A 288,358-nucleotide genomic window follows, 5' to 3' on the forward strand; every position below is an offset into this window, starting at 1 on the left:
AGGCTAAACTAAACTTTACAGTAATCACAAAGGTCCTTGCTATATAAAAATAATTTGTCAAAGTCATATCAATCTCATGATTACTAATACAAAGTTTAAAAATAGCAATGATGTGGTATCTCTAATTTCCATTTGTTAGTTGTTTATTATCTTGCATTTGACTTCTGCTTTAAGTGCTCAGTATGTTCTTGATTCTGCAACAACAACAGCAAAATAAACAGAGAGACTTTCTCATTTTTTGCTGGTTCCCTCCCATCTCTGCACTCCACTGGAGATGGAAGATGTCAATTTGGATAAGGTGTTTTCCTCCAGACAATATAAATTTCATCATGGCCTTCACTGGAGAAGGCTATAAAACAACAAAAACCATTGAAACATGTCATTCCCCAGATCCTCACTAATGCCATGTTACTTGAACAACTCAGGCAGAATCTGAGTGGTGCTGCAAGTCGTGTGCTGAGCAGAGGCTTCTTAAACCCCCTTGGCTTCAGTGACACTCCACCATCTGCACAAGGCTGGGAGGGAGCAGGATTTAATTAGGAGTGCAGCAGACACAGCTGGCATTAGAAAAGTATTCAGGCCCCAGGCTTCCTTCGATCACCTTTTCGCCTCCAAATCTAAGCCTTATGCCTTGAACTTCCCGAAAATACTGACATTGCATTTTCCATATCCAACAGCCTATTGTGATCTCTTCACACAATTGCTTACCTGAAGTTCATAGAGGAGAGCTGCCAACAGGATGTTATGTGAATGAAAGAGAATTCCATGATCATGTAACGAAGGAATTATTACAGACAGGCATAGGAGGGTGAGTGTGTTTTAGATCATTACCCCAGAACAGTAACTTGTGCTTCCTCCCATGTTTCATGCTACAGTTGAGAAAGAAAATCTTAATAACACCAACAGACTACATGTAAACAAGTAAGATTTGGAAAATAAAGTAGACTCTCCTTTACAGAATAACAGCCTGCTTCTGATCCCAATAGTGAAGGAAAAATATTTCATCTTGTACTCCAAATCAGAATTTCTTTGGGATTAGGTCTGAACCTTCAGTTTTAACCACAGCCTAGCCTGCTGCATCCATTTGCATTCAAAATGGATAGTACTTGGTGCTCTTAAACATTTTCTTAAATTTCTCCAGTTTCCATTGATGAATGATTTTTTGCATCACTACTGGCTGGGATTTCACATCCGTCTGATATTTTGAGCAGTGAAACATTAACTACCTTCTGATCAAACCAGAGCCATCATAGCGTCCCCAGTACTAAATTACTCTAGGAAGTCACTCTAAAGTATCACCATCAGACCCCCTTTTGCAGTCTACCATATCCATAAATTCTCATTTCTCCCTGGATCTCTTGGATTTTCTCCTACACTGTGACCATCACCTCCCACCACTCTCAGTGTGGCCCTGTGCCTGTAGCGTGGAGCAATTGGCTCTCAGCTCTGGAAAGAAATCATCTCATGCTCTGAGATAATCCTCACCTTGAGCTAAGCCTGACTTACTGTGGCCTGACTTCCTTGTGTCTGCCTTCACTTTCCTGGGTAAAATACATTCTTCAGCTCATACTCTTTATAAATATCAAGAAACAGAATGGTTTGGGATTGAAGGGACCTTCAAGATCATCTCATTCCACCCCCCTGCCATGGGCAGGGACACCTTCTTCTTGGCCAGGTTCCTCAGGGCCCCATCCAGCCTGGCCTTGGATACTTCCAGGGATGGGGCATCCACAGCTTCTCTGGGCATTCTTTCAAATGTGAACTTTGAAGGACTGGCTTTAAAAACCCTTCCCCAGCAGGCACAGGAGGAAGGTAGGCAGACAGCACCATGCCAGGCAGGGCCCAGCACAGCTTTCTGCTCCCTTGCTCTGATCAGCAGGCGTGTTACAGACATCTACTCAAAGGCTCCTGCCTGAAAAGAGAGGCACAAACTGGGTTTTTCTCTCTCTCAAAGTCAGCTGTTCTTACTGAATCCAGACTTCATGGGCTTATGCTCTTTGTGAGTTTTCTGACTGATGTGATGAGGCACTGTGGTGCCTTCTCTGTTCACCTCTCAGAGCTTAACGTCTGAATAAGCAAATTGAAGAAGTCTTCATTCTTCCCAGACATCAGACAAAATATCATGTCCAGCCCATGTATAAACAGATTTTTTAAATCTTTTCAGAAATTAATCAGCGTCAGTAAACACTTAATTTCCTTCCTCTAGGAAAGCCCTCTATCTCAGACTATGCTATTTGCAATAGGAAAGGCAGCCAAACATTTTGTTGGGTTTAGTTTTTGTACTATTTTGTCTATCCAAAGGGTATCCGGATGGTTTGCTCTCTCCCAGCTCAGGAATTGCAGCTCTGGCAAGGACCACATCCCCCACCAGCAGATTAGACACAGCCAGTGCTCCTGCTGCAGCAGCACATTGCTGCCTCTGTGGCCTGATTCCTCAGACAGCCTTCAAGGTGATGGCTTTGAGACAAGTGTCTGATGTGCTTGTAAATTCAAGTGCAGGGCCTCATCAGCACCTTTGTTTGATTTGATAAAGACACACCAACCTTGGTAGCTAAGATTAAAAACAAGCTTAGATTAAGTCAGGCACCATGAAAGACTACATTCATGCTCCCCTTCAAATATCCCCTTGTCCAAGTTACAGGGGTAAAAATCCTTTTTTTTTTAAAAAACTTGTTATTAAAAAAAAAAAACCCAAAAGGAATTCTAGAAGAAAGAAATGAGGAGGAAAAGTGCTGGAGTTTTCAAGAAAATTCCTAAAGTGGAGATAAGCAAGAGAAACATATATGTAAAGAAATAATAATAATAATAATAATAATAATAATAATAATAATAATAATAATAACTCAAAAACGATAATAAAATAGTAATAATAAAACCTCATTCTTTATAAAAGCTTAAGCATGAGCCTCACCCTTCTGAGCTCCTCCTGGCTTGGAGCTTCAGAATTTCCATGGAGGTGCAGCTTTTTGACACTTCTCAGAGGAGCCACTGTCCTTCATCACCCCTTCCCTCCCATGCTGATGGGCTGCAGGTGGCTCTTCTCCTTGCTACAGGCAGTTGTTGCAAGGGGAATTTGCCTGGGAATAACTAATTTTTTAACCCTGCCCCTGCCATATCCTTCTGTAAAGGAATTTGGCCCACCACTTCCTTAGAAGCCATGTACAGCACTGAAAGGGGAAGCAGAAACTGCAGTTAAGTACCTTTCAGTGTTTGTGCTGCTCTCCTCAGTAGTAAGGCCACAAAATGACAAAAAATTACCAAAAAACAAACCCCTTTTAACTGAAAGGGGATGGGTTTAGATTAGATATTAGGAAGAAATTCTTTATTGTGAGGTTCCAGAACAGTTTGTCCAGAGAAACTGGGGATGCCCCATCCCTGGAAACGTTCAAGGCCAAGGTTGGACAGGGCTTGGAACAACATGGTCTGCTCCCTTGGGACACTCAGGGACAGCAGGGTCCAGCTGGCTGGAAGTGTCAGCAGGATTTATCTCTGTCCTTCCCTGACTTCATGGACTGGTTTTAAATTTGGCCATGCCACGTACCATCACTTGGGCACATCTGACCAGGACTCAGAGCCCTTTATTCATTAAGGTGCAAAGCTGTTTCCATCCAGTTACAATTCCCAGGTTTGGGCTGGCTCCTACAGGGGTGAAGAAAGCCAAGGTATTTTTAATTTAGAGAAATAAGGCAGCTGTGCCCACTTTCCCTTTCCTCAATTAACTGAGGAGCTCCCATCCAGCTTATGAAACACCTAGACAAATTTACTCTTCTCCTTTCCTGACTCTGGAAACCGCCTTTTTGATAACATCCAGCACTTCAAATCTGGTTCCTCACAGTCAGCAGGTGGTGTAATTGATGAAAAATCATCAGGAGTCAGCTGAACACGTACATCACCAGGCATCTCAATTCGTGCATCCCAATATTCTTCCCATAGTCCCATAAACTCAGCAGCAAAAGCTTATCTGACAGCAGTGCTTTCACACTGAGCCACCAGAAACCAGAACAGGACAAGGCCTTTCCACTTTACATGAAATTAATTATACCACCAGAGGATGGAGTGCAGCACCATGAGGCAGGTGTCATGCCTGGAGGGTAGATCAAGGCAATTCAATCCCTTAATCCAGTAATTATTTTTATAGTATTCAAAATTCATATGGAGAGCTATGCTGAAACAGCAGTTCCTGACAGGACATAAGAGAAAAATTAGTGTGTATTATTAGGACAGGAGTGACTGGTCATGCTTGTGAGCATCATTTCAAATATATTGGGAATTTAGGCCTGGAGTCCTTGTTAAATACAAACCAATGCAATTTACAGCCCCTGAAAATCAAGTGAAATGTTCAAAACCCTACTCAAGGTGGGTTATAAGTCCACAGTGATTTTTTTTTTTTTTTTTTTTTTTTTTTTTTTTTTTTTTTTAAATAAAAGCGTTTGCCTTTACAGAACTGGGCTCTTGGCAATGGTATTTCTCTGCAGGTTTGGCATGTGTTTGGTCTGGAGTAATTTGAGGGATCATGCAGCCCACAGCAAAGTCCTTGCCACTTGTTTGCACCTTTGCTGTGCTGTACAAGTGCTCCAGGGCAAGTGGAGAAGGGGGCTCATTCATGAAAATCAGTCTTGCCTTGAGGGGTCTGTTCAGGCTGTGGCACTTGTTCCTAATACAAATTCCAACACCTTTGAAATTGCAGGGAATGGGACCAAACTCTGGGAAGTTTGACTAGAGTTGATTCCTCATGTAGGCTCCTCCCATTCTCATGCAAATCAGCAAAGTGGAGAATGGGAGAAACATCTGAAATATAAGCATAGAAATTTCCATACTAATTCAGAGTGGTGATCCACACTATCCTTTCTCTCAGAAGATAGACCTCAAAAGGAGAATGAAAGTGGAAAAAAAGGTCCCCATGGAAAACACTGTGAATAGTTGGTTTAATCACACAAAGCATGAAGATCTCTTATTCTTTTTCTCTTTTCATTCCCACAGTACTGCTTAATCCTGCACATTACAGATGGGAATGTAAATAAATTTCTCAATTCCTGTTAGATCCTTTATATCGGGTAATGACTTCTGAGAATGACATTCACACATTTCTTACAACCTGCCAATACACATAAGAGTGTGTTTGTGTGTGCATATTTTCTAAGTTTTTAAAGTGCTGTCATTGTGTTCTGTAGAGTCCGTTAAATAAGCCAAGAGAAACAGAATTAGCAGCAACCAGCTATTTAAGGACAGAATAGGAAAAAACACCATTGATATATAAATCTGGAAAACAAGAGGAAAGGATTTATAGTTCTATGCTGCTATTTACAGAGCCATACACCTTGGAGGGAATATACGTATTAACACCATCCTTTCAGCAGTAAAGTAACTCTCCCTTTACCATTCCTCTGATGGTGACTGATCAACCATCTCTTCTCCCTGCACTGTTTTAAAACTTGGGTACAGTGGACATAGCCAGAGCTACAGAAAATTACCTGCATTTACTTTTCAACTCTCAGATTCTGAAGAAAAGTAGGAATTTAGGTGGACTCTTTCTCAACACCCCTAAGGGAGCACAACACCCAGATCTCCGTTTCTGAATAGATAGCCCTGGCTGGAGAGAATTCCTGACTGCTATTCCTGAGCAGTGGCTGAAGCCTGGCACATCAGCATATTATCAGTTTAAAAGTATTTCAAGGACTACTTTCTCTAAGGCTTTGGGGGGATTGTTACTGAGAAATCCTTTGCCAGGTTAAATATTTGTGTTTGGCTTTGTGAGGCCAGAGACCCAATTTGCTAATGTTTCATACTGATCCAACTCCCATAACCAAACAGAGATTAGATTGGGACACTCTCACAGAAATATCACTAAAAATTTTCTGGTGTTCTGTTTTCTTCTGTTATCTTTGAGGAACACTTTTCTCATACAAATTAAAGCTACCAAAAAAAAACTCCACCAAAAAAAAAAACAAAATCAAAAACAAACAAACAAACACAAAATCATCCACCCCAAAACACCAAAAAAACCCACTTGAATTTGCTGTGCTTGAATAATTCCTATAGAATGAGCATCCATCAGAGAGCTCCGATGGGACTGGAAACAGTCATTGCTCTCCGCCCACTGGGAAGTTAATGCCAGATGAAAACTTCTCTTTATCCAAAACTCAGATGTTCAGTTAAATCATTACATATGTACTTTATATTACCTATTACACACAACACAAAATATTCGCCTGATTTTAATTAGACCTGTGTTATTTGACCATCAGGGGGAAACCAGAATGAGATCAGAGGACAAAAAAAGAACAGGTAGCATTTAAGCAACATCAGAGTGTGGCTGTGCTGTGGCTGAAGTGTCTGTCACAGTGGCAGTGTAAAGGTCCACCCTTAATATCTTCCAGCAATTTTTACATTAAATTTACTTGCTGTAAAGAAGCAACAGTTAAAAAAACAAAACCTACCAAACCACTTTTAAAATGGAGCTGTGTTGCAGCAGCCCTCTTGTTAGAGAGTAGAAATGAGCCGAGACACAGACTTCCTGTTTATCACAGTATGATAAACTCCTTGCAATTCAGTTATCCTGACTCCAACCATTCACTGACTCTGGCTGCAGCAAGCGCCTACTGGAGGTTTCCCGTGCAGACTCTGACTGCAGCTTTTACCTGGCTAGACTGTGACTGCAGGTTCCAACAACAGGCTCTGACTGCAGCCCCAGACTGACCTCACAGCAGGGATTCTCTCTCCTCAGGATCCTGCTTCTTTATGATTCCCCAGTTTGTGATCCCCCTCACCAGCAAACCCACTCCCTTTTATCACACTTACCTTTATTGGATATAGATGTGATCCATCGGGACAGGGCTGTATTGGGTAATGAACACAGCTGTTACCTATCGTGGGTAAGGCCACCTGTATTCCCTTTTCCTACAGAGCTGGACGTGCTCAGGAAAGATATCGATAATCCAACCTCATGACAGTCCATCCCACAGCTTGAGGAGGTCCCGTAGCCTGGCCTTGCCAAAATCAATGGGCTTGCTAAATTGAAGCAAGAAAAAAAATTTACTTTTTCTAACTGCCAGATGTTCAAACCATCCAGCAGCAACTCCATTTCTGGAATTAGGCATGAATTATTGAAATTTTATTAATACATTTTTCTGTTGTGAAATAATTACTTTTTCAGTATCTTCCATGAGGGAATCACCTCTCTTCTTGTTTGTATTGCCCCAGTGCCTTGTCTTCCAAATCAGCAGGACACAGCTAGGATGAATATACTTAACAGTAAGTAATTTTCAGTGGAATTTCAGCCCATTCTGAAGCTGACATACACAGAGACTTTCATCCAATGATTACCAAATTTATCTCATCCAACAACTGCAAAATTCTGATTTTCAACTACCAGAAAAATATGTTCCCAGATCTTCCTGTGTACTTCAGTGATTTCTCCTAGATTGGCTGTAGGATGTGCTTTCCTTTTCCCCTACAGGTTACAGTCATTTTTATTCTGTTTAGAATTTAAGTGATGACCTGCAATTTAGTGCTAAACAACAAAGGATTATTTTTGTTAGGCTCGAGATTCACAGATACTTGTTTTCCACTGATCTGTGGAAAGCCTTAATGGAAGATGAGGTGACTGGGAGGGAAGTGCATTAGCATGAGGAGCATTAGGACTGTTGACAGCTTTTGTCTCTTCTCTCCTACTCTCTCAATCTTTTTCCACTTGCTTTAAAGCTCCTTCTGCAGAAGATCAAAGCACCAGCAGCTGAACTGATGTTAATGGGTTGGGCCACAATTTAAAAAAAAAAACAAAAAAACAAACAAAACTGAAAACTTTTGTTTGTTTGTTTGTTTGTTTCCTCTCAGAAGAGTGCCCAGCTGAAAATGTATTTGACACTATTAGCAGAAATTCCTTCTGCTTTCCTAGCAAACCCACTCTAGTATTTGTGAAATGGCCACAAAACACCTCATTACACAATATCCTTGATCCTATTGCAAAGCAGGTAGTCCAAAGCAGGGACTTTCCACAGGATTAAAGTAACATTGGAGACATAAGGTGATGCCTTAAGTTTTAGCTTTCATGTTTTTCAGATTCTGTGCCACCTAGGGGTGTAGCTCTGAGCCTCACATTAAGTGTCAGTAAGCTCTTTTCACAGAGTAGGTAGACAAAACAAATCCTTTTCTAGATGGAGACTAAGGACAACTGTTAGAAGTTTTCAGGCCCAAAAGCATAAACAACAGTGGACTGAAGAGACAAAACAAGAAGGATGGGACCTCAGAGCCCAAAGCTGTTATTGGACAATCACAGACTATGCAATATATGCAAATAGACCAAAAATTATAAAAGTATGAAACCTCGTGACCAGTCGTCCATTTTGTGACCATTTTGGATTCATCTTGGGTGTAGCCCTGGCCAGGCTCTTGTCCTGCCCAAGGTGTATCCTTTTAGGCCTTTTAATAAATACCAACTTTATTCTCGTAGCTCTGTCTAGTCTCTGTTCCAGGTCAGCCTTCCCAAACCATCAAAGGGGCTCTTGTCCAAATCCATCTGTGACCCTCCATCCCCAGAGCCCCTCCAGCAGGAACAGCCAGACCAAACCCAAGCTCTGATTTCCTGCTTTCTTTTTCTTCATTCCTTTTAAAGCTATGAGTCATCAGGTGATGTTTCTCATGTCAAAGTTTGATGGGCACAGCCAAGCCTGGGAAGAGAAGCAGGGCTGAGCAGAGCAGGGAAAGCACTTGGGGTCAGGAACAGCTGGATCACACACGCGGGGCAGGCTAAGAGTGAGCTCATGCAGCTGAGCCTGGGGGAAGGCAGCTCTGACGCTGCCCAAAATGCCACTGCAAACAAACCCTCTCCAGTCCCAGCTGAATCACAGCTGGGTGCGTGGAGACTGTGGTGGAAATGCACCAAAAAGAGTGACTTTGGTCATGAAATCACTGCAGCATCTCTGAATCCCCCCCTCCCAGGGCAGAACACCTCGGCACTGCATCCAGATCTATTGCACACGCAGTGGGTAAGCCTTCAAGTGATTTGTCAAAGGTCTAGGCTTTACATTTGTTTATAGAAATGGGTAAATGCTGGAAAGTTGGGAAATTCTTTCCAGTCTTATCTGAAACATCATAAACTTCCTTAAAAGGTAAGTTTGCGACTACACTTTCATGATGGATTCCTGGGACTTTGAAGATCTTATTCTGCTTGGAAAGGTCCAACAGCTTCAGGCCTTAATGAAACACGGCTTTTCTCACTGTATTTTCAAGTATTTTCAATAAGTTCAAGTAATTTCAAGTAATGCTGTCATGCCAGAACCTTAAACACTGCAAATGGTCAAGAGGCAAACCCATGCTTGTTCAGAGTATATACACATATAGGTAAATGTACAGTTACTTGGTTTTAGAACATGTCTGCCTATTAAGCAAGAGCAGATTTTAAAAATAAAATAATAACTTCTGGTATTCTGGTCTTAAAATATTTATCACTTCTTTTTTCCTTCAAGTTACCTGTTTTCTTCTGACAGCATTGAATGAGCACAAATTGAATGAGCAAAACAGCACAAATTTTACCTCTAGCATAATTAAAAGTTTCTGAATTACATTCATAGCTCCACTACTGTAACTCTATTTTTATTTCACTCTTAATTTTAAAATCAGATTCTGCTCCTGGTTACCCCTGAGCATGTCTGAGATAGCACAGTCTGAGACAGAACTACAGAGGGACAGATTTAAACCCAGAAAAGCCCACACTGTGAAAATTTGGCTGCCAGCTGAGACATTTTGGAGCTGCCACAGAGCTGCCTGGCTTGATGTGACACACTGACTCTATCAGGTTTCAGCTCTTCTGCTTCCTCAGATTCTGCTGGTTTTCTCTCTGATTAAAATGCAATCAGGGTATTTGAGGCATCAGAAAAAAAAAAAAAAGGAACCTAAAAAAACCCACAAAAACCCTCCCCAAACCCCCAAAAAACCACAAACAAACAAACAAAACAAAACAACAAAACAAACAAACAAAAAACCCCCAAACCAAAACAAAAAACCAAAACAACAACAACAACAACAAAAAACAAAACAAGAAGAAGAAAAAAAAAGGTATGTCAAAACCGTAGTATTGTTTGGTCATGTTTAACTGGTACTGACTGAGAGGAATCAATGAATCTGCAGAGTAAACACTGTTGTGAAAAAAATGTTGTAGGGGAAAACTGAGACTCTGTCACTTTAAATGTTGTTAATCATGAGCATAAGCTTGGCTTCTGAGTGAAGATGCCATTTGGAGAAACAGAGCTTGCAGGAGCAGCAGTGCAGCTTGTGCATAGCAGATAAACCAAAAAAAGTACAAATAACCGTGGCAATGCTGGCCTTCAGCACCTTCATCACAAACTATCCATCAGCAAACTGCACTTAGCTGAACCAGCAGTTTTTCCTGTGGGTAGAAGACCTCTCAAAGCACAGATTAATTCTGGTGATGGACCTTCCTCACCTCTGTGAAAAAGGAATTATATGCTTGATGGTGATGCCCAGCAAACCAGGGGAGTTTGGGGTGATGCAAAATGTGTGAGTTCTTCGCTTCTCTTTTGTGGGCAGGGTACCGTGGTGGGGTTGGATCGTGCTGCCAGGCAGCCCAGCAAAGCACAGCATTTTCCAGGCTATTTTCACAGGATGTCACAAAACTGTAGACAAAAAAAAAAAAGACAAAAAAAAAAAAAAAAAAAAAAAAAAAAAAAAAGTTTCAGTACATCTTGCATCTGATTCTGAGCTCAGTTATCCGAGCGTCAATCATAAATAACTCCCGTGAAGCCAATGGAGTCCAACTAATTTAAAACTAATGAGAATGGGGCCTTGAGCTGAGTTCTCCCTCTGCCTTATTTTCTGCCAATTACTGCCTTCCACTGGGGCATATTTTTCCTTATGAGGCTACAAGCCTGAGGTGGATTTCATACACCAGCAGCACTGGGTTTTGTCTCTGTCACTGAGAGCACCAGTGTGGCTCTGCAGCCATGGCGCCATCACTCCTGCCCCTGCACCAAGGTGCTCCCAGCCAGGGGACACCTGGAAATGGATGCTCTCAGCCAGGGGACACCTGGAAATGGATGCTATCAGCTGGGAAGCATATAGAAATCAATACCACCTCACGCCATCCAGATAACCCAGCCTAAGAAGAAAACCTGCAAACACATTTTCCAAAGCACTGAGGTCTGGGTAGGTAGTAGATTGTTCTTTTCATTCAGTGCCGATATCAGTTTGTCTCTCTGAAAAGGATTTTTCCACTTTTGTTTGCATTTCAAGACTATAGAAATGCAAGGAACTTTGAGATTATTTTAGCTTGATTATCTTCCTCCCTCCTGAAAAATGCAACCAAATGTTCTGTGGCCTGACACGATGCCAACAGATGCAACATGGGTTAAAGAAAAAAAAAGAAAAGGACACAGGAGAGGAGAAAGTCACAAAAAGCAAGGGAAAATGGGAAACAAAGGGACCATCTGAACAAACTCACTGCAGTTTGCTAGTTCCTCGAGAGAAAAAAAACAGCTTCAGCAAATACTATTTTGGAAGGTTCAGTGTTATTTTCTCTCACCAGCATTTTGTGGAACGACTCTAGCAGAGTTTTACTGGTCAGATTGTCAATATATACAATGCTAATACAATAATAAACACCCAGAGTCATGACTCCAGAGCCAGGCTGTTGATAGAGGAAAGCTTTGGAAACACAATGGTTTACTGAGGGTAGTCCCCCTTCCCCCCCAATCCCAGCAAGCTTATTTATTTTTTCAGGGTCTTCTTATCATGGAATATTAAAAACAACCCTTCCCCTCCAAATAAAAGAACCACCCAGCAACACAAAGAGGAGTGTTCTTGTAAAGACAATGTGCAGATAGCAAGAATAATTTTGCTATTTTTTCTGCTTTAAGGTCGAGTGTTTGCTCCCACTTAATCCATAATAAGTCTATCTTTATTTCAATGAACTCATTCACCGTATAAATGCCAGCAGACTCTTCCAACAGTATTTATGGAAGTAAGCCACTTTGACAATGCTCTGCTACGCTTCCTGCTATTATGAAAGCAAACTAAAGCAATTAGGTCTTGATAACTCCACACTCCGGAATCACAGGATGCTGAATTAGGATTTTTATTTTATAGAAAGAAGTTTAGCCACGAACAATATAACTGCTAAAACATGGAAGGACCCTGCTTTATGCACAAAGCTGTGGGTGCCCCATCCCTGGAAGTGTCCAAGGCCAGGCTGGATGAGGCTCTTGAGCAACCTGGTCTAGTGGAAGGTGTTGGAACAAGATGATCTTTAAGGTGCCTTCCAACCCAAACCATTCTGTGATTTTCTGCAGGGTCCATGTGGGCAGAGCATAGAGTTCATGTGGGGCTGCACTGAGAGGGTTACATTTTAGTTTGGCTGTCCCTCCATCACCACTTTGGTAAGTGCTACGTGTTCTCTGAAGTTTTTCCCAGATGTACAGCTCCTGGCTGTAATTGATCATTATAGCCAGAAGAGCTATAAACTGCTGAAAGAAGTGTGATATTAATGCAGGGGAAAAGTCATCCCAGGCCAGGAAAGACTGAACAATAACACGTAGAGAAATTACCCCAGTTCTATGCAGAGTGTAGAACTAGGAGATGGGCTTAAATGTTACCCACATATCACTGCTTATATCCATGATTTGGAGGACAATTCTTTAATTTGAGGAGAAACCAGAAGGATATCTCAAAAAGGCCCCGTAGCCTGAGTTCTTCCAAACGAAACTTTCACTGGCAAAGGCTGCTACGTCCTCCTGATGCATTACTAAGATGAGATCCAAGTTAAGAAGTTTGGTAGTTTTTTAAGTGTCAAGAACCACTGATTCCCTTTGCTTTGGGGATGGAGTTTTCAGCAAGAATGTAGAGGGGAGGCAAGGTGAGGCGAGGCGAGGCGAGGCGAGGCGAGGCGAGGCGAGGCGAGGCGAGGCGAGGCGAGGCGAGGCGAGGCGAGGCGAGGCGAGGCGAGGCGAGGCGAGGCGAGGCGAGGCGAGGCGAGGCGAGGAGAGGAGAGGCGAGGCGAGGCGAGGCGAGGCGAGGAGAGGAGAGGAGAGGAGAGGAGAGGAGAGGAGAGGAGAGGAGAGGAGAGGAGAGGAGAGGAGAGGAGAGGAGAGGAGAGGAGAGGAGAGGAGAGGAGAGGAGAGGAGAGGAGAGGAGAGGAGAGGAGAGGAGAGGAGAGGAGAGGAGAGGAGAGGAGAGGAGAGGAGAGGAGAGGAGAGGAGAGGAGAGGAGAGGAGAGGAGAGGAGAGGAGAGGAGAGGAGAGGAGAGGAGAGGAGAGGAGAGGAGAGGAGAGGAGAGGAGAGACCACAGCTGCTGTCCTCAGAGGAAAAAAAGAGAGTGGCAAGTCTGCAGTGGGGAACTTCTTAAAAGGGTCTTTCATGTGGTTCTGCACCAGACAAACCCATTTACTGAGCTATTTCAGCATTTTTGGTTAGTGGGTGACCAGGTCATTATGGTGTAAAACATAGCTTATATATATTTTTCTCTTGGTTGTTTATTCTTGACCCTAAATCCCCATGGGCCCTGAGGGAAAGCTATTTAGATGTATTAATGAATGTTACTGCAGTATTTTTGTGCAGAACTTGAAGAGGGGAAACTTTCAGTGCTATAAGCTGCACCCTACTGCTTAACCCACTGTCACTTCTCGTGTGCTTCCACTTCAGCTTATGAACTTCTGTAGGTTCTCTTATCCCAGGGAGGATGTCTCAGCACCTATATTCACCTACAAACACCATCATGGGAATGCATCTCTGTTTTCTGTGCCCAGGAGCCTGGATTTGTGATGGGGGTTAGAGCTGCTGCCCACTGCAAAGACCCCCCAGCCACCTCAGCACACCCCAGAGAAGCAGACCTTGGTAGAGCAGGCATTGGTTTGTGAAATAATCAGAGGCAGACCTGGATAAAGCAGAGGCTGGTTAGTGGAATAATCAGAATTTCCATTATGGTAAAAGGCAATGGCATCTGGATTTCTTTTAAAAACCAAAATACAAGTTCTCCTCTGCCTGTTTTGCACATGCATGTTGTCTTCATGCACACAAACCTGGAACACAGCATTTGATCAAGCTCTTTCTATTGCAGCTGCTTATGGAGGAATAGCCCCAAATGAAAAGCAGCACTCAGAGACACCCATTAGCCTGTTCTGCAACACTGAGAGTCCAAAAGAGATATTTGCTAAGTGTGGTGTGTCTTTCAGCACAGGCCCGGTGGAAACATTATAACTGGGATCAGCAACTGCCATAAACACGTGCTCCCTAAAGCATCCCAAGACAGGCAGTGTGTTTGCTGCCACTCCCAATGCTGGAAGCCCTTCCACAGACACCATTTTTGGCGACAGCAGACAACTCATAACTTCAGGAACACTGTGTGGTATCTTGGGCTGAACGAGATCCCTGTGGAGTCTGAGTGCGTGTGCACCTCTGTGCTCATTAGGTAGTTTCAGTGGTTTATCATGCAGCAGCCTCGCCTCTGCTTTATTTCACTCCTTGTTCTGCTCAGCAGGTTCCATTCTCCCACTAGCACAGCCTGCCTCTTGCCACCAACCTGGCACCTCTTACACTGCTCTGTAATGGTTCTGAGCAATCCGGGTCTGGGAATGAGGAGCTCTGCTGGTTCTAGTCTGTGAGCTCCACTAAACACCTAGGGTTGTACAAGAAGCCAGGTTTGATCGTCTTCTGCTTGAGTTGCTCCTGGTAAGCCAGCTGGGAAGTGGGGATGTGGTCATGTAAATCAGCTCCAAGTGGGCTGTAAACACAAGTCCTGCACTGGCTCCAAAGCATCAAAGAGGCTCTAGACAGCCTGACTCAAAATGTCAGGGATAACCTAAAACACCTGACTGCCTCGTGGAACTGCTAAACATTTGGGATCAACATAGTTTGGAGATGACCAGATTTCATAAGAATGACAGAACATCTTCAAAACATAGCAGGGCCTTACCAGACCCTCAGAAGCAGGACACTTCACAACTTGGCTTGCGCTTATTGTGCTATTACTATTACCTTTATTATTACTCCTATTAACTGTATTACTATTACCTTTATTATCATTCCCTTTAATTCTGTGGTGAGCAAGTAGATTTGGAGTGCTGGTTTAACATGGCCAGCTGAAGAGCTGCAAGGTGATCCCTGAGCCCCAGGAGCACCCAGTCACACTCTGAACGGCCATTTCCTTGCTCTAAAGGCCAGAAATCAGGAATACAGAGGAAGGAATTTGTGCCACCGCAGCCGCTCCCAGGGCAGCAATCCTCAGTGATGTATGGAGTGAAAAATATGTCAGAGCAGTTTAGCAGGAAGGAAAAAAAAAAACAAACCAACAACAACAAAAAAAAAAAAAAAAAATGTGATGAAGAGAAGGGAGGCTGAGTGACAAAAGAGTCATGAAGCAAACATCCAACCACAAATAATTTGTTGGTTTTATTTGTCCACATTATCCTGCTGACACGGCATGTTCTCCCCTGCTGACTGCGCTTGCCGTATCGGCACTGAGGCCTGGCAAACTCGGAGGCTGCTTGCTCCAGAACAAAAATGATCATAATCCATGGGCAACTCCTTTTGTGTCACTTGTGTCTGCACCTGAGATCACCATGACCAAGGAACAGGGACCCCAGGATGAAGTAAAAAGATGAAACAGAAGAGATCTGTGTGACGGCTGACTATTTTAGCAGCAAATTTGGCCCAGAAGGAAGGAAAGCAAAAGGAAAGGCTCACACTGGAAGCTGGGCCCTGGTGCTTTCTCCAAGGCGGACAAGGATTTCTCTCCTCCATGTGAGTTATGTCAGTACAGAAGGTCATCTGCAAGTCATGTGTGATCCTCCCAATCATTTCCTAATCCTCAATAAGCAGAGAATAGAGCCCACTAGAACCAAAAGAAAGTAAAGCACAATACAGCAGTTAAGACCATAAAGGGCCACTTAGAAGGAATCTCAGAAGTTTTGTTCCACAGAACCCTTAAGAGTTTAGGAAACTGTAAAGGACCCCTCAAAAACATTAGGTTTCCTGCTGCTTTTTGTTTAGGAATCTCCATCCAGCCGTCCCAGGAAAGATACACAGGCTCTTGGACATTTCCCTAACAGTTCTCATTTTAGGTAATGTAAATAACATTTTTTACATTAACATCTTATTTATGTAGGATCTTCTGTCTCAGCAGATGTCCTACAGCTGTAGGTGTATAAAATTCAAAGCAGGGCTGGGGGAGGCAGGGGAGGATTAATCTCTTCCTTGTAGTCAGGCAGCTGAGAAGGCAATCCAGTGGTGCCGTGGAAGTGTCAGCTAATAGCACACAAGCTGGATATCAGGCCACAGCTGACTTAAACACAGTTTGTCTTGTCCCTTGATGTCCCACATAATATCTTTTTAAGCCAAAGATGTAGAAGAGGTGTAATTATTTTTAGAGAATCAATTTCTATTTTTAGGTAGAAGAGAGTAGGTAGAATAGAATCATAGAACCACAGAACAGTTTGGGTTGGAAGGGGCCTTGAAGACCATCCCATTCCAACCTCCCTGCCCTGGGCAGGGATACCTTCTCCTATCCCAGTCTTCTCATCGAACCTGGCCTTGAACATTTCCAGCCACAGCTTCTTTGGGCACCCTGTGCCTGGGGCTCACCACCCCCACAGGGAAGTTTTGTCTACTGATGCAGATTTCCCCTACTGCAACCACTCACAGATGTCTGCAGATCTGTGCTGCTGCTCTTAACTAGCAACAGAGAACCAGGCTCCTCAGCTGCTATAAACCAGCCAAGTGCCCCTGTTTTCTGCAAAAAGAGGCCAGTTTTGCACCAGGACTAAAAACTCTCAGAGCAAAAACCACCATAAGGTAGTTAGACCTATGAATCTGCACTATTTAATCCTATTAAAACCATTTATCTAAGGCAGATTTTAGCTTCACAACCTGTTTCTTGCTGTTCAGGAGCCCCACAGTTCTGCCCATTGCCTTTGTTTTCCAGGCACAATAAAGTCTGCAGATTTGTTTTCCACCAAGGGAATGTCTCCTGCCAAAGGGCAGGGAAGTGCTAATCAGACAAACTGGAAAAGGTTCTCTTAGTTGTCATACCACAGCTTTTCTCTTGTCACTGACATTTGCCAGATAAAAAACTCTTAGTGCTCTACAAGACTCATTTTTAAGTGTTTAAAAAAATTAAAATATACAAAAATAGCTACAGACAAACCCTATTAAAAATCCAGGACATGGTGTACTGCAAGAGCAGAACAGTTAGATACGTACTTGCCTGGCTATTTCATGGATGGAAAAAGAAAAATTGACCCATTTACAGACTTGTCATACTCCACTTCTCTCTTCTGAGTATTGAATGTCACTTAAACCAAAGCAAACAGCCAAGCTCATTTCCCGTGACAAACATCCAGGGACATCTTAAAGTCAAAACAGAAGCAACCAAAATGAGAAGGCAGAGGAAACTTTGACAAAGCTTCAGGACCTCGTCAGATGCAATCATTCAGTGAGTGCACTCAAATCAATGAAAAAGTAGGGCCCCCTTTGCCACAGAAAGCATTGAAAAGTTTCAGGGGGATGCTGTTTGCAGCATTAGCTTCATAAAAACCTGCCCTCAGTTTTAATGCTAAGAACAGGTGAATAAAACCAACACTGAAAAACTAAATTGGATACAGAACAACAAACAACAGAATTTCTGGTAACAGCAGGAAAAGGGTCAAAGCGAACCGAATATAATATCCCTCATAACAAACTCCCACCTCACTGTAATTAAAAACTTCAATCAAAAATCAGTTCTTTTGAAGTAACAACAGTATTTCTTACCTCTTTCACATGACTCGATCTGCAAACTACTTTGGGGAAAAAAAATGGATCAAATCCCTAAACATAACAGGATTAGAAAAGTTCCAAGTGACACCCATACCTAGTGCATGATTTGCCCCAGCTGGAACAGAATTTCCTAATAAAACTAAGGCTACAAGATTCAAGCATAGCTGGCACGTACCAGGAATGACCTCCCTCAGTAGCAGTGGAGAGCAATTGTCATCCTCAGGGACCTATTTGTTCCATCAGGATCTCTTTTCTACTTGTGCTTTGAGTGATTGGATGGTGCTGTAAATGCAGGCAGGGCACTGGAGACTCTGTGGGTAATTTTAATAGAAGTGTATTTGACATGGATAAAATAATATGGTTATTTGGATTTTCTGCGGCATTTCTGGGAAGCCAGCGTTTAATGCAATTCCATAAAACAGTTGTTGAAATGTTGGGGTGCTCCAGTAGATTAAATACACCCATTTTTGGCTTTCAAAGGATTGCATTCTTACACGCTGTTACAATTGAGTGCTTTCAGCTTTGATTAAATCTCAAAAAAGCCCCCTTAGTTTCCAGTCTATGTTGCCTATATAGACTCTAATTCAAGACCAGAACAGGAGTCAGATGAAACCAAACAGGGGTGATGTTGTGGATGTCCCTGGAAGCTGGTTGGATTGGGATAGGAGCAACCTGGTCTACTGGAAAATGTCCCTGCCCACAGCAGGGGTGTTGGAACTGGGTGATTTTTTAAGGCCCCTCCTAAACTAAAGCTTTTGCCTGTCCTTTTTCCCGGTGACAGTAACGGGCTCAGACTGAAATACCAATCCATTTCCCCTCACAAAAGCATTTTCTCCCTTGTAAAAGAGCATTTAGGCAGAAATTCACAGGCAGTTAGGAATGTTGTCCTGGCAATATCAAAAGCCATGGCTGCCTTGGGACACCAGCCTGGCCCAAGCATTCCGAGGCTGAGGGTGGGTTTTCTTTATCAAAACTCACTGCTCTTTCTCAAAACTAGCAGGCTGCCTCTGGCAGGAGTTCAGAATAACATGTCATGTTGATTACAGCCCCTCCTGCAAAGCAGGGAGGTGCCACCATCACAGAAAAGGCATTCCCTGCCACATGGGGTTACGCAGTTCTACGAAGTCCAGCCTGTTCTGATGATTGTGATAAATTCTACAGGTGTAAAAAAATTATAAAACATTATTCATTTTCCTTTTTAATATGCTTAACATCAGTTATTTTAAGAGACAAACCATTCCAGCTCTCATTTAGCTTTCTACGAACTACAAGGAATTCTTGTAAAACGATGCTGTCACATAGTTTCTTTGCCAAGGTTTAACAAATTGTTTTAATAAAGACTTGCATTATTGAACAAGAGTTGTATTTTAAAGGAAATTACAATGCTTATTTGTAAGGATTCTAGATCATTGCACTGCAATATGCTTTTTGAATGATTCATCAATATCCATTTCTCATCCCCTATGTTCTTCTATATTAATGTTTGTTTTCTATATTAATGTTTATTTCTTATTCCTTAATTTGCTGTTCTAGCTAACTGCACAAGAGATGCAAGGAGAAACACTAATTACTAAATCAGACTCTGGCTTTTAGAAGGCTCAGGGGAAATAAACCATCAAATGGGAAGACAGGGACCTGTTTATTTTCCCTGCTCCTTGTCTGAGGGGCTGCACAAAGAGTCCCAGGGAACACATGGAGTCGCACGGAACAGCAGCTTGGGCTTTTATGACTGGGGGGAGGTAGGTTGCTAATCTGTTTTCCAAACCTGGAGTCTTGACAGGGAATTTGCAGGGTATTAATTGCCATGTGGAATGAATGTACGGGGTGTGTGTTGCCACGCATGTGTGTCACAGAATCACTTAGCCTGGAAAAGACTTCCAAGATCATCGAGTCCAACCATTAACCCAGCACAGCCAAGTCCACCACTAAACCACCTCCCCAAGTGACACATCCTTTTTTGAACATTTCCAGGGATGATGATTCCACCACTTCCCTTGAAAGCCTGTTCCAATGTCTGCTGCACTTTGTTCTCCTGACTGGTGACACACGATGCGAGTTATCTGAGATACCACACGTCATCCTTGGGGCTCACTCTAGAATGACGGAAATGTTTTTAACCCCTTTGCTGTCGGTTTGCTCCGACTGACACAAATTTTCTCATGTGGGCTTTCGTCCTTATTTTCTTCCAGCTGACACTGTTTGGTGACTCCCTGAAAATGCTCCTTCTGAGAGGATGTAAATTAAAGTTAAATGAATGTAGTTTAGCATTCCTGTTTTCCAGAGGTTAGGAGGAGCCATTTCTACTCATTCCCTATCTCTTGCCAGGTGTGCTTGCCAGCTTTAAGAGAGGAAGGAAAGCAACACCTTGCTGGAGCCTCATTTTGTCCCAAACTGGAAGCAGAGGAGTGGGAAGACTGTGTAAGATAGGGATGAAGTCAAGCTCCAAGAAGGCACAGTGTGATCCCTACCCATGCCAGTGGAATGCTGCCATTTGACTGCCTCAAGGCATCATGCAGGCTCCTCCCTTTGAGGGCTCTCATCAGAAAAGGGGCTTGGTGGAAGCCACTTCTGCAAATTGCAAAAACTGCTTAACATTTATAAATAATAATAATAACTATTATTCCTTGGAAAAGAAGATAATTCCTTGGAATGATAGATGGAGAGTAGTCTTCTTCCCCACCAGTAAATGACAACTTAGAATAGATATTTGTCATCCATGTGGGGAATTAGTTTGTTTTTTTGTACCTGCTCATAAATTAAATACATGTGGCCCTAAAATTGAAGAGCAAGACTATTGAGAATCTACATTTTGAAGTCCAGAGATAAAGGTGCTTTTAAACTCAAAATGCAACTTAGACTCTATTCACTGTTGACCATCCCGGTCAGGATGATGAAACCCGAAAGCCATTGGAAAAAGGCTGTAAAAATTACTAAGAATCCAACCATATTTATTGCTGGAAAAAGCTCTTGTAAGATGGCTGAATGCAAAGTGAGGTTCATGCAAAATGAAGGAAAGGCCAGCTGAGCGCAAATATCTAAATTTAAAAAAAAAGACAGGTTGTGGTGCTGACAACGAAAACACAAGCTGTCAGTCATCCTCACTTAGTGCTCTTTATAGGAAACCAACGTGAGTACATTGGGATGAACAAAACATTAATTTCACAGAGCAGAAGAAGGCATGATGGAATTAATACATAGATGGCCAGAGTAAGAGATAAAATGGTGAACAGTAAAATGCTAGGATGATAAAGGAGAGATATCAACATTTTCACTTTCTTCCCTCAATCCTACTTCATAAAATAGCAACTTTTTCTCTTAATCATCTTCTTCTCCTAACTGTCCTTCCCAATTCCAAAGGATCCATAATTCCAAGCCTCTTCTAGAATTCAGTTAAGAAAACACCACTTACACATCCTAACACTATGGAAGAATAGTACTATAACATGAATTTTTGTGCTTCAAAAACAGTCTACAAGAAAAACACAGAGTACTCTCAAAGAGCTTCCACCACATCTAATTTACCTCATGAACACTGGCAGGTCGAGTCCTTTGGCTGGCTCCATCTCCTGCTTTTGAAGACATCAGGGAGATCCCGCACTCCCTTCCAGCCCCAAGCCTTCTCATTCCCAGACTGGAGTAATGTGGCTCCAGCTGGATATTGCACTGCTAACTGATACTCCCTGACACAGGTTGTGGTCTGCAGCACAGACTCACAGTCTGATCCTTGATGGGGGATGTTTTCACCAAAATGTGGGACTTCACGTTACTTTTCAATGTAGCGCGTTTTACTCTTATTTCGTGGTTTTAAAGTTACAAAACTTTAATGAAAAATACTGAAAAGTCTTGAATCAGATAAATCTGGATTTCACTCCTTTTATTCATTTATTCATCTACTGCAAATCACAATATTCTTATATTTTGCTTTTCACATTTTCTTTTTTGTTCTCTAAGCAAGAGAATGCCAAGTAAATCTGCCATTTCTGTCCACTTTCATCTAATCAGTAACATCATCAGGAGAAAACATCTCCACCTGAGCTGGCAAAGGACGTTCAGTGCTCTACCAGCAGAAAGACAGGTCAGAGACAAATTGCTGACAAGAGATGTGTTTGGAGGCTCCTGTGCACCGCAGCGAGCGGTGCAGACTGCTTTTTTTTCCACATATTTATGACTTATAATACGTCCCAGATCTTGAAACGGGACCGTGCAGTTCTGGTGATGAACCAGGGGAGTTATGCAGCTCACTCCCTCACAACTGGTAACTTTGGATGATTGCTCCGCATGATTCACTTGGAACCCCTTGCTGATCCTCATCATGAAAGAATTATAAAAAACAGGGCAGGAATGGATCATATGTTTAAGTGTCAAAAACATCTCTACGCCTTTCAGAAACGGGGAAACAAGGAAACCAGTAAAATATACATTTGTCTACCATAAAGTGTCAAAATTTAGAGGAACGCACTACCACTCGATAAATTGTAAACTGTGCTAAAGCTATGACATGTATTTTGTGTAAGTCCACACTGCATATTATTCCCCTTTAGCAAAATTTTTTGATAATTTCAGAATGCTTAACTGCCATAACACAGCCCTCAATATGTTTGGCGTTACATTTAAAAGCTTGCATTTGGTAAAGTTTTCATGTGTTATTAAAATCACTGCTTGGATGTGGTACAGTTTGTATTAAAGGAGAATATTCAAACTAAACATACAGCTTTTTAACAGATGTTTAATTACAGCAGCTCCTCAAACTCTGAAATCACTTGTGGAACTCATGTTATTTCAGATGAAACTACTTACATACCAATATGGGCTACTTTGGCCCATTATCTTTTCACTTTTGTGGGGCATGAAGAAGTTGGGAGCCCTTTTAGCCAAAAAAGAGCTGGTTCCTAATTGCCAGTTTTGAGACAAAAAAAACCCTCTAAACCAAAAAAGTAACACGTAGCCCCCCCTCCCTCAAATTGTCCTCCTTATTCCAAGTTCTTTACAATTACCACTAATTCAAAGTGTAACCTCAGAACTCACCTCTTGCCTGCACAGCCTTAACTTTTTCACTCTCTGCATTCTCCAAGAAGTTGTCCAAGTGTGATTTATCCCTTTGTAAGTATAAAAGAATGCAGTTATTTATTGTTCAGCTGCTGCTTTATGACAGAAAGATCTTGCTCTCACACTCCTCACCGTCTGTGTACTGGAAAGCTCTAGCTTGCAGCAGAGGTGGAAATCGTGGTTGACAAATGTGAAACCAGTTGCTGCTAATAAAACCCTATGGACTAAAATACAGTTTTTATTGTTTTATTAGAAATATGAAAGTAGGTTTGGCACTTTTGGACATTATCTTAGGCTCAACAACCTCATGATACTCTTCTCCATCTTCCTGGGATACATACTTGCTTCTTAAAGCCTGTTTTCTGATTAAAAAGTTTATATAGCTTAAATACCTTATAACTTAAACCCCAAAAGTGAAGATCAAGGAGTGGAAATTAAAGAGAAAAGACAAAAGGTTTCCAATAACACCACTAAAGATTTTAAATAAATATTTTAATTCTATTATTGGCATTTACAGGTAGAAAGCATACAGTATGTTACAATTTTATCAAAATGTGAAAAATATGGATGTTACATAAGTAACAAATGTAAAAAAAGTATTTTTCTTACCTTCCCTGAAAGTAAGAAAACTATTCAGCATAGGAAAATATTGATATAAAAACACAGCTTAGGTAAAAAAAAAAAAAAAAAATTGAAGTTTTTTACACAGTACAATAGGTTCATCAGATCTGCATGAACATGTAAGGACTTTGTGAGATTCTATTTCACCTACAACTTTAGGGAATTGGGGACAACTGGTAAGCTACGTTAATGAATCTACAAGTAGTTTCCCTCATATCCGCTCCAAAATGCTAGAGTGCAGTATTTTTTCTATACAATAAATAATTCTTCAAAGTTTCCATCATAGAAAATAATAGAATGCAGAAAATGCCACTCCAAGGTCACAGAGGCTAGGCAGTGCTTTAATAATTATTATGATAGTACTTATTATAGTGCTTTATAATGTCGAAGCACTTCAGACGAGTTAACTAATTAGCCCTCACAACACCCCTGTGAGGCAGGGAAACAAGTGTTTTCCCAACCTTTCCACGGTACAGATGGGAAAATGGAATCAGGGGAGAAGCACAGGCTTCAGCAGCAGCACAGCCAAACTGAGAGGCCAGGAGATGTGGGAATGGACAAGTTAGTCCCTTGCTGCTGTGAGCCAGGGGGCTGGGCTGCCAAATGACCATCAGGAATCACTGAGGGGGGGCAGGAAGGGACCAGGATTAAGAAAGCATCCCCAAAAACATTTCCTAGAGATTCAGAAGCTCTCACACGACTTTGTCAAAAAAAAAAAAAAACAAAAAAACAAAACAAAACAAAAGAAAACAAAACAAAAGAGATAGAGAAACCTGAAATGAACAAATAAACAAACGGAAAAGAAAAAGAAAAAACAAAACTCCTAAAGTGCTGACTGGCTTGAGCTGCTTCTAGCACCTCTTGTATGGAATAAGACTTACAGCAAGCACTGTCGCCAGCAATTATTCAAGCTGATTTCATCCATAAAGTCACATGTGAGCAACTGCAGGATATGGTAACTACATTGTCTGAGACACCTCACTACTGTAATTCCTTCATTCACCATCTCACTTCCATGCACTTCTTAAAGGAAAATGGAATCCTCAGTACTCTTGCATCGTAAAACATGTTAGTAGCTGGAGACAATATGCACATCCTTCACAATTGAAACAAAAAATTAGTTCATTTTCAGAACAAAGCATTATTAATTTAAGAATCACGAACCAAACAATGGTAAATAGGAAAACCCTTTCCAAAGGCTGCATGCCGAATATCTGGTTTGCAAATACAATGCATGCAGGAGAAATAAATTCATCCAAGCATAATTAAATTAAAAATGTCTTAAGTCTCTTTCAGCAGCATAATGGTTATTATTTTTAAAGTCTCCTCCAACCAGACTGGCCTGGGGATCAGATGCTGACCTTGGCTTTTCTATAACCATATAATGGTTTGAGCAGCCCCCTTGGCTTTGCGCTGTGGCAATACCAGGAGACAAAGCCTATACATACTGTTCTGCTTCCCTCTCCTTGGAAACAGGCTTCGCTGTACCACCTTTGCCGTCTTCACTCACTGCTGCTGCTGCTGCTGCTGCTGCTGCTGTTTTTTCAGGAAGTGATGCCAAATCTTTGAAAACATCCACATAATGCCCAAAGCCTGGGCCCCAGTTCAACAGGTTGTCCCAGTTGAAGCTTCCTGCCTGTTGCCCTAGCTTCCCAGGCAGGGAGCTCTCCCCGGCAGCGGTGCCGGCTGCCTGTGCCCCCACGGGCCCGCCCTCGCCGCGGCGCCCTGGGTACCGTCGGGGCTTCAGCCTGGAGCCGTAGTTGTCCTCGTCATCTGCGTCTGACTCGTTGACCTGGGATAACTTGGGCATCCTGGAGGTGTAGGCCACGGGCTTGTCCCGGTCGTACTCCATCTCGGAGCAGGTGAAGGACTCGTGTGAGTCGCTGTCAGAGGAGGACTCAGGAGCGGGAATGCCATCGGCCGGGTTCCTCGTCCGGGACAGGGGCCTCCTGCAGTCCTCCTCTGAAGAGGAGCGGCCGTGGTCTGCACTGCAGATGCTGGGGTTCCTGGGGCGAGGGGTGTTCAGTCTTTCCACCTCTTCGATGGACAGCCCCACCGGAGGAGACGTCTCCAGCGGGATCTGCCCGATGGGCTGCTTCAGGCGGCTTCCTGGGCGGGAGCTGTGGCTTGCCATGGTCTGTGGGCTCTTGCTTCTCCTCCCCAGCCGAGTGGCATAGTTAAAGATGCCGGGCTGGCAGACATCGCCGTGCATCTCCAGCGGGCTCCCTTCCCGGATGGCGAGGTGCAGCTCCCTGGCCGGGCTGTGCCTGTAGAACGTCGAGGATTTGGAGAAGGGCGCGGGGCTGTGCCGAGACAGGGGGTTGGGAGTGGGGCACGCCGAGTGGCTCAGGGAGGTCGTCCTCAAGCCCTGCCCGTAGGTGGGCTGGTAGGTCAGGCTGCTGGCTCCCAGGGGCATGGGGGACTGCCGTGCAAAGCCCAGTGGGCTGTGCCTCTGGATGGAGAACTTGGGAGTGTGGCTCCGGAACTGCTTGTAGTGCTGGATGATGTCAGCGTCAGAGGGGGCGATGCTGCTGGCGTTGTCGATGTCGTAGTGCTCGATCTCGGGCTCGGGGGATGCCAGCGGGGCACTGGGGATTGTCTCTGTGGCGTGCGGGATGTCCGTCTCGTCGTAGATGAGGTAAGGGTTTTCCCTTTCGATGATGTCGGGTTTAGGGTTCCCTTCGGGCTGCTTCCTGACAGTCATGTCATCACCATAGGGTGGGATGTTGTCAGGGTCATCGAACGCCACGTTCTCGCTCCCTTTCTTCTTCTTCTTCTGCTTCGTTTTCTTTACCTCTTTCAGCCCCTTCGACTTTTTCCCTCGGCACTGGTTGCAGAGGATGAGGCTGAGCACCAGCAGCGCCAGCACCGTGGCACAGCTGCCCACGATGGCCGGCACGGCCCAGAGCGGCAGGGACAGCTCGGTGGGGTGCGGGGCTGGGAGGCACACGTGGCCACCGTTGATGCCCGCCCTACACTCGTGTCCGGGGGCACACAGCACTCCCAGGCAGGCCACCACGGTCTCACACGTCCGTCCCGCGTATGCCTCGGGGCAGCTGCAGGTGAAGCCCGGGGCGTGGGGCCCGGGTTCGCAGCTGCCCCCGTTGTGGCAGGGGCTGGAGGCGCAGGCGCCCGGGGGCACGCACTGGTAGGCGAACCAGCGGTTGATGCACATCAGCTCGCCCCAGCAGGGATTACTGGCGCACACGTCGGGGCCGCGGCAGCCGATCTTCACCGAGGGGTCTGTTTTGGAGAGCGTGGCCAGGCTGTGCTTGCCGGTGAAGGGAAGGCTCTCCCCGCCGTACTTGATGTAGGAAATGCAGCCGTTGAAGCCTGAGGAAGGGGAAAAAAGGGACAGAGTTGTTTGGGAGCTGAAGGCTGAGTGTGCGCTGTCAACAGCGCAGTACAGGCTCCGCTGTTCACTAAATAAGCCAAGAACTGACATGGTTACCATAGGGAAACATCTATTCTAACAGTACTTAATGTCTTTAAATTGAATTTGAATAAATATGCCTTCTAATGACTTCATTCTATATACTGAAATGCTTTTGTCTCCTGATTTTCCCATATTTTTAAAACTTCTTATCATTTCCCACAGAGAATCCTGTGGGCAGCTGGCTTGGCTGTGCTAGCACCAAACATCATTCAAGTTTGCCTTCAGCTAAGTCTCCTGTTCCCCTAAATTCACGGCAATGCTTTTGTATCTCTGAATCTTGACTGGCCTTTTTCCAAATTTCCCATACCTTGGTTGCAGTGCAATACTCCACAACAAATTTTAATGCTGTGAGAGCCCAGGGAGATGGAATTATCCCCAGGCTCTGTGCAGTGGCTGAATGAGGTCACAGGAAAATACAGTCTTTCGCCAGCCTAATAATTCTCTGTGTTCCCCAGAACAAATCTTTCCTGGAAAGGTTTTGAGGTTGTGCAACCTTACAGTGATCTCTGCTTGGAGCTGTGGCAAAATGGTACACTGAGATGGATACCACTCTGCCACAAAACAGCAAATATACTTGAGTTGTATGAGCTGGTATATAAAGGTTTATAATCCTCACAGTTGAAGATTTAGGTTCAGCTGGGAGCCCAAGCATCCAAAAGTGGTGATCACCTTGCTGCATGCGTGGTGGTTTTTTGTTGCACAGATATGATGTGATAAACAGCAATGGCAATTTGTCACATCTACCTGGATTTGGAAATTTTATTGGACACAGCAACTTCACAGCCCTGTCACCTCATGCGTTGTCTGCCTTTAACAGCACTGCAGATATTTTTGACTCTGAGTTCATGCAGAGTTTTATACCAGCGCCTTCTAAATCCTTGGTATGTTGTACACAATGTAATCCAATATTAAAATAAAATAAAATCATATGAATAAGGGATTTTGGACTGTGTGCGCTTAATGGAAGCCAGACATTCCTAATTTGTCTGCCACAGCATTGGGCAGTGGTGAGAGGTTAGTGTCCTCAATTTTCCTTGTTCCAGCTTTCCTACAAGCCTCTACTTTTTCCATCCACATGCTGCTCATAAAACATACATGTAAAAAGGATAAAGGTCAGCACAGCATCCACATGATTTCGTACCACATTTCATACATATTCACAATGCACAAGTGTAAAGCGTAAATTTGCTCCACTCAAAAATACTTCTGGTCACAATTCATGAAGCCAGGAAGATTTTTCAATATAGAAAAAAATTTCAATATGTAAAAAATACATCTGTATTGTCTGGAGTATCTCATGTCATGCAGCTACAAAATCACTTCCATCTTTACCTAGCACTTGGGAAATGGTATCAAATATGTGCTATCTACTTCTTTTGCCAGGGTTTGAGACAGTTACTTTAAAGGGAGACTGATTTGCTCCTTAATAGCTAGACATCAGTCAGAGGGTGGTTCCTTATTGTCCTTGCTCAGAAATAAATCCTATTCTTCATTTGACAGCAGGACAAAGCAGGAGGACCTTGGAGTTGCAGAAATTATTTCAATCATATTAATAACAGGGTAAATCCTGCAGTACTCACCAAATCCCTACAAATTTTTTGTTTAGCATTTTTGCCCCCCAAAAAAAGGATTTGCCTTGATTTTCCAGATTATGACTCAGGTAAAGAATACATCCTTTCTTCTCTGTTGGAGTAACAAAAATATAGGAACTGATGTACAGACAAGCAAACCCCCTGTCTCCAAAAAGCCCTGCAGATGGAGTGCCTGCTTTTGGAAACAAGAAGCCTGCAGTGTGTACTAAATGAACAAAGTCTGTAATCCTTTCTCATTCAATTTGCATTTCTTCTGGCAAAGGATGGATGTACACTAATGACTGATAAAGAATTACAGTACTTGGGGTAGGAAAAAAACATAGTACCTGCAGCTGTGCTCTTGAAAGGTTGGCTGGATGGAATTCCTCCCAGAGAAATGGTGAGGACGTTGAGCCCACCGAAGTCTTGGGTGGCATGGAGAATGTCCCGGCTGTGAGTCCTGTCCACTGACAGGGTGGTGGCAGAGCCGTTCTTCTCCAGGAGGACTGAGTGCCACTGGCCATCTGCAGCATACACCTCAGGGATGTTCCTTTCCACTTTCCCAGCAACTCCAGCATCAGATATGTAGTGCACCTTCCCACCTTTTATCTGGTCAGAAGAACACATGAAGCGTAGTTTTAAAATGGTGTCACGTAACTCCTATGCACATGTAACCAGTGTGATGACTACTCCGGTACAGCTACAGTAACATATAGCTTTGTTATAATAGAAAGCTGAGGTGGCCATATTTTTTCCCCTAATGATTGCTTTGTATTAAAAAGGCATTAGCTATTTAGTACAAAAAATTTGGCCAGAACTAAATACATCACATTGTAGAAACTTCAGCAGAAAACCTGCATCTTAGGGCTGCCACCCATTCAATCCCTGGCTAATCCTACTGAGAAGCCAGCTATAGGTCATGCATATGACATCACATTTTAACCAGAGGAAGAATGATTCTTCCTCCTTCTTCAAGGCAAATGTGGAAAATCCTTTGCAGAGTGAACAGATGTTTTCCTTGCCCAAGAAAATTGCATCCAGTTTTTATTACGACACACTAGGAATGCATAAGGCATGGCAGGGCTTGAGCAAGAGCCCCCTTTCATATCTGCTTTTTCTGCTAATTGGTATTCTGCAAAAAACTTCCATTGTATTTCAGAAAATTTCCTGAAGAGTTGTGAAGTGCATGATTCTGTGAGAATTTTCAAATAGTACTTTCTTGATCAAACTGCTTTAAAACTTGTGAACAGCTAGGGAAAAAAGGAAGACTATTTTGGCTTTTTCTCTTAAGAATAATGCCTCACAATTCTACTGAATCATGAGATGCAGGATTTCAAACCTCTTATTATGATCCCAAAATGAGATCAGTGCAAATTCTGCACTTAAGATGTAGGAGCTTAAAAAGAATCCCCAGCATCCAACCGTGCCAGTTTCTCATATATTGCATTAATTCGGGTATGTTGGCTGACCTCCTAAGGGTGTACAGAACTGCATAAACTCATGTGGGATGGGTCTGGAACTTGCTGCAAGTTTCCTTCGGTGCTCTGCATGTTTGATCACACATATTCCTGCATGTTTGGTCACGCATATCAAATGGAACAACTGCTCCCCATCCCGCGTTCCCCACAGCGGCTCGGTCAGTCCCAGATCGGTATCCCGAGCGTGCGGGACGTGCATGGGCAGAGTCCAGAAAAGGTCACAGCCCCAGGTTTGCTGAAATCTCTCAAAGCCTTGCATCCTCTGTTCCAGGAAAAACAAGGTTCACCTGGGAAGAACTGTGAGGTGACACACCGGCTACAAGAATGCTCCTCTTGTTTCCAGAAACTGTTAAATGTTCTGGATTTGCTTCGCCAGTGATGCAAGCTGAGGACTTTGTTCAGACACTCCAGCTTTAATGAGGCTGCAAGAGCAGGCTCATGTCTTGGCAGCTGCCTGAATGAATGCATCTAGCACGTATTCCATTTGGATGGAGGGTACAACAGTTAATATGCGCATCCACTTCATTTACGAAGGCAGTAATTTAGACTGTTTGAAAATGTATTGTTTGATAAAGCTTGCCTCAGAGACAGGATGCTTTTGTTACTGATAAAACACAAGTGGCATGTGTCTAAACTATCACACAGCCCAAGGAAAATCCCACGCTTACAAATGCAGGCCACAGACTATTAAAACATATTAAACACCATTTCCCACAATCAGTTATAAAAAAGTTGACTGAGCTGAATATGTACGTATATTTATGTCTGCAACCTGTAATTGGCTTGTTATGTCTAATTCTGTCCTTGATGCCCTATAAAAATACTGCCTTGTATTTTTGTCTTTATGTAAACAGAAAGAAATACACTGTGCCAGACAGTACCCTCCAAGCTTAAGGGAAGTCTGAGCACAGAAACAAAATTTTTAATTTCACCTTAGAAAAGACCTCTAAAATTATTTACCTGTCAACAACTGATGTTTTCCATAGTAATTCATGATTCTTTAACCTTATTTCTGTATCTTTAAAATCACACGTGACTAATGCTAACAGACTTATAAGTAACATAGATGGGGCATTTGGAAAACAAAATTTCCAGAGACAAGGCTGGTCCATGACTGCTTCAATCAGGAAAAGATATGGAATGTTCTTGGTGCCTTGAAGCAGAACATGTTTCTAAATTTGAAACAAAGTTGACAGAATTGAGTAAAACAAATTTCTGGGTTTTATTTAAATGGCTGAGCAAATGACAAGTAGAATATAATGAAAAGAATGAACCACTAAAGCAAACATATTCCTAACTACAGGGCTGATTCAACTTTACTAATATTCCAAGTCTCATTTGCTGAACAAATTGGGCTTTATTTGTCTTAAAACTAGCCATTGAATGGGATTTAATTTAAAAGGGCTATGATCTGATTAATTTCTACAACTTGATATATGCATAGAACCATGGAAAGGTTTGAGTTTGAAGTGACCTTAAAGATGATCCAGTTCCAACCCCTCTGACATGGGCAGGGACACCTTCCTCTAGACCAGGTTGCTCAGAGACCCACCCAACCTGGCCTTGAGCACTTCCAGGGATGGGGCAGCCACAACTTCTTTGAGCAACCTTTTCTAGGGCCCAACCACCCCTCACACAGGAGTATGTTAGCTAATATAGGTAAAATGTAATCTACATCCTCTACCCGTACAATTCAGAGATCTTAGACCTCCATTTATGCTAATTTAATCTGACTGCAAATGAGATTTCTAGATAAAGCAAGACAGGCAATTTCACCTTTAACCTGCTGTATTTATCCCATTACTTCTAACTGAATTACTTGCAATGTGCATTTGTAGGAAAACAAACGGTGACAAAAAGCCCTAGTAATATGGAATCCCCCACTCTCTTTGTTGTAGTGGATTTTGGAGGAAGCATTTTCCATCTGAATTTGACAATTATTTAATGTAATCTGCAAAAGTTTGTATCTTTCCTGGATTAAGGATCCCTTTATATCATAAAGCCCCCTCTCAGGTTCTTTGGAGGGAGTTTACATCATCCATCATTTAGTGAATCAACTGCTCACAATCACAGTGTCTCTTATATATTACCACTTCTCTAATTTTACCCCAATCCCAGCCACACCAAAACCAATCAGATACAAGAGGAAAAATGTGAAGGCATGGAAGTAGCCACAGGACTTGTAGCTTTTCCCTAGCATGGTTTAATATTAAAAACACATGGCAGGTTTTCTCTGAATGCTAATACTTTGGATAACAGGCACATTAAAAGACCCAAAAATCAAGTTATAAAATTTCTTGTTTTGAAGACTGACAAGAATTGTAAAGATAGGTCCCTAAAGCCCAACTTCTGCCCGAGGAGTGGATGGAGATGACATGGAGACCTTTGCTGGGTTGGCTTCACTGGCATCTCAGGCCACCACTGAGGGGAATACTCATAGTGATACCTACTCTGGGAATGAGGAGCAGTGCAGAGGCCATACTGCACTAGCTACAGTTAAATTACTACAGTTTTACGAACTAATATCACCTGGGAACTGCTTGGCAACAACCGGCATGGCTCTCCTTCCTCAAACTTCTGCATCTGGTATTAGGCAAACCTCTGCTCTCTTCCCTTGCACAGCTGGGGCTGGGACTTGACACCCTCTGCTTGCTTGTATAACTTCACCAATATTAACAATAACAAGAGTGTTTGCATAAACACAGCACCAGTGCTTTTAGCCAGGAAAGGCAACCCTCTCTCTTTTTTTTTTTTTAAATAATGCTTGGAGAGCTCACCTAGTAAAATCTGCTAGTGGGAAGAAAAGGTTTTTTTCTCTCCAAAAGTCAAAATAATGAGATCTTATCGGCTAATATAAGCGAGGCAGAGACTTCCTATGAAATGATGTGGTAAAAGTATATGCCAGGGAAGTAGTGCAGACTTGCTTCTTAAATGCAGCCGGTGTGTCAGGAAAGCTTCGTATCTCTGACCAGGCAGGTGGAGGATATCCATGGGGCTGAAGCTTAGAAAGTGTGAATTTCTATATGAATTTCTCTAAAAGTCAAGGAAGAAAAACTTGGAAAGCTTTTCAGCAGTCAAGGAAACTTGGAGCTTACACCAACCCAATAAAGGGGCTTGCCAACATCACTGCTGCACTCATTTAGAGTTATGAGTAAATGGACTGAGTCATCGCCAGGAACCGAACCATCGCTTTCTCTTGAGGAAGGTAACTTCTGCAGCAATAAGCTCTTTGAGGAAAGAAAAAACAACAAAAAACCCTAAAACAGTGTGGCACTTGAAGCATTAATGCAGCTATGTATGCCAAAATAATTTGATATTGACATTGGTCTGCGAATAACCTCATGAATTCAAGTTATCCCTCACTTCCTAGTTTGATAAGCTTGAGCCATGTTGGTAGGAATTAATGAAAACTTTTTGGCAATCGTTTGCTAGCTTAAGGAGGGTCTGGGTTCAAGGCTCAAAAAATCAGAAGATAAAAGGCCAATAACAAAATGATTTGTTCTGTAAAGTGTAATGATGATAATAACCATGGCAATGAGCACCGTTCTCGTCGCCTTGAAACAGTCACTATTTGGAGTCTAGACAAAACTGATTAGATATAAAACCATCAAGATCTTCTGATACCTTGGCAAACAGGAAGAGAATTGTTGAGAAGATGAATGACACTGGAGCAGTGCCTAGTCTCAGTTAAAGACCCAATATTTTATAAAGGAAACAGAAAGAGTAATGGAAAAACGCGATTTTGATCACTGCACACGGGGCAGCCCAATCAAACCAAACCCGGCATTTGCTGTAATCTCACCTTCACGGTAGTGAAGTTGCTGCTCTCTTGGACATGCAGCAGAACGCCGTTCTCGCTCCTTGTCATGAACTTCACTTCCAGGCGCTCCACGCCCGGGCGGCCCCGAGCCCCGAGTCTCATCAGGTAGTCGCGCTTCTGGTTGGGGCTCACGTGGTAGTCAAGCCGCCCCTTGCCTTCCAGCGACAGGGCCGTGTCAGCTGTGATATCTGGGACAAGGACAGGGACGCGTTGAGCACGCAGCCCGTGACAGCCCTGGCCATCACCTGCCTCATCGCTTTCCCTCAGAGCACAGATCAAGTTCAGAGCAGGTCAAGGCGGGGGGGGGGAGCAGGAGCGAATGGCAATTGCAGCCCCTCTATTCTTTGGCTTCCACCAGAATGTGTGTTTGAGAGTGGGAGTGTGCGAGTAATTTACTGCCGCTATCAGTCAATAGTAAATTAAAACTCGCTAGGGAACAAGTGAGGGAGTAGGGAAAAAAAAATTTGGCTCTCAGAACTGTAATTCCTTCCCAGGGATGTTACTGTTTCCATTACTGCAAGCAGGGTTTCATGATATATTGAACTCTAAGCTCTTCAGGGCAGAGATAATGACTTTCTATTTGTTATGGCATTAAAAAAAAGTGAATAAAAGAGGCAGAGCATTGACTACCAAATGCTGTTAAAATTATGGCTAAATTCTTTTGTATACTGGTGCAATAAAAGCATATAAATCAAAATAAACAATAATGGGACATGTAAAAAAACAAAGCCCAGTCATTATACTACAACTACACGGAAATAAATCACTTTGCTCTCCAGGACAATCCCATTTTGATTTACAGGGCTGCTCCTATGAGAGTTAATCACCCCCAAGTGTAAATGCCTTGTTTTCATTTACATTTACAATATTTTCTTGCATATAATCCACAGTCAATTTGATGAAAAGGACTTTAGTTTGGAGAAGCCATACGCACATGAACTCAGTGTTTACGTGAAAGGGTTTTCGCTTACCCTCTTACCTCCCCACAGCAGACAAATACCTCCTATGGGATACCTTTATTTTAGTTACGGATTATATGTTATTGGGAAGCAGGGCTTTAAACGAGTGCAAGTTACCTGAAATGCAATACACACACCAGAAAACATTATGTATTCAAGTTGTTGCCATTTTTAGCTCATGAAAGGACAACAGTCCATTGTGGACTTCTCTAAACTACTCAAGAGGCAACATGCTGCTTGTTTTCAATATTTTATAAAATTCATTATCCCACGGCTCTGAAAAGAAACTCTTAACAGCCTTTGATTGAGCCACAGTTAGGTGTATGTTAGAGACAGTGAAACCTCCTCCTCACATTTTTCACAGTGCTTTCCCGTCAGTCCTTCTTTGCAGTGACACTGCTGCCACGACCACTGATCGACACAAGTGCCACCATGCTGGCAGGGGCTGGCTGTGCAAGCGCCTTCCAGTCTGGGACACCTGAAAGAAATCAGAAGAGTAGGTGCTGAAGAAAGTGCACACAAATAAGCAGGGCAAATGTGCTGGGAATGTGTCCTCTGTTTAAATGGTACTCCCTTTCTTTCCCTCAGAGATGTAAAAATGGCTCCTCTCCCCATCCCTGGAAGTGTCCAAGGCAAGGTTGGATGGGGCCCTGAGCAAACTGGTCTAGTAGAAAGGTGTCCCTACCCATGGCAGAGGGGCTGGAACTGGATGATCTTCAAGGTCACTTCCAACCCAAACCATTCTGTAATTCTAAGAATCTCTGTAGACAGCTCAAGTTTCTAAGCAGATCCCAATTTTCAGCATCAATTTTTAACAGTCTTACAAAAGAGGAAGGAATTCAGAGACAGCCAAACTCCTACTATCTGTTATGCAAGAGAGAAGAAACCTTTTCAGGCACTTTTTATGCTGCAGACTGCCACAGCCTTCATATTACAATGACCAGTGCAAACAGGGGGGTTGAGAGAATGTGAACAAAGAAATCTGGATGGAAGACTGACATTATTGCTACAACTATGACTCCAAATACTGAGATGGAAAAAAAAATAGAATCGGATAGTTCATCATTTCTGAAAGACCACTCAGAGGATGTGAGGGAAATTCAGTGATACTTGAGAGGCAAAGTGAGAGAACAGACATGGTGGATTAAGAGGAAATACAAGGGAGTAGAGGGTTAGCAAACAGTATGAGAACAGTCAAAACCAGGTGGAATTTATAAAGAAACCCAAGAACAGGGGCTACTCAATTTCAGCCTGCAAAGCAACTTGAATGATCACTGACAATAGAAATGTAATGATGCTGCTCTTTTTTAAAAACTCTGCAATCTTTAGTGAACGTTTAATCCAAATTCACTTTCTTCCTACGTTTTTGACATTTTACAGTAGGTTCTACAGTAGGGTTTTCTTCTAACATGAAATATCTGTTGGTGTCTGAATGGAATAGCATTCATGACAGCTTCCTCTATTGCAAGTGGGGTCCACTTGATCCCATATATAGCAGACGTACTGATCTAAGATTCCTTGGGCTGCCAAAGCCTGGCTGGGCTCCAGGGGACGTCCATTGACTGCAAACTCCATTATGCAGCCCACAAAATCATGGCTTTCCACCTGTCCTCTCCTCTGAAGGATGGGCTCTATGGACCTGATGCCACCCACAGTAACTCGATTTGGTTGTACATCGAGAGTCCTGTAAAAAAAAAAAATAGATAGATCAGTACCAGACATCAGGACAGTGATGACAGCACAGGAACTGCAACCATCAGCTACAGCCTTCAGCTAAAATTCCTCTTCCCAAATTGGTATTTTTTGTTTAGAAGGGGAGACAGAGAGATCAACAGCACTTGAACTAACAGCTATAATGGGTATGACTCTCAATTCACACTCGGTTTGCATGTCAAAATTTCTATTCACTTGACTGAGCAGTGTGCTTCAGATCACAACAAATAAGGTTTTCTACCCAACTATAATTGAGATTGTAGATGACACTTAAGCAGCAGGAAGATGGACTCATTGTTTTTCAAGGATGTAACACGCCTGATAGCAGGGAAACCCTGTGTGGCAGGAAACATGATTGTGATTATTGTAAGAAATTAGCCAAAGTGATTTGGATTAAAGTTACTGTTATCTCCAAAGATGTGACCCAAAGGCTACTGAGTTAGTTACAGTAAACACCAGAAATAATGTTTGCTTTCTCTACTGGACTCTGTTTATAGACTCAAAACTGTAACAGAAACATCTGAAAACAATGTCAAAGTTATTACTGTTAATAATTTTTTTAACAACAGCACTAATCAGGTGATTTTATTTCCTACGTGTCTTTGAGCAATGAGAGGTGCAGTTTAAATAAAAACATGACTCCAAATCATTAGGCAATAGATCTTATCCTCATTTATACCACAGTGCAGACTACCCATGACCATGCGTTTCCTGACTGCCACCAGAGCCTGGGGACAGAGGTGGTGTCGAGAACTGGGGATTTCTGAGCAAACTCCTTGCTGTGATCCAGTTCCATGAAAAATGTAGCCTGACCTAGCAAGCAGCAACATATGCAGAAAATTTCATTTGCTTCTGCAAAGATGGAAGAAACTGACACTTGGAAGCCTTATCATTACTCCAACTTTCTCTGGTTTTACAGGGACATTTCTTCTTAACTTTACTTTTAATTTTATTCCAAAAAAAAAAAATACCCCACCCAAACTAAACCCACAAAATGAAGAAATACTTACCAGTCAGTTGAAACAGCAACACTGCTAACAGTGCAGTAGCCTGGCTCTTGGTCCTCAGAGCAGGAATCCACTGTCAGGGATGCTGCCTGCAAAAGGCACACACACAAATATGCTGAATATCACAAGGCTTTAGTCCCCAGTCACATTAACTGTTTATGCTTAAGTGTATTATATCAAGGACTTGGCTAGAAAGGAGCACTTGTATGTCACGATGTCTCTCAGGATTGCAGGGTGCTTCAGAGCCACTGCCTCAACTCCATGGACACCACCAAGGTGTGGATATAAACAGAGAGGGAGCTAATGTCTGCTTCATACAGAGAAGCAGTTAAACACCAGTTTTTCACATTTGGGCAGGGTTTCTTTCCTATTTGTTTGCTTTATTCCTTGAAACTGAAGTTATTTTGGCTCATACCATATCCTGCTCCTGATATGGTTCAGATAATCTGAGCAAAAAGCTGCCCCCTCCAATTACAAAGGGTGTTCCTTCAGGGGCTTTACCATGACATTAAACATATTGAACTTGATAAAAAGCATGTTACAAAAGCTGGGAGTACAAACATTGAGATTACTAGTTAAAAATAATGACCCTGGGAGTAGAAACACTGAGATTACTAGTTAAAAATAATAACCAACCACTCAACAAAACTCAAAAAATAACCAAATGGGCCTGCTTAAGGTAATCCCTTGACTAAGAGGTCATGAGGGATGTCAACTTTGATAATGAAGCATCTGGACACCTGGAGTGGGACTGAGCTGATGTTTAGAGAAGTACCAAGGATTATCAGTACGTAGAGCAGTCTTTATTATTAGCATTATTAGTATTATTATTACTATTACTATTTTTATCCCCAAGCCATTAAGTTCCAGACAACGAGGTTGCCTCAACCTGGTCTAGTGGCAGATGTCCCTGCCCATGACAGGGGGTTGGAACCAGATGATCTTTAAGGCTCTTTCCAACCCAAACCACTCTGTGACTCTGAGACTACCCATCCAACTGATTTACACTAAAGCTACTCATAGCACTTCTATTTGTAATCTACAAAAGTCTAACTGAAGTTGTCACTAAAATCATGAAATAAATCCTGCTGATTTAAAAAGGAGTTTTTATTTTATTCCTTATTTAGCAAAGAATTGTCCCCACAGTGATTTATTAATAACAGATGCGCTGAAAAAAAGAAACCCCAACCAACCCTGAAGGTTAGTTATTCCTTAAAACAAATTTTCAGAAAAATAAACATAATCTCCACATAGTACATCTCCTCATGTTTCAGCTAGATGTGTGGTACAGTTTTACAGCAAATTTAAATCAAACGCCACCTTTAAAAATGCCTGGGCTTATATTTTGGTTTAGATTGCTCTATGGGAGCTGAGCAAGCAGCACTGGCTATCAGTACATCATTACTCTGCAGAGGTTTTTTTTCTACTGCCTGTAAATAAGTTTGGTAACAACAGCCTGTTGAAATCCCCACAGATTGTCGATGCTAGTTCCAAACACACGCTGCAAGCTGACACACTGCAATGACCAAATAAATTCGGAGCTCTTAGCCCTAAATCATGCCCTACAGTACGATTAAATTGTTCAATCTGCTGTTTTTAATGGAAGCTTATCTTGAATTTCTTTCCATACAAATGAGCAAAGTGCTTCTCCCAAGAAATGTCAGTCTGCAGTTCCAAAGCAGATTATAGCCCTGTGTAAATGAAACAATTCAGAGAAAGAATAATAAGCTAGCTGCTCTGTATGCCACCACATGCATACATATTTTTCTTCAGAACATCAACAACAAAAACTGAAATGAATTTTTTGTTCTTAGCTCAATCAGCATAATCTCCCTAACTTACATCGCTATGTGCTCTGCAAGCCAAGCTCCAACCCCAGCTGAAGGGCTGGATATTTGAGAATATATTTTACTTGGACCAGAGTTCATACAATTTATTTTCTAATGTTAGTCAAATGTTCCTGCTTGTTACTTAAGCATTACTCCACAGTTACCTTGCCACATTATGAGCCTTTCTATCCTGTCACTTTGCAATAGCTCAGGACCGACAACTTAATGATTTTACCAGTTTCCGATAAAATCCCACTGTGCTGTAGGAAATGACAGATTTGGAATCCTGAAGGGGGCCTATTTTATACAGTTTTGGACACCTGGGAGACATTTTTCCTGCCGCAGAAATATCTAAGACAAAGGCGATTCTCTTCACATACTGCTTGTAAACAGCTGACATTACTGAATAGGTTTAAACATTAAAAACAAACAAACAAAATCACAAAAAGGTATAGGTTGCCTTAAATGTTTGCTTTTAGCCTGAAGCACTCACAGCTGAAATTTCTATAAATAGCCCTTTATATGTTCTCCTCTTCTCTGGCACACTGACAAGTAAAACATTTTCTTTCTCTGTTTTTTTTTCTTCAGTGTACTTCATTTATTTGTTGCATTTTTTACTCTGTGCCCCTATACTTAGCCATTTACATCTTATTTATAGAAGTAACATTCTACTTTAGTGACTAAATTGGAACGTGGTGCATGTTAAGATTAAAGTACACCTTTGGGCTTTACCATTAGGAAACTGTGATGTAAATTAGTAAATTTGCAAGATGCAAATTGATATCCGATATCAAAGAACGTTAAACCAAAGTCATTGCTCAGTATCATAATTATCTTTCATCTTATTTGGATATATAAGTCCTAAAAACACACACAAATGGGATTTGCAAATCCAGCTGAAGACTGGATTTCAAAGAACCACAGAATCCTTAATGTTGGAAAAGATCTGCAAGAATCCAACCACTAAGCCAACACTGACAAGGCCACCACCAAAACATGTCCCCAGGTGTCACATCTACACATATTTTTAATACCTCCAGGGATGGTGACTCAACCACTTCCCTGGGCAGCCTGTTCCAGGCATAGACAATCCTTTTGGGGAAGAATTCTTTACTAATATTCAATCTAAACCTCCCCTGCTGCAACTTGGGGCCATTTCCTCTTGTCCTGTTGCTTGTAACCTGGGAGAAGAGACCAACACCCAGAATAAATGGAGGTATCAGGTCTTGCACTATGAACTGAAATGGAGTTTCAGGCTAAAGACTCTGCAAGGACTAGAAGGGAGCCCCAATGGGTAGAAGAGTTTATTGCTTTTATTCCCCTCATCACTTCCAGCTTGAAATATACAAAACAAAATGGGGAACTTCACCATGTATTATTGTTCTTTGAGTTTAATTTCAAACATGGGAAGAATACGGAATTCCAGGTATGCTGGCCATTTCTGCCTGAGAAGGAACTGTTGGGCAATAGTTACTGATTATGGATGGCAAATAGATTTGGTTTCATTTCTAACTCAAACACTGTGGAGTCAAAAAACTTGGCTTGGATTCAAAAAGCTCTTGGTTTATGTTCTGCTTTGGAAATATTATTAAAAAATGAGAGAAGAGGAATAGAAAACATTCACTGGAGAAAAAAAATGAAGACAGGAGAGGGGTCAGAGTGCCAGGCATATTGCAATCAGTTGTCCCAGTTTTTGGCAGTGCTCCTCACCTCAGCTGCATACTGGGCGACAAAGAAGTAACTTCCCTCCTTCTCCTCAAAAAATTCTCTTAATGTAGCACCTTTTAACTCTTTACATGTATGATACAGAGGAAAATCAGACTCCCAGTCTGATGAGATTTGTAAAATCACTGAATTAGCTCAAGGAGGTCATGGATGCCTAGAATTTTAAGTTTTTCCACTTCTATTTTCCAAATGTTGAGAAAAATTATTTTGAGGCTTTTTGCAATTACTGTGGTTAATTAGCATTCCCTGATAATCATCCCTGTAATCTACACCAGTTAATTAGCCTTGTACGTAATCATCTATGTCATTAATTATTCCTGGCTCTCATTTTTCACACTGAGAGGACGGGGGCACTTTGCACATGTTTTTTTCATTACGCTTTATCATCATCATACTAAACAAACCACCACAGGGCTTCAAGTCACTTGGAGTGAGGCAGAAACAAAGGAGGTTTTTCCCAAAGTTGGAGTTTCTGCTAGCAAACGCCACGTCACTGATTTTATGTTCCTCTGAGTTCTCCTGGAAGCCAAATGGATTTGGCTGAACTTGCCCCAAAATGCTCATTTTCAGTATTTCTTACCATTCCAGCCCGGCGGGCGATGGCGGTGTGGAACTGCCCGTCAGACACCCTCTTAGCTGTGGTGAGCTTGTAGGTGCCACTGCCCAGGTTGTAGGAGAACCTCAGCCTCCCTCCCATGATTTCCAGGGCCAGGAATTCCCCCCGCTCTCCGGTCTGGTTGTCGTAGTTATACAGCAGCAAGGCATTGCTCTTTATGGTGGCAAACTTTATGTAGATGTAATTGTTGTTGGGATCCATACTGGGGAACTCCATGTAGGACAGCTCTTCAAAACCATAACTGTTGAGCTCGCAGTGGTTCCCAAAAACACCTGAAAAACGAAAAGCAAAATCTGGAACTGGGGAGGTTTTCCTCAACGTGCATTCTCCCAGGAACGAAGTGTGGACGTGCTCTCCACATGGCTGTGGAACCTCTAAATGTAGAATTGAAACCACACAACCAACAGAAGAAAGCTATTACCCACAGCTGGGTGCTGAGGTACATTACATTTAAACTTAAGAATTGAGTTACAAAGGACAGATGCATCTATCAAAAAGCATTTCATCGAGCTCTGTGGCTTCCTTGGAAAACACCAAACCAAGCTAGTTTGACAGCTCTGACAAGACCTGGTTGTTAATTATCATCAGGCTGTGATTAATCCATTAATCCAGCTATGGAAATAAATGTGCAAGTTGAGTTTATTTTTCGCTCTGCAGCTGTTATCTGAACTGTTTCTCACTGGGGGGTTAATTTTTTATACTTATGAAATAAGCATATGTGTGATTAAAATATTTGTCTTCGCATGTTTTTACTGATATGAATATTTTGGTGCATTCTACATAATTCTTTTCATATCTCTGTCACATAATTTCCCCTGATTTTTATTTTACTGAAGCAACAATGGGAAAAAAACCTCCTGATTTAATTTATGAATATTAGTTACACTTGCAATGGAAATTAATAAACCCTGAGGAAATGTACAATAAAGGAAATAAAAGGGAACAGAGAAATTATTCCACATGTTAATAGAAAAACTTACTCAGCATTAGTTACAAATGCATATTGAGAACTATATTTTTATGAGAGGGTGTTCAGCAACCTTAAAACACTGTAGATGTTTTCTGTACATTTCTGTTTCTTTAATTAATCTGTTACATTTACTTTCATACTTTTCCATATGAACAATGGCAATTTTGGATTAATCTGCATTCAGAATCAATCCTGCTGCAATTGTGTCATGATGCCTTAAAATATCCATGTTGTTCTATGTTTTTGTTGGGTTCGTTCCACAAGCCAAATCTGGGATAATTAAATTCTAAAAATCATGAAACTATTTTGGCACTAGTATATGCTTCTCTGATCAAAATACACATGATATAGTGGTCTTACTCTTCAGCTGCACTGAAAGTGGCTGTTATTCATCAGGAGAGCTTTGCTATCATCATACCTCCTCCTTCAGACTGAACTTTGGATATTCTTGGTGGTGAAGGTACTTTAGCCCTGATCCAGCTGTGCTTGAGCTAAGTTTCTTCTTTAGGAAGTCAATGGTCTTGATTTAAGTATTTCAAGCATCCATTTTTACTTTTGGACAGTTATCGGTATATACCTAATAAGAAATATTCTTTCTAATTTTTAGGCACAGAGTTGTTTGGCCAAGTCTTATGTTTTTGTGTGAGAGGGAAAGGATCTGCTACTGGGTGGGATGACAAATATGTACTTGTAGTAAAATTTCTGATTTTCTTTTAAGAAAAATGAGTTAATTGAACCTCTAAATACAATTTTTCCAAACCTTGAATCATTTTCAAACCAGAAATCATTTAGGCAGGTAAAAATAAATAGAAATATGAATAGGGAAAGGGGAGATGAAGAGGAGAGAAGGAGGAAGAGAAGGGTACTCACCGAAGGGACAGTGGCAGAAATATCCTTCCAGCCCACTCTGGCAGGACCCACCATTGAAACAGGGGTTGCACTCACAGTAGTTGACAGTGGAGTCACATGTTTTCCCTGTGATGAGGGAACAAAAGCAATTTCCAGGTCAGACTATTCAGGGAAATAGGAAAGGCAGGCTGGTGTTGTAGGCAGTGAGGTTATGAACCAATGCTGAACTCATGGCCAGGAGAGAGAGTGCCAGGGACTGGCTCTGGGATGGAGAGAGGAATCACAGACAGGATTCTGGGCTTTCCCCAGCACCGTCATAGGCATAAGGTGTGGCCCAGAGAAAGTAACTTTACTTTTCAAGTGTCTCATTGTGATTACAGGTACTGCTGTTTTAATTGAATTGGATTTTATTTTTTATTTTATTAACTGGTGTCTATAGAAGAGAGATCATGCAATTAAAGGCAGCGCTGAACTAAAGAACTGCAAAAATGCATCTTTTCTCCCTGTTGAGTGCAACATACTCGTGAATGCAAAGGAGATACAGACAGCCCCTGCTGGACCCTGCACAAGCAGGTCATGCTGAACAGAGGCTGCTATTGTACATTATATGATTTTTCTTATTTTTCCTCATCAATTACAACCTCCTTCCTGACTTGGAGAGACCACAGTCCTCTGGAGCTAAAACAAGTTGCCCTGGATACAGTCCTTTCCTAAGCAGACATTGTCACATGTGGTAAATATTATTCCCCAGAGAACAAACTGAAATCACATAATTCATTTCAGCAAGGAAGGGAAAAAGTGAAGATTTTAACAGACACCAAATATGGACACGTGTATTCTTCATATGAAACTAAAACTTTCTTTGTACGGAAACTTTAACTACAAAAATATTGGTCTTCCTTTCTAAGGTTTTGTTGGCTTTGATGAGTATAGCAACACTTCAAACTACATCCCATTCTTGAAACCTGTCTTCCTGTCGCCAGCAGTGCCAGCCTTCACTGCCTGTGCTCAGCAAAAACTTCTAAGTATTGTTACGTTTGTCCTCCCTGTTTCACTGCAAAAAATTCACAAAACCAGCCACGGTCTTCCAGACTTTTCCTGAACTTCATCTCAGCCAGGTCACATGCACAAAGCATGGGCTAAGATTGTTTTAATGCACTGGTAATTATTTCTTTTATTTCTTACACCATATGCACACGTTTAAGCTAAAAGTACAACATGAGCCTGCACAGAGGGTGTCCGCCCTTGTATGTCACATATATCTTGTAATTTTACATCTCCCATGACAGGAATGCACAATAGGCAGTCCTCAGAGGTTGCTGGAGCTTCAAACTGTAGAAAACCAGGACTGTGCTTTAAGAACTCTGCTACCTTTTTCAGAGTTTAACAACTTGAGTCACCTAATGAAGAAAACCTCTTGTTTTTTTCCTCTGCCTCTTATACTTTTCTGTTTAACCTACAGTTTGCAAAGCAGCTCTTCCATGTGAGCAGCAGCTCTCCATGTGTGACTGCAAGCAGGATGGAAATGGAGCGCTGGAGGATTCCTGCGGTTAATACGTCACTTGTAGATGCACCATAAATCCAGGAAACTTTTCCAGTGTCTGAATCTAATTATGCTTTGGGGGTATTTATTTATGTTTTATTCTCTAATGGGCATGACTGAAGGATGAGCTAACTTTTTATGTGAGATTTTGCTGTTTTCTTTGTTTTCAATTTATGGTCCATAGTAGAGATCTTTGACTTATGCAGGAGAGCACATAGCAGGAGTGACACAGACATGCTTAAAATAGCTCAGTGATGTTGCTTAGTTTTCACAAAAATCAAGTGTAGCTAAAAAGGCTTAGTCAGATTTTTGCAGTTCAATCTAACTAAATACTCTTCTTTTTCTCAGCTAAACATAAAAGCTGGCATATTTATTGAGTCAGCAAGAGAATATGGATATTTATTTCACCTGCACTTACTTTACCCAACAAATAACAGCATCTTCTTTATGCTTAACTATTGTTTGAAGAGCTCTTGAAACCAATAGAAGTGTGTTTAGAATAACAGAATTATGGCATCATAGAATGGTTTGTGTTGGAAAAGGCCTTAAAAACCATCTTGTTCCAACCCCCTACCATGGGCAGTGACATATTCCACAAGACCAAGTTGCTCAAAATCCCATCCAAATTGGCCTAGATGAAAATTGAAGTTAGCTGAATTTATAGATCAATTCTCATCTGAAATTCTGAAAAATGCAAGGTATTCATTTCTGCATCAGAAAGATCTTTTTCTGAAGACCATGAAAATTAGGAGTATGCTGGATAATTGGTAACAGACAGCAGTCAACATTTATCATTCATCACCTCCAGCTGATGCTATCACAGGCAGGGGCTTATGCACAAATCTAAGTTCCTCAGACTTTTTTTTTTTTTTTAATTGAAAAATGTAACAGGAACAGATACCAGCTGGATGCTCTTGAGCTAAGATTTCAGCTGATTGGAGAGTTTTAGTTTTTATGGTTCTCTGTGTCCATCTTTTAAAGTGGTTGTTCTAATATTCTAATCTTGCATTTGAAACAACTTCACAAACCTACATTCCTTCATCTTAATGAATCCTGGAAAACAGGAAATGAAGGGTTCAAAGGAAGGGCAGACAACTACTGTAAATCACCAAGCATATTCCCTCCAGAAAGTGATTATTTTAAAAACAAAACCTGTTCATCATTAAGAGATATAATTATAATAGATTGTTCAAACCCTAATGATGTTGCTCTGAGGTAATCAGTCTTTATAATCCTATCCAGTGAAACGAATGCCATTACCTTTTGCAGTATGATGAAGTGAAATGCAGCTGACAAAACATAATAAATCAAGGAAAAGTAAGACTCTCAGTTTTCAGGTACACCACAATAAAGATCTACAGCTCATGTACTCTAATTTACAGTGAACAGAGTCTGTCCCAGAAAATACCATGTAAACGTTACTTTTTTTACCAAGGATGCAAATTCAATTATGAGACTGTATTTTCATTCCAACAGAAGCAGCAAAGCTATGTATATGGAGAACTGAATTAGAAATCCACTATTTTGGATGCTTCTTTGTTGTTGTTGTTGAAGCACTCAAGGCTTATATTCATGAAGAAACAGTTTGGGGCTTTATTTTTACGTTCACTGTGGCTATCTTTAATCACATATAAATGCAAACTGAGAGCCCAGGCAGCTGTGTTCTCTTACTGTTGGCAGTATAATAATGACATAATAGCCTCTATGTCAAGCATTCTCAAACAATCAGTACACTGACATTTGTTTGCAGAACCTATTGAATATTTAATTTGCAGAATTTCAAATATGCTTTTGCAGACATAAAATGTCTAAATATACTGTATGTTAATTGTGATCTTATCTAAGAAGGTCTGTTGATATTAAACTCCAAAGATATTTTGTCTTTTAATTACACTGGTGCCATTTGTTTTCTGTCTTGATCAATTAATCTCAGGACACTTTAATAACTCTTGATTCTGCAATGGCCAACTGATTAAACAACATCTGACTCCCAAATAGAAACGTCTGCCTCAGTGGCAGTCTATTTTAAGGTTATTTGTGTTGACAAGGAGTTTAAGAAAGCTCCTATCAGATGCCACATTTAATTCATGGCATGAAAGAAATCCAACACTTCAAACTGTGAGAGTCTCTCATCACATTCTCTTAGTAAAAATACTCATCTTTTTTTTGAACTTGTCACATGCAGAGCTTCATTTTTAGCTGACATAAGGGTTGAGCATTAAGGTACGAGCTTTAACACCAGAAGAAATCAGCTGGGTGCTTCATAAATGTTTCAAATTACAGTCTAGAGGCATACACTGTAGTTTGCTCCAGGAGCTAATGAAGCGTTTTGCTTCACTGCAACAGCAAACACAAACCCATGTACTCTCTGGTGCTAATGACCTCAAGAGTTACAGGGCAGAGGTGGCCCAGAATTATTTTTCTATGCTCCTGGCAAAATAATTTGATGTGCTAATACAACATGAGATAAAATCCTGGATTGGTAACTTAATTAGAACTGCTTGTCAATTAACAACAACTGCTCCTGACCTGAGGCTCACAAGCATATTTGTGAGGTTCATGCAGAAGATCTCATCAGCATCCTTGATATTGCACTGAACATGTATCCACTGCTACAGCTGTGATTTAAATCAGGTAGTTAAACCTTTACTTTGAAATTAATTAACTTTCTCCTCCATTCTCTCCTGCACAGATCCACTTTAAGTAAAAAATCCCAGAGGAACAGTGGATCCCCTGATCCCTGCATGGGTTACAGGTGAGCTGTGGTGGTGGTGGTGGTGGCAAGTCCCACACCAGAATGGACACAGCTGTGCTGAGCTGGGCTGCCCTGGGGCTTCTGCAATACAGAAATACTCCTTAGAAAAGGCACTGAAAGCCTTACCTAATCTTCTCTGGTTAGATGCTTTTTTTTTTTTCAGATTTCTATAAAAAGTGGCTATAAGCACTGGTTAAAATTGTTCAGACTTTCCTTAAATATCCTATTCATGGCAGAAGCGAAGACCAGCCTGCTTTTCTAGAGTTACAGTGCTGCTGTGTTTGAATGTGTAATAAATATCCGAGAAAAAATACTCAGGAGTAGGAATGCTGCAGACATTTTTGAGCTTAATGAAAAAAATAAATGACAAAAGGACAAAATACAGAACAGAGAGGTTGACCACTTTGCCTGAAATCTGGCTTTTCCCACATCCTTCATCTGTTTTCTGTCCTGAAAGCAATTTGGGGCAGAGGCTGATTTTCTTGCTTGGCACACTTCTAGCAGACTTGAAATGCTCCCACAATATGCATAACAACAACATGTACAGAAAAGTCATACTTAAGCATTAGAAATGGTTTCCACACATTTAAAAAATTTAAATAGCTCTCGCAAAAATCTTTCTGTTCTAATGCAAATCAGGTAAGTGATATTTGCCTTGGGAGAGAGCTAAAATAAAATAATATTGCAGGGACCTGGTCTTCTGAGTTTTCACACTATTAATACCTCATTTTGCATGACCTCTTCATCTACTGGGGATGCTTGCACTCAGACAATCTCAGGCTAAGAAGGCACATCTCATCATCTTTTCTGGACCGTGAGGTGTAGAGGAGTAAAAGCATACCTGTGTACCCGGTTTTACAGACGCAGTTGAAGCTCCCTGGGAAGTTCTGGCAGGCAGCACCATTTTTGCAGGGGTTGGAAAGGCACTCGTTGACGTCCCTCTCGCAAGCCATGCCGGTGAAACCCTCCCGGCAGCTGCAGGAGAAGCCCCCCACCAGGTTGTGGCAGGTGCCCTCATTGTGACAGGGCGACGGCAGGCACTCGTCAATGTCGGTCTCGCACAGGCTCCCCTCGTAGCCCGGCAGGCACCTGCACACGAAGGGCCGCAGGGGCTCGTTGGCCACGATGATGACAGGGATGCTCTCGTGGGTCTGCAGGGCCGGGCCCACCGCCAGCCTCCTCAGGCAGCTCCCCCCATTCTGGCAGGGGCTCTGCAGGCACCAGTCATGGTCCACGGCCTCGACCCGTACCCCGCTCTGGCGGAAGAGGACGTCCTTGATGCTCTCGAAGAAGGTGGCCACGCCGCTGGGGTTAACGTACTGGTTGTTGCCGCGCTTGACGGCCGCCATCAGGAAGGTGTGGTTGCTGTCCTCGTAGAGCCCGTAGAGCTGGATGGCCGTGCCCAGCCCTGTCAGCTGGGAGCTGGCGATGCGCAGGAAGTGCAGGTAGTGGTTGGTCAGGAAGTCCCGCACGCCGTGGGCGCTCAGGCGAAGGAGGACGCTGTTGTCAATGGTGGCGTTGCTGAAGCCCGCAAAGAAAATGCGGACGCTGCTGGTGACGGCTGCGTGCAGCCCATCATTGCTGAGGACGGCCAGGTCAAATGTGCCATCCGTAGACCTCGCCTGCGAGTGCAGCTCACAGGTGTCTCCGGGAATGCTGAAAAGGCTGGTGACCCCTGAGGTGAGGGAGCACTGGAAGCTGTCCAGCACATCTGGATCCTGCGGCTTTACGTTGCCCAAAATTCCACCTGGGAAGAGGTTGCCGTAATAATGAACAAAGATTTCTACTGTTCTGGGCTGAGACGGGTTGTCGTTTTGGTCTATTACCTTGATCTGCACAGTTCCTGTGGAAGACATCTGAGGAACACCAGAGTCTCTCGTAATCACTGAGAGGTAGAAATCACTGATTTGCTCCCTGTCAATCTCCCTCGTTGTTGTCAGGACTCCAGCAGTGCTGAGGCTGAAGTAGCTGGTGGCAGGGCCAGTGCTGAGCAAGTAATATGTAAAAGGACCTTGGTTGGGAGGGAGATCGGGATCTGATGACTGAAGCGTCATCACCAGAGTTCCTGCGCGGTTATTCTCCAGGACTTCTCCTTGGCTGGTGGACAAGGTAGGGCCGTTGTCATTGATATCTTCCAAAGTTACCAACAGAGAGGCACTTCCTGTCGCAGATGGTGTTCCCGAATCTATGGCCAGCACGGACAGGTTGTAGACAGGCAGTGTTTCTCGATCCAGCTCCGCCGTGACCGTCACCTGTCCTGTCTGTGGGTTGATGGAAAAGGCACTGTTCTCGTTGCCAGACCCGATGAAATAGGAAAACCTGCTCCAGCTGGGTACAGAATCTGAATCAAAGGCACTGACAAATGTGACATGGGTGCCTGGAGGAACACCCTCGCTGATCCGTACATTGTAGGTTCCCAAGGTGAAAACAGGTGGATCATTGGCATCCAGGATTGTGATATTAACAGTTACTTCATCTATGTCTGCACCACGAATGCTCCCCAAATTTTTTGCAAGGACTTTCAAAGAGATTCGTTCTTCTTTTTCTCTGTCAAGAGGTCCTGAAACATAGATCTGGCCACTTTTCTCATCTATCTGGAAGCCCTTCTTTCTGCTGTTGCCAAAGATGAGGTAGTGGACTTCTCCATCAATTCCCATATCACGATCACTTGCAAAAACTTCACCTATAACAGTACCTTTGGAGGCTGCCTCTGAAACCTCAAAATAATAAAGCTTGGACACAAAACGGGGCACATATTCATTTGTCCCTTCTAACTGGATGTTGACAGTAGCAAAGCTGCACCTCTCTTCATCTGGAACATTAAAAGCCTTCACCATTAAATGGTAGCTCTGCTTTGTTTCATAATCTAAAAATCCCTGGGTGGTGATGGTTCCCGTGTTGGGGTCAATGACAAAGAGGTCACTGTCTGAGGACTGGATGGCATAGGCAATCACAGCGTTAGATCCAGAGTCAGCATCAGTGGCGTTTAAACAAATCACAGTTGTCCCACTGGGGGCGTTTTCTAACACGGTGGGGAAGTACTCCTCAGGGCTGAATGCTGGGGAGTTATCATTGACATCAATGACATTAACAGTGACAGCACAGTAGCCTGTTCGGGACACCCACCCTCCGTCCGTGGCAGCAACAACCAGCTCGTGCTTTTGGTGTAACTCAAAATCAAGTGGTTTGGCTAGTGTCAGCGTACCAGTGGTTGTATTAATAGTAAAGATTCCAGCTTCATTTCCAGAGGAAATATTGTATCTGATTAATCCGTTCATAGCAGCATCTCTGTCTCGTGCTGAAACCGTCCTGACCACTGTTCCAACAGAGTAGCTCTCTGGGACAGTAACACTCATATGGCTCTGGGAAAACTCAGGTGTATGGTAATTTTCTTCTGTCACTACTATTTCAACAGCTACCTCGGATGAGAGTGGGGGATTACCCTTGTCCTTGGCCTTCACTTTAAAAAGGAAGTTTTTGTTCAAATCAGCCATTAGTGAAGATGACACAGAAATCCAGCCTGTACTCCTGTCCAGCCTGAATTTATTAGTTTTGCTCTCATCAGAGATGAAGTACTCCACTTCAGAATTCAAGCCAAAGTCCTTGTCATCCACCGCAGTAACTTTAATCAAATTTGTGCCAACCCTCACGTTCTTGGTAACGGGAGTGAAATATTTAGGAGCAAGGAAGAGCGGTGTGTTGTCATTGCTATCTACGATGTTTATGGTGACAGTGGTCTCACTCACTAAAGGGGGACTGCCCCGGTCTGACGATGTCACGATGAAGCTGTGCCTGTTGATGTTGACATTGCTGGAACCGCTGGAGTTTTGGTACCTTAAGTACTGCTTGTTGAAAATCTCTCCCGTGGTTGCATTAATGCGGAAGAACTCGGACTGGGATTTTATGAAGTAGAAGACTTGACCATTGAACCCTTCATCTGGATCGGTGGCTGAAACCTGGGTGACCTTTAGCCCAATCCCAGGAAGCTCAGGACACTCCAGGTAATAGGATGGTTTTGTAAACCGTGGGGCATTGTCATTGACATCTGTGACGAAGATGGTGACATCTGTGCTCACCGTCCAGCCCGAGTCATGCGCAGAGACCCTGATTCTGTAGCGGTCGGTGTCCTCCCTGTTCAGTGGTCTGCTGACGGTGATGTCCCCGGTGCTGGGGTTTATGGTAAACGGGAGACTCGTATCCCTTATGGAGTACCTGCTGACTGCGTTCACCCCAATGTCCTCATCTGATGTTGTGACTCGCGTTACTGTAAAACCCAGAGGTGCATTTTCAGGCACAGAAGCACTGAATATCTGTGAAAACCTTGGAGCATTGTCATTTTCATCTAAAATATTAATGATAACTTTGACAGTCGTGCTCTGGAGCGGAGTGCCTTTATCTGAAGCTTTTATGGTTAGTGTGCACTGAGACAGTTTCTCCCTGTCCAAGGGCCGGACACTTCTGATCTCACCAGTGGCTCGATTGATACTGAAACTGTTCTCGGTATTGCCCTCAATAATTTCATAATTTAGCTGTCCATTTAGACCGCTGTCCCTGTCGACAGCAGCCACCGTCAGTATCTTCCGCGGGGATAGGTTCTCCGCTATTTCTGCAATGAAGGGATCTTGCTCAAACTCTGGCACGTTATCGTTGACGTCAATCACCGATACTTCCAACTTCTTGTATGAAGAAAAGGGGGGAAAGCCCGTGTCTCTGGCCTCAATCCACACCACGTATTTCTGCACGGCTTCAAAATCTAAAGCCCGCCCAACAGAAAGCTGTCCTGTCACCTGGTCTACTAGGAAGGTGCTGCCCAGGTTACCACTGGCAATGTAATAGGACAAGGAGCCTCCTCTGGCTGAAGATCCAGAGATGGTGGTGACAAGTGTCCCGACTGCTTGGTTTTCAGGGAAGGTGAAGGTCTCCTGCTCCGCCTGAACACGAGGAAATTCGGCTTTGTCCACAAACCTGACTGTGACAGTGGTGGAGTCTGTCTTGGGGTACCGGCCGCCATCCCTCACGTGAACAGAAATGGTGACTTCCGACTCTCCCGCCAGTGGTTTTGCAGCCAGGATTGCCCCCCTTGCTGGATCAATGTGGAATTTCTCAGAGTTCTTCCCCACGAGGGAATAATGGAGCTCGGCATTGGAGCCGGAGTCTGCGTCGGTGACAGTCACGGCAAACACAAATGAGCCTGAAATGGAGAACAAAGCCAGGTCAGTCCTTTAATGAATGCACTGACTGTGAGAACACATGATTCCAGACTTTCAGTCAACATCCTGGAGCAGCATGCTCTTCCTCACACTGTCATGAAAATTAACTGCTTTTTTCATTAAAAAGTGACTTCAGCAAGGGGCAGGTGAGTCTATGAGTCCACAAGATATGCACGCAGCCAAAAAATGTTGAGTTGAAAAACAAGACGGCATTCAGAGAGATGGACGTACAGATCTCAGTAACTGGGAAACAGACCTGCAGCCTTTTAGAGGCCTAGCATCGTTCTTCTAGAACATTCACGCAACAAAAACTATAAACCCAGTAAGACTGAATGCTATTTTGATATTTAAAATTGCTCTTGGCTCATTTATCCATTAAAAAAAACCCTCCCTGGAATTCAAGGACTATTAATCAGGGTTACCTAAGTGCACAGACAGAATCCATGGACATTTATGCTACACCACCATCCCTTGCAATCCCTTCTTTTCCTATTCCCCAGGTGCTGCTCATTTCTCACCACTAGCCCCTTCCAATTTTTTAAGAACATTCCAAGGACAGTAAGTAAGAGGACTTCATTTTTAAAAGCACACTGGTAAAATAGAAATACAGAACTATTGCACACTAGTACAATAACATGATTATACTCAGACTTTTCATGTATTTTGAATTTATGCTTCACAATAAGCTTGACTGTATGGGCACCATTTGCATTATCCTCTACATTTGCCCAAGAGAGGCAAGGAGAAACCTCTCTGCAAGGAGAACCCAGGGTGTTCTTCCTCACCAGACTTTACAGATCTAATGCACGGCACGTCTTTAAAATTTGACACTGTCCACCCAATTTGCAGAACACTGTTCATGTTTTACTGTTACTAAAATTTAGGAAATACCCAGTTCTGTAAAAAAATCATGCTCTTTTCAACCTCTTAAGGGAAAATCATTTACAGACAGGAATGACTTTGACAGCATCCCTTAAAACTATACTTCATATCACTATTTGTCATGTGCAGTGATTTGTACTCCAGGGCCAGGAATATTTAGATAAGAACAGTATTCAAACCCCTGCAAGAAATGGGACAGGTGCGCTTCAGTTATTCAAATTATAATATTAATATTATTACTAATTTCCCTTTTTAAACTCGATTTAAAAATATCAAAAAGAAAAGAAAATTGTAAATAAGAAAAGTGGATACATCCCTAGATTTTTGCTAAGTTAAAAACAGAGTAAACATAGCTTAGGTTTCTAGTTAAAAAAGATTTCGTACAAAACGCACCCAAAAAGATACTGCCAGAAACATCAGGTGAACCTATGTGTACCCCTCGTGTAAAGAATTTAAAGAAACATCCCAAAAAACACCAGACAAAGGCACTAGTCAGATTACACAAAGTTTCACCAATGCAATAATAAAACAATTTCATAATGTTGTTCTGGAAACAGAGAAGAATTGTAAACAAATCCATTCTTCCATAAAAAGAAGAAATATTTGCAATTGTTTAAAATTAAGAGACAAAATCCAAGACATGGAAATAAGCTTTTTTTTTCTGTTAAAAAAAAACTATTTTGCAAACAATTTTTCATGGAATCTTCTCTGTAGGCATCATATATTCATGTATGTGTATGTATGAGAAAACACGGAACACGAACTGAACTAGAAATTAACTCCTGTGTTAAGTGAAGTAACTTTAATTTGGGTGTAAGCTCCACAAAAGGAAGACTGCTGCTTGAGTACTTTTATTTTACTTCACCACTTGGCTCAGGAAAAGGCAACATAATTAACATCTGACATGGACACAGCATTTTTGGAAGGGGTTGTCAAAATCCTGTTTAGGAATTGCTCAGAGGAGACTTTCAGAAATGAAAACAGGCCATTGTCTTCCTAACCCTGGCAAAATAATAACTTTTTTGAGAGGGTGATCATTTACAGTACGTCTACTTAATGTAACTACAGGAACATAATTGAATTTGGATGGGAGGAACACAATAGAAAAAACCTGCTAAATTGTGTATGGTAAATGGAGGTTTGTTATTCCTCGTTCCTCTGCAGCACAAAGATAACACCAGGATAACAGCTGCAGATGAACATCTCAGAAACATTTCTGGTGGCACAGCTTTGCACTTCACTAAGATGTTGCCCAGAGACACTGTGAATGCCCATCCCTGTAAGTGTTCAAGGCCATGTTGAGATAGGACGTTGAGTAATCTGATTTAGTGGAAGACGACCCTGCCCATGGAGCTGAGTTGATACCAGATGATCCTTAAGGTCCCTTCCGACCCAAACCATTCCACGACTCTCTGTTTATGGCAGTGCTTCCATCCCAAGCACTGCCAGCCATGAGGTTACCTGAAGTGGTGGGCGAGGGCACATGGGTGACGTAGGGGTGGTGCTGGAATTTGGGTGGGTTGTCGTTCACGTCGGCTACGGACACGAGCACACTGGCAGAGCTGGAGAGAGCCCTGGGCTGGCCCCCGTCACTGGCCACCACCACCAGGGTGTAGTTCTCCCTGGCCTCCCGGTCCAGGAGAGCACTGGTGATGATCTGCCCCGTGGAAGGGTTGATGGTGAACTGCGAATTGCCACCCATAAGCCTGTAGCTGTTCGAGGGGAAAACAAGGGGAGAAAAACTGGATCAGTATTTTAAAAGGCAGCCTGCAGCCTTTAACCATATAGCCTAATAACCATTTTCTATACACTTCAGAGCACCGTGCTGATGTGTATCCATACAGGCAGTCAGATTTTCCTCTGACTCTCCATCTGTCTTCACCATTTTACTTTTTCAAATTCCGAGGCCTGTCATAAATGACATTTCTGGGGATTTCCAAGCATAGTTGTTTAACATAGATTTCTAATACATCAGCTGACTGTGCCTTTGGATGTTGGAAGATACCATTGGACATATTCTCAAAAATGCCACCTGGAGGCATCCTCCAGTGCTGATTTCCCTCAGCTAATGCATTAACTGTTACTCCAAAAGGCCAATGAACCTCTTAACTGAACCTGCAGAATATAATTAGAAAAAGTACCGTTTTTTTTAAATAAAACTATGACAGTTTTACAAAATAAAATGAACATTTAATACCCATATAGTTTCCCGAAACCAAGTTTTGCTATTCAAGACTTCAATTTTAATTTATAGTAATTCATAGCAAATTAGTAATCACAGAGCTCTGTTGAGAGAGACTAATTGGGACCAGAGTTTGACCCTCGGTGGGTGTATGTGTGTGTGCACACATCCTCATGTGATCTGGCAAGAACTGACTGTGTGCTCACTGCAGGCACGTTGTACGGGCTACCTCTGGCTTCCCACCACACTGAGGTTGTCCCTTCTCCTGGAATGCTTACCCAGCGTGTGTTCATACAGAATGAATCTCAAAGATGTGTTTTTAAAGGTACTTGGTTAATATTACCTTTTTTAATAATTCAGATAATGGATTTTTGAGAAAACAGTGCAAACAAACACTGGCTCAAATGAACAATTCTCATATCCAGTATCATAACCCAACACAGCTGTGGTTAGCGTTGCTCCTATGCCAGAGCACAGCAGCAGCTTTCCTGAGGTATGAGTCTCTGAAAGATTCAGAATAAAGTGGCTTTAATGAAAGAGATTAATATTACTATCTTCACCTCTTCAAGACCAGAACAGGTTATGACAGCAGTAATAACACAGCCCAGAAGCTGCACTGAGAGGGTTGAGAGCCAGGCTGTGTAATAAGCTGTGGCAACTTCTCCTGCACAGTCATTAATCTCTACACAACGCCACAAGCATACTTTAATTGCTTAATTATGATATAATGTGATGGCCATATGCAATTATTCTCCAGCTATAGCAATGTGCACGTAGAATAGAAAGAATGTGCACAAAGCCTAAAGCACCACTTAAATCTCCCTAAACAGCAGCACCAGGCACATTTCATCTGTGATTTGCGGTGATTTAACCCTGAGTGGGGTTGCAGATACAGAAACTTTCTCTGCTGTGTTTCCACATATATGTAGTGGCTCAAATGTTAGCACTGGAAAGATACCATGAATTTATTTCTTTTTTAATAAAGGAAATCATAAAGACATATTACATTTGTCATAAGATATTCTGAATTATATCTGCATGTAAACCAAGTAGACAGTGTACATGTGTCTCAACATAACTGCAAAAAATCCAAACTCAACCCAAAATAAATTAAACAGAACCAAAACAAAAAAAACCCTTGAAACTAAAATGGTGGCAAGTGGCATAGAAGAAATTTGATCCAAACACTTAAAATCTGGCCTTTTGACTCTTATGTCTCCTCTCTTTAACAGGACTGCTCAAGTGTGCAGTGCCATTTACAACCCCATCACCCTCCTTTTAATGACTTCACAGGTTATCACCAGAAACAAGAGAACAAGACTTGGCATGTATGGACAAGCGACAGTTTTGCAGAATATTAAACACTTCTTTCAAAACACAGCACATTTTTTGACTTTACGTGAAAACGTTAGCCAAGGATTTTAAATATCCCTTTTGGAAACCAAAGGTTTAATTTTGAACAGACTCTAACAAGACTGAAAAGGAGTTCTGAGTGCTCAGCACCTCTGACAAGACGATTGTACATGTTCTGGTCCTTCTGGCTTTCACCAGTTTTTTAATACCACTCATACTTTAAGATCTGCTTTAAATGCTGAGCCTGGACAAGTTCTGTCCAAGAAAAACAAAGTCTGTTCCCGAGCCTAAAGAGTGTAAAACAAAACCTGAAAACAATGTTTTAATAGCTACTTATGAAGGGAAAAAAAATATTTTTATCAACTAATTCTGTGATGCGGTACTGAGTGAATGACAAAGACTAATGGCAGAGATATTAAAGCAGTTTAACCACACTAAAAAAAACCAAGAGCATTCTGATAATTTCTGATTACGGGACACAATCATTACAGTCATTCATGCTTCGCATGGAGTTCTTTCTTTTTTTTATAAAGGAGCTTGCCAGAAATACTTTCTTAGACTATGAGTGAACAGAATTAAAAGCTTCATTGTTTCACAATATAATAAATGGCAATTTTGGATGATTTTCAAATATCTAAAGATGTCTAAACGTCAAGCTTCTATTTTTGGCTCATAGCTAGTTGGAAAGAAAATATTTCAGTATTTTATAGGCATTGCTTTGCCATAACATAGTTCTGTTTTATTTTAATTTTAAAATAAGTGACACAGTGGTATTCTTTGAAGAAGGAACTGAGGTGAACTAACAAAGGTAAATAAGGAAGCTACTTTTATATCCTGCTTTGTGAGTTTGGAAACAGTGATTGTTTGCAACTATTTAACAATAGTTAAATGTCGTAAAATTAAGAAATAATATGAATTTGCTTTGCTTTCCATACACAACGTATCTGCCCTCAGTGGATAATCTTCAGCTTGTCACTGACACTCAGCATCTTCATTAATCTTGTCTGTGGAACTGGGAATGGCCTGTGTTCAGCCCAGTGCCCAGTTAGGTTCCGTCAACTGAGCGCTGCAAACCCTTTGGCATGTAGTGCAAAAATGCCAAGTTCCAACTTTTTACTGGTCTTCTGAATGGCATAACTTTATGCCTTACCTTGGGTAATTTCCATGCTAAACTTAAGATATTAATTGACCAAAGTTTTACTCAAGGAGCACATTTGCTTTCTGTGAAAATTGCTCCCTACATGAAAAAGTGTGAATGCAGCATAAAGGCAGGGAGTGGCTGCAGGTGCAAACTAAACTGGTTTGCTTTCCACTCAGTAAAAAAATAAAGTAACTCCACAACTCTATTTGTCCTCCATATAACTCTAAAAGCCTATAAACATCAAAAAGACAGATTTACCCGAGTAATTTAGTTACACACATAAAGCTGTTCTACTCTGTCTTACAGCTTTAAGGCACGCTGGTGATGGACACTGGGGAAAAAGAAATCTTCAGGCAAGACATGAGGCAGTATTACACAGAGCAACAGTAATCGACCTACCTAATAACAGCATTTGCAGAAGCATCAGCATCCGAGGAGTTTACGAGCAAAATATCTGTCCCCGTGGGAGCATCCTCCGGAACAGTGGCAAAATACATGTCAAAGGCGAATGTGGGGACATTGTCATTGACATCATCCACTGTGACAGCAATGGTTCCAGTGCCAGTGAGGGCAGGAGATCCTGCGGGGAAGGGGGGATACAAAGTGCTAGAGGTTACAAACACCAGCATGCTAATCAGAGGTCTGCCAGTCCCGATTTAGAGCCGAGTGCTTGAGCATGTCACAGTTCACAGAGCAAGAAAGCCAGCTCAGAACTGAGGACAGGGTCAGGCTTGTTTCAAAGTCATCTTGACATAAAGTACAAGTTGTGAAAGACAAAAAAAAAAAAGTTATTCTTTTTCTTCATCCATCTAATTCCAGAAATATTTTGTAAAATACAAGCTCAGTGGAAAAAGATGGTCTTGGAACTGCTCAGAAAGCCTTCCTGTAACAATTAGGACCAATTTGAAGATGTGGTTGACTTTCCTATTTCTCTGTGAGAAGACCTTCAAAGGTGGCATGCTGACAGACGTGAAGACTCCAGCCCTCAATTTATTCATCCACAGAACAAATAGAGTGGAAACAGTGGCAAAACCCAGCTTTCCGTGTGGCTTTTCCACTGCTGGTCGCACCCCTGACCTGGGGAGACCTTCTGGGAGTGGGTGAGAAGGTTGCAGAGAGTCTCCAGCCCTGTTCAGACTCATTCTCTCCACAAAAGCAACCATCTATAGCAGCAAATAATGCTCGCTCCAATGGGATACTGCCTTACGGGAAATCGGACTGAACTTATTTAACCCAGGGCTTTTATCCTCCTTGTTATTCTAAACTTAACTCTGATGAGCAGCAATGAGCATGAAATAGCATGTTTATTCATGTGCAATCTCTCAGCATTTGTCCTCTTAAGCTTTTCCTTTGTCAAATCCAAAAAAAGACAATGGAGACTTTTACAAGTTCATGTTAGTTTTGTCAGTCCATTCATTACACCTCTTTTCAGCCAAGAATCAGCAAGACATCTTCTGCTAACCAAATTCTTCCCCTGGAAAAATGGGATCCTTTCTTCTTTGAATGCATAGGAATAAGAAGGAAAACGTGATAGCAGAGCATAAAACACTCAAGTTAAGGCCCCTTTTACTCAAAAGACAGATGATGACGACCGTGCCTGTTTCACCCAAGATTGCATCGCTTTCCCCTTCCACCTCAGATACAATTCAGCGTTTGCTGGACTGGGAAGAAAGGGAGGATAATGGAATGCTTTGGGCCAGAGACTGGTGGAGCCCTTGCCGTGAGGCAGGCATATTACACGGAGCTGTCACTTGATGGAACGCAGGCCACCCTGTGTGACCGCCCCAGCCCTTCCAGCCCGGCCAATGATTGGGTCACTGCTATCCAAGGTTATTGCTGCAGCTCAACCTCAGGGCTGGGAAGGAGGCAGGCTCTGCTCTTGGGTCTCATCTGCTCCTGGCAAGGGCTCCAAACACAAAGTTCTTACATAAAAGGAGAAATAACAACCTATTTTCCCACACATTAACCCTTGAAGGCTGAAGAAGCAATGCGGGAAGAAGCTGGGAGCAGCCTCAGCACGGGAAAGGAGGATTTTTCACCACAAAAATCTTTGCAATAACGTGGTTTAATGCCCAAATGGGCTGAATGACAGAGCTTCCAATTGAAAGGTGTTATAAATCTCACAAGGCTGGGTTTGGAGGCTGCTGATCAGAGGGGAAGGATCACAACACCGAGGAAAGAACATGCAAGCCAAGGAGTGTAGGTTTCACATCACACAATAGAGGCCTTTCTCTGCTCTAGTCTAAGGTAATCCACTCTGCCAATTAATACGCTTTCAGCCAGGAAGGTTACATTAAGGCAATAAGTCTGACTCATTTTTTAGCCTTTTTCTTTTTTTTAACTCACGATTTTGTCATTTAGCCAAACACATATAGATAGAAAAGCCTGCAAAAGTGTTCTTGATTGCTGAAATATTGCCTGTGAAGTGTTTATTATTACTACATTAAACGAAAGAGAGTCCTCAGCGGCGTTTGCTGCGTGTGTCATCAAGCTCTGGCCTTCCAAACGCATTTTATTGACATTCATCTCGCAGCTAATGAAATGAAAGGTTGAAAGTTGTAAAGTTTCGCAGCTGATTAAACAATTTATATATAATTCAGAAATTAATCTTGGGTAAGTCACATTCAAAGAGCATCAGTAATGCAATTCAGCCTGGAAAAGAAGGCTAACTCACAGCTAAAACCTGAAACTCGCTGCTTAAAATGTATTTGCTAAGACAAATCCAAGGCTAGAAAATTCCCACCGTGAGTTTAGTCACAAAAATGAGCTGAGGTGGCAGCGCATTTAGATCCCAGCCCTTGCCTCATGCCTCAGTCCCTTATTCTCCAATTCCCCTTCTTCCCTGGAAGTGTCTACAAGGCATCATGCAGCGCAGTATGGGCTCATTTGTGTCAGCCTCAGGGAAGGGACTGTACCAGGCAAGGCTGAGCAGCGCACCAACAAAATTAGCTGGGCTAACATAAGTAACCCAGACCTCATCAACCTTTGCTTGTGGCTGCAGCGTGCTCACAGAGACATCCCAGAAGTCCCATATTAATTCAGCTGTTTGTAACATCCCAAGTCACCGCTCCTCCGTTCAAAACCCAAAACCTTTCTCATCTTACTTGGATGGAAAAATTCACGTATTTACATTGGTTTCCTGTCTGTGTAGTTATCCAGATATGTGTTTTTTCCTCTAAGTAAAATATCACGCCCACAAATTTACTCCTTTCTTCTATTACACCTAAAGACAAAGTTGCAATTTCACAGAGAGTCCTCAAAGCTTTTACTCAGTTGAAATTAAATGACTAGCTCACATTTCTGCAGTTACTGAGAAATATAAGAAGAGGAAATTACAAATGAAGTAATTTCATATGGAAAAGAAATAGCTCGGGGCCAAATTCTACCGTCCTCAGTGAACTTCCAGTGAAAGCTGTGCTTGCATAAGGACCACAGAATTTGGCCCTTGGTAATAAGCAGGTTTCATAAAATGTGCATGCCATACTTGTGGTGAGAGAAGTAGTTTCCATGGTCAGGCTGAGTTCCCAGATTTCTTAGTTTTGCTTCAATAGCAAATCTTCCCCAAGTCAGTTAATTCTTATTATGATAGAGCATCACCCCAATTTTATTCAAACTGCTCTAAATATTTTGCATAAATACATGCAGTAAATTTAGTGTAAATTCTGCAATATTAGCCAAATACACAGGATGACCCCAAACCATTCTTAATAAACCAGACATGTTACAACCTATCTAAAATTGCTGTACATAGCCACACAAGCCTCTGAGTACTTTTAAGAACAGCCCTGAGGGCTAAAGCCACAAGGAAATATACACTTTTCCCTTAGTGAACTTGCATTAAAAATTCCTATGATTTTTCACGTTAGCCTGAACTATTTTTCAGCAGAAGCAGCAAGTACTTCTTTGTCAGACACTCCTCATTTAGAGCATTTCTCTAGTGTTATATAACTAGTAGGGTTTTTTTTTTCCAAATCCCAAAATACTATGTCTCACAGAGTCTTAGAATATCCATGTTGGGAAAGAAGTTTTCTAGAAGAATGGAGGAGAGAAGAAACCAACTGATGAACAATAAAAGATCATAAAATTGACTATGTGCACTAAATGGGAGAGATTGAATTGGCTGTTCCCATTCAGTGAGTTTCAAACCTTTAAAATTTAGAAGATGGTGCCATTCATATATTATTGCCATTGTAATTGTGAATTTCCCATCTCTGCGTGCTGGGGTCTGTTTCTGTGAGCTGCACAGTTTATTTTCTAGGTGGCAGCTGTACATATACACTAAGCAGACAGTCCCACAAATGTCCACACACGTCATTGTTGAAATAGAGATTAACCTGGGACAGGGTCAAAACAGTAACGCTGAGTTCAGGGGAGAAATTGCTTCCCACGGATATTCTTCCAAAAATTTCAGCTTTTTTTTGCTTACATCTGCAAGTAAACATGTGTCTGGGGAAGAAGAGAAGGAGCAGACCTTGGGAGCCTGCTCCTCGGAGGCCTGTGCTGGAGGGTGCTACAGAGAAAGGTTATGAGAGGCCACCTTGGGCTGGGGCAGCTCTGGGCTGTGGCTCCCCTCTCTGCAGGGGACACTGGGGGAAGTGACATGAAGAATCAGCAGGCAGGCAGCAGCAGGGGACAGGATGCCTCTTGTCCCAGCAAGATGGGACCGGCAAAAAACTATGAGCAGATTTTCTGCTCCATTCACCCATGCTTGCTTGAGGCTGATCACCACAAGGAATATGATGGTAATTGCAATTTTTTACCTTAAAAAATTGCAACAAGTGCTCTCAGTTTGATTCTTCTCTCTGTCCAGGAGAGGTGGGATGAAAAATATTGGCTCTGTGCAGTAATTCAAATAGAAGAAAGGAAATGGAATGCAGGAAGGTGACGGCGAGGAGAAATAACATTGAACCTGACAATCTCTGCTTTTCAAATGCTGGATAACCAGCAAAAAGAGGTCAATGCACCTTTCTGGATGAACTCATCATAAGGCACTCATTGCCTTAACTTGTGCAGATGCTTCAAAGACACAAAGACACCCATAAGGGATGCACCCAAAGACTGCTTTCACTTTTGCCTTGGGCTATCCTTGGTCTTCCCTTGGATGAAGGGAGCACCATGTGCTTGTCCCTTGTTCTGGGGAATGGGGAAGGTGAACTGTTTGGCCCCCCCACATATGGCAGTGTGTGCACTGGTACATGTTCAGCTCTCCACACGACATCTGGGTGACTGGGGAATGATCAGGGCACTTAAGTTCACTGCAGCAGCAAGAAAAAGCCATGAAAGGGAACTTGCAAAGCTATTTGGGTTCTTCAAGGAAGCTCAGGAAAAGATGATGCTATTGGAAATTATGTCGGCTGCGTGGTGCTGTTTGGCTCACAGCAAAAATTAGAAATTGGAGAATGTGTCCAGCACGCCATCCACATATTGTTTGAAGCCTTAATGGTTTCTAGGTCCTGTCTGCACCATGCTCAGCACAGCAGATAGTAAAACCATCATTCGTTTCAGAAACCAGGATCTCAGAAGTTTTTGCCAGCATTAAAACATCAAAATCACGTGCTAGAAAATGAACAATAAACTTAAGCAAAAAACCCACAGATACACTTCACTAAAATGAAAAAAAAAAAGGGATTAAAATTAAATAAAATGAATCTAAATGACTAATCAAGCCTCATCCAGAAGGCAGTTTACCATGTTTTGTGGTAAATTAAACACATCATTATCCTGAAAATTGGAAAGCGATTTAACAGAAATGGAATTTTTGCCTCAGTGAAACGTGTTGCTTTGCAACAAAGCGGATTTCACTTCTCCAGTCAAACACTCAGTGAATGAGTCCCAGGACTAGGAGTTACATGTGTTATCACAGAGAATTAACTTTTTCACTCAAGTAAACAAGGCCTTTCTCACAATAAAGTGGCCAATCTTTCTAAATGTATTTAAATGCAGATGGAGTGTGCTGAGCCTCACTCTACTGGTGAGTTTTAAAATAAATACAGAGCTAGATGAAGTGAAAATGCAACTACCCTCCATTACACTTTGCATTTCTAGTGCATACGAAACTTGATTTGGAACATGGATGACTTTAACTAATTTTCCAAGAGCACAGAAGAAACTGTGTCTGTGAAATGAGAAAAAGTAGTCCTTTTTACAAGATTGCACCACAAATATTTGTCCTGGCGGGGTGTGTTGACTGTGCTTTGTTTTCTTCTTACTCAATTTTTCACCACAGGCTGCCATGTTAAGTCTTAAAAAAACTGGCGAACCCAGATTATTTTGAGACAAAAGTTGAAATAAGTGGCTAATAAAAGATATTAAAGAGTCAGAAGCAATCTGTACTCTCAATCAGTTCCGCGGGTGACTGACTGAGACCATGCAGGAAACTCAGACCTTCAAAATTTCTGAGTGTGTCAAACTTGAGTTTACCTCAGTGTTAGGTACAAAGCAGTAGTTGATCCCAAAGCTGATTTAACAGAACTTGGACTTCAAAAAACAATGGAATAGATTGATAGTTGGGACAGATGTGTAGTTTTTCAAGAATTATCTAACAAGAAAATAAAACAGGGACATTCTATACTACATCAGGGATTAGAAAAGTCAATACCATCCCCCATCTAGCAGCCTAAATAAACTGGAGCAAATCAAAGTAGATTTGAGAACATAAAAAGTGAAAACAAAATAATAAATTAATCACTACACCAGAGTCCAACCTTGTTCAAGCAACAACACGTACAGCCACACTTAGACCAGTGCATGCGCACAAACACAGATACTCACACCTGTTTTGAGAGTGCAAAAGAAAACTTTGTCCCAAAACAGGGATGCACAATGAGATCTCTCATCTGGTTTTATCCACATGGGTTTTAAATTTGGATACCAAAATTCCTGACTGACTGCATCCTATGAATTCATTAAGCTTTAGAGCTCCAGGACAGGGGTAACATCCCATTACAACAGATTTAACATGCCGTTGAAAGAACAGGACTTGCAGGCGCACAGAGAGGCAGTTTTAAGGTCTCTGGTGTATATACACATTTCCCTATCCCTGTTCTCTTCCTCTGATCAGGAGCAGTTTCCTGCAGCTGTTAACCCAGAGAGGTAAAAAAAAAAAAAAAAAAAAAGCTGGAGCACAGTTACAGACCTACAGGAATACAGACACAGACTGAGAAGAAAACACATAAAGAAAAAGTATAATATATATTTAGCACAGCTTCAAGATGTTCAACAATCTCACACATACATACTGCACATTTCTTAGCCAGAAATGCATTCATTTCCAGAGCAAGAAGTTGCCTCCTACCAAATGTTTCAAAACAAGAACAATTAAGGAAAAATCTGAACTTCCTGTTCATAAAAATCGTGGTGTATGATGGGTTGTAAGGGTGCAATGAAAAAATTCTTCTCTGTGAGGAAGGCAAGGCCTGCCACAGGTTGCCCAGAGAAGCTGTGGCTACTCCAGTCCTGGAAGTGTCCCAGGCCAGTTTGGATGGAGCTTGGAGTGACCTGGTCTAAAGGAAGGTGCCCCTGACTGTGGCAGCAGGTTGGAATTCATTGAGGTTGAAAGTCCCTTGCATCCCAAACCATTTTATGATCTCTGTGTGCCTGCAAAAAGCAAGCAGTGCTGGAGGAACAGGCATGGCCATGTGCCCCACCCAAGGTCTCTGCTGATAGAAGTGAGGTAGAAAGAAAGTGGAACTGCAACTCAGAAGAAAGGCAGAGCCATTGAAAAAAATACTTTCTTAAAACCACCAAATGACTCCTCCTTGTTCTAAGTTATTGCTGTAAACAGAAAAAACAGAGAAGCTGGCTCCTGCAGGGACTGCTGACCAAGGCAATTTTTGACGGCTTGTGACTCCTGAATATCCCACAGCGAAATTCCTGTAATGCACAATTTTGAATTACGCTTTAAAAACACCTTGTATAAATAGAGAAGATTAACCAGCAGCCTAAGTGTTCAGGCCATATGTGCATGTTTTACTTGTTTTATCCTTGCAATTAAGGCTTCCTGAAATTGTAGCTTTGTATTTGAAGATTGAGCTAGCAGACTTACAATTTATAAGGTGTAATGTTTAATTTAAAAAACGGTTTTAAGATCACCAAGGCTGGAAAAACCTTAGGATTTCTCAAAGGCTGATAAACTGCTTAACAACTACTCTAAGTATTTCTTCTGCAAAACAGATTACATTCAGAGATCTCATTAGCAGATATGAAATAGAATTTCACAGGTAAGTGATGTAAGCAGAAGAACAATTTAAATTTAATTTTGATGTAGAAGTTCCAAACTAATAAGAGCAAGATGGATGAATGAAGAGGTAAGGGAGGAAGCGTAATGACTTGAAAACTGAAAACCAGACAATTCTTTCGAACTTGAAAATTTTGAAATATTAAGCATTATATCCTAGCTTGTTTTCCAGTTTAAATAAATAAACCTGAATCTTTTTTTTTGGAAGAGATATACCCGTTTATTTCCCCTCAAAACTAGTTCAAGTTGGTTTGAAAATGAAGCGCTGTGCATTGTTTTAACCTGAGTGAAAATCTTTCATCGTTTTCACAGATATTTCAGCTTGAGCTGAGCCCTTTGCCAACCTGAATATAAGTTTCTCCTGCACCCCACCCCAGAGGAACTTACAAGCTTGGATTTAGCCCAGAGACTCTCGCTGGACTTTTTAGAAAATAATCTAAACTAATAATGAAGTTTTCAGTCCAAAAAAAGGGCTAAATGCCTCGAATGGCATTTGGGGGCTGTACTGTGCCTCTCATGGGGCAGTTCTCTGAGGGGATGGGCTAAAGCCCTGCTCTCCTTTGGGGAGGAAACATGTCACATCCTATAGACACTGAGATGTTTTCTTCCCTGACAATAACTGCTCCGGGGATATCAGCCTGACTCTGCCACAAACGCTCTTCCCAAATAGCTTTGGGAGCTTTTGACTTCTATAAAAAAATGCCAAAGCGCTAACAGTTTCTAGGCTCTGTGACAGGGCAAGACCCTGCCATTAGATTCCCACAACCACAAAGTGCCACTCTCAATTCTCTTTTCTCCTGATTTTACATGATGGTAAGACAATATGAACACTATGAACTCACTGACAAGTGTCACCATCCCAGTTCTCCCAAGGTGCCATTTAGAAATAAATTTAAAAATCATGTGGAACTACTGCATCAATAGTTTTAGTACCAAAGAGCAAAAATAATAAAGAAAATGAAATAGAAAACCACTAAAACTAGACCAGAGCAGACAGCATTGACACAAGGAAGAGCTTCCATGAATACAAGGAAATAAATGAAGCTGGGATAGAACCCAATACTCACTTTGAAACAGCTGTGCCATAAAACAAGACCACAGAAGAGAGCAATCCTTCTGTCAAACTGCTAAGCACCAAGGTGAGCAGACATCAGCTTCATTTAGCTCACCAAAGCCTCAGCAATGGGTGTATTTAGACACTGCACAGAAAATCTGGCAAACAGGACATCTCTGGCTGAAATAAGTGAGTTGCTTGTTTGTTTTGACAGCACCTAAATTTAAAAATTGCTAAATTTGTTCTAAAAATATTACTCTTTCTTTTCAGGCAGCATCTTTTCACACCGCAGACTCCATGTCAGGTAGAAATACAGTGTCTGCTAAGGAAACAGGATGAGTACAAATGTGTTTAAACCTAGCCACTTAAGCCTCACACAGTGCTGAGTCTTAAGACTTTCCCAACATTACTAGAAAATACAGCTGTCCTTTTGTTGTTGGGAAATATCTTGAAATGTGTTAAAAAACCAACAAAACTGGCACTGTCATCTTTCACTTGATTTTAGGATTGAGGGGAACCAAAAGCCTAGCTCAGAAGAGAATTCCTGAGAAGGATATAACCTCTTTGCTTGGTTGCCCTCCTACATTCTTGAAGGAAAGAATGCATAGGTCAGGGACCAACATTTTCTAAAGAAAAAACATATGGTTGTTTTTCATACAGCCCAGGGATGTATACAAAGAACAGCTAACTAAATATAATAACCAGTTCACTGATTCATTTCTTTCAGGACTATTTATCTAAATCAGTAAATAGATTGTTTAAGAAAATAAAATTTAAAAAAAAAACCCAAAACACAGGAACACACCTTCTAATTAGAAACATCACAATTTGATTTTGGTTTTATTGTGGCAATGTGCCATTCTGACCAACCCAATCAAGGGATGGTGGCTGCAGTTTATTTAAACAGTAGTCCTAAGCAGTGAGCAGGTTTCCAGATGTGCTACTCCACATCCCTGCAATCAATAAATAAAAGGAGGAGGACTGTTGGAATGCTAACATTTGTCCAGAAAATTGCTCAAAGAGTTAAAGACATGGATGATAAAAGCAGCTGCACCAGTTCTTGTCATGCTGCCAGAGTTGAGTGTTTACCTAGTGCCGCATCCCCACCAGATGGGGTGAAAAAAAGAAATGTAGAAAGTCTCTTTTCCCAACCACTTTGCCATGAAGAAAGGTAGAGCAAAGCAGAACAGATTTATGTGGTAGAAGCAGACCCGTGAAGGCACATTCAAATAGTTGTGTGTAGGTTTCTTGGCGTTTATGTTAGCAGACATTCTGGGGCAGCATCTGCAATCTAAACACTATCCTGTTCTTCCACAGTCCATCACTTTGCCTGTCGCTGTATTTATAATTCATGCACTCTGATCTTACAGCTTGGGCTGCAAGAGGGTCTCTAAACTGGGATGGCTAAGCTTTGGGGTTGAATTATGTTTTATTTCTCGACCAAAGCCACAGGTGTGGCTCTGGAAGATGCTGGATGTTCCCAGTGATGGATGACTTGTGCGTCCTCATAAATCCCCCCTGCCTAGAGCAGCGGCCTTGTCCAAGACCCAGCCGCAGTGACAGCACGGTGGAAGTGAAGAAGTGAGGGAAGAGTGATGCTAAACCAAGGTAGGAACCAAAACCCTTTGTGTAGCCTGCCTTGTGGAAACTGGGCATGAGGCAGGCTGCACGGACACAAATCACTGAGCCGAGCACCAGGAGTTGTTTTGTCCATTTTTCCCTCCCCCAGGGCGGAGGGAAAACTCTCCACCAACCTGTGATCCACCCTAAGGACCGGGCGGAGGATTAGCAGCCAAGGCCAAGGAATAGTTGGGCCAGAGCCAGGACAATGCATTTATCATGACTGATTTCTCTGGGCCTGAGGGGAGCTCTTGCTTGGGAAAGCATTTCTTCAAAAACTGCCCGGATTTCCATTGCTGGCGCATGTGGTCCCACCAGCAGCCCCCACCTGACCTGTCCCTCACGAGCAGCTCAGCTCTTCATAACTCACAAATCTTCTCACGTGCCCAGGACTAAGATTTGGGCTCTGGGAGAGCTCACTTGTGTGCAGTGAAAGAGCACAGAGATAGATCCCTGAGGGCATAGGCACTGTATCCCGTGCAGCCCTGCTGGCTCCACACTCGACCACGTCCTAATCCTTCCCTTGCTTTTTACTCAGCGTACCTGCTGCCAAAACGTGCTGTGAATCTATAAAGGTGCGCGGGATGGGCACCTCGAGATAAAAATAATGAAAAATTACAAGTCATCCTTCTCCCAGCAACTTCCCTTGCACAGGCTAAGGTAACACAGCAAGAATCCACAGTCGCAACTTGATGAAGTGAAAATAAATATAAGAAAAACAAAAAATCCTTGATTATGGATAAGGAGACCAGGAAGACAGCCAAAACTAAGCTGGGAATCCATTAGTTCTTAGGTCTAACGGTGCTTCTAAGTATGTATTGTGTCTGCTTCCTGGAAAGAACAGGAAGATTTGGCATAGACTTCTACAGGGGCAGGATATCATCACTGAATCTTTTAAACCAGTCAGTGCAGCCTATAAAAACTGAGATGCAGACCCTAAGAAAAATGGGATGAGTGCTGGACAGACAGAATTTTGCTCTTGATGGACTTTTCCAGGGTTAACTGCATCTGGATGTATACCATGATTTTTATCTGTAAAAAAACCCTCAAACCTTAAATCAGATGAACCATATATGGCAAGATTGTTCTTTGGGCTGCTAAAGACTGCTTGAAAGACTGTTTATTACATCTAATAAAAGCCAATCTCAAAGTGCAAAGGATAATATCTTTACCTTGATTCATTTTCAAATATAATATAGATGTGGAAAATTTCAGACAGATCTGCTTTTCTCAACACTTTTTCAGGCACAGCTTCCCTACCTGTTTTGCAAGCATATTTCTGGGTGAATGGTCTGTATGCAAAATCCTTCTTACAAAGAATTATCAAACAAACAAAAACTAAGAGACTCAAAAGAAATGGTTATGTTAGGCAAAGAGCTGGACATGCCTGTGAGAGTTTCTTTTATAAACATTTAGCAGCTGCTCAGGAACATAAATACTCCAAACGCTTTTATTATCCATTTCAAGATTATGTCATTCCCATCTTTCTTGCTTGTATGGCAGGAAACACATCATTTAATCAAGCAAGCACTGAATAGCAGCAGCCAGTGTGGTACCACCTGGATATCTACTATGCCTATGGTTCCCATCCCACTTGAACAAAATCAAATTAGGTTCTGCCACTGACTTCTACTGAAGACTTCTACTTTCTTGTGATGTTTCAGATAAATCACGACTAGCATGGTTTTCAAAGTTTTCTTTGCTGGTATGAGTTAAGAAAAGTCTCCAGTACAACCAGAAGGTGATAGCTAATGTTATTCACCAGCCTGGTTGAAAACTATCCCAAATCATACCAGCTGTGGATTAGTCAGGTTGTAAACTGAAGCATAGTAGAGCAGCTACATTTAGCTTAAAGTCACTATGGAACAGCTGCTTCTGAACACACTTGCTAGTACATTTTAACACTGGCAGGAGGGCATGGGAACCTGTGAGTTAGCTTTACAAGAACATAGCAAATTTAAAAAGGAAGTTTCAAACAGTGTTTAATCAGTGAGATATCTACATGTTTAAACACAGGAACTCATAAAGCATGCTGCTGTTCTTGTCAGCCACTTATGGCAAAGGTCCTATGCACACTTCATGTGTTAACATCTCCCTGGATTACCTGAAACTCAGAGATCTCCCAACACAAGTAAATATTTTCATTTGGGATTGCTGGATTTAACTGTTGGTTAAATCTCCTGGATTTTGTGGGGATTTTAGGAACCAGAGTCCAGGTAAAGCCTGTGCTCTGGTCAAACTCTTGGCTTTACACAGTGCCCAGTGTGGGGTACAGCTGAGTTGTGCTACCCTCCCTCTTCCAAGAAGGACAATAATTGTTGGCTGCATGACACCACTTTTATCAGTTCAGTCTTTGGGTGTTTTGTTCTGTACAGCCCTCACTGACTTCTGCCAGCTTGGGCTGAGTGACCAAAGAGACATGAAGACAAATCCAGCCTCAGCTTCTGAAGGAACATAAGGACATTCAAGCTCATGTGAGTCCAAGTCACAAGTGAGCAGCTTGAGGCTACAGAGTGATAGAAAGCCAGTGTAAAAACCATAAAGCACAGAGTTATCTCTAGACAAAGTACAAGACAAATGATACCTCAAGCCTTAAAATTGTGTTTTCCAGCTTTGGCTGTGCTCAGACTGTGGAATACCTGAGCCCTGCTGCAATAGGCAAACAAAAGCCATAGCTGTTGTCACTGGCACAAGATACTGCACACAGCATGGCAGAAAACAAAACTCTATCCACTTGTCAACAAGTCGGCTTTGGTTCTATATTTACTGCTAGAAAGCAGGAACAAGTTCTGCGGTAAATTAAATCCATCAAACCATGGGAGACTGGAGATCAGTCCAAAGTATGATGCAGGATGTCTTTGTTAATAATACTCACACCAAAATCTAAAACTAAAGTTTTAGGCTTGGACACCTCAAGTGAAAGTGTAATTAATCTTCATAACAAGACTTCACGTCCTGTTTTAAATGAAAGAACTTGGAATATATTTGGTATTGCGGAGCAAGCATATGACTGGATGCTGAGCAAAGCAGAATATTAAAATATTGAAATGCAAATTTGTATTTCTTTTCAGGGCTAAGGTTTCAGTAAGATTAACTGGGTAGTCCACAGCTGTCTTCTGGCCACTCATGTGACCTCTGCACATTTGTGATGTTAACATTATACAGGGTTTTATTTAAATTTGTTTTTTGTAGTCATGCATGAAGTTCTTACAACTTAGGTAGAACCACTTATTACTGCAGGGCAAAAATCCACCTCCCTAAATCTGCAGTGAGTACTACCAACAGCAGACAACTGGACATAGGAATAAAATCCTAATTTCCAGAAACCAAATTCCCTTTGACATTGAGAAGCCCAGCTTCTGCAGAGGTCTCTGTCAGACATGACTACCCAATCTCCATTCACTAAAGTTTCAGACCACCATGGAAACATTTATTTCGTGTCCAGAATGCGATGTTTTCCCCACGGCCTCAGCAGAAGAGGTGTTGTGGCTGCCTCACCTGCATCAGCAGCTGTGACCAGCAGCAGGTATTGCTCCCTGGCCTCGCGATCCAGGCTCCGCTCCAGGCGCAGCTCTCCGCTACCTGAGAGGGTGAAGGCTCCCTCCTCATTGCCAGCCACCAGCACGTAGCTCAGCTGGCTGTTCAGCCCCTGGTCATCGTCCCTGGCTACAACCTGCACAGAGCAATGCAAACAGAACAGATATCAAAGGCTGGAAAATTGTATCTGGAAAGAGGAAGCATTCTCTGTGATAACAGTCCAAATTAACGGGTCGGATTAATGCAAATGCTGCAAGTATAAGTTAGCTGTAACTGAAAACAAAAATACTTAACACAGCAGTGGTGGATTAAAAAAGTGTAGTGTGAAAATACTAAATAGCTGATTATTTATTTTTCTTACATGTAAGTAAGACTGTGTTGGGGCTCAGTGTAAACCACAACTGACCTAGTACAGGCTAAGCTCTGTATGAGAGCAAGCACTGCACGTCCTGCTGTCAGAATCTATTTAGTTCTCTCCCAATATTTGGCACACAGCCTCATCCCATGTAGGCAACAACCAGATTGAGAGATTCGTTGCATGGAAGTCGAGAACGAGATGAGAGGATAGAGCAGATTGAAAGTCCCAGTGGAGGTGTGAGGACAGGAAGGGAAAACACAAACAGAACTCCAAAGCATAATATTAACTTTTAGTGAAAAAAAACCCCACCCATACAAACTAAAAGGAAAACAAGTCAACAAAGACTGCAAATTCAACCAAAGCCAAGAGGCAATTTTTCCACTCTTTCACCCCTCTTTAATTTTGGAGGAAGGACACTGTGCATTAATACCACGTAGGCATGGTACTAATTGTCAGAAACGCATATCTATTGCTGAGTGTACCCACCTGAAGAATAACTTTTGGGAGCATCTCCAGATTCTCTGGGACATTCACAGAGTAGGGAGAAAGCTCAAACGTGGGAATGAAATCATTGACGTCCTTCAGAACAATGCTGACTGTTGTGGTGTCGGTCCTGGGGCTGCTCCCACGGTCAGATGACTGGACAGTCAGTGTGTAGGAGGGCTTCTTCTCCCTATCCAAAGGCTTGGCCACAGTTATCACGCCTGTCACAGAATCGATCCGAAACTCGTTGTTGGCATCCCCGCCCACGATGGCGTAGCGAACCTGCCCGTTTGTCCCCTCATCTCCATCAGCAGCCAACACCTGGATTAAATCCGTCCCTGTCAAAGTATTTTCTGCCACCTCCACTTTGTAAAGCTTTTGGGCAAAGAGCGGGTTGTTGTCATTGATGTCCAGGACGATGACCACCACATCTGTGGACGAGGAGAGGGATGGCTGGCCCTTGTCTGTGGCTACCACAGTCAAGGTGTAGTTGGCCACGGCCTCTCTGTCGAGCTCCCCGGTGAGCCTGACTTCCCCATCGATGGTGCCGATGCTGAACTTGTTTCCCAGAGGCCGGAGCAGGCTGTACTCGATGTAGCTGTTGGGACCACTGTCAGGATCAGTCGCCTGCGCTCTGAACACAACCGTGTCTATGGGCGTGTTCTCTGGCACATAGGTCAGCTTAGGGGAGATGAAGCTCGGGGGGCTGTCGTTCACGTCCAGCAGGATGATGGAAACCTGGGCAGTGCTGGTGTACCTGGAAGCTGGCAGGGGGGCCATGTCGTGGACTTGCACGACCAGGCTGTAGAAGGACTGGCTCTCCCGATCCAGGGGCTGCCGGATGCTCAGCGCCCCGCTGCTGTCAATGCCGAACTGCCCCGCACTGTCCCCGGACGCGATGCTGAAGGACAGCTGAGAGTTGGGGCCTGGATGGGGAGAGAGAGCAAAGACAGATAATGTGACTTCATCTCACTGACACAGTTATCAATATTTCTGCCCTTGTTTCCACAGGAAATCTTCCTTCATTTTCCTACAGAAATGAAGGCTGAACAACCACGCTGAGTATTCAGCCTCCTCACCACCATTTTTTAATTAATCTGCTAACTTCAGCCAAGTTTCACAGTGGAGCAGAAGCCTCTGAAATTATTATTTTCTGACAAGGTAATATTCATGAAAGAGAGAGGGAGGATGTTAATTGGAGAGGCCACAGAGGGAATGACTGGCAGAGTTCATTTCTGCATTTCATTCAGCAGGAGCTGAACAGTGGCACCAAAAATAATTCTTTCCCCATCTACCAGGGTTAGGGATAAATGGTTTGAAGAGTTTTCCTTCAGAAACCAAGACTCAGTAGTTCGGCTGCTCATTGAACATCTGGTTTCCTCCCTTCTTCCCAGTTCAACTAAGCAACATTATTATTAACGTAATTATTTCATGAATTTTTCCACTCAAAAAAAGCCACAAGCAGAAACTCCCAAGCCTAGCTGGAGCAAGCCAAGAGTGAATACTGGGAAAGGTATGCTTCCCATATATGGCATGGTATTCCAAAATATCAGATGAACAGCCCTCACTCATCTCATGATCAAAACATAACTAGCAATTATGGTCAGGGGAGAGATTTATCATTCCGGTAAGGGAAATGCATCCTGAACCTGGACAGGGCTGTGAAAAATCCTTAAATATTCCTAGCAGGAAACAGTGTGTGCTACTGCTTCAATTCCACAGTTCACTCTAAACAACAAATTATTGGGAACATCCAAATGTGAAAAAGATTTTCTCTCCTCCATCTGTCTTACTCCTATTTTAATTAATTTCAAAAACTGTTCTTGTTTTGCATATTCAACTGTGTTTAGGATTAGTAAATTAACCCACCATTAGCTCCTAATTTGCCCCTCAAATTAGTTTGTTCCAGCAAAGAAAGCTGCCCACTTCAGTGATTTTTACTCAGAAGCTCTTTTCTCTCCGAGTGAATTGCTTTGACAACAAAATTATCCCTGCATTGGATTTATTAATCTCTGCTGTTTATTATGCTCAGACTTGAGAAATCTAGTCTTATGTGTCTTTCCCCCAGTGGCTACTGTAATTTCCATTTTTCCCTCTCTCTTTTTCCTCCTGTAGGAGTTAAGTTATAAAATGAATAGAACCAAACATGAAAGACAAAATATTTGAATGTAAATAAGGAAATTAATACATTTATCTGCCAAGTCTTAGTGTTTCTTCATTACTTTGATCAAATGAAGGATGGTGAAAGTTTAATGCTACTCTGCTTTTTGTTCAGTTGTATTTCCAAATGACTAATTATATAGATGAAAATCTTGATTTCAGTAAAGTACTTTCTGGCAATTCAAGATTTTTGGAGATGGGTAGGATTTGGGTCATGCAAAAGAAAATTACTTTAAAAAACACTCTATTTCCTCTCCTCCCCCCAACAGTGTTGTCTATGGTGTTTATTCCTAAGAAAAAATTACTTTGTTATTCCTTATCTCACCCCCACAAACGTTTCATTCTTTGTCCTGTATTCTCATAGGTTTCCATGCTGTTAATGCTTATATAAATTAAACTATGAAACAGAAGAGTTGCCTAAATATCACTGGAGTCAGGAAGGGCACTTAATTAACTATTCTCTTATTTAAACACAGCATGCCAAGCTGGCATTGTGCACGTCGTCCATCCCCCCTTCCAAGGTTTGGATCTGGGCTTTTTTTAGGGAGAATGTAGAGACATCCTCTTTGCTGAACTTTAGGTTTATTTAATCTGAGGGTTCATCTGATAAAACACTGAAAGGACAGACATGGAGTCACCAATTCCCTGATAATGCTCTTCTAAAGGGTTTTGTTTATATTTTTATTTACTTACTAATAAGACTAAAAAAACGCCAACAAAACTACTTCCCCCCTGCCATTCTATAAATACCTGTAGAGTTTAGCTGGGAAATTACACCAACTTTGCCTGGAGGAATACCTAACCACAATTTTAACAAACTGACAAACACGCATGTGCTTTCCTCGGAGACTTTTCCTGCTAATTCTTCGCTGAAAAAATAAAATCTGAATTTCAAAAAGAATGTGTTTAAGGTAACTGAGTTCCTTAGTATATATATTATATTGCTATATTATTAAATATCCAAGAGCTGTAGCTGTTATTTGCTATGGACCTGTATATGAAACAGTCAAGCTGAGGTAAACAGCTGCTGTTTCCCAAGGGGTGTGCTGAACAAGAAAATGAAAATTGGAGCAGCTTCACTATCACCATGTTTCTGTCTTTTATCAGTGTTTATCCTAAAACAACAGCTATACCTCATTATAAAACAATGTCTTTTCAGAGTTCTTTCAAACTATAGGATCATGTAACATAAATAATCAACGAAATTATATTTCTATTGAGTGCATTATCTGTGAGCACATGGGGAAGAGTATAAAACTAGCACTAGCTATTTCTGTGCTCTAGATAAATATAAGACAACACAAGATAACAAGTTTGGGCTTGAAGCAGAAACAACAATAGATCGTAAAATTTGCTTAAGTTACAGTCCTATGGAAGAACTCAACCTGGCATGCTCTTGGAATGATATTTCTGCCCTATTAATTTTAAATCCAGCCTGCTAGAAAAGCAAGAGTGCCAGAAAATATAAAAGGCAAGATATCTGACTTCTCGTTGCATTGCTCCTCAAATACTCATTTGCCTCCTTGATAACTGAGTGTGTGATGAATGGGAATTGATATGTCAGTGCTCTGATATAGTTCCCATCCACTGTGCACAGATGGAAATTAATGCATGAGGTGCAAGAGAAAAGGAAAACAGACACATAATGGCAAAGTGAAATTAACTTCCAAAAAGGTTTGAAACCAAGTGGTGTAGACCTGACAGGAAAATAAGAAATAAGAGAGGAGATAGACACAAACCCATTTATCTACAAGTCTAGAGGGAACACAAGTTCCTCCTCCAACTTATGTTTAGCTTACATGAAATATAAGCCTTAACAAGTGTGGTGAAAGAGAGATTCATGCAAGAACAGCCAGTATCACAAAGTTAGGACTTCTGATTTGTTGGCTTATCTTATGGAATCTTTTCTCCCTTCCTCAGTTTGATCTCAAAACCAGTTACACAATTTTTACCATGGAAAGTTCCATCCATCAGCACAAAATTTATCTCCCCACAAAAATGCTGGAGTCCAACAACTCAGCATTTCCTGGGGAAAAACTGCTTTACTGAGCAATCTCGATAGGTTCAGTCGGTTTAGGCGCACAAACAAGGATTCCTTGAAGCATATAGGTGCTTTGTCCTTGAAGCACATTCCAGTGTGAGACACTTTCATGGGCTCCACTGAGCCCCTGTCAAGTTGAGAGGACACAAGGTTGCTCAACATGTCACAAAAATAACCTTCACCTGTAAAGTCACTGTGAGTGGACTGAAAAATTTTGCACTAAGTCACGCTGAGTAATGTCTGTGGACTCTTCAGAAAATGTGGTACATGATGAAATGTTGTTCATGTGTTTTGTGGTCATATTCTATAATTATTCTTGCTTGGGCACAAACTGTATGGCAAAATGGTTAAGCAAGCTATAAAAGTTGCACCTTTTACACTCAATACATAAACACCCTCTAGATGCCATAAATCAATCCCAGTATTAAAGCTTATTTCAATGGGAAATTTTCCTAAGATCTCTTTCAATACGTTTTTTAACCTCCGCTATCAACACCTTGTAGATGACAACTGTCTTCATGATAGACTTAAAAGTTACAGCACATTTAGGATGACTGCAGATAACATTTGATATTGCCACAACTCTCTTTGGAGTTTATAATAAACTTTCAGAAAAACACTTGGCAGACTTAGGTCTAATTTAAATGCGAATTTGAGCATATGAGAGCAGCAACTTACAGGTAGCCCTAATTTTCCCTTTTTTTTAGTAAGTCTTCTCATACTAAGGTGAAACACAGGTTTGGAATCACAATGTGAGGGAACTCCTACCATCATCGGCGTCGGTGACGCTGAAGTTGAGGATGGCGGATCCTGGTGGCAGGTTCTCCATCAGGGAAGTGCTGTAGGAGGCCATGCCGAAGATGGGCGGGTTGTCGTTGACGTCCAGGATGTTGAAGTACACCCTGATGGCCGTGGACTGGCCTCCCCCATCCTCAGCACGGACGGTGAGGATGTAATACTGCTGTGCTTCGTAGTCCAGCGCCCGGGTCAGGTTGAAGACCCCAGTGACAGGATTCAGGAAGAAGATTCCCTCTTCATCATCCTCGCTTATAGTGTACGTGATCTCCCCATTGATGCCCGAATCATCGTCAGTGGCAAGAATGGCTGCCACCAAGGAACCTGCGGGGCACAGCAGCAGAGCACCATCAGGCACTGGAAACAGGCAGCTCCTCCTCAAGCAGATCCACAGGTGAGAGAAACTCAAGCCTCAACACTGAATAATTATTGCAAAAGGCTTTTCAAAGCTTAAAGGGACATCATATTCTTGCTTTTACTCAAACACCATAAGAAATAACCAGGAATGGTTTTTATCTTTATGCAGATTAGATATCAACAGGGGCAAAAACACCTTTTCTCTGCTAGGCATTGTCTTCCTATGACCCAAAGGACCCTCCCTTTGCCGCAGACAATCACAAGTTCTGGAACCTTCTAGATATTTCTTTCCAAATGCAGAAACCAGTATGCGAGTACAAACCGCATAACCCAGCTCTGCTTTTTGAAGCAGTGCCTTTGCAGGGTAACTGTGGTTAGAAAACTGGAAACCTTATAGGGGTCTGTTCTCTGCTGTTTTCTGAAATTCAACGCCCTGTGAATTTGTGCCAGTGTTTTCATTTCTGCATAGCTGCCCTCGCATGACTGACCTATCTGACTAGAGTTTGGAAATCAGGTGTCACTTTTTAGTATTTTGAACATTAATTATAATTAGGATCAGCTCATTTCCAAGAAAATAAGTCATTAAGTTTCCTTTCCCTGGAACCAGATGAACTACGTGCAGTGCAGTTAACTACTTTTAAGCAATGTGATAATAAAAACTGCTTATATCATCAGAACAAAGAAGAGTACTGTAACCCCCTTTAATCCAGCTGGATATGCTGGGATCTTTCACACCCATTTGATTATCTCAAGCTTTAACGTTTTCTTTAACAGCAAGTGGAACAGGGACTACTCTCTGGGATAGAAAGTGGAACCTTGAAGTGGAAACCTCATGGTCATTCCCCTCTGGGTGAGCCTGCCAGCTGCTCCCAGACTGCTGGAAAGCAGAGCAGGAGAAGATGCAGTACTTTAATACAAAATCAGCCCATTTGTTCCTTTAGCATCCATCACCGCTGAGCTGGGTATAAAGCACTAATGTACACCCCATAAACCATTAATGAGAGAAGTCTCATTTTAGTGTGGAGGGAATTAGGCTTGCCTTTTCCAGGGTTATTCCTGCTGAAACAGACCGAGACTCAAGGCTCTGAGAGAAAATGAGCATGGCTGGGGATCAGCAACCAAAGCACTTTGCGCTATACAGACATCTCAATTACTTCCAGATCAGATTCCTGAGGCACAGCTGATTGCATTGTGATCCTTTAATGCAAAACACCACCAAATTTTGGGACAGAGACTGAGGGGCAGAGTGCAAACAGTTGGAGGCATGGGGGTAGTAACCTTAGTTCTCCCAAACTGAGACTCCCATGCTTGTGAAAACCAAACAAAAGCTTGAAAGCTATTATTACCACGTCATTTGCAACTCCTTGGTTTATTCATGTTTCAGAACAAGCTTCTAAGATGCTACTGGCAGACACTAAATTTGTACTACCAACCTGTATAAAATCTTGGAAGTCATATTCATTTCTCACCTGGAGACATGGAATAGACCACAGTGTCTGAAAACTTTTTTTTATCTAAATACTTTTTAGTTTACAACCCCTCATTTAAGCATCAAAATGCTCTCGCATATGAAACCATCTTTAAATGAAGAAAACAACCACCTGAGAGGCCAGTGGTCGTATTTCCATGTCCTGTTTACCTGGAGTGGCATCTTCTGGGACATCAAAGGAATACACTGGCTTGGAGAACTTGGGGATGTGGTCATTGACGTCACTGACAGTGATGTTTATCCTCATGTCCGAGGACTGCAGGCCGTCGTCGGCCCGGACCAGCAGGGAATACTTGGAGCGGCGCTCCCGGTCCAGGCGCTTGGTGGCTATCAGCTCCCCTGACTCAGGGTCAATGTGGAAGCTATCATCTGCTCCACTGATGATGGTGTATGTCACCAGGGCATTGGCTCCCTAAGTCAAAACAGAAGTGGTCAAATCACATTATTTTCCAGGAAAACCACATCATAACTTGCAGCAAGGCAAGGATCATTCCAGTAAATGTGCTTGGAGATTATTTTTCGGAACAGCTTCCTTTGATAAACAGCCTTCCTGCCCAGTCCCAGCTTCACTCCCACAATACAGACACACACAGTTTTTATTTATGGGATGTGAAATGATGAGTTTACCCAGGTACTTTCTGCTCCACTCTTCATTAAAGGATTTAATCCAATCAATACCAAAAAACGCTGCTACCTGTTTTAGTTTCCAGCCAGCATCACGAAGGAGTGTGACATCTTACTAAGGATCAATGTTTATTTTTGTTTTATCTTTGACGGCTAAATTAAATCCCTGCCAGTGGGATCAGCCCTGCCTTTCCTGCTCTCTGGACATGGGATGGAGAGTGCAGGAGAGGGAGTGAAGGGAGGCATGGAAGTAGAGAGGACCTGAGACAGCCATGTGGCAGTGTTTCCAGCCACCATGGGGCCACAGCTCATGGTCAGGAGAAACTCATGGAGGCAGTGCTTGCAGCAGCCCCTCAAAGGTCAGTTTCTGCATGGAAATATACTTACCCATGTAAACAAAAAACCCCAAAGTGACAAATCACACATCATTAAAATCACAGTTCTGATCTCCTGGTTTGTGCTGCAAGTCAAAAGCATTTGCTTTCGGGTCAAAAATTTTCCTTTATTCTTGGGGGGGAAACAAGAAAAGCATTCATGTGGACTTCAAGCATTTTGATTGGAAGAAAAATTAAGGAAATGCAATGTTATATAGAAAAATGTCATGTACTTCTTTTTCCAAGACAGGCTTGAGGATACTTAAGGTTTGGTAGCCTCTAACATCAGATATAGTGCCTAAACCGTGTGTACTGATGGTGCCTGGAAACGCAAGCAGATATTTACTGTGCCCTCCTCTGGTGCCAGGCCAGAGCTTGGGTTTCACAGCTGAAACCTGCTGCTGACATGCCAGCTGCACTTCTGCAATGAACAGCAGATTGTAGAGATCTGGCAGAAAGAAATTCTATGGCTTTTTCAAATACTTTTGCCTAAAAAAAGCAAATTGATAGAGATAAACACCTGCCTGTATTTGTGAGAGGGGAGACAAGCATTAGTTACCTGACCTTACCAGAGTGCCCCGTGCCAAACTTTCTCTCTGGGGTGTTGTTTCAAAGAGTCAGACTGAGCTAACTGATAAAAGGATATTTAGAAAGAAAACAGGCTTCTGCAGGTGCCCAGCCCTGCAGAACTGCATACAGTGCTTCATCTGTGTGCTCAGGTGTGCCATGGGGATGTCACACGCTTTCCTCCAATTGTGTGGCTCAGCCATCACATCTCAGGAGAATTGCAGAGGTGACCACATTCTTCACCCCGTGTTTGAGCAGCCAGAGACCTTCTAACAGAGGGCAGCTAAAACCACAGTCATGTTTGATAATGGTTTATACTGTGCCCTCAGCTTCAAAAAGGAGGGGGGAATAAAAAGGTATCTTGGCCCTAAACTGCACATCGATAGGAAAACTTGGGCTCTTTGCAAAGAGTTTGAGTTACAAATGTTCTGGTGGGGAAATTGAAATCATTCCTTTTGATAAAAACACTGACTGATTTCTCTCTAAGGTAATAAATCACTTCCCGCTGGATGGAGTACTTCAGAATGGGTAACAGATTAAGTGCAGTTCAGGAATGGTTAAAAAGAGGCTGGAGCATAAGATGTTGCTATAATCTTAGACATACTTGCCATACCACACCACAGAGTGGTAGTTCAGTATTTACTGCTTCCTGTAAGAAAGACAAGCAGCTAGAATTTTTGTTACGGAAGTGCACCTTTCCAAAATCCTGTGTTTTGTCTGTGTATCAGGCTACTACTGGAAAATAAAGGGAAACCAAAGTATTTACAATCACATTCGCACCATTCCCAGCGGGTTCCCGTTGTTCCCTCTGTAGTAGTAAGATTAAGTACACCAATTAACAATCACAGGAAGACTAACCAAGCTAACACAAAAAAGGCCAGGAATAAAATTCTCTTGAGAATGTTGAATTGCCCTATTATTTGAAAGCAGAACTGCTTGTTGTTGTCAAGCGTAACTCTGGATTTTAATGACAAAACAAACTTTTTGTATGATTATATTGACTTCTTAGTCATTTTCCTCATGGAAAACAACAGCTGAAGTAAACAAAAACAAAACATGATTAACATTAGAACTTAAGTTTCTTAAATAGATGAATACATTAGTAACATGGTAGTTTCTTCATAGCACCCTACGTGCAGTATTCTCATTGTAATGAATCTAAGAGGGCAAAATTATTTTGCAAACAGATACATGCACAGAGCACGCATTTTATCATTATTTCTTTCCCCCTCTTTTTGGTAAAATGGAACCTTTCTTTGGAAGGGATAATATTGACCTTTGTTAAGTCTAGTCAAAGCAAAAGCAGGAATTATCAGAATTCTTCTTGTTCTCCAAGGCTTGTCTGAGATTAATTTTATTGTACACTTGGGAACTGGGCTCAACTACAACATCTTGGTTTCATAGTTTAGACCTCCACAATACTGGACAGAACATTGTGAATGACTGTCATGACTCCCAAGGCCAAGCTCACACAAAGGAATGAAGAAAACAGGTAAAAACATGTCCAGAATGGCACTTTTAGTACCAACACGCAAAACTGAAATCATGCTCCTACCTCATCAGCATCCATGGCTGTCAGCTGCAGTATTTTAGATCCATCCCCTATGTTCTCCTCTACAGTCAGATCGAGCATGTCTGTGGGGAATACTGGTGGGTTGTCATTGATATCCTGAAGTGTTATTTCTACCTGTAAAACGCAGAAATAGAAAAAAAACTTTGAGTGAGCACTGGACACTGATTGGACCTGAATGTTACTAATAACATAATTCTGAAAGAAATCAGGTAAATTGCTCTTAATCACATGAATTAGCACATTTCCAAATCACACCAACAATAAGAAAAGCCCGTCCGGATACTAAAATTCCACGTTGTTATAAAATACTCCTAGGAAAACCTCTAACACAAATAAAGTTAATTTGACTTGTTGATAGCAACTGATTTTAAATGGTCCTAGTCTAGTTTATATTGGAAAAGATCCACTGATAGACTGTCATTGTAATCCTCAAAGTCAGCCCCTGGAGAATAACTGCCAAGTGCCGGGGCAGGAGATCGTTCAACCATTAAATGCTGCCTGACATAAAGATGAGGTGGTGTAAAATTCTCTCTGAAATGTTTATATATTGGCAACTCTCCGTTCCGAGAGAGGGAAAAAACACCCTTGCACTTAATATATTTTATAACAAATAATCTGCTTTTCTTTCTCTCTCTCTCAAAACTCTCCTCTAATTGCAAACATAAACGTTGCTTTAGGAGCACCCACTAGCATCTACTCTCCTTGCCTATCCAAAACTCAACAAATGTTCTTTTCACATGCCATATTTGCATGCCTTTCCAAGTAAGAATGACGGTTCCTGAAAGGTTGTTTTGTGATCTTTATCCCCAGTTTTTCATAAGCAAGACTGCTGCCCTGCTGATGATAATTCAAAAAGATGCAGAGCTACATTTTCTCTCATTGCTGGGTCTGGAACGTAATATTCCAAAATAGAAAAAGAAGACACAGCTGTTTTATATTTATCATGGATAAAAAAAGGTATGGTTTTGGACCCAAAATACTGAACAGTTACCAAACTCTGAAGACCCACTAAGGAGAAAACGAGTAGTGGAAAGAACCAAGGAACAGAGAAAGGTAAAAGGCAAAGATATGGATGACTTAAAGAAGGCACCTGGACTGACAGAAAAAATTTAATTTACACTACAGTATCTGCTAGGCCCTTATCCACGAGATTCTTATCCTTATCCATGGACTCTCCATGCACTCAGTTGAAAATATATGGATTGGGCTGCTCTGGATATAACCAACAGACATTTCTGGTGATCCAAAGTCTGTGATTTCTACTGTTTCTAGTCTCCTGTCATTACATGTTCTTCTCTGTTCTGTTTTCGTAGGGACCACCAATTGCCAAGCTGTTCTGACTTGATCACCAAGATGATCCCAAACACAGAGGAAATACTACATTATTAGTGTGATATTAATATAGTAGCCATATGGGCTGGAAGTGGAGACAAATAAGGGGTCTTTTATAGAAGGCCATTATTTATTTATCTATCCCTTATTTCATGCCTTTGGCCATTCCAAAATGGTACACAAAACAATTCACACTCTGAGACTGATCAACGCAGAAGATTTTATCATTAAATTCATATCCATGGCAGCAGAAGCACAAGGAGTGCTGAGCAGAGCACCACGAGCAGTGATTGACAGCCACCTCACCAGACACAAACTTTTGCAGAACAAACCAGCCTAGGTTGGTTTTCAAGGAGACTGGGTGACAATTAAGCACAGAAATGGGAGAGATGTGGTAGAAAGGACAGATGAAGGATTTTGCCAGCCCTCCCTGCCCAGGAACTGGCACAGCACACTCTTCCTGCTTTCCTCCCCAAAGGGCAGCATTTCCCTGGACAGGGTTTCAAGGTAAAGCAGCTACACAGCTCTGCAATTCATTTATTCCTACCATACATGTCATTCACAGCTAATGTTTCAGCTGCGGGTGACATTCGACCATCAGAGCCCATTTTCATGATGAGAGATTACCCTCTGTACAAATCATATGAAAAATACGTGCCATCTTCTGGGGGGTTTGGGATAGGAGCCGTGCATGGTTTACAGCTTGAATAATGTAAAATAGTGAGGATCCAAGAACACACATTTTGAGAAAAAACACCACATTTTCCCCAAACAAGAGTCTGTTACATTTCATTTAAGAGAGGATCTCGTACGTCCTGAATTAGATCAGATGCAAACTGAATGTCCAGGAGCTCACAAATAAATTTCACTTTGAAATTATTCCCTAAATTCAGACATGAAGCAGAAGCCCACAGGAGAACCACAGCCACAAACTCTTCATTGCCACAGGGCACTGTAAGACTGCAACGTATCTTGTCACATCTTTACTCGAGAAGAAAAAAAAATCCACAAAGCTTCAATCAAAGATTTCAGCTAAACCTTTTCCCAACCAACTGCTTCTATCTCTCTAATCCCACTTTGCATTTGCATAAAGATATCAATGTGTGTCACTTCAGGAAATACATGGTTTGATTGCTATCATATGCTGCCAATTAGAAATTAAGTGCAATTCTGCCCCTTAAGGAAGGCAAGAAAAGGTGGGCACAGTGGTGGCAAACCACCCCCCAGTGACAGTAGCAACTACCAGAATAAATATCTAGGCAACCAAAGGCCTGGAAACCTCAAATACACCACAGGACAGAGAACAAGGGAGCTGAAGGGCTTTATCCAAGCTTTCCAAGCAAGGAACCATTGCATGCCAATGCCTGTACAACTGTAGGAAGCACACATGCCCAGGCTACATGGAAAGTGATAATTGCCACCCCCTTCTCTAAATCTATCCAAAATGAGGAATATTCTTCCCTGACCTCAACCCCGTCATTCAGTAGAAGTCGAGGATGCAAAGGCAGATACCAACCAACCACCACACAGCACTCGGAGTACTGCACCATGCAACAAAAATTTCTGCAACTTTCCATCTAACAAATCCTAGATTCATATTTGCATTAATAGTGCTTTCATACAGAACCCAAAAGTTCTTACTGCCACTCAGAGGGCTCAAATGTAATAAAACAAAGCAACAGCAAAAATAGTTAAGTGTAATGTCTTTGCAGCTTTTTTTATGCTCTAACTTGCCCACTCCAGTGGTCCAGGCACTGATGGGGGCTTTGCTCCTCTGAATAGCCTTGAATTTCTGCAGGAGCCATGAGAACACAAATAGTTACAGACTCTCCTAAATATGCTAAGACTGTGATGGAAAACTGATTAATACATTTATAATATTGTCTTGCTTTTGTTGTTCATGGGAAAATGAAAAAAAATCAGAAAGTTTTGGCCAATCCACATGCATGTAAATCTCCACAAAATCACTCTACTTTTGTACAAATTCTGGCACAGTGCTTTTCCTTCACAGATTTAATATGTCTAGAAAAAAAGACTGAAAATCAAAGCTTTCCCTCAGAGCTTGTTCTTCAGACAAATACACATTGTTTATTTACCAATCCCTGTAAAATAAACACAGTCATTTTACATATCAATTTCTCTGCAAGCCATCTTTGGGTGGGTTTTTTATTAGTTTTGTTTGTGTGCTTGTTTCATGTTTGACTCAAGCTAAGATGCAAAACCAGAGGCATACAACAAACCACAGAGATCAGCAATATAGAAAGCCAAACAATACCACAAATTTCCCTGTGCATGAATCAAATTTCTCCTTCACAGGCTTAATAACATTCTCACAACAATGCCCTGCCCCTGCCACAGTTACAGATGGCCAGCCCATCCTCATCTGTGGTAATTTGATTGCTGCAGCCTGTTGTCACAGTCATTTTCAAAGCAGAGGAAGTATTAATTGCCTTGATCTTGTTAGTATCCTTATTTGCTGCTCAAATTAGTCTCTTGTGGTGGTTATTTTTTTTTCCTCCCTAAACAAATTCGGAACAGATTGAAGCAGGGCAGCACGCACCTCAAACAGTTCTGCCTCAATTTACTCTGAATGTAGATGGTGGAAAAATAGTTCTTTCTCTGTTCAGATAAATAGTTCATTCTCCATTCTCCTCAGCTGTTAACAGATACAGGAATCATATCAAGACCTCAAATTTTAAAGCACTAGGAATATATTTAAATATATATTTAAATATATTTAATCTATTAAAGCATTAGGACATAAACTATTCTTAAGCTTATTCAAAATAATTTGTTCAATTAAGAAGCAGCTGCTAAAAGATGAAGTTTCACTTCTTAGAGCAAAAACACCAATTCCACTTCAAAAGTACTAGCACCCCAGGTAACTATTACTGAACAGGATAGACAAGTTCCATGCTCAACTTAAAAAGCTTAAAATGAGAGTTTTACTCTGGAAAAAGAAATTATTTTAGTGACTGGGTTTATGAGCTACAAAGGTATGTAAAACAAAACATCGCGCTGCAAGGCAGTGTGCCAAATTCTAACCAATCCTAACACCTTCCATAAACCAATGGGCTCACTTGGCCAGACCCTATCCTTCTGTTTTACTGCAGTTATTAACATTTAGTTTTCTTTTATTCCAAAGTCAGGAGGGTTTACAGACAGAACAGTTTTCTGAAGTCCTTCCACCTATCAAATGACGATGAGAGGAGGAAAAAAGATGACACAGGAAACATGAATGAGTTCACGTGGCAGCAGCAAGTTTTCCTGGGAGCCCCAGAAGAGTAATTCTTGCTTGGAGCCACGCTATCCATGGCACACTCTGGATGAGAGATCTATAGATAGAACACGATCTGAGAAGGGAGGAACTCCCAGAGGCCTCACGCGCTCGATACCTCTTCAAACACTACAACTATTCGATTAAAGATCAAACAGAGTGCAGAGGCAACAGCTTTTCTTTCCATTTATATGGTGTTGAGTCATCCTTCTTCCCTTTGCTTGCTGCTGTGACATTCACTGCCTCTCTCAGGAGATACCATCTAACAATCCACGGGCAGCATCGCCACAAATCACCCTGAAGACTTTCGTTTATGCCTAAGTCATTAGATGATCCTTCATCTTAAAACAAAATTAAGGAGCTTTCTCTTCCTTGCCGGAGACCAGGGCAGCACATTATCAATTTGCACTGAGTAAAAGTGAAAGGATTTTATTTTCCCCTCCCTTTGTAAATATTCTAAATAATATCATTCATGATGATAAAAGGAAAGAATACAACTATTAATTCACTCCATCTATGTAATTGACTGAAGGACATGGCCAACACTAGTCCTTCTTTTCCTTGCCTTCATCACTTCAGCCTTCTTCTTCATCCAGCAAACAATCATTCCCTAATCGCAGAAAACACACACACATGGGTAGATTCCTTTTTTTAATTGACATGTGTAATCAGATTGGCCAGTCACACCAGTGAAGTTGTGGTTACACTCAGTGCTTGGGGAGCAGTGCATGGGTGCTTCCTCCAGACTGGAGGGACAAGGGAATGGGGAAAGAAAGGATCAGAGTACAATGCATTTCTGGAAATACGCTTTCAGGGAAAAAAGAAAAAAATCTTCTTTAAAAGAAATAAAATTTTACATAAATGTGTATGTGTATATATATATATATATATATATATATATATATATATATATATATATATATATTCACATATATTAAAACCCCATAGCCCATCTTGAACCAGCCCATTTTGCTCTAAATCACCGGGAAACAGTGAGTTTTAAGGGTAAAAAATAAACACTTATGCTTTGAAATTACTTGAACACCCAGTAATAGCAGAGCTCAGGAAGGTGAAAAACCTGAACTACTGATCATGCACATTTACAATTTTCACAACAAGATGGAAAGCCCATTTATACAGAAAATATCTTGGGACAAGGCAATAGCTGAGGCTGAATGAGGCATCTGAATATCCCATTTTCCAGGAGGCAAACAACCCCAGCGCATGCTAGCACAATAAAAATCACATTAGTCTATTGTGCTGCAGGCCAGCAAACCTGTTAAATAGAAATGTAATGTTGCTAAGAATCCCACTATTAACAGGGGGAACATTGCAGCTGGGGAGAAAATGTGGGGGAAAATGCTAAAAAGGCACTGTTTGGGGAAAAAAAATTAAAGTCAGGTTTAAAAGACTTCATTCTGATGTCTGAGGCCAAGTTTAATGAAAGACAGGATGTGAAAGCTGTCCTAGGCCCCACCACTGCCCGCTTCAGATGCCCCAAAGCAAATAAAACATCAACCCTGTACAAGACAACAGTAATTCAGAATAGGGATTATAGAAATACTTCCGTCTGCCTCACAGAATCAGGAATAACTAGTGATTACCAGCCTTGAAATTGTTTGGAAACTTAGGCTCAATGAACACTGGAAACATGTTTTGCTTTGTCCATTAAACAAACATGCATGGATCCTTATAAATGTTATTAAGATTAATATAAAGTGCTGGAATTTCCCAGGTAATTTTAATCTGTGGGCTCCAGCTCCAGTATTTTAACACTTTAGAACCTTCCTGGAGCAAATATCATATTATGTAAAGGTCAGTAGGGTGAGTTGACATTTTTCAATCAAGACCCTTTTATAAAGCATCGCTATAAAATGCTGGGAGATCAGAGTGATCAAAGCCACTGTGATTTAACTGACATTATCAGAAAAACCCTAGAAACACACAATAATTTGGGTTAGAAAGGGCTCTTAAAGACCATCTAGTCCAGGCATCTCTGCAATGAGCAGGGACATTTTCACCTAGACCAGGTTGTTCAGAGCCCCATCCAACCTGGCACTGAATGCTCCCAGGTTTGGGACATCCACCACCTGTCTGGGCAACCTATGCCAGTGTTTCACCACCCTCATCATTTCTTCCTCATACCTAGTCTAAATCAGGAGTAAACCTGCTTTCATGATAATTTAAAATTAAAACTCAAAAAGAAGCTACTTCCTTCCGTTGTCTCTAAGAAATATTGATCCTAGTGCTGCAAAGAAAAGGTGCCATAATTGTTTCGTTTTCTCTCCCTTGGTTTTTTTTTTTTATCCCCTATCTGTTAAGGTGACCATTGGGAGCTGCACTGCCTGGAGTCTTGATTAAATGTTTCACTGCATCCAGAACACTTCATCATGCTGCATAGCCAAAATCTATTATGGCTTGCAAGTGACTCATGCTTGAGCTATGAGAAAACCATAATAAAGAGCATTTTACATAAAAATGCCCAAAAGGTTGGTAATTTAATCTTGATTCTAAGTAGTATGCAAGGTCTCTGCCTCCAGCCTGTGCAGACAATAAGGCATTGTCTGGAAATGCATTACCTACTGTGGTTACATCTAACTTTTTTTGCCAAAGTCCAGATGAAAGACAGTGAAAAGAAACAATCTTGTCCCAGCAGAAGGCCACCAGCCAGGACAGGACATTGACATTTCCAAGCCAGAAGACTTTAAAAGTTTTCCTAAAGGCAAAGCAAGCAGTGCTAAAATTCTCATTCTTTCTGAAACCAGTATTTTAAGGTAACTTAAGCAGTACATAATTTTCTGCTCCCTCAAAAGAGACATGGTCTCACACGGAGCAGACGGAATTAAAACTGGATTAGGAAAAGCACTACTCAAACCTTGGCTACTTTAACAAAGTAACAGCATGCTGACTTTAAAACACACATCAAAACATACAGAATCATACACATGGAAACCCAATATGATCCAGCTTCACAGCAAATGAGAGATAAACATCAAATTGGTACAAGGGATAAGACTGATAAGAAATGCCACAACCAGTTATTTTTCCCCTTCCTTCACCACCAGAACTACAATGAAATACAGATTATTTTGTTACTCCTGGTTAAAGAGTAACACATAGAGCTCAGTCAATACTCACTCATACAGTTTTAAAAACTGACTGCTTGTAGGAATGAGTTACTTTGAACTCCATTTCAGCAGGACTAATTAGCACACTGGGACCTCTCCCAGGTCTGCAATCCAGTGGCACTAAAGTAGAGCTGGGCTGACACTAAGGAAGAAGGAAAACTTCTCCACCCACCCATCCTTTCCATGGATGCTGGATATGCACACACACATGGCCCTACAGCATTTCCCCAAATAAAAGGGGTGACTTTCTCAAAAAAGGCATTACATCTTCTGCATCTAGTACCGCCTCTGGTTACAAACTCAGTTCCAAATACCTGCCAAACCAACACAAACACTTGGCAAACACTTGCTAGTGAGGTTTTTTGGGATTTTTTTTCTTTTTGGATTTTTTTTTCTTAAAGCAGTATACATTTGGGAACCATTTGGTTTACAACTTTGCATTTAATTAAATGAGGTCTACTGCCATGTAATAAGAAGCGGATTGAATCGGTAAGAACATTTCAGTCTGTGCCAGAAAAAAAAAAAAAGGATAAAGTCAGAGAATACAAGCATTAGAAGTTCAAGAATGGGAATGTCACACCTCTAAATTAAATAAATCACCTAATTAAACTTACAGGTGTGACATTTAAGACACATGCAGTCATCAGGACAATGTGATAAATCCGTCCCATCACTGAAGGCTGCCCAAACAGCAAAAGAAAATCTCTTTACCCAGAGCCATGGCAGAAAAAGCCCTGCTATAGATACAGATTTTTTTCTGTCGGTGCTAGGAAATTAAAGATACAGGGCTGAATGCTGGCTGACGCTCTGCAGTTACAAGGGTTTCATATGTGGCACCTTTCTGAGAGGAATCCCCCTAAGAATCTAAATAGACTTTAGCCAATAAAACACACAAGGCCAACGTGTTACTCTCTAGTTTCACGTTTAGAAGTACAAGGCCATTTTATAGAAATGCCTAAAGGTTTTTTCCTCCCACAGCATCAACAGGCTGCTAGCAGGGAACTGCCAGGGCTAGAAATGCCAAATATTTCTGCATCCTCCTACGAATTTCAGGGAAATGCCTTCCTCACCATATTCCTCTTTTGCAGACTGCAGGCTTGTGCAGCAGCTTCACATCTGGTGTCCCTTCCCTGTGGCCACAGGCCGCTTGAGGCCAGAAAGGCTTTTCTCTGTGGCCACAGATGGACCTTTTCATGTGGCTGCCCTCAGCAGAGCCAGCTGACAATCAAGGCTACAGTGGCAGGGTCAAGAACTTCAACTCACTGGGCACACCAGCTCTCCTTTATTCACTTTCCTCCCAGAGACCAGAATTCTTATTTAAGCAGCTACATCTTCAGGCATATCTTTCCCCAGTTATATTTTTGGCCCACCACAGCAATGGAACGTTCAGTACAATTATTAAGAAAGTCCTACATGATAACAGTAGGCTGATGCACTATGCATTAAACCAACTACTATACCTGCCTCCAAAACCTAGTTTTTCTGCCTAGCTAGATTCAACATGTCTACATTATCTCTTCTTGAAAATATTCCTGTTTCTGGTGATGAGGTTTTGCCATAAAGCCCTTCTTGAAGCCGAATAAAAACCTCTATATTAGCCCTTTACCAAACCATGAGGATTCCAATTTGTGTATAACTATGAACTTTCACCTCCAAAAATATTTCAAATAGCTGAGTAGCACATTTCTTTTGGCCCAGGAATGTGAAAGGTGGCTGAAACTCCATCTATAGAATTCTTCATGTTAGCCAACAATTTTTTTTTCCCCCCACTTACCTTTTGAATTTTCTTACTCAGCTGTTGGACTTTGTATTTGACACAGCAAATTTAGAAAATCAAGCATTAAAGCCTAAATAAAAGATCATTAATAAAACCTTCACTTTTTGAATCATATCATTTCACCATATCTGTAAATACACACATGACCTTGTGCACTGAAGAAAAATCAAGTAAAAACCCCCAGACTTTCACAGAAATAGCTGCAATAGCTGGAACAGTGTGCTTTTGTGGGATTCTTACAGTCCTCTTCCTTAATAAAGAATATGGAGTGTTTTATTTGAGCATAAATTCAGAGATTTGACTTTTATTGGTTCCTAAATATCCACTACATCTTCCCTAGATGCAGAACCTACATCAAACTATGAAGTTAAGCTCTCTGGCTGCTACAATCAATAACGAGAACTTTTAATAGCCCAGATCCTGACATATTCCTATATTACATCTCTCTCCTCCAACCCCCTGACTTTGCACCACAGCCAATCTCTCACTGACTTGGTTTTATTGCGGTCAGTCCTAAGCAAGCCTTGATTACTGGGTCAGAAATACCACCAGCAGCTGACAATTGTAACAAACCAAAGCCTCCCTTCAATCAAGCAAAAACTTCGAGTTCTGATAATCTCAGTAAACCTTTAAAGGGGAAAAAGAAAGAACAAAGAAATACACTGGCATATCTTAATTTCAGTGTGGCAGGAAGCAGACACACCACAAGAGAATGGTTCCCATGGTATTTCAAGCATAGGAGAAACCAAAGAACCTTTTCATGCTCGGGTCCCTGTCTGGTGTCCCCACCGAAGTGACTCAGTTATTCCTTGTATTATAGCACTTGGGTTTTTCAGTTATTATCCTGATCGTGCCAGGTCTTTGATCCTTTGGAAGTTCACCACCACTGGTCATTTCTACAAGTCTCTGGATACTTAAAATGTATGTTCCCTTCTGAGGAACACAGAGAAAAGAAAACAAACCAAATGAAACCAAATCAGAATAAATGTTCAAGTGTAACCATAGAAGATTCAGAAATTCTTCACAGAGTTCAAGAGCTCCTAAATACACAACTAAAAGATATAATTCTGTCTTTTGAAGACTGAACCTAAGCTCAATTTCTTTTGTGTCCCCCCCTTGTTTTACTTCCTTTGATTTGTGCCTTCAACAGGGTGTCTATGATGTGGCATTGGAATTTTTTTTTTTAAGTACATTTTTTCTAAAGATCTTGTAGGTTGCAACAGTCTCAGTCTTTCTGGTTTTAACTGAATTAAGGAGTGCTGTGTACTGAATGTACAAACTGGCCCACTCTCCATGTGGAACAGATTAGAGGATGATCATTCATTGTATGCTCACAATTGAAGCATTTCAATAGTTTTATAGACAACTGAGAAAAAAGAAAAAGCATTTTGAGGACAAAATTTGAATGGCTTACAGTTAAATGATTATATTGTATTAAAGGGTAGGAAAACAGAAACAGAGTAGGCAAAATTTAATACAAGAAACCAAAGAAAGTCATGCATTAACTCTTTGCGAGAAAATTGCAGCAACAAACCTGGGCATCACGGAGAGGTCTAAAAAAAACAATGCTGAGGGGTTTTGTTTCCTGTTTTTTCGTACCATTCACCCCCCCACAAGATTCCTAAATCTCAGCCTGGTTTCATCCCTCCATAAGGTGTGACACACCTCATTTTATTTTCTTAAGCATATCACAGAAGAATGGCAGAGCAAAATTTTCCTGTAAAAAAAGTACTTTCTAGGTACAAGCGTAATAAATTGGAAAGCTTTCTGAGAAAGTCATCAAGCAGTTGAAAGAAGGAAAATAAGGCAGGCAAAGACTTCAGAATAATTTAAAAAATGGCAACAACTCAAATGCCTCTGCTAGCTCATCACGTTAATGGTGACAACAACATAATTACCAACATAATTTCATAATGAACAGCTGGTGATAGGGCAACAGGGACAGCATTACGCCCCAAAGACATCATGGTGTGCTTGACAGGGATTTGTTTCTCTTACAAGTAATGGCAGAGGAAGTAGAGATGCAGATTTCTGTTAAAAAAAATCTACAGCTGAAAATACCCACACCTATCTAGAACCATATTGCTTGAAATATCAGCGTCTGTGAGGAATTAAGAGTAATTAATTGCTGCATTTATCAATAGCTGCCTTCTACAAAGTCCCAGCAGACTTTCTCCAGCATGATTAAAGGCATCTTTGTAGTAATAAAATACTAAGGTATGTGTCTTCCAAAGGGGAAGAATAAGGGACAGAGGTATAAGGTGATAGGATTGGTACAGTGCAGTTCACAGCAGATCTGGCTGCCACCCTAAGCCCCCATCACTCCTTTACTTTCAGCCACAATGTGACATTATCCAAAGGTTATATGGTCACCACAAAGGGAGGAATGAAACCTCCTGCAAGAAATCTCAGTCCCCTAAAAGCACATGCAAACTGAACTCCTTTGGTCTTTTCTATGACCAAACTATAGTACAGAAAAGCAGAAGCTGTTATTTACCTTTCCGTTATGGTTTATGAATCACTGACACACTCCCCGCTGTGTGCCATTTGCTGGCATGGCATATTTTTGTCTCTGAAGAAGCTATTGTTTAAAATGATGAATTGCTGGTGTATTTAACACATCTTCTGACAACTATTAATTGTGCATTTTTCCGAACATGTTTCATACATAGGCATCAATCAAACAACACCCAGCAGCTTTTGCTCTTCTCGAAGCCCAGTTAGTCACAGATACCCTTCAACCAGGCCATGGCAATTCCCTGACATGAGATGGTATGCAAAATGCTGTACATGTTTGCAATATGCTTCAGGGAGAAAGTTATGAGTACAGTAATTCAGGTTAAAATAACAACAGCAAAAAGAAATGAAGGGGGAATATTTGTAACAATGCTAACTGATGGCTGGATTCACATTCTGTTTTCAGTTACCCCAAAACAAATCCCGAGAGACTCCAGCCAGGTTAATGCCTTTCTTTGCACATTTGTACAGCATGGGCTAAGGTACTCGGCAAACCCTGCTGAGTGAATTAAAATGAGCCTATGATACAAGCAAGTCAGAAGGGTTAACTGAAACCCCTTTGTGCAGCAATGCAAATCCCTCAAATCTGCCAAAATTAATGAGAAAAGCCAGAAGAAACATTATGGTTCTGTCTCGACTGCCAGAACCTACAGTCTGCCCTGTAGCTATAGAAAAGAAACTCTGCTGTGAGAGTGGGGAGGCCCTGGCACGGACTGCCCAGAGAAGCTGTGGATGTCCCAGTCCTGGAAGTGTCCAAGGCCAGGTTGGATGCGGCTTGGGGCAACCTGGTCCAGTGGAAGGCGTCCCTGACCATGATCTGCATGGCCCCTTCCAACCCAAACCATTTTGTGATTCACTCTATGTCCCGCTCTGTCATCCTGGTGTACAGGGCAACAAAAGCACAGGAATCCTTTCATTTCTCTGGCTTGGTGTCAGTGTTATGCTTGGATGGCAGAGCAGCTCCAAATGACCTTGTTGTGGTGATGCCTGAGCTACAGAGCCACCTCTCCCCCCCAAATTCATCCTGTGCACAAAGCCCTCACTGCAAACGGGGTCTGACCCACAGCTGGAGGGAACCAGGCTGAGCAAAAGCCCCTCTAATTTCCCCCACAGCCTGCCGACTTCAGAGAGCAACACAATTGAGGCCTTTGATAAAGATACCCTCTGTCTGCTCTACAGCTTCTCCCATTTCGGCCCTTAGAGAAAAACAAGCAAAAGCAAAATGAAAAAAAAAAGTCTTACCAAGAATAGCCTTACAAAGGAGAATGAGCCTCCCAATATGACTTTGTAAGCCCAGACCAACAGCAGAGCTTGGAGGGGCAAAACCAAGCAGAGGTGACCCTGAATGTGCCAGAGGGGCCCAAATGCTCTGACATTCCTTCAGAGTTTGGGGTCTCCAGGTCTCCTGGACATTCCCATACACAGGACACATAAGCACCTGTTGGCAACTCTGGTGACTCCCCACCTGCTGCCTCAATGCATTTCTTATTTTTCAGACTGATGAACGTGTGCCTAACAACCAGCAGAAATGCAAACAGGAATCCCAAAACAACTTTCTACTGACCTAAAGTAGTTTGACACTTATGAAGATATCCTTTTTCCATTTATGTCAGACAAAAGTCTTTTCCTACGTTTCTAGCAGCCCCTGGTAAAACACCACAGATGTCAGAACAGCATTAAAAAGCAGCTTACAAAGTACACTATCACTAGTTTCTTTGCACAGAAGGTCATTAAAAATATGCAAGTAGCTTCAAAACCATATTTATTCACTGTGTTTCAGCACAATGAACATTAAACTTTCAGTTCTTGGGCTTATAATATGTTCTTTCTTTATTAATTTTGTACTTTGCAGGTTTAGAAAGTGTGCTGCAAATCATGACCACCAGAATTTGTGGCTCTTTAATTTAATACACAGCTGCAACATTATAAATACGTTGCTGAACTAATAAAATCATCACAAAACAACAAAGAACATCAAATTCTGCACTAGTTTTTATACGATGCAGTCATTGACCTCACCAGTACTTTCTAATCAAGCTTCCTGTACCACGCTCCTATCATTGCAGCTCATCAAATTTTCTAATTTACGTACCAGGACAGCTCCTCTGGTTTTTGGGTACATTCATGTATGCATCTTCTTAAGACTAACTCAATTAACACCACATATTTGATAATCAGTTTGACAAATAAAAGCATCAAACTACACAGAAACAGAGCAGCACTTTAATATTTTTTTTATTATTATTATTCTAAACTTGAGCTTATTTCCTGGTATTGAAATCATAATTAACTTACATCAAAAAATCCTGCTGCTGTAAATCCTACTGACTTCAGTAACTACGCCAGAAAGTGGTCCATTATGTGAGTCATCTGCTACAAAACAGAAAACAGCAACCATGCAACAGAATAGTGCCAACTGAAAAGATTTATGCTGCTCTCACCACATGCCCCTTAGAGTTGTGTAACTCTGCACAATGGCTGTGATACCATCTTGTTTCTCCCAGATGTGACCAAGGAAAGGTGACTAAACCATTTCATTTGATGTATTTTTCTTCCTGTGGGCCTAAAAAGCAGCTTATTTGTACAGCTCAGGCACCACAGCAACCAAAGTTGTGTCTCATTTGGCACAGGGCCAGCTAATGCTTGCCGAGCGCCAAATGCTCCAGTAACCTAGATAACTTATACAGGGCTGACACACAGGAGAAAAAAAAATCAGGTTATTACTGCATTTACTACCAGATACGGCCTTAAATTTCATTGTATATATAAGGCTGTGCTTTAGAGCAAGCCATCCTCAGCAGGCACTTTTGGAAAATACACTTGGTACTTAAAGAGTACCGTTTAAAAAGAGGGAGAAGGAAAAAAAAAAAAAGAAAGAGGGAAATTTAAAAACACGAATTAATGAGTACATCTGTAATTCTGAAATTATGGCATCTGCTCTTAAGCCTTTGCATCTGCTCATGTACAGCTGCTCAGCACTGTCAACAATAACCTTAAACCCATGACCAGATATCATCTCACAGCTTCAAGCCAAGCAAAAAAAAACCCCAAAAAACCCCCAAAACATTAAATTCACATAGTAGATATGAACACAGTGATGTGACTAAGCTAAGGACGCAATGGAAAAAAGCTAATTTTTAAAAGTATGTGGGGGGGAGGTGTTTATGTTTTCACACAGAAAAAGGTTTCTGTGAAACTGAAGAGCTGCCTTCCAAGAATTAGCAGAAGAAATAATCTCCATGGGAGAGGCTCCATTATAAGAATTCATTGTCTAGCCATTGTGTTTTACACACAAAGACTTTAATAAAAATGTTCTGTTAAATGTATTTTACTAAAAATCTCCTCAAAACAAAATGGTCCGGACAAGCAAAGCACCACATTTCAAAACAAAGAGAGCTGTCAGCATCAACTCTCCCTGATATTTTAGGAAGAAGGTTTCTGAAGGTGTCACACTAATACTTAGTTCAGAGGAAGCCTTGACCAGTTCCCAGGGGATCTCAGTGGGAGGGATGGACAAGCAAGTAATTTCAGTGGGAATTCAATATGGGACATACCTCAAAGCTCAAAGATACTGAATATCCTCAAAGCTTACAAAAAGTCTGAGAAAGATGATTTCAAATACACGATTAAAAAATGTCGACATTTAATACAGACCAGGTCTTTATTTTCTGCTGCTAGCACTGTGCAGAGCTGCACCCTCTGGGAATGGCTGCTCCCTCTCCCATGTGTCCACTGAGATCATTCCAGGCCTAGTAAACAAGGTTTTTATCGTTGTTTCTGTCTCAGTTCTGCCAAATACACAAGAACCAAGTGGAAGAGGTCCAAATATTCTCTCAGATGTGCAATTTGGTCTATCTGTGCTTTCCTGTCCTACTGAGGCAGCGGTGACATACACGTTTGGGGTGCAACTTCCATGTGCTAATGTATGCCAACAAGACCACTTGTTGGGTCTCTTCCATTGTTTGTGGCCGCACAGGTATAAATGGGTTGAGTTGCCACGATTATGAGGGTATTAACATAAAAGTACAAATTAAATACGATTAATTTATGGAAGAGCCTAGAATTACTTTCCTTAACCGTGCTACTTTGATGCCCCTGCCATTAATACCTGTCTCTCTCTGTACCTAAGTAGGCAAACTAGGAAAGCATCTGTCCTCTAACCATTGAAAAATTAACTAACCTCCCACAGGCTTTCCTCACTGCCCCTATGCTGTATCTGCAGTCTTCTCAATGCTTTTATTGCTCTTCTGTGCAATAAAGAAGCCTGAGCAGGCAGGCAGCACCGTGGGCGAGGCGCAGCCAATATATTCTGATGTTTTACAAGCAACCTTCCAACCCAGGCTCCTGACAGGGGAGATATGAGCTGTTTAATATGTCCCTTCTGGAGGGCAGCTACGTCCCAGGGTTGTGCTCCATGCCTTGATCACTCCTCACAGGGAAGGAAGGGAGGAAAGGAGGAAGGATTACCTGCTCATTCCAAAGTCATCAGCAAAAGGTTTTGTGCATGCTTTTTTTTTCTCCTAGAAGAACAGAAAAGGAGAGAGAAACCACCTAGACAGCCAAGGAAAGGGTTCACAGGCACCTAGGAGACAATGAGGGGATAAAAACCAGCCAACTGTGTACAACAGACCTAATTTCCTGCATCCAGGGAGCAGCTAACACTTGCCACAGGGGAAGAGCCACAGATGTCACCTCTCTCTGTGAGAGGGGGGTCTTCCCATCTGAGCATAGGCCAGTGACGTGCCCCAGATGTAGGATAGTCAAGCACACGCACAGCATGGACCAGGAGTGCCATGCATTTGGCATGGGGAAAAAGCCTTCTGTTCTGCTGCTCACAGGCTCACCTTAGCTACAGCCCCTGGATCAAATTCCAGTGCAGGAATCCAGTAAATGTGTGGAACCGAGGGAAAACACTCGGAAAAGAGGAGAAATAATGACTACAGTCATGGAACATGACCCACAAACCAATATTGAAAGAGAGGAGATTCAGTCTCGAAAATGAACATGGGGGGAAATTACATTGTAATAGCCTTAAAGCACAAAAAACAAGGTAATAAACTGTCTAAAAACCAAAGGACTTACACAGTAATAAAACCAACTTAGGTCAGCACCCAGGAGGAAATGCTGCAGCACTGGGAGGAAGGAAAGTCTAGGAAGAAGCAGAAGTCACTGCCAGGAACACTGAAGGCACATGAGGTCCTGCCTCTGTGCTGGAAAATGTGTGGGTTCCTCCCCAACCTCCTCCTTCTGTTTAGGAAGCAGTTTAGGTGAACAGTGACTGCCAGTGGCTGGTAAGACCTGGCAGAGACCTGAGTGAGAAAACAGGATAATCAAAGTGAAGCTTCAGACTGCATCTCGGCACCATCCATGAAGCGCAGGACACTTTCCTGCCAATCCCTTTAAAATGATCCCCAGTGCAAGCCTTTCTTCAGGGATAGGAGAGTACCAACACCACCTTGAGCACTATCACCAGTAAATGTCAGGCCTTCAAATACAGAAACCATCTGTATTTGATTTGCTCTTCTTGCTGCTCTGCACATCACCACCACAATTACAAACAGAAGTATTTGGCTCCCCGCCTTGCCCTTCTATTGCTTTACTATGCTCCACTGCCAATCCTTATGGCAACAGAACTTGCAAAGTCATGGACTCTTATAAAAATCTTATAATACTAAAACCCTGTACAGAGAGATTTCTCCTACTCTTGGACACTGTGGAGTTTCCAGGTATTGTTTTTGCTCTCATCTCATTTTATATTTAATATAATAGCCAGAAATATGAGTCAACAATAGTAAGTTGAAGATTTTTCTTTTTTTTTATTTTTTTTTCCCAATCGTAGGTATTTCCTTTCTGCTTTCCTCAGTGCACTCTGCTCTGATTTTATTTGTATTGCAAACTCCTTGGGGCAGAGGCAGTCTGTACAGCACATTCTAAATCTGAGTTTACAGAAGGTAGAACACTGAACTGTGATCCCTGCTAGCAAATACTGATCGTTTCCTCATCATTTGACCAAGTGTTGTCCAGTAGGCCAAGCTCACTGGAGTAAAATGTGTTCCTACAACCACAGTCTGAAAATAACCTTAATGTATTTATCAAGAGGCAACAGAGTTTGCATTAGTGCCTGTTCCTGCAATCTTTCTTTGAATCAAAGAAACAACACAGAATCAGCGAGATAGGAAATATATGGATTCAGCTTTTTCCTCTCAAGCCAACATGCCAATTATTACACTTGGTTTGGAATCTGAAAGTCAAAAGGTGTTCCCCCAGAGTGTGTGCATTAGCAATATGGCAGAAGTTGGAACTCGTGTAAAATTAAACGATCTGCTGTTCCACAAGGTGGAAATAACCAAGGCAGCTCCACAAACTAACTGGGCCCCTAGGTTTACAGTGGCTGAGCACACAGGGATCAAGTGGGTCTTATGGCTTATGATTATGGGATCCTGGGAGAAGGAAAGAGATCTGTTACTTTTCAGCAAGTTTCCCAGGAGATCACAAGTTTGGCGTGTTTCTCACAGCATTAGACAGGTCCCAGGAACTCACCTGCTCTGAAGCACACGAGCTGCTGCCTGTGAGCTGCCTGCAATGGATTGATTAGTGCAATGACATGGGAGGAATAATAATAATAATAGTTCAGCAGATTTTAAGCACGTTCAGAGTGGGGGGATAGACCAGGTCAAAAGAAAAGAGAAAAAAAATTTGAAAATTCTCCTTAATTTTACCCCCTGCTGCAAAATGAAAAAGGCTGCCTTGTGCTGCATACAAATTCTGTGCCATGCAGCTCCAAAGATCATATCTTAATTGTTGGAAAGCTGGACTTCATGGCAAGAGAGATTTTTCTGGGGGGGGATCTAATCCTTATGCACACAATTACTTAAAAGATTTTAAATAAATTAATAAATAAAATTTTAATAAATAAGAAAAAGTCTACATGTAAGAGAGACATATAAGAATTCATGTATTCCTCACATTTTTTATTCAAGTTAAGTTTGAATAATGAGGAAGCAGCCATTTAATAAAAAAGGCAACTCTCAAATAGATTAAAAAAACAGTTTGGAGAGCACTCATACAGATTTTTCACTGTGAAAAACAGTGATTCAGATGGGACCCCAACAAATAGGCATGCTGTTTCTGGGAAAGGAAAATCACCATTTCTAGTATGATGGCCCAGAGGCTGGGTCCAAGAGCAGTGCTTCTCATCAGGACCCACCAACACTCAGCACTGCCTTTTTTTAGCCCAAACAGACAGCTTTCTTTTCTGAAAGAGAACTTTTTGCAGCCCTGAGGACCAATCACCCCCATCACCTGAAGGCTTCGAGAAGGAAAGCACTGTAGGTAAATGCTGCCATCTACACATGGCCAACTGAAGGTGGCTGTGCCAGGCTGGGAAGGGAAAATGCAGGGGAACACTGCTCTCTCTACAAACAGCCATCAGAGGGTTTAACCATGCTCTTCATCAAGCTCAAACCAGCATTAAAGGCAGAAGGCACATCCTGGACAACTAAAGTCCCACAAGAAAAGCAAAATATTATCTAAAACTGTAAGCAAGAAGCACACAGAAAGTCTGGATTAGTGACTACTGTGTCAAAAAAGGTTTGTCATTGAATTATCGCTTTCTTCTCCTGACCCACATGCACAGATTACATTCTGCAATATCTCAGCTGTCAATTAGACGTTTATATGACACTCACAATATATTTTAAAATAACATTTCATACAGCAGCTGTGTTTACAGAAGGAAATATTTTTATAGAGCTCTTAATAACAAATGTCTCCCCTTTCTGCAAGGCTGTCCTTCATTCTAATTACCCCTTTCACTCTCTTGATGAAATCTGTCTCTGGTAGACATATTATCATCTGTAAAGTTCAGAGAACATTAATCATCTATTTTGGCATGCCACCTGTAAAGCACATTAGGATTTCAAGCTTCAGTTACATCATGTGACAAAACATTCACAAAAATACAAATCATTACCTAAGACTGAAATTCTTAACCCTCTTTAGGCGACAGAGTACATGATGGAAGATGGAAGATTCTTCAACTTCTAATCAAAGAAACACACCAAAATACATTTTAAAAAGAGTAATTTTTAAGTTTAAAAAATGATAACCTAGTAAGAGTAATATCTCAGGTGTGGTTGGGCTGTTTCCTTTGTGGGGTTTGAATCTATTTGCTGTCTTTCTCTAATATATGTATACATACCTGAAGGTATTTTCAAAATACGTGCTTTAAAAGCAATATTGACACTATGATCTACACACTGGTCTAATATTCTTATACCAAAAGGCAAAAGATGAAAGCTCTCCCACCTTGGACTTCACAGATTTGATAAGCAACTTCACTCTCCCTAAATAAAACCTATGGCTCACTCAGCCTTTACTTAATGACAACAGCTCCTCAAGGTGCATTAGTTATTTATTTAACCCCACTTTGACTTGGGGTGATGTATCCTCCTCCCGAGTGTTACAGTGGTACATGAATATTTTAACAACCCGTGGTGTGTTTTACACTGAAGAAGATGCTTTGAGAAGGGCAGCCAGCTAACCAGCTTCTGCCCAGGTTTTCGAAATGATGAATTTCAGTTGTGCCTCCCACAATGCGGTAAAAGTCAACCTCTTGTACCCATGCACAGATGCAGCAGCTGAAGAAATTCAAATCAAAAGAAATATTTTTGAGAAGCTTTCATTATTAACAAAAATTATGGCCAAAAAAAAAAAAAAAAGATTCAGAAATTAATCCAGCGGTCGGGAAAACACTGCCCTTCCTGAGACTGTGAAACACATCCTCTTGACTGAAAAAGGGATGCGCATCAAGAAAGCAGCAGTGGATAAGGAATGAACCTGAAACCTCAGCTCAGTATTGTTTTTGGCAGCCCTTGTCCTTGCCAGAACAATGCAATGCCCTGGGCTGCATGTGCCTTAACAGACCACCAGAATATCCCAGGTAAGTATTTGCTAGAGAAGCACAAGTGACTGGAAGCAAGCCATTCCTTCTTTTACAACCTACTGGAAAAGAGAGGAAAAAACATCTTGTCTTCATTTGTTTTAAACCTACCTAGAAGGTTTATAGAACTCACGGTTATTAATAGGGAGAAAGGTAACCCACTACAAAAAAACCTCCTGCAATGGACAGCAATTCATTTGTAAACACCTTAATTGATTTTCCAGCTTAGAACACATTTGTTCCTATTTTAGTGCACTGCAGCTTGAATTGCAATTTATTAATTTTGCTATACCATGGCTTGGCCTAAAATTTGAGTATGGCTGAGTTATTCAGCCCTGCTAGGATTAGTAGTTCTCAAAGCAATGCCAAGGCCTTCTGTCCTGCATTATAAACACAAAAGACTTAAGACTGGAAAAATGTGGAAATCGGCTAGCTGGTTCATCCCCATGCCCAAAGAGAGGATCAACTGTACCTGTGGTATCCCAGACAGGCACTTCTGTAAGCACTCTGAGAAATATATATGCTAAGAACTGTTTTACAAACTCCCTGGACACGTCTTTACAAAGCATCAGTAGCTTTGCCATTAAAAAGTTGTCCAACTGACTAAGCAATCCCTCCCTTGATGCTCCAAGCCCAAAATAACATTTGTTTTGCTGTCCAATAAAGAGATGGAACTGCAGAAGCCATTCTTTCATTGCTTTTACTGCTATGCAGCAGCACGAGAATGCTCATACTTAAGTCAGGCCAAAGGTTCACCTGCTCAGGCCTTCCCTAGCGCAGTAAGAACAGTCCAACTTCAATTCCATACACAATTCATTTTGTGAAAGAACTTATTAAAAGCATGGATAGAAAAAAAATTAAAGTAAAATATATCATATTGCTGGGGTTTGGGTTTGTTTGGACATGGCAGTGCTGGTTTAATGGTTGGATTCTGTCTTGGAAGTCTCCTTCAACTGAAATGATTTTGTGATTCTGTAATTCTGAGTGAAAAGGCAAGTGCAAAACCATGGAAATAAAAAAAGCACTGGGACACATATAAGAATAAATCCCCCCACACGCCCCAGCTCCCAGCTATTCTCAGTTCAAGGATTTCTTGAGCAGGATGTGGTTTCTATACATTGTCCCAAGTTCCCTTGAACCCATCTTGACTTCCAGCTCACACAATGCTTTTTGGCGGAGAGCTCTTCTGTGCAGCTCCATCAATTGTGCAGAGACTCACCTCCTTCCAGCTCTTCTGGAGACAAAACGGGTTTCTAGCTTCTTATATCACCCTTTTTTTCTTTAAAATGACATGGTATGTGCTGTTTCAAGTACTGCTCTGATAGATCAAGTAGTCCTACTCTCATCTTGATTTCCCTCAAGGCCCAGGAGAATGATTTTGGAAACAGGATCAATGCCTCAGCAGAATTTACTAACTGAACACTGGATTAGGGTAAAGTAAACTCTCCCTGGATCTGAGGAAATGAACAAATGGATCTGCCAGGTGTACAACTGTTCAGTTCCTTGCTGTTTCTTGCAAGAGGTCCCCTCTATCTAGAGCCTTGATGGAGAGGCCAGCCTAGCAGCCCTTAACACCAGTGAGCAGCACCGGAGGGAACACTGCCAAACACTGCCCATGAGCCAAGCCCCAGGGCCCACACCCTGCCCCTCAGGGCAGAAAAAAGGAAAATGAAAATAAATGTGAAGTGACAAACCCAATTGTCGTTGCCTCCTTATTTACAGAGAGGTCTTTCAATTGCAAAAACGTCTGTGCAAATCCACTCCCGAAGCTCAGGTTTTTTTAGCATCTGCACAGGTGGGTATGCTCATATAATGCTTTTTGCACTGTCTACCTCAAAAAATAACTTAAGCCACAAATTACAGTGGTTTTCGGTTGCAAACGTCCATTTTTCTCTCCCCACACCGGATATTGGTAAGACAGAAGCATCTATGAAGAGAACTACCTTCACAGCTCACTCACACAAAAATGCCACAGATTAATCTCCAGCTTCTACATTAAACAAACAGGAAAGGCTAGAAGCAGCCAGGGCTGGAAGTTTATAGATTATGCTAGAATTTTACTCGTTGGGTGCTACTTCTTGCACTTCTGAGCTCTCCTGCTGGTGAAACAAGATCAGCTTTTCAATAAAAAACAGCTGGCTAAAGCCAAACCAAGTCATGACAAATTATATTCATACAGCCAGCATCATTATAAAGGAGAAAAATTAAATCTACCACTCCAGTATCAGCATCTGGAGGTTTTCCTTAAAACTACTGTGCTTAAGAGCATTATGGGTAAAGTACCAACACTGGATAAAGTCACCTTTCTACCAAGGGTTTGCAACAGTAAAGGCCATGGTGATGTCAGTTTGTGGCTTCTGATCTTTGCTTTCCTGCTTCTGGTAAATGAAAGGGAGTCATGTAAAAACACAGACTACAACAGGTCACCATGTTTTGTAGCAGATATTCAATGCCAGAGGTCTTGCACTAGACTTTCAATGTTTTTATAAGTAGATTCTCCACACAAATGAGTCTGTAACTGGATCTCAGCTTGTTCTAAGCTACGGTGAGACTGCCCATAAGGAAAACAACTGACATGAATAAAACCAGGCAGGGTTTTCCCACTTGTGTTGGATGCAAATAGCTTTTTAGAGGAGACTGGATATCCCAGGCACATTTTAATAAGCGGAGGAGTCCTGTAGCCTGCAAAAGCCAGGGATCAGGCTGGACACCACAGTGGTCTCTTGGACCTGTCAGCCTGATGTTATTCATTGAAACTAATCCCCTCCTCGTGGCCATGGGAGATGGGCTCCTGGGCAGCAGCAGACCACAGAAAACCCTACACAAATTCAGGAAGAGCAGCTTACGTGCTCAGAGCCCATTTGATCCTTGTGGAGATGCATGGGAGAATTATGAATGAGATACACCAGGGAAGCTTCCCCAAAACACAAAAATCAATACTCAGGAGAATAAACAGCTACTTCCAGAAGATACTTAAACATAGCTATCAAGGAAGTTACACATTAAAAATCTATGGAGCTGGTAATTAATTTCACAGGTAATGAATACTATAAAGGCCACCATCTGTTCAGCCAACTTCTGAGCATTGTGCAACTCCGTGTCGGACAAGTGTTCCTGGAAAACAATGCCCTTGCTGCCTGACCTGCTCAGATAACCTGTGCACTCCTAGCAGCCCGTGCCTATCTGCAGTGTACATCCAGCAGTGGCCTCAGAAACAAAGCAGACCGTTGAATAAAACAGCAAGGTGCAAAGGGTGCATTTGTCCAAGCACACCACTGCTTTTATTTTATCTGCACAAAGACAATTCTGTTCTCTGAGACCAAAAATGGCTCCTGCTCCCAGCGCTACCAGGACTTTTTGAAGTTATTGCTCTGGGTCTCCAGCCTTCTATCTGTGCACGTTTCAGTAACTTTTACTTCTGCTGAATAATTCAACAAGGCAAAGATTTGCTATTGGCAATTTCTAATCTAAAGGAAAAAAACCCTAAAGCTTGTATTTGGTTTATTAAAACTCTCAGAGGGGAAAAAAAACAATAATATATCTCTCCTCTTTGACCTTATTTGGGACTTTGCTTTGGGAACTGGCAGGAGGAAATCCAATGCAGTCCAAAGTTTTGATTATGGGGAAAACAACTGACAAAATTGCAGCCTAAGGGTTAAGACAACAGTGACAAATAGGAGTTGGTGACATTGCTGATGACAGTCCACTCTGAAAGCCCTGGCAGGCTGGCAAGGACTGCATGGACAGAGGACACGCACTGCCCAGGTTTGAAAGGACACAACATACATCAAGGAAAAGATATTTAATTTTTGTGCATGACCGTAAACTCAATGAAAATGGAGCTCTGATTTAAACCCTGCCTGGAGGCCAGGCCAGGCTTCAGTGTGCTGAAAGAACCTGACCAGCTCGGGGCTCTGATCTCACCCACCAAAGACAACTCAGCCAGTCGTTTGCCATCAGCCTTTTCCTTCTCAATACCTAAAATCATTAATCTGCTGCTTTGGGTCTATCAGGACGGCACCACAGCCCTCCAAAACTACACAGCATCAATCTTCCCTCAGCTGCAGCCTGGCATGAAACTGCACTGACATCATGCAACCTGGAGCTTCACAGAGAGCATAAAATCTAAAACAGAAGCCGACATAGGATACGTTTCCATTTGCTATCCCTCCACATTTAATATAAGGGATATTATCCTTCTACCCTATGGCAAATTTGCTAGGCTGGGTTTTTTTTTTTCATTCTTGATCTTCATCCATCGAGCAAAATGCCATCAGTGATGACAGTACAGCTCTTGGTAAAGGAATGATGTGTTAGCTTGTGCTCCCTCTGCTGCTTCTGCTGCAGCACAGCAAAGCACAGATGGATCTGACCTAAAGATCGCGGGGCTTCTGCCCATCACTCCAGTCCAGTTCACTGCTTTTTTCTGCACTTGTCTTTTTTTTAAAGGGGGAGACTTTAAAACAGAGCAGTGAAGTATGTAAATGCACAGGGTTTTACACAAGGTGATCTCTGAGATGACAGATTGAAGGACTTGAAGCCCCTTGGGATCCCAAAGTCCTCGTGGCCCTGCTGCACAGGCTTGAGGTATCTCCTCTCAGGGGAATGCAGAGCCAGTTGAAGGGTGCATGAAGAACCAGCACTCACAAACCCTTCATCCTCCCCAGGCTGCTGCCCTACCAGGGTGGCACATTCCAAATGTGGTAGTCACACTGCCCTTGCCAAGGACATCGTCCCTGCAGGGCCACTGCATCTCAGGGGCACTGGAGAGGGGAGAATGAGTATGGAACTTCGGACAAAGGTAATCATAAAACTAACTGTGGCTGTCCATATGAAGATTGGTAACAAAGTGTAGGAAGAGGAACATTTCTACCAAATTCCAGCTCACTCAACCCAGGCACAAACCAAGCCTTTGAGGAGACAGTTTGATCATTGATAGTTAAGCATGTCCTTGGTTTTCACAGCTTGAACACCACCAACTAAAACAAGTGGTACTAACTAATCACAACCAGCATCACACAGACTCACAGGAAGACTAAGACCAATAACATTTTTTCCCCTCTACTCACAGTATTTTATCTAGACGTACCCAATTGTGTTAACTGTCATAAAGAAACTAATTTCAGGAGAAACACTGAGAAGGAAACAGGAAGCATGTCCCCGATGCAGAATGGCTGTGCAAGCATACATACGAACGTTCTTTTGCTTGAAAACTTACATCCTGACTGTCTTGGCAAGTTCAACAAGATAAATAACATAAATCTAGTACTTCTATACATATATTTTTGCTTGGTATGGGGAAAATACTTCCCTCAGTATCTAGGATTTTAGGATTGCAGGTTAGATAACATGCATTTTTTCCATGTCTCCTTGTATTTTTTTAAAAAGTAACTCCAACTCACAATTCTGACTAATAACTCATGAGGTGCTGTGACGATAGAGAAGGCAGGAGAAAACTCGTTCATGCTGCAAGGGAGTGGAGAATGGCAACCAATTCTACTGCCATTGTCACCATGAGCCTAATTCAAGTAGAAGCAGCCAAAAAGCCATAAAAATGGTCAAAGTTACAGAGCTAAGCCAGCCAACAGCAAGGAGCATCCGCTGCAATCAGTGCACATTAAAATGAGCAGGAAGAAACTGATACGCAAACTATCTACAATAAAACGTGCAATTCACTTTATGCATCTTCCCTTCCTGGAGAGAAAATGCGCTCTCAGGAAAGGCTGGACGTTGTGCCTGAAGTTTCCTAATCTCCCACTTTAAACTGGATGCTGAGCCCTTGCACTGACCCGGTGATGCTTTATATCTTTTAAATGGAAGTGCATATAAATAATTTTGTTAGAAATCTATTTGGCAGACAAAAACAAGGGAAGGAAGCCTATCATTTAGTGACCATAACTTTAAAAAAGACAGGGTGTGTGAATGTATGCTCCTTTGATAAATCTCCTTCCCAAGTATACACCCATATCAGCATTTCCTCCTCCTGCCGATTTCAGAACAAAAATGTGCAGTCTAAGTGAACTTCTATTTTATGCCACAAAAACCTATCATTCAGTGGTTAACAAAGACCACTTGGAATTTGTTTTTCTAAAAGACAGCTAACCAATCCCTGTAATTCATAAAGACTTTTTCTCATCAAAGCACCACAGGAACACTGAGGAAACATTTCAGAGCTCAGCATCCAAGATGTGGGCATTATGTGAGACACAAAAGTATTTTGGAAGACTCAAGGCTCTGGAATGACACTGTATGATTCAACTTCTTGGCACACTCCCCTTCTACCATCATCTGAAAACCATCTGAGATAACCTCTAAAGAAGATCTGGGCAACGGTCTCCTCTTCCCTTCCTTTCTCCCAACAGAGAACTGTAATCTGCTCTTTGATTTCTTTTATAAAGCAGGACTACAAAGGAACAGCAAGGAAGAAAAACCCTGTTTGAAAACAAGGCAGCCAGACATCCATCTAGAGCTTCTCATCCAAGCTTGAGGGAATCTCACAGCTGGCTGCTGCCACATCTCCCTGCGGACGGCCATGGCTTCCGTCTGCTTTTGCCATCACCTCCACCTCCTGGCTTAGACAATAGCAACAGGTGCAACAACACCAGCACACGCACAGGACAGCCCATGGAATGGATATGTTTTCTGGTGCAAGGGTTTAAGTGATATCACAGAAGTGAGTGGTCAAGGGATATCGCAGCCCGAAGCCACAGGATGACATGCAGCCTCTCCGCACGCAACAATCCATGCAGCTTTTTGACCATGGTATTTGGTAAATGCAGCCAAAATATCACACTTGGGGCTTGACAGTGAACACAGGAAAAATAGTTGGGGTGTAGGACCAGGCTGTTCCAGGGTGCCAAACACAAACACAGTCTTCAGCTGTTCTTCTGTTTCCCCACTACAGGGCAGCTCCCCACCTCTGGGTAAAATGTCAACTGCTGTCCCCACGCTTCCCCACAGAAGCATCTCTGACAGAAAGACCAGACAGAATAACAGCTGGGGAGGAGCCCACAGCCTTTCACCTTTCACCTCCAGGCTACCACCTGGAGACACCAAACAGATCACTGGAAACCACCCCCTCTGACACATGGAGACAGGGGTCAGGCACAGCACACCATTCCTAAAATTCTGGGAGGCATTACAGCTTACAATGAACTCTTTTGTACTTGGGAGAAGAGCAGAAGACAATGTGTGTTTGCATATTTTCCATAATTCAACTGGCTAGTTTCTGTAGGTGGTTTGTTGCCTCTTTCCTTCATCCCTGATGTGGACACAGCAGGAACATCTGCAATCCAGGCGGTGAGGGCTGAGAGTCGAGAGAAGGGCTGGAAACACAAATATGAACTCATGCTTTAATTAAAAAGATAGATGATACCAACTTCACTCCTATATGAAAAAGACTGGTTATTACTAAAACTTTTTTCCTGTCAATCTGAATTTATTACTTAATATTTACTTTTGAACTATCGTATTTCCAAAGGATATCTCACAAAATAACTTTGCCAAATATTTTGTCTTGAATTCTTGAAAGAACACATTTCTGTGCTTTCCAAACTACAGTCCCTCCTTAAAAAAAGTGGCCTAGGCAGAAGGAGCAGAAGTGCCAAAAGCACACAGTGACCCGAAGAGAGGAAAAGCAGTACTGTCCTTCAAAATGAAGACACATGATCCAAGGCTCTGAGATCTAGAGGGGGAGAGGACAGGCACAACCATGAAGTGTACAGTAATTTATCATATTTTTTGATAATAGAGCATCAGATGGAATAACAATGCAGTGCCCTGACCTCTCATTCCAAGCACACATCTTAACTTGGCAAGAGGAATTTGTGTCCGGTCGTATTGTCCTGCTGATGGAGCTCAGCTTTACATAGGAGCTCTCCGCATTTTTTGGCAGCCGCTAGCAAGTTATCCTGATTTTTCATTTTCATAAGTGTGCTGTCAGGAAACAAAAACAAGCCAAAAGCCCAAGTGTCAGACAGAGGAGAAGTGGGAAGCCGGCTCTGGTCAGACCACCACACCTCACTCTGGCCTTCCAGGACTTAAAGGGGGCTTACAAGGAAAGGGAGACAGACTTTTAGCAGAGCCCACTGTGACATGACAAGGGGAAATGGGTTTAAACTAAAGAAGAGTAGATTTAGAAAAGGTATAAGGAAGAAGTTTCTCATGATGAGGGCAGTGAGGCACTGGTACAGGTTGCCCAGAGAGCTGGAAACATTCCTTCCCTGGGAATATGCAAGGCCAGGCTGTATGGGGCTTCGGGCAGCCTGGTGTACTGGGAGGTGTCCCTGCTCATTGCAGGGCCGGTTGGTAAGATGACCTTCAAAAAGCCTTTCAAACTCAAACCCTTCTATGATTTTCTATGAGCTCATTTTGTGGGAATGGCTGAACTCCACTTAAGCCCACCAGGCTTACTTTACTTTAGAATACCTGTAACTCTCCCAAGAACCCATTTCTACTTGTTACGGACTTTATAACCCAAGCTTTGTCAGTTTTGGGGAAATTTTTTTTGGTTTTTTTTTTGTTTGCTTGTTTTGTTTTGCTTTTTGTTTTGGTTTTGTTTGTTTGTTTGTTTTGGAGTTTTGTTTGTTTTTTTTTTCCCCTTTTTGAAGAAGTAGCAGTTCTGGCAGGCCTATAGTTGCTTTTCATTGTAGTTCTCCTCAATTATCTACTTCCAATAAAGCAACATTTCCGGCTGGGCACAGCTCACCCAGGCATCCAGCTGTCAGCAGGGCCCATCTAACCAGGAGGGTCCTCAGTGATGCCAGGGTGACAGGGGTTAACTCCTGTGGTTGGACCTCTTTTTGTGAACTGTCACAAGACTGCCTCTTCCCCACTGAGCTGCTTAAAGTAACTTTTTGCAATTTATATGTGGCGGGGAGCAAAGATTAAATGACTTCAAAAGAAACTAATACTGGCAGATGAAAGGAAATAATCTTACGGCTACGTGAAGGAACTAGCTGTTTCTTTCATTACTTCAGGGAAAGAGGTCCCTAGCTCCACCACCTCATTAGCATCTGAGATTTAACAATGTCTAAAGGCCTCCAAAGCCTATTCACACCCATCCCACAACAAACTCAGTGGTAAACGACAACCCCCCCAGGAGGAAGGTACATACATGCCTTTCAAAACCCAAGATGCAAACAATATCCACAGGATACAAACCCTCCTCTTCCACCATTTATATTTTATTTATCATGCTTCCAAATCCCAGCTGCAAAGCTGAACAGAGAGATGTGGTTTCTCATTAGCAAAAGCAGTAAAACCTTCAAGAAGGAGCTGTAAAATAATGTCCTACATACCTGTGAGGAAAACCCCTGGGATACCACATAAACTAGGATTGGCTGGTAATTTTCATTTAGCTAAATATGAGTATGAGTTTTCCTGATCCATCTCAGTTGTACCCTTTTGTTTTACCATCCTAAATTCATTCCTGCCTCCAAATTCTTTCCCCCTGGGGAAAGGTTATAAACTTAATCCTGGAGTTTGCTTCACACATCATTTGCAGCTTGTCAATAGGCTTTTGAATGTCGCTGTGCGCAGAATAACATTAGCTGGGGGAAGGGTCTAGAGAGTTTATTTTGTTAATGGAAAGAAGAATGATACCATTAAAAACAAGTTTTGTGTTTTGTTTTGTTTTTAAATCAAGTTAATAGACTTTTAAATTTTTTTTTCCCTGCAATAGAAGTAAAAATTTTTTTTGGTCCACTCTTAGTCTGTTACTACTTTGTACCTGTGGAACAGAATGAAAAGCCATTTGTTAAATTCTAGCTTTTTTCTCCATTTCTGACTCAGTTACATGGTAGGTTTTTCTTCAGAACAGATTACCTCATGGCTCAGTTCAAAACTGATCCATCAGCAATGCGGTCTGCAGATACAGACTGCCATGCCAGGGGGAAAAAAACCTTCCTCAGAGCTTTAGCTCTCAGGATGTTGCCACCTGGTAGCAGTTACCTGATATCCCTGACTACCGCCAAATTACTAGCTGGAAGTAGTGGGCTTAAGAAACAAATTCTTGCCTAAACTGTCTCCTACTTACGTGATTTGGGTTTTTTTGTTTTTGTCATTACTGGGAGCATTTGTTTGTACTGTTAAGAAACCTCCTCAAGAGCGAACTGTTCTCCACAAACACTGAATGCTTAAAGCTGTAATTTCTCCTAACATCACACACACTTCCTATCAAACAAATGGGAATTTTTCTGGCACTCTCTCAGGAAACACCTTCCTTTAGCGGGAGTTTAAAAAAAAAAAAAAAAAAAAAAAAAAAAAAAGTTGTGTTAATGCCTTTGCTCCATGTAATTTAAGGAAGCGCACATCACATCCCACAGACCAAACCCAGAGCGAGTGGCATTCGATAAAGCTTGAGGGGCTGGATTACAGTGACTTGTGAAACATCAGGCTTGCTTGAGCCTTCAGGCTGACTCCTGCTCTCGGGACCACAAGGAGCTGCTCAATTTACCGGAATTCCTCAGTGGGATTTGCCCAATCGCCGGCGGTCAGTTGCTCCTCTGTGTCCTCGGTGCTCCCAGGCTGGGTACCAGCCTGAGGGATGCAGGGACACCGCTGGTGGCCACCTCCAAGGCTGATGGGCAGGGGGAACAGGGCATCCCTCACCCCCAGACAGCCCTGCCCTGCACAAGGAAGGAGCTGTGAGCCACGCAAAGAATGCAAGCGTGATCCAAAATCCCATTCAAATGAATCTTCTAACTATCATCCTTCCCTCCCCCAAAGCTAAAGATTACACATTCAAGTGGCATTGCTAAAGATTACACATACAAGTTCCCGTCCTTTATTCCCTCAAGCAAGGCCAAATTATCCAGTAATTGTTATTTTCAGTTCATTGCTGGATAAAACAGACAGCGAAGATCCAAGTCATGGAGAGGAGAGGGTATGGAACCGGTACTACTGTGCACGTTAGCACGAGCACCGCCACAGCACCCACCTCATCTCCCAAATAATTCAGAGACACTGACAAGGGGGCTTTTTATCCACTTGGGGAATGCAGCACCCACCAAGGAGAGTGTGTGAGACACAGCACAGACCAAACACACCACACGGTGCAAGCAGCCAGGCTGCTCCTCTCCGGATGCAACCCCAATGTCAATCGCAGGAAGCAGCTGCGATGCAGGCAGCTCTTTGACAAAGCAGCCCGACTCTTGCCTGCTTGCCCATGCCAATTTTAGACTGGTTTACCTTCACAGGAATAATGAGACACGAGAACTGTGCTGGGCAAGATCTAAAAGTCTCTTTGATTTGTAAGGAAAGCCGCAGTGGGCTGTCGCTCACAAAGCACAGCCGGGCCAGCCATCCCGAATGCCTTTGGCACTGCCACGGCCAGACCTGCAGCATCCACCCAACATACAATACTTCAGACTGCCCTGTACTGCTGCGTGCCTTCTAAAAGGCAATTTACACATCTAAGCCCTTCTGCAAAGGAAATTGGAGCAAGACATGGTTTGTTAGCTTTCCCTTGTCCATTTTGAGAAAATATATTTCCCATGGAACAAGTGTGTGTGTGTGGTTAAAGACAAGCTCTACAACCACTGCACTAGGACCAAACATGGAATTCTGTACAAGCCTGACAGTGATTCATTTTAGTTTTGAAAATGAACAGTATGCAATTAGAGCAATATTGTACAGCTACGAGGTGGCTTTTGCAGTTTGAACAAGAAATTCCCCTGTCCATTTTGGACCACACTCCACTGGTCCGCAAGCACTGTCAGTAAAAAAGTCCGTAGGAATTTAAAATGATACAAACCTAGGGGACAGCATCAGAGTGGGACTCAGAAGACTCACTTCGGAGTGCCTCTGTCTTTGCACGCTGCTGCTCATTCCTTGTCTGGATGGTAAGGATTTCTGGATTATAACCTGTACGGTTTTTCACAGATGGAAATATCTATCCCCGCTGGCAAGTCAGCACTCCCGGTTTGCTTCCCGAAGACCACAACAAAGCACAGCCACTCACACAACACAGGCTGTCCCATGCTAACTAACACTGCCAGGGAGGGTTTGTCTCTTCTTCTTCAGGAGATAGCACTAACAACTTAATCCAATTAACACGGCACAAAGCAAGAGTCTGTAATTCCAGGCTGGATGTGCTCTAATGCCTCCTACGGCTTTAGTGAAAGGAAAGCTTGCACTAGACTGAAGAAAATACTCAACATTCATTTTTGCTTATTGTGGAGCAAAGCAGCATATAGGAATGGATGAGCCAGCAGAGGCCAAAGCAGGGATGATGTCTACCCCTCGTGCATAACATCTTTGCCTGCTTTGAAAGAATGTTGTTTCTCAATGATATCACTAAATTACTGGCTTGTTTTCCGTTTGAAATGTACTGAGGAGCTGTGGTCCTTAAGCAATCACTCTGACCAGCTGCCAAGCCACTTAATCACTTACATGCACTCGAAATAAAAGCTGTCTAACTTAGAAGAACTGCATCAGCTCAGTTGCCTATCCCAAATTGCAAGGAGCAATGTGTGCCTTTATTCTAATAATGCACAGAGGAAAAAAAATTGAGGAACTACACAGAGAGGATCAGCTTGTTCATCATGCTTGTGAAATCCTAATTGCAACCAACAGCAATGGGATTTTTACTGATTTCAGAAAAATTACAGTACTGCAATATCCAACCACACAACCACTAAAAAAAAAGCGCCAAGAAACTTAGGAAAACTATTAGTAATAAAAGCTGAAGATAGAGAATAGATCTACTTGAAGCCTAGCATAATACAAACAATGAGAGTGATAAATCAGAGATTCCACCCTTTCAGTGTGCAAGAGGTTAGAAAAGAGTAGAAATAAAAAATACCCAGGATTTACAAAAAGTCAGAATGCATGGGGTGGAAAAAGGACAGCAGTGAGATCTGGAGCCTGGGGGGTGGCAATGAAAACATTGTCACTGTTTGTAGTGGGACAGAAATGAAGGTATGACAAATAATTGGAAGTCATGTTAACTAGGAATGTCTAGGAATGACTTTCCACACTAACTGTCCAGTTGGAATAATTTCACTAAATATACACAATGGGTTGGATCAGAAATTTTTCATTCCACTTCAGACAAAAGGGCTACAACTTAAGAAATACACTGGGTTACAGCCACAATGTTGTGAAACAGCTTGTTATGAAAATGGCAGTTGCCTGCAGAAATACAAAATCTTCAAGAATTCATTTTTCACTTTTTGTGCCTTCAGTCCTTTTCAGCTATTACTGTATTTTATGCAGCATCACATTTATCTATCTCCAGCATGGAGCACCACGATTTATCATCTTAATACATTAGCTCTGGATTCAACGAAAGCAGATTTTCTTTCTTTTGCTTGAATGAGTAGCGATAATACACAGCTTTCTCTGAACACTCAAACATCATCTTCTCCTGACCTGATGTTCCTTTTTCAGTCAATTCTTCTTGTGAGTTTAGAGAGGCACTGAACTGCCAGAAAGGAAGGAGGCAGCTATAAGAATGCTGCAAGCAGAGGGAGTGACCTGAGAGCACGGGTTTGCCAGGACGTGCAGGCTGCTGGCCCACAAATCAGCTAAAAATGGATAATCTGCCGGACGAGGTGATAAAGATTACAGATCAGACCAAGTACAGCTGGAAGCTGCTTCCCAGGACTAATTGATTAAGGCACCTTAGGTCTAAGCTGAGGACAGCATTTGATCTGGTGGGTACTACAGAGAGCCCATGGGATTCACCAAGCTTTCCTCATGGGATCCAGGTCTGCTCATGGATCTTTCAGCTGGAAGATACCTAGTAAGGGGTATCTCCATCAGGCAGAAGGCACTTGCTGCCAGAGTCCTGTTCCTATGGTGTCCACACACTTGAGCTTTCAGTGCACCAGGGCCTCCTGATATCTGATCCTTTCTGATATCCTTTGCATCCTTCCAACCTCACCACATCCCAAGCACTCCCACCCAGGCTGAGAAGCTCGCAAGGTTCAGCGATGTTCCAGCACTCACACTGCCACTCTGAAACACAGAACATTCACTAAAGCTCAGGAGACCACATTCCTGTTTAATCTAAATGATGCCATTTATGCCTATTAAATTATCCATAAAGTGCTTTAGTTTAGCCAAACCAATTCCCTACCCTGTGCTGCTAGCCTCTTTTTGGGTTTCTTTTGTTTGTTTTTTTTTGACCACTGTTAAAACACAGACAATCTGAAATAAATGTTTTTCCACAGCACCATCCTCAAAGCAATTATTCTGCTGCAGAGATGCAGTCAGGAAGAATAACCTCCCCGTGGTCTCTTTGGGAAGGCAGGAACTGAGCGAAGCCCTCAGAAAGCCAATCTTTCAGCTCCCATTCTTCCCACACACATCTCAAATCATCTACTGCATTTCTTCTGCTCATTTGACTTCTAAAGCTCAAGCAAAGCGGGGATTCAGATAAAAGACAGCGCTAGAAAAGAAAAAAGAAACAACTCAGCCACTTCCTATAGTGATCTTTGTGCAGCACTAACCCCAGGGTTTTTTGGATGCTGGGCAGTGTGGGTCGGTTTGCTTTCAGCCAGCATCAGAAACCATGGACTTTGCCTTGGATTGCTGCTATGAGCCTTTGCAGAGAACAGTTCCAACTCTGTAAAATAAGGGCTGCATGTGTGAAAGGAAACCCAGTTCTCTAAAAAGGGAAATTCAGCTGATGGACTTCACAAGAGTTTAAAAAAAATTAAAGAATACTTTCACAAGACCAGCTGAGCAATTAACGACAAGACAATTTCTTTTAAAAAGTCAAAAATAAAAAAAAAGAAACAGAAAGAAGTACTGCTTATTAAAGGAGGGAGCACTTCTGAGAGGAACATCACATACACACCTAAATACAACAAACAGCTTTCATATGTTTGCATACCTTTATACCTATTCACAAGCCCACTACAGACTACTCATAAGAATTAATGAAAATTCAGCTGTAAGATCAGGCTATGACGATGCACTTAACTGTATTGTCACCTGTGAAGTTATACTCTGAAACCATGCTAAATTGTCTGAAAAATACAGAGAAATATTAAAAAAAACACCCATTTATTTGTAAGTCAGAAAAAAACCCACTAGCAGACAGCTCCTACTTCCTTGCCTTTCCTTTGGCCTCAGAGGCTGGAAGGAAAAACCCAGTCATCACCTCTTGTCACCCTGCTCTCCAGGAGCACACAACTAGAAGATCTCATTTCCTTCAGTTTCTTCATTATTTTTGGGTAAGGAAATTATTATTTCTCAGTTTTTTCCAGCTTCCAATCAGTTTCCCACCTCTAAATGACCTGAGTTAACTGAATGAAGAAACTTCTGACACAGCCAACAAGGCTTTTGCTGCCAAAACTTGGTTACGTGGTGAAAACCAAAAAAAAATTAAAAGAAAGAAAAGGAAATGGCTCTGAGATTTTAGGTGGTGGTTTTTTCTGTATGCAGTGGTGAAATCTTCAAACAACAGAGTCACACAAGCAGGTGTGGGACCCTTAGCAAGGAGAGGGGTTTGCTCAGCTGCTTCAAAGGGTATCAACATTTTGGAGCCCAAAATAAACCCTGGGTGCCAAGGTAAAAGCCTGAAGGAGTGGAGAGAGCCCTGTCTTAGGAAGCATTTAAGGGCCAAACTTGCTTGTTTTGGCTCTTTCCGTGCTTCCTTTACCTGCAAAACCACACACAAATGTAATTTGCCTTTAAGTTATTTTAATAGCTGATGAGAATAGCTTTAATGAATTGCAACTTCACTTGAGGTGTGGACTTCTTAAGGGAAAAAAAAATATTTACTTTGAATAACAATCTCATATCCCACGTGTGATGCTCAGAAGCGACCAAAACTTTCCTGAAGAAAAAGTTGGAAAAAACCACTGCAAGAGGGAAACTTGGCTGGGGATAGAGCTGCTGGCACCCAGCGAGGGTGGGAAATAATGGCGGAGGTAGAGGGAGGGACGAGAAAGACACGGGGATTAATGGGAAAAAGGAGACAAATGACGACTCAAGGTCTTGTGGGCTGTGACCGTTTTGGGAATGAACACGCATGAGTGAAGGGAGGAGGAGGAGGGAAAAGTCTGGGATATGCTGGCAGAGGCAGGAGGGTCACAATGAGCAGAGGATGGGGCGTGCATTTTTCCCTCTGAGGAGAGGAGGTGACAAGACTGGATGAATATCCATGTATCAACATCCAGGATCCGGGAAAGGAGAATAGATGGACTGGTGTATTTACAGGAGCACACCTCAGCATCCAGAGTACTTCTAATCACTGAGTACAAGCAAAACAGGTGTCAGACGAATTAAATATTGAAAATAATAATTTTAAAAAATCCCTTTACTTATAGTTTTTAGCCTGTAAAACTCACTAGGGAATCTTGGCAAATCACACCTGGATTCCCAGATTTCTTTGGCATGAGCTGCTCTTCAGCAGCAAGAAGGTCTGAAAGGGCTGCCAGGGCACCCTCCGTACCCTTCTACAGCACGCATGGAGGGACATGGCACAACTTCTCCAGCTGCTTTTACAGCAGGCTGTTACCCACTGAAGGGCAGCCCCTTTCACCACACTGATATTTCTCCACCACAGCTCATTGAGTCCGAGCACAACACACGTCCAGCACCAAGGAGCGGCGGCCCTTCAGCCCGGGACACTGCAGCTACTGTTCCCTCTCTCTGGGCTTTGTTTTCCATCGTCCCTTGTTTTTCCCCAACAAGCCGTGGCACAATCCCTGCTGCCTCAGGCCCCCCTCCCCAAACCCCAGCTGTCAATACCCCCTCGCTCTGCTCCTGGATATGCGAGCGCTCCGGAGTCAATCTTCCCATGAAAATCAAGTCAATGACCTGCCCTTCCCTGTTCCTTAAGAACCAAAAAAAAAAAAAAAAAGCCCTTAATTTTTCTTCCCCTCAGTTCTCACGTGTTGTTAATGTTCACTCGAGTTGTTAGGCAATACAAAATGCATTAATTCCTCCAAAGTGAGTTCCCCCGTGAAAGATTTAATTGTTGCTGATTAGGCATAGTTTTCTCCTTTGCCACCTCCCCCCCTTTTTTTGGGGTTGGTGAAAAAAGAAGAGCAGAATGCAAAGATATTTTTCACTCAAAGACCACGTTAGCCTTATTATCTAATCAAGTGGAAAGGCCTTCGTCTGTCCTGGCCCTGCCAAAAAAACAAGTGAGGCAATAAAAACCTTTAAGATTTTTCTCTATCCTTTGTTATCCCAAAAGACCCAAGTTTAGTCAATTGCTGTCACATCACTAGAAAGAAAGGGAGGAGGAAAGCAGAAAAGAAAAAGAAAAGACACTGCTGTAGCTGTTTTAAAAATACGGGGGCTTTCTGTAACCCATGAAGAAGCCTGGTACACAAAATTGCACAGTAACTTTCAAAAGATTTGCATTTAAAAGATTGAATACAGGTCGCTTCCCTGTGACCATAGAAACATCAGAAAAGGTGGAAAATTCAGTCTGCTGAACTTCAAATGACTTTATTAAAGTGTCACTAATCAGAACCCAAGGACACAAGGTTTTAGTGTTTGGGCTAACAACGTGAATAACCCTCAAAAGTCAAATGACCTTCTAAGAGCATTACATTTAAAAAAGCCACTTGTCGACAGCAAGTTAAGTAAGAAAAACTTGATTGCCTCTAAGAAATGAGTAATCCCATGCGGCTCACAAGAACACAACTGAACTATGCCTCTAAAAGCAGGCTCATATAAGAAAAAAAATCTCCAACGCTTTTAAAAATTATACTATGTGGACAACCAAGCATTTCCTTTCATTTGAGACAGCTTAAGACAAATTTGGAATGAAATATTTAAAATATTAATTTGAAGTTATTATCCACATGCAATGAAACAGGGATAAAGACAAATTTCTAACAAGTTTCGTTAGGAAATGGTGTTCCTATCAGCAGTGCCAAGATACAGGTAGATACTTAAAAAACACTGAAAATAAGTTACCTCTTCATGACATCTTCTGTCCTTAATCAGAAGGCTACCTGAATCACAGCTCAGTTAACATATTTATTCATCGGAGGCACCATCACTTCTATCTGACAGGCACCACCTCCAATTTGGTTCCGTCTCCAGAGTTACACCAGGTGTTCTGTGCCTAAAACCTGTTGTTCCACCCAGTACAACCCCCTGCAGCTCTGGGCAGCTCTCCTGGTTCATGCACCAAGGACTCCTCTCACAGGCATCATCCTTTTGAATCTTAACTCCTGCATCTCCATTCCTTTTTGCTTATTCAAGTATTTGCTGTGTCGCTTGTACCAGTTTAAAACCCTTTTGGGTGTAGGAACTACCTACTAGAAACAACCACCAGTAATAGGAAAGTATGCTGTAGTATGGATTGAACAGTTTTACAAGTTAACATCATGCTTCAGAGCCAAGCAGGTAGTTTTCAGAACTGAGTAAGATTATCTAGAAGGCTGCAGAAATTTGATTATTCTAGTGTCTTCATTAAGCTTCAAAACAGGGTAGAACAAACACTACCCACACAGATGGTTCTTTTTCAGTAGCGAGGTTATATTCTTGTTATGTGGGCTCTTTAACTACACCGAGCAGTAAATCAGCACAGTACTGAACTGAGAGAGACTCAATCTTTAGCAATCCTTTAGTTAAAAGCAGTATTTCAAAGTCAAATGGATAGAAAACTTCCTTTAGACATGACCATGGACAGCACTGGGGCTCTCTGATCTTTAGTGACCAGGTCCCAGCAAACAGGGCAGATGCAGGGGCTCCAAGTGCTGGTATAGATAACTTCCCCACAGGGTGTGCTTCTAGGTGACTTACCTCTCAAACTACAGGGGGAAAATTGGCAGCACGTATTCCAAACCTGCCAAACACGAATGTGTAAAGCTCATTAATCCGAACTAACAGGTGACTAATATTTCCGACACGGTTTGGGTGAGCTGTCACGGCACAGACGGAGTAATCCCCTTAGCGTGACAGAGCCCGGGCTGGGACTCCTGCCCAGCATTGTGGACCTGGACCACAAGTTTGTCCTTCCCTACAGCGGCCTTTCGCTGCTTCCTTGTTAATCTTCCTGGGCTGTGACACAAAGCTGTGAGGAACTCATAAGGAACACTCAAGAATTATCCATACGTTATCCTTAGAAAGATATACCATAGGGCAAAACAGCAACACAAACTCCAGCGGCAGCCATAAAAATATTTCAAAGCTGATGATATAATGATGATACCCATTTCTACCCATGCCTACGATCTTCCACACTTGAAACACCATTTGGATTGAGGTGTTTACACACATAAAAATGATGTCTCAGAAAGTAATCTGTCAACATGAAAATTTCATTGAAGCCTGTAAGGGGAGGTAAAATTCCTTCTCTACACGTCTTCTTTAGCTGACATGGGGGCATACATACATGACAGACCCACATGCAATGCTCTCATAAGGGTTCAGCTCTCACAAATGCATGAAACAGTTTTTTAGTTTCTTCTTCCACCCAGCACGCATGTTCTTATCCTGGCAGGAATGCCTATCAAACCCTGGTGAAGGGAGCAGTTTAATTAAACAACAACACAACAACAAAAAACCCTCTTAATACACTAATCCAAATGCAGACAATTCAATCCACTCCGTTTTGCATTACACTTGAGTGGCTGGATTCAGTGTCTGCCCAGGTCTCACAGAGCTCCATTGCCCTGGAGGCAAATCTTGGTAGGTGTACCAGCTTTTATTAAGATATGCCACATTAATAAAGGGAATTGATGCAGTTTTATTATTACTTAAAACTGGCATAGCAGTTCTTTTAAAGTTTCATTGCCAGTAATCCTTTACCCTAGCAATTAAGGAAGTCTTAAGTATCAAATTAGCTATCATACCTAACTTCTCCAGAATTAATCCTCTGTATTACAGACAAAACAACTGGTAGTTAAACAAGTGTGAAATAACTACAACATAACGAGTAGCTCCAAGCTACTTATTTCTTAAATGTCAGTGAACAAAGGTGAATGCTTTTCAACTGACTCATGCAAGTAATCTAACTGGAAATTAAAGCTCTTTAAACATCATTTTTTTATTAGATCACTTCTTTCATGGGTTTACTTGATGAATATCCTTGATTTGAGGTATTTGGTAACTAGCCCAGTCAAGAACAGTGCTGCATTCATTACTACCTCTTACTCGACAAGAGCTATTTTTAGTATAAAAAGCCTAGATTTAAACAAATTAATAAATAAATACATGAATACATAAATAAATATTTGCTCGGAAAGGATAGTGTTTATCCCATAAAGTCCGAAAGTAGAATAAATAGGTATTACAACAGTTTATTGCTACAAGTGCTAATTCTCAATTCAGACCAAAGTAGGATGTCAGTTACGGGATTAAATTACAGGAGTGAAACAATAAAAATACAACATTATCACAGGAAAAACAATGTACTTGTTATTGCAACTTGAATGTGCCTTTGATTAATGTAGAGAAGCTCCACAGTTCCAAACTCTTGATTTTTTAAGATTTACAGTGCAGGAACAAACCCTTACTCGTGACACTGAAAGATCAGGCAGAATTTCCAGGAGCAACAAGTTATTTCCCTGCTTGCAGTGCAGGCCAGATGTGACACCAAAGGTGAAAGATGTCTGCCCCAGACCAGCAAATGTACAAGAGAAAAAATAAATGCTGAACTGATTTGGATTTGGCCAGGCTGAATGAGGCTCTGAGCACCCTGGTCTAGCGGAAGGTGTCCTTGTGGGAGGTGGAAGTAGATGGTCTTTCGGGTCCCTTGTGACCCAAACCATTCTAAGGTTTCAATCCACAAAAACCTTTGGTTAATTACCTGTCTTTGCAAAGTGTAGCCAAACACTCAGCACTTTTTCTTCTTCCCGTGCTCTTTTGGTGTGAGCAGGACAGTCCCACGGTGGTCACTGCAGGCCCTGAGCAGCAGAGTTATGAATGCAGCACACAAAGGGACAACAGCTAATGCACGTAATCCCTGGGTAACAGGATCTGCCCAGGAAAGGAGACCTTTCTGCTCTGCCTGTAAGGAACCGCAGGGATGCCCCGCGCCGCTCGCTTACCAAAGAGATGCCAGGGAGGTTTTTCCCTAAGAAAAGAACCCCGGTTCTTAAAAAATTGCACTGCTTCAGCAGCAAACTCACAATGAAAAGGGAATTCTCATTTGCATCAGTTTTAAACATCCATGTTCTGGCGCTACAAAGCCTATGGCTGATAAAGTACTCTTTCTCCTTAGCAATAATTGTAGTGAAAATGCAAAGATCTGGCAAGATATTCGCTTCTGAAATACTTCTCTATTACCATGGAGAATTTGAAATATCCACCACTGCACTGGAACAAAATGAAGATAAAGGAGTTTGAATGCTACTATTATTGTTAGGATTTCTTTCTTCTTTTTTTTTCAAGGCTCTGTGGATTTCAAAGGGGCAAGAATTAATCACAGAAATAAATCAAATACTGCTGCCAGTAACAGAGCAGGAAGAAGTGTTAAACAAAAACAATAAATACAAATGATTACTCACTCAAACACACACATAGATAATTAGCATTTGGAAACTAACAGCAGAGTGCAAGTCCCATGGGTGCCACCAATGACAGAAAGAATTAGAATACAATTTCAAGAAAAAAAAAAATAGTACCTGTCTTCTACAGTAAAGGTACTTAAATGGATCAGAGGCTCCACCTCTCTTCCTGGGGAAGGTGACACATCCCATTTTCTTGCCCTGATCTCCTCTCCCCAGCTCTTCCACAGGAGGGTCTTTCTGCAAGAGGACCTGGGTGTTTATCTGCTCTGCTGCCAGAGCTCTCAGCCAGGAGCCCTCCATGCCCAGGGAAAACAATCCCTTTGCAATCAGGCAAGTGCTCATCCTCAACCACCACTGCGGCTGTGGACAACCCTGGCTTGTCCTGGAGCCCTGGGATGCAGCTCCATTCCTTCATTCCACTCATTCCCAGAATCCATTATCCACCCAGGCAGGTCTGTAATGAGGGGTGTAATGTTGCACCACTAGCTAAATCTTTAGATAACTTTTTTATTTTTTGGTAGGCTTGTTGCAAGGCACAGGTAAAACCCAACCACTGCAACATTTCTGGCTTCAAAAGAATAGCTGCTAAACACAGCAGTTATGTGGTTAAAAATGAAAAAGCACGAGTTTCCGCTTGATTAAAGAAAAATGTTAAGTTTAACTATGAAAAAAGATATAAGGACAGATAACAGAATTTCAGACAAAACAAGAACAGATGAAGGCTCAGTATAGAGAAAATTCTAAAGAAAATGGGTTATTCTGTGGCTCTAGTTATGTCAAGGCTACAGTACAGTGGCCCTTCCCACTGAGGGCAAGGTCCAGCCTTACAGAGGTATCCCTTCCCAGCCCAAAACAGGCACACAAGAAAGGAACCACCCCTAGGAGACTGTCCAGATGCTGTAAACCTGTTGAATGCTTTTATACCAATGTCCAGTGCAGGCCATTTTCAGAAAATAGAGCCACTGTCATCATAAAAATTAATGCAAACCAGCCTGGAGGAGAATTTACATTCCTTAAAAGACAGTAAATCCTCAAGAGGAGAGACCACCAGACCATCCCATCATCATGTCACCATCCCACCAATGTTTTCAAAATCCAGGGGAGCCAGACAAAACCTATCAGCCTGTAACACAAACAATCCCTCAGAAGTATATGTTAGGCTCAGACTTGAAGCCATAAATCTTTCTGAGGAGATATTCACACACTGGAAGAGACCTAATCCCGCCCTCTGTTGTGATAAAACTAAATTTCAAATGCTTAGGTGTGCACAAGCTGGCAATTGGGAAACTACCACTGGCTGAGCTTAGCATCTTAGAGGGAAAATTACTTTTAGGGGACTTTTTAGATGAGAACATTGAGCTGGAAGCTACTGACAGGCATTGACTGTGTAAACCTACAATGGCATATTTATAAAGTAGTTCAGCATAGGATATATCTTTCAAAACATATAAATTAAAGTCATCCCATTGAAGCTAGCCTGGTGTAACTTTCACCTAAATCTATACATAACATCTGTTACATGGATTCAAGACTGCCACTACATTAAATAAACTTTTGTACTTGTAAAGCTGTGGTGAATCACACAGCTATATCCTACTATTCTCCTTCACATGACTGGGGTGGGGGGGAAGAAAGGAAAAAAAAAAATCACAGCAATTTACAAAGGGCTGTCAGCTAACATAAGGACAACTCTTCCACAAAGGAGCAAAGTTTCCCAAAAATAACTTCTCTCGAGACCCCTGGTTTAAAAGCAGAGAATCACAACTGTCGCTATTGAACAGGAGCAGAAACTGTGGTACCCCACACACCTCGGTAACTCCCAAACCCTGGATATTGCATAGGATCCATTCAAGAGGTACAGAATTACACTCTTCAGCAAGATGCAATCATTGCTGGAGGGAACCAACAACATGGAATTACAAGTGGAATATGATAACTATTGTCAATTGCCTTGGACAAGGTTACAGTTCCCTTGCTGACAGGACAAGGTTCTCATCTGCCCAGATGACAAAAAAAAAAAATCTCATACTGGAAAGGGCACAGCTCAAGCCTTGTTACTTTTCACCAAGCACTCAGAGATGTCAAGCCAGAGCAGTGTCATTTGGCTTAGAATTGGTAAAAAAACTCACCAAATCCCTGGTTTGCAATTCCAGCAGAGCGGAACACAAGAAGACGTGTTGGTAAATCATTCAATGTAGGTGTTGCTTAACCTAAAATTCACAGACTGTGACAGCTTTTCTCTCCCAAAACCATCGAATGACCTGGAGCACACATGATTATATTAAGATCTTGATAGCTATCACATGGAAATTAATGTTTCTGGCTACATTTAGTATATTGTGAAATATTTGCCTGTGTTTTTATTGTGCACAACAACAACAACTCCAACTGTGCCTCTTCTGCATTCTTTTATAACCATTTTATATGCTCAGTGGGGGGACAGAAAAAGAATTTAGTTAATCATTAAGCTTTTTCTTTCTAAAAGCAAGCCATGCTGACTGTCCCAATTAATCAATGTCTCTGGAAGTTGCAAAGGAAATTTAATGCACTGTTTCTGTTTCAGAGTCCTTATTTCCAGTCCTTCATTAACATCAGCCTTCTGGATTTCAAATGAAGAAATACACACACAGCCAGATACTTGCTATAATCATAATAAAACTGGTTTTGGAGTGGTGGTGAAAGTTATGTTTCACCCCACTAAAAGCAATTCTTTCAGTCCAATACAATTTTCTGAAATGAAAATTAAAAAAAAAAAAAAAAAAAACAAAAAACAAAAAAAACACCACAAAAAACCCAACTGTGAGTAAACTGAATTTCATTTGAGGAGATTGTCACCTAAACATGATAAAGTATTTATGAACCACTGAATTTCACACAGTCTATTTCATATCCTTCCATCTGCAGGTGAAGTTGGAGCCTCAGAAAGGTGAACCTGGCACCACTAACCTGATCTCAAGCATTCCAGAAGGATTTGCTGGTTGCTATTCCCAGTATAAACAGAAACCTGCATCTACTATGGGACCTACTTCTGAAATTTAACCAAATCCCAAAAAGCAAGGCACACAGGTCCCAGAGTCATCAAGAACCTACCCCAACATAAGTCAGACAAAACAGCCAATTTTTGTCTTTTTAAAACTATGCCACAACAGAAAGCCTCTAAATTAATACTCAATTATTTTTAACTATATGAGCAATGTGCTTGTTTACAAATTATATTCTACAGTTTGACTTCTCAACCCAGGCTCCCACAAAACTGCTCCCCATATTAAGCTGCCCTGTAACCCAGTTCACAGAAAAATTTATCCCTAGCTCTTTCCCTTGGAGTACTGTGCTAACACCATTGTCTTCTATTCCTATTTACAGAGCTCCAGCCATGTAAAGTGCCTAATTATAGACTCCAGAACGTCTTGATTTCCTTATTTCCTTGGCAAGGGCCAAGCTTTTTGTTAGATGTTTAGTGTTTACCCCGTGTCACTTTCAATATAGATTTTAATTTACACAAATAGAAGGTCCTTCTTATGTACTCAGGACCTTATTTTCTGCTTGGTTATACCAAGGTAAATTAAGAGCAATTTAACTAAATAAAAATAGAGTTACAGTGAAGGAAAATTAGCATAATTCAAAGGAAAGTCAGCCCACTGTTTGGTAATAGTTTCCTTCATATACTCCAGATCCTCATGCACATACATCCTTTAGAGAGCTAAAGCTGTAATAACAATGTTATATTTTCACAGAAAAAAAGTAGCATTTTCTTACCAACAAAAGGGGCTTTTTTTTTTCTTTTTAAGAAAGGGGAATGTAGCTGGGCTGCATTTATTTTTCTATTTGTATAGTGGTAGCCACAATTAAGAATCATAATATTATGGTGTATTTTTAGAAGAGACTGCACATGTGAGACCTCATGGCATCAGAGAAGCACATTCATTTTTATGGCACTAAATCTCAGAATGAAAAACTGTCTCACTCCAGCTTTGCCATTGTAAATTGCATTTCCATGGGTGTTGTAAAAACAGATACATGTGGGATGATCAAGGAAGGACAGAAAGTGTATCTAGATGGCAAAAGACTAAAACAGCCCTGATGTGGATGAAGCTTAGATACACCATCAGGAGTATGACTTTGCAATTAGGTTTTTAATATCTTAGTTTCTATGAAAAACAGCTGTGATATTTCAACTTAATGACTGCAAGTCAAAAAAAGGTATTAAAAATTAAATTTATTTGCTCTAGTGTGAAGTTTCATGTACCATTTTTCTTCCATTCTCACCTGGAAGAACATCTTGCAGACTTCCAGCTACACTGCTGCCATCATTTAAAAAGACAAGAATCTTACAGCCCTCTAAAGAAATTGCCTCTTTAAGATTTTGCTTTAAATAGATGGAGGAAAAAAGGTCCTGCTTCTACTCCCTTCTCCTCAGCCTTGCCCTGATGGATGGTGCTGCTCATGGGTGGAACAGCTCTTGACAAGACTTGGAACAGCCACCACGCCTGGTGGCAGTGATTTATTTCCGCAAGCAGCTTTAAAGTTCAGATGTGACATTTCCAGATAGCGGCGACCAGTTAATTTCTACAACAATAAATAACAAATGCTACGAAGAACTGGGCTTTGCTCAGATTAAGAGCCCGTGGGACTTGCTCTCCCTTAATACACTCCTGCCCCAAGGTGGCCTGGCATCCTCCTCCAAGCAACGGTGGAGGCAGAGCTGGGCTCCGCCTTCTTGGAGGACAGGACATTATTTGTGCATGTGTGTCTTCTTTATATACACATATGTACCTGATGTTTTACACACAGACACCATAAAGCAAGGCAATGAATAAATAATCACAGTGATAAATCACCTGAGGGTCCAGCAGACACGAGGGGGCCATGTAAGAGGAGAGCTGGTTATGAGCAGAGGCAGCCACGTGCTTCCAAGGCTCCTCAGTCCAATTTTTAGGAGCTACTTTCAGCAGTGGATGGAGATTTTTCTATTAGCAGATAAGAACTGAAGGTTGGACAGCATGACATAAATCCCTGAAGATCCATTATTGTTCATTTGTTACAGGAACCTAAAAGGAGGGCTTAGCTCCAGCCTCTGGCATCCCACCGAGAAGGAGTATTGAATTTACACAACTCCTTTCCTACGCAGTAAAAATGTTTCAAAATAAACATATTATACAATGCAGTTGTCTTCCTCCCCTCTTACCCGTCCCTCACACACAAACTCAAAACAGTGCTGAGGAGAAAGCATAAAAAAAACCCCCAACACAATAAGAGACACCTTTATCAGCCTCAGCCATCTGTGTTCCTCCAGTCTGATCCAAGCATTTTGGCAGGCATGTGTGCAGCTTGCTCCTACCCCATATCCATCCTGCCCTGCAAGAAAAAGTCTCCTCCCCCTTCCTCCTCTCTCTGCTGGCTCGGGTCAGGCAGCATTCTGAGTCTGTTGATTCCAGGACTTGAAATAACAAGGTATTGGTGCATATGTTTAATTAATTATGATCTCAACACAATCACTTAACCTCATTCTGGAGAACTGCAACCCCACTTGGTAGCTTGGCCCACAAAACAAACAGATGTCAAAAAACCTGCACAAGTTTCAGTCCTGACCATAGGAATTATCTTGAGTTTGGAAATTTATAGGTAAAAATAAAATAAAACAGGCTAATTCCTCAAAAGTTTGAAGTGCAGGACTTAAGGGCACTGCTAAAGAAAGAAAACAGTGGTAAGAAAATCACCACCACCATAAATTAGTTTCCCGACAATCTGAGACGTGACCCTACTGGGGTTAAAAATCTGGATTTTCATTAATTTGTTCACTGAAATCACAGAAGTTCAAATTCTTTCCTCAAAGCAAGTAGGCATAAAAACTTTATAAGGCAACTTTCAAAGGGAATAGAATCATGCTCAGGAAAAAAAAAGTCATTTAAATACACTCAGAAATGCAAGTCTCAAAAGAATCAGAGTACAATAAACTACTGAGTTTGCCTTCTGTTTCTTAACAGCCTTGTAATAGCAACATGCCTTTAATATTTCAGGAAACGTGACATTTTGATGGATTAAAAAGAAATGTTGTATTGAAAAGAATAAAGAATGAAAATGGGGAAAACACCAGGAACCCTGAAGTGTAATATTATAAAAGAAAACCCCTATGGAAAAGTCAAGCTTTAAACACATATACTACAGATGTGCAGCACAGCTCTGGCATCTTATTTATTCCTCAGAACTATTTCAGGAAAATTCTCCTTATTTATCAAAAATGATCCAGAAAGGAGTTGACATGAAAAGCACTCAGCTCAGCTCTCTCAGGAACAATTTATCTCCTAGTGCACTCCGAGGGAAATAGAATCACTTATTTCCCCATACACAGTGCCCATGGCAAACATACCCCTCCAGCTTAAAGTGTGTTTTTTCTGTCTTAACAAACATACATGCCCTGTGATGTGAGCTTGCTATTTTTTCTCTCCCCAGATGCTTCAGGATGCTGCACATCAAATTCTTGTTTTGAAAGCTAATTCGCATAGCTCTGTGTAATTCGGAGCTATCTAGTGTTGGATGCTACTTAAATTAATTTGGTGCAGGTAGGATATAGATTTCACTCATAGCTTAGGAAGAGGACTACACATCTGGGTAGGTGAAACATCATATACATGTTCTTAGAACTAATAATATTCTCCTGGATTATACTGCAGCTACCAAAACCAAAATGTTTGCCTTAAAACCCAAAGAGGAGTAGCTATGAAGCACTTGCTAAAACCTTAAAATAATGTTCTTCTCATTTATATTTAGACCAAAAAACACCTTGGAAAGGCTTCAGAAGCATTAAAATTCAAACAAACTATCTCCAAACAAATCCTTGAGGAAAAAACTTCAAATGATTTTACAACCAAAACCAACAGTCATTAGAAAAACTCACTTGGTCAAAAGTTTTCTTTTGTTATTTTTTGCTTCAGTAGCAGATGATAAACCTGCATCAGCAGCAGTATCAGAGCAGAGGTATGACCCAGCCCCGAGCAGCTCCACACGTGACACCTGGCAGAAAGCCCCTGGCAGGATTGCAGACCCTGCTTCCAAAGGCAGGACATGCACATGGGTGCTGCTGGTCCAGCTCTGCTCTCCAGGAGAGAGCAGAGGAATGAGTCGTGATGCTCCATCCACTGATGGAGACCTCCAAATGTGGCTCCTGTCCCAACCCAGCCCATAAATCCCCTCTTCATTCCCATCAGAGACAGAGACAGTCATGCTCTGTACTCTTAAGATGTCCCATAAAAGAGAGATCCAACTAATGGCCTGGAACGGAGTCAAAAGTAACTTGTAAAACACAGTGTCTCCAGCTCATCAGTTTTATCTGTGCCATTCATACAGAATTTAATAAGAAGTGGATAACATGAGGGCTGGAGCACCTCCTCTGTCAAGACAGGCTGACAGAGCTGGGGTTGTTCAGCCTGGAGAAGAGACCAGGGAGACTTCAGAGCACCTTCCAGTGTCTGAAGGACGCAAGAGAGCTGTGCAGGGACTATTTACAAGGGTCAATATATGGCACATCACAAACCTAATCCCATTCATTTCACTTAAAGATCTGTGAGAAAAACCTTCTCTTTGTGTTTCAGCTCTATTAGAGGATCCAAATCAGCTTCACAAGGCTTTTAGGAGCCATATTCCCTCACACAGCCACTGCAGGGAACTTGGCCATGGGACGATGCCACCTTTGGGACAGAGTGGAGAGGGCAGGAAGGTGATGAACTGCAAGATGATGTTCCTCTCCAAAGCCCCCAGAGTTCCTTCCACCTGTCTGAGCCTCAGAGCTGCTGAATGCCTTTTTGTCTGTAGGTCTGGATGGCTGCATTAATTGCAGCAGAACCCTTGCACATCTTTTTAAGATCAAGATCACTTACTAAGACTGTGTCAATACAAGCCACAGTCTACCTACCATCAGCGTGCATTTATGATGGCTGCAGGACATGAAATGCTGAGGCAAACTCTTGTTTTCATTACTTTTTGCATAGCTGTTGGCACATAAATTACCACTTCATAACAGGCCCTTTGAAATTCTTTTGCATTAACGAATGCAACTCGATGTATTTTTACAGTGCAATCATGGCTATCAGTTTCCATCTGTTCTACTGTCCTTTTGGAATGTTTTTGCTGTGAGGAAGTAAACAAAAATAGATCACTGTAAAAACAAACCTGCCTGACAGTCTAGACTGAGGGTCTAATTAAAAATAAGATTTATTAGAATAGAGAGAAACGTCGCAGTAAAACAAAGACACAGTTTCTCTAATGTATCTGGTATTATTCTTGGCAAAGCAGAGCCAGGCTATAAATTCACTGAAACAAATCGGTATGGCACTGATGCACCATTCTGACCTAGCATCACTTTTCCAGACTTGGGGAAGGTGTGAGGAAAACTCTTTGTTTCACTTCACTTTTAGACACCATAAATCCCTTTTTTAATTGGAACATGAGTGTGCTAGGGCTTGTCTCCACACAAGGTCTTGCACAGAGAAGGAAACCAAACTGAGTTAACAGCAATGCTACTCCCTAGTCTAGACACAGATAAAACAAACTGTACCAGCAGAACTATGTCATGCCAAGGGCTTGCTTTGATATAAATTAAATGGACACCTTGCGCCTGGAGGGGCGGGAAGTGGCAATTCAAAGTTGAAAAGACTCAGAACATGGAAACTTCTGCCAGTGGAAAGGGAATGAGCATCCTTTGGTGAGGGGCAGTCTCGGAGAAACTGCACAAGAAACAGGACAAGACAACAGCAAATATCTCAGACACCACCACCAACACAGTCTTGCCCCAGTAAAGATACAAGTGAGGGCTGGGGACACCAAGAGGGCAAACAGGCTTTGGTGACCAACTTCTGGAGCAAGCGGGCAGCCACTCATTGCTTCACCTAACACATGGAAAGAAACCTGCTCTCCCTCAGCCCTGGGGATATCATTTTACATGGAAAAGGATTCACTCATTAACATCGATAGGACCCAAGAACCATTCCGAGATTTGTATGAAGAATTTAACACTTAGCAAAAATAAGCACATGAAAATTTGGCCCTGTTTTTCTGGCTATTATTTCTAGTGTTTGCACTAGAGACGCATGAAAAATAATATTTTCCGTAATAAAGAATGTTGTTTTTAGAAGTCTAGTGATTTTTAAGATAAAAATTATTAGGTGACCTCACATGCAAAAATGCCCAAAGGCTGCTAAAACAGCAAAGAAATGAGAAATTCTAGATATTAAGAACATGTAGCAAGGCAGAATCATTAAAGAAATTAGAGAGGATGAAAAAAGGGCCAGCTTTGAACCAAAACACACAAATTGGTTTTGAATAGTTTTCCACATAAGGAACATTCATCTCCCACTCTAGTTCAAGGACAGCTCAGAGATCCTTTTTCAGATCATGCAAATGACAGAAGTAACTTAAATAATTGCACGTTTCTTAGAATCAGCAATATCAGCTTTCGGAAGAAAAAAAAGTGTCTTTGGGGCTAGGACAAGGCAGCAGATTTTCATTATTTACTCCAACGTTTCACAAGCAGTTTCCTTTGTCAGGCAACAATTGATGGGCCATGTATCATTAAAGAACGAGCTGATTTATAAATAGCATGAATACAAGGAGAACCCCATTGTTCTTATTTGCACTGGTAAATACGAGACACACCAGATAAGACTTCTCTGAAGTAGGTTTCAAATTCCCCTACTAAATTTAAAGCCTTCCATTAGCCAGCTTGGCTGGATAAATAGCACCTTCAATGTCTGGCCCCATCAGGCCACCCCTTTTCCTCGCTCAATGGGATGATGAGTGACACCTCACCCCTGAAGCAGCGCCCAGCCCAAGGGATGCAGGAGTGACACAGAGAACACATGCTGGGCTGAGGCAAAAAGCTCCACATCAGCTATTTACACCATGCAGTCCTGGGTTTGTGGCCACAGCTGCAGTCCTACCGACTCAAGACAAATGTCCTGTGATTGTCTTTCCAGGAGGCCAGGGCCATTCATTCCACCTTTCTTTATTAATTTCCAGATCTTTACTAAGCATTGTCTGAAATCCCCACATCTTTCCTGAATAAGGAACAAACATTTCCCTGGCTTCAAAGTCCAGATTCCCAACAGTGTCAATCATGATGTACTCACAAGATGAAGCTACAAATGCACAAGGGCAGAAGAAAACCCAGTGTCTCATTTCTCCCTGTCTGCAGATGAAGACAATCCCTCTTTTGAGAGGATGTTAACATTCCCAGGTAAAAAAGCACTAACAGGACCTCTGATCTTCCACTGATCTCAGTATTTTATACGGAATACTCTCAAAGTATTTCCATTTTTAAATCAATAAACCTTTCATTTGAAGTTTATACACTTTCCTCATTTACACCCTTCTCCTCCCTTCCTTGGGAACTATGAACCCATTTAATGCCTACGAAGGATGTTGAACTGAATGGGAAGTTCACCTCCCAAACTGTTACCCCCTCTCAATTGACATAGATGGTATATACATCACTATAAATTATATATATAGGGACTACTCGTTCCCAGCAAGCCCACAGCTCCCTTCAAGGAAGCCACCCACTGAAGGGTTAAACACGCAAACTGGAGATCCTGTCTAATTCCTCTTAATCCCTGGTAACACAGCACAGAAGATGAGGCATTGTCCCTGGGTTTCTATTATTGCTGCCAGGCACAAGCCAGGGTACAACACACGGCCACCCGAAACATCCCACAGCACGCAGTCGTCGCTTGGGGAGGCAGGGCTGAGGGGACTCATGCGCTGTGCAAGCGATGCCAGCAGGCATTAGTCATTTTATATGAAATATAAAATCATGGTGGTGAAACCCTCAGCCCTGCCCAAAAGGTTAAAAGAGAATTTATGTTGGAAAGCCAAGAGAAAGGAGTTTAGCAATTGCTCAGGGCTTTTTTTTCTTAGCAGAAACATTTAAAAAGGTATAGAATGGCAAACTGAAGGGACCCCTTGAGGACACCTACATTATTCCTTTTTACATGAGATTAACAGTGATGATTGTATTAACCCAATGATTAATACAACAGTGGGAAAAGCTAAGACTTGATCACAAAAGACATTCACACAATTTCAAATCATCTACAGTTCGTCAGTGTAGACTACGAATAGGATAAAAATCCAAAATAAAATTACAAAACAAGCTTTCAAACTCAACAACTACCATCCAAAATTACACCATCTAGTTGTCAAATACACTGAAACAAGCACCTGCATTTTCTTTACAAATCTCAAGTATTTGGTATTTGAAGAAAGCTTTACCTCATTACCTGCACTTTCCTGATACACACCCCACCACCACTTTTCTATCCATATGGCAACAACAAAAGCAGAAACATACACAAGGTAAAAGTTACTGCTAAAAAAAAAATAAGCCACAAATTGTAAACAAGCCTCTCTGTTTTCCTAAACTCTTGTTACTCTACTGAAAATAACAGAACCCATCAGTTTCAAGGCATGTCGGCTGCTTAGGGTTCAGCAAGGACTCCCCACAGACCTGCCACTGCAAAGTCCTGCCCTTGGACACTCTGTCCACAAAGCATCTACATACAGCCCTGGGAGCTGTGCAGTCAGTGGGTCTTTAGTCTGATCTCATAGAGCAAACCCCAGGGATGGATAAGAAATATTGAAAAGATACTTTCTTCTTCAGTTAGGGCACTAGGTGGATCTTTTCCATACATTTGACACTATTTAAAAAGACAAATAAAATTAATTAGTGACGGAATTCAGGGGAGAAAAAAAATAAATCACACCACTTCCCAAGGACAAGAAACAATTCACTTATAGAGCAAGCAGTTTCATGCAAGCCTGCTCCTCTTTTATACTGCCTGCTGGCAAGACAAAGGCGGGCCACTGTTTCAAAACCGTAAATATCTCTATTTCACACCAGGTATTAGAAAAAAGATCTATTAACTTCCTCACTCCCGCTGCTGCTCTCCTGGCCAATCTCAGACAGCACGCCTAGCACTGGGCAGCTCCCCGTGCTCACTGGTTCGCTCACATGCCACCGTGCAAATAAGATGATCTCTGGCATCAGGGCAGAGAGCATAGCAGCCAATGAAGAACAATCATGTAGACATTGTTAAGAATATCCTATTACCGTTTTTCCCTCTTCTTTAACCAGAACACAAAACACTCTCCATTAAAGAAGGAAGAAAAAATACACAATATTCATGTTTTTCCCCACCAAAAAAAAAAAATCATCCAAGCCAACAAACAGAAAAGAAATATATAAATGTGTGGAAAAAAAGCTGTGCTGCTAATTCATCACCCACTGACAGTCAGCTTGCACACAGAATGTCACTGTAGTAGTTTTTGTGTTGGACAGCAAAAGCCTTCCAGAGAAATCCCATCAGTTAAGAGGAAGACTGCATATGGTTATGTTTTTGAAAGTTGAAAGCTGATTATAATTTATAATACATTTTTAAAGAAGCACAGTAAGCTAATTACATTTGGGAGAAGACACATTTTAGAGGCTGTAAAGATACAACCAGTAATAGGAAAGTCTAACTCCCAGTTATGACTCTCAACATTCTTTACAGAAAAAAAATTTTTCTTGTGATTTCAAAAGTGGTTTGCATTCAACAATGCAAAAATTGTTTGAAGTTTCAATGGTTGTTCTCTTCCCTGCTCAGCAAATACTCATGTTAAATGCTTTACAACATATAAGAACATTGCAGCCATAGGGTTGAGTCTCCTATGGGTCCTTCCCCAGCCGAGAAACTCTTTGCTCAGACTCAAGAGTTGAAGGGTCACGATCCAAATGCCCAATGACAAAGGCCCGACCCTCAAAACAACTGTCTGTCAAGACAAAAGATGATGTTTTTAGTAAGGAGGAAATTATAAATGTGTAAAAACTTGCAAATTTGACAAATTGCTACAAAGACCTGCACAACAGGAGTATTCTCATAAAAACAGCACGAATTATTTACACCAGCAGCACTGCTAAACCAGGTCATTTTCCAATACACTACTGCTGGTCAAAACATGACCATCAGCAGCACATGGCACACACACCAGGACAGGATCACATCTCTGAGATGGAACAGTGCTCAAATTCCCTGACAATCACTTCAGGGAGGATCTGTCACTGCCAGTACAGGAGAGCAAGGTTACACACCTACACAGATCACACTTAACCTGCAGAAGAAATAACAAAAGCAGCCATGATTAGAAAAAATCCACAGCTGTCAAGAAAGAATTGGAAATACCACTTTTGCTAAAATCAAACAAAAAAAAAACCCCAAACCTGCAAACCACCACAGTATCAAAACTAAGACTTAATTCCCAGGAGGAAGTATGGCTGGGGGATCTGTAGGGCCATGCAGCACTGTGTATGTTGAGCCAGAGAGGGAAATGATTGATCCACTACACACTACCACCATCCTCTGCTGGCTAACCCACTCAGCAGTGCCAGCCCCAAATTTCCAGGAATGGCAAGTCAAAGGCTTGCGGTGAAGTGCAAGAAGGCAGCTCCAGGAGATGCTGCAACCTAAAGCAAACACAAAACTCCTTTTCACACCTGGCTTCTCAGCATTACCACGGAAGACAGTAGGAATGGTGTGAACGATCAGCTGTGTGACTGAAGACAGAGCAAATAAAACACTTGTTACTTCACAGATGACATTCCAAACCTGGTTTCCATCCTTTGCTTTTCAAGCTTGTCAGGCAGAAAACCTTTAAAAACCCTTCAGTCAAGGCAAACGGCTTTGTGATAAGGGAAGTTTCCAACTAAAATGACACTTTTACCACCTGTCACATGCAAGAACAGAAACAAAACCATTTTCATACTCATCAGTGACTTAGGTTAAAAAGTAACCTAAATTGGAGGTGTGTGAGACCTGCCATCCCAGGGACTTAGCCAGGCAGGGATGGCAAGAACTTCATGACTGGAGACACTACATGAGCTGGTCAGAGCCAACTCTCACGTCCAACACTGAGACCACAACTCCAGTAAAAAACCAATCGTAATCCTGGAATTACACGGGAGTAAAAAGAGAAAGAAATAAGTACTGAATAAACCTTTACCTCTGCTCGCTGGGTGCGGGGCAGGACAGACGACTTTTCAATGGCATAAACATCCACCAGGTAGAGTCGTGCTCCTTGCTCCCTGTCCAGAATGGCAGCAGTCTGGATGACCCCAGTGTGGCGTCCAATGGTGAAGAGGCGCCCAAGGCTCCTGTCATCGCACCGGACGGACACAATGTAATATTCCACCTGGGCCTCGGAGCCCCGTGGGCTGGCTGCTTCCAGGGATATCACATTTGTCCCGATGGGCTCGCCCTCCTTCAGGATAGTGATGTATTTCGGCTGAGTGAAGACAGGCCCGTCAACCCCCTGCAGGATTATAGTCATCTCAGTGGTGGATTTTCTCCTTTCGGGGCCCAGGTCGGTGGCAGAAACTATGAGATTGTAGACGAGCTGAGATGGCACCAGTGCTGAGGCTACTCTTAAATCTCCGCTGTAGCGATCCACAATGAAGGTTTCAGTATCTCCATTGACTATCTCATACTCCACCTCCCCATTGGCACCCTCATCAGGATCCGCAGCAATAATTGTGGTTAGGATTGAACCGATCACCACCGAGGGGTCGGCTGCGAGGGCGTTTTGGGATACAAACACAGGGACATTGTCATTTTGATCAGTCACCAGAATGGTCACATTCTTGAGAGCAAATCGCCTGGACTCCACAGGAACAGCCTGATCCGTGGCTTTGACTGTTAACTCAAAGAGATTGGCAAACTCCCGATCGATTTCAGCATTGGTAAATATTGTCCCTCTCACCTCATCTATGCGGAAGTGATTCCCCCTTGGCATCTGCTGGATGATAGCATAATTTAGCTGCCCATTAATATCTGCGTCTGGATCGTGAGCAGTCACGGAAATGACAGAGCTACCCACAGGAACGTTCTCAACAATTGATTTAAAGATGTCTCCCGGAGGAAAATGAGGGGGGTTATCATTGAAATCCCTAACATGTATGACCACTGACATTGTAGAGGACCGTGGAGGCCTTCCTTGGTCTTTTGCTGTTATATTTAGCTTATACAGAGATTGTGTCTCAAAGTCCAGTTTCTTGGCAAGGAAAATACTCCCAGTGTTGGGACTGATGCTAAAGGTCCCGTGATTGTTTGTCCCCGTGATGCTATAGTGGAGGTCAGCGTTGTCACCTGAATCAGAATCAGTGGCAGTGACAGATGACACAAGTTCACCAACCCTCATATTTTCCAAGACATCCACTAGCAAGGTTGATTTAGGGAAGGAAGGGCTGTTGTCATTTTCATCCAAGACATCAATGCTCAACATGCAAGTGGAACTTAGGGAAACGGCTCCAGAGTCTACTGCTTGGATGACAAGGGAATACGATGCAGTAGTCTCATGATCTAGTCTCCCTACTAAGGTCACTTGGCCTGTGCTGCTGTCTATTGCAAACTGTCCTTCTTCATTTCCCTTGATTACAGAGTAGTGAATCAACCCATTAACCCCTTCATCAACATCTGAGGCAGAAACTCTCAGCACCTGTGTCAGATTTGCTGCCAATTCTGATATAGTTGCTTGGTAAAGATCTTTCAAAAATTTGGGGGCGTTATCATTGATGTCTTTCATATAGATCTGTACCGTTGCCTGATCCTTCAGAGGCTTTGGCAACCCCTGATCTGTTGCTATTACTGTGAGACTAAATACTGCAGCCCCCCTCTGTCTCATAAGAGCTTCTCTGTCAAACTGATGAGTGCTTCTGATTTCCCCCGTCACTGTGTTCAGCTCAAAGTCTGGCTGCATATGCTCAAATGAATACCTGACCTCACCATTCAGCCCAAAGTCTTTATCTACAGCATTTATTTTGCCCACATACGACCCACCTCTCTGTTCCTCCTCAAAATAAAACACATAGTTGGTACTGTTAAACAGGGGTCTGTTATCATTTACATCTTCCAGAATCACAGTAACATTCACAGTAGCATTGAGTGGCTCTACTGCTCTATCAGAGGCAACAACCAGTAAAACATATCTTTCCTGAAGTTCACGGTCCAGTTCACTTTTTATATACAGCTGACCATCTGGGAATATGCCAAAGGCATCCCCAGCATTTCCTTCAATTATACTGTAAGCTATTTCACCGTTCACTCCCGAGTCTTTGTCAGAAGCCTGTACCTTAAAGAATCTGGAATTCACAGGCTCTGACTCCAAAATAGTAATTTCATATGAAAGCTGGTCAAACACAGGCGGGTTATCATTTACATCATGCACAGAGACAGTCAGGATAAAGTTGGAGGACAGCTGAGGCACCCCCATATCCGAGGCCAGGATTTCAACCTGGTACGACCCAGCATTTATGTCAAGCGGCCCCATTAAGCTTATAGCACCAGTTTGTTCATTGATTGAAAACAAGCCCTTTGGGTTTTGCTTAAGGCTGTAAAGGACCATGCCATTAACACCTTCATCAGGATCAAGCGCTTTGGCCTGGAATATGGTATGCCCAGCTTTCCAGTTCTCAACAACATTTACACTTTCCACCACGTGAACAAAGTGTGGGGAGTTGTCATTCAAATCTTTGACAGTTATATTGACCACAGCATCGCCAGTTATCGCCCCACCTCTAGCAACCACCTTCAGTTGGTAAAATGCTTGCTCCTCCCTGTCAATAATACTAGCTGTGGTGATCTGCCCCGTCACCCTGTTGATGGCAAAAATGCCCCTCTGGTCACCTGTCGTAATGAGGTAACTGATGTTGGTGTTGAGGTCCATGGTGGAAGCAAAAACAGTCCCTACGTGGTAACCCAGGGCAACGTTTTCAAAGACAACAAAACTGTACGTGCCCTGGCTGAAAACAGGGGGATTGTCCTGTGTGTCCAAGACAGTGATGGTGACAATGGCTTGGTTCTGCGACTGAAGATGGCCACCGTCAGTGGCCACAATCTGCAACTGGTAAGCAGTTTTCTCCTCCCTGTCGAGAGCTATTTTTGTTGTGATGACCCCCGTCTGCCCATGGACCTGAAAGCTGGAGGTATCTCCAGCTGAGATGCTGTACTTGACTGTCCCATTGGGTCCCAGATCAGGGTCCGTAGCAGACACGGTGGTCACATAGGTTCCTGCTGGCTCGTTCTCCTGGATATGGGCAAAATACTGAACAGGGTAAAACACGGGGCTATTGTCATTCACATCCAGGATGGTCACGTTAACTCGGGCCATCGAAGACAGGGGAGGAGAGCCCAAATCAGTGGCCAAGACCTGCAAGGAAAAGTGAGACTGCTCCTCCCGGTCCAGCTGCGAGATGGTGCTAAGCTTGCCTGAAACTGGGTCCAAGCGAAACATCTGGCGAGGGGTCACAGAGGAGGGGCCAACTGCTGCCAGCGCCGGCTCAGCTTCCTGCAGGGAGAAGCGGACAGTCCCATTGTCCCCCAGGTCCCCATCAGTGGCACTCAGGACAAGCAGCTCAGTTCCTGATGGGGAGTTTTCAGCCAGGGACACCTGGTAACCCTCAGGCTGACTGAAGCGTGGCTTGTTGTCATTGACATCCAGGATGGTCACCACCAGCTGTGCGTAGGAGAATTTGGGCTGCACCCCCTGGTCACGGGCACTGATGTTGAGCACCACCTGAGAAGCAGTCTCCCGGTCCAGCCTGCTGGAGCTGGATGTGCCTGCAGCATGGCCGGCCGTGCCACCCTCGGGGACAGCCGTGGTGACCAGCCCACTGTGCTCGCTGATGCGGAACCAGCCCAGCTCGTTGCCTGAGACAATGCTGTACTTGAGGTTGGCGTTGAGGCCCGAGTCACGGTCCGTGGCACTGAGACCCCGCACATAACTGCCCAGCGGCACATCCTCGCTGATGTTCACCCTGTACACAGACTGCCCGAAGACAGGCGGGTGGTCGTTGATGTCGTTCACAAAGATCACCAGGCTGGCGACCGAGGAGCGGCTCACAGGAGCTGCCACCGCTCCATCAGGGGAAAAGACGGAAGTGGGGGAGCCTGGAGGCGGCGGTGGGGCCCCATAGTTATCCGCCACTGCCACGGTAAGGTTATATGCCGGGATGCGCTCCCGGTCCAGCGCGGCCGCCACCTTGATAAGGCTGAGGTTGGGTACCTTACTGCTGTGCACCTCAAAGTGCCGCTGCTCGTTTCCCGCCAGGATGGACACGGAGATGTTCCCATTGGCCGCGGGAGAGTCGGCATCGCTCACCGTCAGCAGGGCCACCACTGTGCCGGGGGCCGCATTCTCATCCACGGAGGCAAAGCGGGAGGTGGCAGGGAAGTAGCGGAACTTCACCCGGGGCTCGTTGTCGTTGACATCGAGCAGGCGGATGATGGCCTCGGCCCGGCCGCTCAGGGCAGGCACACCGCGGTCCATGGCCTGGACCGTCAATGAGTACTGCTGCCGCATCTCATAGTCCAAGCGCTCACGGATGCGGATCACCCCGCTCTCAGGGTCCACCTCGAAGGGGAGGCTGCCAGCCCCGTCCCCAGCACCGCTGCCGCCACCATCGCCTCCTTCCAGGCGGTAGCGGATGTCGGCGTTGGTGCCCTCATCAGCATCAGCTGCAGTGACCTGGAGAACGCTGGCCCCCACGGGCGCATCCTCAGGCACTCGTGCCTGGTAAAGTGTCTGGCTGAAGATGGGTGGGTTATCATTGATATCCTGGACGGTGACATTGACCTGAAGGTAACCTCGCCGACGGGGCTCACCCTTGTCCTCCACCTGGACCAACAGCTGGTATGTGGAGGTGGCCTCCCGGTCCAGCCCTCCACGGGAAACCAGGTGCAAGAAAGCTCCCTCACCACTGGGGTTGAGGGTGATGTTGAGGCGGAAGCGACCCTCCTCGTTGCCGGCCACAATCCGATAGGAGCCGTGGTCTACGCCATTGGTGCCACTGTCGGCGTCAGTGGCAGTGTCCAGGATCAGCTGGCGCCCACTGCCCGTGTCCTCCTTGAAAGTCACCACGATGGAGGGGTCGGGGAAGACGGGCGCATTGTCGTTGAGGTCAAGTACCAGGACGCGCACCTCAGTAGGGTAGGTGGGCTGGCTGGAGAGCACCACCAGGTCCACCACGTCGCTGGCCAGGCTCTCGCGGTCGATGGTGGCGCGGGTGTGCAGGGCGCCCGAGGTGGCGTTGATGGCGAAGAGCTCGTGGTGCTCGCTCAGGCGGTAGGTGAAGCCGGGCCGGGTGGCGATGGTGCCCACCCAAGTGCCGGGCGGCTGCTCCTCCAGCACCCGGAACACCTGGCGCGGCTCCGCGGCGGCGGCGGCGCTCCCCAGCGGCGGCAGCAGCGGCAGCAGCAGCGACAGCAGCAGCGGCGGCGGCGGCCCGCGGGCGGCGGGGGGGCGGCCCATGGCGACCCGGGGGCGCAGCGCCCCGAGGGGGCGGCCCGGCGCCGCCGCTCGCCCCGCTCCCGCTGCCCTGCCCGCCGCCTCTCTCGGCACCCGCGGACGCTGCGCTCCGGACGCGGACGGGAGCGGACCCGGCGGCGCGCCGCGCTCACGGGACGCTCCGGCTCTGCCTCTGCCGCCGCCGCCGCTCCTCCCGCCGCCGCTCCGGGGCTGGGGGGCGGCCGGGGGCGCCGCGCCGCATCGCCGCTCAGCAGCCGCCGCCGCTACCGCCGGGGCCCCCGCGGGCCGCCGCTCCCGCGCCGTGCCCGCCGCCCCGCCGGCATGCCCGTGCGCACGGCGGCCGAGCCGGTCCGTGATCCGCGGCCGCCCGGACCCAACTTTGCCCGGCGCTCATGGATCCCGGCCCTCTTGACGCCCGGGCCGGCTCCCCCCACGGCCGCCCATTGGCCGCCGAGCCGCGCCGCCCCGCCCCGGCCCGCCCCCCGCACCTGAGGGGCCGCCCCGGCGGGACCGGGACGGGCGGGCGGCGAGCGGGAGCCCCCGGCCGCGCCGGGAGCGGGCCGCGGGTCCCCCGGGACGCTCCCGCCTGGGGCAGCGAGCGAGCCGGGTGCCTGGCGGGCTGCACCGGGCGGGTCGGGCTGCCCGCGCACCGGGGACCCGACTGCGGCGGGCGCCGCTTACTTTGGCGGCAGTTCTGGATAACTTGCGGGACCCGTTATCCCGGGAAGATGCGGCGCCGGGCGCGCCTCCCGCGGGCCGGCAGCGCCCTCTGCCGTCACCGCCCGGCGCGGCTCTCGGCACCGGGCAGCATCGCCGGGCTGCCTGAGCATCGCGCGGGAGCCGCGTCCTCGGTCCGGCGAGCCCGACCGAAATCCCCCTCCGTCCTCCATCCCAAAAAAAACAGAAGGAGCTCCTTTTCCCTGCGGTGGCATAGGCAGCAAAAGTTGTAATTTTGTATGAGTTCGTCTTTAAATACAACCGGGGTCGTAAATCTATAATCACAGCCAATCTATAGATAGCAATTAAAGTGACAAGGTAAATCTAGCAATTAAAGTGTCAAGGTAAATCCAGCATAGCTGCGTAACTCAAATTACAGAGTTTATTTATCCCTGTGAGGGAGTCAATGAACCCGGTAGTGTATTTTCCAGCAGGGAAAAGTCGGAAAAGTGAGAAAAGAAGTGAAAAAAAAAAAAAAAAAAAAAAAAAAAAAAAAAAAAAAAAAAAAAAAAGTAGAAGAGTGTAGAACGGTGAGATGTCAAAGGCAGTTTGTTCCCCGCCGCTACCCTGGAAATGATTAAAGAAATGGAGATCAAATAAACATTAGCAGCAATCTTAACTGGGAGCAGTAAGGAAGAGGTGGTTCCTGTTCCGTATTGCCATCTAACACAAAGGGATTCCCCGGGCCAGTAATTCCTGCAATCCCTGTTTCCTCTAGGGATGGAACCTCACACCCGCGGCCAGCCCCGACCCCGCGGGCACAGCAGAGAGCTGTGAGGGACGCTGAGGTTGGGAGCCTGGTGCCCAGCACCTCTCCCTGCATGACAGTGCTGTGGTCGCAGGTAATCTCTCCTCTGGCACACCGCTGCCCTCAGCCCGCATTTAGTTTTTTCATTTTCCAACGTCTGCTACCGACCTGCAGAAGGGCTGTTGTGTCTCGAAGCGCTCTGCTTTTCCTAGCTGCACTAGTTTGATAGGAGATAAGTCATCCACCAACTATTGTTGGTGTAAACACCTCCTCCTCTCTTGCGAGGAGCTGGTCGATGAATCAATGGGACAACTGAGGACGGATCGCCCGCGCTGTCGCCCGCCGGGATCCGCAGCGCTGCCGCGCTCTGCAGCAGTTCTTTGATATTTAACTCCACCTACAGGCGTGCTTCGACCCTTGCCTGCAGCCAGCAATTCGCTGGGTGCTCTCGAAAGGTGCTTCCTTTACTTCTATTGCCAAAACCCTCGCATTTCAGATGAGCCAGCAAAATCCAACAGTGACACGCTATTCACGAAGAAATTAAGATCATATGGGGTGGAGGGGGAGGATTACCAACAAAAGTGAACATCAGCCTTCGCTGGAACAGGTCTTCGAGCATTCACCGCATCTTAATCACTGGAGTTTTTTCCTCACTACATGGGATTTTTCTCGCCTGCCAAATTTGACTTCCAAGTCCAAAACACAGCACGGCGAGGCATTCTGCCCCTCAAAGGTACTTTGGTTCTTTCCCTAATTAATAGGTCAGAATGAATCACTGACCAACTGCTTTTCATGTGGAGCAGGCACAATCTTGTTCTGACATTGTTCAAGCTTTTCTGTGCCCATAGTTTGTGCTTCCCTCTGGGTTCTTCTCTCAAATATCAAAATAAGAAATGCTGCTGCAAAAGTATGGATATTCAAATATATGAAAGCAAAACATCAGCCTTTAAATACTGTACATCAGAGGTAAGCAAAATGGCTAAAATTCTGGGCAAGAAAGACTATCCAGAAAACAGGAGAATATCTAGACAACAGGTTTGAAAACACCTTTTTTTTTTTTGCTACTCCAGAACCTCATAAGTAATGCCTGTTAATATTAGATCCCAGGATTATCCTCTGTGCCCCTTGCATTATATTAACAGAGAATTACACATTGCAAAGTTTTGTAACACATGAGAATGACTCAAACAAAATCTATTTGCCAGTTTACAGGCCATGTAATTTAATTTTTGCAATTATGTCAATGATCTGATGTGATAAATGTAAATATCTCAAAATTTCTTAAAAAACATAATTCGCTTAAGCGTTTTGTACCTGTAGATGTAAAAATGTTTTTCTAGATAAGTCATTCACTAAAGAAGAAAAGAACACCCTTTAATTCCTTTAAATTCCTGAAGTGTTTCAATATATCAAAATTCCATTTCATAGGATTCAGAGGGTTGCTTTTAAAAATCCAAATATTTATAAAAAGTTACACAAAACTTTACAGACAATTTTCAGTTATGAAAATAATTACAGGTAATTTTTAAAAATAATGTTCTCATTGCAACTGTTTGGTTTTTTTTTTACTGTGAACTGTTTCAAATGTAGCCAAATTTAGAAGATGTTTTAAAACCAACTGTACTTTTTAAAAACTGTACTATTATAATGGCTAAGAAAAAGCCCATTGAAATTGAAGCAGCTTTGGTAGGTATTTAGCAATATCTTTATTATAAACTCTGTGTATGTCAATGGAATTACTCTGGTGGTTCATCAGCATAAGTGTGGGTTGTGTTTTGGCCCCTTTAAGATCAACACAAATATATTTAGACAGAGTTAAGGCTGTGCTAAGGAGCACTCCACCACTCATAACTTGCAGGAATAGAAATAAAGTGAAGAATAGGTCATTTTTGCACTTTTTGTCTTGCCTCCAGCTTTGTTGATAACACCTCCCAACACTTCATCAGGTTTTCACCTCCAGATATGGAAGAAACAATCTAATCCCAACACTGTCCAGCTCACACTCCACGGCACAGTCTTAATAATGACCTCAGTGTCCATTGTCAACAGATCAACACATCTGCCTGTCATGTTTAATGTGCTTCCAATGCTGTTTTTGCCTCAAGTGGGCCACGATGCTGTTGAAATGTTGTGCTGGAAGGCACAGACAGTACAGAAGCCAGGGGCTGATGAATGAAGTGAAAAGCATTATAGGGAAGAAAAAAAATTTCTAAGCAATTTTTTCCTTGGGTAAGTCTAATGAAAATTGAATGCATACCTATTATCTCACACAGCCCTCGGAGGTCTCAGCCTTGCTATTGGATATCACAACAGGGAGAAAATTTTAATCTGCAGCCAGAACAGGAACTGGTTATGAATTCAGCAGATCTGGCAGGTAGGTTTCTGTGTTTCATTTTTGATGAGCTGAAGGTAAGAGCTCTGTTTGATGCACCGTACTCCTGAGTGATGCAAGACTTGGCACTGGGCATTCTCCTTATTCCTTGAAGGCAGCTGGAATCCTGCCCACACTTGCATCATTACAGTTTAGTCGATGATCTTAAAGGTCTTTCCCAACCTAAAACATTCTGTGATCATCTACAGATTCCAACTTCACTGAAGTCTTCATTGATATGAGACATCTTTTTCTTAAGAGGGTGCAGCATGTGTTTGATGAATGAGTAAATCTATTTTTCTTTGGTTCTCTTACTGGACTTTTTCTCTGTTGGTCCCTTTTACTAACTGCATTTGAATTTTCAACACCACTTTATATTTCAGTTAGGGACAGATAGAGTGAAAAACGCCTTTGTTCCACCACTTTCACCTTTGATGCTCCAGGAATAAAATATTACTATAGCGTTTTTCTCAGGATGCAGTTTAGCAGTCATTGAGGCAGAATAATGCTGATTTTAATCAATAGGTATTGAACCCTACCTTTTCATTATTAGATAGATAATACACCATGAGTCCTGCTGTTGTTATGAGGACTGAACATGGCATGCCATTCAAGTTTCACTTGCTCTGACACTAAACAATTCAGACTGGGGTAGTCATAATATGTCACTGAGAATCACATCCTCCCAGACAGCGACAGCAGCATCAGCCCTTCAGAGCCTGACTCAATTCTCCATTGCCTTCCCCGTCACACTAATGAGTGCTGAATTGGCCTTTTGGTATTTATCACTTAATAGACTCGCCCTGCTTGGAAAAAGAATATTAAGGTGTTTTTCCAGCTATGTTTTATAGCCTGGAAATATACTGGTCTGAACACCTGCCTTCAACACCTGCTCTGCAACACCATGTTTTCTTTTTCCTTTAACAGCTAGAGCACCCCGCAGTGCTCCTAACTGTATATTGTGGCCTTTTTCTTTTTTTTTTTTTTTTAAGGTTTGGGAATTTTTTTTTAATAGCTCATGGCCTGATTGCTAGTAAAACCCTGCTGAAATCATCAGCTGTCACATTTTTAAAGGTTTTGAAAAATATCCTCTACAATTCAAGTGTTAAATTCAGCATTATTCCACTCAAAGTCATATTCCCATCAAATGAACAGATGAATCCCGTCACTCCTGAACAGAAAAAGAAAGTAAAGAGTTCCAGTAAAAAATCCCTACCACATAAGAAGTGGAAATCCTGCAGTTCAAAGCCAAAACTGTACTGATCTCTGGCACTTAAGGATAACTTAAATGATCAGGAGAAAGAAAATCTTAACACAAGTGCTTATTTTTGGTTCACTTTTAAGTGCTCTTAAATTTATAAATATATTAAACACATAAATAAATAAATAAATAAATATTACAGCCTAATATTAATATAATCTATATATATATTATTGTATCTTAAATACATAAATAAATAAAGTGATCTTAAAATCTCGTTGTCGCAAGATGCAAAAAAGCTTAAATTGCCACAAAGGGCTTGTATAATTCTCTTTTTTATCCTCACAGTAAAAGTTCCATGGATCAAATCAGGAGTTTGTAATGTAACTGGGAAATACTGAAATATGTGGAATGCATGCATATTGTTATGGCTTGGAAAGCTGCAAATTGAATGAGTAAATTAAAAAAAAAAAAAAGATTTCATAGTATTTTATCCATAATATGCTACTTATCCATGATATGTTATTTTAAAAAAACAAAATCCCAAAAGCAGTACTGTCAGCTATTTTAGGTGGACAAACTTATTAAGATGATTTTAAGACTGAAACTGTAATTTCCTGGGAACCCACAAGATGGTAGAGTTCAGCTGAGGAGAGAAACTAGGCTGAATCTTATGCCTGGACTGTGACCATATAGTTACTAGCTAGTTAAAAATGTTAATTATGCTATGTCCCAGAAACTCAAACAATTTCTACCTTTTTCTTTTTTTTCATAATCCATTTAAACATTTGGAGAACTTTTCTTTTTTGGCTTAGTCTTTGTTTTGTATTTGAAGGAATGCACCTCATTACTCCTTCAAGCGTCTGTATTCCATACTCTTGATGGAGTTTAGTAATGAGATGCAATTATTGACAGTGAGACACTGGGAAAATAAACTATTTGTCTGGAATCCAGAAAATCTGAAACACATCATCATGCAACTGTACACAGTCACTGTGAAGCTGCTGGGCACTCAGTCTTCATTAAGCAAAGCAACCTAAAATCTCTGAAACCTAAATCTCCTCTAGTCTCTAAATCAGAAATACCACCTATTATCCAGTAAAACAGCTCAGCAAATCTACAAATCTGGAAGTTAAATCTGATCATTGGAGCCCAGCAGCTTTACTGGTAGTAACTCTGATGCTAAGTGGGGCTTTACTAACTCTCTTGTCGTGACTCCAACTGCTCAAGGAAGAGAAATGAAGTGCCTATAGCATCTCACATGCAGTTTTTGAAGAAGTAAGGCCATGAATGTCCATATCACTTGGTGCTCAGAAGAATAAAATTTTGGTATGAACTTGGTTACAATGGCAGCTTACTTCAGTGTGGATAGATTAGAGGATAAAGCAAGAAAAGCTAGGGAAAAGTGTATTTAGAAAGAATCTAAGTAAGAGACAGTTATCTGCATGATATTCAGAAATGTGTACCCTCTATAGGGGAGAAAAAGCCGAACAACATCCCTCAAGTTTTTTTTTAAAAATACTGAGAAAATTTATGAAGCATTCAAGGGCAAACAGCACATAGGCTCTGTATTGAGTAGTGTGAGATGCAAGTAGATCTTACACTACAAAACCTTAAATTAAATTATTATATTTCATGCTTGACAAAATATAAAAATCTCATTTTTAAATCAGCCTCAGAATCATTCAGAACAAGTTCATTATGTCTTTACTTTTAGTAGCGTATGGTGATTTATTAGGAAGGCTTTTTGATATGCCAAGGAAAAACCTTGGAGCCTTTAGTCTGTGCAGAAGGTGAAATACATCATGTTTTATGTTAATTAAACATTTAGTCTTTCACTGATTAAGGAACTAAGGTAGAACTTTATTTTTTACAAAAATTGCCAGTAATGTTAAAATTCCAGCATGTTATGAAGGGACCCTAAGGGTAAGTCACAGTCGCTTTATATCACTACTTAGTGTCATCCTGAAAAGTACTTTCATTACTCTCAGGTGAAATATAGCACACTAAGTGCTGAATGGGAATTGTCAGTGAAAGCTGGGGCTCCCATCAGGTGACAATAAATGAGGAATTATTACTTGTGGCTGGAAAAGAAGCTGTAATGCCCTGTGCAGGGGAGGCTAAGTATGAGCAAAGGAGTTTGAAAATACCAAAATGACAGGTTAGCCCAGAGCTGGGCCAGATAAGAACTTTCTCTTGAAATTTATTCAAAATGTTCGTCATGAAGGTGGTTAGAGGGCTGGAGCAACCTGGGTCAAATACAGCAAGAGTCGAACCCTCCCCTGAACAGAGAGCAAAGTCCCTCCAAAGCTCTTTGATGTCCCAGGTTTCAGGTTGTTAGAAACTTTAATAATAAACCTCTTTGGTATGCATAATTTCACATAGATAGTTATGTGTGTGTGTCTGTTTGGGAATGAAATAGCAATAGGAACAGAGAAAGAAAAGGGACAATGAGCCCAGCAGGTGTTCATTTTACACCTCTTCGATATTTGAAATGGTCTTTGACGGGGAATCACTAAAATTTCTGCCATGATTTTCCTTAGGGAATGCCTCATTTACAGACTGCAGTGTATGCTCTGCATTATTTCAGAATAGAATCCTAGAATATGCTGAGTTGGAAGGGTCCATCAGGATCATTGGGGCCAATAAATTCTGTCTGGAAAATTTTGCTGTAGTACACAATCTGTTATATTAGCAAGGTGTGGGGGGGTATTTATTTATTTTTATGCAAGCTTCTTTTGAGGCTAAGCTGCTTCACTTTCTTGAGGAGTTATTATCCACATGGAAAAGCCACTGTCCATTGCATTTGACCCATTCCTCTGTTTTATGGCTGACTGCTTCCATTTAATTTTGAGGTAACGAGGATTTACCACCCTCCTGCCCCACTTAAAATGTTTCTGTCAATGTTTCTGGTTTTGTGACCCTAATGAAAAGCTGAAAGCTGTTCACTAGTCACCATTCCAGGGCATGGCAGGAAAGAGGCACAATAGGTTTCACCCCCTTCAGGAAAATAAACATAACCAATATAACTATACAAACTAACATAACTAATTCCTTCACACATAATAGGCTGAATGCAGAGGGCCCCAGAGCAGGATGAGCACCTGCTTGGCCATGGGGAGGCACTGCAGGTTTCTAAAACTGACTATTTCTGCTTTGGCAGGAGCGTTCTTTCACCTTGAGAGCATTTCTTAGATGAACTCTCATAATTACCTGTTCTATAAATCCTGTTGTGAAGTTAATCCAGTGTGCAACCTTAACTGAACAATTATTTGCTCTTAAAATGCTTGTCTTTATAGTCGAAGCCACATTTTGAGACAAATATTTAAAGACACACTAAATATTAGAAGCCTCATATTTTCACACTGAAATAAACATTTCCATCGCTCCAGTTTGGGTATCTCTTGAAACCATCACGTTTATATCACAGTGAGGCAGGTTGGTTTGAAGGTATATGTTTAAATAAGAAGCATAATCATGCTGTCAGAAAGGCAGGTTTGTCTGTGTGTTTATAACCAAACCTTTCCTCCTATCTGGATTTCTGTTCTGCTGGAGGTGCCCCTGCCAGCCCAGCTCAGGTTTGCAGACAACAAGGTTGGTATCCCAGGACACAGTGCAGCTGACATTAGAGGTTCATCCAAACATTAACTGACTTATCTTCTACCTGCAATTTTCCTTTACAATTTCCCTGACAGAGCACTGACCTTAAAATAGGAGGCAAAGCCTGGAAGGGATGGAGAAGACCTGTGAAGGCAGAGAAGCTTTTGGTTTAGCACAGCTCCCTTGCCCTTGCCAAGGAGGAGACCAGGCCTTGACCAGGGAACAGTCAAACTTCTTCCCCCAGACTTCTCTACCGTGGAAATGTGGGTGTGGGGACAGGGATGGAAGTCTGCTGGGGCAGAGAACCAGGAGCAGAGCCATAGTAATGAGATAATTCACTTCTTTGCCCTACAGTTTCTCAGCATTGAACTCTTCCTGCTGCAGGTCACGTTTCCTTAAAATTCACGAAAATGAACTTGACTTCTCCTAATGTCTGTGTTTTCCGTATTCCATGGGGAGTGTGCAGCAGTAATTGTGCTTGGTTGGTGTTAGAGGGAGCTGCTGTGTTTGTTTAGGGCGTCTCAGGGTAGATGGATTCGGCAAGTCACGGCTCGGGGCACGGGAGGCGAACTGTTCTTGGGTGCAGTCTGTGCCCACAGAGTTTCTCTGGCTGTTGCAAACCTGGACTTGTAGGCAGAGGGTTGTACTGGGTTTGACAGTGTAGAAATGTTGTAAAATCATTTCCTAATCTTGTGCCATTGATATAGGGCTTTATTGGTTGCTTTTCTAAAAGTGTATGCCAAGGGGTTAAATCTTGGCAGGCCAGATTTTCTCTGGGGCAGGGAGCGTCACACGCCAATATCTCAAATTGAAGATGGTAGATATTTCCCACACCACACTCTTCCTCAGTGTTGCCTCTACTCATCCCAGCGATACAAAGCACTGCCAAAATCCCTGTGTGAAAAACACCCACCTGTTCTTCGGCACTCTCTCCTGCAGCACGAGGGAGGGCACAGGCAGGCAGGATGGATGCAGAGAAGGAGAACCACAGCTAATCTGTCTGTTAGCCTGGAAACCTGAAATTGTTGGTGAGCATTTCCCGGGGAAAAAAAAATGTAATTTAATAGATGTATGGACTTCTGTTTCTGTGGAATGATGTGTGCACTACGAAGCATATACAGCAATTAGCACTAAGAGCTGTTAATACACAGCCCTGGGTCAGAATAATTTCAACAAAAAGATTTTTCTTTTCAGCAGAAAGTCCTTATAAAAAGGTGTCTGCAATTGAATCTTTTTAATTTTCTTCCTTTTTCTGTCCTCTCTCACTGCTTACCTTGTTCATTGAGATTTTAAGTCACAAAGAGCAGGGACTGAACTCACTTGTTGGAAGTCCTACTATTAAGTACAATCCCAAATTAAAAAATAATAAAAAAATTAATTAGTGAAAATACCTTACAAAAATATTCTGCCCCACTTGCCCTACTCTAGCTAAGCAATAGAAAAAAAAGAAGAAACCAGAATGCTGTATAATGAGCTCTTGGGGTCATATCATTGTGAATCAAGTTTTATAAATCATTTCCTGTGAAATTTGAAGAATAAAACCCAAGGACTTATTCAGCTTCTTATTCTCTTGTCTTAGATCTGGCTTCCTACCAAAAGAGGTTTACAACAAAGATGTTAGTGCTGTATTTCAGATCCAAGTGCCAATATCAGTATTTTTCAGAAAATAAAACTTCATTGTTAACCAAATTTATTTAAAAACAAATCAGCGGGACCTCTTTGTAATTATGTATGTGCCTAGCTATTTGCAAAATCTTTTCTTTATCTGTAATCCTTCAGAGGATGTAGTAGAAAAGGGCCAGTTCCTCTGAGTTTCCCCCCTGCTCACAGTCTAAAAGGGTTTAATTGTCTGCACAGATGTTGGTCTCAGCAGGGTACAGTAGCTCTCTGTTATTTTTTTAAAGGGGGAAGAAAAAAAGTTAAAGATTTTGCGAAAACTAATACTCCAAGTATTTTCTTGGAGCATCTATGTATATCCCTTTTGGCTGAGCATATGAAAAGATGGACTATATTTCCAAGCAGCTCTGGACACAAAGCCAGCTTTCTGTGTCCCCCATCCTGCCTGCCCTGCCCAGTCCTGCCCAGGTGGCTGCCCCTGACCCCAGCCCCAGCCAGCAAGCCCATGTCTCCCCTGAGCCTGGGGATGCTGAAAACAGCTCTGGCATGCTTTGCCTTTGTGCAGGTGTAATCTCCCTTCTCTAAGAGGGGGCTGCATTGTGCTGATTTGCATGATATTTGCATACCTTTCCTAAGAGAAGCTGTGGCAGCCCCATCCCTGGAAGTGTTCAAGGCCAGGCTGGATGGGGCTCTGAGCAACCTGGGATAGTGGAAAATGTCCCTGCCCAAGGGCTTTGGAGATAGAAGGTCTTTTAGGTCCCTTCCAAACCAAACTGTTCTATGACTGAGCATTTTAGAAAGTGCAAATTGTGCTGTAAGGAAGTATCTTATTTCTGTTACACGTGTGTGAAGGAACCTTCAATAAAGTGAGAATTAGCACCTCTCAAATAAGTAAGAATGAAAACTGCTAATGAAATTATTCTCTGAATTTGTCCTACCTAACACGTTTTTTAATTTAATTTTTGACATTTTATAAATGTAATTTTGCTTTCATGCTTTCTCTTATTTTATTAATTATTATTATTTATAAATTGTTTCTTATTTCTAAATTTAATACATATCGTGACTGGAAGTCACCTGCTATTATTTTTTAATAGTATCAAAATGGAACACTCTTGTTAGTTCTACCACAGTTATCTGAACCTCATTTACCACAACCTCCTTGTTTTTCAAAATAATTGCATCCCCAGAAAGCAATTAATTGCATTTAAAAGCACTACCATTAGCCAAGGCCTTAATTATGCAAACATATTCAGTGTCCCCATGACGCTTGGATAATCAAGGTGGCACTGTCTAAACAGCAGCCCCGTGCTTAGGTCTTTCTGCCCTTGGCTGAATAATCTTCCCTGCACCTGTTGTGCACCACAAAAATAATGGGATGCCTAATGAAGTAATAAAAAAACCTTAAATGATGACTCCGACTCCAGCTCACTCCCTGAAATAATATTCAATTTTTTCCATCAGCAAAGGACATGATCCAAGATATCAATCGATTATTAGTAGGCTTTTTTAACAGCAGAATTTTAAAAGATGAAAGCTCTCTTTGCCTAGTCTGTTTTCTTTCAAATGCCCATTTATAGATCAATTATTTAAAAAAAAAAAGAAAAGGAAAAGGTCCTCCAGTTATATGGATCAATATCCAACAAATCATTGACAGAAGGGAATCCCCATAAGGCACAATTAAATTCTGCAGCAGGCAAATTCCATGCCCACTGGCTTTCGGAACACTGTCAAATAGGATATTCTGGGGGATATGCTGACTAAATGTAGAAAAATAATAAATTATAACTGATTACTAGAAAAATAGCTACCACCCTTGATTAGGATCCTCCCATTGTCTTTGGATTATAGCAATTTGCTGTAGAGCAAACTGACTCCTTTTTCACCAGGAATTGCTGTCTTAGTCCACACGCATTGCTATATCCCCAGATAAATTTGTGGCATCAACATGAAATGCTGCAAATGGAGCTGGTATTTTGCTCTGGGATGGTTACTGCTGGTGGATTTGTGTGCATGAGGTGGACAAGGCACCCCCTGCACTGAAGCAGGTGCCCATATTTTCAGGAATGCTGCTGAGGCTTACCCTGCCCTGCTCTCACGGGAGGTACCGCTGGGACCCCATGCTGCCTGCATCCCTTTGTTCCTGAACAAAGGAGCCTCAAGGTAAAAACAGCACAGATCCTTGCTCTGTTATCAGCATTGCTTACAAAATCAGTTCGTGCTACTGAGCAAATGCTCTATAAATTGCTTTCACTGAGGTGCCTCCTGTTTATCATCCACCTGCACTATTCACTCATTTCCTATGGCATTTGGAAAGGCTGTGCTTAGTATCCACAACACATCTTGATTTCTTTTAGTTTCCCAGGCCGGTGTATTTCCTTAGAGCCTTGCTGATGCCACCTGATAAGCCTGCTCTTAAAAAAAACCAGACATCAATGATCACTACATGCCCTGTGGACTGTGTGTTGGATCTGTGGAGCAGCACCCTGCTCATGTGCCCCGTCCTTCCTGGCTTCCCTTCAGTGCCAGCAGTGCAGCCACACTTTCATTCTTTTACAGACCTATCTTCTTTCTGTTTCTGCTAACTAGACATCAGTGGATTGCTTTCCCATTCAAGGTTAACTCCACTGAGCCAAATTTCATCTTGGATCCTGTTACTATTTGGAATTCTGCACCACAGAAGTGAAACACCCTGTTATATTCACTGCTAGCTCAACATTACCCAGTATTTTAGAGCAGAGCTTTGTCATCATTCCTCCTAGAGCCTAAAATGATGTCTAAAAGCTTGGTTTATGTCCACTTCAGACATAATTTTGCTCATCATAGCCTGAAAAGCGTCTCTCTATCCTTGTTCAGTGGATACCTGGCCAAGCCAAATTTCTTTCAGTCCTCCAAAGAACATCATCTTTTACCTTCCTATTACAAAATATGTGATTCAGATGATGAGAGAAAGATTTCACCATTGTTTATACTGACAGTGTTTTCTCCCTCCTTGGGCAAACCTGATTTTCCTCATTAACAAGATGTTGTCAGTGCTGCATGGAAACATGGGAACCTGTGAAAAATTTTATAGAACTGGCTGTTACACACTTAGGAATATCAAGTGCTTTTCAAGATAATAGCATCCAGTACCAGAACCTGGAACACAAATTATACTTGGTAATAGAGGAGGTAAGGATAAAATAAAATCAATGTCTGTACTGTGAACAAAGAGGAATCAGAGCATCCCACTTTCTTTTTTTTTTTTTTTTTTTAATTTAGGAGAATACCAGATATGATTTGAGCATGAATTTCACTGGCATATTTACTATCATTTTTTAGATGGAGAAAATCTGATCTTATGCAAATTCATCTGTTTCCAAGCATTTCCATGTATTCAGTTAATGTAAATTGGAAAAGAATATATAGAAAAGATTAATCAAGCCAGGAGCTTACCATAAAATGCTGTATATATTCATATGTGGAATACACATGCAAGAGTTTCAAAATACTGAAAGATGCCTAAGGAGAAAATGTTCATCTCACTTCTACTGGATCAAAGTCAGTCTTGGCTTGATTTGAATTACCAGAAAAATTCTCAGGATTTCACCTTGCAAGTGTGTCCAGTAGCTTCTTGTAATGGCCAAAATATATTTGTAAGCCGATAAATCAGCTAGTAATAAATTTCCGTGGTAATTAATCAACAAGAAGAATGCTTTACCCTATTTCATGCAAACACTGGACAAAATCTGCAGTATTTTAGTTCATATGCCATAGGTAGAAGAGAGGTGTAGCCTGGAATGTGTCTTGCTCCACCTCCTCAGCAGGGGCACTAAAGGACAGAACTATCTTTGGATGGGACCAGGCACTTGTAATCAGAGTTGCCCTGATCCTTTGAGCTGTCCATGTCATCTGAAACTTTCAGTGATATTCATTCTGTGAAGATTTTCACACTGTCCACGATGAGTTAGTGAGAGATAATGATAAAATTAAGCCAGTTTTATCCGTCTTGCAGAAACAGATGCATTAAATTTATTTATGGCCAGTGAAGACAGACAAAAACCTGTCATTGAAGATCACAGAATCATAGCACCATTAAGGTTGGGAAAGACCTCTAAGATCTTTGAGGTCAACCATCAGCCCAGCACCACCATGTACTCCCCTAAATAATGTCCTCAAGTGCCACATCTACACTCCTTTTGAATGATTCCAGAGATGGTGATTTCACCACCTCCCTGCACAGCCTCTTCTAATGCCTGACCACCCTTTCAGGGAAGAAATTGCTCCTATTATCTAATCTAAACCTCCCCTGGCACTACTGGAGGCCATTTGGGAAACCCTGGGCCTGATAAAAGCCTCTTGTTGGTCTTCAGGGTGCATCTTCTGTGTCCATAGCAGCGATGTTGAAGGCACATTTTGGATTTGGGCAGGAGTTGGAAGTGGAGAGGAAAGGAGTTGGCTGCTGTCACAGCAGTTTCAGCTGGGTAATGTCTCTCCTACAGCCAGAGACTGCAGTACCATGTGTTTACCCAGAGAACTCTTCAATAATGTATGGTCAGCTGAGGAGCACATCATAATTCTGTCAGGATGGAAAGAACAGCAGAGAGGGGCTGCTTTAACATCCAAATTGGCTCAGGAACCTCTGCTGCGAGGGCTTCCCAGTGTGGCATTACTGTCACAGCAATCCTTCCATTTTGTACCCATTAACACTCCCCAAGAAGGAATAAAAGATGATAAAAGCTGAATCTTCATAAAAACGGAGCACAATTCAACTGCAGCAGTTCAGAAAACACCATAATAACAGAATGAAAGCTGTGAGAATGAAAAAAAATCTGCTTTTTCCAGACATAGCTGTAGCTATCCCTGGCTGCAGTTTGGCCACTCTGGCTGGCTTGGTAAGGCAGGGACACAGCATGTGCTCTGTCACTGCAGAGGAAAATGTCCACCCTGGCCAGCACAGGCAGTGCCACTCGCCAGCCAGGAACTGAAAAATTCCATCTCAGGTACAAACTTTGGCTTTAAATAATGTATTCTGTGTCCTAGGGATCGGATTAAAAGTAAAGGATGCGATTAAAGGATTTCCTCTGTGTTTTCTCTTTTTGCTGTTTCTCAATGCAGAAACTGCCATTGAAAAAATCCCTCAGGGACAGAGAGGAAAGAAATGTCTAAATGTTATAATACGTGTTCTCCTTGACTTATTTTTTTGGTCATAAAACCATAGCAACATATAACTCACTTCTATCACTCTGTTTGTCAAGTGTCAAGCATACTGGAGCCACTGAGGTGCAACTGGTCGCTAGCAAGGATTTTTCTCCCCAGCTATATATTTATTAATGTATTTATTTATGACAAGGAAACATATGCATGCCTGAAAATTTTATCATATTAAAACTGAAAATTATGTTGGTTCCACAGAGCCAATGAACTGTCTTCATTCTGCAATTTGAAACTTGAAGAAGCTTCCTGTGACTTCTTTCACTTCTGTCTTCTCATTTTTGATCATAATGTGTGTCCATGGGTGCATATTACAGAAAGGGAGGGGTTCAGGGAGAGGGCTCTTAATAGCAGGGGAGAGAAAGGGCAGGAAAGGGAGTTAGAACAAATATGGACCCAAAATACCAGGATATTAGGCAAGTGTAGGATATGGCCCTAGGAACATGGGTGTGGTCTCCCCTGTAGCACTTAATAATTATTGATAAAACTGAGGGATATGAAATATTTTCACTTGGCTTGCAAATCTTTCAGTCTCTGCTTTTAAGATTCAAAATAAAGAGCTCTAAGGTAGAGACTGACTGTGTGTCTGTATGTTGGAGGCACTTGTCTGTACAACACTTCTAATTCAGTTATAGGTTGTTGATTTTTTTGTAACGGCTTTATTTTGTGCTTGTGAATTTTAAAGAACTTGAGAGGTATAGGATGATTAGGAGATTTCAAAAGAATGTTTGCATGTTAGCCTAAATATAAATATTTTAAAGTGAAAGTGCACCACAGTATTCTGCTTTACAGTCATTCCTGAAAAATATTCCTATGGCTCTGCTCCCATGAGTGCTGGTATTTGCCAGGATAGCCTGATCACACATCTACCAGAGGAGAGGAGAGACCTCAAAGGGAATTTCTGGCACTCGTATTAACACCTTCAGAAACATAACCCTGTTCTACTTACAGACACAGGGAAATTTGCTGAATATCTTGACTCCTTTTGGAGCAGAAGGAAAAGAGATTCCTGATTTGTTGTTTTTTGGGGTTTTTTTTTTCCCTTAGACTGTAACAGTGAGTTAAATAGATTTTTGTTTGCAGATGCCAATGACTTCTAAACAATGCCACCATTGTGAAGGCCTGCCCTCCACACTGCAGTGCGTGGAGTGGCTTTCCTTTCGAGGAAACCGCTCCCAATTATCTGTCCCCCTAATGAGCATTCCTTATTTCTGAGAAGCTGCAACCTAGAGGCTGAGGTTGTATTGTTATGACAGCACAACTGTGTATTGATGTCGAGCTTGTAGGTCCCTTATCAGTTGTCCGCCCCAGCGCATTCAGTCTAGGACAAACATCGTTGAGGCGACTCCATTTACACGAAGTCCCTGTAGTGCTCAGAAATCCCAGATGCTATCAGGGAGTATCGATGGCCAGGGGTATAGCGTGACAAAGTGAAACCTCATAGCCCCGTGTGCCTCCGAGGGGCCGAGGCCTGAGCTCCCCTCCATGCTGTGCAGCAGGGCCTGCCAGCCATTCCTGCAAGTGCTGTTCCCAGGCCTTTACCTGTGCTAAAACTTCCCTGTTTTAGTTCATTCCCGAACTAAATTAACTCTCCTCTTGAAAGGTGAGCTTCCAGCTCTAAACTGTGCTTGGCTACCGTGGCAAAGATGGTTTATTTGGGGTCTTTAAGGCCCCTTTCCAACCCCAAAACATCCTGTGACGCTTTGGCCAAGGCCTCGTTGCTAACCATCCCGTATCCAGCATACAGGTGCAACTCTACAAATACGACTGTGTTGAGCACCATGCTGAAGGTACATTTTTGCATTTCCCCAGAATATTTTCTCATTGGTGAGGAAAACAGGTTAAGGCTCCCAGGGCATTTTGTGAAATAATGTAAAATTTTATTTGTTCGGTGCCCTTTTCTTTAAATTTTTTGACTTAAAGGAGTTTATAGTATAAATCCTGTTAAATATAGCAATAAAGGTACATTTCAAAATGAAAAGTGACTTTGAAAGAGAATTTCTGAATCATCTGAAGCCATCTGAAAAAAATGACTTGTGACATCTTGAAAAGAAGGTATTTCTACTTTTTTATTCTAAATATAGGACTGTTGTGGCTAATAGTTTCAGGTAGGAAGAAACCTTGACTCTGAATGACATCGAGGTATCCTCTGTTCCTGACAGAGGACTAAAATATTTATTCCTCACTGCCTTTAGCTGCATGAATTTACATACATCATATGCTGTACTACGCTGGGTTTATAAGGCTGATAAAAATGATGTATGAGGGTCACATTACATTTTGAAAAGGCTGCATGTGGAGGAAAAACAAAAGCTCACAGAAGGAGGAGACAAAAAGGAAGTCATTATCTGTGAATACAGGCCCAGATTTGGCAAACAAAGCTCAGCCCAGAAAAAACATGTACTGCTGCCTATACAGAAGCATGTGGCTTAATGGGGCTCATGTGGGCATTAGGCTGGCTTGGCAAGGAACGCCGCCAGAAGATTGAAACTGGAGCAAAACAGGGGGCAGATATAAATCAACTTCAAAAGTGGAATTGAAAGAAATACTAAAGAAAGGAGTGTTTGTTATGTACAGAATTTAAACCTAGCACCGGGGAAGTGGTCCCTTTTATCACTGGTACATGTCACTCTACACTCACGAGTGTTTCAGAGGGCTCGAAAAACCCCAGAATCGCACGTAAACATCAAATATTCCATCCCAAGTGAGGAACAAAAACCGTGATGAATTAACTTAGTTTGCTACCAGATATTCATTCAGTAATTACACAGGCTTTCCTCTCGATCGCTGCTGGGCTGGGATGTGCCAGCTGGTGTACCTGAACTCACACCGAGTGGGGATGTCCATCCACTCCCACCCCTCCGAGCAGTCCCCTCGAGTTCTCTGAGGGACAGCCTGGAGTCAGTGGATCTCTTTGAGAACTCTCTCAGCGGGGCCCTGGCGCTGGCTGTTTGCATCTGTGAGCATCTGTGTGGGTGTGAGACGGAACACGTGGGGTTCTCGATGCTGTGAGGCGGGATGCTGTCCATCCAGCGCTCCCCTGACAATTTCTGGGCTGGGAACAATAGTGCTTTATGCGTGCAGGGCCTGACACAGGACATGGGGAGAGGCAGCCAGGAGGAGAGCAGCTGCAGCTCCTGCTGTCCAGCCCAATTCCACCCTCTCTGCTCTGCAGCGCGGCGCAGGCAAAAGGAGCCCCCAAGCCACCCCTAGAGCTAGGTGGGCTTTGCTTATGCCTCTCTCCTGTGAAAGACAGGCTGCTGTGCTCCATGGACTGCCATTCACTGCAATCCCATTTTCTCCCTGGCACCTCGTGCTATTGGGATGGCAGCAGAGGGAGGTGATTTGCGAGCACAGGAGACTCCTGCAGTGTTTTAGTCCTGTGCCCTATTGCCTCTGCTTTGCTGTCTATAACTGGCAAGTGACAGCTGCATTTAAATGTAAATCAATAGTGCTTTTCTTTAAGATAGTCACAACTGCTAGGTTTTTCTCCTCTAGGCTTTTTCTGGCATTAAAAAAAAAAAAAAATGTGTCACTACCTGAGAACTAATGAGTGCCTGCAGACCCGTCTTTCCAGGAGGAAGAGGACATGCTAAAGGGACACGTCTCCCAGCAAAACCCTCCTGAAGTTCTCATTTTCCTTCCAGACACACAACTCCAGTGGAAATTCACGCCAAACATGAAGATTCAACTTCTCTCCTTCTTTTATGTGTGTTTTGGCTGCCCTGAAAACCTTGGGAACTGCAATCAAAGGTGTTGCAAAATCTGTCTGTGCCTCCCTGCCTCGATGGAAGCGTACAAGAAGGAACAAGACTGCCTGCCCTCATGGCTGCAGCGCTGCCTGGCAGGTGGAGACTTGCCATCTCCATCTCCCGGGCTCTTGTGTGGCTCAGGCTCCAGACTGAGGCGTTTCTGCTTCTCTGCTGAGAAGTGTAATAGCTACCACAGGAGCTGGGGAAAGCGGCTTGTGTGGAAAGATGCTGATGACTCATTTTTTGGGAGTATTACCTAGCTAGCCTGTGTTTCACAGCCCTGAGCATCTCTGGAATTGACTCCTCTGGCCATGCTTCCCGGAGGTCCCTCTGAGGCTGCTCTGGCTGGACTCTGAGGTAGGGCATGGCTGAACCTGTCTCTCTGGTTTGAAACACGGGATGGCAGGGCAAGGTACGGGAAACACAGCAAGCTCAGGCATAGATGGCAAAGAATAAATAAACAGGGAGGTGTGAAATCTGTCTCAGTCCGAAAAAAATCCCAAAGAGTAGCCCTCATAAATGTGGTGGTAAACCCGCACTTACTCAGGTGTCACTTAACTGTCACCATTTCACTCCTTCTTACACAAAATCCTCCTTCTTTCTTTCTCCTATATATATATCCAGCATATCAGCAGCTCTCAGCTGCAATTCCCTGAAGTCGGTGTGGGCTGCCGGGGGTAGGTCTTGGGATGGAGGGAATTGAGCGCCACTGATTCAATTAGCCTCCTGTGACTCATGGCTCAGAGAAGTGCCAGGAATTGATGGGCTTGGGAAAGTACTTATTTTTTTTCTAATCAGGAAGGAGCAAATCCCAGGAAGTCCAGCAGAGCATGTGAACATCAAAGAATCCAAGAGAGCCAGGCCAGCCAAATCCCAGTACTGTGGAGGCTAGCCCAAGCTGCCTAGCAGGACACAGTGGATCCAAGAAAACCTCATGTTATTTTCAACATCTGCATAATCCAGTAAGACAATGAATTATTTGTCACCTAGTTGCAGAGAGATGATTTGAAGGTTGAGGTCTGCGAAGTTGCTGGCAAGCTTACAACTTTCCAATTTGCTTTTTCTTTTTAAGGATGTGGCTTCAAATATTGAAGGAACATGTGAAAAACAAAAGCATCTGAAAAAATACAGCTCTTATTTTTCTTATTTTAATACAACTGTTCTATTTTGCAAGTCATAGACAAAGCATCAATTATTTGTCTGTTGTCAGTGTAATGTTTAGTTGAATTGCAGTAGATTTTATTATTTTCAGGCTAAGGATATTCTTTTCTTTGCCTATCAACAAACACCTCTCTAATTGCAACAGAAGCTATGGGTCTTGTATTCATGCTGCAGAAGAAAAGATAATGAAGAAGTCATTATCAGAAATTATAATTCTTGTAGCTACAGCTATTCTCTCATAATTAGGTTTACCACTTGCTATAGTTCCCCCAGAGAAGAGAAATCAACTGTTGTAGGCCTGAGAAAGAATGAAGGGAAAAAAATCAGAGTAAGACTGATCTACAAAGATGAGTAGCATAGAAAAATAAATACTGCCAGTGTATATTACAGGGCCAGAAGTTTTGATGTGGTGGTGGTGATGAATTTCTTTCTTCCTAAGTGTTTTAGCTGAGGTCAAAGGTAGGACGGAAGATATTAAGCCAGCACAAAAAAGTGAGCTCTCAAGTGGTCTGCCCCACTCTTTGGCTTCATCGTGTGCATTAGCTGGTTTAGAAGGTGACAGATGGAGAGAAGTCAAAATCCCTGACTATAGTAATAGTCAAAATAGTAAAGACCCCACAGCAACAATTTCACCAGCAGCACTGTCATTCCAGAGCATTTCTTTTCCCCAGGTATTCCAACAACTTGTTTTGAGATCATTAAGAGGTAAAGCTGAGGTTATCTGTGGTAATGAATGAATCTGAGGAAAAAAGTAAATACAATAAACCCAACAGACTGGAACAGCAAAGCTGTCTTAGTGAGAAAGAGGGCAGCAGCTGTGAAGGTAAAAAGTGTTCATTTCTCTTTAGTTTAAATTGACTTTTTTTCCTGTTAAGAAGTAGAATATGATTCTGTTTTTCTATGCCCTCATAAAGATTCCAGAATAATTAGGACTGTGAAAAGGAGACCTGTCAATCTTGAGGTAATTTCTGTTTTGAATAACTACAGTATGAAATTGACGAGCATAAAAAAAAATGACTGTCACCCAGAATGGAGATGAGAGCAATTCTGGTGCTCTTCAATAGCACTGGGGCAGAAATGACACCTACGGTGAGCCATGCAGATGTTTCCTCCTCATCTTCCCCTCTCCATCAGATCCAGAAACATCCACCTGCATTCCTGCTTTTACAACTGCTATTTCCCCAATAGACACACTCCTTGCCCCTGTTGCTGACAGACCTCACTTGTGGGTATTTTCATTAACATCAGGGCAAACATAGGTCAAATACCTGTCAGTCCAAAACCAGCTTTAAAGTTGATTTTTGTTGAGGCAGTTGCATCTATTCAGCTATTCTCGTGCACTTCCCAAAGATTAGCAGTACATCTTAGCGTCTGCCAGCTGTATTTTTAGCTGTTGTGAAGACCAGCGGGTTTATGAATGGAAAACATTAATAAAACAGGTTGGGTTGACCTCATTCAGAAGCCGGAATGGGCCCTCACCATCTCTGCCGCTTGATTTGTTGCACACTCAGTCATAAGCTCGAGTCTGAGTCCTTGGATGACTCCAAACGCAGCGGCTCGTGTTTGACAAATTTGGATATATCAAACGTGACACGACTAAATGAGACAATGAGACAGCTGCATCTGCACAGATGGAAAACTCTGGTGCTGACCATGCTGAAGGGCACAGGAGGCATCAGTGCACAGAGGGCTTCAGGGCTGCCCCAGCCACACCAGAGAGGGGACACAGGGCTTTGATGGACTACCAGCAGCTGAGTGGGGCATTCTCCATCCAGCAGACGTGGGAGCTGGCATCTCACATCATGCTGGTGCCATACCAGGTTCTGACTACTGGCCTGCTACTGCTTAGCCCTGCTGTTTATTATGTGGGACAAACAGAAGCCAGGAGTGTAAATAGAGAGGGTGGCGTAAGGACGAGACATGAGTGGAAGCAAATATTCTTCAAAAGGCTCTTAGACATTGCAAGGTTTATTAACTTACTCCTTGAGTTTTCCTGCCAGAATAATATTTGGTTAAAGAGGACTGTCCTTTAAGTTACTGAATGAATACAGCATGGCAATATCAGTGTTGAAAAGACTTTTGAAGAGCAGCCCACTACTTTTTCAGTTGTGCAGTCGTGGCTTTCTTGTTTATTTTCTGCCGCCAGGCTGCACTTCATCTGTTTGGTTTGAGTCATTCAACTTTATGCCATAATAATTAGTACTGCTTGCTAACAAAACACATTATTAGGAGGAAGTGGGATCAAAAGGATGATATGGAATTAGTAGCCTGGAGAACAGCATCGTCTTCCTGTCAGAGACAATAGCAGAGCCTGATCACATCTCCTCTATTGACCACTGTGCCCACATCTGATTTTTCTGCTTAACTTTTCACAGAAGACACCTCAGAGAGAGTGAGCAATGCCTGAAATGGGCCCCAGCTTCAGCTGGAGTTTTCTGAATGTCTCCACTCTTAATGCAACCCCGAGAGCATCCTTGTCCCAATTTTAAAGTTGGACAGCAGAGTCACGGCTCAGAAGTCACAAAAAGACAGGACTAGAAGTTCTGAAGTACAAAGAATAATAAATTAAATTATATGGCTGCTTGGCCCAGAAGCTGTTAATTAAGACAAGGCTATGCAGCCTGTTTAGCAATTTTAGGTATGTGGGAAGTAAATCAAATGGAACAAGATGATTAAGGTTGAAGGAGCTCAGCAATCCAGAAGAGTAGAGGAAATAATCAGACCTGTACTGGAGGTATGTGCTCTTGAAGGTAAAAGGAAATAACAAAAAGGCTCTTCTGGTGATCCTTAAAGGATGTTTTTAAGATTTCAATTAAACAAGCTAAAAAAAAAAAAAAGGAAAAAAAGCCACAAACAACCAGAAAAGCCATTGTAGCCTTAAAAAAAAAAAAAAAGAGGAAAGTCCATAGAATTGCTGCAATTCGAGGTAAAGTGCAGTGACAGGAGCCTTAAATTCTCTAGAAACCACTAAAATTCTTTGAGCATGATCTAGGAAGGAGAAAATTTCCTTTACAAGTAGAACAAAGATTCATTTCCTGAAGGAAGGAGACCTTATAACATGCAAGAAGAATTAGAGTGGCTTCAAGGAAGAGAAATCATGCATTTCTGCTTGTGATAACAAAGTTGAGCAGAATACTGAGTAGCATCCAATGCTTTTCATGAGGTTAAAACATTTTTGCAATGTCATTCTGTCTCAGAAGTAATTTGGAAGCAATGCATTATTTGTACTATTGTTCAAATTTTCAAAGTATTATTAAAATTGTGGAAAAAAATTGTCATGTGTTAGACATATATACATGAACAAATGAATGAGATGGAAAGAAAGGTAACATTTTAACTTTTGCCAAGTACTGCCAGCAAAAATAGAGGATCCTTGAGACTCTAATTATCCTTGTTCTTCTAAATTCCAAATCATTTTGATACAGATGCAGAATGGTGAATGACTTGTGAAGCTACATTGAAAAAGAAAGCCTAACAAAAATAAACCAGTACAGCCAGATAAACCTCAAGTTACCTGAAGGAGTGTTGGGGGTTGCAAAACTTGACCTGCCCATGCTGGTGGCTGTAGGTGTCCTCCCTCCAGGCTGCTCGCCAGATCCTGTGTGGGCTGTAGTCAGTGGGAGCCTCACACGTGGCAGTGCACCGTGGACATCTGTGCTTTTGTGATGTGATTTTATGATTGAAGACATGGATGTTTCAGCCTTTACTCAGACGCCATCATCCTCTTTTGGCTTTACAGAAAGCACTTCATAGCGCAAATTTAATGCCTTGATTTTTTTTTTCTTAAAAACAATACATAATTAGGTGGTGTCCTCAAATTTTCCTTCCAATCTCCTTTTGGACATATTTAACCCCTATTTTACCATCCACTGACTAGTTTAGTGTATATAATAGGAGTTGGCAGAGTTTTGACTGACATTTTCCAACTGAATTCAGTCTTTCACAGCAGGAAGAGTGTTGGTATTTTGGAGCAGGCGAAGGACAGCAGGTAAGGTGCAGAGACTGCCAACAGAAGGGTTTCCTGCCAGAGAGAGCAGAGAACAGGAGGGAAATGAAAAGAATCATGTTTTCTAGCAATGATCCTTCTGTTTCCAGCAGTGGAGAAAATGGGCCGCTGTCTTCAAACCTTTACAAGGTCAGTGCCAACAGCCAGCAGGGTGGCCAAGAGACTGATCTCCTTTACCCTCATCCCACCCTGCATCTGTTTTCCTCAGCATCTGCAACCAGTGAATCATTAAGGTCTGAAAAGCCCTCTATGACCATCCAGCCCAGATGCTTTTTGCCCACAGATTCTGCAGCAGCAGAGCACAGGCAGAGATTCCAAGAGCTTGGAGCTCTTCCTGTTTGCTACAGTGAGTATCCATAGATGGCCTGGATTAGTTTTTATACTCCTTGGGTACAATACAATGAGATATTATTCACTTGGTAGATATCATCTGGGGCTACAGTAAAATCTGTCACCTGTTGTAGATTCACATGCTTGCAAGGCGACTGCTTTGCTTCCCTCCTAGAGACTGTTGCTTCATCCAAGGTCACTGCAGCTCTCTCAAAACATCTCCTCTGCCTATTTAATTATACCATTTTTTACCCTCTTTTCTGAAAGGAGTTGCTTCATTGTGGCTTTTTTGCTTCACAGGGAAATTACACTTCAATAATGGATGAGTCCCAAGATAAGAAGCACAGAGTTTTGACCATAAATTCAGGCAGATAGGCAAATCTCAACTCAGAAGAACGTTTAGCATTTTTCAATGGTTCTGGCAGAAGAATTCCTCAGATGCAAAAAACTACCTAGTAACAATAACTTTCTGTTATGACTTTCCTTAGAGGGAAGCTGTAGCAAAGGGCTTTTCTAACCTCTACATATTTGTATCTATTTATTTAGAGCTTAACTCTAAATAGAAGAGAAGCTGCAAATCAAGAACAAACTCATGTGGTACTAACCCATACACACACTACTCAACTGAATGAAGACAAATAGTTAGTTTGAAAATGATTCCTTCTTAAAATTGATGCATTGGGGGATAGAAACTCCAACATGCTGCCTTTGCTGTCCAGAAGTCAGGTTGGGTAATGAGCACCAAAGTGTCTTCACTGACAGCCTTCCTGAAAAGTTTTATGCTGTTAGAGTATTGTGATAGCTTTTCCAGGTTTCTCCAGAGACCGAATGGCATATAAAAAACCAAAAAATAGCAGGTAAAGAAAGCCACTCGAGGTAGCGCAAAGTTTGTGTGGTGTTTTCTTCAGAAAAAAAATATCTCTGCAAACAAAGGGAGTAAAATAAACATGCAACTTCCAGGCAAGCTGAGATTGCTTTGTGGAGCCTAAAAAAGCTTGCTTGAGGGAAGCACCTTCTGCTGCAGACAAAAGAGTTAATTCATCAAAGCTATGGGAAGAACTCTCTCTCCCCCAAAGAAAAGATCTAATGACCCCTATAAAGAGGGCCATATTGTGCTGCTGTAACCTGATTAGAGGGAAAGAGGGTCTTTGTGTCTTTTAGCCTCACAGGAAAACAAGGTGTTCTGCAATAAATAGGAAACCTTTTTTCTAAAGCTTTATGGTCTTCAGTGCTGTGTCACAAAGCACCCTATATACTACTCACCTCAAAAATCCACGATTAAAGTGAAGTGATTCTTCTCTTTTCAGAAGTCAGGCTGGCTGGGAGAGCGGGGCTAGAAAGGAGAAAGGCAAGAGGCTGCTGCTTTGAAGCAAGCACATGTGATGCTCTCATTTTAGAATAATTGCTGTATGTTTGGGGCACAAGAAGATGGGAACATACCTTGCAGCAGGATGAGTGCCTTCAGGTCAGCCCACAAAAAGCCCTTTTGTGAGCACACAGGGGCAGGGATGATTGCTCTGAGTGACTGAGATCGGTCTCTTACTTTATGGAGATGACTGAAAGTAAACATGTAACCAAGCAGAATAAAGGAGGAAATAAAGGAGGTGAGCTAGGCTTGCCATTCTTATAAACATAAAAATAATCATAGAATGGTTTGGGTTGGAAAGAACCTTAAAGACCATTTACTTCCAACCCCTCTGCCCTGGTCAGGGACACCTTCACCAGACCAAGTTGCTCAGAGCTCCATCCAACCTGGCCTTGAACACTTCCAGGAATAGGGCAGTCCAAACTTCTCTGGGCAACCTGTGCCAGGACCTCACCACCCTCACAGTAAAGAATCTTCCCCTAGTATCTAATCGAAACCTGCTCACTTTCAGAAAAGGCAAGGGCCATTCAGTGGACAGGGGGTTTCTGTTTGCCATGTTTTAAGGAAAACACATGTTCACTTAGTGAATGGTGGAACTTGCCCTGAGACATTTTGAGAAGTTTAGCATGACTTTAAAAATGGCATTTTTTAAATCAAAAGAAAAATCAAAACTTTAGAAAAAACCAAAAATACATCCCCCTACCTAAGAAAATAGGTACAGAAGGGAGCTGTTGCATAGGAGAGCGCACACCTAGGAAAAAAAATTGTCCTTTGGGAGAGCAGTTCAAGCAAGCAGCCTCTGTAATGCACAATTCTTAACTTCCTCCTCTAATGCAGTTCCTACCAACCACTTTTAAAGAAAATTAGAGCTGATGGACTATTATGTTTAGTCTGTATGACTCCTGGGAGCCAATTTGTGTTATACTATCCAAACTCCTTTACAATTACGGACGACAGCAATGCTGTACCTGGTGGCTGCCTGTTGTTTAAATGGAGGCGGGTGAGATCTGTTAGAGATTTGCTTTGATTTCACAAAGAGGTGGTATATTTGCCTGAAATAAAAGAAATCCCTACATTCCACCTTTTTCAATTGCTTTAAAGTTAAAAGGGAAATTAAGAGGCTGTAAGGAAAGAGCTGAAAATCTGGGACAATGCTCAGCTAAGCCGTGGTTTGCAGGGACTCACACAGCAGCAGCTCCCAGTTTCCCTTCCTATATGAGCATTTGAACACCAATGCTGGGCTGAGCAGGTGACTTGAGAGGGTGGGGACAGAAAGAGCAGGAGCCAGGGCCAGGTGTTGGAGGGATCTGGATGCTCTTCCTTTGTAGGTGACTTAAGAGTGAGAAACCTTGGAGGACACCTTGAGCTTGTGGGTGGAGTTCTTAAAAATACTAGTTATCCCTATAAATACTTTTTCTCCAAGCACTGCCTAAAGGTGCCACACGAACCAGGATAAAAAGGGGAAGCTTTATAAACATTGTGAATCCCTGCTCCTTGATGCCAGAACTCAGCTCTGTGCACAGAGGAAGGTCAGAGAGCCCTGGGATGAGAAAGGCTGACACGGAATTCCTCATGGAGGTTTCCGTTTGGAAAATCAGTTTGGATTTGGCAGAAGAAGAATGTCCTTTAGGTCAATTAGGCTTTCCCTCAGTGATGAACAAAGCAGAAATGCACCAAGTTCCTTTTCTGATGACATTTCTAGCAGGAAAGTGGCCATTCAGAGGGCTGGTATGACAGGAAAACCCTGCCTGAATTTGCCGAGATGAATATTTTTCTACCACCTAGATATCTAAGCTAGCAATCCACCTATTTCCAGCTGGTGAGGGGGAAGTGGAAAGAATAAGGTTTGGGAGACAGGTAGGTTCTGCTGACTTTTGAGTTCTTGAAACAGTGTAATAACTATATGATTCATGGTGGTGATTAAAGAGGTTGCTGGAAAGAGATGCCTGCCATGAATATTTGTCTCTGATAATCCTTTTAGCATACCCCACTAAGCCTCTGGATATGACTATAAACACAAATACTAAAGTTATGTATTATCTACTTACACTGCATGAGATTTCTCAAATATTCCAGCATGTTCATACACACACTATAAACAAATAATATTAAAAAAACCTCTCAAACTCATGCTATCCTCATTCAATCCCTCCAAAGCATGTTCAGGGGAAGCAGATAGCAAGCAGTAAGGGAATTTGGGGTCATACCAGAAGGGAATAGCTTGAAGAAAATGAGGTCATTGAACACTACCTAGTAAAATGGATGTTGATTGTTTTGTGAGTGTTCTCCACAGATAATGAACAAAGAAAATTTGACACAAAGTTAATTACAAAAAACAGGACTGCACTCTAATGGCTAATTACTACCTGTGTAGGCTGACAAATGGCAAAGCCTCCCAGTTTCACTATTAATAAGCAGCATCCACGATCTTGAATTATGATAGCAGTTCTAGAATGAAGCACATGCAAATCCCTTATCACTTTGAGAAACCCTCTCTGCACCCAGATTTAGCTGGTTAATTTCGCCCTTGTGCCTAATCTACCCACTCATCCCCACGTCAACAGGCAGCTCATTAATCACATCTCCTGCTTTGTTTTCTTCTCATTTGATATCACAGCAGGGCATTTTTCTCAGCAAAATAATCTGAGTAAACAAGAATATTTCCTGGGCTGGAAATCTCTGCCCTTGGAAGGAGCTTCTGTCAAGCATGTCAGATGTAAAGCAAAACCAAAAAAGGGGGGGGTGGGAATGGAGGAGCATGGCACCTCCTGCTCATGGGGAAGTGCCTTTGCTTCGGAATGCAGGGGTTACAAAATGCTCACCATAAATAACCATAAACATTTATTGCAGAGCTAAGGTAAGGATCACCTTCTTGAAATATATTGTCAGGCATGTGAGTGTAAAACCAATAAAGCACTTACTCTCAAGGAAAGATAATGTTTGCCATTTTAGACTCTGCATCTCTTCTCAGCAATCAAAAGGGTAGGAAGATCAGCTGCCCATACTGTTGTGTTGCCTCGAGAAATCCTTGATAATACTACAAATGTATGAACCATAGCAAAAAGCACAAATTGCTGCCAGCACCATCAGGATCGTCTCTTTTCCTCTGTGAATATTGTTCCTTATTTGCTCTCTCATCTGTTCCTTTTGCTTACCAGACACTGTCCATAGTGAAACAGAGGGGATGAAGCACAAGGCATAAACCCACCTGTGTTAATCCATTCTGCTTCAGTCACACAAGTGCCTCAAGCAAAAACTAACAGTCCCACCCCAGCCGGCTCACTGAAGGTCATTGCCACATCCTTCAAGGGCTGGGACTGGTGTATCAGCTACTTGGTACCTCTGGAAATTGTCAGCAGGCAGAAAGGCCAGCTCCTATCAGGCACCTCTGACGTGCAGCAGGAATCGTAATCTAACACCTCATGGCTGCATTTTGGATTAAATCATGAGAAACATTTCTCCCTGTGCTCAGGCAATGCAGCCATTGTAACTGGCCTTTAAATCTCTGTAAATGGGCATCACAGCCCTTCTCAGTGGTAGAAACCAACATTTTCCTCCCCAGTTAAGGAATTCCCTGTGGCCAGCATAGCTTTTAGACCAAGAGAGATTTTTTTTTTCCCCTGAACAGCATTAGCTGCTTTAAATCCCACTTTTTCTCTGGCTTGCAAAAACTTGATTCTGATAAATAGGAGAGAAATGCCAGGCAATGAAAGGAGGAGAAAGACTGCACTCATAATTTCTGAGTAATTAAAACTGGCATCGTGGAGAACTGAAGCAGAAGGCAGGTAAGGGATAATTCTAACTCTGAACCATTACCGAAACCTATTTTCCACAGCAGCAAGAAGTCAATGATGTAAGTGGAATTTCCTACAGCCTAAGAAACATGATAATGTATGTTGGCATGTGAATACCTGGAATTGCCTCAACAGCAAACAAGAACCTTGTTAGGTTTAGCCATGGATTTATAAGTTGGATTCTCATCCTTTTTTCTAAATGTTTTTCCTATTATAGGTAGAGCTATTATGTTATCTTGGAAGCAATAAAGCCTTTTATATCACATCTTAGTTTATAATAACTATTAATGTTGCTATTTGATCTGGTTGGAACTCAGCATGTTGATTTTGTAAAGCCTTTTGTGAACTAGGAGACTGAAGCAGCAAGGCAAAAAGAAGCCATAGAATTTCTAGTTATTAAGCACAACACATTCTACGTCTCTTTTAGCATCTAAAAGTGGCCTGCCCAACGTCCATCAGAGTAGTCTGACAGCCTGAATTTTTTACCCTGTATTTTCATCTTGCACTGTATACACACATCTCAAAATATCAGTCTTGTATGGTGACTGAGGGCATTAAGCCCCACGATATTCAGAATAGATATCACAGCCCAAGTGTTTTATGTATAGGCTTTAATATTATCAGACATCTCTCCTTGGGAATGGCTATGACATATGGAGGCAAGTTCATTTTGGAAGAAGCAGTAAAACATTCAGAAAGAATGTTAAAAACAGAAGGAGGGTGGGCTTTTTTTGAACACCACAATTTAAAACTTCTTCTCCAGCCACATTTAAAAAACAAACAAAAAAAAGAAGTCACAAGCTTAATTGCCATGGCTCCATTTTGCACAGACTGCATTTATATATAACTGTTGTGATTGCTGCCTGGTGATGAATTAGGCTTTGCTAAAGCTCTGCTTCTTTCTTTTTTTCGTTTTTTTAAGCCTTGCAGCTGCCTCTGCAAGCTCTCCTCACGCTGACCTGCCTTGCTGTGTGCCTGTAGTCCATCAGCCAGTGAAACCCTGATGCTGGGTGAAGTCTCTGCAAAATGAAGCAGACAAATCCCCTGTTCCTCAGTGGTTTTATGCCTTAAGGTTTTCATCACTAGAGCATTCTGGACTTGTACCCCAGAGGAAACATTGACTTCCAAGGTCTGGAATTGAAATGGTCATTTGTATTTATAGGGAGAGAAACTCCCTCCAACTCCAAAAACATCCCCTGACCCTCAAGTGCCAAGAAGAAAGATGAGTTTTGTGAGATGTTCTGTAGCCATCTGGGAAGCGGTGCAGCTGATCTTCATCACAGAGAGGTGCTGATGGAGTACAGGCAATGCACTGGACAGTGTGCAGTCCAACAGGAGATATTCTATCAAATTCAGCCTGCATCTGCTAAAGGAGAACACTGCAAACATGACTCTGTTTGGGCTTCATGTATCAGCAGGAAATAAGTGTGAAATCAGTGTTTACCTGACTTTGACATTTTGCTGTTTTTCAGTATACAGCTGTTCTTTCAAACGAGGAAAACAATATTTGGCCTGTAACTGCCTCTCTTTCTCTTGCTGCCAGTTTCTCTCTACCACAACCAACTAGGACCTCTTGCTGTTCCCTACATTTATATCTTAGAGATACCACCAACACAAGTTATTAGACTCCTTATGCCAGTGACTTTTCCTCAGCTGTATTTTTTTTTAATCTGTCCCTGCATGCACACAGTAAGCTAGGATGGATTCCCAGAAAGAGCCATCAGATGCATCTTGCAAGACCATTTAAGTGCACCAAGTCAAAATAAGACTTTGCACAAAGCACCACTTATCTGAGCTCAGGAGTGTGGTTTGAATATGCATACAAAAATACCTTGGAAAAAATGATACAAGAACTAGGGTTTGAAATTTCAGCTTCTTGTATGAAGGGTTAGCAAGAACACTTGGTTATAGATCAAGCTGCGTTCTGAAAATTATTCTTCTGGATGCTGTTCCCTGTTTCATTAAAGATCACTAAGAAGCAGTAGCCATAGCGCACATTTACTGTGCCTGACCTTCATAAGAATAAAGTGCTACACTGATGCATTTCAAAGACCTTACAACTTTTAAAACAAATATTGCAGAAATTTAACTGTCCTCAGTATAATTATTCTCCTCTACTTTTAAGGATCAAAACTTCCCTATAGTATATCCTAGAATGACAGAAAATAAAGACATGAGCCAACAGATCACCCTTTTTCCTTTCCTCAGAAACATAACATCCATAAAGCATAATTCTCTTTAGCACCATACTGGGGCATGGGCTGGAGATTTACAGAAACAGAAGTTCCACCTCTTAAATCAACAAAGTCACTCATTTTAGCACTTACTTAACTTTTCTTTGGAAGTTTCCCCAAGGCAGGCCAGCCCTGAAAGCCTCATCCTTTGAGATGTGGCAGGATCACAGCCTGAGACACTGACAGCTGAAACTCTATGACCCTCCTTAGGTGACACACACACAGTGTAACAAGTGGGAGTGCAGAGGGCCACTTTCTACATGTCTTTCCTTTTGACTCAGCCAGGTTTAAAACAAAAGCTGATTTTTGACTGCAGATTCCTTCTCCAGTCTGAATGTCATCAACTTCCAAGTTGCTCCCTATGATGCTTTTTTATGGGGCTAAGGTAGGAAATGTTGCACCAAGTATCTTAAAGCAAGGGGAGCTGTGTGGAATGAAACTTTACAAGTTCTGGTCAAACCAAGATCTTAACAGGGTTAATGTTCTGTGCTTGACCAGCCTTTTGGGGACTTTTAAATTAAAGTGAGCAAAGAAACCAAAGTTCTGAGTGCAAGACAGGAAACCAGAAAGGGCAGTGTAAATGGAGAAGTTCGTGCTCAGAGCAGAACAGGCTAGGATGAATTTTTTCCATGGGATAAAGTGCAGACATGCCAGCAATGTCATCATAATGCAAAACAAAGCTCTGGAAGTTTATTGCACCAAAAACAAACAAACCAGCAAACACAATGTGCTTTATTTCATAATCACTGGTATCCTCCTCTTCCAGGGATCTAATTCACATCTGGTGTAAGATATAATTTGATTATCACAACTGAGCTACACTAATGTATTGAAATTTTGCATCTGTCCTTCTATGCTCAGGAATGTTTTCAGGGTACATGCTACCCAAGATCTGATGCAATCCTCACTGGCACCCACACCTGGATCACCACAGACTGTATGAATTCAGAGCAATGCAGCAAACAACAAAACCATTTTCTCTATCTTCCAGTGTTTGGCCTTTTTAAGAGACTTTCATAGTACAACTCCTCTGTTTGGGGTCTGGCAGGAAAACAGCTCTGGGCAGGTGTAAAGGAAGTTTGGACTGGGTCAGGAGAAATATGGCCAAGAAAGGAAATGAGTTCAGTCTGGAAAAGAAATTAGGACAAGGACATAGGGATCAGTAGGCCCAGAAGTGGGGCTGAAGCTGAAAACAAATGGAAGGGGAAACCCAGAAAGGATGCAGCAGAGATGATGGGGGGGTGAAGAGGAAACACACATGTACAGGGAGTAATTAGGTGACCGTGGTAATGAAAAGGAAACAAAAAGAATCCAAAACAACATGAGAAAGATGTAATTTTTTTTCCCCCCTCTCAGGCATAAGCTGCAAGCTCTTTTCCCAAAGAAAAGGAATAAACTGCATCTGAGCCAGACAATCTGAAACTTCCTGTGCACATGAAATTTTTATAAAATTGTCCTCGTTTGCTGCCTCTGGTCTGAGGCATTTCATCTTCAGTGGCACAAATGTGAGAATCTTTTAAATCACAGACCACTTAAATCACAGAATATTCTGAGCTGGAATGGACCCACCAGGATCATCAAGTCCAGCTCTCAAGAGAATAGCCCATATGGGGGTCAAACCCAAAACCTTGGTGCTGTCAGCACCATGCCCTAACCAGCTGAGCTGAGCTCATCACACAGGATTTAGATTTATAATCTATTGTTAACAAGTACCTCTAAAACACCAGTAAAATGCTGCTCTCCCGGGTCAGGAACTGAAACATTGCTCCCCAAACACCTAGGGAAAGGCTTGATTTTAATTTGAAAATAAGCTTCTTCATTGGAGTATTCTTCGTGATTCTGAGTGGTACATTTGACAGTGAAATATCTCCCTCCAAGAACTATTAGAATGTACTAACAGTGATCACTTCACAAGCTTTTGTTCATAAAAATGAGGAGGCACTGGGGGGAAAAATGACAATTTAAGAAAGAAAAGACCAGAATTTAAATTCAATTCAGAGTTTTATAAAGCGACTCTTAGTTTCTCAAGAGCAAAGATTGTCTCGAGTTTCCAATTCCAGCTCAAAAAGAGCTTCAAAATGAAGTTGATACAGTCATCCTCCTGCTTCTGATCAATTGTACCCTGGCTCTGATGGGAGACAGAGGTGTAGGAAAATCTAAAACAGGCAATTACAAAATGCCTTCGAGGCAGTCTCTGGTTTAGAGGGAGTTCCTGAAGCAAAATACTCATTGCATTGAAACTCTGCTTTTATATATATATATATATATATATGTATGTATGTATGTGTATATATATATATATATACTTAATCCTTGTTATTGTTGCACTGTTAACAATCTGCACAGGGAAGAAGGAGGCTGAAAACCTAATCTGAGATTGAAATGGAGAAAGTCATGTTTGAAGCTGTGCCTTACAGCAGGAAGTTATTTCCAATTTATGATTCTTACATGCCGTGTCTCTTTGTCCAGAAGAGGATGAAACAGGAAAAGTGAATCCAAATGGAAATGAAGGTATGCCATTTGTTGTGTCACAACATAAGACAAAAGTTTACCATGTCAGGAACTCTTTTACCAAGATCATTCCCTTCCCAAATATAAATGTTCTGCCTCAAAATGAGAACAGTTAGGGAAAAAAACACAACAAACAAACAAACAAACCCAACAAAATACTAATACTAAGAGGATCACCAGAATAATTTAATCAGGAGAAATACTTTATTTTCTCCTGTTCAGAATTAATAAACTCCTTCTGGAATAAGCAGTAAATAAACCCACCACAAAGCTGACTTCCAACAAGGAAAATTTCAGCTTGTTTTTTATGTTTGGCATTTGCAGAAGAAACGAAAACCCCAAGCACAGAGGCAATTGACAAGTGCAAGAAGAGTCAGTCCAGCCACCAGCCATAATTTTCTGCCCTGCCTGGATCTGCCTCTCAAGACACAGTTTCTAATTACATCAGCTCACAGCCTCACTGGTTTAGAGGGGGCTGCACTGGGGATCACAGTCTACCCCCATTTTTACATATAGCAGATGGATGTTCATTTAATTTTAGTGACATTGGGATGCAGCTACTTATTTGGGAGCAGTTCTGCAGCAAAAGCTACAGCTGATTTCTGATTCAGGTCGTTTCATCAGAGTATCTTTCTGATGATTACCTGCCTCAAAAGGTGCTGTTTTATCCAGGTATTTTCCCAGAACAAGACTGCCATTATTCCCAGAGAGCACTCATAGGAAGTCTGGAGATGATTATCTTGTACATAGGAGTATTTTGACGTTTTATCAGATTAACTGGATATGTCTGCTTGAGGTTTGTTGGTTGGTTTGTTTTGGTTTTTTTTTTAAATTAGGGCTCTGAGACATAACCATAAATAGGGTAACCTGAGCACTGGGTGGCTCATTCCAGGGTGCAGGGGCTTCAATTTTAAAACAACCTCCCTCAACTCAGTCCAGTGATGAATTCTGATAAATAAACTCATTACACAGACATGTAAATCATAATTTTGTAGTTATCCAGCACCATCCTCCCTGAAGCAAAAGCAGTACCAGCAGCAAAGTACCTGAGTAAGGGCAACGCTCAACTTCCTTTGTCCCAGTGAGGTGGCTGACCTGAGCACTGCACAGCACCTTCAGGAACAGCAGAAACATATACTTAGGCATCCCATTTTTACATTTTTGATGAGAGTAGAAGGTCCCCAGGGATCCCTCACAAAGCTGATGCAAGCAGCAAGCTGGGAAGAGAGAAACAAGCCAAGAGCATCACCTGGAAGGAGCACCTGGGTGACCTGACAGCACCAAGGCCTGAGGTGGCAGTGGCAGCAGCAGCACTGACCCCAGCACAACCCAGGCTTCTTCAGGGGCAAACTCCAGGTTTCAAGAGAAAACTGCAGTCTCTTAAAAATAACTTGATGCCAGCTATCTCAGAAAGCAGGTCCTTGCACCGGGGAGATTAAATCCTAGTTGAGTTTTCTGTGTGCTTAAGAAAGGAATTTGTTGCCTCTTCACCGTACATAAATATACGAAAGGCATAAATAGAAGGCTTGGGTAGTGATGGTGTTTAAGCAGAAATAGAAAACAGTCTTTGGAAAAACGAGCCCTTTGGATGGAGCTGTATCCACACAGATTTCTGAACCTGGGGACTGAGAAGCTGCCACAGCAGAGCTGACTGCAGGGGCTCACCCAGAGGTGGGCAGATGCTTTGGGGAAGGGATGTCAGACAGATCAAAATCGACATACTAGCTGTCACACACAGACCTGGCTAGGAACAGCCCACGTTGCTGAAGCTGGCAGAGTCATACACACATATGGGGACACACAAAAATAGATGTCAGGGCCGAGCTGCCTGACTGAGCAAACGCTACGTAGCGAACCGGCGCAAGGCGGTGGGGCCGCAAAAGCAAATGTGCAGCAGAGCAGAAAAGGGTCCCACAGAAAACATCTGCATGGCAGCAAGGTAGGCAGGTTTTTAGAGGCTGCCTCTGAGGGCACAGCCCCTTTGTGTCAGTGCAGAACAATTAGCTGGGGGAGGCTGGCTCGGGACGCAGGAGGTGACAGCTGCTGTGGCAGCCCAGGCGCTGAAGGCGCAGACACAAAGTGGCCTGGCTGCATCCCTGCAGCTCGCCTCAGGGCTTTCCAGGAGGGCTTTGTCTCTTCAGTGCCTCGTACAGAACACTGACATAAAGCCAATTATTAGATGGGGTCTTTTGTCAGTTTTCCTGTATGCTTGCAGGGAAAAAAAAGATCCAATTATTAAAACCGTACCATTTTCTGCAGCTTTACTTAGCACAGTAAGTAACCAAATGGTTTTGTTTTCGCTTCCCTTGTGTGGCTTCCCTTGTTAGAGAAACCAATTGGAAATCATTAGTGGAAATATTAGCAGGAAAAGCTAATGGGTTTAGTCATTCATATGCATCAGTCACTGGCTATTTCACAAACTGCTACCTGGAGCACTGTTAATGTAATTTCCAATACTTTATTTGATGTTGTCAGCCCCCTCGGATTTGCACAAGATGGTGAACAGCAGCAGCTCCAAGTGCACTGGCTGGTGAGGGCTGAGCCTGCAGCTCTGCCCTCCTGCCCAGCCTGCCAGAGAGAGGACAGGGATAATCACATCCATGGTGGGGTGAAAGGCTCACTTTGGGCGCACTGATGTCTAATATCATTGCCAAAGCAATTCACCCATCAGGACATACCAGTGCCAGCTGTGTGCAGCAGGACAGTGAGCTCAAGGCCAGTTTTCTCCAACATCACATGGAGACCCACTAGAGCAGCATCCTCCCTCCAAGGTTTGGGCACGCTGTCACAATTTGCACTGCTAATTTAAGTCATTCTGGGCTACAAAAGATCCCTGGGAAGGAGAGGAAAGTCTGTGTTGGAATCAATGCCAGGGATGCAATCCCAGAGTGGTTTGCTCCCCTTTCCTTACAGAAGACTTCTGAGAAGCAGCACCCTTGCTATGCACACAGATGTCCAGAGAAAGCCTGTCACAGCACCAGAGTGCTGCAGCCCTTCCTAACAGGTTTCCTTAATCCCATGATTAATCTAATCAGATGGGATAAAAGCCAGAAGGACTTCAAATGTGGGCACTCAATGCCCAGTCACTGTTTATCAGGGCTGGGGATGAGCATCTGTGGAGGCAGTGTGCTTGCTGTTGGTTTCATTTCAATCCTCTGGGAATTACACCTGGATCTGAACTTCAGGAAGATGTTCACATGAGAAGAAACAGCTTTGCCAGAAATAAAAATAGACAAACATTATTCCTGGCTATATTTTTCAGGGAATTTAAAAGTTAATCCGAAGCAATTAACTCCTGAGAATTTTAATTCCTCTCCCTGACACAGCCACCCCATAAAGTGCCTGGTTCCTTCTGAAACCACAAAAGGATAATTTCTCTGAAATGATTGTGACTGGTCCGCTTTCATGCATATTATTTAATCCATGGCTTTAAATCATGAGATTTAAAGTGCATTTTTTTGCTATGAAATACAAAATCTATGATGCAGATGTAATTTTCTTTCTTTGTGTGATGCTTTAAAATGCCACTTGCATGTAAAGAAAATATAACGTATTTTTCTCTACCTCACTAGAGACTTCCACTCCAGAATGAATTGACTGCACAATTAAAATTAATTTAGAAGAGCCAAAAATTTTTTCATCAAAACAAATGTATATGAGGCATGCTTTTCAAAGAACACTTTTCCTGTTTCATCCTGTGTACTCTGTGCATAATCTGTATTCAAGATGTAGAATATTTTTCTGTGCCTCGGGATGCATTTGAAGTATTTTTAAAGTAATTATGCATTATTATGGGATAGGAAATGGCAGTTTCCTCTCTCAGAGCTGTCTGGAATTCAGGATTGAAACATTACAGTATCTTTAAGTCACTGCTAGTCTGATCTGAAAGATCATCTGTTTCCCCTCAATAGTACAGGCTCAAATACTACCCCGACAATGTGGTTTTTTATTTTCTAAACTCATCACCACTGGCATTTTTTCCTCCAAGTCATCTTCATTGATTTAAGAGGGTAGGTCACTGCCTGCAGCAGCTCATCACTGGTATGTTAAAAGCAAAATTCATTCACTGATGCACAAGCTATTGAAGGATGTCGCTGTTGCCTGATGGCAAAAAATTTGAAGTGGAGCACTGTACAACAGGCTGTAGGTTGAGTGAACAGCCAGTCCTTCTCACAGTGAGTCCCACACTCACCATGTGTCCTAGAGCTGGGCAAAGCTGGAGGTGCTACAGTCCCAGACAGGTGACAGCCAGCTCTCCCATTAGTTCAGAGGGCAGGTGAGGAAATAAGGGAAGACATTTGCAGCATCATTTTGGGACTGTGACCTGCAAGGTCTCTATGTGAGAGGGCAGAGAGGAAAGTTGCTTTGCTGTATGAGCATTTGAAATCCAGACTGTTATCCCAATTACATGCATTTTTAAAAGTCCATAGGCTTCTCACAGGCAATTTCATGGAAAGGGGAAATAAAAAAAGCAGGCTAATAAAATACATTAATTGTGACTCTTTTACCAAGCATCACTAATTAATCCACTCAACAGCCCCATGGGACAGATCACTGTTAATATCCCATGGGTAATTTGTCAGTACATCTCTGCTTTTCTCCAATTGTCTGCCCAATCCACAGAAAAAATTGGACTTGAGCTTGGACATCCTTCCTCTCCAAAGTCATTATTGGAATTCACCCAAACCCACAGAATGATAATGACATAAGGGACTAAAGAGTTCCACCTCAGGAAGATCTCTATTCCTTCAAGTTCACAGCCCTAAAACACTTCCCTTGTTACACTGAGGAGGAAAATGGCCTTGGAATTCTGTATTTGAAAAATGCTTTTCAGTTAAAAGCACAGGAAGACAGAGGTCTTGTGGCAGAACAAATACAAGAGCAAAATCTGACCTCAAAAATATCTTCATCCATTAAGACAACCCTGACTTCCCCAAGATTTCTCTCATGATTAGGAGCTTGCACAGGGGAGGTCAAAGTAAGCCTGAGCTGCAATTCAAACTCTATGCTCACCAGGGTTCCTGCATCAAGCCTGCCCTGTGGATTCCAAGCCATGCAGGACATCAAAGAGAAGAATTACAGATAATTTGAACAGTTGCACCAAGCTTGGTAAGACAGCCAATGCTACTTTGCCATAGACCAGCAATGTGGGATTTTACCCAGCTCCTTCAATGCAGACTTTTCCTGGATAAAACTCCACATTATTTGGCAGACACTGATGACAGTCCCCCATCTAATTAGCTTAAGCAAATGAGCCACAGTTATCTTGATGAAGTATGATTAAAACAGCAGATATTTTTATGTAAAGTTCTGAACACTAAGCTTTTTAATTCACCATTTATTGATTCCAAACCAATATGCTCACTCTGATCTGGGTGAGACTAGAGATCAGAGTGACATTCAGCATTGGGCTGCCTGTCAGCACTGAGAAGAGCCCAGTTTGCAACTCAAAAGTTCAGAGCACCTGTCTCCAGCAGGAACCTGATTTTGCAAAATTCATCGCTTTATTGTGGTGCCTCTAGCTCAATTCCCAGGAGATTTCAGCATGCACATTGAAGCTTCATTGAAATAAATATCCTTGTAATTCATATTTGGAGGGATAGTTTGAAGCCCTGAGGATGCCTAAAGAGAGACTGGGCTGTTCATCAGCATCCCTTGGAACTGCTCTCTCCAGCAGATGCATAAGTAATGAATGAGCAGGAGCTCTATATGGAAACTCTGGAAGGGGGGAGGAATGAGAGAGGGAAACCACTGCACCACAACCTTGCTGTGGAGGAGGATCAATGCTGGAGCTGGAAAGCAGTTTACATTCAAGTATGACCTCCCAACCTTTTGCTGCGCTGGCTACATCAAAGAAAGATGCCGTATCTATGATGATTTACACAAATAATCAAATCCCTAAATTTACTGGGGTTTTTTTCTCCCTTTCATGTGTTGCCTTTGATGTTGCAGCCTCCCTGTGCAGGTGCAATAACAGCCTTGGTCAAAGGACTGGTGCGAGAGCGCTGCATCCCAGCTGAATGTCCCAGCTCTGATTTGCCTCTGCAGGAAGGCATGACAGGAAGAGTCACATGAAAAATCCACCCAGGGCATGGAAAATTCTTTTAGACCTACCCAGGAGGCCAGGTAGTTACAATTGCCTGCTCCTTGCTGTTCTTTGGAGGTTCCTGGCACAGCTGAAAAACACAAGCTCATGGCTGCAGTACAGCTCATAGGGGTCTCCCTTGCCAATTCTCTTGCCCTGACATCCAGTTTCACTTTTACCTAACTGCTAATAGTTTTCATTACATGATTTGACAATGCTGAATATTACACATAAAACCAGACAGTTACTATATTTCGAAAGTATCACAACCAAGTAAAGCTTCTTTAGCTCAGAGAAGCATTGCAAGGCAAGCCCTGAACAATAGGAAGCAGCACAGCAGGCAGGGGTCTGGTTTAGACACCACAGTGAAAGCTCTAAGAGCTAAGTTATTAAGACATTTATATATTTTTTATGTTAAATTTCTATCTGCCAAAAGTCCCCTGGGAGTTTGTCTTTGTTCTGGGGGTTTCAGGGACTAGCTGGAATATGCATTATTTATTAGACATGCAAATCATGCATGATAATCTCAATGAGCTAAGTATAATTGCTCCAGACAAACAATAAATTTGTTTAAAAACTGGCCTAATATTGTCATATTTCACCCTGAAGAAAGACATTAAGTTTTCCTATTCTTTATGTGAAATGGAAAGAAGGATTTAGAACAGTCTGTTCAACAGTTTGGTGGGGGGCTTTTTAAAACACTTTAAGGATAATAAATAACATGTGGCCTATATTTAAGAATTGATAAAAATGCAAATCTAGGTTTGTTACAGCAAAAGAAACATCAATGGGAATTACTTGTACTCCTAGTCCTAGGAGATGATATTTATTCAATCAAATTAGGATAATTTAAGTGTAAGGAAATCATCACTTAGAAATATTTCTAAATGCATAAGCAACACCATGTACAATTAATAAAAATACCCTACCAGGAGCACACCCCCTGATGCCAGCACACTACAGGAAGAAGGAAGCAATCAATAACTTTTACATCATTTTTAACCACTTAGATTTGTCAGCAAAACATATTTTGATTATTAAAAAAAAATAAAAAATATCTTTACCTAAAATTTTCAATACAACTGCATTTCTGACTTTTTCTGCAGGGCACAAGTGGTGGTTTTGTTTTACAGAAGCAGTCTCTCCTTAGCATGAGGAGCTCCACAGCTCGCTGGCCACAAGTGATCACAGTCCTCAGCTAATACAGACAACAGGAATCTCCTCAGAGCTGTTAATTATCAGTAAGGTCCTGCAAAAACTAGAATAGAAAAGAATCTCAAGAATGGATTTTATAAACCCGCAGTATTTATGGCAATTTTCTTGCTGTAGTGGGATTCCCCAAAATTTACTGGAAGTTGGCTAATGTTTCATTAATTTCAATTCAAAAATAAATCCTGCAAAAGATGCAGTCTCTGTAGCTTGGGGACTCAGTCACCTCAGAGTGCTGGGCACAGCTTTGGGGTTATGTTTCAGGATTTATCCGTATTCCCTTGTGACATTAATGCATAATATATAGGGATACCTGATGGAGCATCAATGTTGCACTAGCTCCCAATGGTGGTTGGTTGTTTTCCCTTTTCTTTAAAATAATTCCCTTTGTTTATCATTTTACATAACACTCATATGTAAAATAGGTTGTCTGAAGCCCTCTTCATTCTTGCTTTTTCTTTTCCTTGAAAAAGCTTTTGTCATTCTCAAAACCATTGAAACCAAATGAGAAAAAAAAACAACAAACACAACAACAAAAAAAAAACATTGAAAACCAATTGTCTTTGCCCTTTCCTCCCTGCTTTTCATTCTTTCCCTTGTTTAAGTCTATAAGAGCATAAGGTGAAAAATCCAGTCCTAAATGTACTCAGATTTTCAGGAATTAGAGCTGAAGTAGACACGTATTTCATGTTCAGGAAAACACCAACTCACCACAATACACAAAAAGTTCTGCTCCCTATACATCAGTCAGCAAAGCAGCAAAACCAGAAAATGCATGAGACAAATTGCATGGAACCATCCTAAAAAGTACCACCTCAATTTGCACTTCTGATTCAACAGCATGCCCAGCTGCATAGCCCAGTCTCCATGAATGACTTCTAGGAATATTTTAAGCCATTCCCCACAGCTTTTGTTCGTTCCCTTCAGAGAGTGCTCCCATTTAATTTCTCCTCCCTCTCTACCAGAGCCCCTAATGGCCTTGTTGTTTGCCTGCCCTCAGCACCATCCTCCTCGAAGGAGCCTGTGATCCTGCTGAAAGCCATCAGCTGTGGAAATTGCAGCAGGATCAAATGGGAGCTGGAGGCTCCTGTTCAGCACTGCCTGGCAACATGCTGCTGGCGCCCCATTACATCGCATCCCAACCTTCCACCCCGGCTCCCGGGCAGAGCTGGGGAGGGAAATGTGCTATTTGCTAATAGTCACACAGGCAGCAAAGCACTGAGAGGTGCTTCACCTCCTGGGGAGGTTTTACAGCCCATTAGTGACAACTGCAGGGCAGCAGCTCCTCAGTGCCACCTGCTCCCCTTGCAGGAGTGCTGAATCCAGGTGTGGCAGGGCTGGGGAACCGGGGGCTCAGGCTCATTCAGTAGGAAAAAGTCGCCTTTCTCCATCCCAGAGAGCAGCCAGCAGATGGAGGGGGTGTCTGCAGCACAGACACCACAGCCTCCTGACATCCACTCACAGTCCCACTGCTCTTCAGTCTTAGAGCCAGGAGCAGAACCAGCAGTCCTGGGTGTTGCTTTTAATCAACAATTACAACAAACCAAGCCAGCATTTTTCAGCAGCTAAAAAATACCTGTTGGCTTATCAGCTCAGCTCTTTTCCTGGAGTGTTTCTCATGGCTTTATCTCAAAGTAAAAAAAAAAAAAAAAAAAAAAAACCACCAGCAGTATTAGAGATAACCCCATGTCTCCACCAGAGTTCTAAATCAAGTTCAGCTGCTACCCTTTCAGATACTTGCTACTAGCATTAACACAGTCCAGCAAGATCTTCTCCTGCAAGTCCATGTCAATTCCTTTTACTTTGACTATGAACTTGGAGAAAGCACACAAAAGATAAAACATACTAAGTTCAGCTTTTGCAAAGTCTTGGAAACAATTATGGAGGCACGGAAGTGTAACACTAGTAAGTCAGACAAGGCCAAGGGGAATGCTCTACTAATAACAAATGTTGAAGAGACTGGAAAATAGGCAGAGCTTCAGTAGATTTTATTTGACTACACAATACAAAACTCATCATCAATATTCCCTGCGTAGCACTACGATTCACACTGCAGTGCAGATGGTTCACATATTTTAAATTGTAATTTAATTACGCTTTTCATGATCATACTGTATTTGAACTCAACAGAATTACCATCATGTTTCTGCAAACGCTTTATTGCAGAAATATTGCTTTAACTGCCAAGTCCCTTCTCATAATTTTCTTTTTATACATCTTCTGCATCGTTACAAAAATACAAATTAAGTACAGAACATAGGCCTTGGAAATTTATATTGCAATAAGTCTCTGTTGTATATTTTTAATTCCATAGACTGGTTTATGAAAACTGTTTCATGGCTTAACATCATTAAGTCAAGAGACCTTGTAATCAGCAGAAAGACAACAAAGCGGCAGAACACCTGTCCTTTGTCAGTGAAATCCTGGATTTAATCCTTTCACATTTTAACTGCAACCTTAAAAATTGTTATTACCCAGTCTGAAAAGTTAATGGTGGGTTAAGAGACATTGAAGGGGTCTGCACCGCCCTCACCTCTTCCCACACCTCTGAATGAAACCTTGGGGAGTTACATAAATTATCTCTTGCCCTTCTTTTACCATCACTATGCCTTTTATCTTCTTTCTTTTCCCTCACATGCACTCACAGGAGACATTTCTCAAGGACGGAAACCAGCCTTCAGTCTCACTAAACACTCATTGTGTTATTGTATCAAGAAATATAAAATCCCTCTTCTTCAAGGACTACAACTCACTCCTACAAGAAAAAGTAGTTTACAAGGAATAACTTCACATATTCCCTATTTTCACTTGCTTTCTAACTAAAGGAAAACAGGCTCACCTTTTCCCTTCCAACCAGTCCAACAAGCATCAATAGATATCAGTTCTTCCCTGCTAAGAGCTTATCCCCAGACATAAAAACTGCCTTTTTAACTCTTTATCCAAGGTTTATATTATTGTAAATTTATCCATCACTGTTCCAGTGCCTTGCCTGCAGAACTTATGTCCTTCACGTGGGATGGTGGGTGGAGCCCAGGGGAGTTAAAATCCTTAAACAGAGCAGTCAAGCTGAAAAGGCTTTTAGGTTGGGCTTGCAGGTTTTTTGCTTGGTTTGGGGGTTTTTGGGGAGTGTGATGTGGGTGGGTTTGTTTGTCGTTTAGGTGGGGTCTTTTTTCTTGTTAGTGACTGTGGAGGAATCTTGCACATAGTGGGGCTATGCTGATTCTTAGCATTTGGTAGTCTTGTTTCTGAGAAAATTAATCTCTTCTAGTTGCTTACACTTAATAATTTTCTGGATACTTATAAACAAGAGCAAAAAACAACAACAGACAAAATCAAAACAGGGCTGTTGTGGAGGGCATTACTTGAGCTTTCTGGTTGCAGGTCAGCATTTTGTGTTCCAGCTACAGCTGAGCTCTGGGGCAGAGTGTACCTGCAGGAAAGGGCAGTGGGCACCTGGAGCATGCCCTGGTATGTGCAGGCAGTCAGTTGGATGCTGTGACAAGAGCATCCTTCACCAGAAACATGGGTTCCAGTCCCTCTCTGTTTTCTCTAGACTTCTAGGCTGATGTAAAGAAGGACATTTGGAGAAAGCTTGAAGAACTTCAGAGGAGCGCTAGTCCTCTTGTCAAAGCAGCTCTCATAAAGAGAACACACTAACAGCATCAGCAACCCCTTCGCTTGCTCTATTCCCAGGACATCTGGAAAGGAGGAAAATAGGAAAATGATTTCATATGTTTGTATCTGGGTCCCAGCCCTCAGAGGGCAGAATCTGTTCTTCATAGGATTTTTCAATCATGTTGCAAGAAATCATCACTAAATAAAGCATCTGAAAGCTTGTGGAAGATGGTCTGGGAGCCTCATTTTCAGACTGATAAGGGAATATCCGGTCATAAGCTATGGTTGTGCTTTTTCTGTTGGAACTGATATCTGAGAGCAGCACTTATTTTCTAGGTGCCAGTTAGCTCATTGACCTAACCTAAAACCTTTCCAGGATTTTAATTCAGGCCTCTATTTTTGTTATTTATACCTCTAAACCCTTAGTTCAGGTTTACTTTTAAAGAATATTTCTTATCAGAGTACATCAGGTTTTAAAGTTTTCCTGAGTAAAGCAGTCTTTTAAAAACAATTTTGCCCATAATTGTTATGTTGCTGGCTTAAAGGGAGGCCAAAACATAAAATACTGTGTTTAATTGGTTTGTTTTGGTTTGCCTTTCCTATTCCCTCATTAATGCTGTTGTTTTAACACTACCTTCAGACAGGGGAGTTCTCTCTGGAGCGGGTCCACTCCTTTGCAGTATTGACTTCTCTGTCTCCACAGACTTGTTTTGTTCATTTCTGCTTTCTGAATATGCTTCCCACTGTTTACATTTTCAAAGGCTGGTGATGACTCAGGTCTCAAGGAGTTAAAGTCCTGTTTCCTTTTTCCTGTAGCAGTGCACACCAAAGGGTTCCAGGACTATTGCATATGAGTGGCCATGGAGTTGGTATTTATTTTGTGGCAGTTACTTAGGAAATAGGAAACTGAAGGTTAAAAGTTAATTTTGGAGTCATAAAGGAGTTGGTTATACTTCTGGCTGTTCTGGTGTATGAGACACACACTGAAACTTTGAACAGAATTACAGATCACCACAGAGAAAAACAAATACATGAGCAAGGCGACTGCATTTGCCATTGACAGAAAAACAATGGAACATTTATTGTACAGAAGGGCTGTATGCATTAGAGATGTGTAAATACTTCTGCCATAATACTCTGTTCTTAATAGAATATAATATGCCATTATGCAGGTGGAACAATGAACATGTCCCAAAGACAAATGTGCTTGTCTTGGATGCTGAGTCACTTGGACTTCATTCCTGTGCTCACAGCACCCCTGAGGCATGTCATGCTTACCTCCACAAACACACACTCTTTTGTTTACCATCATTTCTCCTGTTTGCCCATTACTGAATGTTTTAATGCAGTGACTACACAACACTGTTCTCTGCTCCGAACTTCCATCTTCCCTACTCGGAAGTCATGGAGAACTCTGTTGTTGTCAAAGGCTCCTGTTGATTTAAATAGTTCAGGACTGTGAGTTTCTAGGGAGCTCTGGGACATGCTGGTTATAAACATCATTGACTATAATTACCCAAAATGACTTATTTTTATAAATAGTCCATGGAAAACCAGTATAATTAAAAGCCATTCTTTATTTCCATAAGTAGATGGAAGCCCCTTGCTGGCTTAGTCGCAGAGTTGTATCCAAAGGGCAGTTGGTGACCCTGTGCCCACTGATTTCAGCAGGATGGGGGATATATCCTATTACTGGGGCTCAGTGATGTGAATGCTTTGCCTCCTTGTTTTTGGGTGGGTTTTTTTCTTTTTTTTTTTTTCCTTTTTTTTTTTTTTTTTTTTCCTATCAAAATGCACACCTCACTGTCCTTCTGAGGCTAAGCAAAAAACCCATCCAGTTTGGCATTCCTGAAACCTTTTCTTGTGGATTAGGATTTCTCCCAGGGAGCTGATCCTGCTCCCCTACCGTTGGGCTATCTTAAGGTTGAAACATTGGGCAACAAAAGTGGTGAAGGATCTGAAGCAGAAATCCCCAGAGGAGTGGCTGAGGGAGCTGGGAGTGTTTAGCCACGAGAAAAGGAGGCTCAAGGGAAATCCCCTTACTCTTTACAGACACCTAAAAGGAGGCTGTTGCCAAGTGGGGGTCAGCCCCTTCTCTCCTGCAAACAGTGACAGGTAGAGGAAATGGTCTCAAGTTGTGCCAGAGGAGGTTCAGATTGAATATTAGAAAATATTTCTTCACCAAAAGCCTCGTTCAGTGCTGGAACGGGCTGCCCAGTGAAGTAGTTCAGTCACCATCCCTGCAGACATTTAAAAGACATGTAGGAGTGGCATTTAGGGACACTGTTTAGTGCTGCCCCTGGCAGTGGTGGGTTAATGGTTGGGCTCAATGATCTCTGAGGTCTTTTCCAACTAAATGATGATAGAAACTTCTGGGAGTTTTGAGAGTGAGAGGGTTTGAGGAACAGTCATGCGTGTGGGGAACCTTCACTGGCACAGTTCAAACCCCTCCAGAAGGATTTCTCGGGCTGTTCCTAAAACCTTCAGCTTCCAGAGTCCATTACACAGCCTTGACTCACTGCATACATCATCACCATCAGCAACTTCTGCACGCCTCCCATTTGGTTTGCACACTTCTGTCTCACATTTTCATCTGTTACTTGAGGCAAATTCTTCAATTTTCTCATGTAGTTCACTTTTGCATTGCATGATTACTCAGTAGTTGAGGTTGTTTTATCTGAAAGGTGGCAGCTTTCAGACTGCAAATCCAGTGCAGCAGGGCAGAGGTAATTACCAGGCAAGCAGCGCCCTTGCTGAACTGAAACTGAGCTCAAGATCCCTTTTTATTCTTTGTCATATCAAATACATCTGTGGCCTCTCCCATCTTTATTTTTTCCTCTCTCATGCTACATATTTATTTTGCTGCACTATTTGTCCTTTGGGGATAGCAGCCAAGAGATTTCTGTGGGCGGCACAGGAGCAAACCAGAGGAAGTAAACAAAACGCAATCCAAATAAACAGTTCAAATACACACAGCACCGAGGGTTGCATAAAGATAGACAACTGATGGCAGGCAGGCATTTCTGGGGGCTTTCAAATACTCAGAGTCTATGAACTGTCTCTCCTGAGTAAACCTACTCAGCAAAGCTACTCAGTGCACAATGACTGGCTCTGTTAACTCCTTGTGTTCCTTCACTTTCCTGTCTTTGCAGTGATGTTTGGATCTGATTCCAAGCCTGCACACGTGTGTGTCTGACTTTATTAATATGAAAACAGTAAATCCACCTGCTCATGTTCTCCTTGGGTGTTTCTCTTTTTTGCTCCCATCCATTGCATCCCACATCAACCAGCTACCTTTGATCTCTGCATCTGATCATGGCTGGCAAAAACAGCAGTGGATAGAGAATAAAGGACATCCACAGTGAGGAAGAGGTACCACTTGAAAGTTTAATGAAATGATTATTTGCACTGCAGCATTAATGTTTTTTGTATTTTTTCTCTCCTTATCTGGTAAATATACTGACACATTCCCCACCCCCTTCCCAATTTCCTGCTATTTTCCTGTGTTTTTCAAAGATGCACTGTCTCTTTTGCAAGGAGCCAGGAAGTTCTAATTGCTCTTCTCCACTGCTTGGGCTAATTAACTTTTCCTTACTGCTTCATTGCTATGAAATAAGTCATGGAATTCAAATGAGATTAAAAATATAAACACAGACTGTGCAAAACTGCAAATAAATTCATTCTCAGGAAGCCATAATCGTGGCCACAGTTTGGCAGAGGAGTACAATCATTGATTTTGATAGCACTGATATTCAGACATTTGCTTCGTAAAAGAATATGGCTGCTCTAGATTTTATTTGGGTTTTTTGCAGCTGGGAGAAGGGAAGAATGCCATTTTCTCAGTTCATACTGTTTAAGATTCTTTCTTGGCAGTGGATTATATATTCTACAACCTCAGTAAAGATCATCCAGGCCAAGACTAAAGAAACTCAGCTGAGTTTTAAAGAGTTTCTGTGTATATGACACGCTTGTGTACCAATTTTACTGCACTTTCTTCCTTTCAGGCCTTTTTGAATTACAGTTTAGGGAACAAAAAATACTAATAAATGAGAAATAAAACATAAGAAAAATTTAAATTATCATATAGTTTTTTTAATTGAATGTCAAATGAATGATTTTCCCAGCTTATATTCTAATACACAGTTCTGGCTTCTTGTTACTTATGAACCCTATTTAGCTATTCTAATATCATCTCTAAATTTTTTTCCACTAAAAAAAAGTCTTCTGGAAACAAAAGAGAGATCACTTGGCACTCAATCATGTAAGCAACAAAGATAATTTCTTTGACAAGTAACATCTTATAAATTAAAATTTGTGACAGTAGATTTCTTGAATCAGTTAGTCATTGGTGGAGCCACATTTTAATTAAGGAGAATCAATCAAAAAGTGTGCTAGTGCACAAGCCAAACCAATCTTCATCAAACACACAGGCTGTGTCCCATTCCTCTGGGATATAACAGGTGTTTTAAATTCCCAGTGAAAACATAACATTAGGGTTGCCTTTTACTGATTGCACACTTGTGTAGGGCAGTATGGAGGTGTCTGAAAATTGCTCATCTCTCCCCAGAGAGCACTCAAAAATGTCATTTGCTACCCTCAGCTCATCAGTATTTCATTCCTGTTATCCCTGCACCTCCAGTCAGGACCTCAGAGTCGCTGCAGCAGAGCTCAGCAGGATCACTGAACGCTTTTTGAGCCTTATTTCATCCTCTGCTGCTGTAAGGACAGCCCTGGCTGCCAAACCAGACTGCAGTCTGGGAGAAGGGAACATTGACTTTCTTTGGCTTCAGCCATGGAGCTTGGAGGGTCAACAGGGACCACAACAGTGATTCATCTGGTCTAGGGGAAGGTGTCCCTGCCCATGGCAAAGGGACTGGAACCAGATGATCTCCAAGGTCCCTTCCAACCCAAACCATTCTGTGGTTCTATGATTTTTGCCCCAGAGAAGGAAAGCAGACACGAGGTTATCTCATAACACTTCTCTTCCTGCCCCAGACAATATGTCCCACACCTTTGGGACAACTATTTCCACACTATATCATAGCTGGCAAAAGTAAATCCTCACCTGTGAAATTATCAATATCACTGTGTGTTACCTCTGACAACTTGCTCTAATAGAATCCTCTCTGCCACTGACAATTAATTCAATCTTCAATATGAGGCAAAATAACTGCAGACACACAGTTTTCTTGTACACAAACCTTCCAAGGGAATTTTGTGGGATTAGTTCCACACAGAAAAGTTGCTCCCCTCTTAATCCAGTGCAGAGTTTGTGCTGGATTTCAACCTCATTGTAGTCTTGGTACTCTATTTCTCTGCTGTGTGCATTATAGAATTCTCTTAATTTCATGCATGGATGGCTGTAGAAAGAAGAGATAAAGTTTCAAGTCTCTTTGTTTAACCCATACGAAATAATTAAAACACATTTTTCATCTTAGCATTCCCCTTAGGGCTTAACATATTGTGAGAAACACATCCTAATGTGAAATGAGCTTCAAGACAAATGGTCCTGGCTTTGATTTGAAAGTCACCTCTGGAAAGAATGCATTTGTTTCCTTATTCATGCCACTCATTTCTTTTTAAATTCTGACACGTTAAGATAAAATTGTCACAAAAAAAGCAATACTCTATAAATACAAAGCTGTACACTTTTATACAGGTATAAAAACCCTTCAGGGCTGGTTTGCTCTAGGCTTTGGCAGCTGTTGAAGGCTCTCTTCATCCAACTTGCTGGCAGAGCTGCCGTCCTCCAGGGCAAGGACAAATTCTTCTCCCCAGCTCCGTGCCCCTCTCTTGGCACACACCTGATGGTGAACACAGAGCTCTCTTGGTCTCACCCAGCTCTCCCAGGAGTCACAGCCAGGCTGGGCTTGCCTGAGCTGAGCGAGCTTGCCCAGAGAGCCACTTGAATAATTTGTCATTTCCATGCTGCCTGGCATGATTGCATTCACCCAACGCTTACAAAGAAAGAGGCTATGGGGAAATAAAACACAACTGGTAATCAGAAATTTTTGTAATACCCTAAAACATGACTAAAGGACACAGGCTGACTTTCTAGCACATAGCTAAATAGCTAAACTCTCTCTCTCTCTCTCTGTGTATATATATATATACATTTTCCATGACTTATTATTTATTTTGTGAAGCATTATTCAGTGTAAGCCAAAGCATTGGCACTGAGCCCCGAGAAGCATATATGCATTCCCCCAAGTTGGGAAAATCAAGGCATTTCCACCCAAAGTGTGACAGCTACTTAATGAAGCAGCCACAACCACGAAGGCCCACAGAAGACAGGTTTGATTTGGGTCATGTTCTCATGTCTCCAAGAAATGTGGGTTCACAACAAGGTATTATTTGCTCTTAGAGCACTGAATAGGGCTGCCTGTCCCAATAAACCCAGGAAAGGCCTGTGGTATCTCTTCCAGCAAGGTAAATGAGAGTCTATTATAGAAAATAGATCCCTCTCTCTCTCTGACTGACTTCTCCCATGTGCCTGCTTATAAATTCCCCCAGCCCAAATCCGTTCATCAGATACATACATATGAGCCACAGTCATGGAACACTTACATTCATGGAAATGCATCGAGCTCCCCAGTTCCCACAGAGCCTTATAAGGCTTCTGTACAGTTATGAGTACAGAAAATCACTCTAATGAGAAAACTACTTAAACTTAATTGTCTCATTTAATAGGAGTGTTTAAATTGCTAATCATTTTGTAAGTATTACTTTCTAAGTTGTTTTTAGTGGGTAGTTTGCCCTTTTTGCTGTTGCTGGAGGAATTCAGCAATAATTAACTGACCTAGTATGTAATTATACCACTGAAAATAAGCTATGAGACATTTAATAAAAAGAGACTATTAACAGGATTTGAATTTACGACCTTCAAAATATGAAGCAAACATTTTATCCATGAGGTCACACAAGCTTTCACTACTGTCTGAGAATTTATGGTCAGTAGATTAGCCACAGAAAGATTTTGCTCACTCTTTGGATCTACAGGGAACACACTGAGGAACTGATTAAAATAATATTTGAAGAAATACAGCAGTGGAAAAATGCTTGAGAAATTTTCCTCCTCTTAAACATCTATACCATGGCCTGTGGAAGAGGGACTTGGTGTGGTAAGGCAGCAGATGTGATGGTAAGCACAAATTTTTGGGGACCGGGGATTTCCCTCCACGTGGGATTCCTTAGGAAGCACCAGCCCATAATGCCCTTTCCTCAGCTAAAAAAAATGGTGCTGGTGTTTTAATCTGCAAACTCTGCTGATCTCTGGGTCCTTTCTGTACCCAATTTATAGGACACAGTTAGAGATAAGAAAATTATCAAACACTTTGGCTCTCCAACAGCCTGGCAATTTGTGCCGTGTTTTTCTTTAGTTTTTAGGACATAATGTATTTTACTGAGTCTCTCACATAGAGCTGCAGCAGCTTTGCTGTATTTCCTGTGAGATCTCTGGCTATGTGAAACACTGCATTACAGACAGAAGCATGACATTTTTAGAAGTTGCTGCTCTAGCAGCATCAGTGTGAGGAAAATGAGGCTGTTGTGGTTTCTGGTTACCAGGAATCCGTGTAGTTTCCTCAGGAGTTATCAGCTGTGTTGTGCTTTAGAGAGTGGAGCAGAGCACATCCTGTGCAAATCTCCCAGGATTTGAGGAAGAATTGCCACACTTGCTTGTGGAATCACACAGATCTTCCCCCAGACTCATACGTGATGGCTTCTGTCTCTTTAGGAGCCTGAATATTTTCATTTCTCACACACTTGAACAAGAGACCATGTACTTACAGATATGTGGTGCAAGAAAATAATCTTGCAGCAGATGCCAAGAAGCTGATAGCTGTGAAAACATTCAAGAGCCAAGGGCTGGTTGAAAAGATCCCAGCTCTTTCTGCTGGCTAGAGAGGTTTTGCAGGCCCAGGTTGGGGGCTGATATTTAAGTAGAAAATTCAGAAAGCAGAGGCAAAGAGGAATACAGCAAAGCTGAAGTGGAACACAATGCAATTGATCATAACCAATTTCAGGTTTGTTCCCGTCCTTCATCCCGTGTACCTAAGCACTTTAAAACTGGGTGTATTGAAACAAAAGAAAAACAATTTGGACCAGAGGAATACTTGAAATAATTCAAGTATTATTTCTTCCCTATAAACCAAACAGCATCATTGAGACAAATAAAGTGGAGAGTCATGTCCCCTAATCCCTTTTGCATCACCAATGAGGTGCATGGCACAGTGGGTGTGAACTGCTAAAGTTTGGGTGATACCTCACAGGCACATGGCTCTGGGTGCTGTGATCATCATGACTTTTCAGAAAAAAAATTGGATTGGTGGGCTGGGACAGAGAATAAATATTCATTAACTAGCTTTGATTAATAAGAATAGAAACCTTGTAATTAGATTTTTACAGTATACATGACTACTAACAGTTCTTGGTTGTTTGCTGATGTAGAGGACAGAAAAAAGATTTTGGGGTGCAAACAGATTTGCAAGCTCTGATTTCTAAAACAAGCAAACCCAGCTTTCCTCCCAGTAAGAGGGAGGAATGGTCTGTGTTATCAAACACAGGTCCAGCTCAGGCAAGGTTGATGACCTCAGTCAAATATTTATTAAAGGGGAAAGAAGTATTTGTAGTGACTTGTTTATTCTAGCTCTTGCTCACACTGATAGGATTTCCTTCTCGGCATTATCGTGCCGAAACCTTCCTTGTGACTAACCCTGTCTTTTGGGAATGTTTCCCGTCCAAATCTGACTTTTCCTGCTTTTCTTCACTAGAATAACAAGTAGGCCATTTCAGTGGTGGGTTATGTGGCTTTCCCAGACCCCAGAGAGGGACAGATGATGGTGATGATGGTGGTGGAAGTGGGACAGCTCAGAGCACAAGAATGACTTCTCCAGGCAAGGTGCAGCTCACCAGTAGCCCATGGCCAGTCTGCAGTCCCAGAGGATGGCTGGAAATTCAGTTTGGTGATGTTTCAACCATCATGCATGCCACAGAGGAAACAGCTAAATACTTTTATCGGTCTCACTTGTCTCCTGAGCTGTACTGTGGAACTAATTGCAAAATTACATCTAATAAAAAAAGAAAGGCATGTGTTAAAGCTTTATGACAGATATATTATCGCCTGTGTAATACAAAAAGGATGCAATAAAAATTACTTTCAGGTCTGGCAACACTTTCTCCATGCAAGATTTGAAGTAATTTTTAATATACTTATCACCAGTAAGATAGCATTTAATGCTTTTATAGTATATTCCCCGCTGGATGTGAAAGCACTGTGCAAATGAGGGTACATGCAATTATTTCTGCAATTATAAGAAGAGATTAAGAAGCAGACAACCTGCAAAACATGCCCAGTATGATGATAGAATTTAGTGACAAGCTTGATAGAGATATTCACCTTTTCTGGCTTTTAAAAACTAAAAATGATCAGATATTTGTAACAACAATGATAACAAATGGAATTAAAAGTGCTTTAAAATTATTCTTGCTACATAAATTAAGCATTGTTTTCATTAAAAGAAATGGCTTTTGGAGAACAGAATTTCTCACACACGAATGTATCCTGAGGAGAATTACTCCTTTTTAAAAAATATTTTAAAAGAACTTTTAAAGTTTTCCACATTTATTGTGTTCTCCTCAGGTACTGAAATGCTATCACAGATCTCATCAGCCTCCTGTTCCTCCAAGGGCAGCACTCTCAGCATGGCATTGTCCTGGTGTGAGCTTTCTGTTTCTTCTGGCCAGTGTTCATCACCGAGCAATGACAGGAAGAATTCCCTGTTCAAGGAGGAGAATAATCTTGTTGGGCTCTGAGTACAGTTTATGTGTAGCATTTTTTTCACGATCTTTCATGTTGTAATTATAATTTCTATTTTAATAATTGAAAGGTTATCCATTCTAAGTTAATGCAGGCATTTTTGTCTCTACTGGTTCCAAAAGTATTAACATACATTTATAACTAATCTTAATTTGAAATAAAATTAGCATTTTCTTCTTCGTGGGTTTCTTCATCCTAAGCAGAGTTCAGAGGATAATTCATCATAATTTTCTTGATAAACACTGTTTTACTCTCTGCTTATGATAGCAATCCAATTTGTTTATTATTTATTTACTTTAATGGCATAAAAAGCAGTTTAATGAAAGGATGCCATGCATGACCTGTGTTCTATCAAGGAATTATTTAAATTAGGTTACTAGTGGGCTGGAAAACTCTAGGCTCCAGGAGCTACAAGGTGGAGAGGCAAAGGCTATAATTTCAGGGACCCTCTTTCTGAACTGAATTATATTCTGTACAGATCATACCTTGAGATGAAAGCTGTACTTTTCACATACCACACTGTTTTTAAAATGCGTATCAAAAACTATTAAATAACCAGCTGACAACAGGAAGATATCATGCTCTGAAATCAATTTTCCCACGCTCCTCCATCCTAGCTTTCACACAAATCCCTGTCCTCACCTGAGGCATTAGAAGCAAAGTTTCTGCATGCCAAAGCATCCCAAAGTATCCTAAAACAAGAACTGCATGCCAGGTGACCCTGGGGTTCTCACCAGACAGCCAGCACTCATCAGTCCTGGGCTAGATTCATTTCTCTCATCTAGTTTCACCAACAGCTTTCAGAGAAAAAAGTGACAATTTGTTTTCCTCATGGGCAGCTTACGGGCCCAAGAACAGGTTGTTTTGTTTTGCTTTGCTTTTTTAATACTGTGAAAAAAATTTACAATATTCATGGCTAGTCAAAAATTTAGACTGGGATTTATTTTAGTAATCTGTGAACAATGTAAACCCTTTACAAAAGAAAAAAATGCACTGGAGTGCAAAATTTAAAGTAGTTTAAATTTTGTAACTTGGAGATGCAGCTCTCAGTTTTAAGACAAAAAAAAAAAAAAAAAGAAAAAAAAAATTAAGTAGGCCATTGAGTGCATCACACAGATTGACCAACATTCATATGTCAAAGTGCTGCTTCCACTGTGCTGGTTTGCTGTGGTTGGAACAGATGCCCATTCCAGCAAACAAACAGGGAGCTGTGGCGTTGTTCCCAGCTGCTCCCCAGTGCTGGAGACTGCTGGGGCTCAAGCCCAGGGAATCTAGGCCAGGGCTACTCCAGCTCCTTGGCAACATTTTCCACTTAATCCCACTGACTTCAGCTTCAATCCTGAGGTATCATTTCCACTTCAACATTGTTTACAGCTAAGAGGGACAGGAGGATTCTGGAGCTGATTTAATCTAAACACGGAGAGCTCAGGGCTGTCCAGACTTATAAAGGAAATAAATAAACTCCTTTGAAGATGGGAATTGTAACAAGAACGGTTTTGTTTGGTCTTTATTTAGCTTCAAGGAAATTAAATTCCTGTTGTAGGAGCTAGTTGTGCTGTGTTTGTTCTTAATTAACTAGACAAACTTTGCATGTGCAGCGCAAAATAGAAAACCTCGGCACTAGTCAGGCTGTGTTCCTTATGTAATTTGTGTTGATTCATTTCTCAGTGGCATTAGTAAGGTTGTGTTTGTGAAACAAAGCACCAGAACACCTTTTCTAAAAATTTAATGAAAACAAAAGACCTCTGAAAATATAAATTATCACATGGTTATGTAAATATCCATGCAGCTATGTAAAGGCAATGAGGAGTATGAAGCACAAGTATGTGAAAATCTAGCGTAAGACAGGGAACAAGCTTAGGGATAGGCCTTTGGATTGAAGATGATGTATCCATGAGAAGGTAGGTAGGTAGGTAGGTAGGTCAGGAATGGAAATACAGTTTTTTCTGTTTTCAGTGTTTAAGGAAAAAAAAGATAAAAGCCACCTTTTCCATGGTCAACCAAAAGAGTGCAGGGAATCCCCGGCAACGTGGGATGACAATTTTTCTCCTTATGCCTCTAAAGCAATCCTATCAGCTGAGCATCCTCCTCACTGGGCAGACATAAATAGTCAAAATAATGCCTAAACTTTTTCTGGTTTTATTTTACCATCTATCGACTGAGGAAGAAAGCTGAGGACAGCACTGAGTTTTTCTTTTCCAGCTGGAGCGGTGGAAGAGTGTCTGTAATTCTCTCCTACAGGATGCGTGCCCGGCAAGGCAGGTGATCAAAGCAGCTGGCCATCGCTGCCAGCAGTCACTGGGAATTCCTGTGGCAGCAAAGGAATGACTGCACAGGAGACATGAGGAATGCCAGAGTCACAGGTCAAGCTTTAATGGCTTGCAGAGCCCAGAGTGAGATTCCTGTGATTCCTCCTTCGTGATGACTTTGTCTGATAAAAAGAGATGGAGTGGGCATGCCCAGGGACGTGCTAGGCAACCTTTCTAATCTTAAAGCTTAAATAGTGGAGGCAGGGTTGGAAATCAATGTGAGTTAATCAGGAGAGGCAAGATATGGTCAAATGAGAGCATAAAAAATGCCACGCAGAGGATCTGTGAAAAGCCTTGCTATAGATATAGATACGGTAACAAAAATAAATAAACAAATAGCCCCAAACTACATTTTGTTTGGCAGTTTTGTTTTTGTAATTTTTAGTCATTGCATTACTAGTACAACAATTTCATTATATAAAGCCCATAGGTGTTAAAATATACATTATGTTGCAGTCTCTCTTGAATAATAATAACTGACTGATCATTATTTATTTAAATTGTCTTTCCAGGCCATTTTCTTTTGAAGTAGAGAGCCTGAATTTCAAAACAGAGCATTAAACATTAAATTAGATTTAGGTGGTCAGATCAAAATACAATACTGGGAACAGGTGCATCTCTAAATCCTAGTCCAAGGTGTTTTACACAGAATTTTGTTACAAATTAAAAAGGTAATTATCTACTTATGTGGGGCCAAGAACAGCTTGTTAGCCTGGTTAACATTTTACCAATCAATTTCTTACTTGCCTAGTCAAAATGCTAGGCCAGTACAACACCTGTGGCCACTGAGAAACAGTAGCAAAACTTTGTGGTTTAGACTTCAAATGCCGACAGATATCCCTAAGAGACATGATTTGCAGCTTTCAGTCCTTTAAAATCTTTTTTCTTTTTCACTTTCAGGAAATCTTATTTCATTTTTTATTAAAAAAAAGATAATTCTCTGGGGATTTGATTTATCAATTATGGCTGAGAAAATATTCTGAAAACTTTGGAGTAACTGTATCCCCAGATCCCTGCACCACGGACAGATAAAGGAGTAAGTAAAATGAAAGGTGACATTGGATCTCGAGTTCCCAGCTTATCAGATGGTTGGATACAGACAGATCTAATCGAAGCATTAGTCTCCAAAGAAAATAACTCCTCTTTCTAGTGTGGAACAGGCAGAGAGACTGAATTAAAAAGGACCTTCTCCATTTCACCACTTAAAATGATACCATAATTTGTAGTGGGTTTGAAGGTTGAAACAAAACAAAACAAAAAATAACTCCATTTAATATCTTATCACAAGGATGCCATTCCCAATGAGTAGACATCCTTACATTACCTTGGGAAAAACGGTCTAAAGCACATAATGAAGTAGTGATACTGTGGTGCTTGAGATGGCTATTTTATAATAGGTGTCCTTCAGTAAATGATAAACATATTTCTCATAATAAAACTTATCTTTTCCTGAGAGATCTAGTATTCTGTTTGATTATTCTCCTGTGTGATAAAGCTGGATGGTGCTTTGAGGAACCTGGTCTAGTGGAAGGTGTCTCTGCCCAAAATAGGAGGGTCGGAACTACATGTTCTTTAAGGCCTCATCCAACCCAAACTATTTTGGTATCTTGGAAAAAGTCTTCAGTACACCAAATAAAATCCTGAGTAATATTTTGGAATCTGAAGGAAATTCTAAGTGAGATGTTATACCTCCTGATGTGGGAAACCACAGATGGATCCATGTTGGGCAGCAGTCACTGTGCACGGTCCTTCAGTATTAATGGAAACACACCGGGAAACAGTGAGAGTGTCCTTTACAAATCTGGAAGACAAGAGGGCCAGTTTTGTCAGCTATGAAGTTTTCATTAACTATGAAACTGAAGAAAATTCATTCCTCTTGTCTATTTATGTATGTGGAACCACAGAAGGCCCTAAGTGGGAAATTGTATTTCAGTATCAAACTTGTACTGGAACAGATGAGCTGAATATGGCACAATGACTACTTTTGTTGAGCAAATGGAATATTCACACTTCCCAGAAATAAAATTTCTAATGACACGATGCAGCCACTTTGCCTCTGTTTTTCCCAGTTGCCTTTGGGAAGAATAGTGCAGCATGGCAGATGGCAATACTTCAATAAATTTCAATAAAACCGTTTAGAATTCACGGGGTGTCACATGTCGAGGCAGGTACCGTCAGCAGCTCAGAAGTGACAAACTTCACGCATGACTCTAACCCATTTGGCAGTATTCAATGGGATCAAAAGCAGCTGCAGTGGAGAGAAAAGTGGACTTTGTCGTTCTTTATTTAAATACCTGCTTGCTAAAGTCCTACTCATTAGAAATTGTTGGTTTTCAGTGATTTTCAAGTTGACACTTCAGTGACAGCCAAAAACCGCATAGACAAATCCAGTCAAGCAGCAACAGAATTGCACTTTGAAGACCATTTTCTAACAGACTCTATTGGGTTATGAACACTGCCAATGCCAGTGGAAAAAAAAGCAGGGGAAAAAAACATGATTCAGAGCCCAGTGGTTACATGTCTCCCTGCTTATGTGGCCCTTAGATGCCCCTTTTATCTTTTACCAATGGGAGCATTGAGATGCAAAGTACTAGACCAGAACAGGAAAAAAATAATTGAGTAAAATAATAATAAAAAAACAATCCTGTACAGGAAAGAAATGGAGCTAGGGTAATTTTTACAGTGCTCTGAAAGGTTTTAGGAATGTAGGATTAATTTAATGGTCGGTTGTGTGGAAAGTTGATGGAACAGAAACATAGCAGCTTCCCAACACCAACAGGATTGTGGAAACACCCCCCACCCCAAACACGCCAAAAACTAAGGACAGCAACAAAACAGAAGGAAATTAGGATTCAGTCCCAGAAAGAAAACATCTAAATTTGAGAAGGGGAAAAGAAAATAATTGTGCAGAAGGTTTTGACACAGCCAGCTTAGGATGTAAATTTGGCAGCGAGCGTATGCAGAGCATGACATGCAAAGAATGGGAATGACTCAGATGAAATCAAGCTAGATGCAGGGACAACAAAAAGATACAGGAGCTTTCTCCTAACAATCTGGTCACGTTCAGCCTTCAGGAAGAAAATAGCTTTTGATAGTACAACCATGCAGATATCAAAGGCAGCTTTTAATCTTTCAGTCAATGACTTGGTAAAATTATAGAATTGTAGAATGACAGAATGGGTTGGGTTGGAAGGGATCTTGCAGATCATTTTGTTCAACCCCAGGGCAGGGACACCTCCCACTAGACCAGGTTGCTCAAAGCCCCATCCAAGCTGGCCTGGAATGTTTCTGGGGATGCAGCATCCCCTGCTTCTCTCAGGGCAACCTGTGTCAGCGTCTCACCACCCTCATTGCAATTTTTTTTTTCCCCTTTCTACCTAAATCTGCCCTATTATTCCCCGTGCTGCCTTGACTGCCTGTGCTTAATAAATGTGCCTTGTCATTGGTTATTTTTACAAGCTGAAGCAGAAAGCCCTCCATCTTTCCTGCCTTGCACACAGGCCTCCACCAGAGCTGGCTCAGCAGCTGCTCAGGCTGGGAACGGGTGGAAAAATGTGACCCTTGAAGTGGCATGTGAAATGATAACCCTAAATGCTAAAAACCCTGCTCCCACCTCCACTGCTGCCACAATCACAGCCCATTACCAAACTGCTCAGCAGAAAGCAAACCAAACCCCTGGCAGGTCAGCCTAAAGACTATGTGAGCCCTGTGGGGTTTATCCATGGGAGCTCAGATACATGTGTCAGGAGATATGGGAGCAAAGCCAGGGATTTAAGTGGCATGCAGCAATGGAACATGGAAAAAAAAAAAAAGCCTTTGCAGCTCCTATCAACAACTTTCATCTTTTGCAACTATTTGAGGAAATAGCTGGCTTCAAAACAAATTAGTAGGGGTTTAGATGGCTGCATTTCAATTAATTTCAAGAGGAAATGGGAGGATGGGAGGAGTGGTCCCTTCCATTAGAATTTAGACAAAAAAAAAAAAAAAAAGAAGAAGAAAATAAGCAGGGAACTTGGTCTATTCTGAGGTTAACAAATATGTAAATGAAATGTTAAGGTTGATCCCATGAAGATTTGAGTGCTATCTACTGTGAAGTGGTCTTTACCTAGGGTTTTGTGCTAAGAGACTGCTGGCAGATGAGGAAAAACTTGCCACAAAAATTCACGGTGGAAGGAGGGATGGGAGATGTTTGTGATACTCTGTTAAAAAATAAAGATAATATAAAGAAATCAACTGAAGCCAATGAGCACAAAGATGAAAAATGAGATGCTAGAGGGAAAAAGAAGAGAATTAAATCACAGACATGGTGTTTATTTGTGCAGAGCGAAAGCCACATACCTCAGAAATGCAAAAGATATTGCTTTAATTAGACAACTGAAATCAGGCACTTGTGGGGGAGCAGAGCTGCTTCTTTAAGATAGGTTTTGGATCAATTGATCAACTGATGCAGGCATCGTGTTTTTATTTGCAGAGGGGATTGGGCATCAGACTACAGAACAAATGAAAGGCAACGTGTCCTACAACTCATCACCCTTGCTGGGAAATTTACAGCCAATATGGCAGTATTTTAGAGCAGAATGAAAACGTTATAATTAATGGAATTTGTCACAGTGGGGATCACTTTTATGTGGTCTGTCTTTCTCCTTTTTTTAAAATCATAGGTTGGGGTAAGAACTCTGCCATCTTATTAACTGAGTGCCATTTCTTGTAAAGAAAAGTGACATTATTTACAATTTGATGTCCTGTTTGGAGAATAGACATCTCCATGGCTTGAAAAGAATGCATCCAGAGGATTTCCAAACTGCAGATTTATATTAAATAAAGCCCCACAGCTGTGCTGGGACAGCTGACCCCAAGTGGCTGGATGCCATGAGGGGCAAAGACAGGACCTGCCTTCAGACAGATTTCAAATGAACCCAGGGAAGAAATGTGTCTGAAATCAGCTGTTTAAAGCACAGATAATACTGAACCAAAGATCTCCACCTGAATGAGCTGGGAGGACAGGCAGGAGTGGCACCAGCAGGGCACTAGGCCTTAAAAAATGGAGCTCAGCTCTTGGCCAGATGGGTCTTGGCACTCAACCAGAGCACCGTTCTGGGCCTGCTGCTCTTTGAAGACAGCTGCAGTCATGCTGGATCATATAGCCAACTAGATTTGCTGTCTTCTAAGGTGTCCCCTCCTTGCTGAGGGCCAAGAGCATTGGTGAAGTCATGTGAGAGGCTTTCCAGGCAGCTACTTCTTCCAGCCACTCCAGTTTTAACAACCACTGGGCCCTTTTCTATGACAGGAAACAATATTCACATGATAGCACTTTCATTTTTTTTTTCAAAAAAAAGAAACAAAACACTTTCATGGGTTGTTGGTTTTTTTTGTCTTTTAGTGTTTGTTGCTTTAAAACTTTTAGTGTAAATCTATTCAAATCTGAGAAGCAGGAGTGATAACAACTGGGTTCCGCAGCAGAAGAAATGATATTGCTAAGAGATACACCTCACAGAAAGAAACTTTTGGAGCTAGTGAGCACCAGCTGTCTCTCCACAGAATCACTGAATGGTTTGTGTTGAAAGAAACCGTAAAGATCATCTAAGAGGCGTTGGGTTGTTTGATTTCCCTTTAACTCCAAATAAAGAAAAATGAAGGAAAAACTAAAAATCAACTTGCAGACACCTGTGGCAGTTATGTGAAGCCTCATCAACCTTTTGCTTCTACTTGTACTGTCACAAGTAGCAGTAAAAGTAGCTGTTCCTTGTTATATTTCAGCCATCAAACAGGAAACCTGAGAAGATGACGTGTAAGACAAAGAAAGAGAATGGAAAGGATGAGATTAATGAACAAAACTAAGGGGAGAAAAAAGCAGAGTAAAGCCAAACCAAGAAGGAAAATTTACATGTGAGAGTCCTGAAAATCAAGGGCAATGAGTTTTTTTCAATGTGCACTTGTCAGATCAGTGCAACCCACTGGAGGCAAATGAACCTGCTCCAAGCTTCCATACAAGTGGAGCACACAAAGGCAAAGTACAGCTTTCTCACATATAAACCTTTATCCAATCACGCCATTACAATGCACTAGAAACAGCACCTAATTACCTCCATAAAACAAGAGACTATTTCCTGAACTTTTGAAACTAGAAAAATGATTGAGTTAAAGAAGAGCTAGATTGGGAATAAAGTGTTTGTATTTTCATCTTTTATATCTAGGCCTTTAAGAACAGCTCTTTGGACCACCAACCGTGTGGTTCTGCACAGCTTTACTGGTCCTTGAATTTCACAGACTTACAGAATGGTTTGAAAGGGGCCTTAAAGATCATTTGTTTCCAAGTCCCAGCCATGCACAGGGACACCTTCCACTAAACCAGGTTGGTCACACCTCCACAAGGCAGTTTTTGTCCTGTTTTATTTTCTTCTCTTTTTCTCCCCAGCAACAAAGGCCTGGAGCCCTCAAAGGGACTTGAAGTGTCTGTGCCCCATGTGATGAGAGACATTGCAAATTTAGAAAGAGGGGATCTATCTCATTGTGAGAGGGAGACTTAAGGAAGGGACTGAGTAAGGAAGTCTAGGAACTGGATCCCCCAAAATGCTTCAGACACTTCTCTTCTAAGAGAATACTCGCCCTGTGGATAAAGACATGTGGGATTTTCTTTGAGCTAAAAAGGTCAAATTCACCCACGAGAGAGCAAGGCTGGGCTGAAGAGCAGGTGACAGACAGCAAGCCCATACAAAGCAGGGTGACATCACAGACAGGCACCATTCAGCCAACCAGGATCTCAGAAGCCCTTTAAGACAGCTGGGCACGGAGAAAAAGGTCTGTCCCAACGCCTCAGTTCCCAGAGAGATGGAGCAGGGCTGTATGGAATTGTGTCTTTGCTCAGATCTCTCTCCCTCCTCCTCCTTCTCCACCAGCTGCAACAGGGCAGCTGGGGTAGAAATTGCCTGTAAGATAGAAACAGTGCCAGGAGATCCAAAGATGTTGTATTTACAGCCTAATTATCGTGCATGTCAAGGGGCAATAAAAACATGGAGGTTCCCAAAATCCTCATGAACTCTGTACTGGCAATGGGCTGAGTTGAACAGCCACGTGTAAACATCTCAAAGCTGTGTAGAAGCTGCACATCCTGGTTATTCTCTAGGAAACAAAAACCACAAACTTTCCCAGGCAGTTCTAAATGCCCATAGCAATCTTTGGTGACAGGCCTCAAAATACCTTTGTGAGGGTAAGCACTGCTGCCTCTGTTTACATGGAGAAAGCAGGGCACACAGGGACACAATGACTCCCTCAGGTCTCCAGCAGAAATGTTGCCAGAAATGAGAATATAAGGTAGTTCTTGTCATTCCAGAGCTCTGCCTTCTGATTCTTGTCTCTCCATATTAAGCTCTGGGGTCAGGCATAACTTTACTATGCCAACATGTTTTTTTTTTTCCTTCTTGAAGGAAACTCAGATCGAGATTATGGATCAGGGTCAGGAGCCTTCGCACAGATGTGATTTCTGCCTGTGTATGAAAGGCATCTGTGTGAAACACTTCACAGTCAATGTTCATGTTCTGTCCCTGGTATCAGTGCCCTCAAGTGAGGGACTGAATGATCAAGTAGCACTTTGGCATCATTCCATTGCCACGCAGCACAGCCACCTTCCTTCTGTCCCTACAGGTTGTGCCTGGAATGGGAATAGAATAATCATAGAATCATTGTAGAATCATCATATAATCACAGACTGGTTTGAAAGAATGTTTAATATCAGCCAGTTCTCATCCCCTGCCATAGTCAGGGACACCTTCCACCAGACCAGGTTGCTCAGAGCCCCATCCAACCTGGCCTTGAACACTTCCAGGGACAGGGCAGCCACAGCTTCTCTGGGCACCCTGTGCCAGGGCCTCACCACCCTCACAGTAAAGAATTTCCTCCTAATATCTAATCTAAATCTATCGTCCTTCAGCTTAAATGATTTAATATGGGTCTCAAATAGGATTTCAAAGGCAGAGGGAAAAGCAGAGCCTTCAGAGAGACCAGATGATTGAGGCTTTGAAACACCATATCTTGCCTTCCTCAAAGGAAGCGGCATATGGGGCTTGCTGATTTTGGCTTGCTCTATTTTGGCTTGTAGGAGTTCCTGAAACAACATCATAATTTTTTGTGGGAAAAGTGAAATTATTCAAAATAAAGAAGTAACTTTACGACATTTCTGTACCTTGCTCCAAGCCCCATTTACCAGTTGCCCACTTCAAACAATCCCTTGGCAGAGTTAGGTCTTCCAGAAGTATCTCAGCCCCAATTTTTCCCCAAATTTCCTTCTTTGACACAGATTTTCCTTGCCCTAGCTATCTGTAGTTTGAACAGCGGTTTGTACCCCACCACCATCTTACAGTTCAGCTTTCATGTTCTTATGTCTGCAAATTTTTGCCATTTCCTTGGAAAATCTTTGCTGTTCCACTTTCCAACCTCCTCCATCCCCAAGTAATACTTGACAGCAAATGAAAGCAAATGGACTAATTTGTCACAATCTGCAGAATTTTGTTGCTTGTCCACCATGGACAGACAATTTGCACGGAACAAATTCCTGTTTGAATGTCTCAAGGAGTGGAGTGAGTGAGCTAAGGGCACCTGGAATGTAAAACATACCATATTCCTGAAGATGCAGAATAGAAGCTTCAGTAGCTCTAGGAAAAAGTGCTTTATTCTTTTCAGGGTAATGTGTAATTCTTGCTGGCATTTTCCTCCAGGTTTTTACAAAGATCAGTGTTTGCAGTTCCGTTTATGTGATATTTTCCAGGTCAGTTTTTTATTCTGCCTCTCTGCACCAAATTTTTTCATCTGTTTACTTGAGCTTAAAAAAAACCCCTCAGCTCATACAGTGTTCTGAAAAAGTCACCCAAGCCAAAGTGCTACGACAAGAACCTGTGTTTTGTGGCTGTCTTGCTTAAGGTTATGCAGTTGCCAGTCCTTAAATGCATCGAGACAAGTGGAAAATAGCTTATTTTCAATGTGTGAGGTGCTTTATTCAAAGGCAGAGTTAGCCTTTCAGGTGCTTTGCACTTCCCAGCACTGGAGCTCTGCAGATACGGGCTCTGATTAAAAAGATTCTTGTGTTCTGATGCATTATCACTTATTAGCTAATATCACTGAGAAATATGGTACTTCCTTTATCATATAATGTTTTGACTTGAAGAAGAGAAAGGAAAAATCGATTTACAGTCTCTCTCTTTCCCAAGATAGCTGATTAGAAGAGGAAGGATCCAGCAGTAGGGGTAGAGCAACGCCTTTGAAAGCCCAGGAGTACAAAACCAATGAAGTGTGGTGATAAGGGCTTTCCAGAAAGTCAATCTCTCTCGGATCAATACAAAATCCAAGCAGGCATCACCAGTGTGGAGCAGAAAAAGTGCCGTAGGTACTGCTAGAAAATTATAAGGGTTTTTGTTTCCTAGAAAATCTCAATTCCATTAAAATCAATTTACAGCCTGGTTTATCTACTGGATTTGTGCACACTTCCCTTCCCTGCCAATACAATTGGCATCTCCTGGGACATTGCCTCCTATACGTTGTTTCCTTAGTTGTAAAACCAAGGCCGCTCCAAACGGGAGAGTCACGATACAATGGCTGGTAATTACACAGCACTGGGGGATAATCAGCAAGCAGGCTTTCTACTGCAGGGCATTTCCTTATTGTTTGGTAGAAATCCTGTTTAGCATTCCACAGTATTTATTCAGTCCTGACTTCCTTTCATCTCATCAACGACGACGACGTTTAAAGCGGAGCACCAGAAGCTTGAGCTTTACCTTGAACTGGAAAGATTCTATTTTGTTGTAACTGAAGTTGAGTTGCTTTTTGTTCGTTTTTAGGTTTGTTTGGGTTTTTGTTTTATTTTGTTTCGTTTTGTTGTTTTTTTGGTTTTTTTGTTTTCACATCAGGAGCAAAAGAGGCTTTGGAAAGGAACAGAAACTGCTGTCAGTTTTCTCCTGCGACAGCTCCTCAGTGGCCCAGCAATTCTGTATTTACTTTATTATGGAGTCATTAGTGGGCTGTAAATCTCACTGATGAGCCAGCAACCTTTCTGTGGGCAAATCGCTTACCTTCAGAGTCCCATAAATTCTCAAAAATTAAGGCAGTCTCAAGGATGGTTGGGAAAATACCATTCATAACTGAAACTTCCAGTTATAAGGAGCTGGATGCACGAATTGAGAGTTGGCTTATCAGATTTGCATCCTGAAACAAGCCAGGAAGGGCTGGAGATGTTTTAAGTGCTAGGAGCCAAGGGGGAATCTGGAGGGAAATGGGAGCCAGGAGACACCCTGGAAAGAGCATGAGGGAAGGGGTGTTGCAAGACAAAGGGACAGAAAACTGAGGGTGGGATGACAGTTTTTAACACAGAGGTCAAACAGAAAAGGGTTTATTGTGGATGAAGCACAAACTAATGCACTCAGCAATGCTATAGCAAGGAAGACTTCTTTCAGCAACTTGAAAAGCACCTAAGAATAGAAGATAATAATGCTCTAAACCAAGTATTTTGAGAGAGGATTCCAAGAACTTATGAAGAAGCCACAATATCAGCTGTCAGGTCTGCCCCAGGCATGGCTGATTTCTGCCTTGGGTCAGGGGAAAGAATGGCCCTTGGGGTCACCTTCCACCCCTGTGAGCCCTTGCTCAGCTCCAGGACCTCCAATTAGTCTGGCCCTTCCAGGCTCCATCACAACTGACTGTAACTCTGCTTTCTTCTCTTTTCAAACAATTTTCCTCTGTTAAAAAGCACAGTCAATATTTCTGCTACATCTAAAGTACTGTGATGGAATAAACAAAAATTTCATTCCCAAGATACTCAAGATGTTCACGTCTCACAACTGTAATTCCAGAAAAGTAGAAAAGAATGTTGATATCACGGTTTGCTTTTTTTGTTGTTGTTGCTGTTGGGGTTTTTATAAATTAAATTGGAGCATTTCTCCCTTACAAACACCTTACATAGAATGTTTTCAGTACATTTCTGACATGATTGTTACAATTTGGGGTTGTTTTCTTATCGCAGTCATATATAACAGTCTAAATAAATACTATTTCCTTCATGTCCTTCTAGCATCGTTATGCAACAGTGTCATCCACAATTTTAATGATGACATCTCATTTCAGGAGGGCATGAGCTGAATCCCAATGAATAAATTCATGAAGTCTAACCTCTCCATGACCCCATTTCCACTGTGTTTTTCTTCCCATCCCACCCCAGCTCATTAACTGTCCTGACAAAAGCAGCTGAGATGGGATATGAGTCTCATAGCTGCGCTTCAAACAAAAAGAAACAGTGGGAGGAAGGAGAAAGGTGGAGAGAAGCATCATGCTAGGTCTGGAAATAATCTGCTGTGTGTTTGTAAGCAAGCTAATTTTTGCTCGATACGACACGGTTCCAAGCCAGAACGATGGATCTCAGACTGGAAACTACCCTGACATTATAATTATGTTAGACCCTAACTAATTTCTTTCTAATGTACTGTGAGTAGCACCCAGCTCATTGAGATGCAGACTCTGTTCCAAGGACATCCTGTGGCTATCAAAAAAAACCTCTGTCTCACACTCAATTTCAGCAGTGTTTTCACTGTCAACTGTCACCATTAACACAATGTTTCGGTTCCCTTTAAAATAAATCAGCCCATTTTGTCGCCCTCTTATTGCTCTGCCAGCAGCCTTGAATCATTTTAATGCAGTGCCAGTTGGGTGCCCAAATTGATGTTTATCTCTGAACATCTACTTTGTTTGTGCATTTACCTCTTAATAAGACCACTTTGAAACTAAAAAAAAACCCGTTTCTGAGAGCATTTATCTCAAAACATCATGTTATGAATCCAGAGATTAAATTTTAATCCACATTTTGTAAGTGGCCAGTGAGACTCATTGCCATGTCCCAACCTCATACAGCATCAAATCCATTGAGTGAAGGGATTTTTAACTGTTTTTATGGCTTTCTTACCATGTTGTTATCCATGTCTTCAGCACTAAAAACTAGCAGATAGGAATTTCAGCGTGTGTAGGATTGGAATTTCCCCCTTGATTTATTTTTCCTTTCTAACAGAGTGGCAGGGTCAGTTTTAGGGACAATTATTTAAATAACATGCTAAAAGCTTGTTTTATCTGTAGTTTGTTACTACACTTCAGTAAACAGAACTTCTGCGAAATTGCTTTGTATCTCAGGTATTAAATGTCTAATAACATCCCCATTTCAGTTTTCTGAAATACCTATGAACTACTTTTGCTGAATCCAACTGATTCCAATCATAATTCCACTTACAACTTTCCATTTGCAATGAAAAGGAATGCAATTGACTCCCAGAGTATCACCATTATTGGTAGTCTCTTCAGCTTTATTTAAATACCTCAATCTGGGGACAAATAGCAGCAATTTTCTCCTGTTGTTCTACACCAGGAAAAAGACGTTAGAGAAGCATGAGGGAAAATAGGAGTCTGTTGATGTTAGCTGAATTTATAGTGAATTGTTACTGGATGAAATCTGTTTAGAGCAAACATATCCTGTTTACTGCAGGATTTTATGGGAAGCTCTCAAATTTGCATGCTGATTACATGAAATGTAGGAAGTCCCTCCCAGCCGTACAATGGGAAAAGAGGATTGTTCAAATGTGAAATCCTCTGGAGCCCTGTGTGATTTGCTCTGGGAGAAGCAGCAAGGGACATGGCTGTTTACAGTAGGAGAGCAATCCCCACAGCTAGGGATAAACCTGTCCAACCTGTGCAAAGGTTTCATTATATATGGGAAGTTTCCAAATCTGTATTTCATAGATAGAGCGTCGCATAAAGATTATTCTCGTCAGAGATTTCTGGGCTGTTTGTCTTCAAGCCAGCACATCCTGAGCATGATCAATAAACACAGCGGAGTGGTAGAGCACATTTATCTCCTGTTCACCCTACAGTGAGCACTTCACCTGATACTCTATCTCAGGCAGCCTCAGGCAGTCAGGTTCTCTACCAGCCCTCTAAAACCCTTTTGAGGAGCCATGTGTCCAGAGGTTTTCCTATAGGATCACAGGAACACATTAGCGGGGGAAAAAAATGGCACCTTGGGAGAATTTGAATTTAACTGGTAGGTTCCATGTCTAGTCCTTAATCATAAAACCATTGAACAGTTTAGGCTGGAAAAGATATCTAAGGCCACCAAGTCCAACTGTTAACATAGCACTTCCAAGCTCACCACTAAACCATGTCCCCAAGAGCCACATCTACACATCCTTTAAACATCTCCAGGGATGGTTGCTCCACCACTGCCCTGGGCAGCCTGATAAAATGCTTGATGACTCTTCCTGTGAAGAATTTTTTTCTTAGTGTCCAAAGATCCACACAAAGCAAGTGTTTCATTCAAAAATCTGTTGGAATATGCCCCGACACAAGGCAGTGGCTGTGTGGGCTGAGAGCTGGTTTGGTTACATGGTTTGGCACCTTCTTACACAAAAAGTCACTATTTCCTCCAAGTGGACATCAATGGCAAAGGATTCTCTGAAGGCGATGGTGTAAGGAGAAAATGGTGGGGTTTTCCTCTATTCACTGACACAAAATTACCTAAGAGTGAGCCAGAGAGAACTGGAAAATGTGGCAATAAAGGGAATAAAACAGGAAAACCGAGGAGAAAGGAAGAGGGAGCAGAAAAGGTACAAGGAAGGGGAAAATGATGTATGGGTGTGGAGGTAGCCAACACACAGGAAGGATATGGGAGCAACAGTTAGCTCAGATGCTTACCTCTTAAATACACTGTCCCTTCCTGATAAGTTTGACATCAGTGGGAGTAACGGCTAGGATAAACAGCAGAATATAACCCTCATTTTCAAAAAAGGTAATTAGAGGGGGGAAAAATCCAGAAACAATGAATGTGAGACACTTAAGAGCCTTTAAAATTTCTCCACAAAGCAAAAATGTTTCTCTTCATACCATCTCCCCAGTAACAATTTACATTTATTCTGCCATTTATCCTTGAGGATAATCTTTTCTTCTGTACTGATCCTGAAACTTCTGTCCACACTGTTGTCATTTTACTGGTGAACGGCCTTTAATTCCACTGCTAAGAAAGAACACTGATATATTTAGCTCCTGTACCAGTGTCATAGGTGATGTCCCTCAGGTACCAAGAAGCTTTACAGCTCATCTTCTGGAGGTGTCACAGTGTGAACTGTAAGCCAATGTCAGGCACAGGTGACATGTAAGCCACCACATAACTGGTACTACGAAAGCCAGATAACCAAATGTGTCCGGTTCCAAGCACCCAAAGAGGCACAATACTGATAGAAAAATAGCAGATGAGAGTCCTTTTTCAGAGATTTAGAAGTGTTAATACTTTGAAGAGTGAGACCAGAGAAAGGAACAACACAGAAGTAGTCCTGAAGACCCCCATCAGTCAAATGATTAAGTGATGACTTAACAAAGTGGTGCTTTGACAAAGAACTGAATCCAAACAGCAAGTCTAAATTTAGGCACTGTGGAATGCTTTGCTGATCCCTGTTTTTTCTGTTAAATTGACCTTACTGCCCACAGAGGCTGAGGAGTCAACTCATCACCAGTTACTGTTGTGCTCTGTTCCCCTGCTCGATCTGCAGCCACAAACAACAGACAACATTGAGCCCAGTGGAAGGAGATGCAATTCCCAAACTCCTCCTTGCTGCCATCAGCAGCGTTCAGCAGACACAGGTTCAAAGGAATGTGAGAACAAACCTCATTCCCCAAGGATGTAGGTCAGTCTGAAGGGCTGCTGTGTAACCACAGGCACTATTTTCCCAGATAAATTATGGCTCACAGTGTCAGACATAGACTCTAATTGAGTAAAATGCACTGATCCTCTTACTCAACGGGGCTTTGTTTTCAATTAGGACACGGTTCCCCTTGGCCTTGAATTTTTCAGGGATGATTTCCGGATGAGAAGGAGAAATGCTGGGGACTGAGAAGGCAAAGGGCAAAACAAGCCCAAGGACACTCATTAATGCTGATCTCAGCTCTCACTGTGGATATGGCCTCATCACTGTTGAGACATTACCAGATAATCTTAATTACAGCTTTAGCTACACAAGGCTGTCCCATCGCTTCACAAGCTGCTCGGTAAATCTGAGAATATTTAAATGTTTTATTTTAGTATCAGAAAGGACCATGATGACCACTGAAGGTGCCCAGCTACATAACATGGGCCATCTGCTATCACCCCATAATTTCTGCAACAAGCCCTTTTCCTTAACCGCAGGTTTATGTATAAAAGTAAACATTAGGAATGGAGAAACCTTCATAGATATTTAGGCAGTCTTCAAAATCAGAATTTTTCTTGTTCCTTTTGCAGTAAGGTAGAGACCATACTTTAAGCCATTCACTGACCCTCACCTGATCTTTTTTTTCTTTAAACCTGAGCTTTGCATTTCTGTTTTCTTATTCGTTTCAGCCCTCTGCTCACACTGGATTTTTGTTACTTTTCACTATTAGGAGTCAGCTGTATAATGTAATATGTACAATTCTAGATATTATGGAAACTGGGAAATGAATTTGCAACTGCTTCCAGCATACAGCACATTCCATCAGCAGCAGAGGCAGCAGCCTGAGCTGATGAGACTTGGTGAATAATGTCTCTTCTCTGACTTGCCTTAATAATGATCATAAAAAGAAAAGACATACAATTTTTCATGGGCACTGAATGACACAAACATCTTATACCAAATACAGAACGAAATGGTATTTCCACTAGTTGCAAGCAATTTTCTGAATCTTTCTCATTCTGGACGTTTTCGAATGTTCCACAACCAACAAATGACAGGAGAACATTGCAAAGGTATCATATTAAATTACAAATGTAATTGTGTGGCCTGATTGAAAAAGACAGTTATTGTTAGAATTAAAGTTTCATTTCTTTGTAAGCACAAAAACCCAAACCCACAGCATGGATCCAGACACTGGGCTCTCACAATTTGTGCTGCTGCTTCTGCATGTGGGATTTGTACCAGAACATCCACAAAAATTGCAGTGGAAATGACAGTGTCTGAAATAAGACTTGGAAACATATTGATTCAACTCACTGGTGACAATGGTTGACAAAGTGGCAGCTTTACTCCTGACTGAAATAACACTATACTAGATAAATAGCTGTAGAATGGGAAATAGGTTTTGGGCATGGACTCATTCACCAGTATGTAGATCCTATAAGAATTAACAGTATGGAACTTATTACTTAGAAAAACGTTAAGATCTTTAGAACATAAAAAATTATGAGGAAAATTTACATTTCTTCCCTCTAAAAACTCATATTTTGTATCTTGCTACTTTTTTGACAAGTCCATCAAGTGCCAAGGGAACTGGATGCTGAAAACTCAGTTTGACCCTGGAAATATAAATAAAGTCTGGCATGCAACATGCAAAAAGTTTTCCCCCTTTGTAAATATTTCAATTTTTATGCCCCATCAGAGAGGGCAAGAGAGACAGAGAAGACTTATAGTGGCACGAAGGGATAGGACATGGGGGAATGGCTTCAAACTGAGGGTAGGTTTAGATTAGATATTAAGAAGAAAATCTTGACTCTAGGGCTGGTGAGGCACTGGCACAAGTTGCCCAGAGAAGCTGTGGATGTCCCATCCCTGGAAGGGCTCAAGGCCAGGCTGGATGGGAATTGGAGCAGCCTGGTCTAGTGGAAGGTGACCTTAATCATGGAATAAGATGATCTTTAAGGTCCTTTCCCAAACCATTCCATGATATGATGTTTTCCTCACAGAGGAAACTCTTTGGAAACACCAGTAGGAGAGAGATGTTTGTGGCACTAAACTGTGGTCAAAGCCCAGCTAGAGGTGACAGTGTGAGCTAGGGAACTTGCAGACTGCCTCATACTTTGGGATCTGTTTGTGTTTCTTTGGGGATATCTGTGAGCAGGTCAACACTTTTGGAAGAAGAAGATTGCTGGGGGGAAACCTCTGGTTTTTGGGAGCATTTTTCTGTTTGGAGTGGGCAAACTGGAGCTTGGAGAGGAGGGGATGAATTATTCAGTGATAGAGTTTTGCTGCAGGAAGAAGTGAACTGTAAATACACTTACATGTGTATTTTCTGTGATGTTTCCTTTTTGGTGAAGCAATTGAGAGATGATTTTAACCTTGAATTTTTATTTTAGGACATAAACATTTAATGACAGAGAAATATTATCTCTGTGATTTATGCTTTTGGGAACCAGTACACAATTCTCTGAATATTAAACAAGAGCTTATATATAGCATTTAGGGAAAGATATACACAGTAGGTTGAGCCAAAATTGTGTCAAAAATATTCCAGTGAACATATGTCACACATTTATGCATTTGTAGGATATTTTATACTGACAGGTCAGCAGCTGCTGTACTTTGTTCCAGGGATCTCTGCCCAAGTGCTTTGTTTCACTTCTAAATTTAGTGGCACTGAAAATTTGTCCTGGTAATAATAAATTCTGTAATACAGATTGATTTCCCTAGAAAAGGAGGGGAAAAAGTCAAGGAAATTCTCTACAGCTACATTACATTAATTCCTCTCCTTGGGAAAGAAGAGTCAGTGAAATCAAAAATTAGAAGTGTATGTAACAATTTGTAACTGTCTCTATTATAACTCGGTTTGCTGGTGAGTAAACAACTTTGGATTTAAAATATTTTCTCATAAACAAACCTTGTAAAGTTAAAATCATTCCACCTGAAATATAAAAATACTGCAGAGACCAATCCAGATGAGGATATTTTATTATGGTGACAAGTTTTAGCCTTAAAATTCTTTAGTTTCATATTTTGGGGGTTAGTATGGACTGTTTTCCCCTGTTGTGTGACCCTTTCGTACCTACACTCCATAAAAATAATTCTAGCATAGCTGGGTCTATGCAGCCATGCTATCAAAAACTCCTGATTGTATCTGTAGTTAAGTTATTCCATCTACACTCTTCCCACAGCAGCCTGTAGTGTCTTGTAGGCGGAAGTGGGACTGAATTAAAATGATATATGTATATAGTGATAGTGCAACTCCATCTAGGCTGGGCTCTCCAGCTGGAGTAAATCACAGGCCACAGCTCTGCGTGCCCCTAATGGGTACAGATTTGATGGCAGAGCTTTATAGAGCAGCCCTGGTTTAAGTGGGGTCAGTACTGATAGCTCTAGTACAGCTCTTTAATTACCAATGGGCACTCATTGCTGGTGGCAGCATTTCCTGTGGATCTCCGCAGCCAGCAGCCAGGGCACAGCCAGAAATGTTGGCTGTGTGATGCTCAGCAGATCCCTGGCCAGCAAGCCTTAGAATCACGGCAAAGCTGGTTTCCAGGTGGCCCAAAGGCTGACAAAGCAGAGGGTAATGAAGCGGTGGTGTCTGTGCCTCTGGTGAGGTCTGGACTGCTGCACAGAGCAGGTGCAGATGTTAGATTTTGGGTGCAGAGAATAGTTTTTTGAGTGCAGACAGTAGGTTTTGGGCGCAGCCAGGATGATGCAGTGCTGGGGTTTGCAATGGGGATACAGTAGTGTGTTTTCTCCTGCTCTGGAAGGTGTTTCCTTGCTTTTCCTCCAGCCAGATCACTCATCTCAAAAGACCCAAGTGACATTGTCAACCCCCCCTTCTCAAAAACTTGGGCAGACATATGGCTCATGCTCTTCATTTGCACAAGCTAGGCTGGCTCCTTCCCAATGAGTCATATTTATCCCTCAGTGCATTACTTCTGTTTATAATAATCTTTTCACTACTTTTCACCTCATTCCTATGAACAGTTTTGACATTTTAAAAGAGAAGGAATATTGATTTTCATATTATGGTCTTTTTACCCCATCCCCTCTCACTATCTCTTGTACAAAATGCAGAGCTCTAGTCCCTGTCCATGACAGGGATATTGGACCCAGACAATCTTTAAGGTGCCTTCCAACCCAAACCGTTCTGTGACTTTTAGGTTCTCCTCAGGCATTAAGTTTTTTTATACCACTGCTTATCCTATTCTCAGAACCCCTTCACTACTTGCCCGTGGAAGATCTCAGATTCTCTGCTGTGACCCTCACAGTGACACAAAGAACAGTTTTGGTGAGTTGTGGAGACCTTTCTGCTGAGTTTTCTCCTTCCTGATGGACCTCCTCTCCATGGGAAGCCTGGGAAAGGCGGTCAGTGGCATAGAGGGGAGAAGGGATCAGAGATTTTTCACTCAGGGAAGGTCTCCGGTGATCAGTAAACACTGGGGAAATGAGACAGATGGGAACAGGAAGAATAACTCAAAACTCTTTAGAAGTGCCCATTGACAGAGGCAAGGGGCTTTACTTTCTGTGTCCCTTCTGTTTTAGTGTGATTTCAAGCGGATTTACTCAAACAGAAATGCTCTGGACCTCTGTGCTACTCCCTGCTTCCCAGCTTGGATGTTCTCACTGGAATGGAGACCACATGCCATCATCCTAAAAGCCAGGAAGGAATAAATCAGAATGATGATGGCACTGTTTGCACATACCAGGACAAGTTGATTTAATGCTATCTTGTTTCCTTCTAACTTGCATTTTATTCCAAGCTTGTTTAGTGTGAAGAGAATATGAAACTGTTCCAGAATCATCCAAAATGGAAATCATGACAGATGGCAGTAAAAAAAAAAATATCCATAATGGGTCCCATTTTGTTTTATACTCTTAGGGCAAGGTTATTGCTACAGTTATGGTCTTAAACTCTGTTTTATTTTTATAGCCATGATAGTAGTTAACGTTGCCTTTGCCTAGCCAGCTGCCTCTACTGAATAAAACGTCTCTAACAGCTTTGTGTAACCAACTGGGGGAGCAAACAGTGTGGGAACTGCTCCAAAGTGCTGGTTTAAAATCCAAAAGGGAAATAAAGGGAGCTCTCACAATACCAGGCAAAAGCACCTGCGGAAAAAGTGGCAAAGAGAAGGAAACAACCCAGCTTGGAAAAGCAGATTGAGCTAATGAATGTATGCCTCAGCACTGGAGGGGCAGGTGATGGGGAGAGCAGCAGTGGGGCCTGGGGGGAAGCAGCACTGGAATGTCTCTGTCAAAAATCTGTGGAATAAAGGGATTTTGAGTCATTATCAGAACATTTGCTCCTCGAATAAAACTATTATTTTTGATTGAAAAGCAGCTTTGGTACATTTATCAGTAATATCAGTGGTGTTTATACATTCAGATGGAACAATTTATCCTAGGTTTAATGATGTGTCTTGTTTTTCAGTTACATTGTGAGTTTTTCTGTTCATTGATATTTTTTAAATGTAGATATAATATATGGGTCCGAATAAATTACAAATTCCAAAATATTTTTAATTTAAGTGAAACTATCCAGTGTTGTATTTACAGATATTTTCTGTGCAGTTATTCCTTAGCTCAGATTTTAATTTCTTTTCAGCAACTTCTAATCACCAAATTGCGAGCAGAATTATCTTTCTGAGACAGGTAGCAACCCCATAAACTAACAATATGTTTTTAAGAACACACTAATGTTCAAACATTCAGTAGTTATAGTGGCAATTGCTTTGCTTTCCTGTAGCTATGGGAAATTAAATCAAATTTCAGCGTGTCGCCCCTAAAAACTTTTAGCTGTTTCCATCTTCAGTTTAATAAAATGCTTAGTACCTATCTGATACAAGCCACGTGTGATTATATGGAAAATAAAACACTAAAAGTAATGAAATAGCTAAGTTTAAGTGCAAATCTCCACATACAGAAGATGGGAAAGCAGAACTATCACTCCAGCCATATCACCTTTTATACTGTCTCAGAATAAATGAACATATGGTGAATAAGGATGTGACTCCTCACCTACCTCTAGCACTAAAAACGCTAAAAAAATAAACATTTAATCCAAGTCAGCTATCTGGGCTCTCTGTCACCAGTGTCCCAGCTTTCTCTGGGATCATGGACAGAGGTAAGCACCTTGGATGTATTATTTATGGGCATATTTTATACACACTGCTGGCCTTTAGAGGAGTCTGACTCTTTCACTTGATCACAAGTCTCACAGAGGTGTCTATAAGCTGCACATCTGAATTTTGGGTGGCTGAAGATGGTTTTCAGACATATGTGGGCACAGAACCCTGAACTGCACACCACTTCAGTACCTGCTCTCAGAAAATAGGTCATCCACAGGTATGACTGGTTCTAATATTCCCACAAATACTCATCCAACTCTGAAAAGTCTGCAGAAAATGGGGTTTCATTTCAATGTGTTACTGTGCATGGTTCATTCACTCCCATTTCCCTCCTGCTGGGAAATGTAAGAGCCTGAAACAACTCAGATATTTACATGGAACAGCCCATTTCTGTCGCTCATTAGCACTTCAGCTGTCATATTTTGTCACAAAAACCTGTACCCATGCTACTACATGTAGCATATGTTGCACAGCTCTGAGTAACCACATTTCAATAATATATTTACTGTGAGAAATAAAGGAAATCCTCTTTCAGATCTGTGATTACTCATAAAATCCCCAATTTGAGGTGTTACACAAACATGATGCAAGTGGGGTATATTTGCTGGAGAATCTAAGTTAAATTTATAAGATTCAATATAATCTTTTAGTTGATTAGCTATGTAAAACACAACCAAGATTATCCCAAGTGTGTCTGAATGGTATAATGTCTGGAATTTAAAGCATGACTAAGGAATACCTTGAATTGGAGAGATTTTTGTTAAGTAAGTCTATTTAAGGGTTTTTTTGGTTTTTTCTGATAAATATAGGCAGCTGAAATTATTTAAAGTACTGTATGTCTGTCTCTATTTCTTGAAGCACTTCATGGCTGAACAGTGGTGATACTACGAGACACTAAATGAAGGAATTCAGAGATGAAGATGATCATCCTGTATTTTGAGGTCTCCAAATGCACGTATCACAGAATCAGAGCATTCCTCTGCATGACCCAACGTGGAGACTTCTGTTTAAATTGCTATAGTGAAATGTTAAACATGTGACCACGGAATCTTTGTCTTGTGGTCTAGCACTGTATTATAATAGATTCAGTCTTTTCTTTAAAGAAAAAAAAATATAAAAATACCAAAACAAAAGTGACTTTGGTTTCCCAGCAGTCATGAATTAGAGATAAGAGGGACTTGAAAGAAAGCTCTGACTTTGGGAATGTGATGGGACATAACCTCCCTGTGGCTTCTTTTCCTGCTGTTGCTACTCACTGATATTTGAAGGTGAAAGATGCACATCCTATGAAATCCCACAGGGTCTCATGAGTTCTGTATCTTGAGGCTCAGTGTGATCTTTCTGCAGGCTGTGACTCTTTGCTGGCTGTTGCTAAAGCTGTGCTCTGCATTCGGCCTGGCTGCCAGTGCCATTTGTGTGTTATTTATATCGGGATCTGCTGCACTGTGGAATACACTTTGCATACAACAGGCATTCTGAACCAAATCAATAAACCCTCAGCCCTTTAAAAGCTAACACTCCCCTTAGTCTGCCTTTGTTCCTCGAAAAAGATCTTGGGCCATGGCCAGAGCTTCCAGACCGTACTGTATTACAAGTAGTAAATAAAAACTATTTCAAAGAGAGCACAGGGCTGACCAAGCCCAGGCTGCTCAGTTATCCTTGTGCTGCCACTTCTCTGCCTCTTACCAAACCAACCACGAGAACCAGGAGGAACAGAAAAGGGGAAACATTAAAAACCACAGGCTTAATACACAGGTGTGAGCACTGCTCCTGTGGCTTTTGTCTTCCTCTGAACCCTTCCCCCTTGGCTCTGCTGTACAAAGCAAAGAGCAGTAACATTCGGCAGACACTTCTACGGCAGAGCAGACTGCAGCTGCAGATATTTAGTAGACAATTTGTGTTCCTAGGCATCAGCTAAAAAGAAGGGTTGCTCAGCACCATTCAAACAAAATTGTGTAGCAGATTTCATCTCTCTAAAACCGATGTGCCTTTATGCCTCTCCTGCAGTTATTTCCCTTACCAATGTGCTTCCTGAGATTAAAAAAAATATTATGTTTTCCATCTTTTGAATTTTTTTTTCCAGGTACTTGTTTATTCTCAGTGTCATGAGTACCACATGAACAGACTGCCTCTTCCCATTGCCTTGATTGTTTAGATCCACCACAATGGAAAGAGCATTTCATATTCAAGGCAGGGCAGTGGCAGCAAGCACAGAAGGCAGCATTGAAGAATTCTGTGTATTTAGTCAGATTTCACTGATTACCAGCGAGGTAGTTAAAGCCAAACTACAGCTCTAGTAATTTTCAGAAGCTGAGCTTGATTTAGACTTGCTGCAAACACTAGCAACTGTATTTTGTTTAGAGGGTCTTTGGACAAAAATGAGTTGTTGATGAAAATATGACCAGTCCTAAGGACCTAGAAAATTTTTTTTTCAGCAACACTGGAAGTGCAATTTCTTGTGGCTCGGGAGCTGGTTTAAACTCTATGTGCTTCTCCAAACATACCCTTTAAACTGCTTGGTTCAGCCCCTATTAGATGAGATAAGCAGGAAATTACCCCTGGAGAGCCAGGTGAGGTGCTGGCTGCCTGCTGCACAGCACAATGTTCTCACAGACTGTCAGAGCTATGAGTGGATTTTACACACAGGGTCTTCTTCAAAGGCGGGATTTTGACCGTGCAGGTTGCAGAAGGGCACAGATAGAAAACTCCACACTCACTTTTGGGACAGCTACTGAGCTCCAGCTCTAGCAAAACCACTTCACCAACATTCATGCAGAGCAGTAATGTTGCACTGGGATTCAGGATCTTCTCCTGTCAAGGACTTGGTGGCTTTTATGTGAAGAGAAAGGAGTGATTCTGTCATCCAAAGTGGTATCTTTTACCAGTACCAGCATTAAAAAGTATCAGGGAATTCTGGGAACTGTTAGATTGATAAAATACCATGGAAATAATAAATTTTTTCTCTCTTTTACCTTAAGTGTTGTGCTAGCAGAAACCTTGGTGTGCAACACAAGATGTGCCTACTCAAAAATCCTTCACTGAATGGCTGATATCTGTCTAACAAAAGGGAAGAAAAACGAAAACCAAAAGATATTAAACTTCTATTTCTGAATACAATTTTTGCATCCAGCAAGGAAATGTCGTGAATTAGCAGCCAAAACAGCCCTGGAAGAACACACCTGCAACAAGTGGCTGTCTGCCTGCTGGCAAGCCAGTGTTCCAAACATTCCAAAGGCTGACTGCAGTCAAGGGACTCCTTATCTGGAGGATGAGCATGGGAAAGGGAAGAAACTTTATTCATTGAATGCATTATTTGCTGTGAGTTATTTTCTCAGGTTTGTTTCTGACACAGAAATCAATTGTACTGTGAAATAAACTTCCACCAGAGCATCACTACTTGACACACTCAGACTAAGTCTAGCAAGAGAATACACTTGGCTGCAAGTAGTAATGAACCACTTTGGTAATTAGCTGGCTTGAGCTGCTTGAGTTCTGAGCTCTGAGCACCAGATTTTGTTTTCAGTGTTCCTCTGGCAGGGATGGATAAAAATACTGATTTTGGATAGAAAAGTGGGAATTCACAGGAGGACAAGTGAGAATGACTTTGATGCACTCTCTCGATTTGTTGGTCCTTGCTGCCCTTAAAATGAATGTCCCGTTTCTCTGCGCCCCCACATCAATTGTGAACAAATTATTTCTCCTCCACCATCTTCCTTAAGAGATTAAATGATCTTTTTCTCCATCTACTGAGGACAAGAATACTTTATGAGCCTTAAGAAATCACTGTTGCTTGAGCAGCTATTGCTCCTGGGTGGACCCTACCTATTGCAGCCTCTCTCTGGGCACCAATACAATGTGACCTTCCTGACTTTCTCATTTCCTCTGCAATCATTTCGTTGTGCCCATTCAGTCCCAGAGAGTGATATGTATTTTTTTCCAAACTTTGGGAAAATCTTTCTTACCTCTTTCAGTCTGCTTTCTACCAGAAATGCATCAGTGTGGGTGGGTAAGCATCCTGCTGACTCCAGCTGCTATGAAGGGTGAAGTCTCCTGCTGAATTATTGTGCTTTATCTGGTACAAAAAGCAGAGAACGCACAACTACCAATGATTTCAGAGGAGGTTTTCAGATGAGAACCTGTATATTTTCCAGGCACTCAACCAGGTTGTTTCCACCCATCCTTAACCAGGGTATTTTCATGCCCTATCAACTTCTGGGATTCCCCCAGAACAATGGGATCAGTTTGACACCGCGACCAAAGAAGACTAAAATGTCCTTTAAAATGCACAAGTTCTCCCCTTGCAGAGGTGATGGTGACAAGGGGAGACCAACCCAAGGTGCTCCAGCAGCCATCCTGGAATTTGCAAGGAAGGAGCTCTGCCTCTGATGGGCAATGGTGCCAAGCAGGGCCAATTCCCATCACCATTTAATCAAGGCAGCTCACTCCCCTAAGCAGGTACTTTATTCAGGGAAGAGTTGTTGCTCTGATTTACACGGCAGCTGGAAGCTGATATTAATTTCCAGCAGCTTTCTCGTGTGCCTCAAAGTTTCAAAGTGATGAAATATTTGCATATATATTAGGGAGGATACAGGAATGGCTCTTTTATGAGTACATCCTTGCATTTTATTGCATATTGCAGGTGATCATTTTGAAAGGGAAGAATGAGTTTGGTGCCACTTTTCTTATGATATCTCCCTGAATACATTACAGATCCTAATTGACAGCATTATATCAAAATGCCCACAGACTTGGGTTGTTTTATGGGCCCATAAAACTGAATCATTATTCTCTGCTGGTGAATTTAAGAAAATTTTATTTGTATCTGATAAACTGGTTTACAGCTACATCTTGGAAGGCAAACAAAAGACTGAGAGTGTTCACAGGAAAGAAAATTTACTAGAAAATCAAGATATTACTTGGATTCTGCATGCTATCTCATTTTTCTTTTCCTTTTATTTTCCCAAGTTTGATGAATGCCTGTAGAAGTTAAGGAATGTTAGAAACATCACTAGCATAAAGAAAAGAACAGAAATGCTTACTCGTTGGTTTTTGATTCTTCCACTGGACCATGCAGCAGCAGAATTTATATTGAAAACTTGAGGAGCTATTTTTACCAGCTAAGATTTTTTGTGGACTATATACTTAATTCTAAAATATGAGTTTTCATATGGTACGGTAGTAAATTTGACTCTGAGGGTCATGTGCTCTGGTGAATTCTCGTGTTTTGGTAATTTACTTTCCCTTTCTTGCAAAAAAAAAAAACCTCTAAAAATTTAAAATAGAAAATGCTATAGAGACACAACTACAACTCCCCCTTCTACCTCAAACTGGCTCCTAAAAGCTTTTTTACCCCTGCTTTTCCCAATACGAGCATAGCTTCCTTTTTCTCAGCACACCACGGTAATGGAATTTTGCCTGTGCCCTGCTAACAACAAACACATTTAAACATGACAGATCGGTGTAGTTTAGCAAAGCTCTGTCTGTGCTCCAAATCCATACATGCCAATTTTGCATAGCGAAGAGTCTGCACTTTTTCCAGCTGTTGAGAGCACTTAAATCCATTGGTCTGAGGAAATGCTTTGGTTGTTATTTGATTTATCCCTGCAATTTTGCGAGTACATTGAATTTTCAAGTTTAGCATGCATGCCCAGAAACACTCTCAAAACTACACGTTAATATATTTAATGTAATGGTCCAAACCTCTCTCAGCCCTTTAAAATTAATACTGAGGAAGGAACATAAATCATTAACAAATGTTTTAGGAAAATCAACTTTAACAAGTCAGATTCTGTGCTAGAACTGGAACGCCAATAACAAAGAAAATAGCAGAGTAGGCCCCATTTCCACCACATCATCAGACATTGCTCTATAGCTGCAGCTTACATTTTCTACTCCTACAGTGGCAGGCTGAAGCAAAATATGGAAAAGTCCTCTCCAGCTGGAGATCACCATGGAGCAGCCAGCGCTGGGACAAGAAGGGAAAGCTTATGGCTGACCCATAAATTAAGTGGGACATGGGAATTCTCATTGGAGTCTTGGCTGCTGCAGAGATGAGGGGTCAGGGCTGATGGCTCAGCTCAGCAGCTGGCACTGAAAGCTCCAAGAGCTGTGCCATTCTCCTCAGAAATTCCAGGAGATGGGAGCTGTTAATGCAGGGGTTTCATGGAGAGCAGAAGCCACCGTCCGTCTCCTGGGCTTCATCCCGCAGTGCTCATGAGGAGTGTGACAGTGCACCACGCTTTGGAACAGAAGAGCTTCTCTCCTCCAGGCCATCCATGCAGCTGCATCCCATGAGCCTGAGTCATCCCATCCTTTCTCTTGGGAATTTCACATTATGTAAGACACTGAAGATGCCTGCATATCATGTTGGGTAAGATGCATGCATATCGTGTTGGGTTGAGCTGGAAAACACCCCTAAAAGCTGGAAAACACCACACTTCTGAGACCTTTACAAAACACTTTTGTCTCATGTTTCAACTATTTCCCACAAAAATAAAACTCCTTTCTTCCCTCCCCTGGAGAGGAAAAATTATTTCTGAGAAAATGTTTCTTTCTTACTAATTGTCATCAAATGTTTGCCTGGACTAAACATTTGTAAAAATCTGTACTCCTCTCCAAAAAGGAGCTCCTGTGTAACAGTAAATAATACCAAAGTCACTTTATCTGAATTAAGCTCTGGATTGGCTCCTTTGAAATCTCAAAAATCTTGCATCAAAGTGCCAGGATTTAAAAAAACAGAAGGCTGAAGTTTAGGCCCATTTTCACTTGTACTGATGAATTGATTAATACAATTATTATTACTATTTCTTCCTGAGTGGAAATTGCTACATTTCTGTTCAAAGCCAAAGGAAAACTAGGTTTAGATGAAAAGCTGGAATTGTCCTAACCAAAATGAGCTAATAAACTAAATATTTCATCTGTTTTAAAGATGAAGAGGAGTCTAATACTGACATTGAACTCGTTAAAGCCAGTCCTTGTGTTACCAGGAAAGTCCACACAAGTTCTTTAAAAAATACTTGACTTTACACAGAAAGCTAAACTAGGTTATTTTTAGTCACAGCATGTCAATCAAATTTAATGGTATTTCATAATTTTAATGGCATTGTTAATTATATTGAAACCCCTCATAGGCTTTCTGCTGTTACATAAAATGTCGTATATGAATATATACTGCGGATATTTCAGTCTAATATCCTATCCCACAAGTTTTATGCTGGTTATTGTTGCTGGTATAAAAGCCCTGAAATGTTCCATAAGTCACTTCTTGTAAGAAGCTGCTGGATACAAAGCAGCTAGAAAATAATAGCTTGGGTTTGGCAGGTCTTAAATTTAACAAATAAGTCCTTAAACTAGTCAGGGACTCAGGGAATACTGTTTTTCCTCTCTCTGTTTTCAAAGGAGAACTTGGGTCAGTCAGAAGTCCTTTCTAATCCTTCCAAGGCAGAATAATTAATAGTTCAAGGGCATAAAAACATTCAGTTGTTTGCAGTTGCTCACTGCTAGAGCAGTTTTAGTTCCTGTCAGCATTTCTGTTAGCTATTCTTTAAGCTGGAGGCTTGTAATTTTGAATAACACTCGCTCTGGCCTGAAACTCAGGGATATATGTATATTAATCAGGGAACTTCAGATATTTGTCTGCTTCTTTGCCACAGAGCTAGAGTTATGACCCCTTAGTTCCACTAAAGAAAAAGCTGGCTATCTTAAGGGAAAAATGTATGTATAGCTCCGGAGAAAGCAGAAAGCCATTTGCAAAAAGAGAACAACGAGAGACCTCATGAAAATCTATAAAGCATCAGATTTATTTCTTGAGGCCAAAACAATCTGCAACCTTTTTTTGTTCTGTTCTTTCTCTTCCATAGAGGAGATAGAGGAAAAACCGCTCTCAGTGATCAGAAACTCAGTGTCTCGTGAACGTGGGACTTATTTTCTCCCTACATTTACGTTCATTGGTTTGGGGAGCTTCAGGCAGTTCTGGCTTGGAGGCAGCGGGGTGATCTCAGAAGAAGTTGCCTGACAAAAGCAGGGTGACCCATCAAAAGAAACTGAAAGAGGACAAGCATAGGTCAGTCATTAAGAAGGAATTCCTCTTGGTGAGGGTGGTGAGGCCCTGGCACAGGATGGCTGCCCCAACCCTGGAAGTGTTCAAATGAGGCTTGGAACAATATGGTCTAGTGGGAAAAGTCCCTGCCCATGGCAGGGGCTTGGAATGAAGTGATTTTAAGGTCCCTTCCTAGGCTCTTCTATGGATCTGTTGTACTTATTCTTTCTACATTATAGTACAGCTCCCAAGATAAAAGATATTTCAGAACAGCTCAGAAAAGAAACTCAAATTATTACTGTAATAGTTTTGTAGTCTTTCTCCATAAAACATTTCTACCAGCTGTGTTAAATGACATTTATCGTTTCACTTTCATATCCCAGACATACAGTCAGATCAAAGCAACTTTCTGAACACAGAGTGACAGCAGTTAGTCTTTAATTAATAAAACAGTGAAATTAACAGTCAGATAATCAACTATTTCTAACTTTCATGCAGCTCATCTACAGAACATATGTTTTATTGCTGCTACAAAGTATTCTGGATCCTCATCGATCATAACTGAGTGTGGCTACAGATTCCAATTGTTTTTAATATAACTCAGATCTATTACTCCCAGTGTTGTTTCCTTTTGGATATATGAACCTGCCATCTCTTTTTTTTTTCTTGTTGAAACCAGTTTTACGATAAATGAACTCTCCCAAACCAGCACATTATAACGGTGAGAAATTATGGGATGCAATTCCCATGACAGACCAGAAGTAGTTTGAGAGAAGGTCCAGGTGGAGAGTGTTTTTGAAAGAGGAAAGATGAATTACTGTTAAGGCACATAGGACAGCCAAAGAGTAGGGAAAGAAAAGGAACCTGAAGAAAGAGACACATATACAGACTATAAAGAAAAAAAAAAGGAAAATAAAAAGAAAAATGCTTACCTTAATAAAACTGCCCCAAACTACTCTTGTTTGCAAAAAATCTTTGGGTAATTAAAATTCCCTTTAGATAATTAAAATTCCACTTTTCTAGCATGAGAAGAAAAGCAAAGCTGTCCCTAGTTTTGCCTGGTACCCTGTTAGCCCTACCTTTTCCTGTGTTTGCTCCTTGTAGCATGTCAAATGCCTGTCACTGAAAGCACTGTCATTTCTATGGGAGAGGCAGCGTACCATGACTAAGGTTATAAACTGTTGAGCAAAGAGAAAAGGCATAAAATGGATAAGAAGGGGGGAAAAAAAGAGAGAACCTGCTGTTAAATAATCCTTCAGGCACTGTTCTGAACAATTTGACAAGATTAATAAGCTTTTCTCATAATAATCCCTTATAAAATGGGATGTGTAGGAACTGGGAACATCCGTTTGTCCTGTCTTACACAAAGAACAGAGGCAGGTGATCAGGAGGAACTGATTTTGGATTCCATGACTTAGAAATGTGTGGGCCTACACTCAACCAGCCTTGGGGAAAATCTTTATTTCCTACCTTGGAAATGTAGGCTCTGTCACAAAAAAAAACCATGGAGAAAAACACTTAGATACAAAGATTCCCATGGACCCTGTCTCTGTAGCTCTTTCTGCTGTTGTTTTGTGTGTTTCTGAAAGAGTTTACCAGGACCTGAAAATACTCAGCAAAGTTTTATATTAAGTTTCATTCTCAAGCTCTCTCTCTTTTTTTTTTTTTCTTTGAAGAGATACATTTGAAGGCACAGATGCATTTCTAGGATATAAACTCGGTTAATGTTTCACATCTAAATTATGTTTTCCAAGATGCCAGGTGAAAGCACTTGTACTTGCAGCCACCCACTGATTAGCAAGAGCATCCCTAAAGTGGAATATTGCACCCTGCAAGAATGTAGGGCACAGGCACTCAAATCTTGCTGGAAGCATGGAGGAACCATTTCCTCACTGAATTGTAGGGCAATTGTCGTTTCCGTCATGGACAAAGTTTTCTGTCGGGAAATCGAAACCTTTGTAGTTGCTCAAGGACAAACAGCTTATGCTGACTTTATTTTTACCCCCACTGCCCCTTGAAAGCAGGGGTCCCTCTGAGCCCTCACATGGAGAATTAAGCCCTGGAAAGATCTCAGCTTACAGACAGCTCCTGTGATCTCCAGTAACAGAAAACCTGCTTTAAAGCACCAGCACAGGAAGCTACTGTGCTGTTCCCCGAGTCACCTACAGAGCTGCAAAGCAAGCCATAAATCTGCTAACGGGTCCAGCACAGACCCCGCTTTCTTAGCAAGACTGTGCACAGCCATATAACATGAGGGGCAAGCACACACGTCTCTCCTTTCACCACCTGAAACCCTGATAGCTGTTCTGCTTATAAAGCCCCTGCTGTTGTGGTGGATTTGACGCTGCAACAAGTGCTGAGGACTCACTGTGGAAATACTTGTCTGCTCACGACCTTAAACCTTTCAGCAGTGTAGCAAGTAGGAATGACAGCATTTGAAAAATTTCAAACCTGCTATTTGATAGCTGAAGAATGTGTCCCGTAATTGCCCGAGGATTTGGGGGAGGCTTGACAATGGTTTTACCCCTTACCAGAGTGGGAATGAGATGCACAACCTCTTTTCGTTACCCCACAGAAAAAAGGGAGGTAGAGGTTGAGAAGGCTGACAAGCTGTAGGCTGGTGTATTTGGTCCATTTTCACAGAAAGCCAGAGCTTGTCTTGCATTGCTGCTAACAGCAACTTTAATTGGAAATGCGTTTGGAAAGTTCCAAGTGACAGAAGCTGTTGGTGCTCAGCAGCTTCCAGGTCATAGAAACAGCTATTTTTAAGTATGTTTAGGATTGCTGTTAGGCATGTGATTATCTTCTGAAGTTTACAGATTTTCAGTTCTTGACACCTAATTCTTTGCAACTTGCCTGCTGATGCTGTGTGAAACCAGCTCTTTAAGTGTGTCTGCTCTGCCGGGCACTTCTGGGACATGTGCAGGGCCACCTCTGATCCTTGACGGACACTCTCCATCTTCTCTGCTGAACTAGTAGAGTACTTTGTTCAGATAAAGGAGTGCTGAACCCTGAAATAAGAATCCAGACCCTTATTTTGAGTTCTTGGAAAAACTCAAGTCTGATAAATGTGAGCAATTAATGCTGTAGAGAATCCTGGAATGGTTTGGGTAGGAAGGAATCTTAAGACCATCTCATTTCAACCCCCTGTCATGGACAGGAACACCTTTCACAACAGCAGATTGCTCAAAGCCCCATCCAGCCTGGCCCTGAACCATTTGAAAGGCAGCTTGATTCGTGTAGTGCAGCAAACTAGGTCTGCATCTTATTTATTTCTCTTTATTTTCCCAGTTCTCCTGTTATTACTTTTTGTTGCCCTGTAGTAGAGCTTGTAGCTTCTTTCTCTACTTATATTTTGATATGAACAGCGTGAGTGTTGCCCTTATAAAATATTTTGTCTTGCATTAAATCAAACTCAGGAAGGAAAAAAAAATCAATTTTATCTTCACCTGGGCACAGAGATATCAAAACCATTACAGCGAGAGCACAAGGTAATTTTCATTGGGGCAGTGACTAACTTCACTCCCCGCTGAGCAGCAGAATGATGCTATTTCTGAAGCTCTCACATTCTAGTCCTTGTTTTGATTTTCTTTGGAAGAAACCTGCAGCAGTCAGTTCCCACTCAGGCCTTGCTTCTTCCAGAAGATGGACACCTTCTGTTCCTGCATATTGCCATCGTCTGTGCTGCACATGTTTGCTGGAGCTGAACAGGAGCTGTACGTGTGAGGGGAAGCCTTGTTCCACCAGACTGTTCTTCCTGGAGAAGATCCATTTCCCATGGACACACGATGGGGAGATGTCCCAGTTTATTGAAGCTGGGGATTGATTCAAATGCACTTCCAAATGCTGACATGCCCTGAGGTGTGAGTTATCCTGACAGGAGTCAAGGTCAAGCACGGGCTGCCGTGTGCCAGCAAAACAGATGTTTAATCAAAGCCATGTAAAATATTTACAGGGAAGCTGCAGCTGCTGGTGAAGTGCAGCACATGACATGTCATCTGATATGAAAGGTTTAAGGAAAATCCTGAGATGTGGCCTGGCAATGGCTTTAAATAAATAATCTGTCATGAATCTAGTTTTTCTCCTTCTTAAAGCCAGGTTGGATCCAATCCGTCTAAATTAAGGTTTATTTTGCCAGGCTGCTCAATGCTTCTGCCACAAACAGGAATGATGATAGTTCTCATAAAGCCTCTTTAGGTCCACATTTCACAGCTCATCTGAAACTGAAGACATTACATTTCTAGCAGTTTCCAGCAAAGCATGACAGGATGGCACTGGTTTCCAGTTCTGGCTTTTAATGTTGCATGTGCTAAAGTCAATAACCACTCTTATTTTCTGACATGGCGTGTAATGATAAAGATGTGGGAGGAAATGTAACTTGGACTTCATGCAAAGGAAGCAGACAGCTTGTGCTTTCCCCTCTTGACTCTGAAAACTATTTATTACCTGCTTATTAAAAATTCCTCTTCCAGTGTAAACTGGAAAAACCTTCTCGGTATCCTCTTCCATCTTCTCTTAGCGTTTCAAGACAGAAGCTTGCTCAGAATTTCACACCAGCAGATTGCTCTTTCAGCTCTGTACTGGCAACAGCTGGGGATCCACAGCCATGCAGAGCCTGGTCTGCTCCTTCTGAAGAACAGAATGCCTGCAAAGGATGTTCAGCATTTTGCTTGGTTGAACCCCCTTTTTAAGATGAGTGGTGTTCACATTATTGCCTGCCCAGCTGGCACAGTGATTCATGCATGGACAAATTACCAAGATAATAAAATTGACACTCGGAAATAATTACTCTTTAATTTAGGAGGGAATTAAAAGCCCGGGCACAATCCTTTGCAAGTAGTTTTACTTGCAGAGTAGCTGATTAAGCACAGTCCTTCTCATTTAATCTGGCTGTTCACAGGGAGAAACAGTGACCTTGTTGGAGCTGAAGGCAGAAATCCCACTGATTTTTGTTGAGTTGGGATCTTACTTTCCACATATAAGTGCAGGTGCAGGTATTTGCAGACTTAGACCCTTGAGTAGGGTTTTTGATGCATTTATATTGCATTTTTCTGCCCAGGAGCCTTATAAGAAGGGCAAAACCCACTTTCACAGCCAAGTCTTTATCGTTTGTGTAGGATTAACTTCTAGTTACCAGGGAATATGTTTAAAGCTCCTTTCTTTTGAAAAGTGGTGAATAAGGAATCTTTTTTGCTTGAAAAGCCAAATAAATTTTTAAAAAGGGGTTTTTTTTAATCAATACTGGGGCTTTTGAGAAACCCTGAATGGTCTTGGATTCCCCGTCAGCCTTGTCTAACTATTTTACTTTTAATTCAAGTAGAGTTTGTTCAACCTTGCCCATGGCAGGGAGGGGGAACCTAGATGGTCTTTAAGGTCCCTTGCAACACAAATCTGTGACTCTTCTACAGTTCATTTCAAAGTCTATTTGTATGAGGGAACCTGCATCTGCTCAATGCAGGGTGACATAATCATCATACATGAGAAGATGCATACAGTTCTCTATTTTGCTATCTACTGTTACCACAGATTACAAGAAATTTTGAAAGCTTGCCATTTTTTAACATCATTAAACATCTTCTAGACCCTGGGCACCCTTTAAAACCGTAAGAGCAGGAAGGTATAAGAACAGCAGGTGCAGAAACATAATTTCTGTCGAAATATCTATTCCTCTTGAGGGTCTTGGCACTGAGTTTGACCTGGTGGCAGCAGAGATCTTCAGCTTAGTTTTACTGAGGTATAGAAGCTAGTAAAACTAGCCTGGGTTAGTACCTGGGCAAGGTCAGGTACGTGTCAAGGTGTCTGCTTCAGACTGAGGTGAAAAGCCACGTATTAATAATGTGGATCTTACCAGGATTTGCTGTGCTAGCCCAGGTACCCTCCATGGAAGCATCTTTATTTCCTTCAGGAAAATGAATATGAAATGTAAGTCTAACAAGCCATGCCAGAATTAAATCTGATCATTTTTGGCTTTGGATGCCTATCAACACACACTGGTTCAGAGGATTCCCGAGATATTTTTGCATCAGGACTGCCAAGCATTGGAATGGCCAGCCCAGGGAGGTAGTGGACTCACCATCCCTGGAAGTTTTCAAGAAAAGACTGGACATGGCATTTAACGCTCTGGTTTAGTTGGCAAGGGTTTGACTTGAGGGTCTTGGAGGTCTTTTCCAGCCATAATGATTCCATGATTCTATGTTTATGGATAGTAATCCATGCTTTTATTAAGATCTCATGATCACACAGCCTTACAGCAGTAGGATAGCAAACATTAATTTCACTACATCAGTCTGTTTATCTATCGAGTCTGCCAATCTTCCCAGAGCAAATGGTTTCCTCTTTAGTCTTGAAGAATTATGTATGGATAGCAGAAAGAGAGTGAGCAGGACAAGGGGTACAGGAATGAGAGCACAAATAACACCTGGTGTCATCTTGCACTTTCCTGAGTGAAAGGAAATATTTGCACTGTGTAGCCCACACCTATTTAATTAAAGTTCAAAGCTTGAAAACTATGCCTTGCTTTTACATACCTCCGTAGGGAGAGCCGAAAGAGCAGCAACGGCTCGGGAGAGCGCGGGAACGGGATGTGGGAGACAGGCAAAGCCCAGCAAAGTTATCACTTAGAAAGCCAAACTCAACCAAAACAAAACGAAATGGTGCCTAATTTTCCAGGAAATAGGGCTCACCCGCAGTAACTTACCTCTTAGCTGAGGTTATGAACCTTAGAATTCAAGAAGAAGGATGTTGGATGAATTCTCACTTTCCCTTCAACTGAGTAAAACTCTTTTTCAGGAAAATAAAATGAAACCAAACCTAGGCTGCGCCTTATGGGCCAAAAAAATCAACTTGTTCACTAATGAAGAGCCTAGATCTTCTTCCAGGAAAGAAAGACTGGAAAAGGGAGAAAAAAACTCTGCAGATGATAAAAGGGAAGAAAATGGTGGTGTCCATTTCAGATATGGATCCAAAAAAAAATGACCAATGCAGTTTTGAACAAGTTTTAGCTTGCAAGAGCAGAATGCACGAATTTCTAAGAAGATTTGCAATTTAATTAGGTTTCTCATATGTCCTGTTTCTGCATTTCCTCAGTGGTAATGGAGCATGCTGAGCACCAGTGACCAGAAGAACGGAAGGATGTAAAAGCAAAAAGTCATTGCATTAAGACAACATAATCATACATTTTAAAAGATTGCATGAATTCAAGTCCTGGGCAAAAACCCATTGTATTCTGAAGCTCTCACCATTTCTAGCAGAAACTAAATGAAAATTGCATTAAACCTTGAACTGCTATGTTTTCTGTTTATTTTCTCTTCTTTTCACACTGTTCTGACCTTTTTACGGCTAATTTCCTCTTATAAAACAATAGCACTATCCAGACTCTTAGTAGTCTTCAGAAAACACAGGTAGTGCTTCCAATTTTAATATCTTTTTGGCAAGTTGTCAGCTACAAGCAAGAGAATATTTTTTATCCATGTTTGAATTAACATATTTTCAAGGTGATATAAAGTGCCTTTGTAGACCCCCCAGAAATAAGAAAATGTCTTAGATGGTCTGGGATATATTACAGTATTTTTCTCTCCAAGTAAATATAATTATTTTCTTTGTCAGTGCAGAGAGGGGCATAATAAAGCTTTATTAGCTCAAAGCCAGGGCTGAAGGAATAATAAATAAAATAAACCCATCAATATAGCAATCTAGAGCTCATTTGGCTGCTTTGCATGTATTTTACTGTATTCTTTGTCTGAGCTGTGATGTGAATGATGCCTTGTTTGCATGACTTGTTACAGAAAATTTATATTCTTCTACATGCTATTGTTTGCACCTGAATGTGGCATTTGCAAGCAAATGTGCAGTTGTTAGCAAAAAATAAAAAAACCCTATCTCCTAGAGGATGAGAAACTCTGGTTAGTTAAACCTGGGCGTCATGACCTCAGCTCTCACAGTTGGGAAGACAAGGTGATGAAGCCAGAGGCTCCCCGAGCGTGGAAGCACGTAAATGCAAATCATTTTGTGTGAATGTGAAAAGGGACTTTTAATAGAAAATCTTCAACATGCATTTATTGAAGGACTAGAAAATTTATTTTAACTCTCCTCCCCACCTTCACACTACGAGGAGCTTAATCCTTGTGAAAAAAAGAAATGTGGAATGCACTGTTCTCCCATTAAGCACAGAAGGGAGAACAAAAATCTATCCAGCACCTACCTCTCGGCCTAGAAAAACCCCTCCTAAAAGCTTTAAAAGTATTGAATTTGGACCAATTTTCAGCTGATTTACACAGAAGCCTTAGAGTGAATTTTGTTTTTACATAGGTATAAATGCCTGCAGAGTAGTGAGAGGGTTTAGTGAGAAAGGAACTGTTGGTTAGGGGGATCCTTTCACAAGCCAGCAATCCATAGCTCTAGTGGTAATGAATAAGATTTTTTAGAAAAAATAATTGGGTTTTTAGCCAAAGCTGTGGGCTTGATTCAGGAGCTGGATGGTGAAATTCCCAGGTGTATTTCTGCAGCACATCTGTTCTGGCCCGAAGCACCTGTTGGGCCCAAAATGGGTAGCAGAGTCTGAGTTCCTGTCAAGGTAATTTAGCTTCTGCTGACCTCATACTCTCCATTCTTCCCCACCTGCACTCTCCCACCTTCAGCTGCACCTCCACACTGGATATTTTGTGTTCCATCAGGCGGCTGTGCACTGAGCACAGTCGGCATGTTGATCCTGCTAAAATCCACTCTTCTCCTTCAGGCCTGGCTTTTGGCTGTGTTTGTGAGCTGATACCATTTGCAACATCCCCGTGCATGAGAAAAGGCTGGTGATGGATAGGTATACATCCAAGGTTAGAGGGGAGAGTGGGAGGGCCTCTGCCAGCAGCAGCAACCTCTGATTCCTTGAGCTGCGAAGTTGCCTTCGGGACTCCCTCATCTGCTGTCTGAATAACTTTTCATGAGAGCTTGGACCTAGGTGAGTGGTTTTAGAATTATGGAACCATTTGGGTTGGAGAAGGCCTCCAAGATCACCAAGTCCGGCACTGCCAAGTCCACCACTAAACAAAGTCCCCAGGTGTCTTTTAAATCCCTCCAGGGACAGTGACTCCATCACTTCTCTGGGCAGCCTGTTCCAGTGCCCGACAACCACCTCTGAGAAGAAATTTTTCCCAATGTCCAGCCTAAATCTAAGCCATGTCAGTGCATCCACCACTGGATGACTCTTGGTGGATGCTGGCTGTGGTGTGGTCATTGGCAAGTGCCATTCCCAGTTGTGTTTTCCCGTCTGTGTTTAAGCGGCTTGACAGCTTGAGGGAGGTTTACTGTAAAAGTAATACAGATTGTAAGGACACTTTTTGCATGTGGGTTAGATTTCTTGACCTGCCTTGAAATGTTTCAGGGCTGTAGTATTTTAAAGGGAAATTGTGGGAGTCCGGGGAGCCTGGCCTGAGCTGGAGGGGCTGTTAAAGAAACAAAGGAAGGCTGGAGTGGGTAGATCATTACCAAATAGCCCAGCTACACGGTTCCTGCTCCCCTAATGAGCCTGACAGCATGCAGTGCCACCTCTCTCTTCTTATGTAAAGCTAATCCCTTGCCCTCTCTGACAGCCAGTATTTACATTTGCAAATGAATCCATCTTCCCACACAACCCCCCCTTCCTCTTGGAATGGAGCAGAGGGAGACAGGACCAACAGCACAGTCCCCTCAGCGAGGTGTCCCTCACCCAGCTGAAGGAAAAAATGACTGGGTGACAAGCATACCTATGTGGGATGTCTGAGGTGATCCCAAATGAAAAGCGAGGTTAACTCCCTCTCTGACCCTGGGGACAGTGGGGGCGGACACTGCTTTCTTCCAGCATCTCTCACTTCCACATTGCCACCACGCTGAGGCCGTGCTGCAAGGGGCTGCGCGGCGGGGACACTGCTGCTGTGCTGTCCCTTCAGCTCCCATGGCCAGCTTTGAGCTCGGTCAGGGAGCCAAATGAGCCATAACCTGATCTTTTCCAAGGAAAGACAGAGGTGACTCTGGTGTCTGAGCTGCCTCTGGCAAGAGTGCCCATGAGGCAGGGCAGGGAGGCCAAAGGTCGGTGTGAAGCACCGCCGGCCCTCATCCTCCTGGACTATTTCAACCAAGCAGTTGTGCTTTCTGGGGGCGGTGAGGCAATGTGAAAAGCAAGGAGATTTTATGTCATCTTCTCATCTAATGACAACTGCGTCACTCATTTGACTAATTGGCTGGGAATGATCCTGCAAACGCATTTTTTAATAGGAGAACGAAGGCTAGAAGTCATCTCCCCCCCACCCCAGCGTGGGATCTCACTGTAATCGCTAAACACGCCGAGGCAGGGGAGAAAAAGGTGGGAACGTATGGGCTCTGTTCCTTCCTTTGTTTCCATGAAGAAGCAGTAATTCCCCTGCAAAGGCAGGGAAGGCAGGAGCGGAGCGCCGGCCCTTCCTGCCGCCCGCAGCGGGGAGCGCCGCGCCTGCCGCCCGCCCATTGCGAGCCTCCCAAAGAGGGGCTTGTTCTGCCCAAATGCCAGGCGTTTCTGGAGCTAAGGTTATCCTCGGAGCCGAATACATAAATACGAGATTACTGGCGGGCCCTGCAGCCGGGCTGGGGCTGTAGGAAGTGTTTGTTTTCCTTTCTGTCACTAGGCAGCGGGGAACCCGTCGCCTTTGTTCTGCGGGTCGTACTGCTGGGGATGGCAAATATTGACATACATGGAGGTGGTTTTCATTTTCACGTGTTTCTTGTTACCTCTTACAGCTGTGTGGTTTGGCTTTTGTCTTCTCTTGTCTTCCAGCATCTTTTTTTTTTTTTTTTTTCCTTTGTGCGTGTTGGTTTTATTTGGGTTTTTTTTTTTTTGTCCACCCTCCTTGAATGTTTTCCAGCACTGGTGATACCGTCCCGGATTACTTATTACAGCCTCATAACCTCGGGTATGGCTTGTCCCAATGGCCTGGGAGCTTCAGCTCCTGCCCGGTGCCACGGGGACATTCATTAACAGGGATGACAGGGAATCTCCTGGAGAAATTGCCCGTCCCTTCTGGTCCTTTTGCGGTTGTCATTTCAGCTCGAGGTTCAGAATTGTTGCCAGGTGCTGCAAACTTCATCCTGTTTTCATCCTGCTCAGGCCCTACCCGGCTGGTGCTTAGAGGGAGAAACATTTTTTGCAGGGTCGTCAGACACAAAAAGGAAAGGAGGGACACACAGAAACAAGAATCTTGCTCAATACACCCCTTTCTTCTCTCCAGCTTTGTTGCCTCAGTTCATTTTCTGTGGTGCATTTTAGTGGAAATTATTTCTACCTGTTACTGGCCATAGAAAATACTTGTTTCTATTATTGATTAGATCCTAAATTCAGGATATTGTCATACAACTCAGTGCACTAAGTAGAGGTATCTTCCAGAAAGAAAAATAGGCATGTTAGGCATGATTTTCCTAGAAAATTCTGTCAATGACCACAGAAAACCTGCAATACAAAAAAAAAAATAAATAAATAAAAAAGGAAACGCAGGCAAACAAAAGACAACAAAAATCATCCTGGTACCATGACAACAATTTTGTAAAACTGATGTACATTTTCCCTTAATCACTATGGAGTAACAGGAAATTATAATTTACTACTGAAATAAATATTTGCAGTACTCTCAACATACCACATACAATGGGATCCACTTAAACATTTGACATTCTGCAGAGGAAACAGTCAACTTTTTGAGTCAAAAATGCATTCATGAAGGCTGAGAGAAAAGCCACACAATCTTTGGGGTAATTGCTCAGTCTTTTGAGTAACTTGTGTGTTTGAGAGGGTCTGCTAAGTCCTGTGGCAACAGAATGGCTGCATAGTTCATACTGATGATAGTGCCAGAGGTAACTATCAGTTCCATGTGTCTCTTGTCACCTGTTTCTGCTACATAATTTAGCTGTCCTAATGCTGTGCATGGACCAACATCCCTGGCACTGTGCAGATAATCCTTCTTTTCTCAGTATTTCTGAAGCACCTCAGTTACTGTGATGCCTTTTCAGAAAAAAAAGAAAAAGCCATTTTGGAAATGATTGCCTTTGCAACAGTCGCCTCAAGTTTGCTGTGAACAAAAGACAGACCATTCTGCTGCTGTGTGGAGTGATTTAGCTGCTCAGCCTATTCCTGTATGAATATCCAATTACCCCTTTGAGCTCCTGTAGTGGCAAGGGAGGGGAAGGTGGGAGGTATTCTCATCAGGTTGCAATTACGATTCTTCCACTGTCTTTTCCCCTTCTTCTGAAAATTATCCAGACTGGAAGGGAGTCATTACCGAGCTGATCATGATAGCATGTATTCTCTAATAAATATGCTCAGAACGGTTTGGATGAATAACGCTCGAGCAACAAAGGATTGCCTCATAGGTGGCTCTGTGATTAGCCATTGACCTCTTGTGTGGTTTCTGCCCCACCAGGGTGATTGAAGCATCTGAAGAAGGAACAGAGAGCTCTGATTAGAAATTACAATTTCTGATCAGAACCGTTGGACTGATAATAACTCATCGTGCAATCCGTGAAACATTCAGGTTTCACAAACCCCTCATGATTACAGTCCTCACAGAGAAATGGCAACATGCCTGAATCACTCAAAATTTTAATTTGCGAACGTAATCATAAATCAAGGTTCTCTTCATAGGAGGGCCTTGCCCTTTTTCTGCGTGTTCAGGTGCAATTTTGTTCAGTGGGAAGTAAGGCCAAGCACTGGATTTGGGGCAGATCTGCCTGTGGAAAGCAAGGGGCATCACTCTTCATGGACTCAATATCAAAACTCTTCATCAAAAGGTCTACATCCTCCATCTGCAAACAGCACCCAGGGTCAGATCTCTGATGTCGAAACATGCCTGGTCCAACAGTATCCATTTCAGGCAGTCCTTTGAAGGCTGGGTATTTACAGGCCTGACCAAATTCTGGCACAGCATCTCTGTCTGCCGCCACTCGAAATTTGCTATGTCTAGAACAAGAGGTAAATCTCTGTGTGCCAGTGGAAAGCAAAGAAATTATACGTCCTTAAAAGTATTCTGGAGCCTGTCCTGGTTTATGTAACTCTCCTTCAGAGCAGGACACTTCAATAAACAGCGATCCCCACCCTCAGAAAGATGGTTTCCAACAAACCTCTCTACTGAAGGAAGATTGTAGCTCGATTAGGCTTAAAAACCGAGACTAATATTGACAGTGCCCTCATCCTCTAATCTGATGATTTATTTCCTCAGCAGAACAAGCTCTCCCATAAAAAAAAGATGTCTGATGCAGGACATAAAGCCTGATTTGCATCATGATTTCTCCTGCCCCAAACCACTGGCAGAGAAATTCAGTTTTGCCCTTGTCACCAGAATGGTTTGTGTTGAAAGGGGCCTTAAAAGATCATCGCATTTCAAGCCCCCTGCAATGGGCAGGGACGCCTTCTATGAGACCAGAATGCTCAAGGCCCCAATCAAACCTGACCTTCCTTCAGTTTTCCTTATTTTTTAAAAAAAAAAAAAAAAAAAAAAAAAAAAAAAAAAAAAAAAAAGGTGAAAAATAGAAAAGAAAGATGTTTTGGTGTACACAGAGGGATGAAGCTTTATATAATCTACAATTCACTACCAAATCCATGCTTAGTGCCCTGTTTTGTTTCAACAGCGTTATAGCACTGAATTATTTATCAAACAGATTAACAGTATGTACATGTATATTTAATGTAGAAATTATCGTCCATTTACAGAAGGGTTTTAAATTAACACATGGAAGAAGTTCCTTCCTTGGGTGTTTGCCCTCCTTTATAGCAGCTGTGTTTCCTCAGCCTGTGAAACCCATCCTATTTTTGAAAACATTTCTCCGGGCTTCGACACTGTTGAGCAGGGTGCATTACCAGTTAGCCAGAAGTGTCCTGATCCCGCTACCTAAAAAATCTTCTGGAGGGAAAATCCGCTTGCTGCATGACATGACAACTCCAGAAACTAAGCTGTTGCTTAGCCACTCTCCCAAGCAATCCAGCTCATCCAAGTTTTCCAGCACCAACATCTCCTCAGCTAAACTCAGTGCACCCCAGGGGTCTGCCACTGGCACAGTCTGCAGAGTAATTTCACTGAAGTATGGGTGCTGACATTTTAAAAATATTGAGCTGGAGTTCAAACAGAGTTCTTAAAATGAATGTCTTTTTGGTGTATTTTTTGCAATTTGAGAAAGATCAGGCCTTTGCAAGTTTAATTTACTCATTTCCCAAAGCTGAAAAGTGTGTGTTTTCTCATGCCTACAACCTACAGCTTGATTTTCAGAACCTGGCTTCCTCATCCACTCAGCATAAATGTTATGGTATTCCTCTTAGGTAGTGGAACAAGCCTTTCTTCGCAAAGACTTGCTTTGAGTTATTTTGGGCAGCTCTCAAGAGAGGGGAAATATAATAACAAAAGATTTAACTACAGTTTGCAACGCTGTAGCCAGGCAAAGAATCGCAGTGTTACAACTAAATATTTATAGCCAAATGCTTGCTGAAAAGCTCTGTACAGTCAATAATTACCATATTGCTTCAGTCAGGACTTCTCTGATGCAAGGCAGGCAGAGCCCGTTCCTGCTACCACATCAGGGTGGGAAGGAACCATCCCACACATTCCAGTTGTGTGCTCCAGAGTTACTGCGGCTCCAGCATCCTGGAGACACCTGCCCCATCCCTGATACCACCACCAATGAGTAGAGTGAGATTATTAGAGTGAGATACTACCTCTGGTGTTAATCAGGACATCTCCCTGCTTCATTTTCTGTTCTGGTGGAGGACAAATCTCTTTTAATTCTTCAGCTATCCAAAACAATCTCCTTATCTCAGCCTGCAAAACTTTCATCTGAGGATCAAAAATATCCTGGTGCATTAGGAATATGAATTTACCCTGTAGGATAATGTATTTTAATCCTTTAGTGAGCCAGCTCTCCTCCCAGTTTTAAACCAGGGAGGCCTCTCAGCAATCTGAAAGACTTGAAAGGCTTGATTCTCTCCTGCATTAATGCACACACATATTATCGCTAATTGTTTAGTCTCTCTTTAATCTATTTAAATGCATAATACAGACTTCAAACATATTATTCTATTTCCATTTCAAATTGCACATGAGTCATTAAGCAGAGAGATTTGTTCATTGCTAGTTTTTAAATGTTGATATGAGGGCTAGAGTCTACCATAGTGTTAGGTGGAGATAATTACCTCTTCACCTGAGTACTGATGGTGGATGCCTCTCACAAGGAAAATGCTCAGGGTGGGCGTTCTGTTTTCATTTCTCTCCTTCTTTTCTCCTTTACGTCCTATTAGAGAGATTGAACTTGTTAAACCTGGGTATTTCTACTTGACACATGAATTTATTATTCCTGTAAAAATGCTTCAAGACTTATGAAACTTACGAAATACAGACCCGAGGCAGCTCTTAGGTAAAGGTTTAAATGACAAGGAGAGAAAAACAAGCATTAAATGGTGTCAAAACCTTATGTAATGACAGCAAACTTAAAGTTTTTTCTCTTATAAAGTCCCAGAGCATATAGACAAGGCAATTCAAAATGGTTGACAGCTCAGGACTGATCGATGGAGCAGGTGATAGACAGACTCCAGAGAAATTAGAAGCTTTCCTCAAATGGGAGAGCTTTAATTTTTAAGAGGCTTGAGAAGTTATAGTATGAGGTTGCCTCTGATTGTGTTTATTTGTATCTACAATTCACATCAGCACAGTGAAACACAATGTCCAGAGGAGGCGGGACAAATAACACACCATATTTCAACCATCAGTTGTCCCAAGGGCATTTACCTCATTAATGAGGATGATGGCTTCAATTTTTCTCTTGAGAGTCTTTGAAAGGAGGTGATTGATACAGTTGCATAACAGTGACATATAACTTCTGTGATTCATGCAATAAACTCTGTTTCACCTCTTAAAAGCTCTGGGGACCATGGTAAAGTTGGTGAGAATTCTCTGGGTTGTCCTGTGAAACAGTGCCCTTAGATTAAGGTGGTAAAAATAGGGAAAAAAAGAAGAGAAAATACTGAATGTATCATGCAGATACCCTTGCGAACATGGTCTCCCACAGCAGCACAGGGTATCCCCACAAGGCATTGTCAGGAGAAAGCCAGATGACACCTCAAGAGACCAGAGAGTAAAAGAAGAAATATATAAACTCTTCTCTCAATTTTTTTTCCCCTCATAGAACCAGATTATTTAAAAAATTATTTTTATTTTGTCTCCTTCATACAGCCAATGATTTGCCATTACAATCAGGGCAAGCTCTGTGTATTATCAGGAGATGTGGACAACATCTTTTATACAGATGGAGCAGTCAGACATTACTTGAGCAGTCAGAGTTGCCACGGATGGTTGTTTTTATAGGTAACTAATGGGAGATATTTCCAAGTTGCTTATAAAGATGGCTGCATGGAAAAAAATTATCATGGAGGAACAAGGCCATGCTATTTATAGGGTCAGTCTGTTGAAACAGTTCTTTCTGTGATAAAAACCTTTTGAGAAAATTGGCTGAATCTACAACGGCATCTCTTTTGGAAGATGGAGCGTTTGATCAGTTCTACACATAGACACAGTAAAATATCACTGGAGATCACACATCATCAGTGCTATTATGCAGCTTGGTCTTCAAAGTGGATCTCATGGATCTTGTGGGTAATAGCTAATTTGTTGCAAGACTGAAGGATAAAACAGTTATTTTATATACGTGAATGTGCGTGTATATATACTAAAATTTCTTTACAATGAAATTATTGGCACAAGTAGGAGAATATGTGCAAAACAATCCCTGTGCTTTGGTGTCAGGCTCTTCAACAAGGCCTACCATTCAATAAATTTCAAAGATCATCAGGAGTTACGTCCACAGATTAGTTTTGGTTACAAAATCTCAGTGTTCTTCTGTCTTGCCATGTGCCAGATTTTCTGCTGCAAGTGTTTCAGCTCCTAATGGAGTGTGAGGATGAAAGGCTGAGCACAAACAGTGTTGATTCAATGAATTTGCAGCCTGCTTAAAGAACTCGGCTTTGGCCTAACAGGATTTTATGGGAAACAAAAGAAGAAAGGAAAATGGGTTCTCTGACAGAATAGAAATCCCCTGGTTTTGCTGATGCCAAACTTATCTCAGTGCCACATGACTAGATGTCCCAGCAACACATAAGTAAGCACTGAGATCAGATTGGTTCCACATTTGTGAAAAAACAAAACAAAACAAAACAAAACAACAACAACAACAACAACAAACAAACAAAAAAAAAAAAAAAAAAAAAAAAAAACACACAAAAAAAACCACCACTCCATCGAGCGCCATTAAATCCCTGCAATGACCTCCAAATGAAAAGACTTTGTGTGGGCGTGAGTGGAGGAAAATTCTGTAAACTAGTTTTATCTTGGCAATGCTAAGCTTGCTGGAAATGTCTTTTAAATAGAAACAGTGGCCAAAAACAGTTCCTGGGACATTTGGAGTGGGGAGCGTCCAGGGTTGGGCTTATACACGTCCTTCCCTCTGCAGGGGTGGGGAAGCCACTGGACCCTGAATTACATCCCTGCCTATCTCCTAACAGCATCAGAGAGCCTCTGAGAGGGCAGGGACCTGGCAGACCCAGACCTCTTCTTCCTTCCCTCAAGTCAGGAAATGACCAGGCTGAGGTCAGGAGGTAAGGGTGCATCTCCACATCCACCTCCTTAAGCGTGTCCAGCAGCCCTGAAGATGCCAAGCACTTATCCCATTATTCCCTCTTGGTAAGAACACACCCATGATTACTAATAGACTAACATTTTAATTTTGAGACAAGCCTGGTAGAAAACAGAGGGAAAAACATTCAGGATCACACTCTCTGGGTCATCTCCGTTTTTGGTTTGAGGCAAGACTTGTGTAATGTCAGCCTTAGAGACAGAAATGAAATGACAAAGTTCTGGGTTACCTATACGTGGTATTTTGACTGGAAAAACTCAGCCATCCACTCTTCCCCTGAGTCAACTCCCAGGACAGCCCACTGGATTCCCTCTTCTGTGGAGTAACACTGTTTTGAAGCAGGAAATACAACAAAACCCATAAGCATGCTGGATATTATATATTTTATTGTATAAATATTGGGTTGCATTGCATTGCTTAATGGGTTTAAGGACACATGGCTGAACAAGAACTCTGTCTTGGTGTGATTTTTTTGTGGGGGGTTGTTTCTTGTTTTTCTGGTGGTGTTGTTAGGTTTTTGTGGGGTTTTTTGTTGGTGTTTTTTTTTTGGGGGGGGGGGGGGAGGGGTTAGTGGGATACATCTCAATCAACAGCAATTAGATACCTGAGCTGCAGCATCCCTGTCTCCGGAGAGGGATCTTGTCCAGCAGGAATCCAGCACTGGTGGCAGCAATGGGAAGCAACTCGTGAGAGATTTCAAAGGGGAAAGCACATCACAGCTGAGCAATGAACATCTCAGTGCAGGGTTTACAATAGTAATAAACATTGGTTTAGTATGTATTCTGCCAAAATCTATGTTAAATCCATGGCAACAGCGTTAGTTTCTTCTTGGGCAGCCCAGTTTTGGGCTGTAAGTGTGCATTAAATCCTTGCTGGAAGAGAAACAAGTAATCTGAGCCTCAGCATGATCTCTCCTAGCTTAGCCCTCTCTCTTATTACAGTTGTTCACTCAGACTAGTGCTTTGAATGTAGATGAACCTGGAAAAGCTACTGAAGCCCGCAGAAAAAAGGTAGAGGTGTCAAACATCGTGACGGATCTCCGAGCAGGGAGCGCCAGCTTTACCCCTTCCTGCGGGGTCTTCTTATGTCCCAACCTCTCTGAAAGTAAATTACCACAGAAAACACTTACCATTTTCTTTTATATTAATCAACGTCCCTTTGTCTTCACGGGTGATAATTGCTCCTGAGTTTCACTAAGTGAAAACCAGCGAGCCAAATCCACTGCTGGCAGTCGCAGCGGGAGCATCGCTGGGAATCGAGAGGGATGTGACAGGGACACTTTCTAGGCTTTCCTCCTGTGCCCAACATCTCCACAGCACTACACAGGGCTACTGGGACGCAATTACTTCCCTTTTTAAATGGGAAGACTCAGACATGGTGTTTTCCTGTCATTTTTATTAATTATGACTTATACTTACAAGGACTGTTTTAAGCTGTCAGCACAGGAGGATTGGTGACAGAGCTCTTCAGTCCTTTCTCAAGGGACATGATGGCATTAATAATATCATAATTTTCTATTTTTTTTCAATCTATTATAAAATCCATGAAGCATAAGAACAAGCCTTTGAAGCACCTTCTCCTCTCCCCTGTCTCTGACAGGAGCTGGTAGCAGTTGCTGAGGGAAGGGGCTAATTACATACTCTCAGATAGGCAACTGCTCTATCAGGCAATTATTTGCTGGATTTTTTTTTTTTTTTGTATTTTAAAAATGAGGGTTTTAAATAGTGAATGCAATACATAATTACCGAGGCAAATTCTGAAGCGCTGAAGGCAAAATGACACATTGTATCTCAGCGGGATAAATCTGCTAAGATTTTAGAACTTATTTACTTATCCATTCATTTATTTATTATTAATTATTTATTTGAGACTGTTCTCATTTTCCCTGCTTGTTTTTTTCTGTCTAAGAATTGCAGCTTTTTCTCATCTTGACCAGTGGAGGCTCACCTTTAAATGGGCTGGTTCATACGTGAAGTATTCTTGAAATTTGCTATAAAATTTTAGACTGTTACTCCCTTCCTCACCCCTCCTTGTTTGTTTGTTTGTTTGTTTGTTTGTTTTCTGATGCCATTTATTTTTTTAAAAAACATGGCATTTTAAATCTCTGTAAAGAGAGGTATTTTGTATATTCTTCCCACAATAAAAATACTAGAGAGCTTAGAAGAAAATACATTTCCAAGCTTCAACCTAGTTTTGCTGGGCCTATTTTTGTTTTTTGAATTCAGAAATACCTGTGCAGATCCTTTTCTGTAATAAATTAAAACTCTGCAGCTAAGACTAATATAAGGTGAATATATGCCCTCCATAAACTAGAAGGTTATTTGAATAGCCCTATTGTTTGTTCTTCAAAGGATAGATATCAAAATAAATCTAATCATTTGAATTATTAATAAAGAAAATACCTGTTTTATTCCAAAGAAAATCTTGTTCTTCTTTGGTTCTGCTGCTTTCACAAATGAAAGTGGCAAATAACCTCCAGAAAAAGGAGAGCTGGTCCTAAACTGTGGTTGACCTGTTCATAAATAAGCACAATTACATCACTGAAAGGATTGATTAATAGGGCATCACAAGAGTGGAACTCCATTATAGTAATATTATAATCCTGCATTACTGCTGATACCCTGAAATGTCGCACATCTCCAAAGTGTACAGTGCACTAGAGGCACTGATCTTCCTGAAGAGTCCACAACCAAATAAATGTGTTTCAACCCAATGTACAGCCCTCATAAATCAGCTCATTATTTCTTAGACATCATATCTGTAATTGAAATTGGTGTCATGTTTATAACCCCTGCTCACAGAGCATGTGTGCAGAAATGGGCTAAAAACTGCTGAATAGATATTTCAACCTTAGGTGACCTTCCTTTAATCATCTTTCATATGACACAGAAGAAAATAACAGTGTTAAAGGAGAAATTAATATAATTTCAGGGAGTTATCTCCAGCAGTCTCATAAGGTCATTTAAGAACTCCAGTAATCATGGTGGATTCCCTTCTCATGTGTGCTGATTGAGAGGTCAAAACTGGGATATTTTCACTTGTTTTTAGAGCTTCACGATGATTTGCTGAGCAACATCTTTCTTTTTTTTTTCTTTCTTTTTTTTTTTTTTTTTTTAAGAAGAAAGTACTTCACCAGAACGTGGCTTAGCAGGATATGAGAAATGGAAATTTATGTCAGGAGCACAGGAAAGGACTGAGCATGTCTATTACACAGACTGGGAGATTTTGTGTGCAGCCCCACATCACAGAAGTGTGGAGAGAATGGAAATGCAGCGCCTTGGAGCATCACCCCAACAGGAGACTCTCCTGTTGTCTCAGGCCGGCTCCCAATTCATCCAGGAGACAAAGGAAGGCCCGGAGATGAAAGTCCAAACCCACTGTCACCCCCTCACAGCAGGAGGAAGTTGCCAGACAACACCTAAGTGTTGTATGGCTCCGCATTGAGCCCAAAGCCTTTTGAAATGAGCAAACAGACTTTGATGTGGCAGCGTGGGATCTGCTCTCCATCGCCACAGGGGGAATGCTCCAGGGGCAGGTGATGCCATGGCAGCTCCATCAAGAGGCACAGGGAAGGCTGGAGGATGGATGTGTGCCCAGCTTGGTGGATGGAGCGGCTCCTACCTTGACCACACGCTCACAATATTCTGCCCTCCGTTCCCTCTGACAGAGGGAATGCAGAGGCAGACATGGGGTGGGGAGGGAAGAGCTACATCAGCCTCAGGAGGGGGAAGAGCCAAGTTTAAACTAGCCACTCCTGCTATTTCCTGTGCCTCCTGAAGCTCTGGCTTAACATTCATGCTGTTTAACTTTCTCAGTAAGGAAAAGTGCAGCGAGCCTTTCCAAGGTAAATAAACCACAGCCACCTTTCACTGTGGGCGCATGTCTTACCCAAAGCCTGTGGCTTCCTCCCACACAGCTTCTTTCTGATACTTGGCCTTTTCCTTCTGCTCAAACCACAGAAATCCCCTACAACCATCCCTTTACCTCCCATCTCAGCTGCTCTAACTTCTCTGGAAACTTTGCAAAGATGCCCAATTCCCACCGAGATCCCTTCTACCAACACCCAACAGCTCTCGCTCCTCCCCACCCTTCTGCGTGCTCGGCTCTTCCAGAATCTCACGTAACACTGCGATCCACTTCCAAGGTTCCTGTTCTTGTCACTCTTGGGCTCAAGGGAGACTCTCATTCTCCCTGTCTGTGAGCTGATGTGATCACTTCAGCCCCACCAGTGTCTTCTCCAGTCCATCAGCCAAAGGACCCCCACACTTCCCACCAGCTCCATTCCTGCTCTCCTCTGCTGCCTTTGTAGTCACTTCATGTCTCCATGGTCTCACTAAGTATAATAATCCCAGTTCTGGGATGAGTTAAAAAAAAAAAAAAAAACAAAAAACCCAAACCTTAAATCCTTGATATTCAGCAAAATAATTAAATTCTGGACTTTTTAAGCAAAAATTAAGCCTTGTCTGTGGGATGACCAGACCTTGCCCCTGCCTGCTCCACCCTCAGTACTGGAAGCATAGGGAGAGAGGGAGGCAGACAAGGAGCACGACTTATTCTGTGTCTCACTGCAGAAAAAGCTCTTTATAACCTTTGTATGCAAACAAACACCTTCCTGAACTCCTCCCAAGTTTGGACATGTTAACATAGATCAATTACTTATACACCAGGCTACCTTTCCCAAATGAGGGAAGCTGTTGGATGTCTCTGCCAGGATTGTCACTTAAAAATGAGAGAGACAGAAAATTTCCACTGTTCTGCCTAGGTATTTTATTCAACAAATATTTTGCGCTTTGGGTATCATTTAATAATTCCTATGCCAAGGCTGCTGCAGAAATTTCAGTTTGAGAGGAAGAAAATTGTTGACTCCTTTCACAAGACTTACTCAGAGTCTCTCATTGGCTCCAAGCCGTAACTATGAGTTATGCCATAGCTACAACCATTTCTGCAGAGTGTTCAACACAAACCATGCCCTGTATCATGTACATATCTGCAATTTTTTTGTCTCCAGTGAAAAAAACAGAGGAAAAATCCAGATTGACTGAAACCCATGGCTGAAATTCCAGTTGCAGCAGGTGGAGCTAAAAATTTCCTCCGAGATTTCCACAATGTGTAAGAAGGTATTTTCCATGCTGGCAAAAATATGATTTTTCACATCTTGTATTTAAACCCTCAACTAAGGATCTGCAACTATATTCAACTGTCATACTACCATATACACTAATCTCTAGCTACCTTATTTTATGTGAATTGCTACTCAGATATTTTATGTCAGCCTGCACTGCAGTTGCCAAACCCCTGGCAGTTCATAGTATTTTACCTCTGTCAAACAAGGGAGAAAACCTGTAAGTATTTAAGTGCAGATTAGATGCAGCTTTGTAGAAGCTGATAAATGGACTTGGCCAGGACAGCTGTGAGCCATGGAAAGTCGAGTGGCTGCTCCAGCAATGAGCACATGCAGAGAAAACGCGGAGCAGAGCTGGAAACAGGATCCAAGTCCATGAAGTCCTGCTGGTTTCACAGCCAGACACCTCTTCTCTACCTGCTGGAGATTATCTTGGCCATCCACTGCTTTGGAAATGAGTAGGAATTTCCATGGCAGTAGCTCATTCCCCCTGTGTGTCACAACGGTCTTGCTGATGCCCTGGAAGTGTTCAAGGCCAGGTTTGATCAGGTTTTGAACAATCTTGTCTAGTGGAAAGCATCCCTGCCCAGGGCAGAGGGATTGTAACTAGAGGATCTATAAGATTCCTTTTAACCCAAACCATTCTATGGTTCAGACCTTTCTTTCTCCAAGGGTTTTCCTTATACATCAGTCACTGCCCCCATTTCTTGCAAAAAATCAACACCACTGATATCCCAATTAACACAGAAATTTAGAAGAATTCTATGTCCCATTCTGATCTCCTTCACCTCAGCCTCAAGCCAAGGGGGACCCAAAAATGCCATAGTAGCATTCTGGTCAGGAAAAGTCACCCTAAAAATTCAGCACCACACATTTGGCATAATGACAGCAGGAAAAAATGCAAAGAATTTTTTTTTTTAACTCGTGGCGACTCCCTATAAAGAGACGTCAAAGGGGAGAATGTGATAATCTCAGTGAAATAGCAAATTAACACCCAAATCTCAGGAAGGCAATGCCTGTGGTTCTCCTGAAAGAAGTTTTCCTGTCAGAGTGCTCAGTGAGGGAATCTGAGTTAATCCATGGGAGCTGGGGCTTCCAGCAGCAGCCTGGGAGGTGAGGCAGGTGAGCACTTTAGTGAGGGTGAACAGCCTCTAATAAGCCACTGTGCTAATAAGGAGAAGGCTCATTTCATCCACCATTAAATATCCATTAAGGACTTTAATTCTTGCCAGCTCGCTTGCACAAAGCAGAGTCAATGGAGAGTTGTGTTTATTAAGCTTCACTATCCATTTTGCCCAAAAAGGCCTTGTACCATCAAGGGGAAGAGAAAAGCCAGGGATCCAATAGATGCTGTGAAAAATACTCCAACTGGTTTTTGCACTAATAATTTAAGTGTTAATGGAAGTAGGCTTCCACATAGGTTCCTTGGTCACCTTAAGGAACCTAAATACTTCCCAGGTTTGTTTTAAGAAGCATGAATGACTGAGTTTTCAGTGTTCCCCATGAAATGCAGCATTCACCAACTTCCTCAAGGTGCTCCTAAGGGTAGCCAGTGGTAAAAAAAAGTCATAAAGGACAATGGGTTTAAGCCCTCAGAAAGACATCAAATAGTGATTATATCTTTAGTATTTTCTAAAATTAAAAAAAAAAAATCAAAAAGCTAAATATTTTTGTCTTTAAAGAGCTCTGTCAAACCCAGAGAGGAATGGCTGGCCCCTGTGCAGGGATGTGCAAGGATGCAGGGATGGGGTGGGGAGGAGACATCCTCCTTCCAGTCAAGAAGCAGTTTTCTCCATTTTGTTACACAGTTCTGTGTCTTATTTTTCGGAGAGAAAGAAGCCTCTTCACAGATTTGTGTGTGATCTGTCCTTAGGATGTTTATTCCTGCTCAGATTCAAGAGGAAGACAAAGCATCTGGGACATGCAGTCCTATTCCTAAGTAAGCAGGTTTAAGGGAGTTGTGATTAACATCAGATAATTCTGGGGTCTTATGGAAAATGAAACCTCTCAGACATTTCAGATTTGTCTCCTGCTGATTTTGGAAAACATTCTATACTTAAAATTAGATCCTGTATCTTTAATTCATATTTTCTGCCTTTACATCAGACCCAACTAATAGGGTTTCTGAAAACATTTGAAAATATTGGTTCTGCTACACTTTCTTCGTCTTTTGATCAAACAGCATGACAAACAATTCATCTACCATAGCTTTCATTTAACTACTGGCTCTACACATCAGAATACTTCACTGCTTCCAGCAGTTACCAGTTTAGCAAACTATTTTTTCCCCTAGGGGAGAAAGTCTTGCCAACCTCAACTAAATATTTGGACTTACAGGTTGTTAAGAGTACTGTATCAGATTTATTTTTATAGCTCTAGAAGAGATCATGGCTACTTCTCAGAACAAACTCAGCATTAGAGCCCCAGCTCTGGAGTGTCTGGAATTCAAAGCATGGAAGTTGGAAAGTAAACAGGTTTCTGTGGTGGATGAGAAATCCTACAGACCACTACACGACTCCTGGGAGTGTGATAAGGGGTATTTGCCACATGGAATAATTTCTTTTGTGACAGAGCTGATCGAAAGTTTTCTAATTGCACTTTCTTAAAACAAACAAACAAAAATCCCAACGAAACAAGCAACTCAGAATATTCTGAATCGTGATAAAAAACAACCTGGAAACATAGAATCTTCCCAAATTCCACCATATCAATATTGTAGTCCCCCATGGACATCCAGTGTTTTTTATAGTGCAAAAAATTATATTTCTAAATACAGACACTAAAATGAAAATGCCACTTATCTTTTTGTGCGAGGTCAAATGCCTCTAAAACATTAAACCTTTGGATTTTTCAGGGGAAAAAAAAAATCTGCTTTTCTCAAAACACTTCAAAAAGAGACAAAAAGGCGAGGGGAGCTATTTTTCCTGCTTTTAAAAAGCATTATGCAGGAACCTAAACTGACTTCAGATTTGAAAAAGAAAAGAAAAGAAAAGAAAAGAAAAAAAGAAAGGGTTATTTTTACAAGGTCTCTGCATTGATTAGCTTCAGAGAAGATGACTGGTGCATTCCAGCTCTAGCAAAGGTGTGTGAAAGGAAACAGGAGAAAACAAGAGAACTCCATAGAACAGTGGCTGTGTTTTGTCTGTTTGCCTTCTTTTCACAGTTCCAAAGCCTCCTGAAGGAAGACGTCAAAGGCTTTTGAGTTGTGCTGATTCCATGGGAGCGGAGGATCCTCAGCTCCCAGAGGAAGGGCTCTGTAATTACCATCACTGCTGTGATCAGGGTATTGATCTGCAGTGAAACAGCACAGCATCAGCATATGGGAGTGCTTCTTTTATCCCCAGGATGGAGGCTTGGGGAGTTCATCTTCCTGTGAGAGTACCTCCTTTATTTTTTCCTGCAAACCATTAAGAGTATTGACAAACTAGTAAGATTTTATCAGAAAGGGTTGTTTTGGTTTTGAGGAGGTTTTTTAATATTAAATATCTCAGGGATGCATTGATTTTTATTTATCAGGGGAAAAGATTCTTCTAACAAAAAGCTATAATCAAGCAATCAATTCCAATTACCTTATTAAAAAAACCCCTAAAACTTACGAGAATGAGAATGCCAAAAAATCTAGTTTTGTGCAGCCTTTCGGCTACTTTTTAATATTTAACACAGGCTCCTTCCAGGATAGGTCTAATGCTTGCTATGAAATTAAACTGCAAGGGGTAAATTCTCCTTTCATTGATATGCCAACCCCAACAGATATAAGAATAGGCTGTGTTGTTCCCTTCTTAGGCACATGGGTCTGAATCCTACAACTAGTGTTGCTCCTTTATATTCTGCATCCATTTGCTTTTTGCTCCTGGCAGATAAGCTGAGCGCTATTAATATGAATTTCCTCGCATAAATATGTTAATATGCTATGGCTCAATGCAGATAAGTAAGGAGCTGGAATGAAAAAAAAAGTCCTCTCCCCATCCAGATTTTCAGCCATGCTCTGATTTTTTTTTCCCATCTCTTTTCCAAGCACTTTAACATTTCAACTTTCCAAAAAGACAAAAAAATAAAAATGACCCCTGAAGAAAAGCCAAAAAGAACACAAAATGAGGAAGAAAAGCCCCACCTGCAGCAGAACTGGTGCCAGTATCGTCTGTGCAGTGCAGCCATCACAGACTTCCTTTCCGGAGCAGGATTGAACCCAGGTGTTATTACTCCACTGGGTGCTGTCTGCATTTAAGTAACTCTTTCTCCTTTGAAACCCCATTTTTCAGCAGTGTCACTTCACTACTGCTCTTCTGTGAGTTGCATGCTATGATTTCTTTTTTCATGCATTAAGTTATTTTCTTCATGCATTCGTAGTTATGAACACAATTACCTAGGAAAATTCAAGGAGAAATAGACACAGTTCTAAATTCCTAAAGAAAACAAACAACAAACAACAAACAAAAAAGTAGGGTTTATTTTGCTTTTTTTTCAGGGAAATATGCTCAATATCTGAATCCTAGCTACTGTTACCTGAGGAGAATATTGTAGGTTTTTTGAAGTAAATTTCCTTAATCTACCGCCATTTCCAAAAAATGTCAGATGTGCCTATATAGAGAATCAGACACTTTAACATTCTAATAGGCATTTGAAACAACCTTTGAATCAGTTAATTAGATTGCATGCAACGTGGTAATGAGGTCACAGAAACTAATTTGATGACCTTTGTTATAAATAGCTATTAATTAATGTATAATTAATCTTCATATTCATAGGAGAGATTGCATGCGACTTGTACATGAAAACAAAATTAGAAAACATCCTATTCATGTTATATATGATTGTTGATTAAATGGTTACCATATTTAAATTATTCCCAAATTATCATGCAGATGAGCAATGAAGGTAATCAGATAACAACGATTTGCTCAGCGTTAGAGTTTGTTCAGTGTGTGACGACAAGCTAAATCATTAAGCAGTTGTTTGAACATGAGGCAGACTCACCAACACTTCCTAAAATAGCATCCCTTGCTTACAAAATCAGGATCCTACTTCTGATAAAGCTTGGATTTCATAAAGGAGAAAAGAAGAAATAACCATAAGCAAGGACAGTACCAGGAATATCAGAGATGATGTGTAATGGGTTTTTTCCCCTCCACTTTTGTGGCTAAAGCAGAGGGAAAAAAGCTTCATTACACCATGAATTTGTCTGCAAAACTTTTCTCCAAGCTTTGGTGGCAACACTGAAAGTAGATAGATTGCCCTGTACTCATCTCCATGCCCTCAATCCCTCCTCCCTTGGCACAGTGGGAAGAACAAATATTAGCAGAGCTTAATGGTCAGGCCCGTTGCAGGCTCTGAAAGTGTGGATTTAAAATGTGGGATGAATTCAGCAAAATGACTTTAAACATGTTACATCTTGTCCAATGTTATTAATGAAGGAAATGACCTACTTTCTTGCTCCATAGATGAGGGGATAACTCATTAATGAGCAGTAATACATTAGGACTTAATATGGGGAGCTACCAAGCTAAATTCTAGGGGTCTGTTGGTGCTCCTATGTAAGATTTACCTTAGACAGTAGCAAATCCTGTCCTAAAAAATCCACCCATGGAGTATGGCTGCACTGTCAAGCCTTTCATTTCCAATGCTTTGGCTTAAGCTCCAGAAAAAAAGTCATTCCCAGATCACCATAACCCAAGTAATCATTTCTGCATGGTCATAAGAAATTATTTTTAAAAATTCTAAACATTGAGACTTGATCATTTCTAGGAAATGGCTGTAAAAATAGCACCTTATTGTTTCCAAATGATTTCCAGATCAAAACTGTTCAATTTTCAAATTTAAAGCTTCAGTCTGCAAGCATTTATAAGTAACAGTTTTCTTCTTGTCAATAGCTGTATTGAACTCATGTTCTGAGTTCAGAAAATGAAACCACGTCCCCTCAGCATCACTAACTCTCAGGCTGGGGCTCGAATTGTTCCCTGTCTCACATTACACCAACTACAGAGCTGGACTTTCATTAGCACTAGGGCTAATTAAAAGACATGGGATCCAAACTGTTCTGACAGGACGTTGGCTACTTGACAAAATTAATATTTTTGTGAGAATGCTTTCCAGAGAGCATTCTTTCTGCTGAAGGAATGCTCCCCTTTCGTTTTCCCTCCCACGGTTTTTAGGACACGCACAAGCACACACCCCCATAACTTGGAGGCAGAGATGCCCCCACACATTTCTTGTCCTGTTTGCATTGAAATGCCTGTGCCGCTTCCATTTTCTGCATTGAAATACCTATCAAATGAGAGGGGAGATGAGGATGCTTCACAGGAAACAACACCCAGGCAGAAATGCAGGGATTTAAAATTAAATAAACTAAGAATTAGCAGACTCCTGTTCTTCATATCCCATAAAATACTGATACAGCTTTCTGAGTCTATTTTTTGGGATAACTGAAAGCATTTGGGTTTCTGAGAAGTTAAATATTTCTTTTTTAAATGCCCCTCTGTTTGTGATTAGATATCTTGCAATATTTTACTGTAACTGGTAAATCAGATGAAAAAAGGGACTTACTGAAGTATAACTATTGACCTGGAAAGTAGAAATACAAAATTGCTTTTAAATAATGCTGGGTTCTCTGATCTCCTACAGAAAAAAACTGAAAACAGAGTAGAAATTTAAAATACTGAGTTTGCAGTAAAGATTAACGTTCAACAATGTCCCTTCAACTTATGCTGAACATTTATTTTTTAAAAATCCCTTAACATTTATTGCAATATCAAATAATCATTTTCCTTTGGTTTTGAATAGAAATAACAATGAGACCAATAAAACCAGTTCTACTGCTATTCCACTGCCAACACAGGTAAAATACATATATTTGAAGAGAGACATTAAACTTGGATGTGGGCTAGGATTTTCTCTCTTTGAGCTTCCTGGATGAAAGGCACTGTATGGTTAATAAGTGTTGGGGCTGTGATCTATTCTTAATAATCCTGGATGAGCAGACATGTTTGGAAAGTCCACTGCTGTTTTTAATAAGAGGCAATCCAAAAGTTCCCATTAAGGCCACGCTGCTGGCTGGCGAAGGCAGGATTGCCCATAGGTAGTTACAACTGGCATGTTAAATTCAGCCTATGATTTATTTCAGAGCTCCCTGTAAAGCAGGTGGATAGACAAGGGCAATGACGGGGAATCCTAGTTCATTTCTCTCTCCTTGGTAACAGGCTGAGTGTGAAGATTATGGGAATGAGAGGAAAAGTGGAGGATTCTGCCAGTAATTCTCTTATTTACACAGTGAGTCTCAAGTCCAATGTCTCACGGTACAGTCTCAGCTCTCACTCATCCCTTATGTGCTCGTTATTTGTTCAGTTCCTGAAGTTAATTTTCTTATTAATGTGAAAAGATACAATTTAGAAAGTGTAATTTAATCTGCATCTGTCCCTCTTCACAGTCCCCAGTGCTGGAGAGAGAAACAAAGACCTACTGAATGCATTGTTGATTCTGTATTAAATAACCTGTTGCATGACCCTAGTGCTAAAACTTTGCCTTTCTACCGTAGCGTATTAATGATTAATAACCAAGTGGCACTCTGGAGGATAGCATCAACTCAGGTTGCCATTGCCAACATGCAAACAGAGGGACATATGAATATAAACTATTATAATAAAGCAGTTATAATAATGTGGAGCCACGCTGAAGGATGAGGAGGATAAGAGAGGGGAGAGGACAGTTTTCCTTTGGTGGATGGATACAAGGAAGACAGCCACATGTTGTCAATAATCCCTTAAGTACTGTGAAGATGCTTTCCTAAAAGCAAGTGTCCTCTGGTACCCTGCTCCAGTGACCAGGCACCCAAAGGTTGCAGGGTAAAGTGGCATTTTGGGATAGTGCTCTGAACTACTATCAGATTGGATGGTTTGCTCCAGGTTACAATTCTTGAGGCTAAATTCTTTCATGAAAAATTAACCCCCCAAAATGTAAACTGCTATTGGAAGCTTACTGAGTTTTGAAAATTGGAAAGCATGGATACTCAGCCAGGCTTGGCATTGATACTTCTCCCAGCAAGAAACAACAATAACAACAAAAACCAGAAACCAAACCTTCATTAAAGTGGCATAAAGTAGATGCAGAACCACTTTAAAAACCTTCCTCTATATTGATTTCATAGTCTGGATACCCTTCTTTCATCTTGAACCTCTTCCAGGAGGAGTCTCAAGCCTGCATTTTTTCCCCTTCCATATTGTGGTGTGAGGAATGCAGCCAGGGGATACCAGAGCTGGACAATCAAGGGAGCAGAGTCTTAGGATGCTGCATAGATAAAGCAGACCAGAATACAGCTTTTATTCTAACACAGGTATCACCTTCTTTAAAAAAAAAAATAAATAAATAAATAAAAGCAAATGTCACTAAATAATGCAGGTACAAACAGGAAAAAAGCTTATCTGCTCTTCTCCCACAATTTGTGTACTCAGCTTTCTTGAAAGTGTCTCCACAGTGTGGCATTTTTCACTGTTAGATATGTTGGTGTTACCATTTAATTCATTACCCAAGGGCCTGTAGTGTAAAATACAACTTTCCTACTTGGATTCCAACCATACCTGCCATGCATAATAAACGCCACACATTCATTTCACAAAAATAAATCGAATTCCTTTCAGGGGCATGCTTTTATAGATGGCTGAATCTGCAGTGCTTCTGATTAGACTGGAATAGAAAAGGAAAAGGGGGAAAAGAAAGGAAAAAAGAATTTTTCCCTGTGGATATTTGTTCACAGCGTTACAACTGCTTCTGGGAAGGAGGATTGCCTGCTTCTTTAAATAGAGCGTTACTTGTTAGCCATGTGTAGCGCACAGCGAAGTGTGAGACAATCGCACCCCTGTTACAGACCAGGGAGAAATGTGGGCATGGAGATACGTTCTGCCTTGTTAACATGCTCCAAAGCAGCTTTGTGCAGCTGCCACGAGGTTTCCCCACTCTTTGCTAGCTGATTTCAAGAGCTGCCCCAGCTTGGTGAGCTCGGGAAGGACAAGGCTACAGAGCCGAGCACCACAGCCCCTCTCTGAGCACCACCGATCCTGGCCCTGCCACCAATGTTAACATGGGTGACATGAACAGCTCATTGTGACCTACCAGCTGGCGTGTTCATCCTGCAAAAAAACTGCTCAGGGGGTTCTGGCTGACAACCTCACTTCAAGCTCCTCCAGATGGGTCAGATGGGTTTGACAGCACAAGTACTTGTGAGTTCTTTGCAAGCGCTGTCGTTGCCTAGTGAGTTATTAATGTATATTAGTGATTAATGCTCTTAGAGGTCTTTTCCAACCTTAATGACTCCATGACTGTATCATTTATTATATCAACATTTGTTTATTTTGCCCTGAAAGTGGCACTCTGCACCGCTGTTGTGACAGGCACACGGAAGAACCGTGCAGTTCTGAGCTTAATTTCCACTGAATTAAATGGGATCTGCGGTTGCCCAGCACCTCAGAGGAGCAGGCACTAATTGCCAAGCAGTGAATGGAGCACTGAGAGGCACTGAGAGCAGGAAAGTTAGCTATGATGCCACCCAGAAGATTAAGAAGTTGTCATGCCTGCTCACAGTAAATCATTAGCCAACGCGTTTTATAAAATAGTAACACACATTGCTCCCTGCAGTCTGTGCTTGCTTCTGCATGAAATGTAACACAAGTCTGTAACAGGGAACAGAAATGAGAAGTGCAAAGTGAGGGATGGGAACACTGCAGTCCCTTTGTCCTTGGCCTGCCCAGTACAGCAGCTTGAGAGCACAGAAGATCAGCAGCCTCCATATAAAGCTGCATATGCATGACTCGAGGCCAAGAGAAATCTCATATCTATCTCCAATATCCGCTGAAGGCTGCCATTCCGTCTCCCAGGACTTAATGGGAACCTCTCTGGAGTCAAGCAGAGCATGACTTGCATTCCTGGGTTTCAGGCATGTCCCAAAATCATCTGACTGCAGAAAGGCTTTACCACTTTACTACTACAACCAAAGGTTCCAGCAAAAGACTCCCATTCCTTGTCATATCTGCTGGTTTTTCGTATCACTGGGCTGGTGCAGGCCCCACATACCAGCAAATGTTCATTTTGAACTCACTCACTAGTCCTCCTTCATGTTCTAATACCATGTGGGGTTCACTGTGGCTGTTTAACTCCAGTCAAATTAGAACCACGGCACTTAAGAAACACCAATTTGCAGAAGTGTGTGATTCTGCAAGAGAAATAACTCCCCAGGACTCCTACTGTCTTATCAAGTGATTTTGAGATTATAGTGGCACAGTTAATTTTGGATGCCAAGCTCCTGATAGCTGAATAAATAGCTCAGTAAATAAGGACAGAATCTCATCAGTCATTCATTCAGATCCACAGTTGGGTTCAGCATGTGAATTAAGATTTGAGTTCTCATCCATCCTGTAGGGAAGGAAAACATTTGTACAAAACGCATTCACATATTCCATTAAGACCATCCCAAAATGGTTCAACCAGAATCCAGAATTGTGGGTGCACTTACACCTTTTGCCCACGAATAAAACTTTACACAAACCTCACAAGATAATTAACTTCACTTAAAAAACCAACAATAACAAGGAAATTTGGCAATGGTCAACTTTTTCTCTTGCCCTCTGTTCCTGATTAACTGTGCTGGAACATCTACAGGATCATGTGTGCATTTTGCAGCTGTCCCACCAGGGTTAAAGGAAGTTTTGCATATGCAATAGAGAAAGCAGCAATAGAACTCACAGTCTTGATCCTCATTCCCAGGCACTTCTGAATGTGATCTGACACTGGTGGAATTTCACAGGAGTATGGACATCCCCTCAATGGGAGAAAGAGTTTAGGCTCAGGTGAGACTTATCTCCATTCTCTCTTTTTTGAAGGTGCCACAAAGCAGAGGGAGCAGAGGGAGCAGAGGGAGCTCTTCCCACCAAGTCCTGCAGTCTCCTTTCTCAGCCCCTCTACCTTGCCCCATCTAGCTTGTCATTAAAACACACATGTATAATGGGAGAACATTTAGTGAACTTGCTGGCACTTGAATTAACAGAGTCCCTTCACAACACCAAATCAAACAACATTTCCAGGGTGATATATTGAAAATCTTGTGAGAACACAGGCAGAAGCACTAATTGTGTGTATATCATTAACTCCAAGCTGATGAAACATTAGCTGCTTAACTCCTGCCAAATGCATCAGGCACCCCTTCCAACAGTGTGTTACTGTTTGAATGTTACCTGTCAGAAAGTGAGAGTACTCTAGCTTTGCTCTTTGCTTAAATCACTTCAGAATTTGTGGAGTTGGGACTTCAGAATTTTTGTAGTTATTACATGACTTAAAATGAAGAAGGAATCCTTTCAAGCAAAATGCAACATTTCAGAAGTTGGGTTATTTTTTATCTTCCTAAATTATTAGAATTTACCACTTTATTTTTGTTTGTTTTTAATCAAACATTTGTGGCCCTTTCAAACTGCTGAGTTTTAGAAAGGCCGAGGAAGAGGAGAAAATGCCCCAGTGCATGGTCTGGAGTGCTTGGCAAGGAGTTTGACAACAAAAGTTGGGGTACATCTAAGGAGATGTGCAATCCCAGATGGAGTTCTTTGTCTTAAACCTCTCTCAGCTCTGTGCCACAGCAGGCATTTCACCCTTGATTGTGCTACTGCTGCTGGTTTGATCAGGGTATAATAGAAATTATTACATGCATATTTATATATGTATTGCAAATATACTATGCACATAGAGAGAACTGTGACTGGATAAATGCATTCTCCCTGTGCATCTAAGGCATCCCATTCTGAATACACAAATCCCTTGGGTTTAGACTTAAAGAAATTAAATTCCACCCAGTGAACATCATAGGTACCTAGTCCCTTTTTGGATGCTCACACCTGATTCCTCGAGTCAGGAATTTCACTGAAAATATTTTCATTTTTAATTTCCCGAAGTTAACCTTGGTTTGGATAAGGAAGAGTCTGGTGAGCAATTGTACTTGCCCCACAGATGAGTAACATATACAATTCAATTCAAGCATGTAATTAATAGTCACTGCTTAAGGGCTGTATTTAATTTGATTTATAGCACATAACCTTATTTTTCAGCCCCACTTGTTATCTAGCCCTAACAGTAACTCTTTCTTCCTCTGTCTTTCATTTGCTGCATACAAGAGTGTCCTGATTTTTGGGTCAAGTGGGGTTATTCCATGCCACCCCTGCTCTGCTGTGGCTCCCTCTGACATGATGGATATGCCCCAACTTCTTACATAGCAGGAAAAATACCTATTAGCTGCAAAAAGAATAGATCAAGTTATAGTGAAAAACCAAAAATAAGTAACTAGGAGTGGACTCCTGAGTCAGATATTTCCCTCCCCTTCTTCAGCCAGCATCAAAGGCTGGACTTCTGCCAACTGCTTCCTCCTCAAAACCCAACAAAAATGAGCTTTATGCTGTGGGTAATGCTCTAAAAGCCTTTCTGCAGAATATACTTGCCCTGCTTGCAAGTGGCTGAGCAAGGCTTGGAGGCCCTCTCATTGTCATGGATAGATCAGCAAACCCCTTTGAAAGCCATGTCAGCCCCATTTAATTATTTTGCTTCACACTTGGGTGCCTTTAACACAACAGTGCCTGCAAGGTGTTCTCCGTGCCGGCGGCTGCCGGGGAGAAGAGCAGCTGATTTAAAGGTTGGAGGGGAATAAAAAAACCCCCAACAAAGGTCCATTACGGTTTCCAAGGAAAGTAAAATGAAACGAAATGAGAACTAAAAACAATTGCCCTGGTAATCAGCATCATGATTAAGGAAATGGACCAAAGAGAGACCAAAAGATGCATCATAAATCTTGAGGATCAGTTCCCCACATGCTGCTCTATTACAGCTGGCTGCTCAGCACCTCATTAATGCCATGCAGTTCAGATGCTGGAAAATGCCTGTTCATGATAACACTGATAAGCCATTATTCCTATGTGGAAAGAAGAGTCTCACTCTTCATCTGGGCAGCATTTTTGAAAATATTTCTCAAAGTCCAACATAAAGCCTCACTTTGCCAAGTCTGCCCAGGCAATTTGCATGACTCTTAGAAAGGGTAAAACCAGAACACCTGACAGCTCCTTCCTGAGGCCACATCTACCACTGCTTTTTCAAGAGAAATGAGGCCAAGCTTTTGGCAATAAAAAGTTTCTCAAGGAAGGGTGTCAATGAATACCCACTGGCCAGGCACACTGGGATGCTCTTGGCTGGACAGGAATGCACTTGATGCTTGTATGGTTCACTTTTTTGGTCCTAAATTATATTTTCTGATATGTAGGCAAACATTAGAAGGTTTTTTTAATATATATATATATGAGGAATTATATATAATATTATAATTATATTTATATTGTATATAAGTAAGGATATAAAATACAGTCCACATTAAGCAACCAATTATACTATTTTTCTCCCCTTCTTAGCCATAAACTTGTCTCATGGCTTCTTCTTCCTTTTTAATACTTGTCTCAAAACATTATTTTAAGTGAAAACATGCTGATGTTGCTGGTCTAGATATTGGCACAGGAAAGTTGGTACACTGGGTTCTGTTTTCATTTTCTCTAGAGTTCTCCTGAGTTCCTGTGCATATTATTCATCCCAGAGTTTTACTGATGAAGAAGTGACTTTTGTATATAACTACATAATATGCTTGCTTTTTTTTTTTTTTTCCCAGCATGGTGAAGAGCCAAAACACATAAAATAATATTAGCATTGATCAGCATTAATTTTTGCCAGAAGTTACATTTTCCAAATTCTGTTCTTCACCTCATAATAACATTCTCAAATAATAAGGCACAAGACTCAAATTGCTACTTAAACTGACATCAAAATGTAGCAATTACTCTTGTTTTAAGGAAATAAGTGTGTGGGAAAAGAAGCAGGTTGTTTCTAGGGCTGTTTCCATATAAATCAGTCTTTCCACTATCAAAAATGTTTCTGCACAAGAGAAAGGAAAGAGAGTTTGGTCCCTTCATGATAAAATTGACCCAAACACCACAACTGCCTGTCCTCGGTTTACTTCTATATGAACAATGATTCTCTCTAGAAAAAAGATCATGTAAGAGGCACGATTTAAAAAAAAAAAATAAAAACTATCAGAGCAATAGAAAGATTTTGAACTATTACTTTATGCTCTCTTTCACCTAACTGCATTGGCAATTTTTCCTTTTAGCACTACTGTTTTGCAGAGTTAGCATCGTACAGGATTCTCTCTTCCTATATGTGATTTTTGAAAAATCCATTTCATCCTTAAAATATGCATTTTAGCAGTGCTATTGATATCAATAGCAGTAGCTATTGATTATCATTTCATTTAATGGAATTATTATGCACTCTAATTATTACCTAGTGATTAAACTTACTTCTTTTAGTTCCTAGCTCATGGAGACCATAAACGTTGCTGTGGTTATAAACAAAATAGAATGCTGCACTTTGAAGAGTGACCTTCCTTGCTGGTGAGTTCATTTCTTGGTTGGTTTATTGAAAGTGAAAAGAGGGCAAAAAATGGAAAGGATACTTCATATCCATCCAGAAGAGCTGATGGATATGAAGTAAGGAGATCATGATTTCAGGTGAGATCAAAGCCAGATGTCAACTCACTGCAGAAATATTTTCATAGCTGAAATTTTGCTTCAGATCCCAGAAATAGCAAAGGCGTAGAAAGGCTGGAGTATGTCTAGAAAACATGCTTCCCCCTCTTCCATCTGTCATCCCAGCCACCTCCACCAGAGAATCCTTAGCCTGACTCCACAACAACTGCTTCTTTGGATCCCGCCTCATCCTGCCTGCTCAACAGCAGAGGATGGCACATGCCTGGGATTCAATAGGCACTTGGCACAGCCCCTCATCGCTCCTGGGAAGAGATCCATGCGCCCCCAGGCATTTCTGGGTGTTTCGTGCCTCTTGAGTCAGCAGCACATACGGTCAGCCCCAAGGAATTCTTGGCAGGAGCGAAGCACGGATCGCAAGCTGTGAGCCCTGCCTGTGTCCAACAGCAGCTGGGCCTGGCTGGTCCCTGAGCTGGGGACTGGGCTCCCAGTGTGTGTCGGTGTGGGGGGGAAGAGACAGCCCAAGGGAAAACCAAACAAAACAGCATAAAAAGGTCTTGGCTGGAACATCACTTCATAGGCAGGGTTTTGTTGATTGCATGTGATGATCATTGGATTTCTTCTTCACAGAAAATATTTTCCTTGGTGCCAGCTCATCACGTGGCTCTATCTGTGAGTTCACATTAGACCAGAGGAGTGGTCATGAAGGAAAAAAAGTGATGGGCTACTTTCATAGTGTGTCCCTCCAGCTCTTCCCCTCAGCATTTCTCTGCAGTTTCATATTCCCACTGCCTCTACAGCCTTCTCATGAATTGTCTCTTATTTTTGGTTTATTTACCCAAAGATGCCTTTACATTCCCACAGGCCTGAACTGCATTGACTGCAATTTCTGTTAGTTGTTACATGGCACTAGAAAATCCATGGAACACTCTTCAGCATGGCAAGAAGCAGATGAAAAATGACTGTGTTAGAAAGGGGGGCAAAGGTCAAAGTGCTGAACATTATCCTGGAAAAACATTGTTTTGTTAATAAATATGTCATTTGCCAAGCGTGGCAGACCCTGGAATATCCACGCTGTGGGAAATCTTTCTGCTGTCAAAAGCACTGTGATGCTTTGCCACGTGGACAAAAAATATCCACCCAAGGACCATCTCAGGGCCAAATCTTTTCCCACTAAGTCAATAACAAGTGAGAGCTTTTAAGGATATTTTTTCAGGCTGAGAGCAGCTTTTGGATGGACTCACAGGAATGCTGGTCACATTTTTATCTGTGTATTCAGAGAAGAATGTCTGTCTTATGGGAAACTTGTTTAAAGCAGGAGATAAAATGCTGCAGGAAGAGTTCCCTTGCAGGGAAAGGAGATCACAAAACAGCAGATGGACATCATCCATTCCTGCTGGGGTGGCACCAGTACCACAAATAGGTTTGCAGTATCACAGGGAGAATGAGATGACAGCAGAGTGTTGATTACCCAGCAGACATTTCCTTTATAATAGAAACAATAGTCCCAAAAATCGTTGCACTATAGTGATTATTCAATGTGATGCTGACTGAAAATAAAAAGGGATTTTTCATTATTAACCCACTTCTACATCCCCAGTTGTCACAGTCGCAGCACCAGAGCCTTTAATGGTTTGTAGATACCAAGATTAAAAGAAGCTGTTCACTGTGTGTCAGCACCTGTGCAAAGTCTCTCCTTACACAGTGGGAATTCTTTCCAGACTGTCAAAAAGATGCCAAAAAGCCAAAACTAATAGGGCTCCATAAATACTACAATAATAAAGAGAGCTGCAAATTGGCAGTTTTATCTCCCAAGTCACAACTCCATGGCCATCACAAAATCAGTGCTTTGAGAAATTCTCTGTTTTAAAGAAGGTCCATCTCATCACCTATGCAAAGAAGGGATGCATTTTCCATTTCCATTGCTCCATGAAGCAAATATTGATATCCTAAAGCCAGGGATGAGGGAAATGCAGGGCTCTGAGCTATGATGTGGCACTCACCAGGCACAACAACCTTGCACATATGAAATGGGGCCATGGTGAGAGTAAAGCCAACATCTCAGCTTTGTAATTTTACTCCCACCTCTGCTGAGGCACCAGAAGAAAGACCAGCCCTAGCTGGTGGCTTCAATAAACAAGCAGTAATTGCTGTGCGTAAGAATGGTTGCTCAACTCCTTTAACATATGGACCAGACAGTACTAGCAGGCTTGGAACGAGATTGGAAAATATAGCCTTTAGACTTTTGGGAAAAGATCCATTGAGTTTTGACAGCACAGAGAGATAATACAAACAGCCCAGAGGTCTGACTTATGGACAAAATTAAACGAACATGATGTTGTTTGTCTGGTCCGCACCTGAGAACCAGTCTGGCCTGATCCCAGGTGAGTCAGAGCCAGAGAGAACAGAGGATATTCCCTCCTCTCTCGGGCTGAGACGCTCCCTTGACCATCTGTGGCCAGCTCTGCAGGGCCATGATGAGGGCTGCCTGGGTGTCAGCAGGGCCATCCCAAGCCCTGGGCCACCCTGTGCCAGCCTGACCCCAGGGAGAGAAAGGAGAACTTGGGTTTCCCCCTGATATACACCCCATCCTCTTTCCATAGGATCATGTTTTGATTTTGATTTACCATAATGCTGTAAGGCTGCAGGTAAGTGTTTAGATGGGGAAATGCAGCAGTACTATTTCTCTAATAGCATGCAGGGCACAGATGACCTCTTCTCTGCTTCTCTGTCAAAAAATGATAATATTATTTCTTCCCATTAAAATTTTCAACTGAGTGGAGTGTTTTAATATTTTTTTGCAATTCTCCTGAAAAAAAAGTTTTTTCTGTGTGCTCTCTGCAAAACTGTATATGTGACCCCTGTTAAGAAAACAGAGAAGTAACACTGACACCTCAGCACATGTCCTTCTTCCACCATGAACAAAGGGCCAACAAATACAAGGTGTTCTTATCTCCTCTATATTGAGATGCCATTGATGTAGGATATATCCAAAATCAATGTTATGTCCAAAACTTACAAGAAAGGCACAACTGAGGGAGCTTGCAATTGCAAGCAGATTTTCTGAAGAATAAAAATGCCTCCTGGGGATGCTGCACCCGCCACCCCCACAGCATGAGACACATTTCTTCACTTGTCCTGAGCAGGAAATGTCTTATCCAGGCTTCCATCAATCCTCAACCCTTGCAGTACTGAGCACTTCAGAGAGAATATCAGCTACTCTTACTCCATTTGCTCTTATTATGAGGATCTCTGGATCAGTCAGAAAGACTGAGGGCAACTTGTCTTGGTCTTAGGCAGCTCTTCTACCAAAGAAATGACCTTTTATGGGCCTGTAAGGGCTGGTTGGGTATGAGAATTCATATTTGATAAAGAAAAATCTCAGGAAAATATGAAAATATCTTCCTTTTTTTAAAATGTAGAATTATGCACATTATAACTGGAAAATTCACCAGACCTACTGCTTCCATTTGAATGAGCAGCACTACAGAGACCATAATGTCTCCTCTGCTCTCCAGTAGGAAGAAAAGTTTGTAAAAGCCTTTTATTCTGCTGCTGCACCACCCACCCATCAGTCTTATTTACCTGTAAAACCCAGTAACCATAGAATTCCTCACAGCCTTTTCCTATATTACAGAAACAATGGTCCAGAGCCAAATAATGGAGCAGTAATTTCACCCCAGCTCTTGGATGCTGCCCACGAGCAGCGCGAAGAGCCGCGATCTGTGCCATGAGTGAGCACGATCTGGACTGGGGCTCTGTCGTCCTGCTCACAGAGACACTGATCAGGCACTCAGGAGCTCATCTGCCTTTTTCCAGCCTGCTTGTCTTTGTTTCCCACCGAACACTGCACGTGAAAGAATGGAAGGGTGGCCAAGCACTGGCAGAGGCTGCCCAGGGAAGGGGTCAAGTGACCATCCCTGGAGGCATTAAAAAGATGTGCAGATGTGGCTCTTGGGGATGTGGTTTGTTGGTGAGCTTGGCAATGCTGGGTTAATGATTGGAATCAAGAGGTCTTTTCCAACTTAAAAGATTCCATGACTCTTAGCTTTGGTTGACAAGGAGAGTCCATGGGGTTAGGAGCAAAAGCTCTTGATCCATGAAAGAAGCAAACTCTGACCAGAGCAATTCCACACCAAACACATCAAAGTTCCAAGAGCTAAAGAGCCAGCATGTGTCATTAAAGCCATTTTAATGAATTTTTAATGGCACTAAAGTACCTTGACTTAAAAATAGAGCTTATATCCACAGATAAAATCAGTAGAACACGAGCACTTGTTAAAAGTATGAGATTGCTTTTATAAGCTATGGAGGAAATATCCTAATTAGCTGTGTGAGACTTAGGGCAGCAATAATTCAGGATGGATGAGGTTACAGGTGATGTTACAGAGGATAGAGGCAGGAGTTTGTGTTCTTAGAGCAGTCTAGTGCCAGAGCTTTAAATTTGGAGCAGTTGTGGGAAAATTATAGCAAATGAGGGTAAAACTGATGAAAAATGTTGCTGTATAAAACCAGTTTGGACACCAAAAAAAGGCAAAAATTCACAATTAAAAAAAAAAAAAAAAAAAAGAGCAACACTAAATGAGATACATGTACCCACATGCTGTGAATAAACACACAAAAACATATAGGCACTGTTTGTTATACACACTGCTTTCTTAGGGAAAACTCCTTGGAGAACCATCTGTTGCCTGAATTCCAATGGTGATCGGGCTGAGATCTCATCAGTGGCAATAAATCCACCCTCATGTACATCCAGTCTTGTCACTGAGCAGAGGATTATGGTGACTAATGGCTCTCAGGTTAGCATTCAGCTCCAAGTGGACAGGTAGTTTGTATTCTGCATCAGATCTGTGTCTCGCTAGAAAAACAGTTTTCAAGCGCACATTTTTCCATGCAACAAAAATAATTCAACATCTTTTGTTCTGAAATATTCCAGAAAATTTCCCAGATTCTATAATATGCGTGCACTGAATGTGGTTAAGTTACACTGTAGCAAATCCACAGTTACTCCATTGATTTTGGTAAAATTAAACACATCTGCAGCATGCACACATACTCTGCAGCTTTTATGCTTTTCACTACAGCGTAATGTGAGGGTTTTGCACATAATTTCTTTAAGGGAATTCCTAAGCATGCCATAAATCTTTCTCATAAACGTGTTTTCGGTGAACCAAGTCCACAGCAAATTGATATACATGGCAGCATCCATGCTAACTTTTTCTGAGAAATATGTAAAGGGGTTTTATTAGTAAAATATTACAGGAACAACTCAGCCCAGGTACTTGAGGAATTTACTAAGATCACATAAAGTGTATTTTGTTTCCTTCAGATCCACAAGACCCGATCTGTAACCAGTTATGTCCATGGGATTTTTTTCCATGGGCTGACCCCATTTTCAGAAGCTGCTCAAGACACTGACCTCAGCAGTAAAACAGGCTCAAGATCCTCTTCTCCCTCTGAGTCTCCTTTTTAGTTCTATTTACTCCCATCTTCACACTTCCACTCGTGAACCCCTCACTTCCGGGTAAATATCTGTGGCTTGGGAGCAATTCCCTCTGAAGAGGTTTTGGCTGCTGGAGCTGGCACAGGGAGGGAGCATGGCTGGAATTTCAGCCTTGTGGGATCGTTATTGAAACCTCTGCACAACAACTGCCCAGCAAAGGTCACACCTGAGCAGCCTGGTGCCCTTTCTCTGGTAGGAGCCAGCAAAATAGAGAGGCAGGGATGAAACCAGAGCAGGCAGGAAAAGAGGGGTCTGTCCGGAGGGAATTTCTGTGGATGCTGGATGGGGAAGGGAGCCTGCTGGTCACGGTCTCCTGGCTGAGGACACCAGATGCACGACTGCCAGGAGCCTATTAAATATTGAAAAGCCAGCATTCAGCAGGCAGGGGAAAAGCAACATATCGACTCATTTAGTCACTCTGAGGCGAAAGGTTTTGTGATGTGGCTCATGAAAAACAATGCGCTGTTCCCTGCTCCCATTTCCAGCCCAGGAAAGTCACAGAAGGAGGCTCTGCTGTGAGCCCAGAGTCAGGAGAGACCAGTGAGGGTATTGATCCCCCTGTGCTGGGTGTCACTGACGTCCCCAGCTCCTCACAGATTGCTTCTGGCAGCTCTGCTGATGCCGAGCGCTCGCTGCATGCAAACAAAAGCGTTGACATTCACTCGGGGGCTGTAAGCGACCTGTTAGTGCCACAAACAGTGCATGGCAAACAAGGCCCGTGGAGAAAAGGACACTCAGGGGTGACCTTATCACACTCTACAGCTCCCTGAAAGGTGGCTGTACTCAGGGGAGGGTCGGTTTCCTTCTCCAGGCAGAAACTGGCAGAACAAGAGGACACAGTCTTAAGCTGCGCCAAGGGAAATACAGGTTGGATATTAGGAAAATGTTTTTTGCAGAAAGGGTGATAAAGTATTGGAATGGCCTGCCCGGGGAGGTGGTGGAGTCACCATCCCTGGATGTGTTTAAAGAAAGTCTGGGGATGTGGCACTCTGTGCCATGGTTTAGTTGAGGTGTTAGGGCTTGGTTGGACTCGATGATCTTGGAGGTCTCTTCCAAGCCAGCGATTCTGTGATTCTGTGATACCCTTTTGGGTTTTCTTCCTCTCCGTAGTATGCTGTGGAGAACAAGAACATTTCAAACTGCATCCCACGATTATGCTTTATCCCCTTGGATTTCTAAGGAAATCTCTGCTGTGATTAGACCTTGGGAAGGTTCACGACCTAGTGCAGGAGGAATGTTTTATTCTAAGCCATTCAGCCAAGCTTTTCATTTCTCTAGAAGTAATGTATTTCATTGCTGGCTGGGCAGTAAGTGAATTATGAAATGTAACTATAATATGCTGGTAACAAAGGTTGAAGTTGTTATCAAATTTCACCACCTAACAAGAGTTGGTTTTACAGAAGTGCAATAAATAATAAGTGCTGTTTTACTGGATATGTTTTGTTCTTAACACTAGGAGAGTAATTTCTTTTTTAACATAAACCAGAATTTAATTGAAGCCATACTCCAGCTCATACTTGTCACACAGGTTAACGTGATTTTCCCTGCTTCCAAACTTTAAATTCACAAAATGTTTCCTTCTTTTTTGGTACCTACACTCTCACATTCATTTGCAGGGGTTTGCGACTTTCTGTGCACCTGAATGACAGACTTCTTTTTTTCACTAAACCTTTGTGCACTACCTTGTACCCTTCAAGTAAAAATCAGTGTGTTGAATCCTCCTGGGGGGTTTTTTCTGCCCATGAGTAACAATAATCAACAACCTCTATTCCTGGGTCAGGCCACTTTGAAACTGCAGTTCAAAAGCTCCCTGTCCTCTTTAAATGCCCTTTTGTCCTTTTTAAATGAGTCTCAAATTTTAAACTGTTTTTTCTTTCTGCAGAAAGGAAAAATATGAACTTCTTAACTTACCTCTGCCAAAAAGTACTTCCAATATGGATAGATAACCTCTGTGGCAGTGAAATTTGATTACTTCCCATAACCATTTTAATCTCTGAGATGGTTAGACCTAAGACCCAGCTAATCTACCAGGATTTAGGTGATAAGGGGAGCTCATCACCAAGTACAAGGCCAGGCTGGATGGGGCTCTGAGCAACCTTCTCTAGTGGAAGGTGTTCATGCCCATGGCAGGGTGTAGGAACAGGATGGTCTTTATTGTCCTTTCCAACCCAAACCTTTCTATGCTTCTGGTACCCTCACCTTTGTCTCCTGCTCTCCTCCGCCCAGGACTGATGTGACACACACCCACCAATCTTTAAAGAAAGGAGAAATCATTTTTGCACTGAACAGAGCAGACATCCTGCTGCAAAAAAAACCCACATTTGCTGGCTGACCTGGCTCCCCTCTATTCCCTTTATGATGATCCTTTTACAGTGGGTCAGAAACCAATTCTCTCCAATCCTGGCTTTAAAGAGCCAGCTTGTCTCTGTGCAGGAGACTCCCTGAAGGGACCCACCAGGGAGGAATTTCTGTTCCCTGTTCACACCAGCCAGCAGCAGGGACATCAGCAACCAGCCCACAGCCTACACGCTTGATTGAAAGCTGTGACCTGTTTGCTAAGGCCACAGCAATTACAATTTTAATTAACCTCTGCACTTTCTGCAACCAACAGGTAACTTATTTCACTTATTGACAGAATTAACCAGCTCTCATTCCTGTCATAAACCCCAAAAACAACCCCCTTCCCACCACCTCATTTAGAGGCAGGACACATAAGGAGAGTAGGAAATGGGTACCTTAATCACTCCTCCCTCACAAGCTTGTAGCTCCTGGTTTCACATGCTAACAACTTCCAGACTGGTCCCTTTCCTTTACTGAATGAACACTGAATGTTATAAATCCTTTGCCATCTCTCAAATGCATGCCACATTCACGCACCTTCAGCCATCAAAATACAAAAGGGTATCAGAGACATTTTGTGGGCACCCAGTCCAGCCCACACTAAAATAAATTAGAATTTTCCAGTCAGTTCTGATGGAGGTAGGATCAGACCTCCTGGAGTGGAAAAATTACAATTTTCATGCTCAGATGGTTCCAAAATAGAGGATTTGCTTCAGCTTTGGAAAATGATACAGCCATAGACTGAAAAAAATGAAATTATGTAGATAGTCAGATATGGGACTCTTGACAGCTAAATAAAAGTCCTCTTCAAATTTTTGCACATCTTTCACTGAAAATAGCTAAATAAGCCACTAAGGTAATATCTGCTGGTACATCTCAGGGAAAATAATTTGTTTGGGGGGGGGTCACAGTTAATGAACAAATCAAAACAGGTAACACTGGTAACTAAATCCTATTATTGCTCTTTTCTGTTGCTATCTGGATTGCTTTTTGTCCTCCCTCTGAATGGATCTCAACATTTCTGCCCTGATGGTTGCAAATCAGAGTTGTATCCTGGAGAGAGACAGTTCCTGGCCGTCCAACCCCTTCAGGAGGGGAGAATTGACAGTGATAACACATTATCTTGTCTTCCACAGGTGGGAAAGGGACTCCAGTCCTGGACTGGGCTTCCTCTCACAAACAGGGATGAAGGAGGTGCTGGGAACTCCAGAACTGGTGTCCAGCACACCAAAAGCTTTTACTGGGTCTTCCTACTCCCTCTTTTCCCAGGGCCCCCCAGTTATTCCTTCTTAGCTCTGGTTCACTTTCACAAATATTTGTCTGAGGGGCTCTTGCATCAACAGAGATCACATGTGGCCCTTGGAAGTAGCTGTGACCTAGGAAAGGATGAGGGAGACAGCAAGAGGAGAACATCAAGCCCTCCATTACAAGGCTGATGAGAGTTTCCTGACAAAAGCAAAAGTTCCTTAATCATTCTTCAAGGTTAAGAGGTTTGCGCTGTATTCCCATGTGCCCTGACCTTCTCTAGTTAGCATGCTGTTGGTATTCCACTTCTGAAATATGAATAAGCTATTCATTATCATCACAGCCATTATTCTTCTGCAAGCCACCACAAAGGAGAAAAGTTGCTTCTTTTCACAAGAGACAAGGTCAATCTACTCTATCAGTCGACTAAGCCTGAATAATGTATAAACTGTTTTTCACAGGAGGCTCTTGCAGCTGAGCAGGAGATAAGCAATGCATATCCATAAGGATGGACAGCCAGGAAAGATAATCTCCTGTCTGGAAATATTTTTACTGTGAGGTATTTGCTGCATCTGCTACAGCATCATCTAAATGAGTGGGCCTTTGCAGATAGAAACTCGATTCTGTTATCTTTTTACTACAATCCCCTCTCTTTAATAAGGTGGGAGTTGTGGTGCAGCTCATTCATGACGTTGAAGATAGAGGAAGGGGTATTTAAGAGCAGGAAATATTTATTTTATTATTCTTGAGGTTGGTATCAGCAATATCTGTATTCAGTGCCCAGGTGTAGTCAGGTGAAGCTTTTAGGGAGGCCAAAAACTTCCATTAGGCCAGCTAAAACACTTTTAAGAAACCCAGAAGAACTTCTGGACACAGGAGCCTTTCTGGAGGTTAGAAAAAATGGCCCAATTTTGTTCGTGTTTCTCCTTAGTCCTGAGGAAGGGTCTGTGTGCCAAAAAAGCTTCCCTGGTTTTTGCAGCTGTATCACTTCACTCAAAATACTCTCTCACCTCTCCTTTCAAACTGCCTCAATATATCCTTAGGGTATCATGACACAACAACATTACTGTTAATTACATTAACTCATCTCACATAATGAGAATTAATGAGAGCTCTGCTCTCATTGTGAAAACAGTCAAGAGTGCAGCACAGCACTAAAGACATTCTTAGCATTTTTCTACTTGTTTGATGCTATTTCTATTACATTTATTAACTTAATTGTGGGAGACACAGATGGAGCACACACACACAGTACAAACAGAGATATCACTTTACCTCTGGTGTTGAAGTTACAACTTCATACAATATGAATATGTGAAGTACAAGGATTGCAGTTTCAAGGGGTTCATTTTCTTCCTGTTTTCTCTGTTTATCTGCCTAAAACCCTAATACAAACTAAAACATTTTTGATTTTGACAGACATATATTGCCATAAAGCCTCAATCCATTACCAATGGAAATCAAGGACATGGGTGAGTTGACTGAATTACTTCATTCCTCAGTGATTAGCAATGAGTGTACTAAGGAAAGTCTGATGCCACCAGAGCTGTGGGTGTCCTGATATCTCTGCACTTTGGGATGATGAGTTTGAGGTCAGCTGAAGGTAAAATCCTTGAAGCCCTTACAACTTGTAAGCCCACTTGAAGAGTTTGTTTAAATCTTCCCCGAAATTCCACTGTTATCCAAACCCTTATCCCACAGCTTACACTCAGTCCAAGTGCTACCCTAAAACCATTAGGAGTGATTTCACAGGTGCTGGTGTAAATGATGAAAAATTGTAATTCCTGCCCTCGTGGACAGATCATTTTTTTTTTTCTTGGAGTGTTTTAGGTCAGATTTGCTAACTCCACTTAACAACTATCTCATGATAAGGCTGCTCAAGACTCCAGGAGAGGGAGGGCTGTGGGACATGTGTGAAAACAACAAGAGCAGCCTGTTTCCACAGTCTTATCCATTTCAGGTTATTCCTGCACTAATAATGAAACTGCTGGGAAAAATAGAAGTCTGAAAGAAGCAAAGTGGTTATGGAATACCTGTGGTGGAAGAGACAGGACAACAAGTGGGAGATTGGTGAGGTCAAAAATAGGGTAGAACCTGTTCTTTAAGTTTTGCCTAAAAAGCTGCTCCAAAAGGGATGCTGCTTTCTGCAGTGTTAATTATCTGAGCTTACAAAGTCCTGACTTACCTTCAAGGAGGAAATGAAGACTCTCTGCTTTCCTGATAAGTCAGCTGATAGTATTTAAGCAACAAAATCCAGGGATTTAACCTTGATTTAAGTTATATGAAGTAAAATGTGATTTTATATCTACCCATACATTGCATCTATCACTTTTCATACTGATACATTTCTTATTAATTGTATTAGTAGCAACTTAAGACAATAACTTAATCTCATTTTTAGAAGTCGAGTAAAACAAATTGCTTTTTTCAGGCCCACAGAAAACTATGAAAAAAAAATTTCTGTGCAGCTGAACTAGGTTTTAAAAAAGATTTTTAATTTTGTCCAAATTCTTCCGACAGTTTTTACAAGGGTGTGCATAGGAACATTTATGGGACATTTGTTGTATTGTATTATCGGCCATGTCTATGTGGGCTGCAATGGATAAGTCAAGAGTTAAGTTGGGTATTTCCATGGTCTGAGTGTTCAGACATCCTGATCAAGAAACTTGCTAGATGCCCTCATGCTCTTGTAATCCTGAAGGTCTTTTCCACAGAAAACACATGTCCTCAGTTGGAGGAGAATTGAGCTGGGTGGTGATTCTGAACAGAGTCAGAAGTCAGAGTCAGACACACTGCTGTTTTGCTGTAGAACCTTGGAAATAGTTATTTTCTCTTTTTCACTGGAAAAAAATGCTTTTTTTTTTCCTAATCAACTCTGCCTGTTTGGATAATTATATTCTAAGTTAAAAAGAGGATTACTGCTTTGATCAGCTGTCATTTTATCCCTACCTACAGCATCTCAAGCACTGTTTTCTCCTAAATCTCACAGGAGTTTTCAGTGACTTAAAGTGACTCAATAAATTCTTGAGGAGGCGTCAGGCCATGCAGGAGGTTTCAATACACTGATTTTTATTTATTATACGCCCGAATGGTTTCTGAACAGAGAGAAAGCCATGCATGGTTACATAAGAACTGAAGCACATGATAAGGAGAGCAGATGTTTCTGTGACCAGGGCTCAAAGCCCTAATTGCCAGCTGGCATGTTTTTTCCTTAATCTGTTGGAGATATCGACTTTCCAGGCTGAAATGTAGAGTTCCTTTTAACCCTGGGAATATTTGGTGTGTAGCTCATCACTTCCTATGGAGTGAAATGCTAATTATAAATGGCTTTCCTCATTATCCATGAAACGGCTGGTTTAAATACTCACTAATCTGAGACCCCAAATCCAGACTCAGGAATGACAATATCCAGGTTTTCCTCCACTACTGTTACATGGAAATAGATTCCAGAGGTCAAATCACCTAGTATTAGTTAGGCAGCAGCACTCTCTCTTTTCTGGTGAGGAAAGAGCTTGAAATGCTGTTGGCAGGTCCTTGGTTGGCCTGACACTGCTGTACAAACCAGAATTATATTTGCCAGCATCCCCAGCAGTTTGCTAGGGATGCAGAACTGGCATTGCTACTTTGAGTATAAATTCCTCTGGGTTTCAATGCAATAGAAACTTGAGAACGGTATCTGTACACAACTTGAGCACAGAAAACCCTGCTGAAAAAGTTTAAATGCATATTAGCCTGGCTAAGACAAAGAAAATGTTATCCAGCAGCTGAGATAGGAGCAGAAACTGTGAGAGCTGCTGCTGAGGGTGAAATCCTGCACAAAATGACCAAAGCTTTTAGTGCAGGATTTACAAGCCAGCTTCTTCCCAGCATCTATTATAAATATATGGATGGGTGTTTGTTGCTAAAAATTATATGCTTAGAGACACAAGACAGCAGTCCGTAATCTGGAACAAAACATAATGTGAAAAAGGGCATGCAAAAATGCTGTAAGCACCTGCATGCCAATTTATACATATTTATAAGCCTGAAAAATTGCAGCTCGATGCATCATACTATACACAGGTGTATTGGAATCATTTACTCTCCAAAAACCAACAGAAATTCAGTCATATCATTCCCCCTCCCCCCATATTTATATCATAACAAAATATTAGTAAAGAATTCACAAAGGTTAATTGAAGACGCCCTGTACATCTTCAGGGAAGGTGGCCAACAGCAATTTCAATTAATTTTACAGAAACAGACATTTTATGACAGATTTCTCATGTCCAGCAGGGAATTTCTGTACAAAGAGAACACCAAACCAGACCAGGTATCTATCAGGACCTGCAGGCTGCCCTAAGTCAAGTCAGGCAGAGAAATGCCTTGGGCACTCACTTGATTAGCAGAGAAATAAAGGGATTTTATGGGGCGAGTCTCTCTTTTGCTTAGAGATTTCCAGGCAGGGATGGAACCCAGTCAGCTGTCAAAATTTGTGTTTTTATAAAAAGCCAGTGGAAAACCACACTCACTTCCTTACCTTTCTAGCCCTGATCCTCTCCCCATCTCTCCCATGAGTGCCTTGCTGGTCAGGCTGTGGGCTGTCTCTTTTACACCTACTGAATATTTAACCATTTTAGCAAAGCTCCAGCAAGACTCAAAGAGGGAAAGCGAGTGACTTTGCCCCGAGGGCCAGCAATTAGAGCACTCTGTCTGGTATGGCAGAAAGGAGACTGTTTTTTCTAGCCCAGGGAATGTCTAATAATAGTTCATAAAGCAGGCCATTGATCCCAGCTTGGACTGTGAGAGTCCATGATCCAGAGAATTCATAATCCAATAGATACAACGTTCCTATTTCTAAGATTGAAGGCGAGCACAAGCTCAGCTTTATGTCCTATCAGTCTCTTCATCCTCCTGCACAACTGGTTCTGTAGGAGGTAGTTGAAGAGCCAGCCATGGCATCACACAAAAACACATGGAAATCCACACACCCACCAGCACGTATGGCTTCACAAAGCTCAGCCCTTCTCTAGAGGACATTCGTCATACTTAACTGGGAGAGATAAATTTTATTATTTCTGTCAGTTTTTTCACAGAAACCAGGACGCTATTCAAACAGTAGTCTGGGTTTATAATCCTCAGGAAATGGCCAGTTAGGCATTTATGGATGATCATCCTGGCATGCCACATTACCTCATGAAGCAGCCTGGTTATCACTTGTACCTCACACCACTCCCTGCTTTCTTTGCCATATCTTTTAACCCAATGAAAAATAAATTTCCATTGATTGAGAAGACTTAGCTGATGCTCTAAAATGAAATTCAATATCCTGTACAAACATTTATTTGATCTGAAAACTCATCTTACAGCAGTTTTTATTTTATCACTTGCTACTATTATTCTTGTTTCACTGTGTGTGTGTTTCCTTCCTGAGTGTTGTGCTCTTTATTTCTATACAGCTTATGTTATTCAAGTAATACAGGAAAGGAAATAACAATTAAAATTTACAGAAAGAAGTAATAGAAATGGATTGGTCCTAACAGAGAAATCCTGACAGTCCCAATAACTCTCAGGTTTCCTGCAAGGTACGCTGCAGGAAAAGTAAAATGCTCAATGAAAGGGAATAAACGAGTTTGTCTTGGCACAGCACAACTCCATGAGTCACCTTTCCAAGGAAAAAGAAGCGAAACTTTTAGCGCATTTAACAATGCAAGTGACTGATTCCTGTACTGTATATAGAAACGAATTTGGGACATTAAAATAGCATTTCCTCTTTCATTTCCTTCACCTTCTGCTCCCTGTGAAGCCTTGTCAAGACAGCCAGTGACTTTCTTCATTTCAAGGAACATTTGATTCCAATCTTCGAGTGTGTCTATGGAATACTTTCATTTTTTGGACCATCTTTCTGAGAGTAGTAGCTCTACTGTGGACTGAGTCTAAACTTTGGGCCTTCTGTGACTTTTCATTTCTGCAATAATAGAACAGAGTCATATATTCACAGAAGGATTTGGGTTGGAAAGGACCTTAAGACCATCCAGTTCCAACACACCTGCCACAGGCAGCGACAGCTTCCACTAGACCAGGTTGCTCTAAGCCCCATCCAGCCTGGCCTTGAACAGTTCCAAAGATGGAACATCCTCAGTTTTTCTTGGCAACCTGTGCTCACCATCCTCATAGGAAATACTTTCTTCTACCCCTTGCCCTATCATTAGATGACCTTGTAGACAGTCCCTCCACCCACTGTACCCTTCACACCCATTACAGAGGTCCTGAGTCTCGTCCTTGGTCTTCCCCTTTGTTGCTTCATCCTCAAAAGTAGCTTTACTCTGGGTTTTAAACAGGAATATTGTGTCAGCATGGACAGACTGTACATCTCCTTCACACTCATCTACCAACCTGTGTCAGTTCTTTCGCCTGTAAAATCCCTGTGACTTCCCACTCCTCTATATTCCAGTGATGAAATCACCCAGCTGGGTGAAAACACAAATGCCTGCAAGTCCTGGCCTGAGTTCTGTTCTGAGACACTCCTCCTCAGCTCTTTAGCTGGAAGACTGGATTCTCCATAAATTTGGCAGGTCCCGGCCTTTTCACAGGGAGGTGTTTCAGAAGTGGGAAGATTTGCCAGGCACAGCCAAAAGCTGAGGGTGTGATGGCACTGAGTGTGCTGCTAGAGCCACTCAAAGGAGAAGTGCAAGGACTGGTCAGACTTCCTGAGCCCTGAAACGGTTTTGGGAGCAATACAGGAATCAATGGATCACAAACCTGGGCATTGCCTAGAAAAACGTTTGAAACAAGGTAAGTTAGAAACCAAGGAAAGGAAAGCAAAAAATATAAGTGACCTTTAATCAGGCTATGTCTGACTCTTCTGATACCATTGTTTCATTTCATTTTCTGGAAAATGCCACAAAATTAGGCTGATCAGCAAAAGTAGAACTTTGCACTTCTTCTGGATGAGTTTTTGAAGTCATAAGCAATTTCAAAAAGGAGGGTTAAAGTCCACTTTCACTTCAGTTTGTCACTGAAGAACATGCTGGAGGTTCAAATCTGAGCTGGTCTCGCCCGTCAGGTTTAAAGCCTGCAATTTATGTGAACCAAGATGAATTTGGCATTCCTGGAATGACTATAGTGTCAAGCTAAATGCTTTCATGTTGTGTTTGCAGTGTAAATATTAAAAAACAAAACAAAACAAAAAACCAGAAAAACAACAAACAACCCAAACCCAACCGTCAGAATGTTCCCAACCCCTTTTGCTGAAGAAACACAAGCACAAAAAGGTCACAGAAACATATAGATCAAAGAAAATACATGTACTCATCTATTTCCCATCAGCTGCATGCTCTCATGCTTGAGCATTAGGCAGGAAATATGCCTGAAAATTAATACCCCCCTCCACACACACAGGTGTGTGGGGGGGGTATTAATTTTCTTAATTTCACTTTTTTATTTATATATTACTTCCAAAAGCATCCTGAGAAAAAATGAGAGTGGCAAAAGGGGAGCTTGAAAGTCAGTAAGCCAGGTCCCTTTTGATTAATGAAGGGATTTGCCTTCAGCTACAGGAAGCCAAATTTGAAGTCCACCTTCCAAATCAGGGAGAGCATGGATGGGAAGCTATCTGGAGTGGGCCAACAGGCGCAACTCCATGAGATTGCCTATCAGATATTCTTCCCAATCTGTTGGTCATTTCTCTATCTCTTCCACTGCTATCAAAACCCTGTGCTACATATTTCAGCAGAGCCCTACAGGATCAAGGGAAAAGGGACTTGACTCTTCACACCTTCAGGGAATGGGATTACAGGAGCAGGCCCATGGTCTGTTGTGAACAGATTCCATCAAGGATGTGGGCAGTGAAGAGAAATGCATGAGCCATGGGAGCCTCTGCATTTATACAAAAGTATAAAGAGCCTATTTGGGTTTGCCAAGTGAGATTCTCAAATTTTGGTACACATAAGACAATGGTGAATATCCTGACCCATCATTTCTCTGGCTACATTCACTCTGACACTAATGGCACCATGATTTCATTCCTAGACTTTACAGTGAGAGGGGAGCAACAAAAAGGATGACTGTTCCCCATCTGCAGACACTCATCTCTTTATAATAGCTTCATTCATCTTTCTACAGAGGTCATCTGGTTTGTGCATTTCTTAATATTCCCAGGATTTGGGGGAGGAAGGGACTGAGGGGGAAAAGATTCCATAAGAGAATTCATATTCCATAAAGAACAAACCTTGTGAGAAGCTGTTGGATGATTCTGACCTTTCACACTGTAACATCTTTAATTCAAACCCTGTGCTAGATTTAGATGGTGTGGTGCTTCCACAGCCCAAGCCTGTCCAATTTGCCATGTTTCAGTTTAAATTAGCATTTATTACATCTTCCCTGAGTTATCATATAATGTGCATGTTACTGTTCGTGTTTTACAACAGTTTAGCAAAAAAAAAAAAAAAAAAGAAATCATCAGTGTTTACAGTAGGTTAAGAAGCTGTTATTTCCAGTCTATAAATGGTTTAATGCGTGACTGCTCCCTGATTGTTAACTTGCTCTTGAAAATAATTGCATAATCCCCCTGTTATTTCACTGCTATTGACACACCAGGCCATAGATTTTTGTGTTGCCTTCTGTCATAGCTGTGTCACTCGGGTGACCTTAATACCATTAAGAGCACATTCTGAAGTGTGCTGTAAACACTGTTAAAGTCCCTTTATGGAGCCAGGTCCCTTCACGGCGCTGTGACCGCTGTCTGGTTTGTCACCTTGTGTCACCTGGCATGTTCATAGGTCTCCATCTGCATTTTCATCAGCATAGCACAAGACCCAGCAATATGTTTGGAGAAATAACAGTGCCTCCAGCCCCTGGGGATGGCCACAGCCCAGCCCAGGGGTTTGGGAGCTGTGGCTGGGAGTGGTGTTGACGTTGCTGGCTGCCGTGATGGACTATTCCCATTAGAGGCCACTGCAGATGGATGCAATTTAAAGAAGCCCTGGAGGGGTGCTCTAAACTCACAGCTCCTGCAGTTCTGGGGGATGAGGGCAAGCAAAAAATCATGGTTTGAAGCCATATGTTTCTCAGCTGTCCCCCTGCTTCCCCCAGCACTCCCCAGCATGCCAGGCACATACTCCCCCAAGCCACAAGCCAAGCTTTTACACAGAAAACAATTTGGCTAAGCATGGGAAAAAACCCCAGTGTGTTTGAACTTAGTATATGCTGAGTACAATGTCCAAATCCCCTCCAGCCATATCTCTTGACAGTAAAGCAGAGCATGCAGAAGCCACGTGATCCCTCGTGGGTCCAGGGAAACACAGTGGTACAAAAGAAACTTTTATTAATATTGGGTGCCAAGCACTAAGCAGAAGGAAAGTTGAGTGTTAGAACAGATCATGTTTACTCAGTTTGGCATAAAAGCAGAGCAGCATTAGGCATGGCAAAAGCTACACTTTTCAAAGCACCAGAGCCTCCAAGAAGGGGACAAGGCTCCTACTAAAGGCTCCAAAAGTTAAATGCATGAAAACCAAATTTTTGGCTTTTGGAGATGAAACTTGCAGCTGGCATGAACTGATGAAAAGCAACTCTGAAATCCCTTGCTCGTACAGAGCAGGTCCATACCCCAGCATGCTTCTTCTCCTCTCTGCTGTTCTCCTTTCAAAGGTTTCTGGCTTCTTTATGAAAACAGCTGACAAAGATGCTGCTGCCTGCTTGCACTCGGTATTATTTCTGTAATTATTTGTATTATTAAATTCTGTGGGTGAATGGTTAGCAGCATCACGGAGTTTTTCCTCATCAACTTGGGCTGTCATTTAAAGCTTTCAAAATTAACAGCCTCATTTTCTTCAGCTGAAGCAACAAACAAAAACCCCAGGGCACAGGAATACTTCCCCTGATAAAAACAGTCTCCACACACACATATTAAAAGCATGTTTCCACACCTTATATTCTAGATTAAAGCTTCACATTAAGTTTATAACCCCACCTGCAAAATTCTTGAC

General features: G+C 42.0%; 1 protein-coding gene and 1 long non-coding RNA gene across 2 annotated transcripts; both read right to left on the bottom strand.

Annotated features, from left to right (window-relative positions):
• Window positions 1-23,317: 23,317 nt before the first annotated feature.
• FAT4 (FAT atypical cadherin 4) lies at window positions 23,318-145,469 on the bottom strand. The gene is made up of 17 exons (XM_066185090.1): window positions 140,169-145,469; window positions 83,717-83,848; window positions 80,747-81,008; window positions 78,724-79,074; window positions 73,758-74,680; window positions 72,875-73,049; window positions 58,866-59,046; window positions 55,252-55,502; window positions 48,540-52,889; window positions 43,422-43,526; window positions 41,546-41,853; window positions 37,415-37,500; window positions 36,196-36,375; window positions 35,045-35,169; window positions 33,715-33,920; window positions 28,782-29,043; window positions 23,318-26,760 (listed from the first exon to the last, which is right to left on the bottom strand). Exons 1-17 carry the CDS (start codon window positions 145,467-145,469, stop codon window positions 24,866-24,868), a joined length of 15,093 nt encoding a protein of 5,030 aa, XP_066041187.1. The 3' UTR covers window positions 23,318-24,865.
• Window positions 145,470-171,655: 26,186 nt separating this feature from the next.
• LOC136290734 (uncharacterized) lies at window positions 171,656-188,190 on the bottom strand. Its single transcript, XR_010721355.1, has 3 exons — window positions 188,073-188,190; window positions 187,217-187,410; window positions 171,656-171,718 (listed from the first exon to the last, which is right to left on the bottom strand). It is a non-coding gene; the product is annotated as an uncharacterized lncRNA (long non-coding RNA).
• Between the last annotated feature and the right edge of the window lie 100,168 nt (window positions 188,191-288,358).

Source organism: Chamaea fasciata, unplaced genomic scaffold, assembly GCF_029207755.1.
Source record: "Chamaea fasciata isolate MVZ Bird 193981 ecotype frontalis unplaced genomic scaffold, bChaFas1.0.hap1 SCAF_6, whole genome shotgun sequence".
Lineage (NCBI taxonomy): Eukaryota > Metazoa > Chordata > Aves > Passeriformes > Sylviidae > Chamaea > Chamaea fasciata.

Excerpts from the sequence above, each read along its gene's own strand:
- FAT4 (XM_066185090.1), bottom strand. The coding sequence starts at position 145,469 with ATGGGCCGCCCCCCCGCCGCCCGCGGGCCGCCGCCGCCGCTGCTGCTG. Across the intron at positions 33,921-35,044 it reads GGGAAAGCACTGTGAAAAAT|ATATCACAGCTGACACGGCC; the intron begins GTGAGGAGGAGG and ends TCCTTGTCCCAG. Across the intron at positions 26,761-28,781 it reads TTTCAAGAGCACAGCTGCAG|GCTTCAACGGCTGCATTTCC; the intron begins GTACTATGTTTT and ends CCCCTTCCTCAG.